This window comes from Ochotona princeps, chromosome 6, assembly GCF_030435755.1.
Source record: "Ochotona princeps isolate mOchPri1 chromosome 6, mOchPri1.hap1, whole genome shotgun sequence".
NCBI classification, from domain to species: Eukaryota; Metazoa; Chordata; class Mammalia; order Lagomorpha; family Ochotonidae; genus Ochotona; species Ochotona princeps.
Window position 1 is genome coordinate 17,765,336 of NC_080837.1, and position 224,865 is coordinate 17,990,200.

Below are 224,865 nucleotides of genomic sequence, written 5' to 3' on the forward strand. Positions count from 1 at the left end.
TCTGCCAACATACAGGGAGTGCTGCAGCTGTTGAACTCATTAGGTAGAGCTGTACCATCAGGTCTTGCAAGCTTTGGTAGTTTAGAAGAAAATAGCATGGACCCATGTTGTGGCACAGTGGGTTAGGTTGCCACTTGTAACACCAGCATCCGTATCAGAGCACCAGTTCAAGTTCAGCGACACTGCTTCTAGGACAGCTCCCTGCCAATACACCTGGGAAAGCATGAGAAAGTAGTCCAATACTTGGGACCCTGCCACCCATGTGGGAGATCCAGGTGACATTCCTGGTTCCTGTCTTTGACATGCCCTGATCATGGTGACCATTTGGGGAAGGAAACAACAGACAGATGATATCATTTTCTCTCCCTCTTTTTTTATTCTTTCTCTGTCAATCTGACTTTTAAATAGATAAATCTTTGAAAAATAACCAAGAAACAATGCAAACTTCACTCCTTAAAGAAGTACCTGTTAGAATGGTGAGATGCCATTTTTCATCCTTCAGATTGGTAGACCTTCGCAAGGTTGACAGTCTGACAACATGCATATGTCACCTTGGGGTTATGGGGCCCAGAAAACAATCCTTCAAAGACCACTGCTCTGCCCAGCTGAGGGGCTTGAGTCCCTCCCTGCCTCTGCTTCTCCCAGCCTGCCACAGGCTGAGGCTTCCTGCTGGGCTCCATTACTTGCCTGAAGCCCTGACCTGCCTGAGAAGAAGCAACTACCTCTGGTCCCTTCTCTGAGCTGTCATGAGCTAAATGTGTTTGGTCCAAAGAAACGGCCTGTCCACACGGATAGGAATTCTGTCACAGGCCATTCTCTCCTTTGGTTCCAGAGGGTCATGAACGAGCCCTTGTCTGTTCTCTGGGTCGTTGTCCTGGATCACTCTGGATTCTCCCAGCCCACTGGCCTCACCCACAAATTGGTTACGCTTCCTCTTACTATTGTCTGCATCGCCTGTTCTGCCCAATCCCCAGATAATGTTGAGCTCTTTGATAAGCACACTCCTCTGATTTTAGACCCTGTGCTGTGAGGACCTCCCCTTTGACACATTAATGCAATTTATACTTTTTCTCCTGTTCAGGCTTTGTGAATTTATTCCTCCTTCAGAAAGTAAGGGAGAACTTTCCTTTGTCCTGGCAAAGGGAAAAGATAAACTACCCTCACCCAATAGAAACAGGAATCGTTGCAAGGTTGCAGGAAAGAAATCTAGCCACATGAATTAAACTTTAAAATCTACCTAACTTTGGATATGGGATCTCCTTCTTGTGAATACCTGCTGTGGAAAGAAAGTATCAGTTCTGTTTCCTGTTGGTGTCAGTTTCTCTTTCCTTACAGGTTACAGCTCCCTCCTGTCTGATCTTATCTCCTGGAGTTGCCATCCTCATGTTTGTCTTAAGGAACTAAACAATGGATAGGGACTATGACAGAGACAGCTGTCTCCTGTGGTGTTTCTTTTCCATCCTTTAACAACCTAGATGGAGACTACATAACCCAGCCTCCTTCACTGGCAAGTAATTTCTAGCATGAGTGGAAGCAATGTCTATAACTGCTAAGCATGGAACAATCAGAGTTGTTCACCTGAAAATTTTGACTTAACAGATATCATTTCTTTTCTTTGCACACACACATACACACACTCTCTCTCTATATATATGTATATAGATAGGTAGATAGGTATCTGTCTGTCTATCTGAAGAGAGAAAATAAGTGCTCTTCCATCTGCTGCTTCACATTTCCAATGCCTACAATGGCCATTGCTGGGCCAGGCCTAAGCCAGGTGCTCAGAACTCAATCCAGGTCTACCATGTGGGTAGCAGGGACCTAAGCATCTGAACCGTTACCTTCTGCTTCCCAAGATGTGCATTAGCAGGAATATGGAATGTGGAGCGGAACTGGGACTTCAAGCCTGGCCCTCTGATGTGTATTAAGGCATCCCTTGTGGCATCCTAACAGCTACAACAAACATGTGCCCTTGCTGAGTTTTTGAATTGAATAGATACAGAATTGGGAGTCACAAGAAGGCTGCTTTTTGCTTTGGGAACAAAGAATCAGGAAGACGTGGTTTGTTGAGAAAGGAGAATGCAACAAATGTGGAAAGAAAGATGGTGGAGAGCAGGAATCCCATGATGTCCCAGGGCACTCAGGGCAGCTCTCTAGTGCTGCCTCCCCTTCCTCATGGGCAAAGTTCAGTATCCTGGACACAGGCACTGAAATTCTTGGAGTGCTAGAATAAGAGCTGGAAGAAAGCGGCAGCTAAGAGAAAGGCAAGCAAAAAATCTTTGTGGTGCAAAGATGCTCAATGCAATTTCCCTCTGAACAGAACACTGGGCATATTTGGGTTAAGATGAATATGCATTAAAACAACAGAAGACAGATTAAGAGAAGGAAAAAAAATCCTTTTATTTACCTGTGTAGGCACAGAAATCCCATGAAACATGAGGCGGAAAATTTCCAGATATCAAAATTTAGGAAGCACTCTGAAGTATAGACAGGCATTAGAGGCTGAAAGCTCCTGGTGAGTGTGGCCACACAAACCATGGAGGGGGGCAGGGAAGAAATGTGTGGTGAATAAAAGCTATCCTGTTATACAGACAAAAGGCCTCGGGTAATAAAATTGTCTGGAATAGCCTTATTCTGGCTCCAATGACTTTCTGCTAATGTACATTTCCTTTTCGGATGCAAATTTCTCTTACCAAAAGAGCAGCCTTTTCCAGCAACTCTTATAATATCTGCAGTTTCTGAGAATAACCTTCTGCCCCAAATATGCCAGAGAAGTATATTTTGGGTGGCATTTCTTGTCTTCTATAGTTATGCTTTGGTGTGGTGTCTCCTAAATGTGAGTATGTGTGTATGTGTGTGTGTGTGTGTGTGTGTACATGAAGATCTATGTGGTACAAGTTGCGGAATCCTCACAAACCTACCTGTCCCTAAACATATTCATCCTGAACCATTCCTCTCTTTTGGTTTCCAGAATTTCCACAATTTCAGGCTTTTTAAAAAAGCATTGTCCAGCACTCCCAATACCGTGGGGCATCTTGGCAGGAAAAGTAGGTGGAAACAGGTGAGCTGGAATCACAATTTCTGCCAGCCATCTACCCTTGGCCACAATGGTCAGAGTGCAGCAGGTCGGAATCCAAGAGCCAGGAGCTTTTCTTGGCTCTCCCACAGGATCCCAAGGCTTTGGGCCATCCACTGCTGCTTTCCCAGGTGATAAGTAGGGAGCTGGAAAGAAGTGGAACAGCTAGGGCACAAACTGGTACCCATATGGGATCCTGGTGCTTGCAAGGGGAGGGTTAGCCAATTGAGCCATCACTTGTGCCCTAATTTTTAAAATTTAAAAACTTCTTTATTTGAAAGTGAATAGACACAGATGTAGAGAGAGAGAGCAAGAGAGAGAGAGATCTTCCATCTACTGGCTACTCTCCAAGTATCTGCAACAGCCCAGAGCTATTCCAGGATACAGCCAAGAACCCAAGACCCAATCCAGGTCTCCCAGGTGGGTGGCAAGGACCCAAGCACTTGATCTATCAGTAACTTCCTCCAAAGGTGTGTGCACATTAGAAGGAAACAAAACTCAGGAGTGGAACCAGGACTTGAACCCAGATATTCCAATATGGGCCATAGATTTCCCAAGCAAAGTGTTAACTGTTGTGCTAAATGCCCACCCCAGTGGTTTTGTCATTTCAAACCAGGAGATTGTGCATCATAACCAATTTCTCACATTGTCCTAAAGACCGTAAGACCTGGCTTCCTTCTTCAGCCTTCCAACTGGGTGATGCGGATGAATTTCATCAGCAACCTGAACTTCTATTTCCTCACTGCAAAAAAGAAAAAAAAAAAAATAGTAGTAGTAAGAATGACAGCCGTTAAATCATGATGTGCTAAGATAATCCTGATGTTCAAAACACTTCATTTAATCCCTAAAACAAACCTGTGAGGCTCTATAAATCTTAGGAAGTAATCCCCACTCATAGGGCTGTTGTAAAGATTAAAGCACTCATGTCAAATGCACAGCCCCATTGCCTGGCATTTGGCCAGCCCCCAATATATAATTATTTTTAATTATTTGTTGCGCAGAAAAAGGAAACTCCCTGCATTTCCTTAACTACCTCAGGCACAAGAAGTTTTGAGAACATACAAACAATAAAAGGAAAGGAAGAACTTTAGGATGCCTTACCTCTGACATGGAAGGGGGTAGGCAGATTGTGGTTTACAGACAGAAACTGATGAGGAAGAGTAATACTACTACAAAACAGAAAGTAGGAAATTGAGAAATGTGAATGTGAAATGTCAGATAAATGAGAGTGGACTAGGCTGTGGCTTCCTTTTTCTTACAGTTTAGAACTTCCCCCAAAGAGTCCATCTGGGCCTTTTAAAAGTATAAGATCAGAAATGGCACATCCTGACAAAAACCAAGAGCTTGGGCTCTGGGCTGAGTTTTTTTTTTACATAAATATCTCCTACCCACCCCTCTCTCCAACTTTCATAATGTAGTTCTCCTCTGCTTTGCTGCAGATAAGGGAAACATGGCTGAGAGTTCAAAAGTGACTTTGTACAGGTCACAGAAAGTAGCAAAGCTAGGGTTCAAACACAGGTCTGTCTCGCTTCAAAGCCCAGAATACAAAGTCTTCTAGGGACAAATATTCTAGGCATGCGTGTTAAAAAAACAAAAACAAATGAAAGAACAACAACAACAACAAAAAATCCCTGACTAGAGGCGTTTGAAGAGGTAAAGACTTTACTGTTGGGCAGCAAAGGAGGATGATTAAACCTGACTCCTTGAGTAGTCCTGAAAAGGAATTAATGGCAATGTAAGGGTGAAGAAGAGAATGCGGGGGGGGGGGGGGGGGAGATTACATGGCAATTTTGATTGGTGGAGAATGACGTATGTGCAGCTCATCTTCCTTTAAAGTCCATTCTGTAACAAAACTTGGCACCTGTTGTTCCAAATAGCTTCTAATGACCATGTCCCAAATACTTCTATTCAGAGAGAAGTAGACTCTTGGTTCCAGTCTTAACTGGAGTCATCCTAAATTACCAGTTGGACATTTTATGCCTGCTGGCCTAAGTCCCTTAGCAACTCTCCTAAGAAAACAGGAACCTTTAAAAGATGTGATCTTCATGCCCAGAACCTATTGTCATAGCATAGGACAAGGAAGGAATTGTGTAGGGAGGAGGGAAGGAGAGGAAGTGTTGCAGAGTGCAAGAGACATCATACCGGACCTGAGTGTAGGATATTAAGAGGAGTCTGTATTTCCCAAGCTTAGTAACAGCAGCTCTCATTACACTCTTGGAGCCATTGCTCTGAGCCTCCAAAGTCAGGGGATTTTAAGCTCTCATCCTCCAATCAGATTGAGAGCCATATAGCACAAAGCTTCCATTGAATTAACTAGTTGGCAGGAGGCAGGAAAGGAGCTACCACAGCCCAAAGTTTTCCTGTAGTTCCTTAACCTTACCTAGCTCAATAGGAGGCAGGAGGGTCCAGGTACAGGGAACATCTGGAGTCATTTCCATCCTGTCGTTTGTCCTGAATGGGTGGACAAGCAGGCGGCACGAGGTGCATGCAATGAGCCTCTGAAGCTGGTTTCTTGCCTTCAATTAACTCCAGTAGTGTGAGAGGTGGTAGGAAGTGGTGGGTGCAGAAATTGTTTCTGTGCTGTCCCCTGTCAATTAACCTGTCAAGCAAGTGGTAGCCATCAACCAGCTGCACCCCATCACAACTTGTATTAAACTTATGTATAGATATTTCCTTTCTATTATTTTCTTTCCAGAATCTAATTTGCCTTGGTTGTCCTTTTCTCACTGTGTTGTGGCAGCGTCTCCTGAAGAGAGCATTCCGCAAATATTAGCTCTCCTTTTCCCTTCTCAATGTATAGACATTGTTTCTACATCATTTTACTTTTTTAAAAAAATGGTAAGATTTATTTTTATTGGAAAGGCAGATATACAGAGAGAAAGATCTTCCATCCTCTGATTCACTCCCCAAGTGGCTACAGCGGGAGGAAGCTGAACCAGTTCGAAGCCAGGAGCCAGGTTCTAGGAGCTTTTTCTGGGTCTCCCACATGGGTGCAAGGTCCCAAGGCTTTGGGTCATCCACTGCTTTCTCAGGTAATAAGTAGGAAGCTGGATGGGAAGTGGAACAACTGGGACACGAACTGGTACCCATATGGGATCCTGGCATAGGCAAGGTGAGGATTTCAGCCACTGAGCCATCATATTGGGCCCTGATAGCTTAATTTTCTTTTTCCAGCACCAATATCCCATTCCCTGTTGCAGAGTGAAAAAGTGTTCATCTGTGTCTGCCTCAGGCAGTTGTGCTCTGATGAAACAAACTATTATATATAGAATTTAGCTAAAGTTGGTAAGTGGATTTTGGATGTAAGATAGAGCTAGGAAAGGAAGAATTTTAATATTGTTGAGATGGTGAGTTGTCCTGGTGCACATGACATTTTCTATAGGATATGGATTCTGATAGGAATGCTACATGAAGTTTGCATTTATTGGATCAAGCACAGTAGGTTAGAGGCTAAAGTTCTTGTCTTGCATGCACCAGGATCCCATGTGAGCACCAGTTTGTGTCCTGGCTGCTCCGCTTGTCTTCCAGCTCTCTGCTGGTAGCCTGGAAAAGCAGTAGAGGACACCCCAAAACCCTGGGACCCCTGCACCTATGTGGGAGACCTGGAGGAAATTCCTAGCTTTGGATCTTTAAAAACAATTGTGTGTGTTTGTTTGTTTAATTGGAAACGCAGTTTACAGAGAGAGAGAGAGAGAGAGAGAGAGAGACAGAAAGATCTTCTGTCTGCTGGTTCACTCCCCAATTAGCTGCAATGGCTGGAGCTAAGCAGATCTGAAGCCAGGAACCAGGAGCTTCTTCTGGGTCTCTCACATGGGTGCAGGATCCCAAGGCTTTGGGCTGTCCTCTTCTGCTTTCTCAGGGTACAGGCAGGGAACTGGAAGGAAAGTCAAGCAGCCAGAATAAGGACTGGCACTCATTGAGATCCTGGCCTGTGCAAGCAGACTTTAGCCACTAGGCTACTGTGCTTGGCCCTAAAGATTGCATCTATCAAGAAAGAATTCTATTCTAAAAAAAAACCTGTTATTTTTAGCAATCCAACTTCCCTACAAACCTCTTCAGCAGATGAATTATGTGTCAGTAAGAATGGAGATAAGGAATGTGTTCTTATTTGTAAATACATTTAACACAAATTCTAAGTAACTTTTGTGGCCCACCTTGGTGTTTTATGGGTACATTGTTATAAGAATGTGTGACTTCTCCTGTTTACCTGTCAGTTCCCCCTCTCATTCCAAAAGTTCTTTCTATTGAGCATTCTAATTCTTTTCTGTATTCTGGGAATACTGTCTTTTCTGCATCTTTTTTTAGTTTGTATCATATTGTTTCTCATTGATAGCTGTTTTTTGCGCACTTGTTAAAAGATTCATTTTGTATTCGTTTGAAAGGCACAGTTACTGAGAGAGGGAGAGGGAGAGGGGGAGAGAGAGAGAGAGAGAGAGAAAGAGAGAGAGGAAGAGAGAGAGAGAGAGAGATTCTTCCATTTGCTGACTCATTCTGCAAGCAGCTGCAATGGCCAGTATTGAGTTGATTCAAAGCTAGGAGTCAGAAGCTTCATCTGGATCTGCCACATTGGTGCAGAGACCCAAGGATTTGTTCCATCCTCTGCTGAATGCTTAGGCCATTAGCAAGGAGCTAGATCAAAAGTGGAACAGCTGGGATTCAAACTGGTGCTCACATGGGATGTTAGCCCTGCAGGTGGAGGTTTAACCTACTATGCCATGGTGCTGGTCCCATGTGTACATTTTTGTCATTGAAAATTAATTTTAATTGGTCCTTGGGTTTGGCCAATTTCAAATTTTACTTGTACTAAGACACAATTGGAATAGTTGTAAAAATACTATGAAGTGTTTATCCAAGAGGACCTAGTAAAATTCTTATCATTCATCTATACATATCAAATCATAATAAATAATTTACTCTTTGATATCCTGCTCTGGAAGAGTAGTACTAGAAAGAAGTTCTACAAGTTGGGCACCTAAGATTACAGTTTTGTTCATCCAACAATAACAAAGAGCTAGGGCTGGATCAGACCACAGCCAAGAACTTCTTTCAAGTCTCCCATTTGGGGCCCAAGTACCTTGCCATCTTTTGCTGCTTTCCCAGGTGCATTAGAAGGGAGCTGGAATGGATGTGGAACAGCTGGGATTCAAATCAGTGCTCATATGAGATGCGAAGGCTTCAGGCGATGGTTTATATATATGTGTATATATATATTTATTATATTTTTGACAATCTTTACATAGTTAATTAGGGTAAAAAGGTTCAAGGGCTATAGGCAAGTGGGTAAGACTATTATGTCCATATTGTTTCCTTCATGTATCTGAGGTAAAGGGGATATTGAGGGAGAAGCCCCACCCAGTTTCCCACCCACCCCAGGTCCTGGATGTGGGGCATGCTCTGAAATACTTGCTCAAGTAGTTTTGATAGCTCACCAGTTATGAATTGTTGCCAGTCTCGCCGTTCCAAGCACAATGCGGTCGTTGAAGAATCCACTGATTGATGTAGTCCATCATAGAGTCTCCGTTTTCAGGTTGATGGTTTAATCCACTGTCACAGCATCAGCCTGGCCTCAATGTCTTTTCTGTTTAAAATTTTAAAATTTTTATTGCAAAGTCAGATATACAGAGGAGTAGAGACAGAGAGGAAGATCTTCCATCTGATGATTCACTCCCCAAGTGACTGCCGTGGTCGGTGCTGAGCCAATCTGAATCCAGGAGCCAGGAACTTCTTTCCGGGTCTCCCCCAGGGGTGCAGGGTCCCAAGGCTTTGGGCCATCCTCAACTGCTTTCCCAGGCCACAAGCAGGGAAGGGAAGCAGAGTACTGGGATTAGAACTGGTGCCCATATGGGATCCCGGCGTTTTCAAGGTGAGGACTTTAGCTGCTAGGCCTCTGCACCAGACCCTCCTCAATGTCTTAAACATAGTAGGCACTCAATACATTCTAGAAGGGATTATCTGATACATATGCTTCCTAGAGGGTTCTTTGTGAGAAATATAATTAAGACTAGCATGGAGAGCTATATTGATGTTTTTAAAAGATTTTTAATGTATTTGAGAGGCAAAGAGACAGACACAGATAGAAAATCTCCTTTATGCTGGTTTATTCCCTAAATGCCTACCACGGTCCTGGGAGGCTGAAGGCAGAAGCTGAATGCTCAATCCAGATGTTCCATGTGGATGGCAGGTACCCAAGCCCTTCAGCCATCCCACTGTCTCCTGTGGTCTACACCAAGAAGCTGAAATGAGCCAGGAGTTGAATGCAGGTACCCTGACACAGACTGCAGGTGACTTAACTGGTCTTAGCTGCTAGGCTGAAGAATACCTGCTCCCTCTAAGTCTTTTTTTTTTTATGAAGAAGTATATAACAGACCATAAATAAAATTAAGATAATGTTACTATGCTTTGGAGATACATTTTGGGCTCTGATCTACCATATTACCTGGATCAGAAAGACTGAATGGGGAAACTATCGTATGCGAGATGGGATCTATTCTTGCTTTTTTGTGTGTGCTAAGTCAAGCTGTAATCACGAAATGTTTCTAGATAGCACCAATATAATATATAACTCTAAGGTAATGAGTATAGATGATTCCACATCAAAGACTCTCTTCTATTGGTTCAGAAGATGTTTTATTAGAACAAAGCAGAATTCAGGATGCATAAGAGCAATTTGTTAAAATTAGTTTGGTGGTGATTTAGGATTTAGTCATGGAATGAGTTGGATACTCAAGATGTGTGGTACCCTAAAACTTCTTCCAAAAAACCATTCCGCTCTCTTTGCCCTTCTTGCTCACTTCCTCCCTGTATGCCCTTAGCACTTACAGTATCCTCATATGGCATTCTTTTCTTCCCTATCTCCTTCTATTAGAACAGATACTTCTTGAGTGCAGAGCCTGTTCAGTGGTGTTTTCAGTATCTTGCCCTATGCCTGGCTTATTATAGTGGGCACTCAAAAAGATCGGTCAAGTGAATAAATTAATGATACTTCACATTTCTTTTTTTTTTTTTAATTACATTGTATTATGTGACACAGTTTCATAGGTACTGGGATTCTCCCCACCCCTCCCCAAACCCTCCCACCATGGTGGATTCCTCCACCTTGTTACATAACCACAGTTCAAGTTCAGTTGAGATTCCCCCATTGCAAGCATATACCAAACACAGAGTCCAGCATCTTATTGTCCAGTCAAGTTCAACGGCTTCTTAGGTATACCCTCTCTGGTCTGAAGACAGAGCCAGCAGAGTATCATCCCAGTCAATTGAAAGCTCCAACATACCATCAGCAAAAATTTACATCATGATGGAATTAATTGACATAGATACTTCACATTTCTTGATATTTATGTATGTAGGTATCTGTAATTTAGTTTTTTAAAAAAGATTTATTTATTTTTATTGGAAAGGCAGATATACAGAGAGGAGGAGAGACAGAGGAACATCTTCCATCCGATGGTTCACTCCCCAAGCAGCCGCAACAGCTGGAACTGAGCCAATCTGAAGCCACGAGTCAGGAGTTCTTCTGGGTCTCCCACGTGCGTGCAGGGTCCCATGATTTTGGGCCATCCTCGATTGCTTTCCTAGGCCACAAGCAGGGAGCTGGATGGGAAGTGGGGCCACCGGGATTAGAACCAATGACCATATGGGATCCCTGTGTGTGCAAAGTAAGGACTTTAGCCATTACGCTATCGCGTCGGACCCCTATAATTTAGTTTTCAAAGAGAGTTATTTTTTCCCTACAATACAGCTTTATACACAAAGGGGATCATCTCTTCCCACCTACTCCCTCCCCCAACCCCAGCGCTTCCCCCTCCTACTCTCTGTATCCCCCTCTTATTATTTGTACCCATATAAACATTTAATGGCAGTTATTCATTTCACAATTTCAAACTTAACTTTCTGAAACATAAATGTATCATGACATGGAAAGTTTCATAAAAGGAAGAAAATAAAGAAATGTAACAAAGGCATAACTGAAAATAATAATGGGAATCCTATATTTGGAAGATGCATGCTGTATACATCAATTAGTTTCCGGTATGTTAACATCCCAATTGGTTATCTCTTTGTAGAGATACATACGTGTGTGTGTGTTTGTGCATTGTTGCATATCATAGAGGACATATGACATTTGTCCTTTTCAGACTGGATTATTTCATTAAGCGTAATAGTTTCTAGTTAGGTCCATTTTGTTGAAATGGTAAGAGTTCATTCTTTGTAGGGCTGAATAGTATTCCATGGAGTAAATGTACCACATTTTTTCATAAGATGTATTTATTTCTATTGGAAAAGCAGATCTACAGAGAGAAGGAGATACAGAGAGAAAGAGCTTTGGTCTGCTGGTTTACTCCCCAAGTGGCCAGAGCTGAGCTGACTGAGGTCAGAAGGTAGGAGTTTCTTCTAGGTCTCCCACACAGGTGTAGGGTCCCAAGGTTTTGGGCCATCCTCGACTGCTTTCCCAGGATACAAGCATGGCGACTGGATGGGAAGTGGAGCAGGTGGGACATTAACTGACACCTATATGGGATCCTGGCAGATGCAATGTGAAGATTCAGCCACTAGGCTACTGTGCCGGGCACTGTACCACATTCCTCTGTTGATGGGCCTCTGAGTTGTTTACACGTCTTAGCTCTTTTGAATTGTGCTGCTATAAACACAGGGTTGCAGGTCACTCTTGAATGAGTGCAGATTTTATTTCGATTGATATATTCCCACGGAGTGGGATGGCTGGGTAAGATTTTAGATTGATTTTCAGCTGTCTGAGGATTCTCCATACTAATTTCCATAGTGGTTGTACTAGATTACATTTCCACTAACAGAGTTAGGGAACCTTTTCTTTTACATTGTCACCAGTAATTCTTGCTGATTAGTATGTAGGCCATTCTCACTGGAGCTAGGTGAAACCTCATTATGGTTTTTATTTGTACATCTTGATTGCTAGAGAAACTGAGCATTTTTTAGTATCTATTAGCCCTTTCAATTTCATTGCTTGAAAAATATCTGTTCATGTGATTTCCCCATTTCTAAGTGGGTTGTTTGTTTTGTTGTTGAGTTTCTAGAGTTCTTCGTAAATCTTCTGTAAATCTTTCTGTTGTGCAGTTTGCAAATGTTTTCTTGCATTTTTTTTGGTAGTCTCTTCACTTTATTGACCGTTTTCCTTGCAGTATGGAAGCTTCTTAGTTTCATGTAATCTCATTTGTTTAATTTTGCTTTAATTGCTTGTGCTTTGGGGTGGGTGTCTTCTCTAAGAAGTCATTACCTATGGTTATATCTTGCAAGGTGTTCATGATGTTTTCAATGTTTTCCTTTAGTACGTTAACAGTGTGAGGTCAAATGTTTAAATCCTTGATACATTTAGAGTTGATTTTTGTATAAAATGATTTTGTTTCTTACTTCTGTAAGCATGTATCCAATTTTCCTGGCATTGCTTGTTAAAGACATGATCCTTTTTCCCTGGGTTGATTTTGGTTCTCTTGTGAAAAATTACTTCGTTACTTATGTATGGGTTTACCTTGATTTTCAGGTATTTTTGTGCCAGTATCCAGGCTCTTTTGATTACCACTGCCCTTAGTACACCTCACATGTATAAGGCATTTTCATCTTACAAGGTATTTTTTTAAAAGATTTATTCATTTTATTACAGCCAGATATACACAGAGGAGGAGAGACAGAGAGGAAGATCTTCCGTCCAATGATTCACTCCCCAAGTGAGCCGCAACAGGCCGATGCGTGTCGATCCGAAGCCGGGAACCTGGAACCTCTTCCGGGTCTCCCACGCGGGTGCAGGGTCCCAATGCATTGGGCCGTCCTCAACTGCTTTCCCAGGCCACAAGCAGGGAGCTGGATGGGAAGTGGAGCTGTCGGGATTAGAACCGGCGCCCATATGGGATCCCGGGGCTTTCAAGGCGAGGACTTTAGCCACTAGGCCACGCTGCTGGGCCCACAAGGTATTTTCATGTGTTGATTTTCTTGATACTTGGAGACTGACAGGAAGTCCACTATTACCCCTTCTCAGAGAAGTGAGACTGAGCTTAGACTGGTGTATCACTCAAAGGCACATAGCTGCAACTTTAGGAGACACAAGGAACCCCTTGTGTGGATTCCTGTTCTGGAGTTCTTTCCTGTCTTCAGAATGGTTTGCTTCCTGGGCTAAGTGCCAAGGACAAAACTAACTTCTTCCAGGAGTCCTTCACAGCCCTCCCTGCTCTGCCTCCACACTTACTCCTCTGTTCCTTTCGTTTCTGATATAGGCCTCTTTGGGAGCTCTGTGTCTTCTCCTTAGATGCAGAAGAAAGATGAAAAGCATATGTTCTTGAATTGCTCTGGATCATCTGCCTGAAAACTCCTGTTTGCGGTGTGTGGGTGTGGAATGTGCTGTGTTGTGGGTGGTGCATGCAAGGGGGAGATGTGCTTGACTGGCATGGCCAGGATATGCTGCTCACAGGATCCTTGGGGCCTCGGCCTCAAGACCCCTCCTCCTATCTCCCAACAGATTCCTCTGGAGAAAATGAACTGGTGGGGCAGGGGTGCTGCTGACAAGGCCATGATGCTTTGTGTATGGAGTGTTTTGGGTGAAGGTGACACAGATGAGGTAAGGGAAAAGAACTTAGGGCATGTGTGCTGACATTAATGGTACAGGAGGGCTTTGAAAAGTTTGTGGGAAAAAGGAACTCAATGTTATTTTGGTGCAAAAAATATTGAAATTCAAGTATAGTTTCCTATCCCGCCTCCAGCAATATGCATTTTCCATGAATTTTTTGAAGCACCCTGTATTTGGCAATTGCATGCCATTGGAATCAATTTTATTCAATTCCCCTGCCCACAATCCTTAAGAATGGAAGTTAAGGAGAGGACCTAGGAGGGAATCTCTTAGTCTGTAAAGCAGAGTTCTTTCTTCAAGGAGAAAGGACAAAAAGCAGTATTGTTTTGCAAATCTAAGAAAGATGGAGTGCCATGGATGTCTGTGACTGGCCTGACACTGCCATATCAGCCAATGACGACACAGGAATGTGTTGGTTCTGAACCAGCTACTCACACAGCACTCAGATCATAATGTAGTAGCAATCAGGTCGTCATCTCACATGTATCTACTTCTTCCCAAACAGTTAACCAGAAACAGATACATAGCTACACAGAGAAGTTTAAAAGTTACACACAAAGACCTGCCACTGGGAGTATTTATTATGTGCAAGTAGTTTCACATGTTTTTATTCCTTGGAGAAACACTGATAATCTAAATCTATAGATATGGAACTTAAGTTCAGAGAGGTCAGATACCTTGCCCAAAGTATCACACACTTAGTTATTGGGCTTCCAGAATTTTCAACAGTGTCTACACAGTGAAGCTAAACTGCCTCAGAGGACACACACACACACACACACACACACCCCTTAAATTTAACAACGGACAAGCGCTCCCTCTCCTGCCTAGTCTACATTTTTTCTTCCTCATCAGTGACACAAAACGGCCAGACTGCGCATTTCTGGAAGATCCAGACAGGCACTTTTTTTTTTTTTTGTCCTCACAGTCAGTTACACATTAACTGGTGCCCAGCAGGATATTTTAAAGGACACCAGAACACCATAAAGGGAGTCCAGGAGTCAAAAAAACAGGTACTTAAGGAGGAAGATGGAGACAGGGGCTGCCATTTAGCTACTTGATAACCCTCAGGCCTGAGTGAGGACCAACCCAGTCAGTGTCCATCCTCTCCAGGGGCCTTGCCATAGGGGAAGGGGTCCTGAAGAAGGACGTAAGCCATCGCAAGAGCTGTCGGCTTCCGGGGCCCGGCGCAGAGACACTCAAGAAGCAGGTGAAAGTCGGGCAAGCGAGCCACCGAGGCGCAGCTGTAGCTGACCCGTCAGAGTGGGGCCCGCTGTGCTGGGCGATAAAGCGCGTGGAGCGCAGGGGCGCGTCGGCGATAAAGGGGTGTGGTCACTGGGGCCACAAGTGTCACCCCACAAGCCCCACGCCCCGCCGCGACGCCTGTGTGTGTGGGGGGGTGTCTTCCCTACCGACCGCGAAGGAGACGGGGCGCGCCGGCTGGCCGGCCGCCTGCCTCCCGCGCCTCCCGAGTCTATATCAGCCGCCCACAACGGCGTCCCCGTCAGCGGATTCCCGCTCCCGCGGGAACGAAGGCGAGGACTGTCCGGCTCCGACGAGGACTGCGCAGGGGTAAGCGGCCCCAGAACCCAGGCGCGCTTCCGCCCTCGAGCCGCCTTCCCTTCTCTGCCCGCAGGCTCGCAGCCGGCCCCCCGTTCCTTTTTCTCTCTCGTTCTCTCACCCAGCCCAGCTGCGGGGCGGGAGGGGGGTGGGGTGGGGAAGAGGCCTCCAGACCGCGCGAGAGTTCCGTCCAAATCCCGCGAGACTCGCCTGCCGCTGGTGCTGCTGCTGCCGCCGCCGCCGCCGCCGCCACCGCCACCGCCACCACCGCCTTTTACGTCTTTCCCTTTGACAAGTCGCTGCCGCTGCAGCAAAAAGAAAAAAAAATAATAAATAAAAAGAAAGGACACGGCCGCTGCAGCCACTGCTGAAGCCGGGCTCGGGTCGCCAGCGCCGCGCGCTACCTCCGCTAGCACCGGGGCCGCGTACGGTAACGCCTCCTCGCCTGTCCGTCAGGGTCTCCTGTGTGTGTGAACGTGCGCTCGGCCGGCCGGGCAAGGCCGTTGCGGGGCCGCCGCCGCGCGGGGTTGCTGGGGTCCCCGGGTGGGCGGCCGGGCGGGGAGAGGCCCGAGGGAACCTGCCTGACGCGGTGCGGGATCGCTGGCCACCCCCGAGGCCTGCCGCCCCTCGGACGTGTGTGCGGAGCCGCGTGCGGAGCCTACTCCGGCGGCCTGAGAGGGCCGAGGGACCCGCCCCTCCGTCCGCAGCCCCTCAGCCCCTCTGTGGGGTCGCGGCTCCGACTGCGCCCTTTATCCGCTAACAAGCGCCCCGCCCTGGGTCAGGGGGCTCGGGCCTGAGGTCGAGGGGGCCCGCCGCGGCGGCTGGACTCTCGGGCTCCGGGAAGATCCGCGTCCCCCCGGGTGCTGCAGCCGAAGGCACAGGAGGTTGGGGACGGTGTGTCTCCTCCTCGCCTCTGCCTTTGGGCGGGGGCAGCACATCATCTGGTAAAAACCCTTTCTCTAGTCCCCGATCAAGTAACAAAATAACAATGTAAATACCCTTTGCTACTGGGTGAAGGGGATAGGGAAGGTTGGGGAGGGAGACCCGGGCGCATTCTGGAGGCTCCGGAGTGAGATGAAGGCAAGATGATGGTGTCGGGAGCTGTCCCCAAGAAAATGGTGAAATCTTTGAGGCGATGGGCAGCAGGTTCCAGGGAGGATCTACAGGAGGAGAGCAAAAGCTGGTGCCGGCTCTCCCGGGAGGTTACGTAAAAACACATGCTGTCCGTCTTAGCTGTGGAATAGCTTAGTTTTTTTCTTTTTTTAATAAGTCCATGTCGTGAACGTATGGACATTTTAACATTAAGGAGTAATGAATGTGAACCAACTAGCTCATCTTTGTCTTTCTGTCTCCAGGGATGGCATTTCACCGTGAACATTTTGATATATTTCCTAATAAACAATTATTCTCCTCCCTCCCCCACCCGGTACTGCCTCATTCTTGCATGAGACTTCCCCATTCTATGTATGTTCCAAAAAGGATTTGTTTTACCCGAATCATTTCTTGGGCCTGCTTGATTAAAACTAGTTGCTTGTTCATTGTCACTGGCCTGGACCCATGTTATCACTATCTCGTTCTTTGGCTCTTCTTTCTGAGTGGTAATCGGCTCCATGTAGAGAAATCCAATCCTGAAGAATGATCGATTTAGATCTCATACATGTGTATCTTAAAAATGCTGCTTGTGGTCGGTGCTCAAAGATGCACAGAATTGTGGAAAACAAAGAAACTGATGAGTGTGTAGGAGGAACCCTGTGTATCTCCAGGTTTTATAAAATTGATCCTCCGGTGGTTATTTGTATGTCCATATTGTTCTGTGACATTGTTTCATAGTGCTCCTTGTGGTTCGAGTGGGAAGGGACTGTGCCTTTGATGAGGTATGTTCCCATAGCTTATGTTTATTACAAGCAAAAATGATTGTGCTAAGTGTTTGTGTTATGCATATATGTACCTACACATGCACATATGTATGCATCGATATGCATTTGTATATCTTGAAAGTGTGTTCAAGTGTGTTATTATAACAATTGAGGAAAAAAAAGCAATTTAGTTGGGGCAGAAAACAGTGATGATTTTTTCCCCAAATCACTTGGCAGAGTAGCGTGGCAGGTGAGATATCTAGGGGGGTTGGAAATCTGGAGGCTTTTAAAAATAGGATAGATTGTCATCTGTCTGGGGTTGTTGTCATTGGAGTGGATTAAATGGCCTATTTAGGCCTCTGGTAATTCTAAACGTTTATGAATTTTGCTTTCCCTAGGGTTCCTATCACTTTGCTTCTTAAGTTTCTAGTCATGCCTTTTGCATGTGACACTTATCTGTTCAGTTGCTGTCCATGCATTCCATTTCTAGTGCAGGCATCCTTGGTGGTTCATGGAAAAGAAAGCAAATGTAAATGGGTCACTTAACCTACTTCTTAACATAGGTGGATGTCTCCTGAAAACCTCATTTGCTTTAAAGGATTTTGGAGAACGTGTTGTTGATTGGGTTGGATTGGTTAGTAGAGGGTGTGGAATAAATGCTACAACAATTTTAATAACTAAAATATTTTTCCTAAAAATATAAGGCTAAATGTTTTTTAGCATTTGAAATAGGAAAAGAAAAAGAATGAGTGGCCAGTTACATTAAACAGCTAATTTTTAAAATAACAGTGATAATACTGTGGTTTGGGATGTGAGGGGAACTTGTGTTACGATATAAGCAGACTGTGGATCAAAAATTGAATTTTATAATTGGCCTGTTATATAATAACATGTACCAAACTTACTGTGACCTATTGAAGACAATTTCTTTAATTGTAAGTAAAACTGGCTTGACAAATAAATAAAATGCATTGGTATGAGAACATATTGCAGATTGCTATGACGTTGAAAACAAAAGTTGGTCAAATTGTTTAAAAAGTTTGCAAATCTAGGAAAGTCACATAAATTAGCTTTAAAAAAAATAAAAAATGGGTAGTAAGGGAGCATACATGGGCAACTTACTAGATGGCAGATCTCATTTTTATGATTTTAGTTTCACTGGTTTCTGAGACCTATAGATTAATGGACATATTAAATTTCAGATGACATTTCTGAGCAAGGAAATATGAGCGGCGTCAGATGAACCTTTGGTGGATTTCACTTGAATTTTGGTGGCTTATTTTTAAGTAATAGATTTATAGAGAAGTTGCAAAGATAGTACAGAGTTCCTTTTTAAAAGAAATATTTATTTTGTTTATGTTGAAAGGCAGAGAGAAAGACAGAGGGAGGGTGGGTAGAGACAGAGAGGTTTTCCATCCACTGCTTCACTCCCCAACTGGTCAGAAAGTTCATCCTGGTCTCTCCCACATGGGTGCAGGGCCCCAAGCACTTGGTACATCTGCTGCTGCTTTCCCAGATGCCTTAGGGAACTGGAGCAAAGGTGGAGCAACTGGGGCTTAAACTAGCACTGATATGGAATGTTCACACTGCAGGTGGTGGCTGCTTCTGCTGCACCACAATGTCGTTTTCAGTGCAGTTCTTATATATCTTTAACTCACATTCCCTAATGTCCATTATGCACATAATCAGAGTGCAATGATCAAAACAAGGATATTTTATTTGAATTTCACCAATTTCCACCTCCTCCCTGCACATATATTTGTTTGTTCCTGGACTTAATCCATATTACATTTAGTTGCTGTGTATTTTTTTTTAATCTTCACCAATCTCTATCAGTTCATCAGTCTTTTCCCCCACCCCCTTTTTAATGACTTTGAGACTTTTGATGAATACCAGTTGGTTATTTTGTGGAATTTCACTCATTGTGGAGTTGCCTTTTTTTTTCTTCTTGTGATTAAATTGAGGTTATGCATACTTTGTAAGAAAACTGCAGAAATGTCCTTCTCACTGCATTGTTTTGGGGATTCATGATGTTGTGTTTTATTGCTAGTGGTGTTTTAGCCTGGACATTTTGTTAGAATGGCTTCTGCTGGGCTCCCTGCTCTAAAGTTACTATTCTTCTCAGAGCAGGTACTTGGAGACTGCGCAGTTACATTGTTTCCAACCTCACACTTTCCCTGGCCAGTTCAGTGTCATTAGTGGAACCTGTCTGCAATAGTTATTACTGTGCTTGATTACTTATGGGGATTTTGTGTTTCCCTTATTTATTCTATGCTTAATTGGAATTCTTCTGCAAGGGTGAGATGTCCTTTTGCTATTTCTATCAGGATGTCCTCATGGGTGTTTTTGTTTTAGTGTGTGGGTCATAATTCAGTACTTTAAAAAAATATTTATTTGAAAGGCAGAATTGCAGAGAGAAGGAGAGACAGAGAGCTGTTCCATGTGCTGGCTCAATATTCCAAATGGCCACAGAGGCCTAAGCTTGGTCAGGCTGAAGCGGGAACTCAGCAACTTCTTCCTGGTCTTCCATGTGAGTGGCAGGAGCCCAGGAACTTGGGTCATCTTCTGATGCTTTCCCAGGCACATTAGCAGGGATTGGAGCTGGAGCAGTTGGGATTCAGACCAGTGTCCACATGGAATGCCTTAGTATTGTATTTTGTTGCTTCATATTGTTCAGCTTTGATCCTTGGGAGCCATTTTAGGTTGGAATTCATCATTTTCTTTTCTTGTCTTTTTTTAAGATATATTTATTTTTATTGGAAAGACTGATTTACAGAGAGCAGGAGAGATAGAAAGATTTTCCGTCTGCTGTTTCATTCCCCAAGTGGCAGCAAAGGCCGGAGCTGAGCCCATCCGCAGCAAGAGTGAGGAGCTTCCTCTGGGTCTCCCATGTAGGTGCAGGGTCCCAAGGCCTTGGGCCGTCCTTGACTGGTTTCCCAAGCTGTAAGCAGGGAGCTGGATGGGAAGTGAAACAGCAGGGACAGGAACTGGCCCCCATATAGGATCCTGGCACGTGTAAAGCAAAGGACTTTAGCCACTAGGCTATCGTGCCAGGCTCAAGATTGGAATTCATCGGTTTTCAAGAACTTCCTTATATCCTGCTGCACAGACTCTCCATGCTCATACGTCTCCTTGCCCCAGTCCTGGAGTCAGTCATTGCTCCAAGGAACACTAAACCTTTATTGGAGAATAGCAGTTAAAATTCAAGATCTGAATATCCAATGCCATAAGGTTCATCTTAATCCTTCTCATTTCCCTATTTATAACTTCTTTCTGTGACATAAACCTGACTGATATTGTTTGTAATATACTCACTTATTTGCTTTTACTGTACACATCAAGAAGTTACATATTACTGGCCAAAACCCTGTGAAAAATATGTTCATTAGTTAGAGTATATGTATGGAGTGTTTAGCTTGACAGTATCTAACTAAAATACTGTTTTCTAAGGTCACTTATTTATTTTTTAAGGTTTAATTTTTAATTTTTAATGAAAAGGCAGATATACAGAGAGGAGAGACAGAGAGGAAGATCTTCCATCCGATGATTCACTCCCCAAGCGGCCACAACGGCTGGAGCTGAGCCAATCTGAAGCCAGGAGCCTCTTCTAGGTCTCCCATGTGGGTGCAGGGTCCCAAAGCTTTCGGCCATCTTCAACTGCTTTTCTAGGCCACAAGCAGGGAGTTGGATGGGAAGTGGGGCCGCCGGGGTTAGAACCAGTGTTCATATGGGATCCCGGCGTGTGCAAGGCGAGGACCTTAACCACAACGCCATCGAGCTGGGCCCTAAGGTCACTTATTTTTTACCCACTCCTTTTATTCTGGTTATGTCAGTTATTCATATGTAGTGCAGTTAGATTCATTTGTTGTTACTTGTGTCCCATTTTGACTTTCTCTCAATCCTGATTGCTTTTATTTGAAAGGCAGAGTTACAGAGAGAGGGAGAGTTCTTCCATCTGCTTGCTCATTACCTAAATGGCTGCAATAGCCAGGGCTGAGCCAGGCTGGAACCAGGAGCTTCATCTGAGTATCTGGGTTTAAGGGGCCAAGCTCCTCAGCACTCTTCTTTCCCAGGTGCAAGCAGGGAACCAGATCGAAGTGGGAGTAGTCAGGACTTGACCCGGTACTCACATAGGTTGCCAGCCTCACAGGTGGTGGCTTAATGTACTACGCCATGACTTTGGTCCCCCAAATCTCTTTTTTAAAGTATGTTTTTTAGCCGTTTTTAGTATATTAACTAAATTGTGTAACCATCACTACTATCTAATTCAAGGACATTTTCATCACCCCCAAAAGAAACTGTCTCCATTAGCAGTCATTTCCTATATCTCCTTCTCAGTTTGCTTTCTGTATGGATTTATTCTGTATATAAGTGGAATCATATCAAATGTGTTCTTTTTTAAAAAAAATATTTTTGTTGGAAAGGCAGATTTACAGAGAGGAGAGACAGAAAGATATTCCATCCACTGATTCGTTCTTCAAGTGGCTGGAGCTGAACTGATCTGAAGCCAGGAGCTTGGAGCTTCTTCCTGGTCTCCCACGTGGGTGCAGGGTCCCAAGGTTTTGGGCTGTCCTTGACTGCTTTCCCAGGCCACAAGCAGGGAGCTGGATGGGAAGAGAGGCAGCCGGGGTATGAACTGGCGCGCATATGGGATCCTGGTACCTGCAAGGTGAGGATTTTAACCACTGGACTACTGCAACACGCCCACAAATGTGTCCTTTTAATATCTGGTTTCTTTCATTTCACATAATTTTTCCAAAAGTCATCTAGTTTATAACATGTATCAATATTTCATTCCTTTTTTTTTTAACAGTCGTTTGATATTTTGTGTGACTATATCACATTTTGTTCATGTGTCAATTGATAGACATTTGGTTTTCTATTCACTGGATGTTATGAATAATGGTGGTATGAACATTCACTTACAATTTGTGTGTGTGTGTGTTTGTGTGTGTACATATGTTTTCTATTCTCCTAGGCACGTACCTAGGAATGGAATTGCTGAGTCATATGATTACTCGGTTCAACTTTTTGAGTAACTGCCACCTGTTTTCCTGTTCTCTTTTTTTTAAAATTAGAAGAATGTAGTTAAACTTCATTCTTCTGAAAATGCAATCACATATTCTTCATTCTGTTTAACTGTTTGTACTCCATAATACCAACAAATGTGTAGGTATATCTCAACTTACTAAACTTTTAGGTAGTTTTCTGTATTTTGCATTTATGAGTGTTGTTGCTGTGGATGACCTATGCATATTTTCGTATTGTTAGTGGTATATGTGATTGTTAGGTCAGGATTTAAGTGCATGTATAGTTTTTCTAACCATTGCCAAAATTTCTCCACCAAGTGTTGGACCAGTTTGCATTCCTGCTAGTAATATATGAGAACACTTGTTTTTTTTTTTTTCCTTTCCCCACAGTCTCACCAATAGAATGTGTTGTTATACTTTTTATTTTTGCCATAGATTAAATGATGAGTAAAAATGCTGTGTACTCATTCCAGTGGCCCTTTGTAGAAAGGTATTTAAAGCGTGTGGTTGGCAGGTTCTTTTTTTCTTTTTTAAAGATTTATTTATTTTTATTGCAAAGTCAAATATACAGAGAGAAGGAGAGAGAGAGAGAGGAAGATCTTTCATCCGATGATTCACTCCCCAAGTGACCACAATGGTTGGTGCTGTGCCGATCTGAAACCAGGAGCCTGGAGTTCTTCCGGCTCTCCCATGTGGGTGCAGGGTCCCAAGGCTTTGGGCCGTCCTTGACTGCTTTCCCAGGCCACAAGCAGGGAGCTGGATGGGAAGCAGGGCCCTGGGATTAGAACCAGTGACGGTATGGGATCCCGGCGAGGACTTTAACCACTATGCTATCGCGCTGGGCCCGGCAGGTTCTTACAGCTTGAAAATCAAAGGCATTTGGCACAGTGGGTAACCCACTGCTTGGGACTCTCACATCCCGTGTCAGAGAGACTTCGTTGGAGTCCTAACTGACTCCACCTTCTGTAATGCAGACCCTAGGAAGTGGCAAGTGATGACTCAAGTGCTTGGGTCCCTGCTACCCACAAGGGAGACCTTCCTGGAGTTCTGGGCTCTTGGTCTCAACCTGGCCCAATAGTCTGTTGGTATTGGGAGACAGAACCAGCAGCTGGGAAATACCTCTCTTTTTGTGGCTATCTTTTACAGAAAAAGTACAGATGGGGAAAGGTTGATTGATGGGTATTTTCTTTTAAAAAAAAGTGTGTTTATTTTATTTGAAAGAAAGTGTGATAGAAATGGAGGAAGAATCAGAGATTTTCCATCCACTAGTTTGCTCCCCAATTGCTCAAAGGCTGGGGCTGAGCCAGGCCAGAGCCAGAAGCCAGGAACCAGGAGTTCTATCCAGGAATCGCATTTAGGTGATAGGAGCTCAGTACTTGGGGCATCATCTGCTGTCTCCCAGGTGAAGTGGATCTGAAGCATAGGCAGACTTGATCCCAGCACTCCAATCTGTGCCCATTCCAGAGGGGTACTAGGTTACAGCTAGATAGTAGAAAAGAGTTCTGGGGTTCTGTTGTGCAGTAGGGAGCTACAGATAATGAACATTTCTCTGGTTAAAAAAGAAAAATCCCTGAAAGATAGGATTGTGTGTATTTTTTTGAAATGTTTTAAGAGATAAATATTTACCCTGATTTGCTATTGTGCAATGCAAACATGTACTGAGATATCACATAGTATCTCGTAAGTATTAGGAAATGATTAATTTACTTGAAAGACAGAATACTGAGGGGGAAAGAGGGAGGGAAGAAGGGAGAGAGAGATTGATTCTGCTGGTTCATTCTTAAAATGCTAGCAGTAATCAGGGCTAGGTCAGGCCAAAGCTACTAGCCCAGCACTCAGTTAGGGTCTCCCACTTGGGTGGTAGGTACCCACTTGAGCCATTACCTGCTGCCTTCTAGGGTACACATTAGCAGGAAGCTGGATTAGAAGTGGAGGTGATTCAAATCTTGGCATTCTGATGTGATGTGGGTATCCCAAGGGCAACTTACCTGCTTGCATCTTAATGGCCACTCAATATTTACAGCTTTTATATGTGTCTGTTAAAATTTAAAAAAATAATAAAGGAAAATAAAAGGCAATCACTAATATTGCATTGATAACTCATACATATGCTATTACATACAGGCAGGAATGATTAGAGTGCAGTTTCTGGCCTAGCTGGAGTTGTCCATCTGAAAGCTTTTGCATTTAGTGTGCATTGATTAATGGTACCTCTGCTTTGAAATGCCTGAGCTGGACTTGTAAGAATGCTTTTCTCTAGGATTTCCGTGAGGTGTGGTACTTGCTGACATTGACAGTACACACAGTGTGCACTGTCACTCTGGTATGGTAGTTATTTTGATGAATAGTCTGGAACCTGTCCTAGTTTTGTAAAGAAGGCCAATCTTTTTTTTTTTTTTTTAAGATTTGTTTTATTTGTTTGAAAGGCAGAGTTACAGAGAGAGAGAGGTAGAGAGAATCAGAGAAGGATCTTCCATCTGCTGTTTCCCCAGGTGGCCACAAAGGCCAGGGCTGGACTCTCCAAATTTCTCTTCGTGTGTGGGAAGGGCCTGAACTCTTAAGCTATCGTAGAAGGCCAGCCTTAAAGTAGATGAAATTAAGAGTTAAGAGCTCTGACTTAGAATAATCCTGTCAGGTTTTAGTGTTGCCCGGAAACTAAAACCTATTGGAAAAATTCCCATCTTAGATGGTAACAAGTTCTGATTTTACTAGTTTTAAAAAGAAACCCATGAAGTTGCAGAATGGTGACTTATGTTGTTCTCAGTCTTTGTTTCCTGTACTTGTTTATTTTGAAGTTTAGGTTTAGTTATTTACGGTGCATGACATGCTGTCTTGATGTACAGGTACAAAGAGAGTGATTACTACATTTGAGCAATCCAACATACCTCTCACCTTGGTTTCTTTTGTGTGTGTGAAAGGCAAATCTACTCTCAGAAAATTTTCAGTATGTAGTGTCATTGTGTGAATGGTTTATTTTAGATGTTTAGATTGAATCATTCAGTGTAATCATGGCTTTGTACCCTTTGACCTGCCTTCCATCCTACTTCCTTTTGATAATCACTGTAAATTCTTTCTTTGTATTTGTTCCTCCCCCCCTGCCTATATTCTAGATTCTATATTTAACAGAGATAGGATGTTTTTCTTCATGTTTTTGGCTTATTTGACTTACTGTAATTTTCTGTAGGATCATCTGTGTCATCCTAAATGGTAAGATCTTCTTTCTTTCTTTTTTTTTTTAAATTTTTATTATTATTGGAAAGCCGGATATACAGAGGAGGAGAGACAGAGAGGAAGATCTTCCATCCGATGATTCACTCCCCAAGTGAGCCGCAACGGGCCGGTATGTGCCAATCCGAAGCCGGGAACCAGGAACCTCTTCCAGGTCTCCCACGCGGGTGCAGGGTCCCAAAGGTTTGGGCCGTCCTTGACTGCTTTCCCAGGCCACAAGCAGGGAGCTGGATGGGAAGTGGAGCTGCTGGGATTAGAACTGGCGCCCATATGGGATCCCGGGGCTTTCAAGGCGAGGACTTTAGCCACTAGGCCACGCCGCCAGGCCCAAGATCTTCTTTCTTAAAGCTGAGTAATGTTCCATTGAGTGTGTCTGTGTGAGTGTGTGTATCTCATAATTTCTTTATCAAGTCATCCATTTAACAGACAGGTAGGCTGTAATTGTATCTTGGCTGTTGTGAGGAATGCTTTTATGGACACAGGAATGCAGATATCTCCATGAGGTGTGAATTTCTTTTCTTACTCTTCATCTTCGTTGTCCTCTTCTTGTTAATAAAACAAACCACTAAGATTTATTATAAGTGAAAAGTATACTCTCTCAAGAAAGAGAGCGTGGGTAGGCTAGGAGTGGGTGGGGTGGGCAGAACAACTGCCAGGGTGCTAATTTCATTTCCTTCGGTTGTATATCCAGAAATGAGATTTCTGGATCCTGTGGTAGTTTCTTGTGAGGATGTTCTGTCCTGTTTTCCATAATGGTTGTTCTAATTTACATTTCCATTAACAATGAGCAAATGTCCCCTTTTCTGAACACCCTCACTGACACTTGTCTTCTCATTTATTTTTTTTTAATTTGTTTTAAGTTTTTAGAAAAATTTTGGTTTATTTATTCAAAAGGCAGAGTGACACAGAGAGGGGGCAGTGCAGAGAGAGAGAGGGAGAGAGAAAGAGAGACTGATGATTGAGAAAATCTTCTGACCACTGGTTCATTTTGAAATGCCTGAAACAGCCGGAGCTGACCAAGCTAAGAGCCTGCTATTCTTTTTATTTTTATTGGAAAGGCAGATATACAGAGAGGAGGAGAGACAGACTCCCCAAGTGGCTGCAATGGCTGGAACTGAGCCAATCCAAAGCCAGGAGCGAGGAGCTTCTTCTGGGTCTCCCACGCGGGTGCAGGGTCTCAAAGCTTGGGACCATCCTCAACTGCTTTCTCAGGCCACAAGCAGGGAGCTGGATGGGAAGTGGAGCTGTCGGGATTAGAATCAATGCCCATATGGGATCCCGGCACATTCAGGGCGAGGATTTTAACTGCTACGCTATCATGCTGGGCCCAAGAGCCTGCTGTTCTGTCTGGGTCTCCTATGTGATGGACTTGGATCATCTTTCACTGCTTTCCAAGGTGTATTAATATGGAACTGGATGAGAAATAGAGCAGCCAGGACTCAAACTAGCACCCATATGAAATGCCAGCATTGCAGAATGTGGTTTAACGTACTGTGCTTCAATGCCAGCTCCCCTCCCCCCCTTTTATAATTTTTTGTGACATTTATACCTCCTGAATTTTAATTACTTATTTGTCTGTTTATTATTTGTCTTCTTCACTGAAATGTAAATTTTATGGACGCAGAAATGTTTGATTTGTTCCAGTACCTAGAAAGTTCCTGGCGCATAATAAGCCAGGAACACAACTCTGGGAAGTGTCTGTTGAATAAAATTTGTCTCTAAATTAGAGAAATGATTCTTGTGGGCAGCCAAGACTGGATCAGGCTGAAGGCAGGAGCCTGGAAAGCTTCCACGTATGTAGCAAGTACCCACCTATTTGGGCCTTCCTCTGCTGTCTTTCCATGCATGATAGCAGACAGCTAGTCCGAAGCGAAGTGGCCAGTACTCAAATCCATATTCATGTAGGATGTAGGGGTTCCAGGGGGCTGCTTAATCTGCACAGTGCTCAACCTCTGCTTGGTCTTTAAGCTCAAAGAGAACTGTCAAATTAGCTAACCAACAATGATTTTTGTGTGTGTGTGTGTGTTGCTTACTCACATGTGAAGTGTTAGAATTTATTTTTTTTTAAAAAGATTTTATTATTATTGAAAAGCTGGATATACAGAGAGGAGGAGAGACAGAGAGGAAGATCTTCCATCCGATGTTTCACTCCCCAAGTGAGCTACAACGGGCCGGTGCGCGCTGATCCGATGCCGGGAACCTGGAACCTCTTCCAGGTCTCCCACACGGGTGCAGGGTCCCAAAGGTTTGGGCCGTCCTCGACTGCTTTCCCAGGCCACAAGCAGGGAGCTGGATGGGAAGTGGAGCTGCCGGGATTAGAACTGGCGCCCATATGGGATCCCGGGGCTTTCAAGGCGAGGACTTTAGCCGCTAGGCCACGCCGCCGGGCCCAGAATTTAGAATTTATAAACATTATGAAGAGCTTAGGGTGTGCTAAATAGCATATAAAAATAAAATTGAATTTCAGCTCTTGTACATGTTTCAAGTATTTAACTTACTATTTGGTCATTTCCTAATTATAAATGGTAGCGGGTTAATTTAGTAATAATATTTCCTCTGCTTCTGGAAAGTTATTTTCTTCATTCTAAAAGCCTTGAATTACCATTCGTATTGTTTGTTTTTTTTTTTTTGGATACATTGTTATCTGGTATTTTAAAATGTAGTAGCATGTGGAAACCCTTTTTGTTAAAAAAAAAAAACATCTCTTTTTTTGAAAGGCAAATTTAGAGAGAGAAAGAGCGAAAGAGTGAAATATCTTCTGTCTGCTGGTCCATTCCCTAAATGGCTGCAACAGCCAGAGCTCGACCAGGCTGAATGCGGGAGCTAGGAGCTTTATCTGGGTCTGAAAAGAATGATATGGTGATTGATTGCTGTCATTTAGTGAGGATGGTGTGGTGGAGGGCAATACAGGTCTACGGGAATAGTGCTAACTAACACTGAGCATGTGCTTGCACTCTCATCTAGGCACTTTCATGCGTCACTTTAAATTAACAAGTAAAAGTGTGATTCTTGTGCACTGTAATGATATTTTGAAGCATGTGTAATGAAGACTGGTTATCATTTTTGTTGTGAAAACACTTCACTTTCCTCTGTTTTCAAAATCATGTTTATACTGTTGAGGCTAAAGTTATAAGGAAATGGAGGCAGAGAGAATAACTTGTTTGAGCTTAACCCGCTTGTGATGTAGACTGAAAATTCAGAAGTGAAAGGGATATAGTTGGGGATTTTGGGGAACAGAGTGTAGAAATTGCCAGCATTGGTGTGAAGGTTTTGGATAATCCACCCTATCCTCATAGTGGCATGTGGGAAGACATTATTCTGTGAGTTTTCAGAAATTCACAGTGACTGAGACAAAATTGAGAGCTACACATTGCTTTGGTGTTCCAAAAAAAAAAAAAAAAAAGGAAAATAAATGTTTAATTGAAAGATGATAGGGATAGTGAGTCAGAGAGCGCTTTCATGTGCTGGTTTTCTCCCCAAATGCCTGCAGTGGCCAGGGCTGGACCAGTCAAAATGAGGATCTGGGAACTCAATCGTGTCTCTCTTTGGGATGGCAGGGATCCAACCACTGGAGTTACCACTTGGTTTTCTCAGGGTGTGCACTTAAAAAGCTAGACTTGGGAGTGAATCTGGGACTCAGACCCATACACTCTGATGTGGAATATGGGTATCTTAATTGCTAGTGAAACACCTGCCTCTGCTTTGGTTTCTTCAAGCCTTTTTCTAGCTCTGTTTTGCTTAGAGGAATGTTAAAAGACAAATCAGTGTTACAAGAATAGAGTAACTTGGTGTAAGTTCTCATTGGAACTTATTTGCAACAGTAAATTATCGTTCAGAAGTGAATATTAGGGCCCGGCTCGATGGCGTTGTGGTTAAGGTCCTCGCCTTGCACGCGCCGGGATCCCATTTAGACACTGGTTCTAATCCTGGCAGCCTCTCTTCCCATCCAGCTTCCTGCCTGTGGCCTGGGAAAGCAGTCAAGGATGGCCCAAAGCCTTGGGACCCTGCACCCGCGTGGGAGACCAGGAAGAGGCTCCTGGCTTTGGATTGGTTCAGTTCCAGCCATTGTGGCTGCTTGGGGAGTGAGTCATTGGATGGAAGATCTTCCTCTCTGTATATCCGCCTTTCCAATAAAAATAAATAAACATCTTTAAAAAAAAAAAGAAGTGAATATTAGTGAATCTTTATGCCCTGGAGTAGTGGTGTTAAAGGGCAAGGTTAAACAAGGGCAGAAAAGTTGTGAAATAATAGCTTGTATATCCGTGTAAACCTTTTTAGTTTACTAAATACTTTGTAAACAGTTCTCAAATGATTTTTAATGCTTTTCACCTCAATGAGGCAGAAACAGAGAGGGAGTTACCTGAGTGATGAATCCTTGAGTAATATCTTCCTATAGTTGCCTTTTGCTAAGATATAGCAGAAATGAACTGATTCTGGTTTTGCAATCTGAGCTTACAATTTTCTATTTCTTTGTAAACCTGTTGGATTATTGGTGATGCATCTCTATATGGTGTTGTCTAGAAAGCTTGATCTTTTAAATACGTGACTGGAAAGTTACCTACTCTGAAAGTATGTTGAATGGGCCACAATTAGCATGGTTTAAACAAATATTTGCTATCCCAAAAGCTTGGATATTTTAAAGAAATGTTATTTAAATTCAAGCTGCAATTCTAATAGCAAAACTGTTATATCTTTTACGTTGCTATTTTAGTTAAAGCTTCCTACAAGTTGAGTTGTGTTAATAATGAGGTGGTTTTGGTTGCATTGTAGACTACTATAGAGATGTAGGGAGTTTTAAGTGTGGTTGCTTGGGAAAAGACACTGCAGTCGTGAAATGCTCTTATTTATTTTGAAGATAATTTGAATTGTTTTTGTTAATTTGAATTGCCCTTGAGAAATTAAGGATCTTCCAATTTCTTAAGATGTGTTACATAAAGGAATGAAGTGAGATGCAAATTCGCAAAATCACTTAGCTTTAAAGTAATTGGTAATTGACAAAATGTGACTTCGTTTTTATAAAAATCTATGGAATTATTGAATATTTTTTCCCTTAAATTCTGTTTAAGATGCCTTTCAATTTTCAATTCCAGTAATATTTTTTTCATGGTGCTGTCTTATACTGACTCTGTGAAACTACCCGCTCTGTTTTGTTTGCCATGTGTTGATTTGGCTCCTTATTTTGAAGTAGGCAGGCAGGAAAGGTTTTTTTTTTTTTTTTTTTTTTTAAAGATTTATTCTTTTTATTACAGCCAGATATACACAGAGGAGGAGAGACAGAGAGGAAGATCTTCCGTCCGATGATTCACTCCCCAAGTGAGCCGCAATGGGCCGGTGCGCGCTGATCTGATGCCGGGAACCTGGAACCTCCTCCGGGTCTCCCACACGGGTGCAGGGTCCCAATGCATTGGGCCATCCTCAACTGCTTTCCCAGGCCACAAGCAGGGAGCTGGATGGGAAGTGGAGCTGCCGGGATTAGAACTGGCGCCCATATGGGATCCCGGGGTGTTCAAGGCGAGGACTTTAGCCGCTAGGCCACGCTGCTGGGCCCAGGAAAGGGTTTTTGTATATGAGATAAAACTAGTCCCGTTCGGGAGCTCAATGGACTGGAGTGCTTATGCAGTAAGTCCACTGATAAATTCCAGAAATACCAAAGGCCTGTAGGGCTACAAAGACAGTGATGACTCTGCAATATTGTCTGCAAGTTTTTTCTGTGACAGAGGCTGTATTTAACAATTAAAAATTAAGTCATTTATAAACTTGTAGCTAAGGTTAATTCAAGTAGGAAAGTTTTTTTTTTATTTTTTAAGATTTATTTATTTATTATTTTAAAGACATTTACAAAGAGAGAGGTTTTCCATATACTGATTCACTCCTCAAATGGCCTCAGTGGCCTAGATTGAGCTGACCTGAAGCCAGGAGCCAGGAACTTCTCTTCAGGTCTCCAACATGGATGCTGAATCCCAAGCAATTGGGCCATATGTTGCTACCTTCACAGGGAAAAAGCAGAAAGCTGCGTCAGAGGTAGAGTAGCTGGGACTCCAACCAGCGCTCCTATGGGATGCTGGCGCTGCAGGTGGAGGACTGTTACAGTCCCCCTAAGCACCCCCCGGGAGAGTTTAACATGCGAATTGCTGGTGAAATTCATGTCAAATAATTGCTTACAGTAACCATAAGTAAAATTTGATTTTAGGTAAATTTACACTTACTTAAGCCTGATTGTGTGTTAATCTGTATGCTACATAAATAGGTAATTCTATTCCTAAACAGCATTTTGTTTAAATTGTCATTTTAAGGGCCAGCATTGTGGCATAGTGGGTAAGGCTGCTCTGTGTATGGTGCTGACATCATACATGGGTGTTGGTTAAAGTCCTGGCTGTTCCACCTCTGATGCAGCTCCCTCGTAAGGTACCTGGAAAGCAGCAGCAAATGACCCATGTTCTTGGACCCCTGCACTCATGTGGGAGACCTGGAAGAAGCTTCTGGCTCCTGGCATTGAAATAGCCTGATCCCAGCCATTATGGCCATTTGGAGAGTGAACCAACAGATGAAAGATCTTTTTCTCTGTTTCTCCCTCTCTCTCTGGAGCTCTGCCTTTCAAACAAACACACACATAATAAATATTTTAAAAGAAATTTTTACAATTTTTTATTTTGTTTAGTTTAAGGCAAGTAAATTCTCCTTTCATTCCCCAGGTCCTAAGTCTGGAATAGCTTCAACATTTGCACCAGGCTTGCTTCAGTCTTCTCCAGCTTTGCTCCAGCATTGCTCCTCCGATCTTGCTAATGCACACCCTGGAAGGCAGTGCATTGCTGCTCAAGTACTTGTGTTCTTGCCACCCACTTGGGGGACCTGGAATGGGATTCTGGGTTCTTGGCTTTGGGCTGCTCCAACCTTGGCTGTTGTGGCCATTTGGGGAGTGAATCAGCAGATAAAAGATCTCTGTCTCCATGCCTTTAAAGCAAAATGAAGAAATTAATGTTAAAGAAGTTTTGTAGTTAAGTTTCATGTTTTTCTCATTTATATATAGATACAGTTTATTTGTTTGAAGTGGAATCTGAATAAAATCTGAACTTTCTAAGTGTTTGGCATATTTTTTAAAATAACTTAATCTTAGGCTTCCCCCTCCCCCCTCATTCTTTCTTTTGTTATTAAGAAATCAGGCTATTTTCCTTGACATGTTTCCAGCTATTTTCATTTTGCTAATTGCATCTCATATAATTTAACATGCTTTTCTGTTCTGAATTTTCAGTAAACTGACAGATTATTCATTTTTTTTACAATAATTTGTTATAGAAGGAGTTTGCATCTATCAGGAGGTTCATACTGCCTTTTTGTGATCTTAGTAGTTATTATTGATTATCATTACTTAGATTTATCTCGCAGTAGTTATTAAGTAGTGAAATTTTGTGATTCCTGCTTCATATACTAGATAGCATTCTTTTGGGTAGTTCTTCAATGTATATATTATGTTTCAGGCATTGTTTTAATTCTAGTATGGTCTTGGAATGCTTTGGCAAAGTGTGCTGTGGGGAATTCTTTTAAGGGAGGTGTCTAGGCTGTCATTATTGAAAACTTAGGAATATTAATTAGGTAGCTTTTGTTCAAAGGAGTTTGGCCAGTAAATGGATTAAATTCTCATTATGAAATGAAAGAGTTTCTGACCTAGAATGTGGAGCTGGTCATTGACATTTATTATTTTTAAGATGTTAACAATTTCATATTCAGAAATTTCAAAAGTAATATGCACAGATCAGAAGTTCCTAGTTTCTTGAGCCAAATTTCTTAGCATAACTTGGAGAGCAAGCCAAATATTGAGTTTACTTAGCAACATATTTTATAGTAAAGGTTGTCAAAGGACTGGGGCTGAAGCTCCCAGTGTAACTTCTTGACAAGTGTTTTAGGGTCACATAAACTTAGGAAACAATGTGTACTTTATATTTTCTTGGAATGTAATAGTATACCTTAGCAAATAAAAGACCTACAGTAAGGAAACTTGTTTAACATTAAGTCAGCATTTTCCTAATTCATTTGATCACTGAACCTTTTCCTCCTTTATCCTGAGGAACAAATATTGGATTACAGGGTTTGAACAGAATAAGGAAAAATGTCCAACCAGAGATATCTCAGATGTTCTGGTTTATTCCCCAAATCCCATAACATCTAGGGCTGAGCCAGGCTGAAAGCAGGAGACTGTAGCTCAATCTTTGTCTCCCATGCAGGAGGCCAGGCACATTGGTTGGGAGTTGGATCAGAAGTGGAACACCCAGGAGCTTTAGAGGGAATAGACATAATTTCCTTAACATTTAGGCGATTCTGGCCATGCAAATTTTATGTGGAAAATTGGTTGTGTCCTTAATGAAGATGGAATGCGTTAAAAAAAAACAAAAACAAACGAACAAAAAAACCCCAAAAACCCAGAGGAGATAGAGATGCAGGTACGAGGATACTGTTGATACCAGAATTTCAGATTTAGAAATGAGCTCATTTAATAGGACCTCCTTATTCTGTACATGGAATTTTGTTATACAATTTGCTCACAGAAGGTTGTATTAGTATAATATTAATATATTGTGTTGAAGTACAGTCATTTGGTTTTTAAAAAAGATTTATTTACTTTTGTTGGAAAGACATTTACAGAGAGGAGAGACAGAAACTTATCTTTTGTCCGCTGATTCACTCCCCAAATAGCTGCAATTGCCAGAGCTGAGCTGATCTGAAGCCAGGAGCCAGGAGCTTTCTCTAGGTTTTCCTTGTAGGTGCAGGGGCCCAGTGCTTGAGCCATCCTCCACTGTTTTCCCAGGTCATGAGAAAGGAGCTGGATTGAAAGGGAAGCAGCCAGGACACAAACCCAGCACCCACATGGGATACTGTGCTGCGGACAGAAGATTATCTTGATATGCCTGGTGTTAGCTCCACATTCGATTTTTCTTTTTAAAAGATGTCTTTATTGGAAAGGCAGATATACAGAGAGGAGGAGAGACAGAAAGGAAGATCTTCTGTCCATTGAGTCACTCCCCAAGTGACTTAACGGCAAGAGCTGAGCCAATCTGAAGCCAGGTACATTGAGCCTCTTCTGGGTCTCCCACACAGGTACAGGGTCCTATGGCTTTGGGCTATTCTTGACTGCTTTCCCAGGCCACAAGCAGGGAGCTGGATGGGAAATGGGGCTTCTGGGATTAGAACTGGCACCCATAAGGGATCCCAGCACATGCAAGGCAAGGACTTGAGCTGCTAGGCCACCATACCAGGCCGCTATATTCAAATTTTTAAAAACAACTCTGAAAAGTCAATCTATAGGTTCCATATTTCTCAAAGCATTGAATTAATTTTTTTTGGTTCTGATTCAATGGCTAAATCTTCATCTTGCAAGCACTGGGATCCTATACGGGCACCTGTTTGTGTCTTGGTTGCTCCATTTCCCAGTGAAAGATGGCTGGAGTACTTGGTCCTCTACTGTCTACACTGGGAAACCTGGAGAAAGTTCCCTACTCTTGACTTAGTCCTGGTTGAACCTTGGCAATTATGGTCATTTGGGGAGCAAACCAGCAGATAGAAGAAAATTGTCTTTTTCTTATAGCTGTCCTTCAAATATATACAATAAATCCTTTTTAGTAAACTTTTTAAAAGTTGATAATGTCTTTTTTTTAAAAGATTTATTTATTTTTATTACAAAGTCAGATATGCAGAGAGGAGAGACAGAGAGGAAGATCTTCTGTCCGATGATTCACTCCCCAAGTGAGCCGCAACGCCGTTGCTGCGCTGATCCGAAGCCGGCAACCTGGAACCTCTTCCGGGTCTCCCATGCGGGTGCAGTGTCCCAAAGCCTTGGGCCGTCCTCGACTGCTTTCCCAGGCCACAAGCAGGGAGCTGGATGGGAAGTGGAGCTGCCGGGATTAGAACCGGCGCCCATATGGGATCCCGGGGCTTTCAAGGTGAGGACTTTAGCCACTAGGCCACGCCGCTGGGCCCTTTAGTAAATTTTTAATACACATAATTCGAAGAAAGATAAGCACTGGATAAATTTTCAAGTTATTTTTTTTCCAGTTAGAATTCCCCTGCAGATTTGCCCAGGTTTTTTTTTTTTTTCCCTTTCCCCTCTCTTTTTATCTCTATCCTCCCCTCCCTTAACCCTTTTCTCTGTTGTCTTCCCCTTTTCTTTTTCCTCTCTTCCTTCCTATTAAGTTGTCAGTTATTTATTTTCATTTATTTGAAAGAGAGACAGAGAGCAAGGATGAGATAGAGATCTTAATCCGTTGTTTCATTCTCCAGCTGCCTGTGACAGCATGGCTGGTCCCGGCTGATGCCAGGAGTCCAGAACTCAATCTGATTTTCCCCATGTAACTTTAACTACTCAGTCATATCCTGCCTCTCTGGGTGCCCATTAGCAGGAAGGCCTAGATCTTCTCTGATACAGGAATTCCAATTATTTTAAAAGCAAAGTTGACATGGATTGAGGAGTTAAGAGATGTAAAGTTCTGCCTCTCAATAATTTTTGGTGAACCAAGCCATTTCCTACTTTTTAAGCTTCTCCTGGTTTATTTTTTACAAAGCGCAAGCATAAGTAAGCTTGTCTTCTTGCCATCTGGCTTTTATCTTATTTGTAGGGAAGGTAGGCAACCACTGTTTTTGTTTATGGGAAGTTTTTTGTTTTGTTTTGTTTTGACAACACCTTTTTCAATGGAAGTTACAAATCTAGCTCCGAATTTATTACTTGTAGGAGAATGATGCTGTCAGAAGGAAATTGAAAGTGAGATTTGCTCAATATGGATACTTCTGTTAATAAATGAGTTTATGACATGTGTTCAATCAGGAAGAACACAGTCATGGAAAAGCCATGCTTATCATCTAATTCTTAGTTGTGTTTTTGTCATAGAAGATTATGTTTATTATATTATTGCTTCCTGTTATTCTTGAGTCAGTTGTTACCTCCCTCCCTAAATTTGATTTTGAAAATTTCTGAAGTTTATAGGAAAGCGAAATAGTGAACATCTACATACATTTTGCCTAGCTTCACAAAGTATAACGTTTTGCTGCAATTGCTTTTTTTTGTCTAAACATACATGTTTTGCCTTATGTAAAGATAAGTTGTATTCATCACACTATTCTCCATATTGCATATATTGGCATACAGCTCCTAAAAATCAGCACATTCTCCAACATGCCTATGATCACATCTAAGGAAAATAACATCAATTTGTTATATACAATATATAATGTAAGTTTTTTTCTCATTTCCAGTGGTTATGTTTTGTAATTGCTTTTTAATGATCTAGGCCCATTTGTGTATTGCGTTTGGTCTTATGTCTTTAAATAATCCGCTGTATTTAAAAAAATGATGTTAACATATTGAAGCATAAGGACCAGTTGCCATTATAATGTCCTAGAGTATAAATTTGCTGCATATCTTTTTAAAATTATATATACAGGTTTAGAGCTTTCTGTATTACCACTATAAAGATGATGATATTTTACTCCTTGAAATCATTGGAAGGTACTTCATACTGTTTTCTTCCTTTTTGGTGATAGCAAATCTGATTACTTTTTAAAGGTGGTAACTATCATCAGATCACTTTCAATGAACAGCTCTCCCCCTTTCTTTTGTACCTACCCAGTGATCCAGGGAGTGGTATTAGAAGCTATTAATTCTTTTTCCAGGCTTTTCTTTACACTTAGAGTCTAAGTGCAGGCATGTGTGAAATATGCTAAATGATCACAAGCTTTATTTAGAGCATCAGAAGTGAGCACACACATAGAAATGTGTGTTGCCCCACACAGATGTTTGTTGTGAGTAGGGAATAGGCCAGAAGATTTGTCGCACAGAAGAAAGGATGGGAAAGCAGGCAGAGGGTGTCCAGCAGTTCCTTCTGCTGTGGCCTGCAGCAGAACAGAGACAAGAGTTCTCCCAGTTGTTGGCCTCTTCTGTGATTAGGAGTGGTGCCTCTACAGATTTGAAGCTACCTGGGAATGTTATGGTACCTCCATAAATACCACAGGGAGCTCAATATTCATATTATGATGTTCCCCGCCCCACCCCAGGTCCCCCATGAAGCTAATGCATCCCAGGAAAGGGGCATTTTGATTAATAAGTGGACAGAATCATACATTGAGACATATGACTTCCAGCTCAGCAATCCTCATATCTGTATTTTTGAGGTTATGTTAAAATTGCCTCTTACAGTTATTATTTCTTGAATAATTACTTTCTTTTTCAAATTAAAAAGAGACTTAAACAATACATGTATATGGTAACAAACCTACACAGTATAGAGAGGTTAGAACAAAAGATATGTTTCCATTTACTCTGTTTCCCTATTTTTTCCCCCTAGTTTACTATTAACCAGTTTCTTGTGAGTCTTTAAACTTCCATAGTCATGCATGATTGTGTACACACATATGTAGAGGCATCTTTTTCATTTTTTCCTTGCTTTATACAAATGACTTAATCACAAAGTGTACTGCATCTAAAGTCCATTCACATTGCATTTAAATTAAAACTTTATTCTTTTCATGTATGTATATGCCACATTTTGTTGACGTGCCTGTTGGGAGATGTTAGATTATTTTTGCCTTTTGGTTAATGGTGAATAATGCTGCTGTGAACATTGCTTTCAATTCTTTGGACATACACTTCAGAGTGGTTGCTTGGTCTGTATCCTGCTGTACTTACTTTAACTTTCCATCATTCCAGATAATTGCATCTCTTCCTTTAATATTAGTAATTGCCTTGAATTTCACTGTGTGTGGTTTACCTAACTGGTTTCTTAGGTGGACTTCAGCTTGTTTTTCATTTTTACTCTTTTTTTTTTTTAATATGGGGGAGATTTGCTATTCAAAAAATGGCAGTGAATAGGGTATTTCTTTGAGTTTGAAATACTTTCTTTTTTTATTAAATCTTCCATGTGAAAATGGAAGTCTTGTTGAACATTTCTTGTAAATATTCTAACAAGTTATTCTGTTACTGTCTTGAAGCAGATACTGCTATCTTGCTGACAGCACCATGTGCCTTGATTACAGTAAGTTTGTCAACCTGGGCCTGGCGCAGTTGCCTAGTGATTAAAGTCCTTGCCTTGCATGTGCTGGGATTCCATATGGGCACGGGTTCTAATCTGAGCAGCCCTGCTGCCCACCCAGCTCCCTGCTTGTGGCCTGGGAAAGCAGTAGAGGACGGCCTAAAGCCTTGAGACCTTGCACCTGCGTGGGAGACCCAGAAGAGGCTCCATGTACCTGACTTTGGATTGGCTGAGCTCTGGCTGTTGCGGTCACTTGGGGAGTGAATCAACGGACAGAAAATCTTCCTCTCTGTCTCTCCTCCTCTCTGTTTATCTGCCTTTCCAATAAAAATTAATAAATTTTTTTTTAATGTTTGTCACGCTTATATTCAGGTCATATAAGTTCTCCAGCTGTTTTTTTTCTACTGAATTGTTTTTGCATTTCTGCACTGCAGGTTTCTAATGAGAAGTTAAAAAATGAATTTACTGATTAATTTTTAATTTATTGTTACCTGATTGAGAAATTCAGTGCTTGAGAGAGTGGTTAAGAGGAACGTATTTTATTATAGCAGTAGCACTTACTTTTTTTGGAAAAGCAGATTTACAGAGAGAAGAACACTTTATCAGTTGCTGACAGTGTGATTTCACATTTCTGTGCCTCAGTTTCCTGTCCTGGCAAATGGAGATGATAAAAATACCTATTTCATAGAGTTGTTCTGAAGACAAATAACAATTCCTGCTATGTAGGAAGTACGTAATGAATGTTGGCAGCTGTTGTCATTTTGTTTACTGGAAAATGCTGGAAAACTTCAGAATCTGGTAATTCTATGAACTACCAGAATTGTTTTAAGCAGTCATAAGAATATTTCAGTCTTTGACATTTATTTCCATTTTATACAGATAATAGTAGTGCTAATGGTGTCCTCCCTCCCCCAAAGTCTCAGTAGCTTTTCTAATTCTACTTTTTACTGGTTTTATGTATGTAATAATATAATGTACAATATCTAAAAATAATTTTATATAGATATAAAATTGAGCTTGGACTTGTACATTGAATCTGGAAGGAGCAAAGAGCAATTGGCTTTTGTCAGTGTCAGTTATTAATGAAGTTGAAAAAAGCACAAGCAATTTTTTTTTTCTTTGCCAGAATTTAGCTGGTTCATCAGGATTATGTATTGATGGTTCTAGAATACCAGTTTTGTTCATAGTTCTTTACTTGCTAGATAAGCATGTCTGTTTCCTGGGTTGTTTGACAGGTTCTTGTTACTGATGTAGCAAAACAATTTGCCAGCAAACTCAGCAAGTACTTGCTTTCTAAGTAAGCTTTCTAAAAAAGCTTTTTGCTTTTTAGCAGGTGTTTACTTTTGTGCAAACATTGGTAATTTGGTCTAATGACAAACTTCAGTGTAGAGTCTAATTAGCTTTTATTCTCAGCTCATAAACTGGGCAGTGCACCACTTCATCAAACACAGGGAGTATTTGGTGAGCTGAGCAAAGGAGGTTGGCTTTACAGGCGGAAAAGGGCTAAAGAAAGCAGAACCAGAATAAATAGTGGATTAATGGTTTCAAAATTATTATTATTATTATTGGTAAAGGTTAGAGCAAAGGGGACTTCTTTATTATGTCAGTTAAAATGGACCTGTTTAAGAATTGGACTGTTATATATCTTTTTCTCCTAATTCTTGGGAGGTCAGATAAACAACTTAGTTTTGGCTTGGTGATCTAAAACTTTGGCATGAGTAACTCCATTTAGGTTTGGTTTATGACCTCCTATAAATTTTTGTTTAACGATTTGTAGAGTTTAGTGAGTAGAATGTCAAAGTCCATTAGCCAACCCTTAATGAGATCGTCTGGAAGAGGAGTATTTGTGATAGGAGTGGGAAAAAGTAGACAACAAAGTGTGCTTAAGTTTCATCTGCAGAACTTTGTGCATGGGCTCTTATGATTCCAGAAATGCCCTAGTAAGTATTCTTATTGGAGTCTTCTGTAAATCTCTTGTCACTATGTATGGTGAGGCAGCATGGGGTGGCAGTTGATGAACATGTTAAATGTTCGCATGGGTTACTATGTTTACAGTGCATATTCAGGTTGAAGCTCAGCAGAGAGAAATTTGGACTGGAGTCCTGAGCCTATGAAATAAATAAACTCCTCAGAAGTGGTTTGATCCAAAAATTTGTGTACATTGAGAGGAGGAGACAGAATGGAACTAAAGAGAATCCATAGGAATGTCCACTGTGGACCACCAAACTTGGACTAACTCTCATTGTACCAGTTCAGAGTGAGGTGATATCTGGGATTAAATTACATTCAATATTAGTAGTGAACTGCATAGACCTCAATTGCTCAACTTAATTCAGCAAATATTTTTTGAGATTCTATGTTGGTGGCTCCAATCAATATAAAATTTTCTTTCCTGCAGTAACTCTCCTGCCTTATTTTCTCTTGCTTGTTTTTGTGATATTAGATATTTTGTAATTTTTTTTAATGGTACTCTCATTATTGGGGATTTGTTTTGTTTGAGTGAAGGATTGTTGCGTTTTCAATTTTATGGATCCCTTTTGCCTTAGAGGACCGTAAGGATTCCCTTTCAACATTTAGTCAGAGATTCTTCTACCTTCCTTTGTACCTTTTTATCCCCCTTCTTCTTTTCGAGATCAGACGAGATTGGGCGCGTTCAGGGTGGTATGGCCGTAGACAACCCCCCCCCCTTCTTCTTTCAATGAGTACCCCTTTGAATCATACCTGGTAAGTGTGGGCCTCTAGCCCAGGGATTAAGATGTCAGTTAAAATATTGAAGTACCTAGGTTCTGTATGGAACTCTTAGATGTTGTTTTGGCTCCTGATCCAGCTGTTTAATATATGTAGACCTTGGGAGCCAGCAGCGATGATTGGGTTCCTGCCACCATGTAGGAGACCTGGATTGAGTTCCATGCTCCTGGCTTCAGCCTTTCTTAGCCCTAGCCTTTCAGAGTGTTTGGAAAATGAATCATGGATGAAAACTTTCTAAACAGTCTCTGCCTCTCAAAGCAATTAAAAAAAAAATCACACCTGCCTTTTAAGAGTGTACTTGCCCCTTTAAATTGTACTTACCTTTTGAAATTGAAGATCTTTTGGAGTTTCTTTCTTATAGGCTATGCTGTTATCTGCCTTTGTACTTGGCCATTTTTTCTTAGTCTGCCTTAGCTTTCCACAAGGTATTGTGATTGGGTGGAGGTAGAAGTGTATGATACTGGCATGTGATAACTTCTGTCTCTCTTTTTCAGTTATTTGTAGTTTTGGCATCCTGTGTTTTGAAGTTGTGCTCCAGATGTAGTTTGGTGTAGAAATTAATTTTTCCTTCTTTTTCCTAGCTGTTAGGAAAAGACATTTTGGGGAGATAACTGCAGTTACCATTGTCTTTAGTCGCCTTAGAGTGTGCTGTATTACTCAGTAAATGGTGTGGCATAACTGTTTATCCACCTAGAAAGATAAAATTTAACTCTTAATTTCAAAATATGTAGAATTTATTAAATTCCTAGATCAACATAGAATTTATTTTAATTCCAGATTCAGGAATTGAGAGCATCTGGGCTGTGGGCTGTGCAAGGCCTGTGAAATCATTTGGTCTGGCCCTGCAAAGACTGCAAATTCAGTAAATGCATAGCAGGCTAATTTTTAAATTAAAATTTATATTTTATATAAATTTTTAAAATTAAAGATTAGAATTATATAAAGAGAAAGAGAGTGAGAGGTCTTTTACCTGCTGGTTTATTGCACAGGTGGTTGCCCAGCCCAAGTTGGGCTGGGCTGGTGCATTGAACCAGGCTCTCCATCCGAGTCCCCATGTGGGGAGCAGGGATCTGTGCAACTGAGCCATCTATTACTGGCTTTCCTAGGCCACGATCAGGGCACTCACGTTGTTCCTGTAGAACTGAAACACCAGCATGTTGGGCTAGTCTTTGATGCAGATTGGAAGAACAGGATCTCAGTCTACAGATAGCAGGCTAATTTTAAGTTGGTAATTTTGTGTGGCCTGTAAATGATGTTATAAATATCCAAATGATCTCTCCTTTCAGGAGATACCCCAACTCCTGGCCCTCTCCCAGGATGTGCTTTCCCCTTCCTTCTTTCTAGGTTCATTGGTTACTTTGCAAATAAAACCCATGGTCTGGACATTTTTCTGTGGCACCCAACATGGGATATGAAACATCTTCTCTGCAGGTTCCTGCCCCAATAAGGAGAGGTCAGGGAATGCTTAGAATCTCAACACCCTTCCTTAAACCTTTAGTGTCTCTCCTCTGCTGTCAAGAAGCATCTCATCTACCAGCTCTCTCCCTGGCGGTGCTTTCCCCTTTCCTTTTCTTTCCAGGTTCACCTGGTTGCTTTGCAAATATCCAAATGGCCCTTGGCAGGGTTCCCCCCACCCTGCCTGCAGACTGTGGTGAAAAATAAAGCGAAAGTTCCTCCAGGAAACCAAATTGTATAATCTTGAATTCATGTGTAGTATGGGCATGGGGTTGGAGAGAGGGTGCTGTTTAGACCACGAATGACAAGCAGAAGCTGTAAAATAATGTGCAGGGGCTGATGATGTGGTGTGGAGTGTAGAGGCCCTGCCTACAGTACCAGCATCCCGTATGGGAAGGCAAGTCCTGACTTCTCTACTTCCAATCCAGCTTCCTTCTGAGCTTGAGTCCCTGCACCCATATGGGAAACCTGGATGGAATTTCAGGCTCCTGACTTTGGCTTGGCCTAGACTTGGCCGTTGTGGTCCTTTGGGAGTGAACCAGTAGATGGAAGTTTCTCTTATCCCTTTCCTTCTCTTTCTTTCCTCCCTCCCCTTCCCCTTCTCTGTAACTTCGTATTTCAAATGAATAACATATATTTTTATTGAAGAAAATTAGACTGCTATGGATTTATTGAATTTGAAGTCTCACCTGTGGTTTCCTTGACAGAGCCAACCCAAACGCTTTTTCAGGCCTCATGGAGCATGTGGGCTGAATGCTCCCCAACTCTGATTTGGAGGATAGAGTTGATGTTTACTAAGATGTGGAAATCTGCAGGAAGGGAATGGATTTGGGCTTTTGTGAGGGTGGTGTTAATTTGGAGTTCACTTTCAGATATGTTAAATTTGAGATGCATGTTGTTCACATGGAAGGGTAAAGTGGGAATCCTCAACATGTAGAACTCCCCCCCCCCCATTACACTGACAGATTAGAACAGAAAGAGAAAAAGTACAGCTGAAGAAATCACTCTTTTTAAAATAAACATATAATTTTGGAATTGTTGGTTACAGGAGTGTTGCAGTGAGTTTCCATTTCTCTTGATGTTAAGATCTTGTACAATCGTGGTACATATATCAGAGCTAAAATGCTACGACTAGAACAGTACCATGAACTAGACCCCAGCCTTCATTTGCGTTTTACCAATCTGAAATCACTAACGGTAATGTAGGGTGGGATGAAAGTTCATTTATTTTTTATTGGAAGGGCAGATACACAGAGAGGAGGAGAGACAGAGAGGAAGATCTTCTGTCCAATGGTTCACTCCCCAAGTGACTGCAACTGCTAGAGCTCAGCCAGTCCGAAGTCAGGAGCCTGGAGCTTCTTCCGGGTCTCCCATGCGGGTGCAGGGTCTCAAGGCTTTGAACTGTCCTTAACTGCTTTCCCAGGCCACAAGAAGGGAGCTGGATGGGAAGCGGGCCGCCAGGATTAGAACTGGCACCCATAAGGGGTCCTGGTACGTTCAAGGACTTTAGCTGCTCAGTTATCGCACCAGGCCCATGGGATGAAAGTTTAGAAGCATTTTATGAATCTTCTGTATATGTTTTTGACTGTTTTCTGTTTTACAGAACTAATGGCTGAAGACTAAACCAACATGGCAACTATGGTTCCACCAGTGAAACTGAAATGGCTTGAACACCTGAACAGTTCCTGGATAACAGAAGACAGTGAATCTATTGCTACAAGGGAGGGTGTTGCTGTCCTTTACGCCAAACTGGTCAGCAATAAGGAAGTAGTACCTTTGCCTCAACAAGTTTTATGCCTCAAAGGACCACAGTTGCCAGACTTTGAACGTGAATCTCTTTCAAGTGATGAGCAGGACCACTATTTGGATGCTCTTCTTAGCAGCCAGTTGGCACTAGCAAAGATGGTATGTTCAGATTCCCCGTTTGCTGGGGCACTTCGAAAACGACTGCTTGTCCTTCAACGTGTCTTTTATGCACTTTCCAACAAATACCACGATAGAGGCAAAGTGAAACAGCAGCAGCACTCTCCTGACAGCAGTTCTGCTTCAGCAGATGTCCATTCTGTTAGCGAACGTCCCCGGTCAGGCACTGATGCACTGATAGAAATGGGTGTTCGAACTGGTCTAAGTTTATTGTTTGCGCTTCTGAGACAAAGTTGGATGATGCCTGTGTCGGGATCTGGTCTCAGCCTTTGCAATGATGTTATCCATACAGCAATTGAAGTTGTGAGCTCTTTGCCGCCATTGTCTTTAGCAAATGAGAGCAAGATTCCTCCTATGGGCTTGGACTGCTTATCACAAGTAACAACGTTTCTTAAAGGAGTAACTATTCCCAATTCTGGGGCAGACACTTTGGGTCGCAGATTAGCTTCGGAGTTGCTGCTTGGTTTAGCAGCTCAGCGAGGCTCTTTGCGCTATCTTCTTGAATGGATAGAAATGGCTTTGGGTGCCTCTGCGGTTGTGAATACCATGGAGAAGAGTAAACTGCTACCAAGTCAGGAAGGAATGATCAGCTTTGATTGTTTTATGACTATATTAATGCAGATGAGGCGTTCTTTGGTATGTATTATACATCTCAACTTTAAAATTCATAATTAGTGATTTCTAAAAAAGCTCAACTTACAATGAGTTAGTGCTAAGTGTGAATGAATGATTTGAGAGTTTTTCTGATTATTATCAAGTTAAGTATTTTGTGTACACTGAGTGAAGAAACTTTTACACTTATTGACAATATTGGGAGAGGCCAGTTAGCACACCAGTTGTTTGTGAAACGGGCCACAGTGCCAGTGCAAGGGAACGTAGCAGCTAAATACATGCCTTGAAAATAGCCCAGTATTTTACGCAACAGAGCCCTGCACATATCCCAGTAACTGTATAAGTGGTCCTAGCCTTCTTGAGATAAACACCTCAGGAGAATCCTCTGTGACAGTTACCCAATCAGCGTTGGCCACAAAACCTAGAGAGTAATTTCACCTCTTTCATACCCAGGAAACCCTAAATTCATGAGAAGAGAGAGTGGGGATAGAGAAATGGTGGGGAGAACTGGACCCCAAACCCTTTTAAACCTCATTTTAAAATGCAAACTGGATTCAGGTTTTGGCTGAGATGCCTGCCTTGCCTGTCAAGTATATTCTCTTCATTAGATCTTTACTACCTTGGTTACCACTATGCTCTGTCTCAGATCTGAAATTCTTTTTTACAGGAAAAAAAGAGCTTCTGTCTCAGTCATCTCCGCTAACAGTTTAGCTTTGTGGTCTCTTATTTGAGTGGGAAATCCACTTCTTTGTGCTTAGTAAACTCTTATATAAAGGCAAAGATCTTGGTGATGATTATGGAGGTCTTTTGTAAATCTCTCTGAATTCATCTTCCCATTGTTTATTAATCATTCATCAACTGTTTATTACATGCCAATTTTTCTAGGCCCTGAGGTACAACCTTGGGAATATAGTTTCTGCTTCCATTGAGTTAACAACTCAGAGATGAGTTAGGAAAAAATTTCTGATTCTAGGTATGAGAAGTTTTAAGAAGAAAAATAAGGGAGGGAGAGGGGAATTAGAGAGCAGTGGGTTCAGGACAAAGAATGAGAGGTAAAGTGTATCGTTTTATCATAAAGGAAGGAAGAGAAGGAAGTTGTGCTATTGGAGCAGAGACAGGAAAAATGGGAGATGATGAGCTAAGTTAAAATCTGTGGAGAGTCTATTACCTGAGGAAATTAGGTTTTTGATTGTCATTATATTGGAAACTGTGTTAGTAAACAGTAAAATAAAGTGTATTATCAGTTTCATTAATTCGTAAGACTTAAATGTAGTATACATGTAGAATAAAAATTCAGATATTAAAGTACAAATTTAGAATATTAAGACTCAAAAAGAGTTCACTGAATTTCAGTTAAGTCATGTTGATCAGTCTTTCTGTTCTTCATTATCAAATATCAACACATTTATCAACAAATATCAACACATTTATTTAATAAAATAACTAAAAATGCTGCTTATAATTTTTGCATGTATATTTCCAAGCACATGCAAAACTTTTGGATTGGCAGGAATATTTCATAGAACATCTTTATGTTGAGTCTATTTCCAAACCAAAAGCATTTAAATTTTCACTTGGTTTATTATTTGTGTTTGTGATCTGGATGATAAATACCAGATCATTTTAAGTAATTTTATTATAGAAAACTGCTTGGAGATTTTAGATGGTAAGAACTATGAAAATTTGAATTAGTTAGTATTAAATAAAAATAAGACAAGATAATTGTGCATTGTTTTGTCTAGAATATGAAATGTTGGCATGGTCCTGTACTGTTGCGTAAGGTGAAAGCCTGGAGACCAGGTTTGCAGTGTTCTCGGGGGAATGATATGTGGGGTGAGGGGCTGCTCTGGGAGACAGTTAAGTCACTTTTTTTTAAATTCGATACTTAAACCCTTTCATTTGCACAAATATTTTTCTAATTTTGTATTTTTTTATCTGTTAATTTTACACTTCCAGCATTCTGTTAATTTTTCACTGGTTTCAAATATGCAGTGTGTTTAATGACCTAAAATAATATATCTGTTTCTCAGTACATGCTAGTGTTTCCGGGAGAAGTCAGTTTGCACAGCATCTTTTTGCATTATTGTTGTTACTTGAAATAATATTAATTGCTGAACAATATAGTCACATGTTTATATATCTGCCCTTGTTGTGTTTCTTTGCAGAACAAAATGCTAGACACTTTGAATTTGGCCTCTAAATTTGTCCTCTAAGGCCTTTTCCTATGGTATTATTTCTTAGTTGGGAGGAAAAAACCCTAAGAATGTAGACTTTTTCTCCTCAATATCTGGGAAACTTCATTATCTTTTTATTTTTTTAAGCATATTTGAAATAGGTTTGTATACATGGTTAATTGACAGATTAAATCAGATCTACAAATATTACATTAAATATTCCTGAAGAATATTTATCATAAATATATATATGTAATTGTGTGTGTGTGTTTTCATTGAATTAACTTACGCTTCTGTAATAAATATCCCATCCCCTCCTTTTTGGTTTCTTTGATTTATGATTTACTGTTTTCCAATACTTGGAGTAAGGGAGGAAGAGAACCTTTGTTGAATGCCTACTGCCTACCAGGTGCTTTATATTTACTGTCATTCAATCAGCATTTTAAATCTAGGAGACAGATGTTGTTTACCCTTTTCTTAAATAAGGCAAGTGTGTCAGCCTGAATTTATACATCTACTGAGCAAAAGAGCTGAATGTGCAACATTGTGCTAAGTAATTGCTGCAGCCTGTATCTGCAAAGCCCATGCTTTTCTAAACATGTATACAGTTGTCCCTGTTTATGTTCAATTGATTTACTGTTTATAAAAGTTGAAAAATTCATTTTATTGTTGCTTTTCCAGTTTTCTCTCCACTTGGCCTCTCATTCCTGGACAGAATAACAAATATACTCAGTCAGTGGGTCACCTGCCTCTTTTCCCTCCAAAGCAGTGCTCTTACATTACAACTCCTCATTGGGCCAGGATTGTCCTAAAGTACCAGATAAATTTCCTCAGAATTCTGGAACCAATCTGGAAAGTTTGACTCTCTCAGAGTCACTCCAAATGTACATTAAATCAAATTTTAGTTAAACCTTAGATTGGTTTTAAGGGAAGGCATGGGTATGTCATTGAATTTTAGGTTTGTTATTTCTCTTTGCATGGTAAATGTTGGTGTAATGTTCTTGGTGTCCAGAACTTGTGTTTCCTATACTTTGCTGTGTTTGAGAACTCAGGAACCATGTAGAGTTCTACTGGTACACTGGATCCTCGCTCGATCCGATTCTTCCTGTCTCAAGTTTGTCTATCTGTGGATAAGTGGGATGAAATTGATCTCAATCTATAAGTTAGAGGAAGAGAAATGTAACCATAAACTGAGTAGCTGACACAAGGCCTAACAAATTCAATCCATAAGTTTTATATTTGTATTTAAAAATGTATATATACTTTTCAAAGGAATGCAAAGATGATACGTATTTATAGGGTACCATATGATGTCTCAATATATGTATGTATTATGCAACATTCAATTCAGGGTTAACATAAGCATTTCATCCAACATTTATCATCTAATTTTGGTGTTAAACATTCCAAATTTTTTCTTCTAGCCTTAGAAAGAAAAATACCTGGGGGCCAGCACTTTGGTGTAATAAGCTAATCCACTGTCTGCAGTGCCAGCATCCCGTTTAAGTGTTGGTTCATGTCCTGGCTGTTCCTCTTCAATGCAGCTCCCTGCTTATGGCCTAGAAAAGCCAAGGGGGATAGCCCAGGCTCATAGGATCCTGTACTCACATGGGAGACTCAGAAGAAGCTTCTGGCTCCTGGGTTTGGATCCACTCAGCTCTGGCTTTGGAAAGTGGACCAGTGTATAGAAAACCTCTCTTGCTCCTCCTTTCTTTCTGTAAAATCAGCCTTTCAGGTAAAACTATATAAATCTTAAAATATCTACACACACACATACACATACACACACACATATACACATCTAGTACAGTATTGTTATCTGTAGTTATCCTTCTGTGCATTAGAGCACTAGAATATCTTTTGCTGTGTAACTGTAATTTAGAGCATGTTAACCTTTCCTCTCCCTCTGCTCCACTGCTTTCCCTAGCCTTTGTTAATGCCTATTCTAATCTTAACCTCTAGGAAATCAGCTGTTTTAGTTTTCCACGTGAGTGATGTCATACAGTACTTGTTTTAGTTTTCGTAGCTGATTTCATTTAAATTAATGGTCTCTATAACTGACAGGATTCCACCATTTTTTATGATTGGATAGTACTTCCTGTGGGTGTGTAAATCTTTGTGTGTATCTCACATTTTCTTTTCTTTATTCAGTTTCTGAATACTTGTTTCCATTTCTTGGCTACTGTGACTAGTGCTGCAGTAACATGAGAATGCAGATGTCTCTGCATGTGTATCCAGTAAGGGGATTGCGGGGAAACACGGAAGTTCTGTTGGTAATTTTTGGCTGAACTTCTTCTTTTTTTTTTTTTTGAAGATTTATTTATTTTTATTGGAAAGGCAGATATACAGAGAGAAGGAGAGACAGAGAGGAAGATCTTCCATCTGCTTGTTCACTCCTCAAGTGGCCATAATGGCTGGAGCTCAGCCAATGCAAAACCAGGAGCCCGGAGCTGCTTCTACGTCTCCCATGCAGTTGTAGGGTCCCAAGGCTTTGGGCTGTCCTCGACTGCTTTCCCAGGCCACAAGCAGGGAGCTGGATGGGAAGAGCAGCAGCCAGGACACAAACTGGAACCCATATGGAATCCCAGCTTGTGCATGGCAAGGACTTTAGCCACTAGGCTACTTTGCTGGGCCTCTAGCTGAACTTCTATACTGCTTTCTACAGTGGCTTTTGTTGTATTTTTCATATAGTAAGGTGATATTATGTTTTTTGAAAAGGATTTATTTACCTGTTTGAAAGAGTTACACAAAGAGGAAAGAAAGAAAGGGCAAGATAATGAGAAAGATTAATCCTCTGTCTACTGGTTTGCTTTCCAGATGGCTGCAGCAGTCGATCCTAGGCCAGATGGAAGCTAGAAGTTTGAAACTCCATCTGGGTCTCCTACGTGGTTGAAGGGACCCAAGCACTTGGGCCATCCTTCATTACCTTCCTAATCCTGTTAGCAGGAATCTGGATTGGCAGGCAGGACTTAAATAAGAGCTCATAAGGGGTGCTGGTGTCGTAGGTGGTGTCTTAACTCAATATGCCACAACATAGGCCCTGCATTATAGTTTTGATTTGAATTTATCTGATAATTAGTGATGTTTATCATTTTTCATATGTTTGTTTTCCTTCTCTATATCTTTTTTTGAAAAATTTCTATTTAGTGAGGGCAGTGTTGTGGCATAGTCAGTGAAGTCCCTCCCTGTGATGGAACCATCACCATATGGGCACCAGTTTGTATCCCCGCTGCTCCACTTCTGATCCAGCTCCTTGCTAATGGCCTGAGAAAAGCAGTGGAAGATAGTTCAAGTACTTGGGCCCCTGCCATCCACATGGGAGATCCAGAAGAAGCTGCTGGCTTTGACCTGGTAGCATGCTAGCTGTTATAACCATCTGGGGAAACAAAATCCCTCTCTTTCTTTTCCTCTTTCTGTGTAGCTCTGATTTTCAAAATAAATAAATCTTTTAAAAAATCTTAAGGAAAAAGTTGTCTATTCAAATCTGTTGCCCATTTTTAAAGTTGGGTTTATTCCTGTGCTATTGATTTGAGTGGCACTTAGATATTCTGGCTACTAATCCCTTATCAATACCATGACTTGGATTATCTTCTCCCAGTATAGCTTATTTACCAAATCTGTTTGTTTCCTTTGCTGTATAAAAGCTTTATAGTTTGATGAAACCCAGTCTAATTTTGCTTTTGTTTGTTCTTTTGTGGTTTAACTATAAAATTCTTTTTCACTACAATGTCATGATGTTTTCCTCATTATTACTTTAATAGTTTCATAGTTTTAGATCTTAAATTTAAATCTTTTATCCATGATTTTTGTATGTGATGACAGATGGGGTCTAATTGTCTGCATGTTGATATCTGATTTCCCCAGATCCATTTATTGAAAAGACTGTGCTTTTTCTAGTCTGTTCTCAGCCTTTTGGTCGAAGACCAATTGATTGTAGATGCTTAGGTTTATTTATTGTCTCTCTAGTTAGTGACTACCTTCTTACGTTTCTTTTTACTTACAGTGTCTCTTTTAATTTCAAGAATTGCCATTGGTGTATCTTACAAGATAGGTCTTATAGAAGTAAGTTTTCTTAGCTTTTATTTGCCTGGGAATTTTCTTTTCTTTTTTTTTTTAATTCTTTTATTTTGATAATCTGTACATGGCTGATTAGGGCACAAAAGGTCAAGGGCTGCAGGAAAGTGAGTAAGACCATTGTTTCCACTTTAATATTATTATTTTTTTCTATATCTGGGGTGAGGGGAGAGATAAAGGGAGAAGCCCCACCCAGCCTCCCACCCATCCCAGGTCCCCAATGTGAGGCATGCTCCCAAGGTCCTGCTCATGCAGTTTTGATAGTTCAACAGTTCTGAATTGTTGCCGATCTCACCATTCCATGCACGATGAAATCTCTTCAGAATCCATTGACTGACATAGTCTCTTCATGGTTGGGGTTCTGAGATCATGATTGGAGTTCAGTTGGAGGGATCCCCAAAGAAACTTCGTCTGGGGTGATCCCCAGACCTGAGGGAGGTGCCCACTATTTCCCTACTGTGACACTCCCACTCCCGGATCATGCACTCTCCAGGTGATTCTGCAGTTTAACTTGACAGTACCAGCATCTGCCAACTGATGCTGCAGCAAAGCCCAACCAACCCTCGCCCTCTCTGATTTATGCTTGCACCAGTAGGAACAATCAGCCCAACCTAGCTTTTCCCTGATCTAGCTCACATGAGGCCCACAGGTGTTGTAGCCCTGCCCAGTCTGATCTGCCCCTTCCCAACTCACGCTCTCCAGTGGGAGTGACAGTCCAGCAGGGGAGCCCTCCAGATTCCCCCTACTGGCTTTGCCCCTGTTCCCCCTGGTTCTCACGTGTGCTGGTTGGGTGCTGAGGCCTAGCCAGTCTGGCATGGCCTGCCTCGCCTCGACTTTTACCAGTGGGTGCTGTAGCCTGACTCGGCCTGGCCCACCCCCAATTCCAGCTGATGCTGGTGAGGGTTACAGCCTAGCCCAGCCCAGCAGGCACCCAATCCCTGTGTATGCCTGGGAATTTTCCTATCTCTTATTCCTATCTATAGGATGGCTTTTCTGGGTGCAGTTTCTTTGGCTTGCTATTTTCTCCCTTCACAGTCCTATAGGTTCCTGTTGAGAAGTCTGCAGTCAGAATCGATATCCTGTGTGTGAAATATCTCTTTTTTTCTCCTTGCTTTAAGAGTCTTATCTTTCTGCTCAACCCTGGAAAATTTGATTGTACTATGTCTCAGGATAGATTTGGTTACATTGAATGTGACTGGTAAACTCTGGCTTTGCTGTACTGAGATGGTTGTATCCTTTTCTAGGTTTGGGGTATTTTCTGTTACTATATCTTAGAATATGTTTTCTACTGCTCTGACCTTCTGAAATCCCTCCTGAGTCTCAGTAACTCCTGTCTGCGCTTTTAATACTGTCCCCTCCCCTGCCCCACTTTGCTCCTCTGCCTGCTTTTTAAAATCTGTTTAGAAAGGCAGAGAGACAGAAGCATGTTAGAGCTTCCATCTTCTGGCTCGTTTTGCAAGTGCCTCCAATAGCTGTGTCCTGTAGAGACACAATCAGGGTCTCCCACGTGCATGGCAGGGACGCTGAATACTTCAATCATTACCTTCTGCCTTCCAGGATGCACATTAGCAAGAGTCTGGAGTTGGGAGTAGAGCTGGAACTCAAACCCAGACATTCCAATATGGGATATGGATATCCCAAGCAGTGTCATAATCAATGTGCCAAACGCCTGCCTCGTTTGACTATATTTTCAAATAGCTTAATTTTGACCTCACTAATACTATATTCTTTTTATCTCTTATGCTGTTGGATATTTAGTTTTACTTAATTGTTTTTCAGTTCAAAAGGCTTTTTTTTCAGTTTTTAAAAATGTCATTTTTAGGTTAAATTTCTCTGTTGAAATAATGAACCATGTTTCTGTTTTCTTAAATCTTATTGAGTTTCCTTAAAATAGCTGTTTTAAATTTTGTGTCTAAAAATTTACTCAGTTGCTCTCCGGTCACATTTGGGCAGCATGACTTGTTCATTAGGTGACAGCATGTTTCCTTGTAAATTTGTGGTGCTCTCTGGCATACAGTGTGGTCTGCACATTCAAGGATTAAGAATTTTTTTCAGTCTGTAATCTGATTTTGTTTGTGTATGCCTTCCAGAAATTCTGAATAGTTTGCTTATTTTCTCTGAGTCTGTGAATACTTCTTCACCCTAAATTGAAGTCTCTCGCAAGTGTTGGAGTATCATCAGTGTTTCAGTTTAATGGGCACTCTCATTCCAGACTTGTTCTGTATCCACATTTGGTGTGCTACTCAGAATGAACTACTAGAGGCTGAATCTGCAAGCACTGACCTGAGACAAGAGGCTTTTGGACTTTATCTGGAGCTGTGTCTCAGCTGTGGCAGCCAAACATTGATCTCTAATGCAAAGTCCTATGCTGATTTTCCTAGCCTATACTTCAGGTGTAGGGTCTTGCACCCATTGTCTGCTGCAGGTTGAAGGAGGGTAGAAGGAGGCAATTCCTTGGCCATTTGGCTAAGGAGGGTCTGCAGGCTCAGTCTGCAGTTATTAGCCTACAGAGCAGGATCATGGGGTCCCATCTGGCAGTAAGTTTTACAGGGATGGGCCTGGTTTTGATCTTGTCTGTATCTTGGTGCTGGCTTAACTTGCTGTACCACAGTGCCAGCTTGTGCAGTTCGTGGTTTGATGAAGGTGGGATGTACAATGTCAAGTTAATAACCTGAAAAAAGGATCTGCATTGGGAGAAGGTGAAAGCAGCGCGCGCGCGCACACACACACACACACACACACACACACACACACCCTGCAGAAGAAAGAGATAGAAAATATTATGAAAGAAGGAATCATAAGAGATAATTAAAAATTAGGAGCAGTGTTTCTGCAGACATGAAGTTTATGAATAGAGGAGCTAGAAAGCTTTTGGGAGGACTAAATTTTATGAAATGACCAAAGTATATGAGAGCATGCTCTAGAATGAATGAGGTGGAATGGGATGAGATGAGATTCCAACTATGGCTTTGTCTGTATTCCTTGCTTGGGGTTTTGGGACTTGGTCTGATAGTTCTAGTAAAACTAGATAGCAAGAACATAAGGAAATAGATTCCAGTTTTATATCATTATCAAATATCTTAACCAGACAAGTGTAAAAATAATCATTCTTTTGAATGATATATATGTAAGGGAAATATATCTCAATGAAGACTTATAAAACTATGAGTTTATATTGTTTTAATTTTCACTTTAGTTTTATTCCATTGATATTCTGATCATCTTGTATTAACAATATGTGAAATAACACATTTAATGGACTATCTTTTCTAAAGTTTATTTTCTATAAAAATGCCTAGTTTTTGAGTATTTTTATTTGCTTTTAAATCATGTAGAATGTTACAAAACATGCTAAGAGCTTTATATAGAATTGGTTTTATGTTTTTAATTCTGACGAACTAGAGTGACATTCATTGCAGAGAATATGCTGAATATTTTCTTGTTTTAACATTTTAAAATTTAGCAAGAATTTATTCGACTCAGTATTTTCTTTCTGAATATTATTATGCAAAGTAATACTAATTATTGCTACTAGTTTTGATGATCCATCCACGAAAGAACTAGCCAAGTGGAATCAAAGATCTAACAATGATCAGTCGTGTGCTTTGACCAGAAGTTTGATTAGCTGTGGTGTTTATTGAAAGTTGTTCTGGAACTCAGAGATTAGTGACAAGAAACAGCAGAAAATAATCAAGTACAATAGTGGGGACAATAGGAAAATGTATATTTTAATTTTATGAAGACTTCCATGGCCATTTGGTGCAGTTATCAAGATGCCATTTGGGTTGCCTGCATCCCATATTGAAGGGTGTGAGGTTGAGTCCTAGCTCTTTCCAATCCCAGCTTTCTGGTAATGTGTACTCTAGGAGGTGGCAGGTGGTAACCTAAATGCTTGTGTCCTTGTCACCATATGAGAAACCTAGATTGAAATCTGATTTCCAGGCTTAACTAGACCTGGTTGTAGGCTGTTGCACACCTCTGGGGAGTGACCTGGTGTATGGGAGTTTTCTCTGCCTCTGGCTCTCTTCTGTCTTCATTCCAAATTAAAAAAAAAAATGAAAAATTGAAAGAAATTTAGTAAAAACATTAGAGAACAGAAAATGTTAAGAAAATATTGAATTCTCTGCATCTTAGCTGGGGTGAGGAGATAGGTGTAAAGTTCTACTCATTCGCCTGGACTTCCGTTACAGGACTGTTGAAGTTAGAAGGGATCTTGTCAGATGACAGTTTTGTCCCAAAACATTCAGCTAGGTTTTTGAAGATTCTGGTTTTTTTTTTTTTTTTTAATGTATGTGAAAGGCCGAGTTGGAAGAAGACTGGCAGAGAGAGTTTCTGTCTGCTGGTTCCCTCCCTAGTTGTCCACAATGGCCCAGGCTGGGCTAAACAGAGCTAGGGGAGTAAACCAGTGAACAGAAGATTTCTCTCAAGGGAGATCAGAAAGAAGTTCTGAAGCTTCTTTCTGATCTCCCTTGTGGGTACAAAGACATTTGGGCCATTTTCTGCTGCTTTCCCAGGTTCATTAGCAGGAGCTGGATCAGAGGTGGAGCAGTTAGGTCTCAAAGTGATGCTCATTTTTGGAATGCCAGCATCACAGGTGGGAGCTTGATCTGGTACGCTGCAACACGGTCTCCAACAATCAGCACTCTGAATGCATCATATACAAGCGGCTTAAGGAAAGTTAATTAAGTACTGCTTCTTTTTAAAAGCATTATTATGTATCTTCCCAGTAGATTCAGACTGAGAAAAATCTCATTTCATTGGTGGGATAGAAAGACATCAGATGAATATATAGAAGAACCTGAAAAAATATGAAAGTTTAGCATATAATGGGACTTGGAAGTTTTTTTGTTTTTGTTTTTTGAAGGGCAGAGTTACAGACAGCAAGAGAGGGAGAAATCTTCTGTTCACTGGTTTACTCCCCAAATGTCCATAATGGCCAGAACTGAGTCAATCTGAAGCCAGGAGCCTCCTCCAGGTCTCCTATGTAGGTGCAGGTGCCCAAGGACTTGAGCCATTCTTCACTGCCTTTTCAGGTCATTAGCAGAGAGTTGGATTGAAGTGGAGCAGCCAGGACTTGAAATGGTGCCCGCACGGGATGCTGGCACTGCAGGCAGTGGCTTTACCAGCTAGGCCACAATGCTGGCACAGAATTTGGAAGTTCTAACTAAACTTTATTAATATAAACTAGGTTTAAATCCTATAGAAATTTTGTTAATATAAAAGGCTAGATTTAAATACTATAGGCATTGACTTGGATTTTTTTTATTTTGTTTAAGTATTTGTTACCTAGGAATCAGGCTAATTAAAATAGTTTGAATTAATGAAACCATAGGCCCTTGAGTTCTATGGGATCTTGAGAACATCAAAGTCAACCTTCCCTCCACAGTAGGTGATTGACTTTTACATGGTTTACCAGTCTGCCAAATGATAATCTAAAATATAAGTATCTTATAATACAATTACCTTTTCTTTCTTCTAATTTGAGAACCCTACAAACAGTAGGTGAGCAATCTCTCATTCATTGGTTCACTGCCCACATGCCCACATGCCCACAATAGCTGCTGTTTGACCAGGCCAGCACTAAGAGCAGGACATCAAGTCAGTTCTCCCTGAGTTTGGCAAGGACTGGGCTACTTGAGTCAACATCTGCTACAGCGGGAAGCTGGAATGGGGTGCTGAGCTGGGCTCAAACCAAGGGACTAGGATATGGATGCAAGCCTCTTAACCAATGACTTAACTACTATGCCACTGCTGTCCTTTCAGTTATCTTTTGGGAAAAAGCCATCAGTGTGAAATTTGTTATTACAAGATTGATAAATTGTAGAAATAATTTGATATTTATGGTCTGAAGATTTAAGAATGTGAAACTATCAGGGATCTTTTACTTTAAGAAAAACTTTTTAGTTTTTTTTAAATTCAAAAACCCATTATTTTGTAAAGATTTTTTTTTTTTTATTTGAAAGGCACATTTTAGAGAAAGAAAGAGATCTCCCATCTCTTGATTCACTCCCTAAAAGGTCACAATGGCCAGAGCTGAGTTGTCTCAAAGCCAAGAGCCTGGAGTTTGTTCTGAGTTTTCCACGCGCATGCATGGGCCCAAGGACTTGGGCTATTCTCTGCTGCTTTCCCAGGCCATAAGCAGGGAATTGAATTGGAAGTGGAACAGCTGGGGCTAGAACTAGTACCCATATGGGATGCTGATGTTGCAGTATGAGATTAGCCTGTTGAGCTACTGCACTGGCACCAAACTCACAGTTTTAAAGAGATTTGTTTATTTGGAAGTCAGAATGAGAGGTCTTGCATGCTCTGGCCACATGGCCAGGGCTGGTTCAGGCCAAATGTAGGATCTCTCAAATGGGTGGCAGGTACCCAAGTACTTGGGCCATGTTCTTCTACCTTTATAGGCATATTAACAAGAAGCTAGATAGTAAGAAGAGCAGTTCGGAGTTGAACCAGTGCTCCAGTGTGGAATGATGGCTGGCAGTGTACTTAGCTTTCTGCTCCATAGTTCACTTTCTCATGTGTCATTTTTCATTGAGAATGGTTTCTCCCATGTGCCTTACTTTGAGGAGAAGTGCTTTGATTCCTCAGCTGGACTCAGAAAAAGTGCTTTGTTGCTAGTGTAGTTAGGAAGCTCATTATCTGACTTCCTGGAACTTTGGGCTGCCACAAGGGAAGAGTGGACCTTGTGCTCCTCTGGTTAGGACTGTAAATTGGGCTAGCTATATTCTGCTTTCCTGTGTCCTCGAAGTTTGGGTGGCAAGGCAGTTGCTTGGGAATAGTGTTTTCTGGGACATTCACACAAGCAATGTATAAATGGCAACATTCTACTTGGTATGTTTTTCGAAGCTTTAACCTATGGGATGAGGCATAGTTTAATAAGGCAGTAGGTGAAGGACTGATGCTTACTTTATATATTGATTTAATTGCCAGGTTATTATTTATTTTTAAGAAAGGCAGAATGACAGACATTTTCCCTCTGCTGGTTTACTTCTCAGATCTCTGCAACAGGAGGGTCTGGACTAGGCCAAAGCTGAGAGTCCAGACTCCATCCTTGTATCTCATGTGATTGGGACAGACATACATGAGTTATCTGCTGCCTCCCAGAGTGTATCAGCAGGAAGTAGTATCAGAGCAGAAGCTCAAACCCAGACACTCCCGCAAGATACTTGGCAGTCCTAAGCAGGCTTTTAACAGCTATGTTACCATGTCCACCCCTGCTGAGCTTTTTGTAACATTTCTTTGTGATTGTTCCATGTTCTCAATTTAGCATTTGATCTCAGTGTATCAAACTGTCATACAAACTATTGAACACATCTTCAACTAGATGTTTTTTTAGACTGAGTGTTGTTAATACATTGCCTCTCTTCTTTCCATGTTGTATCCCACAATGTTTTAATTACAGGGTTCATCTGCTGATCGAAGTCAGTGGAGAGAACCAACCAGAACATCTGATGGCTTGTGCTCACTGTATGAGGCAGCACTATGTCTCTTTGAAGAGGTATGTAATCATATAATGGCTTTTGCATTAAAAAATAACTCTTAAAAATCTTATAGCATATATTAGCATACTTTAGTTTGTGAAAAATGAAATCAGAATATTTATTTTGGGTGTAAAAGGTTTTGAAATCGATGCATAGGTTTTTCATGATACTCATTTTTAATGAATTTTATGAAATTTTGGATTTCAAAATTTGTTTACAACATATAAACCTTTTTAGAAAAAGATTTTATTTTACTTGAAAGTCAGAATTAGAGGGAGAAAAAGAGAGTGGACACGATGGCTAGAGCTAAGCTGCTCCAAAGCTGAAAGCCAGGAGTATCTTCTGGGTCTTTCGTGTGGGTGCAGGGGCTAAGGGACTTGGGTCATCCTCTACTGCTTTCCTATGCCATTAGCATGGATCTAGATTAAAAGTAGATCAGCTGGGACATGAACTGGTGCTCACATGGGCTGTTGGTGCCATAGGCAGAGGGTTAGCTTGCTATGCCATTGCCACCTGCCCTTAAACTTATCTTTTAACTGCATTTTTTCAGTAAGCTTTTAAATGTATCCTTGTATAATATATAATGTCCTAAGAATAACTGAAGATGGAAAAGGAAGACGGTTTTAGAAATAAAAAAGAAACTAAACAACATAGAAAATAATCAAGAAAAAGTGACTGCTAAAGTTAAAATGTCCTAGGAATTATGCTCACATTCATTAGAAAATATTTAGTTAACATTTTATTATTCTGTTGTGCATACTATTTAAAGATTTTGACTAAATTTATTCTTTTCTATTTATGTACTAATATATTGACTTTTTAAGATTCTTCCTTTATTGATTTGTTTGATTCAGCAAAAAAAAATCATAGAAGGCAGACAACAAATTGATACTAGATCTAGCCTATGTTGTATATGTACTGAGTTAGTACAAGTCAATAAAAATTTTTTTTGCTGTAGTAAATAAGTGGACAGAAGTTAGTGCAGTTTACAAAAATGCATAGAGAAACTGTAACTGTTGATAATTAGGGAACCTGAATGTCAAAATAATGGTATCCTTCTTTTTCCTTACATAAGTTTGCAGGAAAGTTTAAAAGCAGAACCTATTACTTGTATGGATACTGTGACATTAGTACTCTCATATTGATTTATTTCTTGATTAGAGCAACTGGAATGGCCCCCCTGGGTCCTGTGCTTTTGGTAGGAGCCTAGATGTTTTAAAAACATGTATGAGTGGCTATAGGCTTTACCATTGTATTTAACACACATGGTAAACAAGCCATGGCTTTTGTTTTATATACAAGGGTACTTCAAAAAGTTTGTGAAAAATAGAATTAAAAGATGAATATTTTTCTGGTGAAACAAAGTTTTGAAATCCATAAACAGTTTTTTTTTGTTTTGTGCATTTTCCTTGAATTGTGTGAAGACTTCTTTGTTTTCATGAATTTCAAAGTTTTTATATCAAATACTTACCTTTGAGTTTCATGTTTCTCTGAACTTTTTGAATTACCATGGTATATACTTAACATATTTGTGAGTGTTGAATTTGCCTGTTCCTTCATTGTTGTTAGGATAGCACCTGCTTTTGCATGTTACTGGTGACAGCATTATTTTGGAAAAGCAGTTTGCTATCAAATTGTTTTGAGAGCCGTAGATTGTCACTTATAGGCAGGTAGATATATAATCTTTTTGCTCAGGTTCGTTAGTAAAGGAAAAATAAAGAATATATTCAGAACTATGTTTTTAAAAATGGCATGTATAGCAAAGAAATAGAATCTAAATGTCCTATTAAAATGATTCAGTAAATTGTGCTTTTTATACTAGATGGAATATTATGTTTAGTCATGAAGACTAGGTAGACAGGAAAATTGCTAGTGGCTTTGTACCTCTTGTCATGTTTATATATCCACTCTGACAACTGCATTAAAGCATGTATATGAGAAATTCTGGAAGGACAAATTAAAAGATAACTTATTGTATTAGGAGGTTAAGATTATCAAGGACAATTTTTTTTCTTCTTTGCTTTTTAATCTTTATTTTTTTAGAATGATATTAAATGCAATACCAAAGTTTTAATTTAAAAAAGGCTTGATCGTGTGTCTCCTTTCTGTATTTCCCATTATTATTATTTTTTAGTGATTTATTCTGTGAAAGAAATGGCCCACCTATCTTTAAGACTGAATGTGTTGTTTCCGGGTTATTTGAATAGTTGATAACATTAGAAGGAAAAGCAATAATTATTTCAGAGAAAAGATAATGAAAAATCTAAACTAAAAGTGTTCTCACATTTTTTAAACTTTAATAGGTTTGTAGAATGGCTTCTGATTACTCAAGAACATGTGCTAGCCCAGACAGCATTCAGACTGGGGATGCCCCCATTGTCTCAGAAACCTGTGAGGTTTACGTTTGGGGAAGCAACAGCAGTCATCAGTTGGTGGAAGGCACACAGGAGAAAATATTACAACCAAAACTGGCTCCTAGTTTCTCTGATGCTCAGACTGTAAGTTCTCTGTCTACCTTAAAGTTACCAAATGATGGGGTATTTTAATCTTGTCTAATCTTGTTTTAAATAATAGTATTTTTTAAATGACTGAAAATTCTTGGTTTGTTGCTTCTTATCTGTATTATAGCACATTGCATCATTTTTAAATAGAAAAGCATGTTTTTAGTCTCTTGTTGCTCTGACGGCATTTCAAAATTTCAAAAACTAAATAGGATTTGGATATCTAAAAGCATTATGAATGATAGTGTACCTTCTATTATATGTAACATAAATGATAAATACTAAATGAAAATTGATTTTTTTTCTGTTGCCAGATTGACATTTCTTTTTCTTATTATGATAATCCCCACCTTTTTTTTTTTTAACATTTGTAACTAAGCTGGAAATTTTTATTTTTGTTAAAATGTATATTTTGGTAATATAATATAGAATATATTTGCTTTTGACAGAACAGACTCAAAATAATTTATGGGGTAATTTTATTTCTTTCTCTTCCTCAATTTTAAGAGGAACATGCTGTGTTTTGCTTTGATTCATTCATTTTTGACCTGGTAGGTAGCTTGAATTCAATGATGCAGTCAGCATGAACAGGCCATATTAGTATTTCCTTAGTTCTGCATTTAATCCTAATATCTCTGAAGAGTCATATCATACTGGTTTTTTTTTTTTAAGATTTATTTATTTTTATTGGAAAGGTGGATATACAGAGAGGAGGAGAGACAGAGAGGAAGATCTTCCTTCCGATGGTTCACTCCCCAAGCAGCTACCATGGCTGGAGCTGAGCCGATCTGAAGCCAGGAGCCAGGAGCTTTTTCTGGGTCTCCCACATGGGTACAGGATCCCAAGGCTTTGGGTTGTCCTTGACTGCTTTCCCAGACCAGGCAGGGAGCTGGATGGGAAGCGGGGCCACCGGGATCAGAACCAGTGTCCATATGGGATCCCGGCACGTGCAAGGCCGGTACTTTAACCACTATGCTATCATGCTGGGCCCTATGCTGTGTTTAAAAAAAAAAAACTTTTTTGAGTGTTTCTGTTAAAGCCATCCTTAAATATTATGTTTATCTAAATATTGTATTTTATATTTATTGTGTATTTATATATATATTGCATTTTATATTTACATTTCTGCTTATCTGTAGATTGAAGCTGGGCAATACTGCACTTTTGTCATTTCTACGGATGGTTCTGTCAGAGCCTGCGGTAAAGGCAGTTATGGGAGACTGGGCCTTGGAGATTCTAATAACCAGTCTACTTTAAAAAAGTTGACATTTGAGCCTCATCGGTCCATTAAAAAAGTTTCATCTTCAAAAGGATCTGATGGTCACACTTTAGCATTTACAACAGAAGGAGAAGTCTTCAGTTGGGGTGATGGTGATTATGGGAAGCTGGGACATGGAAATAGTTCAACCCAGAAATACCCCAAGCTTATTCAGGGTCCTCTGCAGGGAAAGGTATGTATGTTTTGGATTTATAAATGATTAGTGATGCTATAATTGATACTGTGATTCAGATTTTGATGTATTCTTTCTGAAGCTATTTTACTTTTCTGTAAGCTTTTATATAATTATGTTAAGTTTTTCCGTGAAAGTTTTCTTATGTAATGATTTTTATAGGGTCTAAATTTTAGTTTTTTCAAAAAGATTTATTTTTATTTTTATTATTTAATTTTTTTGAGAGTCAGAGAGAGAGAGGGAGATAGAGATTAGAGAGAGAGAGAGATCTTCTATCTGCTGAATCATTCCGTAAATGGCTGCTTTGGTCAGAGCTAGGGCAAAAGCTAGGAGCTTCCTTTGGGACCCCCATGTGGGTGCAGAGTCCTAAGCATCTGGGCCATCTTTTGCTGCCTTTCCAGGCCACAAGCAGAGTTGGAAGCTGGATTGGAAGTGGAGCAGCTGGGGAATATTGGCATATGGGATGCTGGTGCCTCAGGCAGAACTCTGGCCCTCTGTGCCATGGTGCCAGCTCCTAAATTTTAAATAATACTGTAATTACCAGTGAAAATTTTTTTTTTCTTTACGGGAAATTGTCAGACAAAGTTGTCTATTCAAATGAGTTTTACTCAATTATAACAGAGTATTTTGATTTACATTGTCAACTCCAAGGTAACAGGCATTGGACCATTCTGTTTTGAAAACTTTAATGAATACTTGATAAAATGTTGAATATGAAATTTAAGAAACTTCAGATAAATACTTTGTGAAATTACATTTTCTGATCTTCTAAGTCCTGCCTTTCTTCCTTGATTTTATTTCTTATATTTTACATGTTTCATTTTTATAATGGAAACATTCCCAATTGAAAAGAACATAATGTGAGTATCAGTGAAAAATGTACCAAATTGTTAAGTTGATACTTTTCAGATGAAAACTTCGAAAGTTCTTAGTACGTTTCCTTCACTGTATTAGATGCACTGTATTGTTAATTAATCGTGAGTTGAATTTCCAAAGTCATTTTAGTTTTTGAAGATTAAAAAATGTATGAAACTATAGAAATTTTTTTTTCTAATAGGGAATGATTTTTGCTCACTGTTAATAGGTATAAATTACCCCCAAATATAACCCTCTATGTCCTTATTCCCTTGATTCTGCTGATTAATTGTTTAAGTTATTTGAGGGTAAAGAGGTTGCCAGAAGCTTAGTATAAGCTTTTATACTGCTTAGATTTTTCTACACTATTAATAGGCATTGTTTTATTATATAATAAACGTCTTTTGATCAACTAAAACTGGAGATTTTCTTAAGTTTTACGTTTTGGAAATCATCATTGTTATATGGGTGTTCTACAGTTACCAGTTCTTTGAGTTAAAACCTGATTGGTGATGAAGTAGTTATGCAAATGTTGGATGGAGGAGTTCAGTGCCCCTGTTAAGCTTTCTAAGCGGAATCCTTCTTTGAATCAGAAGTGTTTTTTCTTCTTTGGGTGGAAGACAGGGCATGTAGTTTGGCATTGACTACATGTCAACTATTGCTTTGTTCTGCTGGTCACCTTTGTCTGAGTGTAGTCTCCACAGCTGTAGAGGGCAGTTTCTGGGTGAATTATGGATGTTAGTATCTCTGAAGCCTTTGTGTGTAGGATCAACCATGGACTACATTGTTGGCAACTATGCTGACCAGATTGACTTGTGTGCAACACAGGTGGTTGTGTGTGTGTCAGCTGGATACAGACATAGTGCTGCTGTCACAGAAGATGGTGAATTATATACATGGGGTGAAGGAGACTTTGGACGATTAGGTAAGATTTTTCTTTTAAAAAGACTCAGTTATTTTCAGAAAAATAAAAATACGGTTACAGAGAAGTAGTGAGACTTTGTCAGTTCATTTTGCTTGTTTTAAACTCAGGAAGTTAATTTTGTATAGATTCATCTAGGTTATGGTGCTGATATTTCAGATGTAATTTAATCTTACAGAATTCACTGAGTATCGCTTCTCGGCCTTTTGGCTAAGATCAAGTGTAGAATTCACTGAGTATACCTTAGATGACTAAGCAGTGTAGGATTTTAGGAATTAGAACAATGTTCTCCTGATCCTCAAAATTAATAATCTAGTGGGCAGTGAAAATAAGTCTTTATGAGCATGGTAGGAAATAGCACAAGGTAGGTGCTGTAGGAAGAGCACAACTAGAGTGTTCTATAGGTTCATCGAAGGGGTTGGATGCCCTAAATGGAAGCAGCCTGGAAAATTGGTTGAGAAGATACCTAAAGTAATGCTGTTTTTCATATTTAATTATATTGAGAATATATGTTTATTCTCAGAACATAGTGTCTATTCTATTTGTGGGTAATGGTGTGGAGAAAGAGTTAACGTTGTTTCTTTGCTGTTTTTGTTTTATCCAAGGTCATGGTGATAGTAATAGTCGTAACATTCCAACATTAGTAAAAGACATCAGCAATGTAGGGGAGGTTTCTTGTGGCAGTTCGCATACCATTGCCTTGTCTAAAGATGGGAGAACTGTATGGTCTTTTGGAGGAGGAGACAATGGTAGGTAATGAAAATTTCTCAGTAGCTTTGAACTTTTTTCCAGAAAAGAATTTTATACTTTAGTTTTCAATAATACATGCCTATTATAGCAAAATTCAAATACAGATGAGCAGAAATGATAGTAAAAGTGTTGCTATAAATGTTTCTTTAATTGTTGTTAATAGTTTAATAGACAATTAAATATTTATATAAATATGTTTTTATGTAGGTTATTTTTGAAAATCCGGTTGGACCTACGTGTACTACAGATACTACTCTAGTCTTTCTGGTTTTAATAGTACTTTGATTCTTTACCTTGTCATAAAGCATTACTCTGTATTACATCATCGTTTTAAATGACTAGTGAATTTTTTTCAGGTGATTGTAGCATGATTTGCGAAAGCATTTTATCATTGTTGACTAGCTGGTTTCAAAACTTTTTTCAGAGTTAAAAATAATGAATGACTAAATCTTTGTCCATTTTAGTCACTTTATCAATGTTAATGCTCTCTTCCCTGTGTTTCTCCATAGCATTAGGTATAATAATTAAGATGATTTAAAAAATACCTTCAGTAGTGAAAATAGTATCATTTATTTGTATTTCCCTGATTCTAGTGAGGTTGTTGGCCATTTGGTTTTCTTTACTACTTTGCTGTGTTTTCTATTTCTTATGCCCTATTGATTTTATTCTTAAACCTGGAAAACTCTCTCTCTATATATAAACATTCTTGTCTAGGACCTGTATATTATATCAATAAATTTAAAATTAGAAATGTAGCTATTAAAGGGAGAAGAGCAGAAATAATTTTCCATGTCTCTTCTCAACTGATGCAAATGCTTGTAATTAGGGTACAAAAGGCTACTGATTGTTGGTTGCTGATTTTCTTACAATAAAAAGGCCTAATTGTTAACATCCTCTGCTGTCAGAAATAGCTTTCCACATCAGTCAGATTAGTGATGGAAAGTACAGAGCTCTTTATCAACTTTAGTACTTAAACATTGGAGGCTCTTTAAAACAAGTAAGTTGTTTAACTTGAGTGTGTTTGTTTTCATAGGCAAACTTGGCCATGGTGATACTAACAGAGTGTATAAACCTAAAGTTATTGAAGCTTTACAAGGAATGTTCATTCGCAAAGTTTGTGCTGGGAGCCAGTCTTCACTTGCTTTGACATCAACAGGGCAGGTAGGACTAAGAGCAAACAGAAAAGAGAGTGTTTTACAGTGCTAGGTGACTCAAGAATGGTAATTATAGGTATGTTTTAAAGTAAAAATAAATGCATTTTTAGAAAACATACTGACATGGATTATGTTCTCCTGTTGAGGAAAAGTCAGATTTTCTGACAAGCCTATGTAATACAGATAAACTTTTTTTCAGCCTTCTCTTCTTTGTGTTAAGTTGGCTTTACAAAATCCTTTAGCATTCAGGACCCCATAACCATCTTCTAAAAATTTTGGATAGTTGGAAAACACATGGTTAAAATTCAAAATTTTTTTTATTATTTATTTGAAAGGGAGATTTACAGAGAGGAGAGGTAGAGCTCTTCCATCATTTGATTGACTCCTCAAATGGCTACAAATGCAGGAGTTGAACTGATCCAAAGCTAGGAACCAGGAGCTTTCTTGGGCCTCCCATATCAGTATAGAAGCCCAGGGATTTGAGCCATCGTCTGCTGTTTTCCCATGTTATAAACAGGGAGCTGGATCTGAAGTGGAGCAGCTGGGACTAGAACTGGCATCTATATGGAATGCTGACATCACAGGTGGAGAATTAGCTGGCTTAGATTTTGATGGAAACAGTCACATGAACTAAGAAGGTAGTAAGGTGATCAAACAAGAGGGTAGAGAGAGCAGATCTAGGTGGAAAATAATTTGAGAGGGTTAGATTTTTTGGGAAACAGGCTTAATAAAGCTTAGGATAGTCAGAATTTTGTGATTCTTTCTATAGTGCTTGCTTCTTTTTTCCTCTTCTCGCCTCTCCCTTCCCCTTCCCTTCCTTTCCTCCGTCCTTCATTTCCTTCCCCTCCCCAACCCTCCCATCCCCTCTCATCATCTTCCTTTTTTTCCTTCTTTGTTTTATTACTTACTTACTTGTTTGAAAAGCAGAGTTACAGATGGAGAAACAGAAAAAGATCTTCCATCTACGGGTTCATTCCCCAAATGGCTACAATGGCCAGGTCTGGGCCAAGCTACATCCAGGAACCCAGAACTGTATTCAGGCCTCGCACATGGGTGGCAGAAGCCTATTTCTTGTGCCTTCCCAGGTGTATTAGCATGGAGCTGGATCAGGATTGAAACAACTAGTATGTGAACTGTGTAAGATGCTGGTATTATAGTCAGTGGCTTGTTATGCTACAAGGCCATCCCAGTATTTGGACTTATACATACGTGCTTTAACTTTTTTTTTTTTTTAAAGATTTATTTATTTTTATTACAAAGCCAGATATACAGAGAGGAAGAGAGACAAAGAGGAAGATCTTCCATCCCATGATTCACTCCCCAAGTGAGCGCAATGGCCTGTGCTATGCTGATCCAAATCTGGGAACCAGGAACCTCTTCCAGGTCTCCCACACGGGTTCAGGGTCCCAAAGCTTTGGGCCATCCTCAACTGCTTTCCCAGGCCACAAGCAGGGAGCTGGATGGGAAGTGGGGCCGCCGGGATTAGAACCGGCGCCCGTATGGGATCCTGAAAAGGCGAGGACTTTAGCCACTAGGCCACAGTGCTGGGCCCGTGCTTTAACTCTTAACTCTTACGCTGTTTGTTGCTTTTATGGAGGGGCTGGATATGGTAATAGATCAATGTTTTTTTTTTTTTTTTTTTTTTTTTTAAGATTTACTTATTTACTTTTTCTTTTAGATTTATTCTGTTTTTATTGGAAAGTCAGATATGCAGAGAGGAAGAGAGACAGAGAGGAAGATTATCCATCTGTTGATTCATTCCCCAAGTGGCCACAATGGCCAGAGCTGCACTGATCCTAAGCCAGGAGCCAGGAGCCTTTTCTGGGTCTCCCATGTGGGTTCAGGATCCCAAGGCTTTGGGCTGTCCTCGACTGCTTTCCTAGGCCACAAGCAGGGAGTTGGATTGGAAGTGGAGCTGCCGGGATTAGAACTGGTAGCCATATTGGACCCCAGCACATGCAAGATGAGGACTTTAGCCATTAGGTCACCGCTCTGGGCCATAATTATTTATTTTTAATGAAAGGCAGAAATACAGAGAGGAGGAGGGTCAGGAAAATCTTCTGTCTGATGATTCACTCCCCAAGTGACTGCAGTGTCCAGAGCTGAGCTGATCTGAAGCCAGGAGCCAGGAGCTTCTTCCAGGTCTCCCACACGGGTGCAGAGTCCCAAAGCTTTGGGTCGTCCTCCACTGCTTTTCCAGGGCACAAGCAGGGAGCTGGATGGGAAGCGGGGTTGCTGGGATTAGAACTGGCACCCATATGGGATCCTGGTATGTGCAAGATGTGAACTTTAGCCCCTAGGTTACCATGCTGGGCCCAGATTAATGGTTTTTTGCTCTCTTTTGTACATTAGTGGTAGTCTTGAAAGAGTGAGCTGGCCAATATTCTCTCACAGGGGCATATTATGTGCAGGCATAGCTATTTAAGATTTTGTTTTTGATTACTACACAAGCAAAGGAACCCATTAACTGGAATTAGCATATTTGGAAAAGTGGAATGCCTTGTGTCCTCTGAAATCTAACTCAAACTATCACCTTGTGTTTCATTATTCAGTCATTTGCTTTCTTAAAAACTCCTGATTTTTCTTTTTTTTTTTTTTTTTAAAGATTTATTTGTTTTTATTGGATTGGCAGATTTACAGAGAGAAGGAGAGTTAAGAGAAAGATGATCCATTCGTTGTTTCACTCTGCAAGTGGTTGCAATGGCCAGAGCTGAGTTGATCCAAAGTCAGGAACCAGGAGCTCTTCCAGGTCTCCCATGTGGGTGCAGGTCCCAAGGATATGGGCCATCCTCTGCTTCTTTTCCAGCCCACAAGCAGACGTTTTATTTGGAAGATATATCTTGGCTGGCCTTGTAGCATAGTAGGTAAAGCCACTACCTCTGAAGCCTGTGTCCATATGGTCGTAGATTCACGTCCTGGTTGCTATACTTTCACTCCCCATGTTTGACCCCTGGAAGAAGCTCTTGACTCCTTGATTCAGCCTGCCTCAGTCATGACTGTTACAGTCATGGGAATGAATAGGAAGATCTCTCTCTAACCTTCAATTTAAATTAAAAAAAAATATATGGCATTTATTTCTTAGAAAGTATTGAGCAGCATAGTAATTCAGCATAGTAATTCAAATAATTAGCTGTTGTCTGTTTCCTTTTTTTTTAGGTCTATGCTTGGGGCTGTGGAGCTTGTCTAGGTTGTGGTTCTTCAGAGGCTACAGCTTTAAGACCCAAGCTCATTGAAGAATTGGCTGCCACAAGAATAGTTGATATTTCTATTGGAGATAGTCATTGTTTGGCTCTTTCTCATGGTAAAGTTATTTGTTTTTAAAGAGACATAGTAACTTATGTTCCATAATATATTTAAATTTGTGTGAGTTTTTGTATTTTTTTTGTTTTTAGATAATGAAGTTTATGCGTGGGGAAATAATTCAATGGGGCAGTGTGGCCAAGGCAATTCCACAGGTCCTATTACTAAACCAAAGAAAGTGAGTGGCTTAGACGGCATAGCTATTCAGCAGATCTCAGCAGGAACATCCCACAGTTTAGCATGGACTGCTCTTCCAAGGGACAGGTAAGAATGCCTATATTTTAAAATTTGTGCATTTTAATAGCAATTAGGAATACTAATAAAAACAAATATACTTTGTTCATAAAATGCCTATTTGAACATTTCAAGTATTGATTGCATTTTTCCTTGTCATAGAAATGGTATCTTTGTTTCCATTTTAGTATTGAGGTTTGGAATGTTTTATAAGGAAGAAGTTATACTCTGTAGTTAGGGCATTTTCTTCTTTCAAGTGTCTTGTAGCATTTTGAATTTCTTCTTTAGACATATTGATTTTGCAAATATCTATATATCAAGATGAAGTTAAAATTTGTGGCTACACTTTCTGATTTGAAACATCTATTTAACCTCAGCGCCCTTGATTTCCTTGTTTTTTTTTCTTTACTAATTTTTATTTTATTTGAGAGAAAGAGACAGAGAAGTCCTACCTACTGATTTGTAAATAACTGCAACAGCCAGAAGCTGGGAACATGATCCAGGTTCCCATGTGGGTGGCAAGAGAGCTGAGAGCTGGAGCTACCATTGCTGACTTGCAGGGTGTGTATTAGCAGGAAAGTGGAGACAGGAGCTGAACGCCGGGTACTCTGTGGGATGTACCTGTTCCTTTTGGCTGGTGTTTTTGAAAAACACCATGATTCTTTTTTTTTTTTTTAAAGATTTATTCATTTTATTATAGCCAGATATACACAGAGGAGGAGAGACAGAGAGGAAGATCTTCCATCCGATGATTCACTCCCCAAGTGAGCCGCAACGGGCTGATGCGCGCCGATCCGAAGCCGGGAACCTGGAACCTCTTCCGGGTCTCCCATGCGGGTGCAGTGTCCCAAGGCTTTGGGCCATCCTCAACTGCTTTCCCAGGCCACAAGCAGGGAGCTGGATGGGAAGTGGAGCTGCCGGGATTAGAACCGGCGCCCATATGGGATCCCGGGGCTTTCGAGGCGAGGACTTTAGCCACTAGGCCACGCCGCTGGGCCCAACACCATGATTCTAAATGAAGGAAATTGTTTTTTGTAGAAATGTAGCCTTTTCCAAAAATTGTAAATATCAGAGTAAGCTGTAGGGAAACTACATGGGTATGATTTTGCAAATCTAGTTGCATGTTCTGTTAAAGTAAGAATGTGAAATACTATTAGAAGATTGAATTTTATGACATATTTGGTTTATTTCAGATATTTATATGTGCATGTTAGCTACTTTGCAATTAAAAATATATTTGCATCTAGGCCTTAGATTTGGAAGCAATTTATATGACATTCTATTAAAACTGCCCATATGTGATTATCCTTTTAAAACTTGTTTTAAGGTTTTACTTACTTTTATTGGAAAGACAGATTTACAAAGAGAAAGAGAGAAAGATATTTCACCTACTGGTTCACTCCCCAAATGGCTGTAATGGCCAGAGCTGAGCCAATCCAATGCCAGGAACCAGGAGCTGCTTCTGGTCTTCCATGCAGGTGCAATGTTCCAAGGCTTTGGACTGTCCTCTACTGCTTTCCCAAGCTGCAGTCATTGAACTGGATGGACAGTGGAGCAGCCAGGACAAGGACCGGCGCCCATTTGGGATCGTGGTGCTTGCAAAGGAGTGTTTAGGAGGATTATCCATTTGAAGCATTGCATCATGCTCCCACAAGATGTTTTATGGTCTTCTAAAAAATAAACAGTGTATCTCTAGAGTCAGGTTGTGTTCCAAATATGAATTATACATCTTATAGACTTAGAACTAGAAAGGTTTTAGTAGATGCTTTGGCTCAACTCTCCGTCTTCAGGTGAGTAGATGTTCAAAGCTTCAAAAGACATGGTGGTAACTTGCTTGAAGTTACCAAATTTCTGATTTTCCTCAGATGCTAAAATGAAAGCTTTTGTCACCTTAATAATCAATAAGATGTGTGTATTTTGTTGGACTTACTTAGCCTTAGTATGTTTTAATTTTTGATTATATATGAAAATTAAATTTTAAGGCTACTTTATGACTTTTTTCTTATGATTTATCCTAGGCAAGTTGTTGCATGGCACCGCCCTTATTGTGTAGATCTTGAAGAGAGTACCTTTTCACATCTGCGTTCTTTTCTTGAGAGATACTGTGATAAAATAAATAGTGAGATCCCCCCACTCCCTTTCCCTTCATCAAGGTATGTTGTAGAGGTGTGTGTAATGTGTGTGCATGCATGTGTATTAATTACTCCTTTTCAGCTTTGACTTTTGCTTCCTTTTCCCAAATTGCATGATACCTTTTTGGAAGCTAGAAGAGGTGTTAAGATAACTGTTGATAATAACTTCAAGAAAAAGTTATTAATGATTTAAGAAATCATGTTTTAAAATTTGTTGGTCATACTTTACAAGAGTTCTAAAGAAAAAATATTACCCCAATTGGATAGCACATGCACTTGTGTTCCACACATTTATAGCAGTATATTTTGTTTCAGGGAACACCACAGTTTTCTCAAGTTGTGCCTGAAGTTGCTTTCAAATCACCTTGCTCTTGCACTTGCGGGAGGTGTGGCCACCAGTATCCTTGGAAGGCAGGCAGGTCCCCTTCGGAATTTGCTCTTCAGACTGATGGATTCAACGGTCCCTGATGAAATTCAAGAAGTAAGAGAATAGGATTTGTTAATCTGTATTGAAAGCCACATCGCTCTTTGATAATATAGCCCTGTAACATAAACTTCATCGGACAAGTTCAATCGGATGTTTCTTCCCCTTATTCCCATTTTCTTGGTGGCTGTCGATAGTTTTGGTCAATTTGTCCTTTAAGAGAAAGATCAGATGTACTGTCTGAAAAATATCTTTGTTTTCTTGTCCTCCCACTAGGTATATTTCTCATGTATTTAGTTTCTTGGTACACCTGTTTACAGACATGTATCTCTTCATCACCAGATGATGAATTTCTGCTCAGCAACAAGTAGGAGCAGAATGGTTAAAAGTAGGATTGGTTAAAAGTAGGATTGAGTGAGTAGACCAGGTCTTTCAATTTTAGGAGAGAGAGGTTGTCTGAGGAAAACTAAGTGATCTAGAATAAACTGGTGATTATAGATAAAGAGACCATAGTTTGTAAAGTGTAATTGATATTAAAATATTATTTTGGAGGTACTTAAAGTACATAATAATAAAAATAAAATGTTTACCAGATAGATAAAAAGTACAGTGCAAAATACAAAACAGAATAAAAATAAAGTTTTCATTAGATAAAGATAAAAAGTACAGTAATTAAGTTTTTTAATATATTTTTTGAGAGATGAGGAGGGGACAGGGATAGAGAGTACTTATGGTAGAGTCAGTTCCTATCTGCCCAAACGCCCACAACAGCTGGGTGTGGCTCTGTCTAACTCTGGAAGCTGGTAACTCAAACCATATTTATCATATAGTTGGCAGGAACCCAGTACTTGACCCATTGCCTCTGCTTCCCAGCATCTCCATTAGCAGAAAGTTAGAATTCAGACCTGGAACTGACTATTGAATGCTGGTACTCTGATATGGGATGTTGGCTGTTGCTGCTGTGCTTTCTTCTTCAACATTCATTTATTTTTATTGGAAAGGCAGATCTACAGAGAGGAGAGACAGAAAGATCTTCCATCCATTGGATCATACAATGTAATATTTTTGAGACATAAAAAAGGATAATATATAGGATTAAGATGTCACTGAAACTTACAACATTATACTATGTGAAAGAAGTCAGACATTAAAGACAGCATAATGTATGGTTCCATAGACACGGATGGTAAATTAGTTGTAGTCAGTACAGGTAGGATGGGGAGTGGCTACTGACAGGTACAGAGTTTGTTTTTATTGCAGTAAAAATAGTGATAATGATGGTTACATAGCTTTGTTGAATATACTAAAAATAACTTGAGAGATCTTTATGGCATGTGAATTCTATGCTAATTTAAAAAAATGTATATATATTTTAAAGATTTATTTGAAAAGCAGGACAACAGAGGGAGAGACAGGGAGGGAGGATGGAAGGAGGGAAAAGAGTAGTTAGAGAGAAAGAGAGAAAACACTTTATCTTCCATCTGTTTCTTGATTCACTCACCAAGTAGATGTATTGCCAGGAGCCAGGAGCTTCCATCTGGGTCTGTCACATGTGTGGCAGGGTCCCAAATACTTGGGCCATCTTCTAATGCCTTCCCATGTGCACTAGCATAATGCTGGGTTGAAAGCGGAGCATTCAGGCCTCCCAATTAGCACTGTTTTATGGGATGCTGGCATCATAAATGGCAACTTAATCCACAGCCAGAATGCTGGCTCCCATAAGGTAGATCTTAAAAAAAAGAAAAAGAAAAGAAAAGAAAGAGAACCTGGCACAGTGGCTCAACAGGGTAATCATCTGCCTTGCATTGCTGGCATTCCATGGAAGTGCCAGTTCATGTCCACTTCCAAGCCAGCTCCCTTTTGTTATGGTCTGGGAGGGTAGCTTAAACCCTTGGGCCCCTGCCCCATGGGAGACCCATTAGAAGCTCCTGGCTCAGCTGCAGCCTTGTGGCTGTTTGGGAAGTGAACCAGCAGATGGAAGATCTTTTTGTCTGTGTTTCTCCTTCTCTCTGTAAATCTACCATTCAAATTAAATTGTGTGTATGTGTGTGTGTGTGTATACTTTGATCTTTATCTAGTAAACATTTTTATTATGTTTTGTATTTTGCACTTTAAATACACACATATACATGTATACATATATGTATGCACATGTATATATGCATACATATATACATGTACATATACATTTAATATGTATACATACATACACACACACATATTTTTAAACCAAAAGAATTGATTTTTCAACTGGAAAAGCAAACATTGTATGGGATCAGAACAAGAGGAACTTTAACCTGGTGGTGAATTAGGATTGTGATGATTTAATATTGATCAGAAACAGATTAGTAAAAATTTTTGTAAGATTGAAAGTACTGGAAGGCCTGGAGGAATGGCTCTGTGGCTAAATCCTTACTTTGTAAGCACCGGGATCGCATATGGGCACCAGTTTGTGTCCTGGCTACTTTACTTCCCATCCAGCTCCCTGCTTGTGGGCTGGGAAAGCAGTAGAGGATGTCCCAAAGCCTTGGGACCGTGGACCATGACACTCTTTATGGGAAACCTGGAAGAAGCTCCTGGCTTATGATGATTTGCTCAGCTCTGGTCATTGTGGCTACTCGGGGAGTGAGTAGCAGACAAGGGATCCTTCTCTCTGTCTCCTTGTCTCTGTAAATCTGCCTTTCCAATGAAAATAAATAATTTTTTTTATTAAAGCTTAAACTGTGTATCTTTGGAATTGTCTATTCCTTGGCTTTCTTTGGTAGCCTCTACATCTTAAAAGAATAATTAAGAGAGAGGTTTACATTTTAATGACTATTTTTGTTTCTCCTCCCTTATCTTTGAAGCTTGCAGTCATTTACCACTGCTACTGCTGTTTCTTGTGTGCTTCCCCATTTTTCTGGCTTTTCAAAGGATGCTTTTTGTTTGTTTGTTTTGAGCAAATTGTTGCCCTAAAGTAAGGTTGTATAAATAATTACAATTTTTATATGTCTTACTTAATTACCTCTAACATCAATGTATCGCATAGCCATACTACATTATATTGAATTACAGTTAACAGCTGGTGTAGTACCAGCTGTTTAAGCCAACACCTGCACTACTGGCAGTACATATTGGAGTACTCGTTTGAGTCCTTGTTTCTCTGCTTTTGATTCAACTCCTTGTTCACATGCCTGGAAAGGCAGCAGAGAATGGCCCACGTAGTTGGGAGCTTGAGTGGAGATTTGGTGCCTAGTTTTGGCCTAGACCAGCCCCAGCCATTACAGACACTTCAGGAATGATGTAGTAGATGGAAGAGCTCTCTCTTTTGCTTCCTCTCCTTATAGGTTACTCAGGCTTTTAATTAGATAAAGAAATAAATTGTCCCTTCTCCTCCTCCCAAAAAGAAATCTTATGTTTCTACTAATGTCCTGGTTGTGCTATGAGATCCCATTTGCATTCCTTCAGTCTCATGTAACAGTTCCTCACTTATCCCTTGTCTTTCATGATCCTTATACTTAAATTGCACTGGTCAGTGATTTTATTCAACATCTCTGTTTTTTTTCTGATGATTAGATAAGTTATGTATTTAGGGCATAAATTTGTAGAAATTATCTATTTTTGCCAAATCCTAAGGTATTCATGATATTGATCTACTTTAGCACAGTTGATATGGACCTTGATCACTTGGCTAAGCAGTTTCTGCTGATTTTCTTCAGCTGTTATTAGCTTCTGAGGGAAGATCTAAAGAAAATATATTTTGGTGGGACAAACAGTTTGAGATTTGAATATCTTCATGAATGTTTGGACTTAGAATAATACATTATAGATAGTTTTTTTTAAATTATTAGTTACATTGCATAATGTGACACAGTTTTATAGGCACTGGTATTCCCCCCCACTCCTCCCCCAACCCCCCCGCGATGGTGGATTCCTCCACCTTGTTGCATTACCACAGTTCAAATTCAGTTGAGATTCTTTCATTGCAAGCATCTACCACGCATAAAGTCCAGCATCTTATTGTCCAGATAAGTTCAACGGTTTCTTGGGGAGACCATCTCTGGTCTGAAGGTAGAGCTGGCAGAGTATCATCCTGATCAATTAAAAAATTAAAAGCCCCGACATTACATCAGTAACAATTTATAACGTTATGGCATTGGTTGACATGGTATTGAGTAACCAATATGTTAAAAGAGAAAAAAAAAATAAAGAATGCAAGTTCTGAACCACATCCTGTGACTTCTACATTGACATTTCAATTATTAGTTTATATACAACCGGGTTCTGTACACCTTAAAATGGCTATAGATTACTATTCAGCTGTCTCATGTCTATTTTAATTTTAGTATTTAGCAGTTCATAGCGTTGAAGCATGATTTTGCTGAACCTGTCTATTTTTCGGGTAGTCTAACTCTATAACTCTAACAAGACATATGTCAACAGTTTCGGTGAACAGTTTTAGGAGGGGTGTGCAGAGAAATCTTCAATACCTCAGTGAGGAGTGACTAATCTTTGTGTCCCACTCAGTGAGTTATAAGTACATCCCTGCTGACCGTTTCCTGTCTGTTTCTAAGCTTTCCTTGTTGTTCTCTATCTATTCTAGTTTGTTTGTTTTGAGGGGTTTCTGGAGCGATCCTGATGGTCATTATGAGAGAGGGTGGGGACCAAAAGTCGGAACCAGGCAAGGACCAGAGAAAGCTCCTCTTCCTAGTCCCTAAGGAAGTTTACTGTTCTTCTGTTTCTGCAGACCGCTCAGTGCTCCTGGTTGTCGTTCTGATGACCTTGCAGGATTTGGGCTTCTTCCATCCCATGTGGTAGATCCAAATGGGGTGGGGTGACCTCAGAGTTCTTGGCCTCTGAAGTCACCCCATTTCCCCGTGGTCTCCTTGGCAGTTGGGATGTGGTCCTTGGTGCTGGTATTGATAGTCCTTGGTGAGGATCTGGGAGTCTTCAGAGTTGGGATACAAGCCTCCTCCTGTCCGCCTGCTCCACTATAGATAGTTTTTACATCATAATTGTGAAGTAATTGCTTCACATTTTTCTTACTGTTACTTAGAGAAATCATTGTTATTTATATTTTTGGTAGTTTGGATTTAAATGTTTTTCTCTTTGAATGCTAGAAAATTCTGCATGTCACACATCTTCAAATTTCAAAATGATATGAACTGTGGGTATTTTATCCATTATTGTGTTTATTTGGGTGGACTCTAAGAAGTTGAAAACTTCTTATTTCAAAGATTTGTTTATTTTTATTGGAAAGTCAGATATACAGAGAGGAGGAGAGACAGGAAATATCTTCCATCCATTGATTCATTCCCCAAGTGGCCACAACAGCCAGAGGTGAGCTCATCCAAAGTCAGGAGCCAGGAGCCTCGAACCTCCTCCAAGTCTCCCACACGGGTGCAGGGTCCCAAAGCTTTGGGGCGTCCTCCACTGCTTTCCCAAGCCACAGGCAGGGAGCTGGATGGGAAGTGGGGCTGCAGGGCTTAGAACCAGCACCCATACGGAATCCCAACGTGTGCAAGGCGAGGACTTTAGCTGTTAGGCTACTGCACTGGGCCAAGAAAACTCAGTTTTAACAGATTATCTTGAAAGTGTTTGTTAATTTACTTTGCTTTGTCTTCTGTTTTGTTCTTTCTGCACCTACTCACTATGGGACCATTGGACCTTCATCTTTTCTTCCCCGTTTTTCATTTTCCTTCTTCCTATGACAAGTCTAATATTTTTTAAATTGAAATGTTTCTTTTTTAAAGAATTTTTTCAGAGCTTTTCTATTTGAATATTCCTTCTTTGAAAATATTTTTTTAAGTTTTCTCCCTCTATTTTTATATATATATTTTTTTAAGATTTATTTTATTTTCATTACAAAGTCAGATATACAGAGAGGAGGAGAGACAGAGAGGAAGATCTTCCATCCGATGATTCACTCTCCAAGTGAGCACAACGGCCAGTGCTGTGCCAGTCCGAAGCCGGGAACCAGGAAGCTCTTCCAGGTCTCCCACGCAGGTGCAGGGTCCCAAGGCTTTGGGCCATCCTCGACTGCTTTCCTAGGCCACAAACAGGGAGCTGGATGGGAAGTGGAGCTGCCGGGATTAGAATCGACACCCATGTGGGATCCTGGGGCGTTCAAGGCGAGGACTTTAGCCACTAGGCCACGCTGCCGGGCCCCTCCCTCTATTTTTAAAAGATTAAACTGTATCTGTTAGTTTTTGTAGCTTTCATAAAAGCAGGATTTCTTCAAATTTCTAATGAAGTTTGGTTGCATAATGCTTTTTTTTAAAAAGGCAAATTTACATAGAGATATAAAAACAGAGAGAGAAAGGTCTTCCATTTACTTGTTGACTATAACAGCCAGAGCTGAGGCAGTCCAAAGCCAGGAGCTTGAGCTTCTTCCTGGTATCTCAAAAGGTCTCAGGGTTCCAAGGCTTTAGGACATCCTCCATTGCTTTCCCAGGCTGTAAACAGGGAGGTGGATGGGAAGTATACCAGCTGGGACACAAGCCAGTGCTTTGAGGTGGAGGATTAGCCAGTAGAGTATTGTGCTGTGCTCTGCTCAATAACTTAAGAGTATGATAGTAGAAGGCTGAAAGTCCAATGCTCATGGATGAGCTTTATCAACCTTCGTATAAATTCATGTGAATGGGCTGTTTCAGGGGTGAGACCAAAGACTCTCGTTTTCTGTTCCTTAATATATTTTCTCTTAGACTGCTGACATGCCTCAAAAGGAAGTTCTAATCTATTGCCAGAAAGTATAAACTTGATTGATGATTTTCTGGCAGAGGAGGAGGAACTAGTGAGTTTCAACAGAGTAAATACTTTCTTTAAAATTCTCTGCTGGCTTACTTTTCTTCTGAGTGTGAGTGCCTCCACTGGTGTCCCTGTTATATTTAGTACCAGCGGCTTTGGAGGACCTCTGCCGGTTGATATTCTTTGCCTCCTCCCCTTCCCCACTCAGGTGCTATGTTTATTTTCTGACCCATTTCTCCTTTTTGGAAGGGAGCAGGTGTTTGCACAGGTGTGCCTGTATTCTGTAGCCCACATTAAACTGCCTCAGACTCAGTACTTGACTGTCTAAAGGGTTCATATTTCATTTGTGGGGACTTTTGATTTTAAGCAGTTGGGTTAGGCATGTGAGAAGCAGGCCAAGATAAAGGAGAATGGGTAGAAAATGGTGTTCACTGGAAGGCTACTTGGAGTGGAAGGAGGCTCCCCACCCTACGCGTGTCACCCCCTCCACTGCTCAGCTCCTGCAAGCTTGCCGTTAACAATGTGTCTTCTTCAGGCTTAGTTTCTGACCTGGAAAAGGTGTCTTGTGCCCTCCCCTTGCCTGGGACAAGGAGAGGACTCCGAGTGCTTAGCCCAGGCCTCACACATCGGCTGCTTATTGTCTGTGGAAGTTCCAGCACTTGTCTATGAAGTAGCACCTTTGGATTGGATATGAAAATCCCATCATGGGGAATGCTGTCAATCTAAAATACAAACAAATTAAAAATGAAAAAAGAGGGCTGGTATCCCACATGGGCGCTGTTCACGTCCCAGCTTCTCCACATCCGACCCAGGTCCCTGCAAATGCACTTGGGAAAGCAGTGGAGATGGCCCAAGTGTGCCTATCAACAACTTGCCAGTTCTGGATGAAGCTCCAGGCTTCAGCCAGGTCCAACCCTGGTTGTTGCAGTCATTTGAGAGGGAACCAGTGAATGGAGGATCTCTCTCTCTCACTCACTCACTTGCTCTGTCTCTTTCCCAACCTCCCTTCTTTCCCATAACTCTGCTTGTCAAATAAAAATAAATCTTTAGAAAAATTCTCCAATTCACAGTATTGATGTTCTCAACTGTAGTAGTTTAACCTAGTAGTTTAACCTGGTTTTGACAAATCTTCCTGTTTTGAGCTCCTCTTTACCCTTTGTTGCATAAGTACTGGACTCTAGGAGTTCTATGTTAAATCAAGAAAATATTTTTTGATTTTTTTCATTTTTGACATAGGTTGCAACATTTTCAGGTCTTTAAGTTGGATAGCCTTTATCTTCTGCTTCCATACCATTGTTTTTCAAAGATTTATTTATTTTTATTACAAAATCAGATATACAGAGAGGAGGAGAGACAGAGAGGAAGATCTTCTGTCCGATGATTCACTCTCCAAGTGAACACAATGGCCGGTACTGTGCCAATCTGAAGCCGGGAACCTGGAACCTCCTCCAGGTCTCCCACGCGGGTGCAGGAACCCAAGGCTTTGGGCCATCCTCGACTGCTTTCCCAGGCCACAAGCAGGGAACTGGATGGGAAGTGGAGCTGCCGGGATTAGAACCGAAACCCATATGGGATCCTGGAGCATTCAAGGCGAGGACTTTAGCCACTAGGCCATGCTGCCGGGCCCCTTCCATACCATTTAAAAAAAAATTTTCTTGTTATCCCCCCTCCATTTTTTTAGATGGATTTTAATAGAAAGAATATTAATTTTTCTTTTTTTTTTAAGATTTATTATTTTTATTGGAAAGGCGGATATACATAGAGGAGGAGAGACAGAGAGGAAGAACTTCCATCCGATGATTCACTCCCCAAGTGAGCGCAACAGCCAGTACTGCGCTGATCCGAAGCCGGGAACCTGGAACCTCCTCCAAGTCTCCCACTCGGGTGCAGGAACCCAAGGCTTTGGGCCGTCCTCAACTGCTTTCCCAGGCCACAAGCAGGGAGCTGGATGGGAAGTGGAGCTGCCGGGATTAGAACTGGCGTCCATATGGGATCCTGGCGCGTTCAGGGCAAGGACTTTAGCCACTAGGCCACGCTGCCGGGCCCTAATTTTTCTTATACAGTTTAATTTTTTCAGTGTGGATACTGATTCAAAGAATTAGAAACATTGACTTAAGGAAAAATTGAGTATTTGAACTGAGAAACATTGTGGAGTTTAGTTAGTTTAATACTTGAATTTTGTGATAAGAATAATTCCAAGGCGTACAGTGATGCAGCTGACCAGCCATCTCTTGGGCTGTTGCCACTACCTAAATAATTTTCTAAGAACTGCTAATTCCTTGCTTTTGAAATGCCTGATCCTCAGAGATCTCCCAGAAACCCCACAGGCTGCTGATTGCCCCTGTGTGTGAACCTGCACTTCAGTTCCTGGGTTTTTTTTTTTTTTTTTTTTTTTTTTTGTAGTTTTTCCATGTGGCTTTCATTCTTAGAATTACTTGCTCATGGTCCTTCTCATTAGATTTTTTTGTTTATGGAAACAGGGCCTATATGCATGTAACTGCATAGATTGTTACTAGACCTAATATTGTAGATGCCACACTAAATATTTGTTAGATGATGTTTAGTTGTTCAATGGCAAATTCAGAATACATATTGTAGTCTTCTTAAAAACACCTAAGATTCAACATTGCAGCGTAATGGGTTAAACCATTGCCTGAGATGTTGGCAATGTAATGTTGGCAATCTTGTTTAAGTACTAGTTCAAGTCCCAGCTACTCCATTGCTGCCTGTTAATGTGCCTGAGAAAGCAGAAGGTGGCCCAAGTGCTTGAACCATTGCTGACCCTGTGAGAGACCCTGATGGAGTTCCTGGTTCCTGGCTTCTTTCTGGCTCAATCCCACGTGTTGCTAACATTTGAGCAGTAAGATACCTACCCCCTCACCCCACAGCTCTCACTGTAACTCTGCTTTTTGGAAAGGTTTTAAAACAATGTTAAAAAAAGAGGTATGTAAACCATTTTCTTTATATATTTATGGTCCTGATAGTCACCAGGCTCACTTTTTTTAAAAATTATTTTTACTGCAAAGTCAGATATATATAGCGAGGAGGAGAGACAGAGAGGAAGATCTTCCATCCGATCATTAATTCTCCAAGTGGCTGCAGTGGCTGGAGCTGAACCATATCAAAGCCTGGAGCTCTCCAGGTCTCCCACACGGGTGCAGGATCCAAGGCTTTGGGCCGTCCTTGACTGCTTTCCTAGGCCACAAGCAGGGAGCTGAATGGGAAGTGAGGCTGCAGGGATTAGAACTGGCACCCATAGGGAATCCTGGTGCATTCAAGGTGAGGACTTTAACCGCTAGGCCATCTTGTCAGACCCGGGTTCACTTTTTGTATGTTTTTGTTATTGCTGTTAAGAAGGTGAGAAGTAGTCCAATCAACTCACTTTGCTGTTTTTATGTTAGGTGGTAATTGAAACTTTGTCAGTGGGAGCAACCATGCTGTTACCTCCATTACGAGAACGGATGGAATTACTTCATTCTCTTTTACCTCAAGGACCTGATAGATGGGAAAGCTTATCTAAAGGACAGGTAACCGTTTGCGTGATGCTGCAGTAAACCAGCACTGTCACAGAAACTTGGGCTAAATATGGCTAATCAATTGTCATGTGTTCCATTGAATAGTATGCATCTTAATAGATAAATCCTAGCTATTTACTATTATGTGTTGAAAGAATTCACAGATGGCTTGTGGCCTCACTGAAGAATTTTGTTGAATTACTGGTATTTGGTTATTAGAATAATGTCCGCTGTTTCCAGTATTACAGTTTTGAACCAGAGACTGATTTATCTGTATTGCACTGAGTTGAAATCAAAGGCACGTGCTCCTACTGTTAATCTCATGCACAACACTTTGAAATTGTTCATATAAAAAGTAAAAGATAACTGCTTGGAAAAGTGTTTGATGACATGAGTATTTTTTTTCCACTTTCTTATATATTGAAATAAGTACATCTTACTGGATAACATGGAGAAAGCTATTGTGGAATTGTAGACTAAGGGGGAGAAAGTGGTATTTACTGGTAGTGTATCCGTAGAGGCATTCCAGTGATTGTTTTTTATTAGTTTAGATTTCAAGTGCTGTGTTTTAAATAGTAAAATAAGCAGTTATCATTTGTAATTGTGTAGTATAATTTATCTTTTGGAATTTCCTATTCCTGTCTTATTATGCATAGTGAGTATTATAATAAAGGAAAATAAAACCTGCAAGTTGCATTTTCCGGAATGTGATTTTTGGATAGTTTCTTTTATAATTACACACTTTCTGAAGGTTGTTATTAGGCTATTAAGTGGATTAGTGGGCAGCATTAGTGTAATTTACTCGTAAAGATCTCCCTGCATCTTCCAGTGAGTTTATAGCTGGTTGTTTACATGTTCCTATCTCATTGTCCTTTAGAGAATGCAACTGGATATAATTCTGACCAGTTTGCAAGATCATACCCATGTAGCCTCCCTCCTTGGCTATAGTTCGCCCTCTGATGCTGCTGACCTCTCTTCCGTGTGTACCGGCTACGGCAGCCTGGCAGATCAGCCATATGGCACCCCGAGCTGCCATCCTGACACTCATCTGGCAGAAATCTTGATGAAGACCCTCTTAAGAAATCTAGGATTTTATACAGTAAGTTTTTTTTTATTATTATATTAAACAAAATAAGGGGGTAGTTATAGTCAAAGTGTTTTGTTATTTAAATATTCATAAATACATCTGTAAGTTTAAAGGGAAAAATAGATCAGGTCTTCTCAAATATATTTCAGGAACCAAATATATGTAATTCAGGAAGCTAGTCATTTATTTTAGAATTTATCGATTTTTCTGATTTTAATATAAAAGAAAAAAGATCAAAATAGGAACAGTATTTTGGAAGTGAATAATGAGTAAGAGGTTAATCTTGGCAGATAGTCTTGTAATTAAACAACGTGGTTGGTACCAAGTAATAATAGGATGATTATCTGGAGAGAAGACAGTGGGTCCTATAGATTTCCCCATTTTAGGATTCTATTAATTCTTACCCTGCAGTGTTTCTGAAATCCATTCCCCACCCCTTTTTTTTCTGTTTCTTTGAGTTTTAACCCAGGGCATCTGATCTAATTATAATCTCAGCATTATAGTTGTCACTACTGCAGGTTTCTTCTTAGCTTCTTGTTGTAGTTAACTATGTATGATTAAAGATTATTTTCATTCTCAAACATTTCATATGAATTTTTCTTTATGTGTCATTTTAGGATCAAGCATTTGGAGAACTAGAAAAGAATAGTGATAAATTCCTACTTGGAACATCATCATCTGAAAACAGTCAGCCTGCTCATCTTCATGAATTGTTGTGCTCACTGCAGAAACAGCTCTTGGCATTTTGCCATATTAATAACATTAGTGAAGTATGTGATTTATTGCCTTTTTTGATGATCTCTTAGGGACCCTGGATATATATATCATTGTATTTTTGTTTGGAATCAAAGTAGTAATTCAAGAATATTCTCTCCTCAGAACTCAAGCAGTGTGGCATTACTTCATAAACATCTTCAGCTCTTGCTGCCTCATGCTGCAGATATTTATTCACGTTCGGCAAATTTGCTCAAAGAAAGTCCTTGGAATGGCAGTGTTGGAGAAAAATTAAGAGGTATGTTTGGTATTGGATTTGTTTAAGAAGATGAGTCTTTACCCTTTGCCAAGCCTGCAGAGTACAGAAACCTCCAAGAATATTGAGAATTATCTGGAATCTTCTATCTAATGAAGATCCCTTCCATCTTAATTTGGGGGTGATGGTTGCATTGACTGATCTGAAAAGATTATTAATTGGCATAACAAAGGCTTAATTTTAAAACATCAGAGTAGATATGGACCCCAAAAGGTTAGTTTTAAGTGATGTAAAGTATGATTTTTCTTTTTTTAAAAAACTGGTGTCTTTGCCGAGGCACAGCACTTTAACTCAAAATGTCTACAATAGCAGGGATTGGCAGCTCCAAACTGGGAGCCAGATAGACTCTATTGGTCACCCGATTCCACGTAGGAACAGGGACTCAGCTACTTGGGCTGTCATCTGTTAACACCCAGATGCATGAGCAGCAAGCTAAATTGGAAGCACAGTTGTTGACATTGACCCACACTGTCATGTGGTATGTGGGTATACCAGGAGGCAGCTTAACGTGCTGTTCCACAATACCTGCCAACTACTATTTTTTTATCTTTCTTTAGAATTTTCCTTCTTAAAATACTTTGTTCTATGGGCTTGTGTGTTGTCATGGACCTTTTTTTTTTCTTTCTAATCTCTCTCCAACCACTCTTCTCCTGTGTATTTCTGTAAACCCCTTTTACTCAGATATGCCCTTTAATGGTGAGGGTCCTCTGAATCTTGCCTGAAACCTTATTTTCTTCCTGATTTGTCTTTTGTAGTCTCGTTGTCTGCCATGTCTGTGTTAGTGACTCAGCACTTAGGCTGTGAGCACAGTGACCTTCCTTTGCTTGCCTTACTGGGTATCTTTGTCTGGTTGTCCCAGCAGCAACTAAAAATCAGTATATTTGAAATGAGCTTGTTCCTAAAGTACCCTGCTGCAAAAAGGAGCAAACAAGCTCCATTTGGATATTCCACAATTAAATGAAATTAATTTGTTCAAGTTTAGTTCATCCGCACATAATCCTCTCTCCCACAAATAGTGGAACATTGAAGCAAACTTCATTTCAAAGCAGTACTACTCTGCAATAAGGAGAAATGAAATTTTGCCATTTGCATCAAAATGGTTCCAGTTGGAAACCATTAAGTTTAGTGAAGTCCTAAAAGGGCAAATATGTTATGTTCTCTCTGATGTAGGTAATCAATACTCAAGTACAAAATGCATATAAGGAAATATATATGTATTAATATGCAGGAACTGTGCAAGGGTGACTAGCACACCGGGCAGTAAAGGTACCATGCTGTATGTGTCTGCTTCTGAATAAGACTCCCAATGAAACTTTTTTTTGTAATTTATTTTTTTATTATATTTTTGACAATCTTTACATAGTTAATTAGGGTAAAAATGTTCAAGAGCTATAGAAAAGTGGGTAAGACTATTATTTACATATTGTTTCCTTCATGTTTAAAGGAGGGTATTAAGGGAGAAGGCCCACCCAATTTCCCACCCTCCCCAGGTCCCGAGATTCTTGCTCAAGTGTTTTTGATATTTCAACAGTTTTGAATTGCTGCTAATCTCACCACTCCAAGCACGATGAGGTATTTGAAGAATCCACTGATTGACATAGTCCATCATAGAGTGGCCATTTGCCCAGTATTTGGCTGCCAGCATATAGCTGAGGTGGTTGATTGATTTGTTCTGTCTTCTGTCTTTTCTTGGTTAGGGTTCCAAGTCCAGCATTTCTATTGGGGAGATCTCCAAAGAACTTTGTCTGAGGTGTTCCCAGACCAGATTCTTGTATGTACTAGGAAGCACAGGGCCCGGCACAGTCCATCACCCTGATCTGCTGGTGGTTGTAGTTGCTGGGTTGGTTCTGTTTTCATCCCCGACTTCCACTGGAACCAATGGGTGTTTGCAGTCCATCCTGGTTCTGCCCATCACTTACTGGGCCCTCACATAAACCAGTGGGAGCTGCAGCCTAGTTGGAGCGACCCACAATAACCCCCACCAGGCCCTCCCCCTACCCTGGTTTGCCAGTATGTGTAGCAGACTAGTCCAGTCTGTCCCATACCCCATTCGTCTCTAATACATGTCAGTGGGTATTAAAGCTTTGTTCCATCTAACCAGCTCCACTATGCAGCCCACACAGATGCTGTTGGGTATCTGTCTAGCCACCCAAGCCCCTGTCCTAGTTTTCGTGCCCTCCTGTGGGAGTGGTGACCCAAGAGGGAGGAGCCCACTATTTCCCTCCCAGGCCTCTCCCACTCCCGCATTATGCACTCTCCAGGTAGTTCTGTCGTTTGACTTGACAGAATTAGATCCCAGTGCCAGCTTCTGCCAGCTGATGCTGTGGCTAAGCCCAAACCACCCTCACCCACTCTAATTTTGTTTGCACCAGTGGGAATAATCAGCCCAGCCTGGCTTTTCCCTGATCTGGTTCGCATGAGGCGTACAGGTGTTGTAGCCCTGCCCAGTCTGGTCTGCCCCCATCCCAGCTCACGCTCTCCAGTGGGAGTAGCTGTCTAGCAAGGGAACCACCCTTTATTCCCCTGCCGGCTCTGCCCCCTCCCTTCCTGGTTCTCAGGCGTGCTGGTTGGGCGCTGTGGTCACATCCGGTACAGGCAACCTCACCTTGGCATTCCATATTGTGCACTGGTTTTTGTTGTGACCAAACCTGGCTCGACCCACACTCTGTTCTGGTGCTCGGATTTGCCAGTGGAGAACGTGAACTGATTCAGCCTGGTCTTCCCCCGACCCATGCCAAATGTATGCCAGTGGGTAACTTTCCAAAGCCTGTTCTGGGCTGTTTCCTCTCATGATGCTTCTTGCGCTTACCTGCCGGGTCTGTGTCCTGCCAGAGGAGTTGCCCAGGCTCCTCCATCAGAACCCCTCCCAGTGCCAGATTTAGTGCATACCAGTGGGTCCATGAGGCAACCCTACTCAGTTCACCTCCTGTCCTAGCAGGAACATTGGCTTTTCCTGACTGGCCTTCAACCCATTCTGGTTCTTGCTGTTGGATGTTTCAGCCCAGCCATGGCTCATCCATACCCACATATGGTTCACATATGGCTCAGTAGGGGTTGAGACCTAGCATAGTCCGTCCCACATCTACCCTGGTTCTCCAGGACACCAGACGGTGTTGGAGTCTGACCCGGCCTGGTGCATCTAATCCCAGTCCACACTTGTGCCAAGGGAGACTTCAACCGTATCCTGATCAGAACGCAGCCCCCATTCCAGGCCACGTGCCCCTTGGTGGGCAACCTCAACCCAGCTAGGGTTGTTCCCTTAGCTCCCCAACTGGGCCTGTTCCCAGTTGTAAATCAAGCGCCTGCCAGTGGTTGCTCTGACTCAGCTTGGCTCAGCCCCTCACCTGTCCCAACCTCTGCCTTAGACACTGTGGCATAGCGTTCCTGGCTCATGCAGACCAGTAGGTGCAAGAGCCTAGCTCGGTATTACCTGTGCTCCATCCTGGTCTCTAGTTTTGCTTTTGGGCTAAGGTTTGCTCAGTCCTGCCTGGTCCACCCTGTTCCATTACCAATTGACACATTAGCCAGCTGTTGGAGCTACTTTGCCCAGCTTGTCCGACCCCCAGGTCTGGACCACATGTTCACCAGTGGGAACTATGACTCGCCAAGGGAGTTTCCCAAGTTCCTGTACTTAATTCACTCCCAGACCCAGTTCTCATACATGCCATTGAGTTTAGGCCAGTTTCCAGCCAAATCTGGCCTTTTTTTTTTTTTTTTTTTAAGATTTTATTATTATTGGAAAGCCGGATATACAGAGAGGAGGAGAGACAGAGAGGAAGATCTTCCATCCAATGGTTCACTCCCCAAGTGAGCCGCAACGGGCCGATGCACGCCAATCCGAAGCCGGGAACCAGGAACCTCTTCCGGGTCTCCCACTCGGGTGCAGGGTCCCAAAGCCTTGGGCCGTCCTCAACTGCTTTCCCAGGCCACAAGCAGGGAGCTGGATGGGAAGTGGAGCTGCCGGGATTAGAACCGGCGCCCATATGGGATCCCGGGGTGTTCAAGGCGAGGACTTTAGCTGCTAGGCCACTCCGCTGGGCCCGAAGTCTGGCCTTCTATTTGGCCTTGTATGAGCTGGTGAATGTTGCAGCCCAGCCCACCCCACCCCCTATTCAGGAAGCACATTTGGGTACTACTGCCTTGACCAGTCTAGACTGTTGCGGGTTCCTTTACCTGTGATTGATGGCAGGTTCCTTGGTCACACATAGCTTAGTCCATTACCACCGCAACCCTTGAGCTATCCAGTTGGGCTAGACTTTCCACAGGGTTTGGCCCACACATCCCTCACAGAATCTACCCCTAGATATGGTTCTTGAGTGCTAGTTAATGTAATGGCCCTGCTTAATGTGACCCTTTTCTTGATCCATCATCATGTCAGGTAACAGGATATGATTATGCTGGACAAGCCCTGAGCCATTGGTTTTGCATGGACTGGTATTTGGTGGTCAGCATTGTTCAGTGATTACAAGTTTTTCAAATGAAGAGTTACTGTCATTGGGAATCTTTAGGATTGATTCACGTCCTAGAAGCTCAGTGGGTTCAACCTGGAGCTACCTATGCGGTGATTCAAAGAACCAAAACCCCAGAGCTGCCTGGCCGGGCAGCCAACAAGTGGAGCCTGGCACCAAATGGCGCACTGGCCTGTGGACAGCTCACCTCGTGCACGTGGTGGCTGGCATCTGGGATCCAGGCATGAGATGCCCCTGTCCTGAAACCCACCGTCAGTCAGGAGGCTGCTGGAAGTTTAAATTCCCAGGCCCAAGGTCGCGCCTCTCCCCAATCCCATTCACCGCCCAATGAGGGTGGCGGGTGTGCCTTGGACCTGCCCAGTCATGGAGACCTCCCCCCTCAGTGTATTCACCCCGAAGGGAGCAGCCTCTGGATCCCAGGCAGGCCCGGGGACAGCTCACCACGTGCACGTGGTGGCTGGCGTCTGGGATCCAGGCATGAGATGTCCCGTCCTGAGACCCACCGAAACTTGTAAATATACTTCTGAAATACAAGGATTTCTACCTTTGCCTGCACTTATAATGTCATGATACATTTAAATATCAGAAAGTTAAGCTTGTAACTTGTACTAAGGGACTATATACTATTGTGATAATATGGGGGAAAATGATGGGAGGAGAAAATGGGAAGGGAAGAAGGGGAGGGAGGAAAAATGTACCTACAAAAATGTATTGAAAACAGTAAAAAAAATTAATATGTATATAAGTATGTGTATATATGTGTGTGTGTATATATAGTCTCATACATAGTCATATATGTGCATATGTATATATGTATATATTGTCAAAGCAAAAAGAATACAAAGTAATAAAAACATGCTGTAAGATTATCTTTACTTAAAAACAGATTTGGTTTTAAAAATATGGAAAACTTTTCCCACTACAATGCAAGCACTCTGAGGGCAGGAGCATTCGGTGGCCTTGTTCATAGTTACTGCTTGTTTACCTAGAACACTGGCACTTCTGTTCCAGATGCTTAATAAATAGTGGAGCAGATTTTAAAATGATGATAAATTAATGAATTAGAAATTCACAATATATCTTAAGGAAAGGAATTTATATCCTTTGAATTTGTTGGCATGGAAGGCTCAGTAGTTTTCATGAAGTCTTGGTGGTAACAAGGGCTTCAAAAAATAGAAAAATGTGATTGAGAAAAAATTTTATCGGGACTAATGTTATTGCACAGTGGGTTAAGCTGCCTCCTGCAATGTCCTGATCCTCTCTGAGCCCTGATTTGTGTTTTCACTGTGTCCTGCTAATGCGTTTGTGAAAGCAGCAGAGAATGGTCCAAGTACTTGAGCCACTGCCACTTTCATGGGAATCCAGGAGGGAGTTCTTGGCTCCTGACTTCTGCCTTCCCAGGCTGTGGCCGTTGCAGTCAATGGAGGAGTGAATGATTGGATGGAAGATCTCGCTTTCTGTCTCTTCTCTCTTTGTAGCTCTTTGAAATAAATAAATGTTCTTAAAAAGAGTAGATTATTTTGTGTGCTAATTGAACTTATGTAAGTCTGGTTGAAAATCAGAGTTGAAGTTTATTCACCTACTCAAACTCAGTAAACCCAAGGAACAACTAGTCAGTTATCTCACTTGGCTGTTCCTCAAGCATGAGTTTGGTAATAGGGTTTTACTTTTCTTATATGATGAGGACATGTATTGAACCAGGTATAAAAAATAGAGATTTATATGTGATTATCTAATCACGTTGAATACTGAAGAATATGTCATCAAATTGGAAGAATACCTTAGCTCACAGATCTAATTGTTGATTAAGGAAGTAAATTATGTTCCCTTCCTCACTTCCATACAGGATGTTATCTATATGCAGAAAGAAGGCACACAGTGGGGTTGGTTATCACTTTCTATAAAGGCCCTAAGAGGCAAATCTTACTACTTAAGGTAACAGTAGCTATGTCCTTGCATGGTCACTTTTGAGCTTTGTTGAAAGGTCATGCTACCTGGAAAAACTAGCTGCTAGGCATCTTCAAAACATCATGCTATCCTATTCTGACTGATTTAGGCTTACATCATTAAATGTACAAATGAGCACACATGTGAGAGAGAGCTGAAAATCATTTATAGCTTTTTCATTAATGCACACTTCCCCATGAGCATTCTTTTAGTCTTTAAGATTTATTTTATTTTTATTGTAAAATGAGGTATACAGAGGGGAAGATCTTCCATCCATTCACTCCCCAAGTGGCCATAATGGCCAGAACTAAGCCCATCTGAAGCCAGGAGCCAGGAGCCAGGAGCTTCTTCCTCATCTCCTACTTGGGTGCAGGGTCCCAAGGCTTTGGGCTGTCCTTGACTGCTTTCTCAGGCCACAAGCAGGGAGCAGGATGGGAAGCGGCGCTGCTGGGATTAGAAGCAGTGCCCATATGGGATCCTGGTGCAGCAAGGTGAGGGCTTCAGCTGCTAGGCTATCACGCTAAGCCCCCACCCCATGAATATTCTAAACACATTTTGTATAATAGAAAACTAGTTATCACGAGGTGTTCAACAAAATCACTGAATTAGTCTAGTAAAGTACTACTTCAAGCTAAGGTACTATTGGGTTCTTATTGTAAAGTTTGTTGGAAACTAACTGTTTTTCTTGTCCTTCACAGATGTGATATACGTTTCAGCTGCAGGCAGTATGCTATGCCAAATTGTTAACTCCCTGCTGTTGCTCCCTGTGTCAGTGGCTCGGCCGTTATTAAGTTACCTCCTCGACCTGTTACCCCCTCTTGATTGCCTTAATAGACTCTTGCCAGCCGCTGCTCTTTTAGAGGACCAAGAGTTACAGTGGCCTCTGCATGGTAAGTAAGTGCAAATAATGCTTTGGCGAAAAAATGTTTCTCTTGTATGTCAGGTAAAAATCAAACCTGACACTCAGGTGTTTTGTGTACTCAAAAAGATGAGGTTATCTTTTTTTTTTTTATGGTTGAATATTTATTGGTGGTTGTTTTTTTTTTATTAATTCTTTTGCATTATGTGACATTTTCATAGGCTCTGGGGTTCCCCGCCCCTCCCCCACGGTGGACAGCATTACAGTTCAAATTCAGTCAAGATTCTTCTCTTGTAAACAGATGCTAAGCACATAGTCCAGCTGCATATTGTCCAGATGGAATGTACAGCTTCTTGGGGAGACTATTTAGCTGCGATCAACCCCTGGTGATTTTAATATTTCTAGTTATGCATCACTGCCAGTCTCTCCACTCCCATTTCGATGAGGTCGTTGTAGAGTTCACTGGTTGACACTGTCCATCATAGAGTCTTCATTCGCCCGGTTTTCACTGCCAACATATATCTGAGATGGTTGATTGACCCGTTCTGTCCTCCGTCCTCTCTTGGCTAGAGTTCTGAGTCCAGCTGGTCATCTCCACAATCAGCTTGTAGGTGCAATTCCTGGGCTGGTTTGCTTTCGGATTAGAATTGCTCTGGATCCAGTGGGTATTGCAGACTACGTTGGTTCTGCCTATCACGTACTCGGCACTTGCGTCAGCCAGTGGGGGTTGCGGCCTAGTCGGGGCAACCCACAATATCCCCCACCAAGCCCGCCCCCTATCCTGGTTTGCCTATGTGTATAGCAAGCTAGTCCAGTCTGTCCCACATCCCATTTACCTCTTATATTTGTCCCTGGGTTTTAAAGCTTAGTTCTGACTAACCAGCTCAGCCATCCAGCCCCCACAGATGTTGTCGAGGTCCGCCCTGTCTAGCCACCCCAAGCCCCTTCAAAGTTATCATGTCCTCCCGAGGGAGCAGTGACCCTGGATGGGGGAACCCATTATTTCCCTCCTGGTTCGTTCACTGTCCCGGTTTATGCACTTATCGGGTGGTTCCGCAATTTGACTCGACAGAACTAGTCCCCAGTGCCAGCTTCTGCCAGCTGGTGTAACGGCTAAGTCCTTACACTCCTCATACTGGTAACCTCGCCCTGACATTCCACATTGTACGCTGGTTTTGTCGCGACCAAACCCGGCCCAACCCACACTCTGTTCTGGTGTTTGGATATGCCAGTGGACTACATGCACTGATTCAGCCTGGTCTGCCCCCGTCCCGTGCCAAATGTATGCCCGTGGGAAATTTTCTTTGGCCTATTCTGGGCTGTTTCCTATTGCGCTTCTTGCGCTGACCTGGAGGGTCTGTATCTCGCCCAAGGAGTTGCCCAGGCACCTCCCTCTGAGCCTCTCCCCTCGCCAAGTTATGTGCATACTAGGGGATTTTTGAGCCAGCTCTTCTCAGTTCACCTCCTGTCCAAGCAGGAACAGTGGCTTAACCTGGCTGGCTTTCACCCCATTCAGGTTCTTGTTATAGGATGTTTCAGCCCAGCTGTGGCACATCTATACCCACGTACAGTTCACAAGTGGCTCAGTGGGGGGTCGAGACCTAGCCTAGCCAGTCTCATGTTTACCTTGGTTATCCAGGACACTAGACGGTGTTGGGGTCCGGCACAGTCCGGTGCATCCATTCCAAGCCCACACTAGTGCCTTGGGAGACTACCACTAATTCTGGATTAGGACACAGCCCCCATTCCCTCACACGTTCCCCTTGGAGGGAGCCTCAACTCAGTCGGGGTATCCCCCTGGCTCCCACCCTGGGCCTGTTACTAGCCTTAGATCATATGCCTGCCAGCGTTTGCTCTGACTCAGCTTGCTGCAGTCCCTCATTTGTCCTAGCTCCAGCCTTAGACATTGTAGCTTCACATCCTAGATTCAAGCAGAGTAGCAGGTGCAATGGCCTGACTCGGCTTGACCTGTGTTCTATTCACCATCCAACGAGGGTGGTGGGTGTGTTGTCCTAGAGATTCAAGCCTCTGTTCCTGGACACTGCGAGGAATCCTGTCTCCCCTATACCAAAGCTGGGTCTATTAATGAGTGTCCCCAAATAGCTTTCCATATCATAAAAAATCTCTGAGCTCTCGGCCGGGTGGCCAGCAGGCAGAGCCTGGCACCACTTGGTGCACTGGCCGCCCAGAACAGAGGGCTGGCCCTCAGTCTCCCTGCTTTGGGTTTGGCCAGTGAAACTCACGGAGATGCCTGCTTCCAAGTCGCGGGAGCAGGGCGGAGCGCGGACTTTCATCCAGCTCTGAGGCGGCCCCCATGGCTATGAACCTGAGGGCTCTGTTGCCCCCCCACCGGTCTGGGGGGAAACTGTGAACGCGCCCGCGGGGTTTGGCGCGTTTCCGCAGCCGAGTTTCATGGAGCGAGGGCACTCCGGCAGCCCGCCATTCCGCCGAAGTTTCAATCTGCCCCCACCCTAACAATGAAACTCACGGAGATGCCTGCTTCCAAGTCGCGGGAGCAGGGCAGAGCGCGGACTTTCGTCGAGGTTATCTTTTTAAACTTTCAGTCTAGGCACCCTAGATGAAACAATTTAAGATAGTTGTCCTTAGAGGTAGGTAATGAAAAATGTCTCTATAGGTATTAGGTTTTAAATATTTGTTGATTCTAACATGTTATTTTGTTCAAGTTTTGACATAGTTGAAATTGAGATGCATCTTTTAATGATTGCTAGGAAAGCATTGTGTAACAGGTTTTTTCTTAAAGGTGCTTAAATAGTGGTATATTTTACAATCAGCTTGTCAGTTTCAATTAAAAGATTTTATTTCTTAGGTACAGATAGTTTGATTTTAAAGATTTATTTTAAAAGCAGGTGACAGAGAAATATAAAGGGAGTGAAGAAAGGTGGGGCGGAGGGAGGGAGGAAGGGAGAAAGAGAGAAAGAGAGAGACCTTTTGTCTGTTGTTTCACTCCCCAGATGTCTGTAAAAGTTAAGTTTCTGTTGGGTAGAAGCCAGGAGCCATGGCCTCCATCCTGGTCTCCTTATGTGAGTGGCAGGTGCCCAAGTATTTGATCTATCTTCTGCTACCTTCTCTGGCACATTAATAAGGAGCTGCACTAGCAACAGAGCAATTGATCGTTGAATTGGCACTCTTATATGGGATTCTTCCTGTGGGTAGCGGGGTGTTAAAGCTGCTCCTGGTACTGGGAGGGGCCGTTGCAAGATGGCGGCTGGCCCAGGGCCAGGAGGCAGAGCTGGTCTTGCCAGCAGGTAAACAGGATAGGCTAGTTCCCCTGCGGTGATTACTGGCCTATCCCGTAGCGCCAAGTGGACCCACGGGGAGAAGTGATTGGTGGAGAACTATATAAGAGTAGCGAGTAAAGGCTAGTGGGAGGACAGGTGGACGAGGATGGACAGACAACAGAGGACGACGGCCATGAGGAAAGACTGCGGGGCGACGAGGAGAAAGACTGTGGGGAATGAAGCAGAGAGTACGGGAAGAAATGTGGGAAGAAGGGTGGCGGAAAACGGGAGGAAGGGTGGCAGAAGAAGCGGGTAGGAAAGCTTAGACCAATGGGTACAGGAGCAGCGGAGAGGTTTTAAACGCAGCCGCTTTCAGCAGTGAGAGGTCCGGTTGCCAGCTTTTTCTGGACCCCAACATCTTCCCTTGCAAGTGGTGGCTTAACTTGGTATGCCACAGTAAGTGCCTATTGATTTTGGTTTTTAAATATCTGACGGTAAGCTTTTTGTTGTTTTGGTTGAATGTTTTGGTTTCTATATCACTTGTTGAATGAATGTAGGCATTGGGAAGCTATCTTTCATTGTTTTTCTTCTAGATGTTTAATGAGGAACATCCTGATTTTAGACCGGGCACTTGAATTGATATATGGTTAGTTAGTTAGTGCTTCTAGACAGTTGCATAGAGCTTAAAATATTATATCTAGAAGAATATCACTGTGTTTTTTCAGTGACTTTGTCCATGATAAGAATATTAAGGGACTTAATTCCTGATGTGTTAAAAAGGAAAGTCTCTCACATGTAAACAAGATGGCTTGTTTTGTTTGTGACGACTCCTGGCCTGAAACATAAAAAGATGTAGATTTAGTCTTAGCTCTGCTAATTACTTGTATGATCTTGGGACTGTCATTCACTATTTCTTAGAACCTTATGATTTTTTTTTTTAACATTGAGAATATTGCAGTTGGATTAGGTGGCTTTGAGTACCTGTCTTACTGTAACTTACAGTTTTGTGACTACTGAATTTAGATGAAATCTAAGTGTCAAACTTACCAGACTTTTGACTGGGTTTTATAAGGAACTGCTCCAGATTTAGTCTGCCTTTTCTAAAATGGTCTTAGAGCTTTTAAAATTGAGTTAGGTATCATTTTTGTTTCTGCATCTATATTTATAACTGATATTTTCCTGTAATTTTTCCTTTTTCATGCTATGTTTGCTTAATTTCTACTTCCACAATTTTCTCTGAAATAATTTGTGTAAGATAGGAGTCCTCTCTTAAGTTTTAGAAATTTACCTATGAATGGCTGTGAGAGTAAACTGTTTTTTAAAGATTTATTTTATTTTTATTGGAAAGTCAGATATACAGAGAGGAGGAGAGACAGAAAGGAACATCTGTCTGTTGGTTCACTCCCTGAGCGGCCACAGTGGCCAGAGTTGAGCCAATCTAAAGCCAGGAGCCCAGAGCTTCTTCCTGGTCTGCCATGCGGGTGCAGCATCCTAAGGCGTTGGGCCATCCTCGACTGCTTTCCCAGGCCACAAGCAGGGAGCTGGATGGAAAGTGGAACCACTGGGATTAACACTGGTACCCATATGGGATTCTGGTGCATGCGAGGTGAGGACTTTAGCCACTAGGCTACTGTGCCAGGCTTGGGAGTAACTTTTTTTTTAATGATTATTCGTCTCCTTAAGCTTTTTGTCTCTGTTCAAGTCCATTTTGGAAATTTATGTTTTTTTCAGGAAATATTTTGGTTATCAAATTTACTGGCATAAAATTGTTATTCAGTCATGTTCTTTGTAAATTTCTACTTTATCTGTGGTTATATGTTCCCTTTTTATTCTTCCTTTTATAAAGTTTATGCCATCTTTTAAATTATATGCATTTCTTTTAGAATTTGTTCATCTCTTGTTGATTTCATTGATATCTGTTATGGTTAACTTTCATTTTCTCAATGTGAAAAACTTTAAAACAAATGCACAATAAAACTGCTGGTCTGGATTGTAGTACAAGACCATTCTGAATTCAAGCCTTCAGATAATTGACTACTAGTGTTGCATTTTATTGGATAAACTCTTGGTTTTGGAGGAGTGAGCCCACAGTACTGAGTAAATGTGGCAAATGTCGAGCTGTATAATGAATAGCAGGGATAGAATCCATTGGGGGTTATTTAGTCATACATAGTTTTAAAAGAAAAGTTTATTTGCTAGCATAACTGGTCTGAATATATTTTGAATTAGCCAGATATAAAAAAGAATATATCTTGAAGGTATTATAATTTGTTTTCACTCTAACATACTGTGATTTGATACTATAGTACAATAAAGACGATATGAATGCTGATAAGTCTGAGAAGTACCATATAAACACATGATTACTATTGGTTTTGTCTTTAGGAGGGCCAGAACTAATCGATCCTGCTGGTGTGCCTTTACCTCAGCCAGCTCAGTCCTGGGTTTGGCTTGTGGATCTGGAAAGAACCATTGCTCTCCTCATTGGACGGTGTCTTGGTGGCATGCTTCAGGGTTCCCCTGTGTCTCCTGAGGAACAGGATACTGCATATTGGATGAAAACGCCACTTTTCAGCGATGGTGTAGAAATGGACACTCCTCAGTTAGGTAATGTATGTCTTTGCAGCATTTAAAATATGTGCTTGGTTGTACCTTTGTTGGGGATGTCCTTATTTTCATTTTGCCGAAATGCAAACTGATAATAGGTTTGGACTACCAGCAGAGCTGGGGTTAGAGATAACAACTTGAAATCCCACAGGAAACAAGTAAATCTTGCAGCATGGCATGGTGAAAAGGGCCTGTTGAGCTAGGAATGTGGAGATCTGATGCCACAGTTGTTTATCACTCATTTTGGAGAAAATCATCTAAGTCACGGAAGTGAGGAAAGTGTCTTATTATGAGTGTTCTGGGAGTGGGAGTTATGAGACTGCTTTGTAGAAAAGAAAGTGCTACGAGGTACTATTATTTACCAGTGCCCAGTTTTCAGTGATGTGGCAGTCTCTTTTCCTGCTAGCCTGTCCTGCTTTCATGATGATGTTACCTTATATGATTGCCGATGTTTTCTTCTCCATTTGGTGTCTTTAGAGTTCTCTTTCCTGCCTCATCACCAGTTTTTCTGCTTTGTTGGCAGGTTGGCTCTTAGATTGAATACTGTTGTCCAAACAGATAAGCTAATTTTATCTAGGATCCTTTCATCTCTCTGGGCTTCTAATATTGATCCTATAAAATAATGAATTGCATTAGATAACCTTACGTTTTCATTAATTTGAAATTCATTATTTCTGTGATAAGACAAAGAAATATGGAATGTCCACAAATTAAAATCTAAGAGATATTGAGGAAATGAAAGAATGAGAAGAAAGTTAAAGAGAAGGAAAATGAGGGAAGAAAGGAAAGAGAGAGGAATAGAGGGAGGAGTGAGGGAGAGGAAAAAAAGAGATTGAAAGGAAAGGAAGAGACAATGAAGAGCTGTAATTTCAGTGTGATAAATGAAGAAGTTGAAGATTTTCCTGCTTTTGCAGGTAAGAGTATGCATTCATCATTTGATTTCTGTATTAGAAAGTGATTTGGCTACAGCTGATGAATGTTAGCATGGAAGTATGTTATTCTTTGCTTAAATCATTATACACATCAAAGGATATTATCTTTTTAAATTGAATATGTAATAACTCAATTATGTGTTAAATTGATTTTGTTTTTTTTTTAAAGATTTATTTATTTTTATTACAAAGTCAGATATACAGAGAGGAGAAGAGACGGAAAGGAAGATCTTCTGTCTGATGGTTCACTTCCCAAGCAGCTGCACTGACCAGAGTTGAGCCAATCTGAAGCTAGGAGCCAGGAACTTCCTCCAGGTCTCCCACACAGGTGCAGGGTCCCAAAGGACCCCTCCCCCCCTTTTTTTTTTTAAAGAAAATTAACTGGTATTATCCAAGAACCTGACCATCATTAGAGCATTGTTTTGATTGCTTTAAATAGGGCCCGGCACAGTGGCCTAGCAGCTTAAGTTCTTGCCTTGAATGTGCCAGGTTCCCATATGGGTGCCGGTTCTAATCCCAGTAGCCCCACTTCCCATCCAGCTCCCTGCTTGTGGCCTAGGAAAGCATTCAAGGATGACCCAAAGCCTTGGGACCCTGCACCCGTGTGGGAGACTTGGAGGAGGCTCCTGGCTCCTGGCTTCCGATTGGCTCAACTCTGGTCAATGCAGCTTCTTGGGAACTGAACCATCAGACAGAAGATCTTCATTTCTGTCTCTCCTCCTCTATGTATAGATCTGCCTTTCCAATAAAAATAAATAATTATTTTACAAATGTTAAATTAATTTTGAATGCTAAATATCCAATTGAGAAGTTAGGAAGCAATTAAATAAGAATATGTATTATTTGATTAATTCTTCTCTGAAAAAAATCTTAATTATTATTTTACCTTAAGTTAGTACAATCTCTGTCTGGTACTTTTCCTAGTGCTCCCATATTTCTCAAAAAGGATGTTGTTACATTTTGAAGGAAACAGTTTTCAGTTACTAAAGACTGTGTGCTGCAGGTGTAGGATAGGGAGCATCTCTGGCCTCTGCCTAGAGCGTCACATCTTCTGAAGGGAGTTAGAGGGGCGATCTTACCTCCAGCTGGAAGACGTTACAGAGTTTACCTTGGTAATGTCTTTTAGACACTTAAGTATGCTAAAAGTAATATCAGAATCTCTGAGGTTTAAAAGTGTAACGTAAGTATTATTTTCTTTTTTTTAGATAAATGTATGAGTTGCCTATTAGAAGTAGCTCTTTCGGGAAATGAAGAACAGAAGCCTTTTGATTATAAATTGCGTCCCGAAATTGCTGTCTATGTGGATTTGGCATTGGGTTGTTCTAAGGAGCCAGCACAAAGCCTTTGGATCAGCATGCAGGATTATGCTGTTAGCAAAGGTAAAAACAGGATAAAGGGAGTAAATAGTTAGCTCATAATGCTACTGCATATGTAATTATTTATGAAGTGGAAATCATTTTTTTTGAAACAATGTTTTATAAGTAACATTTGAGAATAACTTCCTTGACCCATTGTGAAACATATCATAGATGTATCTTTCATATTTGTATCCCACTTGAAGCAAACCTTCTGTGTGCAAATCAGATTCATGTAATAAATTCATTGTACTAATTTAGCTAAAATATTCCATGCCGTGTACACAGGTCTGGTGTAAGACTGCTTTATGAATCTCTTTCATTTGCAAGCCCTGGTTTAATAGCTGAAACAGTGCATACTTGTAAATCTAGACTCTGGGCCTGATTAACATTTCTCTGTAAAATGCTTGCTGGTAATGATAGCAGTTTGAGACAAGGTATACCTATTAAATACAGTGGTGGAGTGCTATGCAAACAAGTGTAATGTTTCAGTTTCAAGCAGCATTTTATTAGTAAAGTTAATCTATGTGTAAGTTTTCAATAATGTACCTGAGTGCTTTTTAGCCACTATGTTCTTTAACGCTGGCTTTGATTGGTTCAGAAGTATGCATATCCAGTAGTCTGCCTTCATGTTACTATATTTTATGCCAGCTTCAGTTTGGAAACTCTTTGAATTTTCTTCTTTCTGTGATAAAAATGTTAAATAAATTTTCACTTTTTAAGACAAATTTAATTTATTTGAAAGGCAGAGTGATAAAGAAAGTGATCTTTCATCTACTGGCTCATTTCCCAAATGGCTGAAAGAACCAGGTCTGGGCCAAATTGAAGCCAGAACAGCATCTGATCTGCATGAGTGGCAGGGGTCCAAATACTTGAGTCATTTTCCGCTGCTTTCCTAAAGGCATTAGCAGAGAGCTGGATCAGAATTGGAGCAACTGAGACTTGAACTGGTGCTCCAGTACACCACAATGGCAGCCCCCAAGTTTTCACCTTTTGTTGACTTTTATTTTTTTTTAATTTTATTTTTTTAATTATAATTTTGACAATCTTTACATAGTTAATTAGGGTAAAAAGGTTCAAGCACTACAGGAAGATGGGCAAGACAGTTATTTCCATATTGTTTCTTTCATGTATCTGAGGTAAAGGGGGATATTGAGGGAGAAACCCCACCCAGTATCACACCCACCCCAGGTCCCAGATGTGGGGCATGCTCCGAGGGTCTTGCTCAAGTGGTTTTGATAGTTCAACAGTTATGAATTGCTGCCACCCTCGCCACTCCAAGCGTGATGAAGTCGTTGCAGAATCCACTGATTGACATAGTCCATCATAGAGTCGCCATTTGCCCAGTATTTGGCTGCCAGCATATAGCTGAGGTGGTTGATTGACTTGTTCTGTCTTCTGTCTTTTCTTAGTTAGGGTTCTGAGTCCAGCATTTCTATTGGGGAGATCCCCAAAGAACTTTGTCTGAGGTGTTCCCAGACCAGATTCTTGTATGTACTAGGAAGCACAGGGCCCGGCACAGTCCATCACCCTGATCTGCTGGTGGTTGTAGTTGCTGGGTTGGTTCTGTTTTCATCCCCGACTTCCACTGGAACCAATGGGTGTTTGCAGTCCATCCTGGTTAAACATACCTCACTAGCTTTTCCTGAGGGGACCCTGTTTCTTCTGCTTTGTTTATATCTATACTCAAATTTGCCCTTATTAAAAACTTTCTTAGAGAACTCTAATTAAAATAGTAACCCACAATGCATCTGGTTTTTCTTACGCTGCTTTATTTTTCTTCTCAATACTTTCCTGTTAATTTTTTAAAATTATTTTCCCTCTCCCACCTTTTCCCACTAACAGGAATATAAGCTCTTGAGATCAGAGATTAGTTCTATTTGCTGTTAATCCTGAGCACCTGGTATGGTATATGCACCTGTTAACTGTGTGGAACCATGACAACTCAGGTGTTGGATGATTAAAACTATTAAAATTCTCTGAACAGTTTCCTGAGCCCTTTCAAATGTCAGTGCATCTTTTTTTCCAGATTGGGACAGTGCAACTTTAAGTAATGAGTCACTCTTGGACACCGTGTCTAGATTTGTTCTTGCGGCTCTTCTGAAACACACCAATTTACTTAGTCAAGCCTGTGGAGAAAGCCGGCAAGTAACTTAAAACTATCCTCAGACAAGTATTTTCTCTCGTGTTAGAAATTTACATAACTTTTCTGTTTTGGTTCTTTATTTAGATATCAGCCTGGTAAAAGCTTATCAGAAGTGTACCGTTGTGTATACAAAGTTCGAAGTCGTTTACTTGCTTGCAAGAATCTTGAACTTATTCAAACCAGGTCATCATCACGAGACAGATGGGTAAAGTTGGAAATCAATTTCTGTTTTGCTGTGTTTATCTGAGAGATAGCTTCATTTTTGTTTATGTGAAGAAAAAAAATGCCTTGGTTGTCACAGACAATAAATGTTGAATAATTCCTTTCAAAAAGTTTTTCCGTTTTTCAGTGTTGTGGGTATATGGCTTCCTCCCATCCCTCTCTTCCCTACTTCCCCTCATTTGCACAGCTTGGGACCAAAGGGCTACAATTGAAGTTTCATTATTAGCTGTATGTAAAGAAAATAGGCCATCTAATGATTGAAATGAAGTGTTAAAGACAATCCAAAAGTGAATATAGCTGTAAAAAATGAGATGATCTGTAAAATGCTTGATAGTCCTGATAACATCCTATAAGTATAAATTTAAATCTTGATAGTGTATCATCTTCAGAATGCTTACGTTGAAGCTTCACCCGTAAGATGCTTTGCAATCCGTTATTTCGTTCTTAGACTTTGAAAGCCAGACTGTGTCTTGGTATTTGTGTTCTAGTAGACCAAAGTCTAGCAGTCAGAGGGGGAACGGACTTACTGTTTGTGGATTTGACTGTTTGAGGCTGATCTTGAAAGTCCATGGAATACTATATTAGATTGCTATTTTGTTGAGGCTAATATTTGAAGCTCACGTATTAAAAGAATAGATGACCTAAAATTATTAAACATTATATGTACAGAGTATAAATACAAAGTTTGTTATGCAGAGTAGTAAGAAACAACTTGAATAAAACTAAATGATATAAAAATCACATTCTTTAACTATTGTGCTTGGTATCATACTCAACATAAGCTTCAGCTCTCCAGGAGTGACATCTGAATGGTGATACAAGCTGGAATCAATTTACAATATGACATTTTAATTTAAAAAATGCCAAGTCAGAGAGAGCATATGTGTGTCTGTGTATGTATTCTACTTGCATACTTTCTAAGTTTAGAATGTATCCAGTATATTTCTTGATTTTCAGTTGTAAAATTGATGTGTTACTACTGACAGTAATGTTTTCCATGATAGAAAAGTTAAGGTTTTATGAAGCTTTATATGTTTTTCTTTATGAAAATTGTATTGAGTGTAGTTTGTGATCATTTCTTGAAGATTTCAGACAACCAAGACTCTGCGGACACTGATCCTCAGGAGCATTCCTTTACCCGGACCATCGACGAAGAGGCTGAGATGGAAGAGCAGGCTGAGAGAGATCGAGAAGAGGGCCATCCAGAGGCAGAGGATGAGGAGGAAGAGCGGGAACATGAAGTGATGACAGCTGGCAGTGAGTACATCTTCCTTGTTTATAGATAGCACAGTATGAGTTGTTTTTTTGGATGAGAAATTGATTTTTATGATTTTTCTAAAAGGATCTGATATTTTGCTGATGCTCTGAGTCCATGTTAGCTAACAGGTTAGGAGGCATTTGTGCCACTGACATTCTGATGCTTTTGGATTACATGTTCAGGGCTAAAAAGGTGTGCAGGCAGGTGATTTGATGCCTGTGTTATACTGCCCTCGTGCAAGAAATGACAGCCATCAATCCTTAGATAAGAACATTCAGAGTATGTCCTCTGATTGTGTCCGAGTTGTCCAACTTGGCAGACATCTGAGTAGAGAAGAATAGAAGAATCTTTTTTCTGCCTACTCGGAGAGACAAATTATTTTCCATGTGTGGGAATTCTGCAATTCTAAGTCTCTACTACATTGCTCTTTCAGGAAGGAACAAGAGTATATATTATAATATTGCTGCTGGGTAAATAAAACTGCTCATACTTTTGCATTCCAAACAGACAGTTTTAAAAGGTAACTCTTGAGTATTTAAAGTGAAGTGGCAAAGTGACACATTTACATATATGTATTAATATTTTCTATTTGATTTGGATATTTTAGTTTCAAGTATGTATTCAGTCTGTAACATAGAGTATTATGATTAGTCATGTTTGTTGTTGAAATTGTCTGCATATGTAAATCAGCTTGACACTTTATCATCAAGTTATTTGTGTTTTCGTACTTCTAATTGTGTAGAGGCGCAAATCAAAACTGAAAACCGTTTAAACTGCAGGAAATGATGATATCAATGGAAAAGATGAGATTGGAGATGAGAAGGGAGGATAATTGTATAAGTGTTCAGAAAGTTTATGGAAAATATGTAACAAACTGTAAATAAAGCTGAAAATCTTTTGCACCAAAATAAACATCTTTTTAAAAACTTACTGATGGTGGAGGCAACACTCCCATCTGTGGTTTCATTTTCCAAAAACTAGGCCTTGGAATTTCAAGCTCAATCCAGATCTCTTTATAGGTGGCAGGACTTGAGTTACTCAGAATCCAACTACTGGTGCAGCCTTCCAGTGTCTGCATTAGTAAGAAACTGCAGGCCAGAGCCAGACTATCAAATTCAGATACTTTGATATCATACGTGGGTGTCTAAACTGCTATACCCAATACCCACCCCATATTTATGTCTTAATTCCATTTTCCTCAAAGTTTCTGAAGTACCCTTATATTTTAAAAACTTAGGTTGAGAAAAATGTAGTTGAACTTAAAAGTAGACTTAAAAATTCTTAGAAGCAAAGGCTGAAGAGGACAACATAGTACACAGTTTAACCTTAGATTTTTTTTTTTTTAGAAGGAAACCCATAATAGTCATCTGGGGAATAATTTTGAATGCGTTATGAGTTTTTTGCACCTCAGATTATATTCTGGGCCCTGGCCAAGTGTATCACATAGGTTAATTTAATTCTCACAACAGTCTTTTGAGATAAATTCTAGTATTACCGCTTTCTAAAGATGGATTAACTGAACTTTAAAGAGGTAAAGTTGTGTACCTTGGGCCACAGTTGGTAGTAGCTGAAAATAGATACATGTCTGCTGAACACTTTTTAACCATTCTGTTAACTACTTACGTTGGTTTCTAGCTCTGGACTCTGAGAGTATGGGTTATTTGTTGCTTTGATTTTACTAAATTATGGACCTTAACATCAAAATGAAAATAATTATAAAATACACACATCTGATTTTAAAAATGATACTTTCAAATAAATAGGGTTATATAGTGTCTTTCTGTCTTTCATGCCTGACTTTCCCATGAAGAATTTTGTCTTTACTCCAAATTTGAGGCAAAAGTTAATTGGCTAGTGTGAAATACCTTTTATTGCCTCAGACCTTATGAACTACACTGACTTTCAACAATTGTGACTTGTGGAAAGGCTGCCATCAGATGGGCCCTCCTGGTGATGGCCATGGAACTGCAGGCAGTCTTGCTCATATGATAACCTGATTCTGTTTCCACGAAGATTTTGGTGCTGTACTTGCTTAATGTGTTTAAACTATTGCAAAGCATAGCTGTTAGGAATGCTATGAATAAATAAATATTGTGTTTCTTTTGTTACCTGCCTGGATATTTCGGAAATAAGCAGTTGTTGTCCAGCCTAGTTCCTCATAAGCTTCAGTGGATTTTGCAGTCAACCAGTAGGCCTATTAAAACAAGCATTGCTAGGCTTTCCTCCCAGAACTTCTTGTTTACAAGATCTAGGATTGGGCTGATAATTTCGTAACAAGTGCCCATCTGCTGCTGCTGCTGCTGCAGTCTAGAACTGTGCTTTGAAAACCATTAATCTAACTTATTAAAATGTTTGAAATAAAATTAGCCATATTTAAATTCTATAAAGGCATATAAATATTTTCTAGTATAACTATGAAAAGTGAAAATTTTTATATAGTTATTCCTGTTGTAATAAATGTCTAAAAACTACTTTTTCACTCTGTTAAGTTTTTGATCGAAACTTTGACTATTTTTATTGTTATTTTCTTTGCTCTTGTCTCCCCATGTGTTAAGACCTTGTTTTTGTGTTGCATGTTACAGAGATCTTTCAGTGTTTCCTCTCAGCTCGTGAAGTAGCTCGAGGCCGAGACCGAGATAGAATGAACAGTGGGGCAGGGTCTGGGGCTCGAGCTGATGATCCACCTGCTCAGTCTCAGCAAGAGCGAAGGGTCAGCACAGACCTTCCCGAGGGTCAGGACGTGTACACGGCTGCCTGCAACTCTGTGATCCATCGGTGTGCCCTGTTAATCTTAGGAGTAAGTCCTGTGATTGATGAACTTCAGAAGCGAAGGGAGGAAGGACAGTTGCAGCAGCCCTCAACAAGCACCTCTGAAGGAGGTGGACTCATGACCAGGTACGACTGGCTGGAAACTTAAAACATTACTTGCCACTGCTTGTTACTTCATGCATTGAAATGGTTTCTTTTTGAGGTTATAGTATCCTTCTGAACTTAACACCAGCATGGAGGAGGAGATGCAAATTAATTTAAAAGTGATACCAATTGAGCATGAACTGCAAATTTCTGATTAAATGAGTAGGGGCAGTTTTCCATACACATAAAACTTGAAAAATATGGGGAGTTACTTATATTTCTTGGTAATTGGAAGACATGCAGGTTATTTTGATGTAATTGAGAAAACTTAGACTTTGTGCTAAGATTCCAGATTTCTCATCAAGAGACATAATTACTTCCCTCAATGTTTATATTATTGGTATGCTGCTACTAGTTGCGTTCAATTTTATGTTTACTAACAGTATGAAATAAAATAAAATTTTTCCTTTGTCCACGTGAGACAGGAGTGAAAGTCTTACTGCAGAGAACCGGCTAGTCCATGCAAATCCTAATTATAGACTGATCAAATCAAGGAGTGAATCTGACTTGTCTCAGCCTGAATCAGATGAAGAGGGCTACACACTGGTAGGTATACATAGAGTTAGAGGAGAATGTTTTTGTTTTCAAGATAGAAGAATATATATAAGACTTTGGTTAGAGTAAATGAGAAGCGTGTTTGATACTTAAAAAATATTTTTTAAAGTAGCTTAAGAAATAACTATTGCATAGATAACTATATTGCATATTAACAATTTCAGTCTTTAATCCTGATTTCTCCTTAAACTCTAACCTCAAATATAGAATTCCTTAGTACATTCTTTGTTATTAAGTTACCTCAGTCTTAACTATCCAAACTTACCTTTCTCCCAAAGCTGCTCCTCTCATGTTCCCTATCGAGATGGTAGTCTTAATTACCCAGGCGTCAACCCTGGGATCCTCCTTGACTTGTCTTTGTCTTGGCTCTTGGCCTCCATCTGCTCTCCAGTCTGGTTGATTAATCTGGTGTTGAAATGTTTAGCATTAATGTTTTCCAGCAAGTCCTGTCCTTTTCATCCTTCCTTCAACGGCTGTGTTTCAGTCTGCCTTTTGCCTGGGTATGTGCATAAGCCATCACATTTGGTACCTTTCTTCTTGTTTTGTGCTTCTCTTTCATATTTCACAGAATAACATATCTATAATGCAAATATATTTCCTTTAAAGATCTTTCATAAACTAAAAAAAATGTCTTGGACAATAAGCATTAGGGTAAAAAATCACTTAAGATGCCGGTTTATAGAAAAAGTAGAATATGTAAGCAGTATAATATATAGTGACAACTACTTAAAGGATTACTTTTTGAAGAGCTTTGGACTTGAAGTTGATTGCTATGCTTACACATTTGGCGGTTCCTTTGCCTTTTGTGTGGCTGTATGTCCTATGAACTCTCCGCTTTAGTGTCTCATTGTGTGATATGAAGACAGCTCCTGTTTTGGATATGGCAATGTGTCAGACTTGACTTCTGGCATTTAGCTTAGTAGTTAACATGCTCATGTCTCAAATGGGAGTATCTGGGCTTGAAGCCCAACTCCCAGCTCTGGCTCCCTGTTGCAGCTTCCTGCCAGTGCAGTCTCTGGGGGCCACTGGTAATGGCTCAAGTGATGGGATCTCTGCCATCCACTTGTGAGACCTGGAGTGCAGTCCTTGGTTCTGGTTTCAGCCTCTGCCTAACTCTGGTTCTGGTCATCATGATCAGGTAGGGAATAAACCAGTGGATAGGAGCTCTGTCTATGCCTCTCAAATGAATAAAAATAATAAGATGACAGTCTTTTCTTCCCTTCCACAACCTGCACATTTCCCCTTGCCTTAGTTTACAAAGCGTTTATCATGTAATTTACTTACTATATCAGTTATTTTCTTTTGATCTTACAGTAACATATAAACTCCTTGAGGATATCAGTTGTTTTTGGTACTTTTTTCACTGATCTCTCACAAGCACCTACATTAGTACTTGGAATGTGGTAAACAGGAAGAATCTTTTTGAATTTACAAATAGTCTTTTTTTTTTTTTCAAAATTAAGACACATAGAGATGGATACCCAGAGAAAGGTATATATACAGAGAGCTCATGCATCCGCTGATTTATTCCTCGAACATCTGCAATTGCTGGGATTTGGCCAGATCAAAGCCAGGAACTGGACATGCTGTCCATGTCTTCTATGTTAGTGGCAGGAGCCTAATTATATGAAGTGACACTGCTTCCTCCCAGAGTCTGCACTAGCAGGAAGCTGGAATCAGGAGCCAGAATATGGATATCAAACCTAGGCACTTCGATATGGGATGTGGGAGTCTTAGCAGCTAGGCTAATTGCCCACCCTCTTTGCAGAATTTCTGTCTATTCAGTATTTTCCATTCTTTGGTTCAGGCCCTTATTAATTTTTCCTGGACTAGAAGTTTTCAGATGAATCTGCTTACTGTCTCAAGTTTCCTTTGGTATTGCTCCCATAGTTAGAACTTTCAACATAGTTAGTACCACCATCAATAGGAACAACAGCAAAACATCTGCTGTCTTCCTACTCAGTAAACCATCAGTAACTCTGGGTTGCCTACTCAGACATTAAAGATCTGGTAAATAGCATCTTTCTGCTTTTGCAGTTGATTTTTTCCTGCAGAAATCAACATTCTTACCATGGCAGTTTATCTGCCAGACCCCAACATAGCACTTGAGCTTCTGCTTCACAGTGTTCTTTTCAGCATCCTTACAAATGTCCTGTTTCTGCCCTAATGACTAAATAAAATTTCATTTCTGGGAAGCTTGTCTATTTTTGGTTCATGGTGGCTCACCATGTAATTTGTTAGGACCTCTAATAGACGTTTAATAGTTTATCTCTGTTGGATGTACTTATGTATTATTAGTATGTCCTTACAAAAAAGTTTCCTATTTTTTGTGCTTTTTTCAAAATGTTCCTGGTGTTTTCTTCACTGTGCTTTACATATTATAAGTGGTTGATAATTCATTTCAATGGAAATGAAAACAGAGTACCAAGATGTGTATAGTTAGAGCAGCCACTTTTTTAATTGATTTTTTTTATTAATTATATTGCATTATGTGACAGTTTCATAGGCTCTGGGAATTCTCCAACCTCTCCCCATGCCCTTCCCCCATGGTGGATTCTTCCACCTTGTTGCAGTATTACAGGTCAAATTCAATCAAGATTCTTTCTTTGCAAACATATACCAAGCATAGAGTCCCGCATCTTATTGTCCAGATGAATTGAACAGTTTCTTGGGGAGACCATTTCTGGTCTGAAGGTAGAGCTAGCAGGATATCATCTCAGTCAATTAAGAGCCCCAACATAACATCAACAACAATTTACAACATTATGGAATTGACATGGTTTTGAGTAACCAGTATGTAAAAAAAAAAAATGCAAGTTCTTAACCACATCCTGTGATTAGCTCATTGACATTTCAATTTTAGTTTATATACAGATCCGAGAGCAGCCACTTTTTAAGAGCTATGAAAGCTGATTTAGAATAGGCTGAAAACTCACTGTGGTCTTTGATTTGGGCAAAACATTTAATCTTTCTGAGTCCTTGTTTCTTGGTCTTTGAAATGGGAAGTAATGCCATCTGTTATACTTGCCTCAACTGTGTTGCTATGAAGAACAAATTCAGCAATACAATTAAAAGCATTTTGAATATTGCAAATGAAGGAAAGATCAACCAAGAAGAGAGTTCAACCTAGGTTTAATTGCTTAGATTGTTCATTTAAGGTTTTTTTGGTTGTTTAATGTTTATAAAATTTGACCAAGAATAAATGCATTTTAAAAAGATTAATTCCTGATCATCTTTTTGTGTGGAATAGTTAAAAAAAAAAGTAGGGTCACGAAATACAAATATTAGGAGAGCAGATTCCATTGCGGATGAAGGAAGATCTAGGCTAAAGGTGCATCCTTCTGCTTGGGAGAGCCCTGCAGTAGAAGAAGAGAAATAGCAGTATGAGCAGCTGGGGTTCTTTGAGCTGAAAATTCCTCCTATTTTGTCTGGGTTGCTTAAGATTACCATTCTGATTTTGATATCCAGCAGTGCCTCCATTAAATTGTTAGTGAATGAGGTGTTTCTTTTTGTTTTTAACCGATGAGTGAGATTAACCATTTTACTGCCAACTCTTTAGTATGTTAATAAAATGTTATATTATCTACTTCTCTCTTAATAGAGAATACCAAACTGAATTCAACTGTCTGATTAGCCATTGTCATCCTTATTGACTTTTCTTACTGCATACTTCAGTCTATGTGCTTGACACCTCTTTTTTCAAAGGATTTGAATTATCATACAAAAACGTTTACAGAAAGATATATTAGGTGAATTAAGGACGTGAAAAAGGGGGAAAATAAAGTTTTGTTTAAGATTTACACATTTCAGCACATACTCTGTGGTGCTCTGCTAGAAATGGGCCACCAACCAGGAAAAGCATATGATTGAGTTACACAATTTACAGTGTTTAAAACATAACATGGTTCATGAGAAGCATAAAAATTTTTCATAAAATTCTGACCTAAAATAAATTTCTTCCTTCAGCCTTCATAGTAAAGGTACCATGTGTGGAAAATGTTTTATTGCATGACACAGTGATACTTTTGGTAACTAATGTGGTGACCGTTTGATGTCTTATCCAGGACCACGTAGCCTGAGAATATACTTATTTCTGTTAATGTATGGGTAGGCAGATTACTTGCATTGTGGGTGTATGTGTCTTCCATGTGTGACTAGGCAAAGATGTTCTACAATTACATTTCCCACATGGATCTATTTGATCACTTCCACATTCTTTGTTCTTAGCCAAATTTCTAAATTTCTAAGTTGTGTGACAGAGTACAGTTAAAGTTTCTTAGACCATAGTGTCAGTCCTACGTGCCTGCTTGGTTGTATATATGGGCAGAGTAGATGACTGTCTACAGTGCACCTTTCTACCCACTGACCATAGATCCACACAGAAATATGCTTATTTCTTCCTGTAAGCTTTTAGTGTGTTATTAAGCTGAGTGAATTTTTGACAATTTGAGATTTTTAACAGGTATAAAAAACACTTTGAAATTCCTTGAAAATTCTATCAGAACAAGTGTGTTCCTTTTCTGATACTGTAGATTTATCAGATGACCTTATTATAAACACCTAGGCAAAATTAGTGGAAGTTCTAAAAAGAAAGGAAAGTGCATCTAAGGGAAGGAGTAGCAATTTGAGGAAATCAGAGTTTGATGCAGGAACTTGAGGCATCTCTTGAATATGAAGCCCATTATGCCCCATCATGATCCTATATCTAGGACACTTGCAATGACTGTGGTAGCTTTGCAATAAATGTGTCACGGAATTGAAAAATTGGTACTTAATGTGATAAGGAGATCATATTGTGTCTGTATAGTAAAGATTCCAGAAAAGGTAACAAGAAAGAAAACTTTCAGATACTTGACATTGTTAATGTGTACCTTGACTTGCTAGGGAGTATCTCAGAGTTCCCTTGCTTAGGCTTCTTTTAACAAATGTGAGAGAGATTTTGAAAAGACTTTTTGGTTGTTAGTCTGCGTGAGCTGGTGAATTAGTAGGACGTTGCTATAGTCGCATAGATTACTTTTATTCTAATATTCTATTAAATTTTAAAATACTTTTCACCACTGAATGTTTTCTACTTTTAATAGAGTGGCAGACGGAATGTTGATTTGGATTTGGCATCGTCTCACAGAAAGAGAGGTAAATATCAAGAAGATATTAAATATCTCATTAAATGAGGAGTTTTAAAATTTTTAGTGTATTGTCATTGAAATGTACTTCCAAAAGTAATGTTGTCACCAGAGTTAAAAATGAGACCATTCTTTAAAATATGTGCTGTTTAAAATTTTGCAAGTAAAGGAGGAATTAGTAATCAGTTTTGTTTCTCATTTGTCATATGTTTTAACATTTTAAAGGTTTTTTGGAATTCCAGAAACAATGGGAAGAAGTGTAGTGTACATAATTTTTCCATGTTTTAGCTCCTGACGGAATTACTATAAATGGCACCATGGGGGAGAACTTTTCTTTACTGTGCTCATCTCCCATGCATGGATACACAGTTTATGTTTACATGAAAGTTTTTGTTTCCCACTCCTCTTGGCTTCTTAAAGCATTTAAGAGATTATTTTTGAAAAAAATTTTCCATGGAGGACAACTTTTGGAATGCCATAAAAAATTAAAGGTCATTTGTTAGAAGCTTGATTTTATTCAATAGTACATGCAGAGATGTTAACTCAAAGACTTATGTACAAATAGAGGAGCAGAATAGTTTTAGGTGATAAATTTGGAGGACTAGTAAAAACTTCTTTAAGTATTATTCTCTGTTAACAGGCACTTTTATTTAAAATTTTGCTATGGTTGTGAAAATATTAAAAATTGCCACGTAGTGCTTTTCTTGAGAAATTTGAAAGATGTTCTTCCTATGATACTAAATATTTTTTCATTTCAGAATAAAACCTTTCTCTTGGTATGTTCCATAGCATAATGTTAGATTTCTCTGTGTTAGGAAATAATGGAGAGATGAGAGAAGACTAATGAAGTCTGAAACATAACGTGTGTGTGTGTGTGTGTGTGTGTGTGTGTGTGTGTGCAACTCAGAAATTTGTCACTTCTACAGAATAAAATTTGGTAATATTTTATCGTTTAATTATATTTAGAAGACAGGATAATTTTACTGAACTATTATAAGTAACAGAAACTGGTGTTTCTTACTGAGCAATCTTTCTAAAAACAGGCTGAGATATTTGTGATATCAAAGACATTAAATGGTATTTGATCTAATGCATTTTATTACTTCATACTTTTTCAAAAATTAGCAGTTTGCTTGACTTAAAAGTTGAACTTTTGGTAAGATCTACTCTTCCTACTTTTTTATTTGGCTTAGGTGAATGTTGTTGACAAAAGTTTCCTGCTATTTAATAAGTGACTTTGATTTGGTGCCAGAGAGAAAATGACACCAGACTTACTGAGTAATATGAGACCTGGCCTGTCTATAGGTTAATGAAAGTGTCGTAACAATAATATTTATACTTATAACTCTGTTGGTATAGTTTTTTCTGTCAAATATTTATCATCAATATAGAAATATAAATTTGAAAGTTAGTCTCTGCTAACCATGTCATCATGTAGCAAAGTATCATCTTTGGGATTAAAGTGACATCTTTATTTTTGCATTAAGATTAACCTATAACCTGAATGTGCATTGCTTAGGAGGAATGAATATGACATTTTAGAATAGTTGTCCTAGTGTTGTTACCTGTTCATACTTTGTAAACGTCCTTCAACTACTGGTAAATTTCGTGTAGTTTTGGATCTGAATAAATATAAATGAATTCAGGCATTAATCCAAGTTTTGTTTATGAATAAATGGTTTCTTCCAAAGAGCTCAAGGTAGTAACTGCGCCTGTGAACTTACTGGAATTTACTTAAAGCAAAGGGCAGCTTTTGGATCCCATGGGAAAAACTTCTTTTTCTAATTTTTTAATTCCTTATTATAGAAATTAGAATAGAGGGCTGGCACTATGGCTCAACAGGCTCATCCTCCACTCAGCAACACCAGCATCCTGTATAGGCACCAGTTCATGTCACAGATGCTCCACTTCCCATTCATCTTTCTGTTTGTGACCAGGGAAGTCAGCAGAGGATGGTCCAAGTCCTTGGGATCCTATACCCATGTGGGAGACCTGGAGGATGCTCCTGGCTCCTGGTGTCAAATTGGCTCTGCTCTGGCCATTGCGGTCATTTGGAGAGTGTACCAGCAGATGAAAGATCTTTCTGTCTCTCCTCTCTGTCAATCTGCATTCCTGATAAAATTCATTTTTTTAAAGAAGAAAAAAATAGGAAAGCACATTAGTTAAATAAGCTTTCATAATGTCACAATTTATTCCAGTAATCATTTCATTTTAGTGTTCCCAAGAAAATATTTACCTATCATTTTTTCTAGGACAAGTAATTGCAAAGTTAAAAATTATTATGTTAGTAAGAGTAGTCTAAATAGTCACTTCTGAATCTCTTGAGTCCTTGATTTTGTTTAAAAAAAAGTACACTTAATAACATTTATTTTTATTATACTCAGTGTCTTAAGTTTTTTTTTTTACTTCTTTTTATTATTATCATTTTATGATATAGTTCCAAAGGTCCTGGGATTTCCCACATCCCCTCCCCAATTCCTTCCCCCTCACTGAGTTCCCCTATATCATTACTATAGCATAGTTCTTCATCAACAGTCATATGTCCATCATTGCGGGCATGGACAATGACAGAGAGTCCAGCATCCTATTGTGAAGATATAGTAAACAGTTTAATTGGGAGTCCATCTTTGTAAGTAGAGATGCATACTGCATTGTATCCTCACATCTGGATCTGATAGTCTCCATTATACAGCTACTATACAATCCCTTAAATTAAAAGCCACAAAACAAAATCAACAACAGGAGGGGGGAAAAAAAAGCAAAACACCATGAAGTTAAATAACATGTGACTTGTAGATCATACAGTAGCATCATTTTCTTCAAGAAATTTTTTTTAATGTGTTACTTTAGAGACAAAGAGAGACCAGAGAAAAGATCTCAACCTGCCAGTTCATTTCCTCAATGTTCCCAACAGCTAGGGCTGAGCCAGTCAGAAGCCAGGAACTGGCGGCTCAGTTGGGGTTTTCCACATGGGTGTTAGGCTGTCAGATAAATGAACTGTGATCTGATGCCTCCCAGAGTGCATTAACAGGAAGCTGAAATGGAGGGTAAACCTGGGACTCTAACCCAGGCACTCCAGTATGAACGATAGGCATCCCAGTGTGAGTTTAACTGCTGCACCAAACAACTGCCCCTGCAATGAATATCTTTCTTCAAAAGAAATCAACTTTTAAAATACTTTTGGGTATTTTATTGTGACAGAAAGTTTAAAATAACTTGTATATTTAGTGATTGTCTTTGACCAAAGTGTACTGTTTTCTTTTAAATGGTGATAAAATAAATCATACCTTCCTGCCCCCCCCTTTATTTGGTGTCAGTTTGTAGCTGGTGCCATGAAATATGTCTCTTCAGTTAGGCAGACAAATCTGCCAAGTATAAGAATTGTCTGGTGCTATGGAAGCCATCGGGTGTTCTGATCTGACTTGAGCCATGAAGGACAAGCAAATGTCTGGCCAAGTGAGCATTCTGTGTGTTTTTTCACTCTTGTCAAAATTTTGAAGAGGAAATGTAACAAGTCACCCTCATTAACTTTTGTATTTATTACTTTGAGTGGTCGTAAATTACAAAACACCTGATAAAAGAATAGGAGAGAGAAGACAATTTTTTTTTTAAAGTTAACAGGATCATGACAACCTCTTTTTTTTTTTTTTTTAAAGATTCATTCATTTTATTACAGCCAGATATACACAGAGGAGGAGAGACAGAGAGGAAGATCTTCTGTCCAATGATTCACTCCCTAAGTGAGCCGCAACGGGCCAGTGCGTGCCAATCCGAAACCGGGAACCTGGAACCTCTTCCGGGTCTCCCACGTGGGTGCAGTGTCCCAAAGTTTTGGGCCGTCCTCGACTGCTTTCCCAGGCCACAAGCAGGGAGCTGGATGGGAAGTGGAGCTGCCGGGATTAGAACCGGCGCCCATATGGGATCCCGGGGCTTTCAAGGTGAGGACTTTAGCAGCTAGGCCACGCCACCGGGCCCGAGAAGACAATTTTTAAGTCTAGTATTGTCTGCAGTCTCAGGGTTTGGCTTTGAAAACACTAAGGTGTATGCTGTTGAACCATTATTGCTCCTCTCCCTCCTGCTCCAGTTGATGCGTAGCCAATCCTAGCCCCTGGTCCAAGAAAGCAAATTGGTGGGAAAGGACAGAGTCCTGTGAGTGCTTCCATTTAGTATAGCCACTTTGCACAGTTTTTTGGAGACACCAAAAAAAAAAATTCTAAAATCAAAAATATATCACCAATTACCTTTTTTTTTGCCAATTACTTTTTTTTTTAAAGATTTATTTTATATTACAAAGTCAGATATACTGAGAGGAGGAGAGATAGAGAGGAAGTGGAGCTGCCGGGATTAGAACCAGCGGCCATATGGGATCAAGGCAAGGACCTTAGCCACTAGGCCACACTGCTGAGCCCGCCAATTACTTTTAAAAGAAACAAGTGAAAAAGTATTTCTCATGCTTAATACCTCAGAGGCAATGTGAAATTTACATTTATTAAACACAGACTGAATTCATATGCCATTTGTGGTTCTGAGCACTTCACAAATATGAACTCATTTGGTTTTCATGACATACTGTTAAAATTCTTGACAAAACCCATCAAAATGTTAGTATTTTGATGAATACTTAAAATATTTTTTGTGATTATGCAGGATGGAGTTGATTTTTTTTAACAGAATGATAGTATTTCTGCAAATTCTTCATTTAAATTTCTTTTTTTTTAAGATTTAATTTTTTTTAATCTCAAAGTCAGATATACAGAGAGGAGGAGAGACAGAGGAAGATCTTCCGTCCAATGATTCACTCCCCAAGTGACCGCAACGGCTGATGCATGCTGATCCGAAGCTGGGAACCTGGAACCTCTTCCGGGTCTCCCACGCGGGTGCAGGGTCCCAATGCATTGGGCCGTCCTTGACTGCTTTCCCAGGCCACAAGCAGGGAGCTGGATGGGAAGTGGAGTTGCCGGGATTAGAACCGGCGCCCATATGGGATCCCAGCGCATTCAAGGCGAGGACCTTAGCCACTAGGCCACGCGCTGTTCCCGATTTAAATTTGTTTTTGAAGTTGAAGGTAGAGTGGTGAAAAATGGTGAAATATTAAAGCATTAATTGAAGAAGCAACATAAGGAATCTAAATAGTAAAAATATGACTTTATCCCTCCCCCATACCAGATCTTTATATCATGTTAGGGTTTTATTGCTAGCATTATACTGTAAACATTTGTCAACATGTATGTACCTACATGGGTGAAATGCTGTTTATCTATGCATTTCAAATTAGATATTGGAAAAAGAAATGTAAATATTGACTTCTGTATCAAATTTCTCCTTTTGTCTTCTGATTCTTGTGTGGTAGTGTATTTACTCCTTTTTGGCCAGTTGAGCCCCAGAAAAAAGAAGAGCTTCAAGCAAGTACATGATGGCATGTTTAATTTTTTTCCCTTTTAGCTTGCCTACATATTTTATGATTTATAAAGTATGTATTGCAGCTCTGCCATGTTCATTTTGAATATTCCATTTAAGAAGTAGAGTTATAAGGACAAGTAAACAGTCTCAAAAGTTTCTTGTTGGACTTTATATTTTCTTTACGTAGTAGGTAACTGAATTCATATAAAATGAGAATTGGGCTTAGTCTCAGTTACTGTGAAAAAGTCTTTTTTATATACTTTTTAGATACAACAGATTATACATTGCAATAAAATAATAGCAAACCATAGCTTCCTGCTCCCCAAAATTACTATTATTTTTTGAATTAAAGTTTTCATCTTCCATTTCTACATAAAATTTCATGCTTCAAGTGTTTTTGATATTAAACTAAATATTTTGTTGCAAATTATTCATCTGTCCAAATGCTTGCATATATTGCTTTCACGGTTTTTTAAAACAAGATTTATTTATTTATTTATTTTTATTGGAAAGTATATAGAGAAGGAGATACAGAGAGGAAAATCTTCCATCTGATGATTCACTCCCCAAGTGGCCACAGTGGCTGGAACTGAGCCAATCTGAAGCCAGGAGCCCGGAGCCTCTTCCGGGTCTCCCATGTGGATACAGGGTCCCAAGGCTTTGGGCTGTCCTCGACTGCTTTCCCAGGCCACAAGCAGGGAACTGGAAGGGTGGTGGGGCTGCCAGGGCATGAACTGCACTAACATGGGCTCCCAGTGCGTGCAAGGCAAGGACTTACTTTAGCCACTAGGCCACTGTACCTGGCCCGTTATTATTTTATTTTAAGGAAAAAAAATTAGTTATAATTGTTTGAAGGCAGGGAACTGGAACAGTTAAGATAGAGATTTCCTGTTAATTAATTAATTAATTAAAATATCTTCAGTTGCTGGGGCTGGAGCTGATCCTGGCTAAGGCCAGGAGATGGGAACCCAATACAGGTCTCCTACATGAGTGGTGGATACCCAGCCATTTGAGTCATTACCTATTGCTTCCCAGGATGTACTTTAGCAAGAAGCTGTAGTTGGAGCAGAGACTCTCACTGCTATGTTAAATACCCTAACCCTGTTCGTTCTTATATCTTTTTCATAAGAACTTTACTTAGAGGACAGTGTTTATTCCTCTGCCACTTGCATGGAGACCTGGATGGAATCCTGGGCTCCAGGGCCTAGTTGTAGCCTTTGTGGCCATTTAGGGAGTGAGCCAGCAGATGGAAGATCTTTATGTGTTTCCCTCTGTCTCTGTTAACTCTGCTTTTCAAATAAATAAAATGTCTTAAAATTTTATTTGGGTGATACCTGTAGGAAAATCCCATCGCTAAAATTAGAAATTGGAAAATACAGCTAGTAGGTTGTCTTGCCTGCTACTTATTTTGTATGTTGAGTTTTATTGGGATACAGCCACATTCCTTTTAAAAATTCTTATTAAAAATATTAGCCTCTGCCTTATTATTTAAGTTTTAACTTTAATGCATTATTTACCTGTAACTTTTTATTTTTTAATTATTCTTTTCCATATTACAAGAGAATACTCAGTAATGGTGTTGTGGGAAATTTTCAGGTTGGTTTGTATTTTTCAATTCAATAAAACTGAAAGTTAAACTTTTTTGTTCTGAATAATTCTTGCTAAACTGTAGAAGGCAGATAAACTATATATTCTTTATCATTCTAAATTAACTTACTAAGATGCATATAATTTACTTTATAGTTACTTACTAATATGAGCTGCCTGTGATGATTCTTCGTTTCAAAATCCCAGGGTTTAAGCAACACCAAAGTAGTAGTTTAAAAATGAAATACATAATATTATGTTAGTTTCTCTATGTGCACAATGAAGACATTGTTTTCCTAAAGACTTCCATTGGGTTGTATAACAAATACAGTTTTTTATGTTATTTATTTAGTGTATTCATATGATAAGTTATTATATAACAGTCGAATAAATGAACTGTGCCTACACATTATTGTGTGGATAAACATTAATATTATATTGAATAGGAAGAGTATATTTAAAACATGACTTAAATGATGCTGTTTAGCAAATCGAAAACAGCTAATGCTAAGCATTATTCCATTAGGAATACATATAGAACAATATTTAATATCTGTGAGAACAGTGGAATGATAAACCCAGATTCTGGGATAATGAAACCATAGGCAGAAGGATGCAGAAAGAGGTGGTTTGGAAGTAAAACCAGCAGATGAATTCAAGTTATTGTCTGCTATGTTTACATGTATTATATATGTGTAAATACAAAAATGGACCATGGGTAGATTAATGAGAGCAAGTATTATTCAACCAAGGATTATAATTAACAGATTTTGTGTGCTTGAGTTCAATTAAAGACAGAATTATGCAAGGACTGGGCGTATCTGTATTTAATATGACTTGGACAATTGCTCTTATGTTTAAACATGTTAACATTTTGCTGTGTAACATGAAAATTTTAGCTTAAAAAATACCCACTGGCACAACTAGAAGCCCATTTAATGGCTATGTGGATGCCACATAGTGATTTTATGTATCATTTGTCAGTAAATCTCACTTATTCTTGTTTGTGAAACTTTGCTTCCTTTACATAAGAGTTTCACAACATGCCTTAAGTATGCACATGAAAAAGTCATTGAGTTGTCCCTTATAGTAATGAAACCCAAAGGGTAATTTATATCTCCTGTTTGTCCAAGTTTACTTGCCCTTCTATATTCATTTTTGATAGTGTTTCATTGCAGATATGTAGGCACTTTGCATAGTCTTAACTTAGTTCCTTCAATGGTAATGTTAAATCAGATGAAATCCTTTTGTTTTCAGTAGGTCCTACCAGTAGTATCCCAAGTGCTTAGTCCATTTTAATCTGTCAATGGTGGTTTGGTTTAATATTGCAGAGCATTTTAAGCTTAGCATTTTGAGAGCAGCTTCTGCCTTTTTTTTTTCTTGTGGCAGTGTGTTGCTAAAGCGCTTACAGAATTACTGATACATCAATCAGGCCTTTCCCTTTATTTTCTTTCATTGCTCTGATTTTTGTTTGTTTTACCAAAGCATTTTGCTCAGATTCATTTAATGCATGTATGTATTCAAACATGAGTATCCATTTCTCACCAGTCGGTGTGGTAGCGGCACTCAGCTCTCATATGATTTCAGAATATATGCTCTACTTTCTTGCCACTGATGCATGTTTATTCTGTTTGTGTATAGGTCCTATGCACAGTCAGTTGGAATCCCTGAGCGACTCTTGGGCACGCCTGAAATACAACAGAGACTGGTTGTGTAACTCTTCTTACTCCTTTGAATCTGATTTTGATCTTACCAAGTCTTTGGGAGTTCATTCTTTGATTGAAAATGTCATAAGCTTTGTGAGTGGAGATGTGGGGAATGCCCCAGGTTTTAAAGAGCCAGAGGAAAGTATGTCCACAAGTCCCCAGGCATCCATCATTGCAATGGAACAGCAGCAGTTAAGGGCAGAAGTAAGTCTTTGATGTTCACTGTTTGTGAGAAACTTGAAATTGAATTTCTGAATGTACAGTGGTGGGAAAAACTCCCTTTCTTTTATTGCTGGCCTGTCCTTTCATCCAACTAAGCTTTTGTTTTCTTGTTGCATAAATTTTATTTTTGAAAATTTTTACGTATTTGATTAGGGTGTGAAGGGTCAAGGGCTAGAGGAAAGTGGGTAAACCATTGTTTTTACATTTGCTTCTTTCCTTCCTGTATCTTGGGAAAGGGGAAAGATAAGGGGAGAAGCCACTCCCAACCATCCCAGGGTCCCCAATATGGGGCATGCTCCAAGGGTCCTGCTCAAGTGGTTTTGGTAGTTCAGTAGTTCTGTATTGTTGCTGATCTTGCCACTCCAATCACGATGAAATCTCTCCAGACTCCACTGGCTGACATAGTTCACCTTAGAGTCTCTGCCCAGGTGTTCACTGCCAACTCTTTGCTGGGGTGGTTGATTGATTTGTTCTGTCCTTTGACCTCTGTTATGGTATCAAGTGTCCTCTGCAGGCTCCAGTGTACTGCCATATCCTCCGTGTGCTTCTGGTTATGCTGTCCACTGCTCCGTCTAAGTCACTGAGGAGGCCCAGCTCTGACACTTGCATTCCTCGGTCTGACCGTGGAATCTGCAATTTTCTCCATGGCTGGAGTTCTGAACCCAATGGTTAAGTTGGGGGGATTCCCAAGGAAACTTAATGTGAGGTGATCCCTGACCTGATTCTTGTGTGTGCATGGCAATACAGAGTCTGGCACAGTCCATCGCCCAGATCGGCCTAAGCACAGTTAGTTGCAGTTGTTGGGTCAGTTGTCTCGAGCCCTGTCTTCTGCACAAACTAATGGGTGTTGCAGTCCAGCCCTATCCTGCCCACCACACACTTGGCCCCCACTCAAGCCAGTGGGAGTTGTAGTCTAGAAGGAGCAATCTGCAATAACCCCCACCAGGCCCACCCGTGGCCTTGGTTCCCATGCTTGCCAGTATGTACAGCAGACTGGTCCTGTCTGTCCCACATCCCATTCATTTCTCATATGTACCAATGGGCATTGAAGCCTAGTTCAACCCAACCAGCCCCACTATCCAGCCCACACATGTGCCGGCAGGTGCCACTCTCTATCTAGCCATTTCTGTCCCAGTCCTGGTTCTCATGCTCACCAGTCAGAGTGGCAGCCCAAGAGGAAGGTGCCCACTGTTTCCCTAATGGGTTCACTTCCACTCCTGGATCTTGCACTTTCCAGGTGGTACTGCAGTTTAACTCGACAGGATTTTTCCCTCATGCCAGCATCTGCCAGCTGCTGCTGCGGCAAAGCCCAATCAACCCACACCCATTCTGGCTTATGCATGTACCAATAGGTACAGTCTGCCTAGTCTGGTTTGTCCACGATCCAGCTTACATGCAGGCCATTAGGTGTTGCAGCCCTGCCCGGTCTGGTCTGCTCCTATCCCAGCTCTTATGCTCACCTGTGGGAATAGTAGCCCAGCAGGGGAGTTCCCTGTAGCCCCTCTACTGGGTTCACCTGCTCTCCCCCAGGTCTCAAGTATGCTGGTTGGACGCGGCCTCCCTCCCTTGGCATTTGCCAGGGGTGCTGTCGCCTGGCTGAGCCCGGCCTGTCCCCAGTTCCAGCTCACGCTGGTGAGGACTACAGCCTAGCCCAGCCCAGCCCAGTCCTGGCCCTAATGTGAATTGGTTGGTATTGCGGCCAGACCCAGCATGACCCACACACCATTCTGGCTGTCAGATTTGCCAGTGGGTGATATGAACTGGCCCATCCTGTCTCACCCCTGACCTGTACCAAAGGTAAACCTGTGGGTACCGTAACCTGGCCTGGTTTGGTCTGCTCCCTTTCTTTGTTCTCGTGCTCACTTGCAGAGACTGTGTCCTGACAGGAGTTTCCCAAACTCCTCCATTAGAATCTCTGCCAGTGCCAGATCTTGCGCACACTGGTTAGTCCATGGGCCAGTCCTACTTAGTCCACCTCCTGTCCTAGCAGGAGCAGTAACCTTTCTTGATTAGCCCTCACCCATTCTGGTTCCTACTGTTGGATGCTACAGCCCAGTCAAGTCTAGTTGACACCCAGACACAGCTCACACATGGCTCACCAGGGACAGACACTTTGCCCAACCCATCTACACCCACCCTGGTTCTTTTTTTTTTTTTTTTTAAGATTTGTTTATTTTTATTGGAAAGTCAGAAATACAGAGAGGAGGAGAGATAGAGAAGATCTTCCGTCCAATGGTTCACTCCCCAAGTGGCAGCAATGGTTGGAGCTGAGCCAATCCAAAGCCAGGAGCCAGGAACCAGGAGCTTAATCCGGATCTCCCATGCATGTGCAGGGTCCCAAAGCTTTGGGCCATCTTTGACTGCACTCCCAGGCCACAGGCAGGGAGCTGGATGGGAAGTAGGACCACCAGGATTAGAACTGGCGTCCTTATGGGATCCTGGCATGGTTAAGGTGAGTACTTTAACCACTATGCTATTGCGCTGGGCCCGCCAGCCTGGTTCTTACGATCCCCAGTTGGTGCTGGAGTCTAGCCCAGTCTGAAACACCCCAGATCCAGTCCACACTTGTGCTGATGGATACTGCAGCCATGTTCAGACCAGACTGAAGGCCCCACTCTGGACCCCATGTTCACCAGTGGGATGGCTCAACACCCAGGCCTGCCCAACACCCAGGTGTGGACCACATGCTCATCAGTGGGAGCTATGACCTACTAGGGGTGTTTCCCAGGTTTTCCTGTTTGGGCCACTCCTAGACCCATATCTCACGCATGTCAGCAGTTGCTTGGCCCTTATTTGGCATGGCCTGCCCCATCCGTCCTGGCTTTTGTATGAGCTGGTGCAGCCTGGCCCACCCCACACCCTGTTTTAGGGTGCTCATGCAGGTGCTGTAGCCTGTGGACCTGCGCCACTTATTGCCAGCCCCAGCACTGGTGAGCTTCAGTGAATTCCTTGGCCATGCCTAGCTCAGCCCATCACCATCCCAACTCTCAAGCTAACCAGCAGGACTTGCAATTCCATAGGGTTGGACCCACTTGTCCCCCACAGAATCCACCCATGGTCCTGGTTCTCTTGCTTGCTATTTGTTATGGCCCAGTCTGATTTGACCCATTCTCTAATCTGACACTCACTGTCGGTACTAGGATCTAGCCCTGCCAGACAGACCCCCAGCCATAGCTTGTGTGTGAGTTGGTGTGTGGTATTCAGCCACGTACCATGCTAACAAGCCCAACCCAGGACTCCCATGTGGGCTGGTACATCAGTCTGACCCTTAAAGATCTTCAGGTCTCTCCTCTCCAAACAACCAGGTCTCAGTCCCCTTGCTTACTTGCAAGTACAGTGGCTTGGCTTTGTCGTTAAGTGTACAGTGGCCTTATTCATGGATGTCCTTAGGCAGTAATTGATACCCCCAAGACCCCAGAGCTCACCACTGGGTGGCCAGCAGGCAGTCTGGCACCAGTTGGTGCACTGGCCGCCCACAAGCCCAGGATCCTCCCCACACCCAGCAGCGGTAGATGAGGAGCTAGGATACCCAGCAGGCAGCCTGGTATGGCATGGGTTCTCACAGTCATTGGCTTGTGGCTGGGAGAGTAAGGTACCCGCTCCGCTGCTCAGACTTACCTGGGCTCTGCCCCCAAATAAGCTTTTTGACATATTTTTTTAACTTAAAACAACACAATAGTTTGAATTTGACAAAATCTCATTAAACATTAAAAAAATAATTTGAAAAGACAAAGGGACCAATGAAGAGTTTTTAACCACTGGTTAAAAGTCTGCAAGGGTCAACACTGGGCTAGAGCTGAGACTGGGAACCTAGAACTGAATCCAGGGGGAGTCCTTCAGGGCTGATGGTGCTGAGTGTCAAATCCAGGCACTTTGATAGGGGACATGGGCATCTTAATGGGAAGAAGAGCATTTTAAAATTGCCTCTTAGAATAAGATACATTGATAATATATCTTGTCTGTCTCTTAGAAGCTGGAGTGAGTGTGTTTCCATTTTGGATGCATGTGATACAGTTTAAACTGTATACCTATTTTAGCCTAAAATCTCCGCAGTAATAGTTGCTGCAACTAAGACTCATTGGTGAATGCCAGAGGATGTTGCATAGCTTCAAAGTCTGTCCTCCCAAATATTTGTTGATTTTGTGGTTTAAAATGTCTGCAGGTTCTACTGTTAGGAGGCAAATTAATTTTCTCTTAAGCATTGGCTGCACTTGTGACTTGCTTCTAACATGCAGAGTATGGGAAAGGAAAAATAGTGACCTAATTAATATTGCAGAAATGTGGCTGATCACCTTAAGTTGGTGATCAAGATTGGCATCATCAATAATAAGGCATACTAATATCATGGATCCTTGACATAATGTGATGTGATTTCACTCAAATCCATTAATTCCTGTCTAAGCTTAAGAAAAACTCAGGCAAACCAAAATCTAGGGATATTTTATATAATGGAAGAGTAGCTTTACCAAAATGTCAGTCAGTGTAATGGAAAATAAGGAAAGATTGAGAAACTTTCACAAACTAATGAAGACTGCAAAGACATAACAACCCAATACAATAAGGTATATAGGACTGGATCCTAGAACAGAGAAAAGGACAAAGTTTGTGGTTTAGTTAGCAATGTTGAGTCATTGTTAAATTTCTGAGTTTTGGTAAATATGTCACAGTTATATCAGGTGTTAATTAGAAGAAGCTAGGATGTACAGGAACTCTGTTGTGCCATCTTTGCAGCTCTTCTGTAGATCTAAAGCTATTTAAAACATTTTTCTTTTTAAAAATCAAAATGGATAAGCTGATCAACTACAGTGGTGGGTAGTATCATCCTAGAAAAGAGGTGCAAGTTAAAGAGACCCACCCACAGGGAAAACCATTTAGAAGGACTTCTAAGACTTTGTTTAAAAACTTTTTATTAAAAAAAAATAAACAAAACAAAAAAACCTTTTTATTAGAGAGGCAGAGAGACAGTGATAGCTTCCACCCACTGGTTCACTCCCCAACAGCATTCAGCTAAGGAATCTGAATGGGCCGGGCCAAAAATAGAAGCAAGTATGCCATCCAAATCTCTGTGTCATTGCAGAAGTCCAATTACTTGAGCTATCACTGCTGCCTCCCAGAGGAGTCAGAAGCTGGAGCCAGGAGTCTAATAGGTAGTCCATTGTAGTGTGCAGGCATCTTAATCCCTGGGCTCACTGAGACAGACAGAAAATGAATGAATGAATGAATGAATGAATGAATGAGAGAAAGTCAGCCTTCCATCTGTTTTTTCATTTCTCAAGTGCCACAATAGCCAGGACTGGACCAGGCTGAAGATAGGTACCTGGGACTTAATGTGTGTCTTCCACATGAGTGGCAGTGACTCAACTGCTTGAACCGTAATTTGCTACCTTCCAGGGTGTGCATTAATTCTTGTAAGAGTTGTGCCAAAGAGTATTCATTATATATATAGCCTAATTATGAATGAGTAGTAACTACTGCCTTGTAGCCTTGAAGCTTTACAGTGCTCTTCTCATGAGCTTCACAATCGGTCTGTGAATAAGTTGGATAAAGTGCAGTTGTTCTCATTTTGCTCACAAAGAAATTATGACTAAAGAAGTTGAGTGACTTTCTCATAGCTGCACAATAGGTAGAAGAGTCTGGCCTTGAAATCATGTCTTCTGTATATAAATATATTACTTTTTCCATTTTACCTTGTAGCCTGTTTTAATTCTGAGTATTCTTTTTAGTTTTTAGAGATATCTTAATAAAATAAGGAAAAGTTTATGCTAATAGATTCCTGGGAAATGTCACTATTTTCTTTGTGCTAAATAATCTATTTTCTATGAATACAGAATTTTTGGCTCTGAATTCAGTGAAAAGGGCTAAAATGTGTTTATGTCCTCAAGCTTCGTTTAGAGGCACTTCACCAGATCCTTGTTCTGTTGTCCGGAATGGAGGAAAAAGGAAGCATCTTGCTGGCAGGAAGCAGGTCAAGTTCAGGCTTCCAGTCATCCACACTGCTCACATCTGTAAGACTGCAGTTTCTAGCAGGGTGTTTTGGTTTAGGCACTGTTGGACACTCAGGAGCCAAAGGAGAGACTGGCCGTTTGCATCACTATCAGGTAGGTGGCAACTTGAATTTATTCAGATTTACTGTCCTTTGACAAAGTCAGTTTAATGATGTGAAACTCTTTGATATTTATTATTGATACTTTAAAATATAAAAACTTTGATATTACTTTGTAAGGTATCTCATTGGTCTAGTTTCTTAAGTAGTACAGTTAAGATTAAATAACCCATGGTACTACCTTTTAGAGTCCTTGCTGCCTAGGTATTATTCATTGCAGCCAGATTGAATGACATGTGATAGGGATTAGAATTTGGGAGGGTGCATTTCAAGAAGTCACATTTTATATGTAATCATTTTACTGGTTTTTTCCAGTCAATGAAGAAAGTCTTTACGGCTTCCCTATTTGAGAGAAAAATCGCTTTGTGAAGAAGGTTGAAATTATATGCAATCAAGAGTATCGGCCATTTAAATTAAACTTAGCATAAAACTTTCACACTAGATATGCTAAAATATAGAATATAAATAAAAACCACCAAAGGACTCTAGTATGGATTAGGGGCAAAATGTTACTGCTTCTTTTTTGTCAGACAGTGTTATTTCTGCTAACTTAAAAAATAAATCTTTCTATATAATTCAGGATGGAATCAGAGCAGCTAAGCGAAATATTCAGATTGAAATCCAGGTGGCTGTGCATAAGATTTATCAGCAGTTGTCTGCCACGCTAGAGAGAGCCTTGCAGGCAAATAAGCATCATATTGGTAAGTGATTGACCCAGCACATGGAAGATACAGGTCATATTTTGGCCTGAGCTTGTAGTTGGTAGTTGTATGTTTTGCATTTACTGTTAAATCAGTTTGCAGGTAAGGAATAAATACTTTAAAATGTAGTTGCCTCCGATTTTACTATTTATATTTTAGAAAATAATTCATTTTATTAAGTGTTTTTTTTTTAACTTCAAAGAAGATTCTCAAGTGTTTGTCTCTGCTTTTTCTTTGTAGAAGCCCAACAGCGTCTCCTTTTAGTTACAGTATTTGCTCTGAGTGTTCATTATCAACCAGTCGATGTTTCTTTGGCAATCTCCACTGGTCTTCTAAATGTACTGTCACAGTTATGTGGTACAGACACCATGTTAGGACAACCTCTGCAGTTGCTGCCAAAGACAGGTGTTTCCCAGCTCAGCACAGCTTTGAAAGTGGCCAGTACAAGATTGCTCCAGATTTTAGCCATTACTACGGGGTAAGTATTAAGAATATTTTGGTAGAACTGTATAGGGCCTGGTCTCTCCTCATTTTAATATTCTGCATTTCCTTCTAATTTACTACATGCATTTGAGTATGATGAGTCCTTTGTGTGTTTACCATTCTCCCACCCCTTTCTCATTTCATATAGGACCTATGCCGATAAACTGAGTCCCAAGGTAGTTCAATCGCTGTTGGATTTGCTCTGTAGTCAGTTGAAAAATTTGTTGTCCCAAACTGGTGTACTACTTATGGCCTCCTTTGGAGAAGGGGAAGAATGCGGGGAAGAAGAAATGAAAAAAGCTGACTCCAGTGGAGAAATTGAAAAGAAAGATTTCAGAGGTATCATAACCCTCTTTTCTCTGTCAGTTACTTGCATAGCTTTTCCTGAGTCCGCATTGTTATATGGTGAGAATGTAAACTGCTTGAGAAACAGGAAATGATTTTTTACTTATATAAGCATCTTTTCTTTCCAACTATATGTAATTTGGGTGAGCTTGTGACAACCTTCAATCTCTCCTTGACTGGGCACTAGCACCTAGGTATTAGATGATTGATATCCTCTAGGTGATGTTACCTTTTGAAATAGATGTTTTCTTAGTATTTGTTCCTGCCAAGCTGTTTCTAACCATAGCCCTCACCTAGATACCCCCCCAAAATAAGGATTTTGTATTAGGAACTGGAGTATAACTAGAGGAGTTCAACTTCTTCCCAGACTGTTTTGTTCTCTAGTCAGTAACAGAAGTCTGTTATATGTAGCCATCATAATTCTTGTTGGCTATACTATTTCCTGTTGGTTTTATAATGAACACTGTATTTTATTAGAACTTAGACCTTGAATAGTAGAACTGCTACATTATCTTTTACATAATTGAAAAGGAAGAAAGGACTTATATTGGTCATTTATTTAAAAAATATTGTGAATTTATCATATCTCATTAATAAATTCTGGGAGCCATTAAATGCTTTGTGAATTAGATTGATAATGGAAGAGAGCATGTTATTTATTCATTCTGTGCCCCAATTTAATAAGGATTGTAATGAAACTGACCTCCAGAGACCATTGTGAGGATTAAATAATCCATGTAAAATACTTTGAGCAGTATCTGGCACATAGTAAAAGTTTAGTGAATATTAATATTTATATTGAAATAATATTTAAAATTAAGTAAAATACTATTTAATGTTATTGTTGACAGTTGATGAAATAGAGGAAATACCCCTGGAATACAGAATGATAAAACATTGACTACTCTTAGAGATCCTTCTATAGTAACAGGGAGGCAGATAGATAAAAAAAATAGAGCATATTACAAAAAACTCAGAAAAAAATACTTAAATCTTTTAAGTTAGACTCTTAGAAGATAGATGATTCAAGTAAGGTCTAATGTATCAGTTTTAGACACACTAAACCAGTAGCAAATTCTTTTTCGCTGTTTATATATAGAATATGGTCTTTATAGGAACAGCTTAGGGAGACTCACAAGGTACAGTAAAATAAAAATAAGTTTTCCATGCTACTTTCTGCTTTCCTGAGATTCTCCCAGTCCCAATTCCTGTGAATGTCAAGCAATTTCTGTGGTCCAGCCTGGCTCAGCCCTTCACCACTCTCAGCTCTTGCTCAAACCTTCAGGTTCTGTAGTCCCTCAGAGGCAAGCCCACAAGTCCCCGATAGAATATGCCCCCAGAACTGGTTCTCAGGCATTCTAGTAGGTGCTGCAATCCAACCTGACATGGTTCACCCCATCCCTGATACTCGTGTGTGGTTACTATGGCTTAGCCCAGCCAGGCATGCCCTGCAGCCCTAGCTTTCATGTGTGCTGGCGGACAGTGAACATTGCTACTTATTAGCCCAGCCCAGATGTCCCATATGGGTGGTTTCTTGGCGTGACCAAGACATGTCTTCAAGTTTCTCCCTTCTAAACTCTTTTGTCTATCCCAGTACCCTTGCCTACATGTGAATGCAGTGGCCTGGTCCATGAACACCCCCAGAAGGCATTCCTCCCCGTCTAACATGCCTTGAGCTGGTTTCACTCCAACATGTCCCCAGAGCCACTTCCCTGGGACAATCTGCAGCCACTGCCTTCCTCCCCCATCAGGGGGCTGGGGTGGTGTGTCCAGCATTCCAAGCCTTCCCCACATAACTTTTTTTTTTTTGTAAAATATAGTGATGGAGTAATGGAGACTACCATACCCAGATGTGAAGACACAATGCAGCATGCATCCCTACTTCCAAATCAAAGATGAACTCACAATGAAAGTGTTGGATATAGCTAGACAATGGGATGATGGACTGTCTGACATTGTCTGTACCAGCAATGTTGGGGTGCACTTAAGTAGCAGACTTATGAAGGAATGTACTGTTATGGCAATATGGGGAAAATCAGAGAGTAGGAATTGGGGGGAGAGAAATTCCAGACTATACAGAATTGCACCAGAAAATTCAAAATTTAATATTAAATTAAAAAAAAAACTAGGCAACTGTTGATGTGTATAGTTCACACAAATTTGGAATTAACCAGACCCAGAATGCCACTAGCCATTGGCTGCTTTTTTCCCCAGCTTTATAACACTCACCTAGGTACAAGGCAACTTAGGTAGTTGTCTGTAGCTGCGATATTATTTTAGGTTTTCCAAAAGTTAGTAGTTAAGTGATCATCATTTTTTTTTTTTTTTTTTTTTTGATGGTCAATAGCCGAAGTTTATTAACAGCATAAGACTTTTAAAAGAAGGTTGTTGGGCCTGGCGCCGTGGCCTAGCTGCTTAAGTCCTCGCCCTGAACGCACCAGGATCCCATATGGGCGCGGTTCTAATCCCGGCAGCTCCACTTCCCATCCAGCTCCCTGCTTGTGGCCTGGGAAAAGCAACTGAGAATGGCCCAATGCCTTGGGTTCCTGCACCCGCATGGGAGACCTGGAGGAGGTTCCAGGTTCCTGGCTTCAGATCAGCGCAGCACTGCCTGTTGCGCTCACTTGGGGAGTGAATCATCGGATGGAAGATCTTCCTCTCTGTCTCTCCTTCTCTGTGTATATCTGCGTTTCCAATAAAAATAAATAAATCTTTAAAAAAGAAAAGAAGGTTGTCATATAGGCATCCAAGGAGGAGGGGCTTGAGCCATTTATAACTGATCATCTAAAAGTGAATTAGATTTGTCCTTACTGCAGTCTATGTGTAAGTTACGTAAGTCTATTTCCTGCTGATTGCTGGTTGTGATGTAAACTTGTTTTTTCATTTCTCAGCTGCTCTGAGGAAACAGCATGCAGCCGAACTCCATTTAGGAGACTTTTTAGTTTTTCTTCGCAGAGTTGTATCTTCAAAAGCAATCCAATCAAAAATGGCTTCCCCAAAGTGGACGGAAGTGCTTCTAAATATAGCATCTCAGAAGTGTTCTTCAGGTATCTATCTACTGCTATTGTTTTAGAGTAATTTTACATAGCGCTCAATTTTAATGTAGATTGAGTCAGACTTAACCAACATTGAATATTTAACTTTAGTTTCAGGGATTTTCTTATTTTCTTAGTACTTATTTGACCCAAAGAGATTGATAATTATCGGAATTGACAGAAAATCTATTATAGAAAAAATAGTACTGTAGAAAATAATTGATTTAATATAGAATATGACACTATCACCCTGTTTAGTGTGATTATTTGGCACAAGTTCAGTCCTCACTTCTTGGATTATTAAGATGTGGCTCTAATGGGGGAATCTCAACTGAACTTGAACTGTGGTTATGCAACAAGGTGGAGGAATCCACCATGGTGGGAGGGTTTAGGGAGGGGTGGGGAGAATCCCAGTACCTATGAAACTGTGTCACATAATACAATGTAATTAATGAATTTAAAATAAAATTAAAAAAAAAAAAAAAAAAAAAAAAGATGTGGCTCTGAATATGCACAGTTCAGTGACATTAAGCATAGTCACAAGGTTGTCAGCTGTCAACACTGTACATTTTCAGGACTTTTCCATTTCTAATCTGTTTTATGTATGCTAAAAGGTTTTTTCCATTATCTGTAATCTGTTTTAAGTATGCTAGAACACTTTTGCATTAGGTCTGATCGGTTTTAAGTAAGTTAAAATGTAATTTAACTTTCATGATCTGCATTATTTTGTATCTTTTTATTTTAAATATTCTCTAGTGGTTTTTCTTAAGCGGTACAATTTATAACAGTTTTTCTTTTAATGATATGGGATTTATGTAATATTACATACTTTGAGAATAACAAAAACCAGATATTCACTTGTTTTCAATTGGTTTTATTACAGTTGTGTTTATAAATTAGAGAATATATTTATATATCAGTTTTCTGTCCTCTTTGTTAGTTTTAAAAAAGTAAAGACTGTTTATTCTCCATTACCCATACCAATCCCTCAGAGACAACCAGGTTATTCTGAGGGGATTAGCCTTGAAAAGGTTAATAAGCATGAGCTTTTTAGATTAGCAGACATGTTAAACAGTTCTACCCCCAGCAAGCTGTTTGGCTTTGGTTAAGTTAACTTCTCTGAATTTCATTTGCCTTACCAAAACAAAACAAAACAAAACAAAACAAAACAAACAAACAAAAACAGGGCTGGAGTTAGAGTTTGTGAGAATCAGCAGAATTAGTATTTGTGAAATGCACTGAACAGTAACTGGCACAGATAGTATCATGTTTTTCCCATTGTGTATACATAAAAATTGAAGCATAATAATGAATATTCATATGGATTAGTTGATACATGATGGGTCCAGAATTACTATGCAAGTAAGTTGACATAAAGTCCATTTCAGCCATAAATGCTTAGCAGTCTCAGAAATTTTGGGGAGAAAAGTTCATTTTCAATTTAAATTTAAGTCACATTGTCTTTTTCTGCCCTCTAGGTATTCCTCTAGTTGGTAACCTAAGAACAAGGCTCCTTGCGCTTCATGTCCTTGAAGCTGTGCTACCTGCTTGTGAATCAGGTGTTGAAGATGATCAGATGGCTCAGGTTTCTATTTTTAAAGTTATTAGAAGATATTTTCCATACTTGCATCACAATTGTCTCAAAAGCGAGGATTGCAGTCTTCCACTGTGAATACATCACTGAATAACATACTTTTGCTTTTGATATTGCTTTTGAGATATATGTTATGGGGTAAAAGAAGTAGAGATATAGGGGACTTGCAAGGTCAAAAGAAAGGTTAGGGATTTAGGTCTTACAGAGGAGAAAAATATATGTAGTTGAGTGGTTCAAAGGTCCACAGTAAAGGAATGTGAGGGCATTTTCCTGGTGAATTAATGATCTCCTAAACAAGAATGTTCAGCTCATAAGCACCAAAAGTAGCTCTTGGGTTCGGGTATAATCAAGCTCCACAGGTGACTTGGTATCACGATTACATTATATATCCTTTTCTAAAAATAATTAAACTTGTTCTTCCCAGATTTCATCATTCTCTTCCCTTCAATAAAACAGGTTGTTGAACGCTTGTTTTCCCTTCTGTCGGATTGTATGTGGGAGACTCCCATTGCTCAGGCCAAACACGCTATTCAGTTAAAGGAAAAAGAACAAGAAATAAAACTACAGGTAAGTGATTCTTCCAAGAAATTTTAAGACAGCACACCTGAATATCCCATTGCCTTTACATTTATGCCCACTTCTATGAAAGATATTGTTCATCTCCTCTGTGCATTTGAATCCCACTGCAGTAGTTTCTTCCCCTCATCTTGTAACCGTACTTGCAATGCCACTTTTTCAGATCACGTTTTTAATTCACAAAGCTTTCTTTCTTTTTATATACATTTTATTATTATTATTTTATAGTACAGTTTCATATTCCCTTATCCCCTCCCCAGTTCCCTCCCCCCAAGTTCCTCTATATCATTACTAACATATAGTTCTTCATACTCAGTCATATGTCCATCATTGCGGGCCTAGACAATGGCAGAGAGTCCAGAATCCTATTGTCAAGATATGGTAATAGTTTCATTGTAAGTCTATTTTTGTCTGGAAGCAGCAATGCATACCACACTACATCCTCACATCTGAATGTTAGTCTCCAATTCACAGCTACTGTACATCCCCTTAAATGAAAAGTCATGTTTCAAAGTCAACAATAGAAAGAAAAGAGGAAATTTACAATGCCATGAAGTTAAATGACATGTTACTAGATATGACAGTCTCCATTACACAACTACTGTACATCCCCTTAAATGAAAAGTCATGATACAGAATCAACAAATAGAAATTTACAATGCCTGAAGTTAAATGACATGTTACTAGATATGACAGTCTCCATTACACAGCTACTATACATCCCCTTAAATGAAGAGCCACAAAACAAAATCAACAACAGGAAGAAAAAAGAAATTTACAACACCAAGAAGTTAAATAACATGCTATTAAATGACTAATGTGTAGCTGAAGAAATGAAAATCAAGAACCCTCTTGAAGAAAATGATGCTGCCGTATGATCTACGAGTCATTGAATGATTTAATCCGAAGAAAGTGTTTTGAAGAGATGAAACTAACAAAACCCATGTGATATAGTTTCCGCTAATCTTTGTTGAAGTGTGTCTCCTCCAGAAAATAAGCAGATGGGTTTTGTTTATTAATCAAGTGTACTACTCTATGATGTTTGATTAAGCTTAAGCCATTTACATTCAGAGTTTAATATACATGGGTGTTACGTTGGTCCTGTCATTTTAGCAATGGGTTGTTCATTGGTTTAGTCTTCTGTTGTCATTTTACTGGGATGTTCTTCCCATTTGCCTTTGGTTTTGGTAGGTGCTATTCCTCTTCTCTGTCAAGAGAACATCTTGAAGTATCCTTTGTAGGGCAGGTTTGGAAGAAGCAAATTCTTTTAGTTTTTCTTGACTGTGGAAGAATTTTATTTCATTTTCAAAGACAAAAGAAAGCTTTGCTGGATATGTTATCCTAGGCCGAAAATTTTTTTCTTTTAGAATCTGGAATATGTCACTCCATTCTCTTCTTGCCTGTAGAGTTTCCTGTGAGAGATCTCCTGTGAGCTTAATTGGCATTCCTTTATATGTCAGTTGATTTTTTTCACGTGCACATTTAAGGATCTTTTCCTTATGTTCAATTGAAGAGAGCTTGATGATCATATGTCATGGTGAAGATCGCTTTTGGTCAAGCCTGTTGGGAATTCTGTGCCCCTCCTGGAACTTGTTTCCCAATTCTTCCTCTAGATTAGGGAAATTTTCCTTTATTATTTCATTAAATACATTTACAAACTCAGCTTCTCTTTCTGCACCTTCTGGGACTCCCATAACTCTTATATTTGGCCTCTTAATAGTGTCTTTCAATTCTTGAATACTTTTTTTGGCCTGATCCAGCTCTGCTTCCAGCTTTTTGTTTGCTTCCCCCTGGTGACAGGAAATATCTTCCAATTCTGAGATTCTTTGTTCTGCTTGTTTCATTCTATTTTGGAGACTCTCCACTGTACTCTTAACTTGCTCTACTGTGTTCTTAATTTCTGATATGTCAGCCTTGATTTGCTTTATCACTTCCTTAAATTCTTTGAACTCTTGCATGAGCTTCTCATTGTTGATCAGAATCTTTTTTTTTTTTTAAAGATTTATTATTATTGGAAAGCCGGATATACAGAGAGGAGGAGAGACAGAGAGGAAGATCTTCCATCCGATGGTTCACTCCCCAAGTCAGCCGCAACGGCTGGTGCGTGCTGATCCGAATCTGGGAACCTGGAACCTCTTCCGGGTCTCCCACGCGGGTGCAGGGTCCCAAAGCTTTGGGCCGTCCTCGACTGCTTTCCCAGGCCACAAGCAGGGAGCTGGATGGGAAGTGGAGCTGCTGGGATTAGAACCGGCGCCCATATGGGATCCTGGGGCGTTGAAGGCGAGGACTTTAGCCGCTAGGCCACGGCACCGGGCCCTGATCAGAATCTTTAAAATGAGTCTTATGGATTCTGTGTGCCCCATTTTCTCGATGTCTTCCTCAGTTAACTCTGAGAGTGGCATAGGGTTTTGCTCCTTTGCAGGAGAGTTTTCTGCAATATTCATTGTGCCTTTGTCTCTTCGTCATTGTACTTCTGGTTAGCAGAGTCTTCTCCTTGGGGTAGGTTTCTAAGCTGTGTCACCCACAGGTCTACAATGCGATTTTGCTTATTGCGGTTGGTACACAACTTTTCTTGCAGCCACTTGTGCCACAACCTCCAGCAAGTTCTAGGTCTGGGTTCTTATGTCAGATTTCCACTGTGGTCTCCACAGCCCCAGCTCTTGGCTCACCACTCTCCACCTCCTGTGATACCGTGGTGAGGCTGCACTGTTGTCTCTGCAAGCTTTCTCCCACTTCCGGTTGGAGCAGGTCCCAGGATTAGAGAGACACCAGGTGTCCTATATAATTGGGTTGTTGGTGGCGCTGATCTTGTTGGAACCTGTTGGACATTAGGTCTGGGTGCCACACGGACCTATTTTGACCCGTACGATGACACAGTCAGTATTATTTTCCTGCGGGACCAGTGCAATCTCGGACCTCAGCAAGTTCTCGCGAGATCAGCACATGCGCAGTTCACTGTTGACCCCTGCAGTCCCAAAGCTATTGCCACAGTGCCCAAAATGGCGCCTGCCATACAACCACTAAGGTTCTTGATCTGCTGGCCGTCAGATCCGAGGTCTATCCCAGACCTGCCCTGAGTGGAACCTGTAGAATGCCACGTCGTTGCAGTTCACCCAGACAGAAATGAGCTCACTCCCAGCTCAGCGCATGCTCAATCCTCTCCCTCGCCCTTTCCTCCTTACACAAAATGGCGCCCAATTCAGCTCTAGGGGGCTGACTGGACTGTGAAATCCACTCTGTTCTCGCTGTTCACCCAGACAGAAATGAGCTCACTCCCAGCTCAGTGTATGCTCAGTCCTCTCCCTCGCCTTTGCCTCCTTAAGCAAAATGGCGCCCAATTCAGCTCTAGGGGGCTGACTGGACTGTGAAATCCACTCTGTTCTCGCACTGCCCGTCTGGGATCTGCTGCTCTGTCTCTGCGCTTGGTCAAATCAAACGGACCAACAGAACGGACAGTTCTTTGTCTGGGTTCACCACCCGAGCTCCCAGTGAAAGTCCATTGCCACCTGGTTGCTGGTGGAGTTCTGGCTGCTGTGGAGTTCAGATCGCCGTGCTGGAGTATCAGTCACTACAACACCACACCGTTGTGTCCGCTGCTTTCCTGTGTCTGTCAGTCTCCAGGTACCCCTCTGCTGTTGTTCTGTCCTTTCCTATTTCCTGAAATATGTTCTCTCTGCTTCATCCTGGTTAAATGTTCTTCCGTCTGTATAAACGTGTCCTTACCCTATTCTGCCATCTTGATTCTCCTAATTCACAAAGCTAGCTTTCTTGTTTTTTTACTACTAAGCTTCTCAGAATAGTAGTTAATCTACAGTCACTTCTTATTTGTTAAACTCTCAGCCCAACTGTTAATCTTCTGCTGAAACTAAATTTGTCCTCAACTTACTTGACTTTTGGAGACTACAGCCTTCTGTTTCCTTTTTTTAATAGGGATTATAAATTTATGTGTCTGTTGCCATTTAAAAGTGACTCCATGAACCAAGTATTTCCCTTTTTCTTTTTGCTTTTGGGCATCTCAAGGGACTTCCCTTCTGCTAGAACCAACTGCTATTTTTGATCCAAGAGTTTAACCACCTCAGCAGCAACCTGGTTCTTGTCTGCCTTCTGTGCTTTCATTTCTGGGACAATGATTTGTTACTTCATCCATCAGCATTTATACCTGCTATAGCCTGACTGAACCATCTCCACAACTGTGGGCTTGGACCATGCTTTGGCCTGCCCGCCTCAAACTTTTAATCTTATTGTTTTGGAATGAGGGACTAACTATGTCACCTTCTATTGTTTTCAAAGTATTACCTTCTCTTGGATGTCCATTTACCTGATTTAATTCTCTCCACAAACAATCCCTCATTGGTGCCACTTTCACTTCCATCCGCTGGTTCATTCCCCAAATGGCTGCATGTATCAGAACTGAACCAATCCAAAGCCAGGAGCCAGAAACAACTTCTGGGTCTCCCACATGGATGCAGGATCCCAAGGACTTGAGCCATCCCTGCTGCTTTTCCAGGCCATACGCAGGGAACTTGATTGGAACAGAAGCATATGGAGTATGAATCAGTGTCATATGGGATGCTGGCTCTCTGAAGTGGAGGATTAGCCCGTTAAGCCCCTCCAAAATGATTTTTCAAAATAATAAATCAGAAAAAGTTTGTTCCTTATTTCAGATACATTTCAGAGATTTCTTTCTTGGGATAAAAGTTTGCCCCCTACCTTTTGCTTACTGTATTTTTCTGAACAATTTACTTGGCTTTTTCATGTTTCTTGAACATGTTAAATTTATTTAAACTGCCCGTTCCATTCAGGCCAATTTATCAGACTTCCTTTTATTTTAATTAGTTATTTTAATTTTATTTGAAAGGCAGAATATGCACGAGAGCAAGAGAGACAGACAGACATATCTTCCATCTGCTGGTTCACTCCCTAAAATACCCGCAACAGCCAGGGTTAGGCCAGTCCAAAGTCAGGAGCCTGGGACCACATTTAAGTCTCTCACATAGATGTCAGAGACCCAAGTGCTCCAGCTGCCTCCCAGGATACACAATAACAGGAAGCTGGGTTGGAAGCAGAGTAGCTGGAACTCAAGGCAGGCATTTGATACCAGGTGCAGCAGTCACAAACAGAAAGTTAAGCAACTGCGCAGAAACCCTGCACCTCTCAGAAACTTCTCATTCAGGCCTCAGCTTAATTATAACTTATTCAGGAGTTCTTCCCTAACCATTGTAGAGTAGTTACCACACACTGTCCTGTCTTCTGATTTCATTTTAGTATGTCACTTACTAGCTGTGTTATGTATTTTATTTATTTAATTCGCATTAAATTTTATAATTTAAATTTTGTATTTAATTTTGTATTCCCATCTTCCACGATATGAGTTCTGTGACAAATTTAAATTCTTACCATCTTGTGCATTGTTGATTTTAGAGGAGACCCAACAAAGTATCCGGACTGATGTAGATGCTTAATATGAATGAATGAATGAGTCAATGAATTCAGAGCCTCATCATTTTTTACTTGACTCTTGCAGCAATCTCCTGATTAGTGTTTCTGCCATCATCATTTTACGCCTTTGGTAAAGGGGATCTGGCCGCAGAGCCCCTGTGTAAATGATGGGGTTCTGATCTAACTGATATTCAAGGGCTTCCTTAACTTTATTCCCTTTTCTTTTTGGGCTCATTTTCTGCTAGTTGCATTTTCTAGATGTATTTATTAGCAGTTCTTTAAGCTTTTGCACCTTGGCATATACTATCCACACTGTATTAAATACTTTTCTTTCACAAGCTCCTTAATGCCTTGCCATCATTCAGAAATTTGCCCAGCAATCACTGTTTTAAAAATTCTTAGTTTATGCTTCTTAAGCATGGTTAGACACTTAGACTTTTGTTTCTATTCTGTTATGTAACTTCTATTTTCTCACTGCAGTATTAGCATTATTTGCTTGTTTCTCCATTTCCTAATTGAAATGCGAAGTTTTGTGGACAAAATCTTGCTTTGTTATCATTATGTTTTTCATTGCCTTTTGCAGTAGTTGATATACTTGTGAAATAAAACCATGAAGCCTCAGAATACATATTACCTGAGATATAGGCTATGCCAAATACTAACTCAGTTCCCTTTCTGACAGAAGCAAGGAGAGTTGGAAGAAGAAGATGAAAATCTTCCTATACAAGAGGTATCTTTTGATCCAGAGAAAGCTCAGTGCTGCCTGGTGGAGAATGGGCAGATTTTAACTCATGGCAGTGGTGGAAAAGGTTATGGATTGGCATCCACTGGAGTTACTTCAGGGTGCTATCAGTGGAAGGTATGTAGAATTCTAAATAGTTTTTAAGTATTTTATCAATTAGTCTTCATACTCTAAGTTCAGGGCCTGACCTGATGGCCTAGTGGCTAAATCCTTGCCTTGCATCCGCCAAGATCCATATGGGTACCAATTCATGTCCTGGCTGCTCCACTTCTTATCCAGCTCCCTGCTTGTGGCCTGGTGTCCCGACCTGCAGACACGACGCTCAAACCCTGAGGGTGGACTGGGAATGCCGGGCTGGTAGCTCTGGGCTGCTAGCCCAAGAAACACATGGACACTCGTACTTGGTGGAAAAGAGTGCCTCTCTCTTTATTTTTACTCCTCATATATATACCTTCTTCTCTAGGGGAGGGGGAGGAAGGGAGGGGTTTCCTGGGAGTAATTATCTTCACTGAAGCAGGGAAGGAACTAATCAGCTATATTGAAACAGGGGAGGAACTAATTATTTGAACAGGAACAAGGGTGGAGGTTCTATTCTGCTTGCTCTACAGAGGATGTTTTGGTCTAATATCCTGCTTGCTGTAGCCCTGCCTGCAGGCTTTTGCAATGCAACAGGCTGTCAGGTAGGCCAAGTCTTAAGGCCCATAAGTCTCTGGCTCCTAACAGTTCCCCCTTCTATTTTTTCTATGATACAGTAAGGGTATGGCTCAGTGACTGTGCCTGTCTTAGGTCATCTGACCTCCCGTCAGGTCCTTACCTGTCATGGGAAGCTTAGGCAGATGACAAAGCCTAACTCCTGTCTTAGGTTGGTACCTGACTGGGTCAGAGGTTGCCCGTCTTTGACTACCAGCCCCGGCTACTGTATAGGTGAGAGCCAGAATTGAGGGTCTTGCCTTCCTTCTAGGGCTGCAAAGACTTGTCTTATGGCCATAACCTGAGCCTGTGCTTGCCGTTTTTTCCGCTTAAGCTGAAGGCACAGCAAAAGGAGGCCTATATATGAGTCATCCTAGCAGCAACCCCCACTCAGTTCCTGAACAAATGGAACCCCTGGACTATAATATCTATGAGAGAATTTCAGGGAATGGGATCAACATGAGTAGGATGTCAAAGCGTGCTGGTCAAGCTTTCAAAGTCTGCATTCCAGGAACCATTCAACCTGTAAGAGAGCTCATGAGAGAGATTAGCAAGTGTAGAGATACATTCCAACTTTACCAAGATGACACATACTGCATTGAACCCGAGTAATAAATCAACTCAGCATCAATATTCCTGAAAAAGTTTCAGGAGGACTCTAGTTGTGGGTCCCAATGGCAGTGGAAGTGGGATCACGCTCATTATTCCCCAGTGTATCTCTGTTTTTCTGGATGGTGGGATCCATAGGAGTAGAAATAGTGAGACTGGGAGAATGGTGTTTAACCAGCCTTTCGGGAACCCATCTGGGGCTGTCTTCATCCTGTGGGAAAACACAAACACTTCCTCTTCCTCAAATAAGAACAGGGTCTGGCCCTTGCCATTGTCCAGTCAAAACAGTTTTCCAAAAAACACTGGGTTTTTTCCCGGAGCGTGGGTTCCAATGGTGATCTGCTGCAGTTACCCTCATGATTAATATTTTAAAAGCTAAGGATAAAAAGAGCTAAAAGCAGGGGGAAAATGTTTAAAGGAACAGAAGAAAGTGTTGGTAGCTTTCATTAGGCCCAAATAGTTAGAACTGATTTTATTCTCTTCTCCTTGGACATGGGTGGCGAATGTAAGACAACTTTGCAGGAGAGAGTCAAAGGTAAGCAAGTCTTCTCATTAACCAGAAGACGGCTTAGTTTTCATTGATGCAACTCTAGCAAATGAGAAATTTTGAGTGTTTGCATTTGATGGGGTTCTGTAGGTCTTGTCAGGAGCTCTCATCCAACTTCAGGTTTCCAGACTTAGACCTTCAGAATCCTGACTTTGAGACAGGAACTGGGGTGTAGAGGGAATAAAGAGTTGTGAGGTATAAACCGCATGCAATGATCAGGATAGTACACAATACCACACTCACGTCTAACAGTGTTAACACACACAACACTAACACACAGCTCCTCACAGGTAGCTTTACAACACAACCACTAAGTATTCTTCAGTTTAGAGACTTTTCAGGTGATAAGACCCCTCAGAAATCTGCTAGACATGGTAAAGCCTCTTATGCTTTGGTAGTAGTCATACACTGAACTCACTAGGCGGGTTCTGCTACTTTCTTAATTTCCTATTCTGACTTCATACACAGCATGTAAATCTAGTCTTATAGGTTACTACCGGCAAATATAAGAAAAAGACATCAAGCAACCTTGCTACCTACTTATATGTGCATGTCTTAGGAAGCAGCCATTGAATATGACACAAATTCTAAAATCGCATACTTGCCATAATCAAGTTTATGTCTTTTGTGTTGCAAGCAAACTAATGTCCTTTCTTACCATTTCAATGTAATGTCAAAATCTTAATGTGTTGTCTTAACTTTCAGTTTCTATATTCATAAAGATAAATACATGTGATCTGGCTTGCTAAGGCTGTTTATAATTAACATAGACTTCCCAACAGTATAATCCTTGATTAAAAATTGTTAAAGCATTACTAATAGGGGTTGGTCTAACTAATCTCGGGAAAACGACAGAGTGAACCTTAAGAAAGGAAAGAATAGGAGAAGGGGGATAATGTGTATCGAACTTGGCCTGGCAGGACAGGAGTAAAACAGCCCAGTCCAGATCACCACACATCAACCACTATTGATTTTCAGAAGAATAGGGAGTAATTGTAGTGTGGGGGTAGATTGTCATTAAGTTTTAATAATTTCATAACTCTAAGCTTGCCTCTGGATTTCCGGGGTCCCTCAGGTTATCCCTCGTGCCCAGAACAGGGAGAAGGTCTGGAGATGAAATCAACTATGCCCCTCCAAAATTCCAGGGGTCCCTCAGATTGTCCCTCGTGCCCAGAACAGGGAGAGGGTCTGGGGATGAAATCAACTATGCCCCTCCAAAGTTCCAGGGGTCCCTCAGATTGTCCCTCGTGCCCTAGGACAGGGAGAGGGTCTGGAGATGAAATCACTATGCCCCTACAAAATTTTTCTTAGAAATGTCCGAGTCAATTATCGACTCACCCTTTTTGCCTCGCACCCAAACGCTTCGGCCAAAGTCTTCACCGCGAGGTTCCTCAGTTGCTCCACCGTATCAGGGTCCCCGTACGGGCCACCAATTTGTCCCGACCTGCAGGACACGACGCTCAAACCCTGAGGGTGGACTGGGAATGCCGGGCTGCTGGCCCAAGAAACACACGGACACTCGTACCTGGTGGAAAAGAGTGCCTCTCTATTTTTACTCCTCATATATATACCTTCTTCTCTAGGGGAGGGGGAGAAAGGGAGGGGTTTCCTGGGAGTAATTATCTTCACTGAAGCAGGGAAGGAACTAATCAGCTATATTGAAACAGGGGAGGAACTAATTATTTGAACAGGAAAAGGGTGGAGGTTCTATTCTGCTTGCTCTACAGAGGATGTTTTGGTCTAATATCCTGCTTGCTGTAGCCCTGCCTGCAGGCTTTTGCAATGCAACAGGCTGTCAGGTAGGCCAAGTCTTAAGGCCCATAAGTCTCTGGCTCCTAACAGCCTGGGAAAGCAGTCAAGAATGGCCCAAAAGCCTTGGGACCCTGTGCCAGCATGTGAGCTGGAGGAGGATCCTGGCTCCTGACTCCGGATCGGCTCAGGTCTGACTGTTGCGGCTAATTGGGGTGTGAACAGTTAATGGATGGAGGATCTTTCTCTCTATATCTCCTTCTCTGTATATCTGGCTTTCCAATAAAAAAAAACTTTAAAAAAATTATATACAGATATTCTGTCATTATGTAAGATGTTAACATAAATGGAAACAGAATAAAGATACACTTAAATTGTTTACTAAGTTTTAACTCATTTGTAATTTTAACATTATCTTAAAACATTTTAAAATAATTATAACATCATGGATACATTCTTCCCATGAGGGGGGTCATGTCTTTTCCCTAGCAAAGGAAATGAAGCGATGTGTATGACTTGTTTTTGTTTATTTTGTTATTTCACTTGCTTGAAAGAACAATGCAGAAACGGAGCAGAGGGAGTGAAAATCTTCCACCTTCTAGTTTACTTCCAAATGCCTGCAACAGTGAGGGCTGAGCCAAATTGAAGGGGAGAGCCAGGAACTCATCTGGATTCTTACATGGGTTACAGGGCCCATGCATGTGAGCCATCATCTGCTTCCTCCTAGGTGCATTAACAGGAAGCTTGGTTAGAAATGGAGGACCTGGGACTTAAATACTCTGATACAGGATGCAGGCATCCAAAGTGGTGACAACCCTCAATGCGTGTCCTTGATGTTTTTGAGAAAGCCCTTTAGAGATTAAATGACCAAGATTTTCACTGAGAGATGGTCACATAATTATCTTCTGCCTGGCATGTACTGAGAATTTTAGATTTCTGAAAGGAAAGCAGGTGGTTAGCGTAAGTTGTAGGGTTTGCACAGTCTGTGCACAATGGAGCTAACCTTATCAGTTTGTGAAAGTTTTTATCAGTATAAGGAACTGCTTTTTTATGCCAATAAAGGCCAACATTGCAAGCAGGCCTTTCTGAGGATGGCAGTCTCCCCTGTGGTAATTCCATTTTTGATACTACCTACTTCCTTGGTCACAGTATAGTCATCAGTAGGACCCAGAGCCACAGAATGAGACCAACCTGGACTTTTAACCTTCAGTTATTCCTTTTAAGGATTCTGAACTTAACCAGTTAAAACCAGTTTCATTAACCATAAACAGCTATCTTTGAAAAAACTGGCTCCATCCTTAAGTTTTTGTGTTAACGTTTAAAATTTGGCTTCGGCATCAATTTGATACAGCAGAACTCTAGCCAGTGTCGAGCCAAGGAAGTATTATGGCAAGATGCACATACAAACTATACTCCTGTAGGGTATATATGATAGCCATAGAAGCAAAGAGCTTAATTTTTTGGTGTCTGTATTTATTTACACTTATGATGGTATAGGTTAACATGGCTCCAGTGTAGCATGCCACTTGTGGGACTTACTACTTCTGTTCCCAGTTCAGTCTGAATAATTGAGTTTAGTTCTTGGTTTCGAAAGGATTGTCCAAAGGAAGTCAGTTTTACAAGATTGTGTTGTCTATGTGAGTGACATCTGTGTCAGACGTTTGGAGTTTAAATTCCAGTCCACTCACAAGTGGTGAAGTGTGAGGAAGCTATAGCCCACTAACGTGGTCTTCTTTTGCAGCTTGATCAGGATGATTGCTTGTAAAGTTTCAAAACTTCAACATTTTGCACCAACCTTTACTATATTTCTAGATATGTTAACCACAAAACAGAGATGTTTTTTAAAATTTTCCTTTCTCTGCCTTTAGATCGAGTTTCCTCAACTACCCAGTAGTGAATTTAACGTTTATGGGGCTAATTGAGGTGGAGGTTGAATAAGCCCCTGTAGTGAGAGTCCATAGCTGGCTTGAAGAAAACAGCTGGAGTGATTCTTTTCTTCTTTATTTAAAGCTTTGCTCCAGCCCTGTGAACTGATTGAACACTTTCTTGCCTCTTGGAGGAAGGAACGAGAAGCACTTACAGTATTTTTTTATTCTACCCAATGCTCCCCATGAAGATTTCTTTTTTTTTTTTAATTATCTTTTAATAATCTTATTTAGTTGATTAGGGAACAAAGTGTCAAGGGCTACAGGGTGAAAGTGGGTAATACCATTGTTTCCACAGCAATATCATTTTACCCTGTATCTGGGGTGAGGGAAAAAAACAAAGGGAAAAGCCCCACCTAACCTCCCACCCATCCCAGATCCCCAACGGGAGGTACGCTCTGATGGTCCTGCTCATACAGTTTTGATTGTTCATCAGCTCTGGATTGCTGCCAATATCTCAGTTCCAATCGCAGTGAACCCTATTCGGAATCCACTGGCTAACAGTCTCTTCATGGTTGGGGTTCTAAGATCAGCAGTTCAGTTGGAGGGATCTCCAAAGAAACTTCATCTGAGATGATCCCAGGCCTGATTCTTGCGCGAGTTTGCTAGTACGGAGTCCAACACCATCTGTCACGCCAATCAGCTTATGCTCACGCTGGTCGTTGGGATTGCTGGGTTCGTTCTGTTTCCAGCCCTGTCTTCCTCGTGAACCAGCGGGTGTTGTAGTCCAGTTCGATCCTGCCCGCGTCATACTCGGTCCTCACGCAAACCAGTTGGAGCTGCAGCCTAGTTGGGGTGACTCTCCATAACCCCCACCAGTTCTGCCCCCTACCCTGGTTCCAATGGTTGCCAGTATGCACCGCAGGCTTGTCAAGTCTGTCCCACATCCTGTTTAGCTCTCGCACGTGTCGATGGGCATTGAAGCCCAGCTCAACCCAACCAACCTACTATCCAGCCCACACACCTACTGGCAGGTGCCCTTCTGTACAGCCACCCCTGCCCCTGTCCTGGTGTTCGTGCTGTCCAATGAGAGTGGTAGCCCCGAGGGAGGTGCCCACTATTTCCCTTCTAGGCCACACTCACTCCCAGATTATGAACTCTCCAGGTAGTTCTGGCATTTGACTTGACAGAATTAGCTGCAAGTGCCAGCCTCTACCACCTAGTACTGCGGCTAGCCCAACCAACCCTCACCCACTCTAGTTTTTGCTTGCACCAGTCGAAACAGCCCACTGTGGCCCTTCCCTTATCTAGCCCACATGAGTCCCACAGGTGTTACAGCCCTGCCTATTCTGATCTGCCCCCATCCCGACCCACACTTTCCAATGGAAGTAGTTGTCCAGCAGGGGAGCCCACATTCCCCTGTCAGCTTTGCCTCCTCCCCCTGATTATCACATGTGCTGTTTGGGCGCTGCAACCACATCTGGTACGGCTCATCTCACCTTGGCATTCCTTATTGTGTACTGGTATGTGTCACAACCGAACCTGGGTTGACCCACACTCAGTTCTGGCACTCGGACTCACCAGCGGGTGATGTGAACAGGTTCAGCCTGGTCTGCCCCCATCCATGCCATGTGTATACCAGTGGGATAATTTCCATAGCCTGTTCTGGGCTGTTTCCTATTGTGCTTCTTGCGTTTACCTGCAGGGACTGTGTCTTGCCAGATGAGTTGCCCAGGCTCCTCCATCAGAAACTCTCCCATTGCCAGGTTTCATGCATACCAGTGGGTCCTTGAGCCAGCCCTGTTCAGTTCACCTCCTGTCCTAGCAGGAACAGTGGTGTTTCCTGACTGCTCTTCAACCCAATCTGGTTCTTATTGTTGGATGTTTCAACCCAGCCATGGCTCTTCCATACCCCCATACAGCTTACACATGGTTCAGTAAGAGCTGAGACCTAGCCTAGTCTGTCATACATTTCCCCTGGTCCTGCAGAGCACCAGATGGTGTTGGAGTCTGGCCCGGCTTGGTGCTTCCATTCCCAGTCCACACTTGTGCCAAGTGAAATTACACTCGTATCCTGATTTGAACGCAGCCCCATTTACAGCCCATGCGCTCATTGGTGGGAAACTCAACCCAGCTAGAGTATCCCCTTAGCTGCCCAGCCGGGCCTGTTCCCAGCCTTAGATCTCGTGGAGGCCAGTGGTTGCTCTGATTCAACTTGGTAGAGCCCCTCTCTTGTCCTGTCCCCTTAGACGCTGTTGGCTTAGCATCCCTGTCTTACACAGATCAGTAGGTGAAGGACCTACTTGGCATGACCTGTGCTCCAACCTGATTTCTGTTGTTTCTTATGAGTTAAGGTTTGTTCAGCCCTGCCCATTCTGTCCCCTTCCAGTGGCAGCACGGCCCACCCCATATCCTGTTAATGGATGCACTTTCAGGTGCTGCTGCCTTGACTTGCACTGACTGTTTTGGGTTCCTGCACCCGTGTGTGATGGCAGGTGGCATGGTCACATCTAGCTTAGGCCATCCCAACCCCAACTTGCGAACTAACCAGGGGAACTTGTATTTCCACAGGGTTGGGCCTACACAACCCCATAGAGTCTACCCCCAGACCAAGTTCTCTCACATGCTGGATAGAGTCTTGACCCTGCCAAATGTGACCACTCCACCACTCCACCAAACAGTTGGGTAATGGTACCCATCACTGCCAAAGAGGCCCCCATCCATAGCATTGGTGTGGGCTGGTGTGTGACGATCAGTGATGTTTTAGGCAAATGTGACATTTCTGTATTCTGAATTGGGTTGGTGTATCTGACTAACCGTAATTGTCTTCTGGGTACTTCCCTCCAAACCACCAGGTCTCAGTCCCCATGCATGCCTAAAACTTCCATGACCCTGTCACTGGGGATCACCCAAGATTCACTACTCACCTACACTAAAATTGGACTTAGTCATGGGTGTCCCCAGGCAGCAAACATATCTCAAAAAACCCCAGAGTTTACCGTCAGGCGGCCAGCAGGCAAAGCCTGACACCACATGGTGCACTGGCCGCCCTGGGGGAGGCTGAGGACTCGTTCACTGCCTTGTGGTAGTGTCTTTGGCATGAGCCCCCAGCATTGGGTCCGACCCAGCGGGGGCACCCCCCACAGCCGCCACACTGTGAAGAGCGGCACTTGCCCCCAAACCCAAGGACCGAACCCCTGCCAAACTCACCCAGCCGCCAGATATTAGCAGCTGGGCGGAGCTAGGAATTTTAACCCAGTTCCCAAGTTCCCTCATGGTGCAGTTACCCTGAGGAAAGAGCTCTCTTGGGTCCTGGGTGAGGCCGAGGACTCGTTCACTGCCTTGCGGCAGTGTCTTTGGCGTGAGTCTCCAGCATTGAGTCCAACCTGGCAGGGGCACTCCCCACAGCCGCCACACTGTGAGGAGCCCCCAAACCCAAGGCCTGAACCTAAAGGTTTCTTAATCCTTTCCCTTCTCCCCCCATAGACAAGAGAAAAAGTAAAACCTAATTTTTATTTTTTGTCTTATTCGTATCCTGTTTTATAGCAATGTTGATGTCCTTTCTTTTCCCACCTGAAAGAGAATGACTCAAAAAAATTTTTTTAGTTACTATTTCATTTTATGACACAGTTACATAGGCTCTGGGATTCCCCCAGACCCTTCAGGAGCCCTCCCCCATATTGATTTTCTACATATTGTTACAGCAGTACAGCTCATAGCCAGTCATAATTCCATCATTGTGGGCATGGAACATGCAGAGCGTCCAGCATTTTATTGTCCAGATAAGTTCAACAGTTTCATTGGGAGACCATCCTTGATCTGAAAGTAGAGCTGCAGAATATCATCCTCTCAAATGAAAACCCATAACAAATTCAACTACAGGAAGAAACATGGAAACATGGAAATTTACAACATCATGAAGTTAATTGACATGCTACTGAGTGACCAGTGTGTTAGAAAATGCAAGTTCTTAACCACATCCTGTAAATACTTCATTGACATTTGAATTTTAGTTTATACATAACCAACTCCTGTAAACTTTAAAATGGTTATAGGTTACTATTCAGCTGTCTTGTGTCTTTTTTTCCCCCTCATATTTATATTTAGCAGCTGATAGTATTCAAGCATGATTTTACTGCGTGAATTTTAGGATAATCCAAACAGACTTATAACTCTAACAAGCCATATGTTAATGATTGAGGAGCAAAACAGTTTTAGGAGGGGTGCGCAGAGAAATCTTCAATACCTGAGTGAGGAGTAACTGATCTTTGTGTCCTACCTAGTGAGGTATATGAGAGTCCAAGCTGACTTATTCTTGTCTGTTCTAAGCTTTCTTTATTGGTCTCTTTCTCCATCTAATCTAGTTTTCGGGCTCCAGAGTGACCCTGATGGTAACTGCAACAGAGGATGGGGAGGAATGACTCAGATTTTACCCAGTCTTCTCTGTTATCCTAACTTTACTTAGTAAGGGCCAAAAGTAACAAGGGTATGTAGCAAGCCAACTGTCCTGTGGTTAGATCTATCATTTCGAAATTTCATAGGTAACTTGTACCTCTGGCCACCAATAGCAGCTTACCGTATATTTAATGCCATGTGTAACACTGTAGCCACCTGAACAGGGGAGTTTATCTTAGCCTAGTCCATCCTCGGTACTCCTAAATAATGCCCTAACTGTGTTCTAATGGCACCAATTCGTTTTGAAAATCTCATTGCTACCACTACCATGTTAAGAGTTCCCAAGAGCTCTGTAATGTTCAGAGACTTGCCAGAAGCACTCATAGGGCTCAGCATATGGATGTACTCATGACTGAGATTTATGGAAATGGTATAGTAAGGATACATACTCGGATGGTAAGACAAGACGCAGATGAAGTATGGAAGCACCTTGTGCAGGCTTCCTTATGTTCTCTGCCTTCTGTAGGGAGTTTTTCCCCACCACCAAACTGCAGCAAGCAACAAGGGTGTGATGTTTTTGGAGAAGCCATTGGAAAGTCAGAGCTGAAAAGTTAATGGAGGCTAGTTGAGTAGGTACTTCCTACCCTGAATGAACCAATATTCTGGCTTTCATAGAAGGGAAGCAAGTATTCATGATAAACCATGCTATTTTTATTCAAACATTCTAGGCCATAGAAGTTTTATGTTAATGTAATAAACTGTCAGTCAAAATCTCAGATACTAGAGAAAGCCTAGTGCTGCTAGCGGGCCTTTTTTAAAATGGCAATCTCAGACCTCCTGCTGTTTTAACTCTTAAATGGGAGAGAGTAATTAGGAAATGAGCATAAAGAATTGAAGCCTCTCTGTGTATCTGCCTTTCCAATAAAAACAAATCTTTAAAAAAAAACAAAAAGAATTGAAGCTTTCCATTAACAGTTTTCTGGACTAGCTGTACTTCCTCATCTTCATAATCCAGTTGTAGGCTAAAATTGTTTTTACTAACATAGTATTCAAAGGTTATTCTAAATGTTTTGAAAAATGACAGATTCCTTTTGAAATTGTTATAGACTGATGAAATTATTTCAGTTTTATGTTATTGGTACTTAGGCTCAAAAGAAACTTAATGTTTCCATAAATGCATAAATATTATTCATAAACATACTCTGCAGGATTGTAGTTAATTGTGCATAATCAGGTTTCTAAAGTATTAATGAGCATTGTTACTTTTATTTCAGTTTTACATTGTGAAGGAAAACAGAGGTAATGAAGGCACGTGTGTTGGAGTTTCTCGCTGGCCAGTACATGACTTTAACCACCGCACTACCTCGGATATGTGGCTCTACAGGGCTTACAGCGGCAACCTCTATCACAACGGAGAACAGACACTGACCTTGTCCAGCTTCACCCAAGGAGATTTCATTACCTGTGTGTTAGACATGGAAGCCAGGACCATTTCCTTTGGGAAAAATGGAGAGGTACTGCAACCCAATCACAAGTATTTCTTGTTTTTATTTATATTCAGCCCCGTTTTTCAAGTGCTGATTATCTAGCTTGTAGATTATCCACACTGCTTTTCTCTAATATTTTCTGCTTCTTGTAATACTTAATCAGCACTAAACTACAGAAACATAGTAAAGACAAAGTTAGGATTTTTTTTTTTTCGGTCAAGTGAACAAATTAGGATCATTAATTACCTTGCAACTTTTCCTGGTCATTAGCAAAATTGATTAGGATTTGACTCTAATAACATTGGCTATATCTCACGGTGTTTTGGATTTTAATGTGGCTAGATATTAGCAATTAAGAACTTTTATTCCCTTTTTTTCTTGCCAACCCATAGGAACCCAAGTTAGCTTTTGAAGATGTGGATGCAGCGGAGTTGTATCCATGTGTAATGTTCTATAGCAGCAATCCAGGTGAAAAGGTAAAGCAGTCTTAAACCTTGATGCTTTAAGTATGAACGGTATTTGTTTAATTAAAAAAAAACAATATTTGTTATCATTGGGTAGAGATTTTAGTGTAATGAGCTTTTTCCAGCATTAAAAATACTTGACGTGGGTAATTTACTTTTTGTAGAAGAATAGTTTTATAAATCATTTTTTCACTGTGTTAAGACACTATTTGGTATTTTGACAATTTGAATATAAGTCAACTTGCAAACATTTGCAGAAATGATTAGAAGTAGTTGGGATAATATGGCTCATTGCACTCAGGGAGAATTTTCAGTCCTTGTAGATGGTATAAATGGGAATCCCGTAATAATAGTATTAAATAAATATGTTCTAAATATGGTCTAATTAGTCTAAAACTCAGAGACAAACTTCTTTGTGATCACTCTGTGCTGGTGGTGGGTTTTTTATTACCCCATCCTTTTTCGTGAGAATCTAATGTAGATTTGGTGTCTGATTTTACTGATTTCTAGTTACTTTGTAGTGAAAACGATTTAGGGTACAACATGGGTGATTTTTCTTGAATGCTAAATTTGGTAAATTCTAACCATGAAAATGACCTTTTATCCTATGCTCTTCAATATGCTTCTAAAAATGTGAAGGAGTTATATAGTTTAAGGCTTGGCCTTCAAGAGAGAGAGGTACTGGTTCTTGAACAGCTAAACAATAAAGACTGAGCTGGAAAGAAAGTAAACAGTTCACCCTGTGTCCGATATCATCCCTTGCCCTGATGGTGTTGTAGCAGCCCAAAATAGCTTTTTTTCTGTTCTGGTGAAAATGGTGGTATGATATTCTCCAGCATCTATGAACTATGAAGAAATTATGAATTTCTTCAGCCTTAGACTGTGCGTCACTAATTACATTAGCACTATACCAATAAGTACTTTTAATATGCCAGAATTTCATGTAATTTTTTAAAAGATTTATTTATTTTTATTGTAAAAGCAGATATACAGAGAGGAAGAGAGAGAAGAAGATTTTCTGTCCACTTGTTTATTCCCCAAGTGGCCGCAACAGCCAGGACTGAGCTGATCTGAAGCCAGGAACCAGGAGCTTCCTCTGGGTCTCCCATGTGGGTGCAGGGTCCCAAGGCTTTGGGCCGGTCTTGACTGCTCCCAGGCCACAAGCAGGGAACTGGAAGGAAGCCAGGCTGCTGGGACATGAACTGACACCCATATGGGATCCTGTGTGAGGCAAGGACTTTAGACACTACGCTACTGCGCCAGGCCCTCATTTAATTTTTAAAATAACTGTAAGAAACAGATACTACTTTAATGTCATTTTTTTTCAAATGAGAAAGCTACCGAGGTTTAGGGGAATTAAGTAATTTCTCAAGGCTATACAGAGTTAAGATTTGAGCTCAAGTCTCACTGCTTTCTTGGATGTCTTGTTTGTAGTGTTTGTGCAGGTTGGAAATATCACAATTACCTTAGGGCCTCTTGTCTAACAGAAGATGGTCCATGGCTTACTGTGGAGTCTTGACTATGAATGTGAGGCATTTTGAAGATGAAATTCAGTCAGTCACATACACCTTGATCTGTGTCCTTCTTTTAAACAGTCCTCATAGCTGTGGAATTCAGGGGCTCTGGAAAGTTTAAATGATATGACAGATTATTCCAGAAGACCATAATGCTACTTGTCTTCAATAAGTCTGTAACCTTGTTGGGGGACTGCTAATTATAATACACATATGTTCGAAGATCAAACACAAGGTCAATGTGAGATTCCATAATGTTTGAATTTATAGTGATGAAAGAGCTAGGGAGAATATAATTACACATTCTTACCCTGTTTTCTTATGTCTAGGTGAAAATTTGTGAAATGCAGATGCGTGGCACGCCACGAGATCTACTTCCAGGTGATCCCATTTGTAGTCCAGTAGCAACAGTGCTGGCCGAGGCCACTATTCAGCTTATCCGCATCCTTCACCGAACTGACCGCTGGACTTACTGCATCAACAAAAAAATGATGGAGAGGCTACACAAAATTAAAATATGCATTAAAGAGTCAGGTCAGAAGCTGAAGAAAAGCCGCTCAGTTCAGAGCCGAGAGGAAAATGAAATGAGGGAAGAAAGGGAGAGCAAAGAGGAAGAGAGAGGTAAACATAATAGGCATGGCCTTGCTGACCTCTCAGAGCTGCAGCTGAGGACTCTCTGCGTAGAGGTGTGGCCTGTTCTGGCAGTGATTGGAGGAGTGGATGCTGGTCTTAGAGTTGGAGGCCGCTGTGTTCACAAGCAAACTGGGCGTCATGCCACACTGCTGGGAGTGGTCAAAGAGGGCAGCACATCTGCTAAAGTCCAATGGGATGAAGCAGAAATTACCATCAGGTATGATCTGTTGAGTTATATTTTAGCAAGTGATAAAATAGGCTGCTATCTAAGGAAAGAATTAATTATGTAATTTAGGTGAGCTGTCAGTTAATTTTCTTAAATATTTTCTTTTCATAGAGCTCAGTATTACATATTAATTTCATAAAGGAATATTTTTTTGAATCTGCTCTTTGAAATATTCGTGATTTTCAGTCACTAATATTTGCAAAACATTTAGTGAATTGTTTGGAAATTTTGTTTTGTTTACGGAAGAAATGGTAACCTCACTATTTTAGGTTCTGAAATCCTTGATATTTTTCATTTAGCTTTCTACTTTTTGATCATTTACATTATACAGTGGGATAATGAAAAGACAACTAGTTGATTTGTTTGTGTTTTGTGTGTTAGGAGGGTTTTTACTATATGATGAGAGCATGTGAATCACTAAAATTACGATTCTTATGTAATGGGAACAGATTTTGGGTTATCTGTAATTTTAAGTTTTCTTGCTTTTTTTCCTTAAACCATGTAATTTTATCCTCTCAATGAACAATATTTGGAATAAATATGAAAATTAAGCTTATTTGACACTAGGAATTTAAAAGAATTTAGACGTTTTTTGCAATTCTGATAGGATTTGTGTGAAGGAAGGTATATCAAAGATAAGTATGTTTGTAAGGGGATTAAATTATTTAGTGATTTTTTAAAATGTAATTCTAAAGATTGAAAATACAGTGGCATCCCAACAAGTTTATGGCAAATAGAATTACCTTAGTTAGGTGCAAAAAATGTTTAAGATTTGTGTATAGTTTTTAATTAATCCACATTTGCTATGAGCTTTTTGAGGCGTGCTCACATGAAATTATTTCTGTTATGTAAATATTATATGGCCTAACATGACTCCTATAATGTTATATCAATGTAACTTGGAACAATATCGAAAAACAGTGATTCTTAGGTTTTTTTTTTGAAGTATTACTATTTTAAAATTCATGGAATAGCATGAACTTCCTCACTTGTAAAATGTACATATGTAATGCTTACATACAATTGGAGGGGCTAATGAACTGCATCTTCCTCTGACTCTACCAAGTAAGAAACCAATGACAGTGTCTACCTTCTCTTTTGTTCTTTGCTGTATTTCATAAAGGATTTGTGATACCTTGATAAACACATACAGTATAGCAAAATGAGTTTAAAATTAAAAGTAAAAATAATGAGACAAAGGCAAAGTAAGGTTAGAAAGATTAACGTAAGGCCAAGGTTTAGGTTAATATGATAAAATATGGAAATGCCTGCTACAACTTTCCGTGTATTTTATGTAATTATTGTTGAACTGTAAATGTTATTGCCAAATATGAAGAATATGTAATAATATTTCTAGTTAAACCATAAATTAGAAGCATCAATTGAAGACTAAATACTAATAAGTAAATTTTTAAATGAATCAAAATCTTCTCTGAAATTGGCTGTATGTAGCCATTACTCATGTAATAAGGTAGACTTATTATTCAGATTTCCCAAATAGCTTGTACTAGACTACATTGGACCCATTTCCTGTTTTTAAGTAGTTATATAGCCACACCATTTGTTAGGTGCATCCGTGGCTGCCTTCATTCTACCATGGTGGGGTTGAGTTATTACAGTGGAGTCCACCAGCCCTGCAAAATCCAAAATGTTTCCTTTGTGACCCCTCACAGAATGTTTGTCAGCTCCTGGCTTACGTAATCGTAAATATTCTCATTTGAAAGCCATATACATCTCATTGTTTGGCATTTATCATCACTCATCTCCATTTTCTCATAATTTAGACTCATTTATCTCTGTTATGACATCTCTAGTTTGTGGAAGTTATTCTCTGTATTGTGTACATGATACATCTTATTTTGTCTACATTATTTTCTGTGCCTTCCTCCTGTCTTTCCCTCACTTGCTTCTTCCTGTGTCGTTCTGATCTTTATTAAAGCTTCCCAACTTTTTGGTCGCCTAGTGATACTCCCTTGTATAATCTGGAGCCCTGTGAACCACTGCCATTTGATGTGGCCCGATTTCGAGGCCTAACAGCATCTGTGCTGCTGGACCTAACGTATCTGACTGGCATTCACGAAGACATGGGGAAACAGAGCACCAAACGGCATGAAAAGAAACACCGCCATGAGTCTGAGGAGAAAGGGGACAGCGAGCAGAAACCTGAGAGTGAATCTGCTGTGGACGCCCGAACAGGCTTAACAACTGACGATGTCAAAAACCAGGGTACCATGAGCTCCAAATCAGAAAGTGAAATAGCTTCATTTTCTTTGGATCCAACACTGTCCGGAGTGGAATCCCAACATCAAATAACAGAAGGAAAAAGGAAAACTCATGAACATACATCCAAAAATCATGATATAGCCCAGTCAGAAATCAGAGCAGTACAGCTATCCTATCTCTACCTTGGTGCTATGAAATCATTGAGTGCTCTTCTTGGCTGTAGTAAATACGCTGAGCTGTTGCTGATACCAAAAGTTCTGGCTGAAAATGGACACAACTCGGACTGTGCGAGTTCTCCAGTTGTGCACGAAGATGTGGAGATGCGTGCAGCCCTGCAGTTCCTGATGCGACACATGGTGAAGCGAGCAGTCATGCGGTCACCCATAAAGAGAGCGTTGGGATTAGCTGATCTGGAACGTGCTCAAGCCATGATCTATAAATTAGTGGTACATGGGCTTTTGGAAGACCAGTATGGGGGCAAAGTTAAGCAAGGTATGTTCTCTGGGTGGTGTGTGTGTGCACTTGTGCATGTACTCTTGGAATTATTTATATGCAGTATCAATAGAGTGATATTCTGTAACTGATTAGTAAAATGTATTTTTGGTCAGAACAATTTTTATGTTATTTTTCCTTTGGAAAATTACCAGTTTTTAATCTTCCTAAGTTATTCCACCTTTGCATAGCCAATCAATTGTGTGTGTGTGTGTGTGTTTTAAAAGATTTGAACACTGGTGTTTTGGTGCAGTGGTGCAGTTTAAGTCTCAGCTTGCAATGCTAGCATCTCTTAAGGACACCAGTTCATGTCCCGACTTCTCCACTTCCAATCCAACTCACTGTTAATGGCCTGGGAAATCAGTGGAAGAAGTCCCAAGTCCTTGGGCCCCTCTACCTGTGTGGGAGATCTGCAAGATACTCCTGGCTTCAGTCCAGTCCAGTTCGTCATTCCAGCCATTTGTGGGAATGAATCCGCAGATGGAAGATGTCTCTGTTTCTCTCTCCTGCTGTCTATGTAACTTGCTTTCGAATAAATAAGTCTCTTTAAAATATTTAAAATATTTTTAAAAAAGAGATTAATCTTCCATTCACTGTTTCACTCCCCAAATGGCAACAGTGGTCTCAAAGCCAGAAGCATGGAACAACATCTTAGTCCCCTACGTGAATAGTAGGGACCCAACACATGAGACTGTTTCCCACTGCTTTCCTATTTGCATTATTAGCATGTAGCTGGATTGGAATTGGAGCAGCGAAGACTCCAACTCGCACTCTGTTATGGAATGCTGCTGTTGTAAGTGGTGTCCTAAACACTGTGCGATAACACCAGACCCCTAAACAATTATTTTGTTGCTTTTATGTTAACAGTCATCTATATGCATATAATGTCCTGTTTTAAGCATGCACATCACTAGAATTTGATCATCATTGTGGCCACCATTGGAATGCTGGCATTCCATATTGTTACCGATTTGTACCATTTGTGCCCCTATGCACCACTTTTGATTCAGCTCTTTGCTAATAACCTAAAAATAGCAGCAGGAGATGGCACAAGTGCCTAGACCCCTGCCACTCACATGGGACGCAGAATGCAACTTCTGGCTCCTGGCTTCATCCTGGGTCAGCCCTGTCAGTTATGGCTACTTGGGGAGTGAACCAGCCAATGGAAAATCTCTGTCTGTCTCTCCTGTCTATGTGTTTCTGACTTTCAAATAAGTCAATAAATTAAAAAAAAAAGGTGATCATCATGATCATTGTTAAATTTTGTAAAATTGAAATTTAATTCATGCCATGAAATTACCGAAGTTTTTATTGGTTTGACTCAAAATATATAACATTGTGATAGTTTCTCTTGGGTCTGGAATTTATCCCACTGCCTTGAACAGAGGAATTCCACATGAGATAATACAAAAGTAAAGGAACTTTATTACTAGCACGCTAGGATCCAAGTCTCATCCATCATAGTGGAGTCTTGACAAGGACCCCGACCATACATTTCACATAGTTCATATGGTGTTTTGGCTGCTGTTCTAGGAATGGGCCATTGATTATACGAGCAGGCATTGGCAAGATTTAATTGGTCAGTTTCTGTCATCCGTGACCACTCTGGTGGTCAGTCTCACTTATCTGTGCCCACCCCAGTGGTCAGCTTCTATCACCATGACCACCTGATGACTAGGGACCTTTCAAGTCTGCTCTGATTGGTCGGCTCTGTCAAGGGTATGTGGCAGCTCACTTTGGGAAGTGAGTGCCTAAATTCTAGGGACTGAAACTTAGGCCTAGCCTGTCTGAGGTCTGCCTGAGGGCCTGTCTTGGCTTTACCTTGGTTCCCATTGTAGCAAGAAAAGCTGTCATTACAGAAGCCAAACTTAGCTTTATTTTGTTTATTGCTAGACATTCATTTATTATTGAACTATTTCTTAATACTACTCCCTAATACTATTTCTTATTACTATCATTCTAGTACTAATTACCTACTGTTCGACACACTATTCTCTTGATTCATCTATCACTCAGCACACTTTAGTACTACTTAGCTCTTACCTTAGTTCCACAGTCTCACACTTCTTGGAGAAATTTTTTTTTTTAACTTTTTCCATTTGTTTTATTATATTTTTGACAATCTTTACATAGTTACTTAGGTAAAAAGGTTCAAGGGCTACAGGAAAGTGGGTAAGACTATTATTTCCACATTCTTTCATGTATATGAGGTAAAGGGGGATATTAAGGGAGACGCCTCACCCAGTTTCCCACCCACCCCAGGTCCCGGATGTGGGGCATGCTCCGAGGGTCTTGCTCAAGTGGTTTTGATAGTTCAACAGTTATGAGTTGTTGCCAATCTTGCCACTCCAAGCATGATGAAGTGGTTGAAGAATCCACTGATTGACATAGTCCATCTTAGAGTCTCCTTGGAGACATTTCAAAGTCTCCTTCTTTCATGGTCTGTATATATCATATAAGGAAACCTGTTTTCTCTTTCATCATCACTTTTGGGTATCGTACAAATTCTAAAATAAAAATGAGATTCATTCATCAAATATTTATTCAGTGCCCTCTCTGTTCCAGGTAGGTTTCCAGGTTCTGGAAAGGCAGCAGTGAACATGTCCTTTATGAACTTAGGTTCTTTTTTATCTTCCTTTTCTTCCTTCCCTTCCACACTCTCCTTCTTTACTTTTGCCCTTCCTCCCTTCATTCTGTCTTGTCTTAATAAATAAATGGACAGAAAGAAGGTGTGATAGGTGCGTAAGCAGGAGTGATAAAGACCAGAAGGATCATTTCATAATAATTCATTTAGCAAGCCTGAATTGACTGTCACTGTGGCAGTTCCTATTTTTGATTATTTATTTGTAGCCTCACATAATAGATAAGAAAATATGTAAGTGTCTTATAAACTTTTAGGTACTTTTACCATTTATCTTTTTTTTCTTTTTACTTTTAATTATTATTTAAATCTTATTTCTTGTACTCGTACTTTTATCTTTGCTTGTTTAGAGACTGAACAAAAGCACATCAAAATTAAGTGCTAAAGTAGTTTTAATTTGGGATATTATTAGATATCAAATGTAATAGCCAAAAGTGAGACTTTAAAAAGATACATTTAAAAAAAAAATTATATGAAAGGCAGAGTTACAAAGAAAGAGGGAGAGGCTGAGAGAGTTCCTCTATCTGCTTCTTTGCTCCCCAAAAGGTCACAGCCACTGGGAGCAGGAGTTTCATGCTGTTCTCCCATGTGGGCACAGGAGCCCATGCACTCGGTCCATCTTCCATTGTTTTTCCAGGCATATTAGCAGGGAGCAGCTGAAACTTGAACCAGTGCCCATACAGGATGTGGATGCTGCTACCGCTTAATGCACCGTACCACAGTGCCAGCTTCTGAGACTTTTTTTTTCTGAGGGAAACTAAAATTTTTAAAGAAACTTTAAAATTAAAAATGGGTGGCTGTGAAGGCTTGTGAAAGCACTGACAACAGAGATTAGGGTAATGTGTACTATAATGGATGTAAAATGTATGCATGTAACTTTTATCTTTTACATAGAAAGTGATACTTGTGAAATATGTCGAGAAACTTTAAAATTAGAAGTCTTCAATTTCCACTATCACTTTTGAAAAAGTAAATTCTTCTTTCTTGGCCTTCTTGGTTTCTAGAGGTTGATCAACAGGCTGAAGAAAGTGATCACGCCCAACAGGCACAGACACCAGTTACTACTAGCCCATCAGCCTCAAGCACTACATCCTTCATGAGCAGCTCCCTGGAGGACACCACAACTGCCACCACTCCAGTCACCGACACAGAAACAGTGCCTGCGTCCGAGTCCCCAGGAGTGATGCCACTTAGTCTTCTCAGGTACAGAAGCTCATCTTTAACATCTGCCATTTACTGCTACGTATGGTTCTGAGGGTGCCGTTCTCTTCTGAGTAGTGTGCCCAACTCAGTCCTAGCATTGCTTATTTTGCTGAAGTTGAAAATGTTCCTCAGCAGTTTAGTAACTTTCCCAAGGTCTCAAAGCCTGCTAGCAATGCCCCAAGATCTAACCATCTAGCAAGTAGTCTGACACACTGTCTCTCTGGGTGATTTGAGTGGAGAGGAAGGAGCTAAACTTCTTTGTACTTTTTTCCCTTTAATGTAAATACTTCTAATTTGAACATAATAGGACAAAGGAAAAGCTCACCTCCATGAAAATGATATTCTGTTCTCAGGTTATTTCCCCCTTTTTTTTTTTTTTAAGATTTATTCATTTTTACTACAGCCAGATATATACAGAGGAGGAGAGACAGAGAGGAAGATCTTCCATCCGATGATTCACTCCCCAAGTGAGCCGCAACGGGCCGATGCGCGCCGATCCGAAGCAGGGAACCTGGAACCTCTTCCGGGTCTCCCACGCGGGTGCAGGGTCCCAATGCATTGGGCCGTCCTCAACTGCCTTCCCAGGCCACAAGCAGGGAGCTGGATGGGAAGTGGAGCTGCTGGGATTAGAACCGGCGCCCATATGGGATCCCGGGGCTTTCAAGGTGAGAACTTTAGCCGCTAGGCCACGCCGCCGGGCCCAGGTTATTTCCCTTTTAAGCATAATTCTTTATACTTTTATCCTTACTGTAAGATCAAACAACTTTTCAAATAAAAGAGTGTGTTTTAAAGTGTTTCTTCAGCCAAACCTGTTTTAATGAATTCCAGATAACGTTTTACTTATTTAACTTCCTTTCACTTTATTTTAACAGAAGTATGCATAAATAAAATATTTTGCAAGAAGACCTATACAGAGAAACTTCTGTGTGAGGTCTCTTAACAATAACTTAAGTGAAATAAGGAAAGCAGAATGGTTAACCTCCTGCTTTCTTTCTTTTCCTCCTGGCCTTACTTGACAGGTTGTTATTCTGATTGTGTAGACCAACATCTTAGAGATTAGAAGAGGATGGTTCTTGTAGTGATTCTCAGTGTTTGTAGTGTGCAAGAACCACTGAGAAACTTTATAAACTCTGGGGCTATAACTCCTTGCAGGTCTGATTCATTAGGTCTGGTGGGACCCATAGTTGATTTGCTTTTTAATTTCCCTAGTGAATCTCATTCAATGGTCTTCAGCTCACTCTTTGAAAGGTAGTGTACAGAGTTGTAAAGAAGGTACACTAGTCCTTGTAACTTCAGTGGTCAGTCCCTGCACATCTCCTGTTCTTAGCTTTCCCAATTGAGGTACTTGTGTCCAAAAAAGAAGGAAGAAAAAAAGTAATAGGAAATTGTAATATGTTTTTTAACCTCTCTGGCCATTAGGGAATACAAGGCATTCATGAAACATATTTGAATCCTTGTTACATTTGAAGCTCGGACAAATGTGGGTATGAGTTTCAGCTGTAGAATCCTGTCTCCTTGCTCCTACAAGCATTCACCAGGCCTTCTGACTCTTTTTCATCAGTTGTACCAGCTTCATTTCCTTTTTACTGGCTGGGATTTGAATAGAACTGTGGTTGTTTCTGCATAGGGGAGTATTTTTTCATAGAAAAGAGATTGGGGAGTTACAGCTCCTTGTGGATGTACCATTGATCAGTTATTTCACTAGGTGAACGGTACCTTTTTGATGCTTGAGAAGTTCTTCATTTGGTACAAATCTAAAGAGCAGTCAGTGAGTATCTTCTTGAACTTCGTTCTCTAGTCAGTGTCCCTGCTTAACTTGAGAGGGCCTGCCTCCTTTATGCCTATTCCCCTCTGTGCAATTAGCGTATTCCCCATGTTGTATTTCTCAGTTGTGCTGGGTGACTGAACAATCAAATTTTTTTCCTTCCATAAGTTGCCTATAAAATATTGCATTAAATCTTTGTGGTTAGTTTCATGGCTAGCAAGTAAAAGTTTCTATTACTTATCTTTAAAAGTCTTCCTTAGTATCTAACTTTATATATCAAAATGCAAGTTTTATCTTAGTATTGTAGTAGAACAACTCCATGAAGAAGGCATTTTTCATCTATTTTTGTTAACTTCTGTGTCCCCCCCCCCACCTGCTGCATTGTAGACATTTTGTTCAACAAGTAGATGATATTGCTTTATTACTTTTGTGGCGAAATTACTATATGATTTTTTAAACTGAACAGTCTTTCACTCTTCTCACACATTGAATCATAGCTAATTTGTACGACCATCCAAGTTGTGTATTTTTCTGTAAAAAGATTGTGAGATATATATATATATATATACATATATATACACATACATATACATACATTGCCTCATTGGATGTTTATACTAACCACTATTATTTTCTTAAAGGCAAATGTTCTCTAGTTACCCAACTACCACGGTACTCCCCACACGTCGTGCACAGACTCCTCCAATATCATCCTTACCAACCTCTCCTTCGGATGAAGTAGGAAGGAGGCAAAGTTTAACTTCTCCTGATTCGCAGTCAGCAAGGCCAGCTAACCGCACAGGTGCGTGTGCTCTCATGCACTATTATACCCAAACCTCTTGACATTTCATGTGTTTGGGACTTTATTACATGGGCCCCTCTCTTCTCATCAGGGAAGGTGAAGCAGAGATTTTTATGATGGGAAACTGCCCCATCAAACTGAGCTATCTGCTCCACTTTGAGGCTATAGAATGAATGATGGCTATTTAGAAGAAATAATGTATACATCAGTTGCATTAGCTTTTTCTTCATTCATAACATAAGCATTCTTACTGTATAAATTTCCTTGTATACATTTTTATATAACCCACATGAGATGCTGTGTTTGCATTTTCCTTTGAGAATTCTAATTTGCCTTTGTTACTTTCATTAGCCTATGACTTATTTGGAAGGGTATTGTTAATTTTCAATATTTGAGGTTTTTCTACGTATCATTTTGTTACTGATTTCTACTTCTGTTGCCATCATAAAAGCTAGTTTGTAGAATTTGAGTTCTTTCAAGTTCACAGAAACTTCCAGTTCAATGTGTGGTTTCTTTTGGTAAATATTCCATGTATTCTTGGAAAGAAATACACTATTGTTGGATGGCGTGTCCTACAAATTATTCATAGACAAGTTGGTTAATAGTACTATTTCAGTCCTATCAATTATTGTCTAATTGTCTTACCAATTATTGATAAAAGATAGTGAAATTTCAGAGGATAATTGTGGAATTATCATTTACTCTTTACTTTCTCAGTTTGGTTTAATATATTTTAAAGCTCTGTTACAAGCATTTATGATTCTTACGTCTTTAATGAATTGACTTCCTTATTATCTGGAAATGACTCTGTCAATGATAATATTCTTTGCTGTGAAATCTGATTTCTTTTATAATATTTTTGCCATTCCTTTTTATTTTTTTAAGTATTCTTAAAAAATTGTGTTTTTTCCCATTATTTTACCTTTAACCCATTGGTGTTGTTTATGTTTAAAGTTTTATAAAGGCAGCCTATAGTTGAGTCTTGCTTAATTATGTCTGATTTCTTTGCCTTTTTTTTTTTTTTTTTGAGATTTATTTTTTATTGGAGAGGCAGATTTTTGCAAAGAGGAGAGACAGAAAGATCCTCCATGTGCTGGTTCACTCCCCAAATGGCTGCAATGGCCAGACGTGAACCGATCTAAAGCCAGGAGCTTTGAGCTTCTTCCAGGTCTCCCATGTGGGTGCAGAGTCCCAAAGCCTTGGGCCGTCCTCAACTGCTTTCCCAGGCCACAGGCAGGGAGCTGGATGGGAAGCGGGGCCTCCAGCATTAGAACCGGCACCCATATGGGATCCTGGCGCGTTCAAGGTGAGGACTTTAACTACTGTGCTATTGCATCAGGCCCTTTCTTCCCATTTCTACTTTGTTTTTATTAAGTGAGTATTCCTTATTTATCTGTATTATCACTTTTATTGGCTTATTATCTCTATTTTATAATTTGGAGCTTACTTTTGCATTTATGGTATACATCTTGAGTTATGACAGTCTACCTTCAAATTATATTGTAATACTTCATATAGTGAAAAAAAATCTTACACTAGTATGCCTTTATGTCTCTTTGCTCAGCTTTCATGCTTTATGTTGTCATGCATTTAGCTGTTTTATGTATGTATATACACATATATATATGAAAAGCCCCATAATGAACTGTTACTCATTTTGCTTACTTTTTATTACTGTATTTTTTATTCAGTAGTTTTTTTCCCTCTAGCTTATCTGCTATTAATTTTATCCAGTCAATTTTCCATTCAGAGACTGTTGTTTTCATCTCCAGAAGTTTGAGTGTTTTTTTTCTTTCCTCCTTTTTTGCCTTTTTAACATGCTTTGTTTTTCCTGCATTGTACTGAATATGTGGAATAATAGTTGATTACCATTATTAGCAACAGTTTTGTTCTAAGTAGGAACTCTGGACATGGAAATAGAAAATGCTAGACTGTTGCTTTCAGGGGAAATAAAACGTCAAGTTCCTGTGAGTGTCTAATCACGTTTTTGTCAACTAATACTATATGTATATATTCCTGTTTTGAGTATCTTTCTGTTTAAAGATACAATACTTAGTATGCATTTAATATTTTATAATGTGTAACTTATAGCTATAACATTATAATGATTCATGCTTGACCTGTGTTTTCTCCATAAGACATTATTGTAGCTTTCTTGTGCTTGTAAACACTAAGCAGTACGTTAGCACTGTACTTGGGGGACATTTTAAACAGCAAAGTTACCAACATAAAGCACATAAATGCAGTAAATACCCCAAGTAGACTGTGAAATGGGTACTTGTTTAAAGTATAAAACCTGAGATGAGACAGAGCATTACCTTGTTTGACCTTGGCTGGGAAACTTTTTTCTTGAGAGACTCAAATTTTTTACTACCTTACACATCTATAAAAATTACCACAAAAGCATGTAAGTGGAAGGTTTATGCCATGGTATAGCAGGTTAAGCAAGCATCCTATGTGGACACAGTTCAGATCTCAACTGCTCCTTTTCCAGTCCAGCTCCCTGCTAAGAATGCTCTTGGGAAATCAGAGGAAGATGGTCTAAGTGTTAGGACTCTTGCCACCCATGTTGGAGACCCAGAGGAGGTTCTTGGCTCCTGGCTTTTGATTGACATAGCTCAAGCCATTGCAGCCTTTTGGGGAGTGAATCAGTGGATGGGAGGTTCTCTCTTTCTTTCTCTCTAACTCTGCATTTCAGAGAATTTTTTTTTAAATGCACATATGTATTGATTTTTAGGATTATAAATAAATTTTATTTAGTAGACAAATTTACAAACATAGAATCTATGAATAATGAGTATCAACTATTTATAATACCTGTTTATTATCTTTCTTCACTGTATCATCTGTCTCATCTCTTTTTCTGTTAATTGTGTTTTCTCTTCATTTTTGGTTTTTTGTATCCTTGGTAATTTGTTATTGTATACCAGATACTGTGAAATTTACCTTGATGGAATATTTTGTTTCTTCTTGACACCCATAACTCTTTTACTGTAAGGAATGTATTCCTGGAATTTCTGTGGGAGTCCGTGCTGCCTGGCTTGTTCATTGCCACTGCTTTTTGATATCTGGCAGTTCTGGAGGCCACAAAGTATCATCTGCTTGGTGGTCTACCCTACTGTGGCCAGGGCCTGGGGCTGTGCTGTTAGAGCTCATCATCCTTATACAGTTTCTACTTGCTAGCAGCTGGTTGTGAATGCCCTCAGTGACGCACTGCAGCTTGAACACAGTGCTTGACTGCTTGGTGTGTCTGAAGGTGGTTCAGATGATGAGAAGCATTCCATGCATTCCATCTTCTCTTGCCTGGCCTATGTATTTTTAAAATATATGTGTGTGTGTGTGTATGTGTATACACACCCACATATACATACACACACCTACACACCCCCACACTTTAATTTGTTCTGGGATACAGCAGTATTTTTACTTGGAAACAGTTTAATCTTTTCAATCCATGCTTTTAAGCTTTGTTAAGTGGAACTGGATTAACCTTTAATGTAGGGTAATTTTTGTCCACTATGAGTACCTGTCAGCATCTGATGCATTATAGGGTTTTTACTCTGATTCACTGTAAATCTTCCCACCCCAGTGCCAGCTCCTTCTGAGTTTTCTCAGAACCTAGCCTTGGATATTGGTGGTATCAGCTGAAGACATGGAGGAAGAAGGGAAGCCCTTGCACATTTATAGAGCTCTTCTGGGCAGCTCTCACCTTCCTATCGAGTATTCTCTTTTCTGGAATTCCACCCTGTGAATTCTAGCTACTCTCACCTCTCCCTGAGTTCTCAGTTTTGTCTCCTCAGCTCATAAAGGCCACTGAGTTTAGTTTGGATTCATCGTTCTTATTCTGTAGCAGTAGATTGAAACCAGGATATGACTCACCCTTTATGTTTCCCTCATTCAGGGATTCCTTTCCTACACTGCTTGTTGTCTAACATCTGATAACTATTGTTAAAATAGGTGATACATTGTCTTTTTTCTGAAAGTTGGATGATTTCTTTTATTTCCTCATGCCAGAAGCAGAGGTCCACCACTTATATCACGAGTGCTGTTGCTATGGCAGTTTTTAAAAGCAGAAATGAGAGGTCTAGTGTTCTTCCCTCCTTCTTTGCCTTGTTTCACAATTAGAAGGAGCCTACCTAGGTAGGCGTTCATGCCAGTAGCATTTGGAAGGTGGACGTCAAGCCAGATTGGAGTGGACTGAGTTCCTGGTGTGGAGGAGAGTAACCTGGCTTAAGTGTGTTGGAGTCTGAGTCGGATGAGAAAATGGTCAGGACCAGATATCAGAGCCCACCAGGGTAAAGACGCTACCTAGTGACACTTTTTACTGAGAAGGCCTGGGAGTAGTCATTCTTCAATAGCAACAGACACACTAGTACCTCAGCGCTGTCTCCTGAATGCCATTCTCTATTAAAAAGAACCCAGACATGCTGGTAGAGGTTACTGATTTCAGAGATGAGTGTGAAATGAGCTTGAAATAACTTGTACTAGAGTCTAATAAGGTGCTCGGATAATGATGGATTCATGCCTCAACTAGATAGAGGAGGTGTCTAGTCAGCAATCTAAGGTTTGAGAATAAATAATGGTAGTCGTAGTAACAGATAATAGCCCATTAACTCAGTAAGAATCTGTATGTCCATACTGATGGTGAAAGGAGATACGTTACCATAGAATGAAATGCCAACTTAGAAAGAAATGATACTATCAGTAAACTGTCTTTTGTGACCATCATAATTCTACCAATTTATAAATGAATGTTAGTAAACATTTATTGAGAAATTCTGTATTTTCATTTTCTTATAGTGCCTCCACACAGACACTTTTATTAATTATTAGTTATAAAGGTGGTTTGGGGTTGGGGATAATAATAACTTCACAATGAGGAAAGCTGGCAAATCTCAGAAAATCACTGTAGTATTCCTGCCAGAAAAACATATCCTTCATCTCACACCAAGGAAACATCAGAAAACTTCAAATTGGGAAGTATCTTATAAAATAAGTGTTATATAATTTTGACTGAAGAAACTTGACAATTAAGGTGAAAGATGTTCCTAGACTGCATCTTTTGCTGTAAAGAACATTATTGGGGCATTTGATAAAACGAGGATGGGTTCCAAATTAAATGACAATTGTTAATTTCCTAATATTATTGATTATATTGTGGTTGTGCAAGAGAAAGTTCTTATTTGTAGGAGCTATAAACTAATAAATTTGGGAGAGATGAAGTAGCATGTCTACTGCATTCCAGTAATCTAGGGGGAAAAGGGCTCTTTGATTATTCTTGCAAATTACTGTAAGTTAGGAAGTAAGTAGTAAGTTATTTCAAAACTAAAAATTTTAAATAATTTTTCATGAGGTTTTTTCTATATTACTAGCAGGGTTATCTTGCGAAGAATTCTAATATGGTAAAAAAAATTCATCACATTTATACAATTAGCATATTCTCAATGGGGTAAAATGTTGTTACTTGTAAATGACATCAGTAAATTAAGGGTACTGTGAGAGCACTTTTCTTCATGGTATATTGTAATATTTATGCCCTTGTCTTTCTGTTGCCTCAGCCTTGTCAGATCCGAGCAGCCGACTTTCAACTTCTCCTCCTCCTCCAGCAATTGCAGTCCCCCTGCTCGAAATGGGATTTTCGCTCCGGCAGATTGCCAAAGCCATGGAAGCTACAGGTAGGGTGAGTTTTAATGTATCATTATATGTGAGTATGAGAAGTCCTATCACACTAAAGATTATATATTTTCTAAGAGATGGCAAAGCTTGATAGAATTTTAATGCCAGATTTAATTATAGGGACAAAAGAAGAACTCTCATAGTGATCAGGAGAGATAACTAATTGTTTTGCCGACATTTAATATCACACGCTTTCTGCCTTGCACAGGTGCTCGGGGAGAAGCTGATGCCCAGAATATCACTGTCCTTGCCATGTGGATGATAGAGCACCCTGGGCATGAGGATGAGGAAGAGCCCCAGCCAGGCAGCACAGCTGACTCCAGGCATGGAGCAGCAGTTCTGGGCAGCAGTGGGAAGTCAAATGACCCATGTTATTTGCAGTCACCAGGAGACATACCTTCAGCTGATGCTGCAGAAATGGAGGAGGGCTTTGGTGAAAGGTGAAATTCTACTTTATGTATTTCTGTTCCATGTGTTATGCCTTTAGAAATCCATGTATTTCCCTTCTTAAATGTTTTTTTAAACCCTGTGTGTAAAGTTGAAAAACATAGGTATAAGAAAAGGTTTATCCTTTTTCATTTTAACCATGAAGTCATATAGTTACCATGTAGTATTTTATCTAACATATATACTTTTGTAACAGGCTCAGTGAATAGTTTTCATAACTTCTCATGAAATATCTATTTCTCCTAGGCAAGGATTTGTAGTCATTTAAAATATAAGTATTTTAATTATTGAAGACTTGGTCAAGGTCATATTTTATCTCACTTGAACATCTGTTAAAAATCATTTCATTTCTGCTAGAATTAAATATCGAATGGAAGAAGCTATTGTTTAGGGTTTATGATATGTCATTTCTATAATTTAGGAGCTTATAAGGGGCCAAAATTGTTTAATAGTTTTATAATAAATATTTTTTTTATCAGTGATATTTGAAGAAAAAAAACAGTACGATAAGCAAGCTTTTTGGTGATAGTTTCTAAAGCTAGTGCTTTCAAACTTACTCTTGTAGCCCTGATAATCTGGATCATACAGAGAATGCAGCTTCTGGAAGTGGCCCACCAGCTAGAGGTCGCTCAGCAGTAACGCGAAGGCACAAGTTTGATTTAGCCGCTCGCACATTGCTAGCAAGAGCAGGTAATTATGTTTCACATCCTTCTCTTGGTGAGAGATCTTATTTTAAAACCTAATATAAAGACTACATTAAAGAAAATGTGACTATTGATCCTGAGTATTTAGTCCCTTCATACTACCAGGGCAGTTTGTATTTCCACACATTCACATAATTTTACTTCATTGGAATCACTGCATATAGTTATGGATTTATTTTAAAATTCCCCCTTGATACAGAAGGTTATACTGCCACTTAAAGCTTCTAAGAAACTTTCTAAATGATCCTCTGCCCTGAATCAATTATAGTTTAATAAGCTCATATTTAATACATAGCACAGTAGTAAGAAGGAACTGAAAAGGTACTGGGCACCACTGCCACTCCCTAAATAATTCCTGATTATTCTGATGTACTCTGGAACTTAGGGCTTCACTGCTAGGAAAAGCTTTAACACACACACAGAATCTCCTTGATTACATTAGTGAATTTTTTATTGCATTGGTGAATTTTTGGATTATGTCCTGGACATGTCAAGTCTAGATTCTAGGAATCATATTTTTTAAAGGATTTATTTTTTTTTTTTTTTGGAAAGGTAGATTTACAGAGAGAAGGAGAAACAGAGAGAAAGATCTTCCATCTGCTGTTTCACTCTCCTAGTGGCCACAATAGCCAGAGCTGAGCCAATCCGAAGGCAGGACCCAGGAGCACCTTCTGGGTCTCCCACATGGGTGCAGGGTCCCAAGGATTTGGGCCATCCTCTACTGCTTTCCCAGGCCACAAGCAGGGAGCTAATGGAAGTGAAAGAGTGGGGACATGAACTGGTTCCCATATGAGATTCTGGTGGTTGCAAGGCGAGGATTTAGTTACTAGGCCATCGTGTTGGACCTGGGAGTGTATTTTCTAAGCCAATAATTGGGATATGTGATTTGTCTAAACAGAAATTAATCATTGAAGTATTATAGCATGTGATTCATTAATTTTATATAACCAGTGAAAGAGATACTGAGAAATTGAGACTGGTATTCTTTGACAATACAGGATATATCTTCCCCATATAATGAAAAGGGACTGAATTGTTTAAACTGAAGACTAGTAATAGCCAATCCCTATTTAGCGTTTTCTATATAACTAGTGTTATAAACTATTGTACATGGATTATCCTATTTAAAAAACTATCAACAAGCCAGTGGTGCATGGGTGCTACTGTTATCCTCATTTTATGTACAATTTGAAATTTAAGCAGCTGGGATAGGTTCTCACCTATGACAGTTAAGTGGTGAAATATTCAGAATTATTTTATTCATGCAAATAAAATGCCTTTTTTGTTTTGTTCTGAGCGGGGTTATACCGCTCTGTGCAGGCCCACAGGAATCAAAGTCGGAGAGAAGGAATATCTTTGCAGCAAGACCCAGGGGCGTTGTATGACTTTAATTTAGATGAGGAGTTGGAAATTGATCTTGATGATGAAGCAATGGAAGCTATGTTTGGACAAGACCTGACCAGTGACAATGATATTCTGGGAATGTGGATCCCAGAGGTACTGGATTGGCCTACCTGGGTGTGTGTGATTGCAGCGGGGGCTGCTCTGACTTATTTTCCTGCCCTCCTGTTCATATAGCTTACTAACAGCAGCCATGCCTAGAGTTGAAGCATTCTAAAAGTCTTACCTCTCATCCTGAGGTTTGGGGATTTAATGCTTAAGGTGACTTTGACATCTACAAATTATGAAGAAAAAGCCTCATTGCTTTCTGGTGCGATTTTATTGCTTCTCTCCCCAGACTAGACAAGTAGCATCACATTATAGTGAGATTTGATTCTGATGTCAAAGATAGATAATGAAATAGGCCTCAGGTCCCAGTAAATGCTGCTGAGTTATGTAATATAGCTGCTTATGCTCACATTGCTATCTGAATGCATGCTCTTCTCCTTCATAGGTTCCATTTAATCACTGTGATGCCTCATTCTAGGAACCTAGATCTAGTATCTGCCTCCATCCAGGAACAGGGAACATGGTGGGTTAGTGTGTATGCCTTGTTTAGCGTTACATTTTTGTAGTGGAAGAACTAAAAGTGCATAGATGTGAGTCCTATTAGAAAGAGAGGCTAGTGTGTTAAGTAAATAAGATAAATGAATCCTAATGATTTTTGTAGAAATTCAGAAAATAGATATTTGCCTATGGCTAAATGAAAAGTAATTTTCACTAGAGAGTTGTTTTTAAAAATCATTTTTGAGATAAGGCTTATGTTTATTTTTTGTTGGTTAAGTGATTAGTTATAGAGAAGAAAGGTAAAGAATACTTTCAGATTGTGTGATCTGATTTCTGATTTGGAAAAGTTTTTTAGGTAGCATTTCTGAGCATGGTAAAAACACTCTCATATATGCAAACCAAGTAGATAATTTAATGTCATAGATGACCTTTTTACCTCTTCTTAATTTTATGTTGAATTGGTTGTAATAATTTGATGTGAAATCATTTTGTGCAGCATGTTTGTGAATCTGAAGACAGGGAAGAAGTGGTGGTGTGTGAACTGTGCGAATGCAGTGTCGTCAGCTTCAATCAGCACATGAAGAGAAACCACCCAGGCTGTGGACGTAGTGCAAACCGCCAGGGCTATCGCAGCAACGGCTCCTATGTGGATGGCTGGTTTGGCGGTGAATGTGGGAGTGGAAATCCATACTACCTGTTATGTGGCAGCTGCAGGGAGAAGTACCTGGCCCTCAAGACCAAATCTAAGACCACAAGTTCTGAAAGGTACCTTGAACTTATGTATTCAGGACCTCTTAATAAGATGTCTTGATATTTAGGACATGGGAACTGTCATTTTTTTTTTCATAGGAGGAGTTAGTTACTTTTGTCCTTCTTTTAAATTCTGTGTTGGCTGAATTGGGGACAGAAAGGATGGTAGAGGAATTCATGTTCCTAGCAAGACTGGGAGGTTGTCAGCATCTCTGGGAGTCTAGGCATAGTGGCATGACAGCAGATCTGTCACTAGAGTTTGACTGTTAAGCTTTGATTTGTCGACAAACTGTGGTGGGACCCTTGCCTTAAATTGCAAGAGGCTGTCAGTCTTTATGGAATAGTATTTGATTACAAGAGGTGTTCGTGATCCAGAAGTCTCCCCAGTAGTTTGGTAAAATGATCATTTATAAGCATGTGTGTATCTGTATAGCAGCGGGTGGGTTTTTTTTTTTTTGTTTTCATTTTCATATGTTTCATATGTTGATTTAAAAGGCAAAGGGATATCTCCTATCTGCTGGTTCACTCTCCACATGCTACTCTCCAGAGAGTAGCTAGGGCTGGGCCAGGTGAAGCCTTAGCTTGAATCTCCCACAGGCATAGCAAGGACCTAAGTGCCTGAGCCATTACCCATTGCCTCCCTGAGTGTGGATGAGCAGAAGGCTGCAGTCAAGAGTGGAGCCAGGACTCCAACCCAGGCACTTTGATTTGGGATGATATGGATGTTAGAAGTGGTGTCTTCATCAGTAGGACAGATGTCCATGCAGTTTTTATTGTATTAGTACATATCATGGAACACATTTTTAATTTTGTGCTGCTTTATTAATGACCTCTTAAAATATTCTAATGACTTAATTTGCTTTTTTGAGTACTAACAGTTTTATATAAAAAAACAATGTTCTTCATGTTTGGTGCAGGTACAAGGGACAAGCTCCAGATCTAATTGGCAAACAGGACAGTGTGTATGAAGGTAGTTGTTTGTTTTGTTTTGAGAGCTTCTTTATTTTACATGCATTTTATATCTGTACATATACATATATGCATATCCTTTGCCTAACATCTTTTACTAAAATTTACTTTTATTGTATGTGTGTTTGTACTTATATGTTCACTTAAACTTTCTCTAAAAAACTAGGTAGTCTGATACCAACATCCCTAGTTTGAAAGTCAGAGGGAAAAGACCTGAGTGCAAATACTAACTGAATAGCAGAATATTAATTTTTGCTTGGCATCTATAAATTTAAAAAATTTTTTTAAAGATTTACTTATTTTTATTGGAAAGACAGATATACAGAGAGGAGGAGAGACAGAGAGGAAGATCTTCCGTCCAATGGTTCACTCCCCGCGCGGTCGCAACAGCTGAAGCTGAGCCAATCCGAAACCAGGAGCCAGGAACTCTTCCAGGTCTCCCATGTGGGTGCAGGGTCCCAAGGCTTTGGACCGTCCTCGACTGCTTTCCCAGGCCACAAGCAGGGAGCTAGATGGGAAGTGGAGCTGCTGGGATTAGAACCGGCGCCCATATGGGATCCTGGCGTGTGCAAGGCGAGAACTTTAACCACTACATTATTGCGCCAGCCCCAGGCATCTATAAATTTGAGTAAGGAAAGGATTAATGTATTTTTAAGTTCTACCCTAATTGTGAAAAACAAGTAATAATAACAGTAGCAATGGTGATGACCAGCAGTTTTTCTGAAGCACTCATTTGCTGGAAGGAACTCATGCCCCAGGGCAATCCAATTTTGCTGTTAGAAACTCCCCTTACAGCCTGTAATGTGGGCTTTACTTTCACTGAATGTGACAACACTGCCCTTTCCCCTGATTTCACTGTGCCTCAAGAGTGCAGTCTGGTTAGATCCCCAGGAGGTGGTGCCATGATTCATTTTGTGGCCCTGGACTTTGGGATGTATCTCCTAGTAATCATTGTCATCAATGTCATGCCACTTACAGTCACGTACCATACATTTATTTTGCTTAAATTTCAGAAGACTGGGACATGTTGGATGTTGATGAAGATGACAAGCTAACAGGTGAAGAAGAATTTGAATTGCTTGCTGGGCCACTTGGTTTGAATGATCGGCGTATCGTACCAGAGCCAGTTCAGTTCCCGGACAGTGACCCCCTGGGAGCATCAGTTGCGATGGTCACAGCCACGAACAGTATGGAGGAGACACTGATGCAGATAGGTAAACTGAAATGCTGATTGGTATGAGTTTTATAGTCTATATTAGTTTTGGAGATAAGTTAATAATAATGATAGCAAGGTAAATAATAACAGTTCAACAAGGTCTTATCCAATCAAGTCTCTCTCATGAGTTTTAATATCTTGAAAATACAATGTGTTGTTTTAATTTTTTTGTCTTATAAAACGAAGTAAGAAAAAAGTTATATAAATATGATTAAAACTTAAGTAGTTTATAAGAGAATCCTATAACTAAGAATTTTTGTGGAATTTTTGTGGCAAATTTTTGCTGGAATATTAATAAAGATTTGAAGCAGAGTTGGTGATTCAGTTTTTTATGTGAACTTAATGCATATTTAAAAGCTATATAGCTTTTCTGTATTTATGTATATTAATTTAAGCAGAAGTGATAAATTATCAAAATGAAAGAAATATATTTAATAAGAAATAACTCATGGGCCCGGCGGCGTGGCCTAGCGGCTGGGGTCCTCGCCTTGAAAGCCCCGGGATCCCATATGGGCGCCGGTTCTAATCCCGGCAGCTCCACTTCCCATCCAGCTCCCTGCTTGTGGCCTGGGAAAGCAGTCGAGGACGGCCCAAAGCTTTGGGACCCTGCACCCGCGTGGGAGACCTGGAAGAGGTTCCTGGTTCCCGGCTTCGGACTGGCGCAGCACCGGCCCGTTGCGGCTCACTTGGGGAGTGAAACATCGGATGGAAGATCTTCCTCTCTGTCTCTCCTCCTCTCTGTATATCCGGCTTTCCAATAATAATAAAACCTTAAAAAAAAAAAGAAAAATTAAAAAAAAAAAAAAGAAATAACTCATATAGTTACACAATTAAGTTAGAAATAATGAAGTCAGTGGGTCCGGTATGGTAACCTAGTGGCCAAAGTCCTTGCCTTGCATTGCCAGGATTCCATATAGGCACCAGTTAGGATCCAGGCTGCTCCACTTCCCTTCCAGCTCCCTGCTTGGAGATTGAACTGGCGAATAGAAGATCTCTCTCTCTCTCTCTCTCTCCTTCTCTCTGTATATCTGCCTTTCCAATAAAAATAAAGAAATCTTTAAAATAAAAAAAGAATGAAGTCAGAACTTTTTGAAATAGCTAAGATTTTCCTGAGACATTTTTTTGTCTGTTTTGGAAAGGAAGATTTACAGAGAAAGATCTTCCATCTACTGGTTCACTCCCCAAGTGGCCGCAGTGGCCACAGCTGAGCTGATCCAAAGAAGCCAGAAGCTTCTTCCAGGTTTCCCAGCCAGGTGCAGGGTCCCAAAGATTTGGGCTGTCCTCTACTGCTTTCCCAGTCTATAAGCTGGGAGCTGGAAGGTAAGTGGAGCAGCCAGGGTACGTATTGGGCTCATATGGTTTCCCAGCACATGCAAGGCAAGGACTTTAGCCACTAGGGTACCACTCTGGGCCCTCTTGGAGACATTTTTTTGTATAACCAAATTACAAATGAGCAAAACCCATTGGTTTTCTCTGTTTTCTTGAATCCTATAACCTATGTAGATAGAATTTTTTAATAGTCTAGATACTTATGTGTTACCTTGTTGAGAACTAAGTAAAATCATATTTTTTCAGGTTGCCATGGCTCTGTTGAAAAGAGCTCCTCTGGGAGAATAACACTGGGAGAGCAGGCAGCTGCCCTAGCAAACCCTCATGACAGGGTGGTGGCTCTAAGGAGGGTGACTGCTGCGGCTCAGGTCCTTCTGGCCAGAACCATGGTCATGAGAGCACTGTCACTTCTCTCAGTCAGGTAAGTGTTACTTTTGGTCAAATAAGGCTAAATTGGATTCTAGCACATATAATAAGATTGGAATCTGGTATTATGTGAGACAGTGAAATAGAATTTTAGAAGCTCAAATTTATATTGTTAAATGAGAGATGTAACATGTTCGACCAATTAGTTAAATACTTTCCCTTTTTTGGTGGGAAAAAGCTGCGTTTCTTTTCTAGGGCTGTTGGCCAATTTTTACCTAGCACCAAGTTAGACCAACAGCCTTAGTTTCCCATTTCAAATGGCTAAAAAATAATAATAATAATAAAGTGGGAAGAAAAGAAAGGAGAATTAATACCATCTAAAAGGTCTCCAGTTAAGGAGGAGTATTTAATGGCAAATTAATGAAAGCAGGAAAGCCCTAAGGTAAGAACCCAAGATTTAAATAAGACTACCAAGTATTGGCTCCAGGACATATGGTGGAGAAGAGTTATGTGTAGGTACATTGCTAAATACCTATATATATATACACACACTCATATACTTATGCACTCTTGAGTTTTGACTTAGTTTGTAATCATGGTTTACTCTGAAGAACAATGGAGAAAAGATGTCATTTTTAATAAGCATTGGATGATTTATCTAAATAGGATAAAAAATCTTGCTCCAGCCTTATACTGTATTAAAACAAATAATTCCAAAGTGACTCTTAAAACTAAATTTAAGGAATTAAATCAATAAATTTTCTGGAAGATAACAACAAGAATTTATTCTTGATTTTAAGCAAGTCACATATATTGAAACAGAAAAGTTTGCTTAGTAAAAGCTGTTAAGAAAGTAAAACACACTATAGAATAGAAGATATTAGCGGTGCATAAAACCAACAACAGAGAATGCGAAGAATTCCCATTCATCAGTAAGAAAATGACAATTCAAAAAAGAAAAAATGGACAAAGCACACTGAGTATCACAAAAGGGTACAGCATAAAAGAAAATTTCCGGGCCCGGCGCCGTGGCCTAGCGGCTAAAGTCCTCGCCTTCAACGCCCCGGGATCCCATATGGGCGCCGGTTTTAATCCCGGCAGCTCCACTTCCCATCCAGCTCCCTGCTTGTGGCCTGGGAAAGCAGTCGAGGACGGCCCAATGCATTGGGACCCTGCACCCGCGTGGGAGACCCGGAAGAGGTTCCAGGTTCCCGGCTTCGGATCGGCGCACACCAGCCGTTGCGGCTCACTTGGGGAGTGAATCATCGGATGGAAGATCTTCCTCTCTGTCTCTCCTCCTCTCTGTATATCTGACTTTGTAATAAAATAAATAAATCTTTAAAAAAAAAAAAAAAGAAAATTTCCAAATAGCTAATAAACATGAAATACTTTTTTAACCTCATTATTCCTCAGAGAAATGAACCCAATGAGATATTACTGTATATCCAGTAGCGTGGCTGAGCTGTGAAAGACTAGAGGGGAAGCGTAAGATGTGAAACTTCAGTCTTTACACTGCTATGAGAGAGAAATTAAACTGCTTATTTGGAAGGCTGGTCAGCTGTACCAGCTGAAGCCAAGCATGAGCTCTTTGACCCCGAAGTCCACTTCTGGACACTCACACATAGGGACACCGAAAGATGTGTATGAGAGCATTCATGCATAATAACTGCATACTGTTCCTAGCTACTTGATTGTCTTTCACATTGAGTGAATGGATCATGGTATTTTATCTGTCAGTGACAATGATTGAACTTCTATAATGCAACAACTTGGATGAATCTTTTTTTTAAGATTTATTTTTAGTGTTATTGGAAAGGCAGATATACAGAGAGGAGGAGAGACAGACAGAAAGATCTTTCATCCACTGTTCACTCCCCAAATGGTTGCAGCGGCCAGAGATGAGCTGATCCAATGTCAGGACTCAGGAGCTTCTTCTGGGTCTCCAACACAGGTGCAGGGTCCCAAGGCTTTGGGCCATCCTCAACTGCTTTCCCAGGCCACAAACAGGGAACTAGATGGGAAGTAGAGCAGTCAAGACACAAACCAGCGTCCATATGGCATCCCGACACATGCAAGGCAAGGACTTTAGTCACTAGGCTACCACATCGGGCCCTGGACGAATCTTAAAAAGATAATGTTGAGCCAAAGAAGCCAGACACTAACCATACATGCTTTATTATTCTATTTGTGTGCTGTTTACAACAGGGAAAGCTAGTTTATTGCACTGTCAGTCAAGCAATGGTGACATTTTGAGGGCCTCACGACTGAGCCGAGTCCAAGGGCAACTTCAGAGGTGCTGGCAGTGTTCTGTTTCTTTATCTAGATTAGATAAAAAACCATCTGGCCTATGAACTAAGACCTGTAAAATCTTAGGGTCTGACCCTGCCAAGGGAAACTCAGACAGGACTCAAAATTCGATACATATAGCAGGCAAATATCTAAGTTGATAATTTTGCATGGACCTTAACCATGTTATTTCCCCACCCCTTCTGGGGTGATAACATGAATTCAATTTGTCAAAATTCATGGTTTGTGAATATTCCTATATGTTATACTTTGGTAATTCACTTATTTTTCAGGTGTGTAATTTCCAGCTTGCATAGCATTTTTGTTAATTCTTAGAATATGTCTGGCCAGTGGTAATGCAATTTGCATTTTATTCTGTTGGTTGATCAATGGATAGTATGCAGCAGACTCCAGATGATCCCTTAAGAAATCCATTTTATTTATGCATCTGAAATGTGTTTCTTTCCTGGCAGTGGTTCCAGTTGTAGCTTGGCTGCTGGTCTCGAGTCTCTGGGGCTAACAGATATTAGAACGCTGGTGCGATTAATGTGCTTGGCTGCAGCAGGGAGAGCTGGCCTCTCCACCAGCCCTTCTTCCATGGCAAGCACCTCAGAACGTTCACGAGGTGGGCATAGCAAGACCAACAAGCCTATCTCTTGCCTGGCCTATCTGAGCACCGCTGTGGGATGTCTGGCATCAAATGCGCCTAGTGCTGCAAAACTGCTGGTGCAATTGTGTACACAGGTAAGTTAGTTCCAGTGCAACAGGAGAAGCAGATTTCCTGCGGAGTCTTGAGCTTTCAAAGGTTTTTGTTTCAAAATTATGTATAGTAATTAAACCCATTTGTTTCAATTGCCATTTCAGAACTTGATTTCTGCTGCAACAGGTGTAAATCTCACCACTGTTGATGATCCAATTCAGCGGAAGTTTCTACCCAGCTTTCTTCGAGGAATTGCAGAAGAGAATAAGCTTGTCACCTCCCCAAACTTTGTTGTAACTCAGGCCCTTGTGGCATTACTGGCAGATAAAGGGGCCAAACTGAGACCTAACTATGATAAGTCAGAAGTTGAAAAGAAAGGTGAGTCTCATCCTATTTAAATACATTGTCTTCTGATCAACTTGATTTCATTTTTTTAAAGTGTGTTTTGAGGTTATTATGTATAATAAATAAAATATAAGTTCTTTAAGTTTAAAACATAAAGGAAGTACATGACTACTTTTTAAATGGAGATAAGTATTTAGACATTTATTAAATTTAGTTACAGATTATAGTTTGAGTTGTCATAGATAAGAATCTTGGTAGATTCCTTAATAAAATTTGGATAAAGACAATACTGCTTTTGTCTTAAGATGATAACCCTTTAATTAACCCTTAGTTAATCACTCTGTCTCCCCTTCTCTCCATTGGGACAATTTGGTTTAGATAGATGGACTTTTAGAATCGTTAGAGTCTGACCTCCTGATTGAATGTTAGAGCACTTTTGAAGAAAAGCTAAAATGTTACTGTTAAGGGCATGCTACCTCTGCCCTGGCCTAGAAGTGATTTCTGCTGTGTTCCTAGATTGCTATGTCCTTGAAGCAAAGACTGTTGTTTGATGTATAATGAAATGTGCTTTTGCAATGAATTATGTCTGTTGTAGAATATGATATGAGATAAATGCTTTGTATGTTGTGTGCATATATTAGTGACATGATTACTTGAAAAGTTGCTAATTCTTAAAAGATATGGGTTAACCCATTTTTGTTTACCACCACCAGCTCTCACCTGGGCATCATTTCATTGTTTTGTTTAAGCAGGTTTTATTGCCCAATTGTATGCCCATCCTTCCTATGATCCTTCTGCTGTAGGCCCTCTGGAGCTGGCCAATGCCCTGGCAGCCTGCTGCCTGTCCTCCAGGCTGTCCTCACAGCATAGGCAATGGGCTGCTCAACAACTTGTGCGCACTCTTGCTGCACACGACCGTGACAACCAAACTACTCCACAAACGCTCGCTGATATGGGAGGAGATCTCAGAAAATGCTCCTTCATCAAGTTGGAGGCTCATCAGAACAGAGTATGTATTTTAAATGTGAAGTGTGTTAATCACCTCAACTAAGATGGAGTAGACTTCTGTAAGAGCTGAAGTTTAGCTCTTCATGTTGCTTTTTCTTTCCCCCAACCTCAGGTCTCTTTGTTTCTCAGTGGCAGACGCGCATATACACACAAACACATGCACACATTCACACATGCACAGACAAAGCATTTACCATGGTTTGCCTGGTAGTTATTTAACTCTATTCCCTGTATGCTAGGCTGATGTAGCATGCTTAGTATCAGATCAAGAATGAGAAGACAACCAGAGGAATAGCTGTTAGAACTTTTGCATGTGACAAAACTGTATTAAAACTTGTTCAAGTATCACGACTTTCAATTTTTCTAGGTAATGACATGTGTGTGGTGCAATAAAAAAGGGCTTTTGGCTACAAGTGGCAATGATGGCACCATTCGAGTTTGGAATGTTACCAAAAAACAATATTCGCTGCAGCAAACCTGTGTCTTTAATAGACTGTGAGTACGAATTTCACTTGTGTAATAAATAAAACAGAATCCAAGATTGGGCCCCATCTTAGCTGTGCTAATGTAATCAAATTACCACTGAAATTTTTTTGTTTGATTTCTATTTCTGTATTTACAGGTTTTTAAAAAAATATTCTAGGGTAATGATTGAGAAAATATAATCTTAAAATATATTTTAACTCATTCAGAATTAAACAATGGTCTGTTAACAAATAAATGTTTAGTTATATAAAACATTAGGCTGACTTTTCATTACTTTTAGAAGATTGTTTAGGCAATAGAGTAATTATATTACATCTTTATCAGAGTGTAGCATTTTTCATAATGTAGATATTACACTTGTTGTAAATATTTCTTTCCTGAGGACTTCCCTGAGGTTAGGCAAGCCAGAACTGGTATGTTCTCAGTAATGACTGTTTATTATAGCCCATACAAAATCTAAATTTTTAAAGTTTTTTTTATTATTGGAAAGACAGATATATATATAGAGAGAAGGAGATACAGAGAGAAAGATTTTCTGTCCGCTGGTTCACTCTCCAGGTAGCGCATTGACAAGAGATGAGCTGATCCAAAGCCAGAAGCCAGGACTTTCTCAGAGTCTCCCACAGAATCACAGGGTCATCTTTTACTGCTTTCCCAGGCCATAAGCAGGGAGCTGGATGGAAAATGGAGCCAGCTGGGATACAAACCAGGGCCCACTTGGGATCCTGGTGGATGCAAGGCGAGGATTTAGCTACTTGCCCATCATGCTGGGCGCGAAATCTGCATTTTTTTGTTGCCAAATCATATGCGTATTATATGAGGAATGCTCTAAGCATTTTTTCATAATTCTACAATTTTCACATGACTACACACACCAACTAATGCATAATTATTAATATTGGTAACCGCACTTTGAAATCGAAAAGTCTACTGTTGTATGCTTTGGTCTGTATGAAGTCCTTATTATCAAATTTGGGTTGTAGTTTGTTTTTGGATGATGAAGAGAATCCCATGGATGTCTATTGTATTCTAGGGAAGGAGATGCTGAGGAAAGCCTGGGATCACCCAGTGATCCAAGTTTCTCGCCTGTTTCTTGGAGTATCAGTGGGAAGTACCTGGCTGGAGCTTTGGAAAAGATGGTGAATATCTGGCAAGTTAATGGTAAGAGTCACAGAAATAACAATAAATCATGAAAGCTACTTCTTAGCACTTTATGTTGGCCTTCTGAGTCCTAATTGTAGCTTTTTTTTTTTTTTTTTTTTTTTGGTTAAAACTTGAGAACTCTCTGGCTATTCAACAACTGTGAAAATCTGCACAACGTGGTTTTAATTAGAGAGGGTATAACCTATTCCCTATCTTTTCTTTCTAGGAGTTCTAACCAACCTAGTAGTTGTAAACTAAAAATTCTTTCAATGTACTACTAAATGTTCAGAGTAGGGTCTGAGATGAAGTAGCATTCACTGGCTTTAAGCAATATATTTTTTAATGGTTTGAAGTGTTTCTGTTGTTTCACAAGTACACATTCCTATCAGTATTTTTTACAGATTTATCTTATTTTTATTGGAAAGGCAGATTTACAAAGAGAAGGAAAGACAGAAAGATCTTCCATTAGTTCACTTCTCAGGTGGCTGCAACAGCCAGAGATGAGCTGATCCAGAGCCAGGAGCTAGGAGCCTCTTCCAGGTCTGCCACGCAGGTGTAGGGTCCCAAGGCTTTGGGCCCTCCTCGACTGCTTTCCTAGGCCACAAGCAGGGAACTGGATGGGAAGTGGAGCAGCCAGAACACAAATTCGTGTCCAGTTGGAATCCCGGTGCATGCAAGGCGAGGATTTAGCTGCTGAACCATTGCGCCAGACCCAATCCTATCAGTTTTTATTGTATTACTCTGGAAAATTAAAATATTTTAACCTTACAGCTGGTAGTGTTTTCTTCTATTTTACATATTTGGAGTTTAACAGTTGGTCAATTAATTTGGTTTTCAAATAACTATTAGGACTTAAGTGTTTGACATTTGCACATTGAAAATTGCCTCTACTCTTTTTCTTATACATATTAGTGTCCTGTTAAGTCTATTAATCTGATAATCACAGGGTAATTCAAAAAGTTTGTGGAAAATGGAATTAAAAATAAGGTGGGCAGGCATATAGCACAGCAGTTAAGACACTTGTGTCCACATTGTAGTACCTGGGTTTTGATTATGCAGACCCTGGGAGGCAGCTGGGATAGCTCATATAATTCTGTTCTTGACACCTATGTGGGAAACCTGGATGGTGGATATTCCTGGCTCCTAGCTTTTACCTCAGTCCAGCCCAGCCCTGGTTGTTGTATGCATTTGATGAATAAATCAGTAGATTTAGAACTCTTTCTGAAATTAGGTCCCTCATCTCTGTGTCTCTCAGGTAAATACACAGAAACTTTTATGGTCAGAGGCTGGCTTTGGACAGACACTGTAGCATAGCTAATTAAGCTGCTGCTTTTGGAGTACCGGTTTGAGTTCCGATGCTATGCTTCCTGTCAACTCTCTGGTGATGCAACTTGTGAGATGACAGGTGATTGTTCAACTACTTGGACTCCTACTACTCTCATGGGAGACCAGTTCGGAAATTTTGGCTTCAGCCCAGCCCAGCCCTGGTATTGTAGCAGTTTGGGATATGAACTAGCAGATGCAAGATTCCACTATCCCCACCATTACTCTGCCTTTCAAATAAATAAATAGGATTATTTTAGTTAAAAAAAAAACTTAATCTCTGTATACATTTTTCATAATATACATTTTCCATGGATTTTAAGAGCCTTCGTATATAATACATAAATGAAGGATCCTACCTCTTTACATGTTGATTGGTTAGTGTGCTATTATAAAGTTGAGGGCTGGTTTGTGTGTGTATTGGAATTAACTAGTATTTATTTTTTTTAGTTGTTTTTCTTTGAAAGAATTAAGTGACAACGAGTTAACATTTTCTTCCTGTGTAGGAGGCAAAGGATTAGTAGATATTCAACCTCATTGGGTGTCTGCCCTGGCTTGGCCTGAAGAGGCTCCTGCAACAGCCTGGTCAGGAGAATCTCCAGAATTACTGTTGGTGGGCCGCATGGATGGATCTATAGGACTGATTGAGGTTGTTGATGTGTCCACCATGCACCGTCGAGAATTGGAGCATTGCTATCGAAAGGATGGTAAATGACTGCACTTGTGTCTGGTTCAGAGAGTCCTTCCAAATCAAATAGGCTTACCTGTTGAAAGTGCTAAGAGAATGTGCTTTTCGGCTATGTTTTCTAAATATTCCAGTTTGTGTTTCATTTTATTTAGCTACTGAATTCAGATCTATTTTCGCTACTTACTGCCACCACCACACTTTTCTGTCCAATGAGATTTAATGTTAGAAATAGCCTGTTAGTCATGCATTCTTTGTGTAAATAACTTAACATTCATAGCAGACTTCCTGTCTCCTTTGTAAAGTTAAGACTATCAAGAGGAAAAAAAATCATCAGCAGAGGTGAAATTGTTAACAAATAAGTTGATTGAAGAAGTGGAAAGAGACGGGAAGTTCCTGGTCAGACAAGAAATAGTAAAGAATCTACTTCATTTATTTTCTCACTGTGTACCTTTGATGGGCATCTTAGTAGATAGTTTTTCTTAAGTGTTTGAGGGGATGGGGCAATTCAGAGGACATAGTGTCTGTTTAGTAAAATAGAAGAATTTCCTCTTCAGATTTAGTTTTTTAAAACAGGTCATACCCTTGAAACTAAAACTACTAATGAAAGCATAATGGGGACCTAGGGAAGTATAACCTGTGACACTAGTCTTGGCAATGTTTTCATGAAACAGGTGCAAAAGTAGATAAACTAAGAAGCTTCTGTAAGCAGAGGAAGAACAATGTAAGGAATTTTACTTACAAACCACATGTCTTCTAAGGAATCGATATTCCAAATAACTTAAGTAACAGGAAGGACTCATTAGCAAAAATAAGCAAAAAAAAGGGTGATAGATTTGAGATATACATATTATATTGTTGAAATTAGATAGTATTTTAAGTGTTTCATCACCAAAAATTAATGTATGAGATAATGAATATCAGTTCTTTTTAATTATTTCATACTATGTACATATTTAATAACATTGTATACAACACATGTATACAACATTTGTCTATGGAAATAAATGTTTAAAATAAGAAATGAAAAAAAATAGGTCGTATCTTCATAAGGTTCAAAGTTAAATTATTTTTTTTAAAGATTTTATTATTATTGGAAAGCCGGATACACAGAGAGGTAAAGAGACAGAGAGGAAGATCTTCCATCCGATGTTTCACTCCCCAAGTGAGCCGCAACGGGCCGGTGTGTGCCGATCCAATGCCGGGAACCTGGAACCTCTTCCGGGTCTCCCACGTGGGTGCAGGGTCCCAATGCATTGGGCTGTCCTCGACTGCCCTCCCAGGCCACAAGCAGGGAGCTGGATGGGAAGTGGAGCTGCCGGGATTAGAACCGGCGCCCACATGGGATCCCGGTGGGTTCAAGGCGAGGACTTTAGCCACTAGACCACGCTGCTGGGCCCCTCAAAGTTAAAATTTTGAAAGATACACAGGGAAGAACCCTTCACTCACCCACTCAGATACGTTGTAACTCCATTCTGTCCTCACAGACAAATGCTGTCTTTGCATTTTCTGTAGCCTTTTGAAGTTACATAGGCATAAAGAATTAAATATGAGTGTGGTTTGTTACTATAGGATGTTTAGTTTGGGAGATTCTGTGTAGGGATGGTAAAGCAGAAGGGCGGGGTGATTTTCCTTTTAGACTTGAGTTATCTCACCTCTCACTTTCATAGTAGGTTCTAGTCCAAAAACCTAGTAGTGACAGAATTCACTTTCTGTCAAGTTTTTTTATGCATTCTTTTATTTTTGTCATCATAATTATCATCCTTCTGTTACATGTAGAGTCTTTTAAGCATTTAGTGTAAAGATGGTCTAGTGGCAGTGAATTTCCTTACATTTTGTGTATCTGGGAATTCATCTTGCCTTTAATAGCCATAAGAAAGAAGAATAAGTTTTAAATTGAGACAGTCTTTATAAATGACATGAGTTTTGTGACATCCCCAGTCATGGTGTACATTTTATGTGAATAGACACTAGAGCTCTCTGGAAACTTACTAAATAGCGGTTGCAATAGCATTTATTTATTTTAAAATCTCTTTTAAGTGTGACAATGTCAAGTGTCCCTCTTTTATTCTCTTTCTTTTAAATCATGTTAGTATCTGTTACTTGCATTGCCTGGTTCAGTGAAGACAGACCATTTGCAGTGGGATATTTTGATGGAAAATTGCTGTTGGGAACGAAGGAACCACTTGAGAAAGGAGGCATTGTTCTGATTGATGCACATAAGGTAAAAACAACTTTACCAGATGGTGACTTTTTCTTGATTAAAAAAAAAATAACAATTGCACATCTTTATGGATATAGAGTGTTTCAATACATATATAGTATATATATGTTTCAATACATATATAGTATATACTGGTCAAATAAAAATAATTGGTATACCTATCACCTCAAGCTCATTTCTTTGTCTTGGGAGCATTCAAAATCCTCTCTACTGGCTATTTTGAAATACCTGGTTTTTGTTGTCAGCTATGTTTACTGTATTTTGCTTTAGAACATTAAAGTTGCTCCTCTAACTATACCCCTCTACCTGATAAGAGCTCTGTCTCCAGTCCCCTTTCCATACTTTCTAGCCTCTGGTAAGCACTTTTGAGGGTTTTTTTTACTTTAACATCAATTCTTTTAGTGTTCACAAACGGGTAAAATTATGTGGGATTTATCTTTTTATGTTTGGCTTAAATTATTTCAGTTAACATCACTACCCTCTATTTTCATCTAGAAAATTTCATTTCTTTTTTTTTCAAAGATTTATTTATTATTATTGGAAAGTCAGATATACAGAGAGGAGGAGAGAGAGAGAGGAAGATCTTCCGTCCAATGATTCACTCCCCAAGTGAGCCACAACGGCCGGTGCTGCGCCGATCCGAAGCTGGGAACCAGGAACCTCTTCCGGGTCGCCCATGTGGGTGCAGGGTCCCAAAGCTTTGGGCCGTCCTCAAGTGCTTTCCCAGGCCATAAGCAGGGAGCTGAAGTGGAGCAGCCAGAATTAGAACCGGCGCCCATATGGGATCCCGGAGCGTTCAAGGCGAGGACTTTAGCTGCTAAGCCACGCTGCCAGGCCCCTAGAAAATTTCATTTCATTTGCAGTGTTCCTGCAAATGTTCAAATTTCATTCTTTTCTGTGGCTGAACAGCAAATATTTTATTGTGCATATATGTAATACTTTTTTCACCCATGGTGGACACGTAGGTTGATTGCATGTTTTGGCTATTATGGGAGTGCAGGTGTCTTTTGTCTTTTCAGTGTACTGACACCTCACTTTTTTTTAGATCTATACCCAGGAGTAGGATTACCAGATGGCAGCAAAAAGATTTGGAGATGCTATTTCTGGTCATTTGAGAAACCTTGGGCCTGGCACAATAGCGTAGTGGTTAAAAGTCCTCACCTTAACGCATCGGGAACCCATGTGGGCACTGGTTCTAATCCTGGCAGCCCCACTTCCATCCAGCTCCCTGCTTGTGGCCTGGGAAAGCAGTTGAGGACGGCCCAAAGCCTTGCGACCCTGCACCCGCGTGGGAGACCTGGAGGAGGTTCCTGGCTCCTGGCTTTGGATTGGCTCAGCTGCTGGCTTTGGATTGCTCAGCGGTCGTTGCGGCCGCTTGGGGAGTGAATCATCGGATGGAAGATCTTCCTCTCTGTCTCTCCTCCTCTCTATATATCCACCTTTCCAAAGAAAATAAATAGATCATTAAAAAAAAAAAAGGAAGCCTCTATACTGTTTTCCATGTGGCTGTGCCAATTTACTTTCCACTAACAGTGTCTCAGTTTCCCTTTCTTTGCCTCTTTGTTAACACTGATTATTTTTTGTCTTTTTGATAGTAGATCTTCTAACAAGTAGAGATGATATCGCATTGTAGTTTTGATTAGCATTTTCTAGATTAGTGATGTTGAACAATTTTTCATATACTTCTTAGTCTTTTGTATGTATTTTAGGAAATATTCAGGTTATTTGTCCATTTTTAAATTGGATTATTTTCTTTTTGTTATTGAGTTCTCTATATGTTCTAGATATTAATCTTATCAGATATATAGTTTGCAAATTTTTTTCCCATTCTGTTTATTATTTACTTTGCTGTACCCAATCTTCCACTTTGATGTGCTCCCACTTGTCCATTTTTGCCTTGCTTTTGGGATCATATGCAAGAAATATCTGCTCAGACCAGTGTGCCAAAACATTTACCCTGTGTTTTCTTCTAATAGCGTCTTAGTTTCTGGTCTTACTAGCACATCTTTGGTTTATTTTGAATTGATTTTTGTGTATGGTGAGAATTGGCTGTGTGTGTGTGTGTGCATGTGCACACTGACATTCATTCTTCTATGTGTGGATATTCAATTTTCCCAACATCAGTTATTAAAGAGATAGTCCTTTCTCCAATGGTGCTTTTGTCATAAATCAATTGGCTATATTTCTGAACTCTGTATCTGTTCTGTGTTTCTGTGTTTATGGCAGTACCATTCTGTTTTGATGTTCATAATTTTGTAGAGTGTTTTCAAGTCAGGTATTGTAATATGTCCAGGTTTTTTCTTTCTGCTTCAGCCAATAAGAGTCTTTTGTGCTCCTATACAAATTCTAGGAGTGTCAAATATTCCATATACTGATAAAAAGAATATATATTCTCTAGCTCTTGTGTGAATATTCTGTAATCATCTGTGGAGCTAGTATTGTGGCACAGCAGGGTCAAGCTGCTGCCTGAGATGCTGACATCCTATATGAGCACCAGTTCAAGTCCTAGATGCTCCACTTCTAGTCCAACCCCCTGCTAATGTCCTGAAAAGCAGCAGCAGCAAAAGACCCAAGTGCTTGGGTCCCTACCACCCACATGAGAACTACAGAAGAAGCTTCTGGCTCCTACCTGATCCAGCCCCAACTGTTGTAGTTTTTTGAAAAGTGGACCAGTGAATGAAGATCTCTGTCTCCTCCTCTTTCTCAGTAACTCTGCCTTTCAAATATCTAAATAAATGCTTTTCAAAATATTTCTTAGGTCCATCTGATCTATAGCATAGATTTTAGACAAATTCATTAGCTAATTATATTTGAAAGAGAGACAACAGAAAGAGAAATAGAGGCCTCTCATTCACTAATTCATTCTTCCAAATGCTCACAGCGATCTTGATTTTGAGCCAGGCCAAAGGAGGAGCCAGGAATTCAGCCCAGGACTCCCAGCATGGATGGTGATCAGGGGCCTGAGTAATTACCCTGAGCCATTACCCACTGTTCAGAGTACACATTGCAGGAAACTGGATTGGAAATACAGGAACTTAGGGTCTGACATGATAGCCTCATGGCTAAGTCTCCCCCTTCCATCTGCCAGGATCCCATATGGGCGCCAGTTCTAATCCCGGCAGCCCCATGTCCCAACCAGCTCCCTCCCTGTGGCCTGGGAAAGCAGTGGAGGATGGCACAAAGCCTTGGGACCCTGCACCCGCGTGGGAGACCTGGAGGAGGAAGCTCCTGGCTACTGGTTCCTGGCTTTGGATCAGCTCAGCTCTGGCTGTTGCAGCCACATGAGGAGTGGCTGTGTCATGTTCTCTGTGTCATGTTCTCTCTGTAAATCTGCCTTTCCAATAAAAAGAAGTAAATCTTAAAAAAAAAGAAAAAAAGTAGTAAGGGAACTGAGTCTTGAACCCAGGCACTTGGGTATGGGATGCAGGTCTCCCAAAGGACAACTTAACCACTGTATAGCGCTCCAACTCATGCATGCAAATCTCTCCATTCCTTTACTTTCAATATGTGTGTGTGTGTTTACTGGTAAGTCCCTGGTAGGTAATATATAGTTTTGTCTTAATATTTTATCCATTCAGCCAGGCTAAAAAATAATTTATTTAAAAGTCAGAGTTACAAACAGAGGGAGGGAGAATGAATTTTCCTCTGCCCTTTTACTCCCCAAATTGCAGCAGTGGCAAGGGCTGAACCAAGCTGAAACCAGGAACGAGGAGTGTCATCAAGGTCTCCCACATGGGTGACAGAGGTCCAAATACTAGAGCCATTGTCCTCTGCTGTCCCCAGGCCATTAGCAGGGAGCTGAATCAGAATTGGAGCAGCTAGGTTTCAAACTAGCACCCATAGTGGGTGCCATCGTAACAGGTAGCAGCTTTACCTACTGTGCTAAAACACTCCCCCTCCCCCAGGCTAGGGGGAATTTAATCTACTTGTGTTCAAGGTTATTGGTAGGTTACAACATGCTCCTGTCATTGTGCTCATTATTTTCTCATTCTTTGTCCCTTCCTCTGTTTGTGGTTTGATGTTCTTCTGTAGTGATGATGTAATAAGGTTTGATTCCTTTTTCTGTCTTATCTGTTTATCTACCACCAAATTTTATGTTTCAGGTGTTTCATGCTAGTAGATACTAACCTTTGAGTTTAGATGTAGGACTCACTGAAGCATTTCTCGTAAGGGTGGTCTGGTTGTGTGAAATCCTCCATTTTTGTAATCTCTGAGGCTGCCTTTACCTCTCCAGCTTCTCTTAAGGATGACTTCACAGGGTGTAGCAATCTTGATGGGCAGTTTTTTCTTTCAGCACTCTGAATGATTCATCCTATTCAACTGGCCTGCAGGGTTTCTTCTGTGAAATCCCTTTGCCTTTTGACCGTTATATGAAAACATGCTATGAAGAGTAAGATGCAGTCTAATTGAGTTATTTGAGCTTTGTGAATCTAACTGCCCACAAATATCCAAAGTCTTGAGTTGTTTTTGGCTATTACTTTGTTAAATATACTTTCTGTGCCATTGTCCACCTTTAATGCATTTTATAAAGTTTCTTTTCTCTGGAGTAGTATTAGAGAATTATTATGCTGCCTTGGAAGTGCCATGTTTCTTTCTTGCTTTCTGTTGTGTGTATCCTTACACTGATAATTTCCTCATCAAGTGCAACAGTCTCCTTTTCCAGTTTTTGGGGACTTTTACCCCCAATAGAGACAGGCTTTTTCTTGTGGATAGATGCTAGCTTGTTTGGATATGGTGTGTTCGATTGTAAGTAGACTCAGTAGCGTGGTCTCTCTGCAGTTCTTCAGCGGTAATCCTCTACAGTGCAGCTTGTGGTGACATCACTCACTGGCATCAGCTGAGGCTATTTGTGGTGGTGTGGTATGACTGGAAGTGGGAATGTCTTGCGGCTATTAAAACCCTACATTATACCTTGCCCACTGCAGTGGCCAAGGCCACTGGCTGGCTGTGTGGTAGGCTCAATGGAGGGGGTAGGACCTGTACTTCAGTGGTTATCCGGCCAGGTTTCTGGGCCGTTACAGGCTCGTTGGTAGAATAGCAGGCTCTCCAGCGAACAAATCCAGTCAGGCTGGGCCCTGGTGCATGCAAGCCACTGACTGTATATCACCTTCCCTTCTAGAAGTTTTCTGGTGGCCCTAGGCTCTGAACAACGGGATGATGTTGCTGCAAATGCCTATGTGAGCATGATGGAGTAATCCTAAGATTGGAGATGTATTGTAACCACTAGCCACCAGAGGAGCATGCACAGTAGCCATGGGTCCAGTTTCAAATGGAAATAGCAGCTTAGGTCTTGGAAGGATGGTGATTAAGTTGAGCTCCTAGTTTATGTCATTTTAACTGTGTGAACATTGGACAGCTCTCCCAAACTGTCCAGAGCCTGAATGCTGGATACATCTGCAGTGGCAATCCAGACAGTTGGGGATCTCTAGCTGACTTTGCCCTACAAGGGTAAGTCTGACTTGGCCCTGAGCTGATCTGGCTTGGGAAGACAATCTAAGGGGCAGGACACCTCACTCCTCTGTGGTGTTGTCTTGGGATTTGTGCTCCTCAGGGTTGACCTTCCCTCTGTTCTCCAGCTTACTTCTTCAGTTGTTCCAGTCAGAACATATTTGTTTACTCTTTGTTATTGTTGTCATTTTTAAATGATTTATTTATTTCTATATTTTTAAGGCTAAATTACAGATAGACAGAGATACAGAGAGAAGGGTCTTCTGTTTGCTGGTTCACTGCCCAAATGGACACAACAGCAGAGCTAGGCCATTCCTAAGCCAGGAGCTTCTTCCAGATCTCCCAGGTGGTGGTGGGAGTCCAAGTACTTTAGCCATTTTCATTTGCTTTACCAGGCACTTTAGCAAGGAGCTGAATTGAAAGTGAAGCATTCAGAACTTGAATTGGCATCATATAAGATGTTCATACTTGGGTGGTAGCTTTATGCACTACACCGTGGGGTCAGCCCCTATTGTCCAGTTTATTTATTTATGGATAGATGAGCAACATGCAAGTCTATTCAACCATCTTTTTTCTTGATATTTGCAGTAGTATTGCTTGATACTAATTTCTTTAATTTTTTTACATTAGTCACAATTTCATATTCATGCATGAAGTCTTTGGATTGTGTATGTATGTAGGGAGTATATGTAAAAAGCCTTCAGCCATGAAAGAAGCAAAATTTTAAAATATGAAATAGGAATACCTTCAGAAGACCCCTTGTTCAAAGTGCCTCCCACTAATACTAGAAATCCCATAAAGAATGATCATTTTACTATTATTTTACTTTATACAGAGGTTGCCAGTTCTGATGTTTATAGAACCTTCTAGGCAGGTAACATGAAAGCAAGAATTGGAAGGTGTGGAGGACAATAAAAAAAAATTGGAAGAGTGCAGTGACCAGAGTCATATAAATGCAAAACGTGTCCCGTAAGTGTTTTTCTCAAACACTTAAGAGAATGTGAGAAATGCCCTTCACACTGCTTTGATGTTAAGGGCATTTTGTTAAAAGTTTCTTTTCTTTTTTTATATATACTGTAATGGTTTTCATTGAATAAAAACTGTTCTTAACAAAGGCAAATGCTAATGAAAGATAGCTCATTTTTTATGGAAGATATCCCTTTTAAGCATTTTATAATTTATTCAGCTAACAATTATTTGTCATTAGCAATAGCAAATATGTGTAATACAGACTATTAAAAGCTGAGTTATGTCAGTTGAGATTGATGTGTGTCAATACCTGATTTACATGAAATTCATTTCCAAATGGTATTTGTGCAAATATAGATCATATTTTATTAAATTTAAAGTATTTACTTGCAAAGAAAGCATTACTCTTTTTTTTTTTTCCTCCCTGCACCATCTAAGGAAACCCTTGTTAGTATGAAGTGGGACCCCACAGGTCATATTCTTTTGACATGTGCCAAAGAAGAAAATGTGAAACTATGGGGGCTTGCTGCAGGATGCTGGCGCTGTCTCCATTCACTCTGCCATCCATCTGTTGTGAATGGCATTGCTTGGTGCAATCTTCCAGGGAGAGGATCCAAGTTGCAATTACTGATGGCTACGTAAGTCATTATTTATGTGCATGTGTGTTGTCTTCATGTTTATATTACTGTAGGTGGTTATTCACCTGAAATATGGCCTCTCACAATGGCTAGTTACTGTTTTTCTAATCTGTAACACTGTAAAAGCATTTCAGAAATACTAATTAGTTTTCTAGTGGGAAAGTTGGTATGTAATCTTTTTTTATCTGGGTATGATGTTGTTAGAATGTTGATCCCAGTTGTATTTCCTTTAAAATATTATAGCACACCTACTACAAATAATATTTCAAAGTAATATGACTCTGTTTCTGTTGGCCCTTAATTGATGCTGTTAATTTTTTTGACTCTTGAATATTGGCATGTTTTGATTTTGTGTGATTAATTTTTTAAGTGGCTGTCAGAGTGGCTTAGTATGTGTTTGGCGTATTCCTCAAGACATCACACAGACCAGTGTGACTAACTCAGAAGGATGGTGGGACCAGGAATCAAATTTCCAGGTAATATTCTGGTGTTTTTTTTATGAGCTTATGTGAAATAGTAGAATATATACATTATCATAATTTTGCCTTCATTAGTAAGATTCCCCCCATTATCATATCCTAAAGGGATATTCATTAGGAAAAATTTTTAAATGCCATTCTTTTTGTGTTCTCTGAAACAGATTAATTTATCTTAAGTCACAACATAACTGCTTGTTAAGGTGGATTACTCAAAACATACTGAGGGTGACCATTATGATGGTAGTAATTATAACTGATGCTTTAGGTGGACAGTAATGTGGGAGCACCTCCAGCGAGAACACCTCCCTTAAAAATGCCACAACTCCATCAATGAACAGTGATCTCCTTCTCTTACACAAAAGTTGCAGATTTAGATACTTAGAAAACTGTCTTTGATACCTACAAAGTGTCTTAAGTTCATGAAGCCAGGAGTTGGAAGTTGTGGAGGGGATAAAAAGTAAGGAAGGAAGGCCTGGCCCGGTGACCTAGTGGCTAAAGTCCTTGCCATGCGTGCACCAAGATCCCATTTGGGTGCTGGTGCTCTTTTTTTTTTTTTTTTTTAAGATTCATTTTGTTTTTATTACAAAGTCAGATATACTGAGAGGAGGAGAGACAGAGAGGAAGATCTTCCATCCAATGGTTCACTCCCCAAGTGACCACAACGGCCGGTGCTGCGCTGATCCGAAGCCGGGAACCTGGAACCTCTTCCGGGTCTCCCACACGGGTGCAGGGTCCCAAGGCTTTGGGCCTTCCTCAACTGCTTTCCCAGGCCACAAGCAGGGAGTTGGATGGGAAGTGGGGCTGCCGGGATTAGAACCGGCACCCATATGGGATCCTGACGCTTTCAAGGCGAGGACTTTAGCCGTTAGACCACGGGTGCTGGTTCTAATCCCAGCAGCTCCACTTCCCATCCAGCTCCCTGCTTGTGGCTTGGGAAAGCAGTGGAAGATGGCCCAAAGCCTTGGAATTCTGCACCCGCGTGGGAGACTTGGAAGAAGTTCCTGGCTTTGGATCGACTCGTCTCTGGATTGACTCATCTCATCTCCAGCCACTTGGGGAGTGAATCAGCAGATAGAAGATCTTCCTCCCTGTCCTCCTCTCTTTTTATCTGCCTTTCAAATAAAAATAAATAAATAAATCTTTTGTTTAAAAAGTAAATAAGTAAATAAAAACCAGGAGGTATACATGCTTTCTGTAAGGAACATAGCTGCCACATATTTAATTGTCACCTTTCAGAATCAGCAGATTATCATTATCTGATTGGTTAAGTTTTAAAATAGAAGCCAGTGGTCCTGTATAAAATCTCCCAATGTTCAACATTGGCACCTGGCTTTAAAATTCCTTAAAATACTGAGTGACCAATTCAGTTACTTCTCTGAGCTACCTCCTAGCTTACAATATCTGTTTTCTTTTGTCTGTGCTACAAAAACCCTTGGAAAAAATATTTTTTCCATTATCTTTGAGTGAATGAATATATATGGTGTTATGCTGTGTTGTCATTGAAAGAAAAAGGGGGCCCGGCGCCGTGGCCTAGCAGCTGAAGTCCTCTCCTTGAAAGCCCCGGGATCCCATATGTGCTCCAGTTCTAATCCCAGCAGCTCCACTTTCCATCCAGCTCCCTGCTAGTGGCCTGGGAAAGGAGTCAAGGACGGCTCAAAGCTTTGGGACCCTGCACCCGCATGGGAGACTCGGAAAAGGTTCCAGGTTCCAGGTTCCCGGCTTCAGATCGGTGCAGCACCAGCTGTTGCGCTCACTTGGGGAGTGAATCATTGGACGGAAGATATTCCTCTCTGTCTCTCCTCTGTGTATATCTGACTTTCCAATAATAATAAATAAATCTTAAAAAAAAAAAAAAGAAAAAGGGAGTTTAGGGCAGAAAGAGGTAGAAAGAGAACAGAGAGGTAGCCTAGTTTACTGAAAGGAGAAAGATATCACAAATGTGAAAAGGGGCCCGCTACAGCTGAATCTTGTTTATTGCTTGTATTAGAAAATAGCTCTATGGACAAGCCTTTCTTATCTTGATTCTGAAACCCACAGAGCAAATGTGTAGCTCAGACAACATGTGACAGAATCACTAAGCAACAAGAAGAAGAACCCATTCATATAGTCAGCATGTGCAGCTTACAAGTGTTAGGGGTAAAACTGAAAGTTACATAAAACAGGAGCCAAAACTTCAAAATTAAACCACTAGTTATAAGGCAAAAGTTACAATTTTCTCTTTGAGGGATATTTGCAGCTTTGAAATATAACCACACCTGTCAGTTTGAAGAGCAGAAAACCAGTTTAGAAATGTGTCAAAACGGCCCAATGCATTGGGACACTGCACCCACGTGGGAGACCCGGAAGAGGTTCCAGGTTCCCGGCTTCGGATTGGTGCGCATCGGTCCATTGCGGCTCACTTGGGGAGTGAATCATCGGAAGGAAGATCTTCCTCTCTGTCTCTCCTCCTCCGTGTATATCTGGCTGTAATAAAATGAATAAATCTTTAAAAAAAAAAAAAAGAAATGTGTCAAAAAACAGACTCAGCTTTGGCAAAGAGCCAGATTGAGGTTTTATTATTTATTTAATCAATTAACCTTCAAGAGATTGATTGTCTCACCGTACCAATTTTATATTTAAATGTAAAAATTTTAAGGATGAATTGTAAATCTTGAATCTGTAAAATTTGAAATGATACTGTATGTTAAAATGTGTGATTTTCAGAATGGCTGTCGGAAGTCAGCGGGCATCAGGTGTGTTTATCAGCTCCGGGGCCACATCACTCCCGTCCGGACGGTGGCCTTCAGTTCTGATGGTCTGGCCCTAGTGTCCGGGGGACTGGGAGGACTCATGAACATTTGGTCTTTAAGGGTAAGAAAGTAGGTTTTCTTTTCATTTTAAGGAATATTTTTATATTAACTTAAACATGTGTGTGCTAAATATATGTACTGAAAAGTCACTCAGTCCTGGGAATGTTTAATGTAATATTGTCTGGAATACTGAAAATACTCCTATCAAAATCTTGTTTTGCATTTTGACTTACTGATGATAAGTATTTCTAAATTTATCCAGGCCCTCAAAAATTGGATAGTAGGCACACAATTGAACATGGCTGATTTTAGCTGAAATGTGGGCTTTAGCACATTTTTGTGAAGGTTAGGTATAAATTTACTTAAAGTTTGTTTTGTTTTGTTTTTAATTTGGAAAGCAAAGTGATGGGGAGCTAAGGAGATGGAGAAGTGAGAGAGAGAGGTTGGTCTTTCATCCATCCTCTGATTCACTTCTTCAAGTAGCTTCAGTAGCTGGGGCTGGGTGCCTGGAACTCCAGATAGAACTCTCATGTGGTTGGCAGGGGGTGTAAGATTATAGGCCATCTTCTGCTCTGTTTCCAGACACAATGGATGGATGTGGATCAGAAGGAGAGCAGCCGTATCTAGAACTGGCTCTCTGATATGAACTGTCTGCATTACAAGCAAATACTTAACCCACTGTGCTGCACTGTGTTGGCCCCGTGAAATGTCATTTAAAATGTCAATAATGCCCAAGCTTAACTAAAGAAATGCTGATTTTGTGTTTCATTTTAGGATGGTTCTGTGTTACAAACTGTTGTGATAGGGTCTGGAGCTATTCAGGCCACAGTATGGATTCCAGAAGTTGGGGTAGCTGCCTGCTCAAATAGATCAAAGGTAATACAGCATTCAGATCAAATCCTGGGATATAAGCATGTGGTGGGGAAGAGCCTAGTACCCAGAGGGATTATCACTTCCTCAAGAGTACACAACTATTACATGGTGAAAGAGAACTAGGAACAGATCTCCTTACTTATCATCTATAACTCTTTATATAAAGCATACCAAAGGTTTTGATGCAAGTACTTAATTACTGATCAATTTCATTCATTTAAAAATATTTTTATTAATTTGAAAGGCAGAGTTAGAAAGAGAAAAAGAGAGAGGAGAGATCTTTCATCCATTAATTCATTCCCCAAATTCCTGCTTCAGCAAGGGCTGGCCAGGCCATAGCCAGCCAGGAGATTCATTTGGGTCTGTCATGTGAGTACAGGGGTCAAGGACTTGGGCCATCTTCTACTTTTCCAGGCACATTAGGAGGGAGTTTGGATTGGAAGTGCAGCAGCTGAGATCTGAACTGACACCCATTTGGGAGCCTGGCATCACAGGCTGTGGATTAACTTGTTACACCGGAAAGCCAGCACCCAAACAATTTCATTTCTATTGGAAGTTATAAAGTGAATTTTGACATTTTGACATGACTTTTGATATAATACTAAATTATCTCAAAAAATTTTTTCCAATTGATGAACTATTAAAACCACTTAAGCAAGTATCTCAGAGCATGCCCCACATCCAGGACTTGGGGTGGGTGGGAAACTGGGTGGGGCTTCTCCCTCAATAACCCCCTTTACCTCAGATACATGAAGGAAACAATATGGAAATAATAGTCTTACCCACTTTCCTATAGCCCTTGAACCTTTTTACCCTAATTAACTATGTAAAGATTGTCAAAAATATAATAATAATAAAAAAAGAAAAAAAATTTCCTATAAAAATAACTATCTCAAAGATACTTGACTCAAAAATACAAAATACAGAGTTTTAAATTTAACATTCTAGTAAAAATGCTGGCTGCCCTGCTTTCAAGTAATTCTATGAAATGACGTTTTTTCCTAATGTATTACTTTTATTTCCTTTAAGATTACAGTCAATGGAGTGCTCTGATTTACATTCCGTGTGGTTAAGTGATGTTAAACCGTGAGCCTGCATGAGCAGTCGTGGCCTGTGTAGGATTAGCCTTAGAGCCATTTCTGCAGTAGTGTGCTGCTTTTACAGATGTGTCCTTCAGCAGACAAAATACTTTGACCCTAGTATCCCTGTAATCCTGTCAGATTTCTGAAATATACTAGATAGGTTGTCCTATAATTCTTGTAATATAGCAAATAGTTGACATTGTTTATTTAAAAAGAACCAACTGACAGATAATTCACAAATCACATTTTGTGATCATTCAGTCACTTTTACCTACCCAAAATTTAGAATGTTTTGAAGTTCCCTATGCATTAAAAGTGCTTCCTTTTATGCATATAAATGTTCAAAAACGAAGTCTTTAATGCAGTTACTAGAAGGTAATTGAGGATGTATTATGGGTGGTTGGCATGTAACAAATTAGATGGTGATAGCTTTATATTTTATTTAAGCATATTAATCATATGACATGATTTATTTTCAACCAGGATGTTTTGGTTGTGAATTGTACTGCAGAATGGGCTGCTGCCAATCACGTTTTAGCAACCTGTAGGACAGCGCTGAAACAGCAGGGTGTCCTTGGATTAAACATGGCCCCCTGCATGAGAGCCTTTCTAGAGCGGCTACCCATGATGCTTCAGGAGCAATACGCCTATGAAAAGGTAACTTACCCACACACTGTGGACACCCATGGGGGCCAGGTGTGTTAAAAATCTGAACTATTTGATTTATACCTTAAGGTTATGTAATCTGAGGAAAATAGTAAGGGCCATTTGAGCAACATCAGATGAAGATAAATCAGGCTGAAAACAGTTGTTCAGTAGTCCCAAGCCTAGTCTTGCTTTATTTTTTCCAGAATGACATGAACACTTAACCTCCAGATTTATATAAGTGTCTGTATCACCACTTTTAAGATTATGTGTTTGCTATAGATTTCTTTATAATACTTGTGCTGTATTATCTATGTGCAGGTTTACTTTCCACATCTGGAGTTTAGGAATGTGTATGGGTGTCAGAGTGACCATCTAGCAAATGAATCTTGGTAGGAAGTTAATAGATGGTTAACAATAAACTGAGTCACATCACTAAACACTAGAAGGAAGAATAGTAGGGGTCAGGCCTGGTGTCCTGGCAGTAATCCTAAAAGCAGCTTCTCTTCAGCTTGCAGTAGTCAGTTATGGGGTGCGGCCTGTAGGTGGAGCTCTTCTGCTTTCTCTTCCATTGGTTCTTTTCTTTCTCTTTCTGGCAAGGTTCATTAATTAGTTGATTTTTGTTTTGTTTCTCACGGAGTTTTCTGCCATGACTAGGAAATGCCATGAAGGAAGGGAGGGTTTTCCAGAGCTCTAGAACAAGTGTCAGTAAGTTAAGTTATTATCTGTCTGCTTATTTTTTTAATCAAGAAAAATCATAGTGAAAATATACTAAATGCAATATGATCTGCTAGATTGGATCATAGAGGCAAAAAAGGAAGTTAATGGAGTTAGTGGGAAAATCAAATGAAATTCTGTGCTTTAATTAGTAGTTAGTATGGCACCAATGTTTATTTCTTAGTTTTTTGGTAAATGTGCCATAGTTTTGTAAGACATTAAGAGGAAGTTGGATGGAGAGTGAATAGGAATTCTCTGTATGCCTCTGCAATTCTTCGTAAATCTAAAGTTATTTTAAAACATAAAGCTTAAAGGCAGTAAATTTTTAAAAAGATTCTATCATTTACTTGAAAGGCAAAGAGGCACAGAGACAAGAAGAGAGGGGTCTTCCATACCAAAAAAAAAAAAAAAAAAAGCAATAAAGTTTGAAACTACAGTTGTGGGGCCAGTGTGGTGGCATAACAGTCTAGCCTCTACCTGTAGCTCTGGCATTCCTTATAGGCTCTGGTTCAAGTCCTGGCTACTCTAACTATGATCTAGCTCCCTGCTTATGACCTGGGAAGATCGCACAGGGTAGGCCAATGAATGGAAGACTTCTCTTTCTATCTCTCCTTCTCTCACTGTAATTTGCCTTTCAAATAATGTAAATATACACAATTGTAATCTGTCAGAATTCAGTAAGGTAATTTAGAAGATTTGCCTAGGTTCTTCAATTTGTCCCCTTTGCATTGTTCCTCAGCCTCATGTGGTTTGTGGTGACCAGCTGGTGCACAGCCCCTACATGCAGTGTCTGGCCTCACTTGCGGTGGGACTTCACCTGGACCAGCTGCTGTGTAACCCTCCAGTGCCACCGCATCACCAGCACTGCCTCCCTGATCCTGCTCTGTGGAATCCAAACGAGTGGGCCTGGTTGGAATGCTTCTCCACCACCATCAAAGCTGCTGAAGCCTTGACTAATGGAGCACAGTTTCCAGAGTCTTTTACTGTTCCAGATCTAGAGCCTGTTCCAGAGGATGAACTTGTGTTCCTAATGGTAAACATGCTAAGAGCTGCCATTATTTGCTGCTGAGAGTGTGTCATGGATTTGTTTGTCATGTAGGAGACCCTTGATAAGTGTGCTAGCTTGAAAAGCTGAAAGCATGCCCTTACATAAGCTGAAGATGTTTTTTCTCACAGACTCACATTTAATCTGATGACAGCCGTCCATGGTGACAGTGATAGATTATATAAAAACTACAAGGCTTTTTAAAACCTGCACGCTCTCAGTGACTTAGCCTGTGTTTTTCCATTAGGTACCTTATATCAGTTTTTTATTTGCATATGTTTTAATATTTTTTTGGCCAATCTATGCTACATAGATTCTAATTTATTTAGCACTTCAGTCATGTGTATAGTCAGCATCAAAAGTATGGAAGAGCGTTGCAGTTGGCATTTCTTCCTAATTATATTAGGAAGTGTCGAGTGTAGCAACTACAATGCAGATAAAAGACCAATATAGATAGTACAGGCCAGCACTTGTTCTGACAGTCATGTAACTTAGCTAATACTTACCATATGCAAGCATTTGAATATACAAGTTAAATATACACAGGTAAATATTACCTATAAAAGTTACCTAAATATATAGAATATTTTAATCAGGAAATGTCCCTCCTAGCCCATTTTTTGGCTCAAACATTGTCATTTTCTGTATTTGGAAACATTTGATGAAATGAATAAAGGCAGAAAATAAAAATGTATAAAATCAACTTTAGCATGATTATAAAATTGATCTTAATTTTTCATAATGTATTACCGTGTTCTCCTTTTAGAAGTAAGACTTTGTTGTTCAAGGTGGAGGAACCCACCATGGAGGGAGGGTGGGGGGAGAATCCCAGATTCTATGTAATTACAACACAATGTAATTAATGAATAAATTTAATTAAAAAAAAAAGACTTTGTTGTTAGTTAAAATCGGATAAGTCTTGGCTAAGCATGATACATCTTTATGTTTATCCTGTCTTGTAGGATAATAGTAAATGGATTAATGGCATGGATGAACAGATTATGTCGTGGGCAACTTCTAGACCCGAGGTCAGTAAAGGTGGAGATAAATATTTGGTGGTTCTCAGTGAGTCTTTTTTATTCTAAATGCTTCTGTGTCTGTGCCCCGGTGTCTCCCAAAGAGGCTGGCCCACATTTGTACTCAATACATGAGTGTTAGAAGAAACAGATGAATCTAATTCTGAGATGATGGTGGTTTTCTAGGACTGGCACCTGGGAGGTAAATGTGACGTCTACTTGTGGGGTGCTGGCAGGCACGGGCAGCTGGCGGAGGCTGGAAGGAACGTGATGGTACCTGCTTCAGCGCCATCGTTCTCGCAGGCCCAGCAGGTAACTAGCAGGGGAAAGACACCGAGGAGAACATTTGGGACTGATGACTGCGATTCTTCTGCTGTCAATAGCTTATCGTAGGATAAAGCTTTTTCACTTTCTAACATATTGTGAGGAATCATTAAAGAAGAGCATATCGTATACCTTCCAAGTAGGAAGTTTTGTTAGCAAATTTCTGGATTTTTTTACTTCTATGTGTAACGAATGGGTGTCATGTAGCCTTGGGTCTGCTGAGCATGTGCTTATGGACATTGAGATACCCCTAATTAGTGATGTTTGGGGGGTTATAAACTTCTGCAGATCTAAAGCACGGTTTCCACCGTTCCCTTCTCATAATCATGATACTGTATTTCCAAACCCCTTCTGAGGTCACAACTTTCTCTTTCACTCTTCTCTACTTCGGCTGGTCTCAGAATGCACTATTCTTTTCTGTGTGTGAGAAGATTATTTAAAAATATTAATGGAAACAAATTAAAAGAGAGGTTTAGACGGCAGCATTATGGCACAATGGGTTAAGCTGCTGCCTGCAAAGCCAGGATCGCACCTCAGAATTGCTTATTAAAGTCCTGACACCTCTACTTCTGATCCAAATCCTTGCTCATACAACTAGAGAAGCAATGAAAATGGGCCCCTGCCACCAATCAGGGAGACTTGCATGGAATTCTTGGCTCCTGGCTACAACCTGGTTCAGTCAGAGCCATTGTAATCTTTTCAGAGAGCAAACCAGCAGTTAACAATTAGTTAAAGACCTCTTTCTTTTTTGTTTCACTCTGCCTTTCAAATAGGCAAATCTTAAAAAAAATTTTTTATTTATTTTTATTTAAATATTTTCAATTTATTTTAATACAAATAAATTGAAAGTCATGCATGCAAGAGGTTTTCAGAATACTCGGAATTTGTGTGCGCAAAAAAATCTGCATTGATTTAAAAATTTTTGTACCGTAATAAACTTATCCTTTGATTCCATTTTACATTAACTTTCTCAAGTATACTTGTGTGTTTCCTCTAGTTTCTGCTTTCTTTTTTCTTTTTTTTTTTTTTTTTAACACTTTAGACTTATTTGTGGACTGGTACCATTCTTTTTTTTTTAAGATGTATTTTATTTTTATTGGAAAGTCAGAGATACAGAAAAGAGGAGGAGACAGAGAGGAAGATCTTCTATCCGGTGATTTACTCCCAAAGCAGCTGCAGCGGCCGGAGCTGAGCCAATCCAAAGCCAATAGCCCCTACCCTCTTCCAGGTCTCCCACACGGGTGCAGGGTCCCAAGACTTTGGGCCATTCTCAACTGCTTTCCCAGGCCACAAGCAGGGAGCTGAATGGAAAGCGGGGCCGCCGGGGTTAGAGCCGGTGTCCACATGGGATCCCAGCACATTCAAGGCAAAGACTTTAGCCGCTAAGCTATTACACTGGGCCCCTAGTTTCTGTTTCTTTCCAGCCAAGTCCTTAATATTTATTTCCCTGTCACTCTTTCCTGTTTCCTGTTTAACAACTCTAAAAATTTGAAATATTGCACAGTTGGCTGAAATCTCATTGGATAACATAGTTCTAAATGATCAGATAAACCTTATACATCTCTTAGTTAAGCAAGTAGTTTTGTAATAATCAAAGGCTTATATGAGCCAGAGGGTTACATCAACTCCTTCCCTGTAGTAAAAAGATAAAAGAGTTAATGAAAGTACCCAGGGTATGCATGTAATAGTTTCAAGTGTACATGCCGAAGCTACATAATAAAATGTAACCACTGATCTGGACACTGGGAACTTGTTCTACTGATAGCTAAGTATGAGGCTAATGAACCAAATAGATGAGAAAGCAATTAACAGAGAATTTAACTGAAAACAATGACAAGACAAATTCCTCCAGGCATCTCAGTATTCAGACAGCAGTATTTAGGGATGGGAGTGCAGGTATTTCTCCTCCCCTCCTCCTCCTTTTGAGAAAGTATGGGTGTGGAGTTCCCCTAAAGAAACCCTTTCAGATGGTACGGGCTATCAGGATTCTTATTTATTAGAGAAGCAAGTGATTCCTTATTCCAGTGATTATATATAGTGTGTAAGGGCTAGCTGGATCATTCCCTCAGGTCGGTAATTCTCTTAGCAACGGCAGGCAAGAACACCCTGGGCCTGGGGAGACAGACAAGATTTGGGACTGCTCTCAGGACTTGTTTGTTTTTTGTTTTAAAGATTTATTTATTTTTATTGGAAAGTCAGATATACATAGAGGAGGAGAGACAGAAAGGAAGATCTTCCATCTGATGATTCACTCCCCAAGTGACCACAACGGCTGGTGCTGCGCCGATCTGAAGCCAGGAGCCAGGAGCCAGGAACCTCCTCTAGGACTCCCACGTGGGTGCAGGGTCCCAAAGCATTGGGCCGTCCTCAGGTGCTTTCCCAGGCCACAAGCAGGGAGCTGGTTGGGAAGTGGAGCTGCCGGGATTAGAACCGGCGCCCATATGGGATCCTGGCGCGTTCAGGATGAGGACTTTAGCCACTAGGCCACCACGCCAGGCCCTGTTTGTTTTTACTTTCTCATTTTCTTTGTCCTCTCTTATACACATAGGCTAATATCCACCTAGCTGCCTTCATGAAAGGATGATGTACTTAACTGTGTGTTTCCATACTAGGTCATATGTGGTCAGAACTGTACATTTGTCATCCAGGCCAATGGCACAGTGTTGGCTTGTGGGGAAGGAAGTTATGGCCGATTGGGACAAGGAAATTCAGATGACCTTCATGTGCTGACCGTTATTTCAGCCTTACAAGGTAAAGTTGTCGTTATTTTTAAAATGGTGAAAAACTGTGATCTATCTAGGAATGTTTGCTGTTTGGAATGCTTCTCAAATTTTGCTGAATGAAACCCTGCGGGGTTTTCACTTTCATTTATTACTTTTTCAGGCGCATTTATAGCTTTAATTAGCTTATTTTGCAAGTTATTTTTCAGAGCAGTGACAATGTTTTTGAGGCTCCCTGAAGATAGTAAACACAGTCTTTCAAATTGCATAAGTGTAAGTAGGTACCTAATAATAGCAGTAGCAGTCATACATGTGTACTTGGGAATCTGCAAGTGGGCTGAAGATTTTAAAGGACCTCAGACTTCTGTGGGACTTGCAGAAAGAATACCTGTGGAGAAAGCAGAGCAGGAGGCCCTGGCCTAGTGACCCCAACCTACAAAGACAACCCATTGTTGTCTCTTTCTTTAAGTAGAAGTATAAAAGATAAAAGTAACAATGAGTTTAGACCAAATTTCTAAACAGTGCTCTTAGTTCTTTTGTTTGAGATCTGGTGGGAGGAGTACAGTGGTAGGAAGGGAACAGGAGCTAGCTCTGGGATCTTACACAAGCTTCTAGAATTCTTTGTGGTTCAGTTTCCCAACTGGGAAAAAAACTTGGAAATGCTTTGATATCTGCCTGCTAGTTTCTTTTGAGAAAATGGGAAATGAGATAATTCATGGAAAGCTCGTAGAGGAGTGGTTACAATCTAGCCTTGGTGACTGTCACTCCTGTTGTCCCCTTCTTCCTTGTCTTCAGCAGTATTCTATAGAACTCCTCCCACTTAAGCTAGGTTATGACTATGAATTTGATTTAATATGAAAGACCTTATTTTTATTTTCGCAATAGTGTTTTAGTATTTTCCATTTTGGAGTCATTCTGTAGCAGCTGCAAATACAGGAGAATTTCAGCATTGAATGATGCCCATTGGTTTTTCTGCTCTGTTCTAGGCTTTGTGGTGACCCAGCTGGTGACTTCTTGTGGTTCTGATGGGCACTCAATGGCCCTGACTGAGAGTGGTGAAGTATTTAGCTGGGGAGATGGTGACTATGGTAAACTCGGCCATGGGAACAGCGACAGGCAGCGGCGGCCGAGGCAAATCGAGGCTTTACAAGGAGAAGAAGTGGTGCAGGTCAGGCAGAATATGGAGAAGTTTGCCTTTGGATATAAATATATGCCACATTGGATAGCGTTCTTAACTCTGGGTAACAGAAAGTAATAACAAGATATACTACACAATTGAAGGAGGGTCATTATTGCTGGTTGTTCAGACTTATTCTTAAGCTTGTTAGAAGTTTGAATGGGCTTTGTTCTTATTGATGGGCTTCTTTCTTTGTCCATATGGCTTGTCCATGCGGGGGTGCTGCCTGCCCTTGGACAAAGCACTATGTACTTTTAACTCCTGCCTCACAGGGCTTGGTAGATTAGTGGAAAGCTTTGCTTTCAGCCTACTATCTTTGCTACAAAAATTGAGTCCATGTGCATTTTCTGCAAAACCAATTAGTGATTTAAAATAGTGTATTTACTGGATAGTACCTCCAAGTTTACAAGGAATTTCCCCATTGATTATCTCATCTGTTCTAGGTCAGATGCACATAGCTGAAGAGTAGCAACAGTTATCCAAAACCGAGTCTTTAGCTTGCTGTTCCTGGTGCTGGTGAGGTAGATTTGACTGAGGGAAGCAGTACCATCACTTAGGCAGACAGAATACCCTTCTTTTGACAACCCAAAATTGTCAGTGAAGTTTATATGTATTTGATTACCATACCAATAACCAAATGTGACTGATTTAGTTTTTACTGTCCCTCTTAAAATTTTTTCCACCTTGATTTTGTCTAGATGTCTTGTGGCTTCAAGCACTCAGCAGTAGTAACTTCAGATGGCAAGCTGTTTACCTTTGGGAATGGTGACTATGGCCGTCTGGGACTTGGAAACACCTCTAACAAAAAACTTCCTGAGAGAGTGACTGCACTGGAGGGATATCAGATTGGACAGGCACGGGATAAGTCCATACATATGCCAACTGGTTATTGTGTCTCTGCACTTAGAAACTTCCCTGTCAGGGGGCCAGGATCACTACTTGTACCGAATCTCAAGAATATTTCGTTTGGTGTAACTGATTGTTTTCCATGGCATTTTTCCCAATGTGAATATTCACATTTTAAGTTACTCAAGTTTGCTTATTGTCATGACGAACCAATCCTTTGTTTCATGATGTATTTTAAGCACCTCCTCTATAAAGTACTGATACAACTTGCCATAACTGCTTAAACAGGACAGATTTTTGTGGCTCCTGTCTGAGTTAAGTGGCTAAAGTTGCAGCATAATTGGTGGCTACTGCTCTAAAGCAGTAATTATGCTCTATGCATTGAGTATCTCCTAACATGGAAATAAAATAGTTTTGTCTTTTTCTGTAGCAATACTTGATGAATAAGTATTTTTTAATTATATATGCTTTTTCCCATATAGTGTTCTCTGATTAACTGTACATGGTTAAAATTTTTCACTTTGAAGAAAAAAAATCGCTTGTTTTTAGACATTTGGAATTACTTCATGCTGACCACAATTTGGTTAATATTTGTAGGCCCTGGAGCCAACAAAATGTTTGGAAACGTAGTCAAGTTTTTCAGTGAAGTGAAAAAAAATTGTCCTAGATGCAGACTCGTGTGTTTTATCTTGTGACTTGTCTTAGTGAGTACTGTGTCATTTCTTCAGGTGGCCTGTGGACTGAACCACACTTTGGCAGTGTCAGCAGACGGCTCCATGGTGTGGGCTTTTGGAGATGGAGACTATGGGAAGTTAGGCTTAGGAAATTCCACTGCCAAATCTTCACCTCAGGTCAGTATCGTGTCTAATCTAGGCTCTCAGACATCATGGGCTTTGTCTGTGTCAATACCTCTTTTTAGTAGGAAATTATTTACCTTTAATTTTCATAATTAATAATGAGGCTTAGGAGCTTTTCTTGACTGTTCTTGAATTCCCAGCAGTCTAGAATCTTGATTTTAAATAAGCCATTAGTGGCTAGGATAAGCTCATTGTAACAGTTATGCAGGGACAAGATAGTCTGTAGGTATGCTGAAGGCTCAGACACTTCCTCTCATGTGGAGAAGAGTTGGAAACATCTTCAGGGTGTTTGTGAAGGGACATTGAATGATGTTTTATCACCCTTAGCTTGCAGCTGCCCATTCAGCATCTTGTCACCATTGAATTATGCAAGCATGCTTCTCCTATTAAAGAACAAGAGAAAGGAAGTTCAACTGCATAAGCAAATAAGCAGAAGCCATTATTTGTGTCACAGAAAGTTGGTTCTGCAGAATTCCACTTGTACATTTGTTTTCTGTGGGTTTTCCTGACATGCTGAATATAGGATGATTTAAAAGTGTGCAATTTATATTCGATTTCAGATTCACTATCATGTATAATCTATGGCTGCTTGATAGCTGGACTTGAATACAGAGAGGAAGAAAAGCAGTTTTTATCTCTAAAAGTTAAAAATGTCCTACTAGGAGCAGCCACAGTTTCATATAATCTTGCAAGGTTCTTTAAAAGACCCTGGCATTCTGTTTGTTTTCTGATGGCCAGAGAGATGCTTCTATTCATGAGGGCTCTGATATTTTTCACTGCCTCTCATACTTCCTGCCCCAGATTCAGTTAGTCTGCAGGACAGGGGAGAAAATAGCATTCAGGGTTATGAATGTGAGTGGAGCAGATATGTGAAATTCCTACTTTCTTGGAGACCCATGCTTGAGGTTCTGCATCATCAGCCAGTAAGTTTTCTTTTCCATCTTAATACGTATTCCTTACACTTTGTCTTACAGAAAGTTGATGTCCTTTGTGGCATTGGAATAAAGAAGGTTGCTTGTGGTACTCAGTTTTCTGTTGCCTTGACCAAGGATGGTCATGTGTATACCTTTGGTCAAGGTAAGGCATTTTTCATCCTATATCATGAACTTGTTTTATAGAAATATTTGTCTTTCAGTGAGTGGCAATGAGCCATGATGACCTTCATTCATTAACTCCTACTCACTTCTTTTTCACAAACATTAAGGATGAACTCCACTTCTCATTAAGGTCCCTCATATCAGAGCCCTTATTCTTTTTAGAAGAGTGCCTGCCAAGGTCTTTCCCTTCCTCTCTTGAGCCCCCTCCATGCTGTGCATACACTGCCTTAATCCCCAGAGCTCCTCAGTGTCCTGATTCACTGCTCATTGCTTCCAGGGCAATGATCTTAGGAACTGGAGGTATTTGTAGGCGTTGAGGGTTCAGATATTGAGTAGGTTTATAACCCGAGCATTCAAGTGGGTCTTCTTGGCAGAAAATCCACCCTCTTAAAGAGGGATTTCTTGACAAGTTGTGGTGCAGAGAGGTATATGAGGGAAGGTGAAGAGAAGGAAAAATTAAGCCATTACTGAGGTATTGAGAGAACATTGATGACTCTGAGGACATAGGCTGGTTTGTAGGGAAAAGGTAAGGAACTTGATTTCTCTTGGGCTGAATCACGTCATTGCTCTAGATACATGTATGAAAATACGCAGCAGGACCTGGCAGCATGGCCTAGCGGCTAAAGTCCTCGCCTTGAATGCCACGGGATCCCATATGAGCGCTGGTTCTAATCCCGGCAGCTCCACTATCCATCCAGCTCCCTGCTTGTGGCCTGGGAAAGCAGTCGAGGACGGCCCAATGCATTGGGACACTGCACCCACGAGGGAGACCTGGAAGAGGTTCCAGGTTCCCGGCTTCGGATCGGCGCACCGGCCGTTGCGGCTCACTTGAGGAGTGAATCATCGGATGGAAGATCTTCCTCTGCTGTCTCTCCTCCACTCTGTATATCTGACTTTGTAATAAAATAAATAAATCTTTAAAAAAAATACACAGCAACCTGTTGAGGTGTTTGGATCTCAAACTCCTGAGAGATTGGTGATAGCAAGGTAGGTTTGAACCTACCTTGCATAATGGTGGTAGTGCCTTATTAATGGAATCTAGAATTCCAGCAAGAGAGTATAGAATGAAAAAAGAAGTGTGGCAAATGTGAACAAAGGAACAGGTCTTAGGAGAGTTGGCACTGGAAGGAGATGGGTGACAGCTCGTGTGCTGGAAGGACTGAGGCACCACCTGTGAACCTTTCCTCTTGTGACTTTTTCAGATCGCTTAATAGGCTTGCCAGAGGGGCGTGCTCGTAATCACAATCGACCACAGCAGATCCCCGTCCTGGCTGGAGTGGTCATCGAAGATGTGGCCGTTGGAGCTGAACACACTCTTGCTTTGGCATCAACTGGAGATGTGTATGCCTGGGGGAGCAATTCTGAAGGGCAGGTGAATATTTCTTCTGCTCTGCCCTCCCCTATTTTAGCAGTTGGACAACATATTCCCCATTTGGGAAAGGGAAACCCCACATCTCTACTGTAGTGTTCTAAGCACAACACTTTGCTGTGAAACTGATTCTTTTCCCATTTTTTTTTTAGTTCCAATTATGGACAGAGTAGTATTATACCAAGTCATTGTTTTTTAAAGCCTGGTATAGTGTAGCACAGTGATTACAGGGCTTATTTGGGCCTGGCACCTAATGAGCAGTACTTGGTGAGTGTCATCATTGTATCATCATTCTTGTCGTCATTACATCAGATTCCTTATTAGTGGGAGTATCTGTTGATGTGGAACACAGAAAGAATGAAGCAATGATGCTATTACATTTTATGATACAATTATGTACAAAGTTGCCACTGGTAAGTCTTGTCACTCCAGTTATTCAGAGTAGTAAAATGATTCTCTGAGAGGTTAAGTATAGACCCAAGCGGTCAGGCAATCACTGTGTCTTCCTTCTTGCATGTGGAGAAGGCCAACTTTCTGGGCAATGTCTGAGTTGCCTGCTACTGCAGTCACTTTTGGCCCCACCTGCAGAGCTACCACCCCTTCTTCCATAAATCCTGCATGTATGTGTCTGTCCCGGAGCTGTGGACCTTCCAGTTCAAGGACTAGCTTTATTTCTCTCAACCTCATTTTTATTCCTGTACTCCGAATCATCACATTGACACACGAGGAAGGTGCTCATTGTTGTGGTTGCACCTTGAACAAGCAAGAGCAAAGTTAGTGCTGCAGTCCCTTTAGCAAGTTCCATGGCAGGGCCTTTTCATGCTCCTTCCTAAAATGTTGAGCTGTTTAGTAGCTGAAATACTCAGCACCCCAGTAGGTCAGAATTTATTTCATCCTTGATACTGATGCTTGTTTCAGATAGTAACTTACTTAGGTTTGCACTCATCTAAGACATTTCATCATCTAGTCTTTCTCTTTTCCCTGTTGTAATGGAATCTCTGTGATTTGTCACTAATTTCCAGCTTGGCCTGGGCCATACCAACCATGTCCGAGAACCAACCCTGGTAACAGTTCTGCAAGGAAAAAACATTCGGCAAATCTCAGCTGGCCGCTGCCACAGTGCTGCATGGACAGCTCCACCTGTGCCACCCAGAGCACCAGGTAAGGCACAAAATGTCCTTGCTTTTACAGCTTTGTTTCCAACAGCTCCTATGTTGTATGTGCATACTAGTCCTAAAAGTGTCCAGCATTGGTCTGAAGCCGTCAAGCATTGCACCCCAGCCCACACACTAACTAAAGCGTGCCTTTGCTCTCTGAGCAGGTGTGTCGGTGCCTCTGCAACTGGGCCTACCTGATGCAGTACCCCCCCAGTACGGGGCTCTGCGGGAGGTGAGCATTCACACCGTGCGTGCCCGGCTCCGGCTGCTTTACCACTTCTCTGACCTCATGTACTCCTCCTGGAGGCTGCTGAACCTCAGCCCCAACAATCAGGTAACTCGTGCTGGCTCAAGATAGGCTCGCCCACTCTCGGAGGCTTTCCCTCAGCCTGTGAAAAATTCTGTCATAGCTGATGCTTCCTTTATGGTCATACCAAAGGAAACAGAAAGACCGTTATTCCATTGCCATTTTATTGTTGCTTATTGTGCTGTTGGACACAATAGTGATCAAGGAAGCATGACTTGATAGACATATCATGTATTTTCTTCAAAGTCATATATGATTTTAAAGCTCAAGCACAGAAAGAACCAGTAGTGTTGTATAGAAAAATCTGAGAAATTTAGGACACTTTCTTGTCTCCTTACGAATGAGTATTCTGGGTCATAGGAAGGGTAGGTGGAAAAATAAAGTAAATCTGGCTTATGTGTACTTTTTCATAGAACAGGCTGTAGATTTAAGAGGAGTGCAACCTATCTAGTTTTATTTCATTTTTAAAGATTCATTTTATTCAAGTTCCAGAGTAAGTATCTTCCATCTGCTGGCTCACTCTAAATGGCGACAGCAGCTAGGTCTGGGCTGGCCTGAGACCAGGAACCTGAGCCTGAGTCTGGAACTGCAGCCTGGCCGGAAGAGCTCATTCCATTCCCTTTATGCAGATTCTGCCACTTTAGAGAGGCCTAGAGTGACTTTTGGGCTCCTGGTTTTTGCCTAGCCCAGCCTTGGTTGTTGTAAGCATTTAAGATGGAAGAGCACTCTCTTTCTCTTTGCTTCTTTGCCTTTCAAACTAATTAATTAATTAATTAAAGTAGATAAATAAAAGAAATTTAACAAATTATTGTTGGAAATAGATTATTATCTGGGCAACAGACTACTGTGTAGCACTAAGTAGAGTATTAGCAAGCTTGAAATTCGTTGGAGAAATTTTTGGAATATGAAGTTAAGTGATAAAAATAGCTGGAAATCATGTAAACAGTATATGTCCACATGTAGAAAACTGAAGGAAATAGATCAAAGTGTTTATATGGCTGTATCTAATATGATAGGATTATAGATCATTTCATGTGTATGTACATAGTTGTTGTATCCTTTTCTGGATTACAGTAATCATTTATTTATCAGAAAGAAATATTGTTTAGAAGTCACGAATAGGGACTAGTATTGTAGGACAGTGGGTTAAGCTGATGTTTGAGAAACTGGAATCTCATGTTGGAACACCAGTTCAAGTCCCAGCTGTTCCACTTCCAGTCCAGTTCCTTGCTAACGTGGTTGGGAAGGCGGTGGAGGATGGCTCAAGTACGTGAACCCCTGCACCTGCATGAAAGACTTGAAGAAACCCCTGGCTCCTGGTTTGGGCCTGGTTCAGATCTGTCTGTTATAGACATGTAAGGAGTGAAGCAGTACATGCAAGATTTGCTTCTCTATCTCTCCAGTTTTTTTTTCTCTCTGCCTTTCAAAAAATAAATGAATAAATAATAAATATTTTTAAAAGTTACTGATAGTGGGCCCGGCAGCATGGCCTAGCGGCTAAAGTCCTCACCTTGAACGCACCGGGATCCCATATGGATGCCGGTTCTAATCCCGGCAGCTCCACTTCCCATCCAGCTCCCTGCTTGTGGCCTGGGAAAGCAGTCGAGGACGACCTAAAGCCTTGGGACTCTGAACCCATGTGGGAGACCTAGAGGAGGTTCCTGGCTCCTGGCTTTGGATTGGCACAGCACCGGCCATTGCGGTAACTTGGGGAGTGAATCAACGGACGGAGGATCTTCCTCTCTGTCTCTCCTCTCTGTATATCTGGCTTTGTAATAAAATGAATAAATCTTAAAAAAACAAAAAAGTTACTGATAGTACCCAGGGTTGTACTGTTAATATGTATTTCAAAAAAATTATGTTCTGAAAGTGAAAAGTATTGTTTTCAACCTTGAATTATATACTTTATACTTATATTTTCATAATGTATAATATCTATTTATATTTTACCTGTTTTATATATATTTCTGATAACCTCCCCTTCTGTTACAGAACAGCACGTCTCATTATAATGCTGGAACTTGGGGTATTGTACAGGGACAGCTTCGGCCTTTGTTAGCCCCAAGAGTCTACACTCTCCCCATGGTGCGCTCCATAGGAAAAACCATGGTTCAAGGCAAAAACTATGGACCTCAAATTACTGTAAAGAGGATATCAACCAGGTTAGAATATGTGTGTGTATTTCACTAACTAGCTGGAATTTCTTTAGAGGGAAGTCGTTAGTTAGTAACGAATCTGTGAGCCTTAGCTCCTTGCTTGTCAAATAGATTTATAATAGAATTTACATTAGTAATTAGCTATTGTGGATCTTGAATAGGGCTTTGCTGTTAAGCATCCAGACTAAGTTCATTCACTTTGTGATCTTTGTGGTGAGTTGGGGACCCGGATGAGAGTTGTCTTTCATTCCATTCTCCTTTTCCTTTTGAAGAGGACGGAAGTGTAAGCCCATCTTTGTCCAAATAGCAAGACAAGTAGTTAAACTGAATGCCTCAGATCTCCGTCTGCCCTCCCGAGCCTGGAAGGTGAAGCTGGTCGGGGAAGGGGCTGATGATGCCGGAGGAGTGTTTGATGACACCATCACCGAGATGTGCCAGGTGTGTTCATACAATGCCCCCTGCCCAGTCATCCACTTTACTGTCCATGGTGACACTTCCTTCAGACCTGTTTTACAAACTGCAGCAAGGATGTATCTGTGAGCCTTGTACAGGTTGTGCTGTTGATGATATGTAAGTGAATTAGAACTAGGGTTGGTGAAAATGCTTTATAAAGATACCTCACTGAATAAATGCCAGCTTTTAGTCTTTGCCAATTATGCATATATTGTGCTATGATGTTAGAAAAAACAGTGATGACTGTGCATACTGTGTAACAGGCAAACCCAGAACCTCCCCTGTGTATTTAGAACAAAGTGGAACTGCTACGGCCCAAGAGACATGGAGAAACAAGTGTTAAGAGTTTGAGCCAGTTTAAATTTTAATATGTATGTTGGCAGCTTTGCTTCCAGATAAGCTATGTTCTTTCCAGTTTTGTCTAGTTTCTGAATTTTTCTGATAAATCCTGTGACCAAAATAACACATAGTTATCACTTATTGAGTCTCTTTAGAATATTGCTGCATCCTGTTCCACTGATACCTCCGCTGCTACATAGACTGATTCTCTTGTCTTGATTTTTCACATTACAGATCTTCCTAATCTCATTTAAAATTGAAGTCACAAAAATAGCTGAGAGATGAGAGACATGGCTAGCCTTATAAATTCCTCAAAATACCGTCTTTTCAATATTATATTTAATATAAATCACTTTGTCATTTTGATGTAATTGATTACCATTTCTTTAAAAATGTTTTTCTTCTACAGGAACTTGAAACTGGTATAGTTGACCTTCTTATACCCTCTCCCAATGCCACCGCAGAAGTGGGTTACAATAGGGATAGGTAAGGCGGCAAGTGTTTGTGGATTGATAACTGAGGGCTGTGTCCGCTCTGGGACAGGCCCATTTCCGCGTGCTTTCCATGGGTAATCTCATGAGTCCTCACTCAATCCCCACGAGTAGACACCATGATTTATCCTGTCATCACAGTGAGGACATGGGTGCTTCGGGTGACTAGTGTTTGCTGTGGAACCAATCCAATGGTAATGTAGGAGAGGAAACTCGCGCTTGATCTTGAAGCCTGCTTTAGTGTTTCTGAAGGCTTCTGAGGTCTCTCTTGATGGACTTCCTGCATCAAAATTCATTTAAAATTTTTTTATTATGCTGTCAAGCCACGAAAGTTAGAGCTAGCAATTTTTTTTTTTTTTTTTTTCAATCCTACACAATTTTGAGTTTTGGATCCTGCTTCATGGACTTGTGAGACATTCTGGAGCAGGTAACCTGTAAGATTATTAATTGGCTCTTTTATAGTTCTGAAGATAATGTGGAATGTGGTCAGGGCAGCTGAAGAGCTGAATCCTTAAGCTCATGGAATTAACATGAAAAGGCACCTGTGGCTAATGGCTACCATAGTGAACAGCACAGATTTAGACTAACTTATTTCCAGTGGACATGGAAAAAGTTGTGTTTGAGATATTTCTGCTCATCCTGCAGGTTCCTCTTCAACCCCTCCGCCTGCCTTGATGAACATTTAATGCAGTTTAAGTTCTTAGGGATTTTGATGGGAGTTGCCATTCGCACAAAGAAGCCTCTGGATCTGCACCTGGCTCCTGTGGTTTGGAAGCAGCTGTGCTGCATCCCACTCACCCTGGAGGATCTGGAGGAGGTGGATCTGCTCTACGTGCAGACCCTCAACAGCATTCTTCACATTGAAGACAGTGGCATCACTGAGGAGAGCTTCCATGAGGTAGGTCCAGGTCGGACCACTTTTTGCTGCAGGTCATTTCTTGTGTGCACAGACCGCAACCTTTCTGCGTTGACTTCAGACATGGGCTTCCACTTGCTTTGAAGCTGACCTGTGCCACAACTGCACCATCGCTGCTCTTTACTAAACCCTCTTAGTTAAAATAACTGCTCACGGGTAGAACTGGCTGCAGTCCCCAGTTTCTGCCCTTTTCCCTTTAATCCATTTCTGCCTGTTAGGAGAAGCAAGGGGACCAAGGTGGGAAGGGGGCCTGGGGCGACCAGAGTCTGTAGCTGAAGTCTGTGGCTGAAGTAGCCTAGTCAGGCTTCGTGTTCATCTGCCTTGGTTTGATCCTCACAGATCTTGGCTTTGTTTCTCATTTTGCTGTATTTGTATGTGACATACATGTATTGTCATTTCTATCATGTAATAAAAGTTCTTTTTTCTTCTGTTTTTAGATGATTCCTCTTGATTCTTTTGTCGGCCAGAGTGCAGATGGCAAGATGGTGCCTATAATCCCTGGTGGAAATAGTATCCCACTCACATTTTCCAACAGGAAGGAGTACGTGGAGAGGGCCATTGAATACCGGCTGCATGAGATGGACCGACAGGTGAGAAGCAGCGCCTTAGGAGCTGCATGGGAATGCTTGGCTTGGTCCAGGCAAGAGCCCACTGCAGTCAGAGCCCTCTTCAGGGATGTCTCAGGCCCCATCTTGGGTATCCTTTCATCTTGCTCAAAGACTTAACTCAGCTCTGAACTGCTCATTCATTGGATGGAGGCCAAATTCTTATCCTAGCATTCAGAGCCTGCCATGTCCTCCCTCCTCCCAGTCCTGCTTGGTCCCACAGCCTACTGCTTGCTCCTCGTACTAGAGACCCCTTGCTGTTCCCACTGGGGTCACTCGGCTCATATGAATAGCCTTATGACCCACAGGAGTGCCTCCTCCCTCCATTTCCTTCTGAAATCTTTCAGCCCCAGCTGGTAATGTGTCCCCTGCACAGACCAGCTCTCCTCCAGCTCTTACCCTGCAGTGTCTCCTCAGGAGCTGGACAGCAGCTCTCAGACTGGGTGACTTGAAGAGTGCATATTCCAGGCCCATTATGCTTGGATCCTTCTTGGGCTATGGCTTTGAGCCAAGGCGATCAGAAATTGTCCCGTAGCATAGTGTAGGTATGTGATACTGTCTGCACAGCCAGGGCTTAGGGGTTACCTCCGGTTCACAGATACCTTTAATCCCCAGAAAGAGGACCTGGGGAGCAGGCAAGGAGACCATGTGGAGGTGGCCAGCCCAGCTGGGCCGTGTGGTTGCCCAGCCTTGCACCCATGCTATACGACTGCCCTCTCCCGGTGCAGGTGGCTGCAGTCCGAGAAGGCATGTCCTGGATTGTCCCCGTGCCACTGCTGTCTCTGCTCACGGCCAAGCAGCTGGAGCAGATGGTGTGTGGCATGCCTGAGATCTCTGTGGACGTCTTGAAGAAGGTGGTGCGCTACCGCGAGGTGGACGAGCAACACCAGCTCGTGCAGTGGTTCTGGCACACGCTAGAAGAGTTCTCCAACGAGGAGCGTGTGCTGTTCATGCGGTTTGTGTCGGGCCGGTCGCGGCTGCCAGCCAACACTGCCGACATTTCCCAACGATTTCAAATCATGAAGGTTGATAGGGTAAGTAAGCAGTGTTTTCTTCCTTGGTCACATCTGCCCATATGGCTTCTGTGTCGTTGTATGTTTGGCAAACCATGCTGTAACCCTTAAATGGTCCTGCCAATACAAACCTGATGCCTGGAATTCCCAGATTAAAAAGGAAACCAAATAGAGTTACTTGCAGATATCACTTAGCTCAGTGGGAAAAGCCCTAATGGGTATAGAAAGCCTTCTACAAGCACCAGGCTGCCTTAATCTTGCGGTGTCTTCCTGAGCCAAAGCTGAACTCACAGAACAATCCAACTTTGCTCCTGCCTCCCTCCCTCCCCAACCCCCACGCTTCTTCCTTCTGCATCTTGCGCACCCAGACTACTGTCTGCCTGAAGATCCCAGCTGTCAGGTGGTGTAGGTGCTGCCAGTGGAACCCAGAGAAGCCGGAAGCACCGATTACGTGCTTTGCATCTGCTGGTGCAGTGTGCATGGTGGGCAGCCTGACGGAAGGCATCAGCTGCAGAGTCCAGCCCCACTGCTCTTATGACACGTGGCTTGGGAATAAAAGGCCACAGAGTCTGGAATACAGGCACTGCTAGAGACCCCTTTCTCAAGCAGCCATCAGACTGCAACACTCTCTCTCTTTCAGACCTACCAGGGGCCACCTGGGTTGACTCCAGGATAAATACCAGTGGCTTTAACTGCTTTACACACCTCTCTGGTCTGGTGCCTGTCCCATCCTGATACCATCTCCTGACACCTAGCAATGTGCTGCCCATTGTGGGCTGCCTGCCTGTCTCCGCAGCAGACCTTGCTGTTTGCAGACTTCTCTGTTACCCTCCTTTCCAGCTGTGCATCTTGGGAGCCCAGCACAAATGTCATTTCCTCCAGGAAGCCCTCATGAAGGCTCTCCTTTGTCCTCTGCCCCAGTTCTGAAGGAAACCTAGTCAGATTTCCTTCTCTACGGCTCTAAGCGCACATTCACTGCGCCAAGTTAGGAGCGTCTCTGTTCCCTTCATCCCCAGCCTGCTCTTTCCAGGCCCCCTGTCTCACGTGAGCTGAGCACTTCTCTGATCAGGCCCATGAAGTAAGGATAGTGGTCTCTTCCCATAAGGGCCCTTCCCAACCATCTCTGCTTCTGCCCCTCGGTTGCTGTTCCAGTACTCATGCTAGAGGCTGCCTGAGTCAAGATTGCCCCTCTGCGCCTGCCTCCTGAGGCCGCCAACCTGTGTTCCTCTCCTGGCTTGGGCTGGCTGCTGAACATTTCCCTATGTGTTATGCATGGCTTGTCAGGAACCATCAACCATAGAGCTGTTTCACTGGAGCCCAGCGGCCAGGCTGGGGTGTGTATGGGGCATGACTCACTGTAGCTCTGCTGGGCCCCTCACCTCCTGGCTGCACCCCTGGGATTAATCCACACTGAAGCCCTGCTGAGGCGTGCGGCTGGGGGTTGGGGAGGGGACAGCACACAGACCCAGGGCCTGGAGAGCATTGAGCTGCCAGAGTCCCTGGCGGCCTCTCCCTTCTGGTGTTGCTTTTCTGTTCCCTGGCTCTGCTGCTGGGACCTTGGCCCCTCTTTCACCCCTGCAGCTGCCTAGGCTGAGGACACTGTCAAAAGGAAGGTGAGCGGGCAGGAGGGAAGGCTGTCCTTTTAAAAGTAATTTTTGTAAATTATTTTTATTTGAAAAACAGAGTTACAGGAATATATTCTATCTGCTGGTTTACTGCCCAAATGGCCATAGCATCAAAGCCGAGCTGATCCAAAGCCAGGAGCCTCCTCCAGGTTTCCCATATGGGTGCAGGGTCTCAAGGACCTGGCCATCCTCTGCTGCTTTCCCAGGCCGTAAGCAGGGAGCTGGATGGAAAGTGGGAGCAGCTGGGACACAAACCAGCACCCATATGGATGCAGGCACTTCAGGCAGAAGATTAGCCTACTGTGCCGTGGCCTCGCAAACTAATTGTTTACCATGCATCCAAACAGTGCATCATTACTCTCGGTGAAGGGCAAACACAGGATCCTGGCTCCATAGCAACGCTTCTGACCTCTGCCATTCCCCTAGTCTTGGCTGCGAGCATAGGCATTGTTTTGCCTGATGTACCAAGAATTCTGCGTGCCCTTCTTGATTGATTGATTGATTGATTATCTACCCCAGGCACTTTTCAGATTTGTTCTTCATCATAATTATTATTTTCAGTGACTGCATCACTGTCAGTTTTGTGGCTGGCCCAGCATTTAGCTGGCTGCTTCTGCCTCCCTCTCCTGAGCCAAGTGCTAGCAGAGTAACAGGCAAAGCAGGTAGAGGGTCCCCTGGGGGGCAGTGCGGAGGGAGGGCCATGCGGCTCCCGCAGCCAGCCGGGCCATCCTCACCCTCCGCTGCTCAGCTGAGGAGTCCTGCCTCTGCCTTCGGAGTTCTAGCCTCTCAGGTAGGCACAGACTGTCTTACCCTGTGTTGGGCACAATGTGTGTTTTGTTCTCAAACCATCTTGCCAGCCAGGACCCACTGCCACCTTACAACTAGGGTGCTGGAGGAATTGAAGAAAGGAGGGCGGCATGGTCATTGGAGGCCACAGGCAGCAGAGCCCCTGTTCCTGCCGCTGCTCCCCTGGAGCAGGTGGCGTAGTGGGGTCTGCCTGGGCCTCCCTGAGGCAGGAAGAGGGGCTGTCCTACTCCCTGGCTGTGCAGTCACTGCTCGCTGTCTTCCCTTACAGCCTTATGACAGTCTGCCTACCTCACAGACCTGCTTCTTCCAGCTGCGGCTGCCTCCCTACTCCAGCCAGCTGGTCATGGCCGAGCGCCTGCGCTACGCCATCAATAACTGCCGCTCCATCGACATGGACAACTACATGCTCTCGAGAAATGTGGACAACGCCGAGGGCTCCGACACCGACTACTGAGCGCCGCGGGTGCTGCCTCCGTTTTCCTCTCAGTGATGCCCACTCCCAGTGTGATGTTGAGTACTTTCATGGTAACTCCATAGATATTTTAGAGACATAAACCAACATTATAAACAGTGGCCACATTTAGTTCTTCTAAATGTAACAGAGAAATTAGATGTTTTTATTTTTCTGTGATTGTACAAAAACAAAAACAAAAAAACCCAGAAATGAAGTGCTCTCGGTCAGGTTTTTCCCTCCGTATTTTTGGTTGCTTTTGATAAGTTTGCATGGAATCGTTTTGGTGCATTTTTAGTTGGGAATGATACATTTTTGTAAGCCCACCCAGTGAACATGAAATTGTATATTGTGTATAATTGTTCATTAGAAAGGACAGTTTTACATGAATACTCATATATTTATTTTGTTTTAATTTGAATTGCCTGTGCAGGGTTCCTTATGCAGAGAAATAAAGCCAATTTAGGAGCCAGGGTGTGGGCCGCGTGGGTTCCTTCCCGTGGGCTCCTGCCTGGTGTGGCCAGCACACCAGAGCTCTTGGGCCTGCACCATTGGGTGCTGTGGGAGACACCCAGAAACATCCCACCTGCGGGCGAGCTTTGTGTGGAACCACCACAGCTGGGGTTCCCCGCCCCCAGGCTCAGAAGCCCTGATTGTCAGCTGTTCGTCCTGGGCCGCTCTCACTGTGTTCCTTCACTGCAGGCTTCTTGCTGTAGCCACTCCACCCATCCTCGCTGAACCTTCCTCACACAACAGCAGCAGCATACCCTGTCTGGGCACAGCGCCACCAGGTGAGAAAGAACCAGGATGAGACAAGCCTGGCTGGGCCTGGCCGTGACTGACAAGCATGAAGAGACAGACAAGCCAGCTCAGGCGTAAGAGCACAGGACCCTGCACTGCTGCACTTGGTCCCCGGCAGGAAACGCAGCCAGCGCCCAAGGACACCTGTGTGCTGACAGGGGAATCCAGGAGTGCTGGGTCATGGGGTATCATCCAGGCGCTATGCTTGTGCCTAACTTCTGCCTGACCCCAGTGGCAGACTTTGTCGAGGAGCGTCAGGAGTGCGTGTGCTCAGGGACAGAGCTGATGTAGAGCCGCCACCAAGGCTGCCAGGAGCGCATGATGCTTGTCTCCAGCACTGTCCCTTGTGGACAAGGTCTCTGCCAGGAGCCTGCTCACAGGAGAGGCCTGCCAAGAGAGCCTCGCAGGCCGTATTTTCCTCAAGGAAGGCAAAACGAATGTGTTTTCAAAGAGTACATGGAAGAACAAATTGGTTTTGCTCGCTAAGATGAGGCAGGAAGTTGATTTTGCTAGTGAGACTATCTGATAATTAGATGGTGACATCTTCATTGAGAAAGGGCTTCTACTGGAATTGTATTTCAGAGGGGAGACCAGGACTTTCAGGAACCTCCAGGGGGCTTCTGGGTGGAGATGAACCTTTAGTATGAATTAGATAGGAGAGTTCCCGGCTCCGTGCCTGTCACCTGCCGCAGGTGCTCAGGGTTGGGGAGGCACAGCGTGGCCCTCTGGCTCGGGGGACAGCAGCCACTTTTGCGTCACTGCCACCCAGGCAGCATGGGCCTCTGTCAGCTGCTGCTGCGGGACAAGTTGCTCTCCCCTCCTGGCAGGCTGGCCAATGATGTGCAGTGTGCAGCTCCCAGCCGGTCTCAGGTCAGAGTAACCCTAGCACCCTGCTGCTCTGGGAGGCCCTGACTTTCACCACCGCAAGGGGGGTTGTGGCTGTGGAGCGCCCTCTGCAGACAGGCTGGCACTCCAGCATTCAGCACCAGCCAGGGTCAGCATGTTGTATTGGAGGCTGTCCTGGGTTTATCATCTTGACGCTTGAAACCTCAGCATGTAAGTGGAAGAGCCTGAAGCAGGCCCCCATGTGGGTGTTTCCTCTGGTTCACAGGAGAGGCCCCCAGAGGTGTGGGTGTGTTGCTGGTCTCATTCCCTTAGCCAAGGCTTGCAGTTTTTGTGACCCTTAAGGAATGTCACAAAGCACCCTGGGCCCCTCACTCTCTGGTGTGGCTTTGCTCGGGACCTCCTAACTTCATGGCTTTTGCCCAGCCCTGCCAGAGAGTGTGGGTATCTGGTGAGCTCAGATTTTAACATGAGCCATGTTTTAGTTAGACATTGAATCCTAGAGGGAAGAGGCACATCCCTCAGCATGAGCTGACTTTGGGATGTCAAGGGCAGGAGAGGGAATGCAGTGGATTGAGGTGTTGCATTCTTGTCAGCAGGCTATGGGGGAACTCGGGGGTTCACTCAGTTGCCCTCCATTCAACCTGCACAGAAACTGCCAGAGTGTCTTGCCGCACCAGCCTCAGAGCGCTGCTGCTGGCCCCTGGGAAAATCAGGAACCTCCCGACTGGGGACATGGGACAGTGGTACTCTGTGGGGGAAGCCCTGAGGCCCTGAGCAGACCTATCCTAGGCCCCGCCTCCTGCCCTTCTGCTGGGCTGGCACTCCCACCCCTGCCAGCCTTTCCTGTGTGTGGCCTTGTCCAAAACTGAGATGGGCAGAGTGAGTGCTCCATCTGATAGAAGAGTGCCTCCAAGAGTTCACGGGAAAATGTAATTGAAAGACAAGTTTACTGCAAAAAAAAAAAAAAGACATTTTTATGATATACATTTTCCATGAACTTTTTCAAGAGGCTGGGAGGGCACAGGTGCCTCCCCAAGCCCTTTCTGAGGGGCTCTGGGACTGTCCAGCCCCAGCTCAGCCCTCTCCACCAATATGCCCTGAGATCCTGACTCCCTCCTTTGCCGAGCTGGGCCTGCTGGTAGAACTGCCCACTCACAGGCCCAGCCTAGGGCCCTGTGGCTTCAGCCAGGTGTTCAGCTTTTCTAGACTCACCTCTCTTGATCCCCACCCTGGCTGTGAGGATGTCTTCTGGGGATTGCGTGTGTAATCTAGTGACAATGACATTGAGAGTGTGTTAGTTCCATTTTACAGATGAAACAGGCTCAGAGAGGTCCTGACTCGTTGGAAGGGATGGATGGCAACACATCAAGATCACCCCTGAAACCCCAGTGCACAGCTCGGAGGTAGGGCCTGACCTAGCCCGTGGCCAGGATCT

The 224,865-nt window shown here is 40.9% G+C and overlaps 2 protein-coding genes across 13 annotated transcripts; one reads left to right on the top strand and one right to left on the bottom strand.

Annotated features, from left to right (window-relative positions):
* Nucleotides 1–14,763: 14,763 nt before the first annotated feature.
* On the bottom strand, nt 14,764–16,842 carry LOC131480441 (5E5 antigen-like). Its single transcript, XM_058665281.1, has 4 exons — nt 16,722–16,842; nt 15,660–15,940; nt 15,087–15,535; nt 14,764–14,920 (listed from the first exon to the last, which is right to left on the bottom strand). Exons 1-4 carry the CDS (start codon nt 16,840–16,842, stop codon nt 14,764–14,766), a joined length of 1,008 nt encoding a protein of 335 aa, XP_058521264.1.
* HERC1 (HECT and RLD domain containing E3 ubiquitin protein ligase family member 1) lies at nt 15,479–222,253 on the top strand. 12 transcript variants are annotated; one of them, XM_058665701.1, is made up of 78 exons: nt 15,479–15,660; nt 44,161–45,116; nt 58,746–58,841; nt 61,128–61,322; nt 62,465–62,776; nt 64,460–64,556; nt 65,159–65,302; nt 66,337–66,464; nt 69,614–69,758; nt 69,850–70,021; nt 72,010–72,144; nt 72,439–72,604; nt 82,675–82,800; nt 83,666–83,887; nt 84,493–84,645; nt 84,755–84,887; nt 92,020–92,211; nt 97,805–98,026; nt 100,164–100,337; nt 102,343–102,457; nt 102,544–102,664; nt 103,767–103,938; nt 106,495–106,834; nt 107,278–107,398; nt 112,489–112,540; nt 121,159–121,427; nt 127,328–127,543; nt 128,129–128,249; nt 128,490–128,727; nt 128,881–129,071; nt 131,969–132,124; nt 133,591–133,697; nt 134,163–134,273; nt 140,404–140,580; nt 151,593–151,832; nt 152,198–152,281; nt 154,113–154,633; nt 156,582–157,357; nt 161,003–161,201; nt 163,608–163,768; nt 169,327–169,443; nt 169,653–169,884; nt 170,457–170,581; nt 171,893–172,113; nt 173,039–173,307; nt 174,210–174,262; nt 175,275–175,475; nt 177,053–177,227; nt 179,932–180,202; nt 180,323–180,536; nt 181,256–181,512; nt 181,879–182,006; nt 183,031–183,158; nt 184,970–185,170; nt 187,242–187,372; nt 194,228–194,427; nt 194,798–194,903; nt 197,610–197,756; nt 198,470–198,571; nt 200,134–200,307; nt 201,752–202,045; nt 203,020–203,085; nt 203,260–203,385; nt 206,010–206,148; nt 207,104–207,285; nt 207,993–208,148; nt 208,869–208,991; nt 209,972–210,074; nt 211,297–211,466; nt 212,486–212,624; nt 212,785–212,954; nt 214,920–215,089; nt 215,356–215,521; nt 216,285–216,361; nt 217,012–217,264; nt 217,720–217,872; nt 218,616–218,921; nt 221,601–222,253. In XM_058665701.1, the coding sequence occupies exons 2-78, from the start codon at nt 44,187–44,189 to the stop codon at nt 221,784–221,786; spliced, it is 14,661 nt and encodes a 4,886-aa protein (XP_058521684.1). In that variant the 5' UTR covers nt 15,479–15,660; nt 44,161–44,186; the 3' UTR covers nt 221,787–222,253. The 12 variants fall into 12 exon arrangements, with proteins under 12 accessions (XP_058521684.1, XP_058521693.1, XP_058521689.1 ...); XM_058665710.1 differs by having other exon boundaries at nt 181,307–181,512; XM_058665706.1 differs by having other exon boundaries at nt 175,278–175,475.
* Nucleotides 222,254–224,865: the final 2,612 nt, after the last annotated feature.

Coding starts and splice junctions, on each gene's coding strand:
- HERC1 (XM_058665701.1), top strand. CDS start 44,187: ATGGCAACTATGGTTCCACCAGTGAAACTGAAATGGCTTGAACACCTG. Junction 58,842..61,127: donor CACTATGTCTCTTTGAAGAG/GTATGTAATCAT, acceptor AAACTTTAATAG/GTTTGTAGAATGGCTTCTGA. Junction 185,171..187,241: donor GCATTGCTATCGAAAGGATG/GTAAATGACTGC, acceptor AAATCATGTTAG/TATCTGTTACTTGCATTGCC.
- LOC131480441 (XM_058665281.1), bottom strand. CDS start 16,842: ATGGAGCCGATTACCACTCAGAAAGAAGAGCCAAAGAACGAGATAGTG. Junction 15,941..16,721: donor AGGCCCAAGAAATGATTCGG/GTAAAACAAATC, acceptor AGAGGGGCTGAG/GGGCTGCGGACGGAGGGGCG. Junction 15,536..15,659: donor ACAGGCGAGGAGGCGTTACC/GTACGCGGCCCC, acceptor TTTTTGCTGCAG/CGGCAGCGACTTGTCAAAGG.